We start from the raw sequence: 288,358 nt of genomic DNA, 5'->3' as shown, positions 1-288,358 counted from the left end.
TCTAGGGAAGGACACTACCCAGTTGAGATGAATCAGTGGGCATTCTACTTCCAAAAAAGAATAAGTAGTTTAGAAAAATAACCTTTTAGTGAGCTACACGTACAGCACTCCTCCTGGGGTTTCTGGAGGCACACAGTTGGCCTGGTCTGAGACTGCTGTAATGTTGCTACTCAGCCGTCTGCTAGGAAGCACACAGGAATAGAGGCTTGTGCAGTACGCTGAGCCACATCTTGCTCAAAGTGGCATCACAGTGTATCCAGAAAGTGGGAGAGACCATTTCCAATTAGTTTTCAAACGAACTAATTATAGGATATGGATTAACTGTGTAACTTTCCATTTACAGAGAAAGATGTGACTCAGTACTTCTCTGCAAATGGAAAGTTCCACTGTTAAACAAACTCCAAGGTTCTTTGACTGAGTCTTTGATTTTTGGCTTATGGGGATTCTAAGGAAGGTTAATAAACTGAAGTTTAAATCCTTTGCACTGGAACTCAGTTTTCTTTTGGTGTTTTCAGCTTTTAAAAGGTAGGTGTAGGGAAGGGGTGTGTTTGTGTGTGTGACAGAAATATCTGAATATAGATAAAGCTGTGAGAGAAAGAAAAAAAGATGTGCTTTGTTTTGCCTTTCCAGTCAAAGCCTCAATATTTTTTTTTATCTCATTTATCACTGTCACTCATCAGCTAGTATAAGTGCCACTATGTTCAAGTGTCCTGGCTTTTTAAGTGTCTCCTCGAATCTTAATAGGGTCTGGGAACTGAGAAGCAGTGCTATATAGTTTAGGGGTGCTCCAGGGACATGCTTGGATATGCTAAGTAGTGGAGAAACATGGAGACACTTCTGTTTTTCAGTTGTTAAATGCAAAAATTACGTGGGCTGACTATTAAGGTTGCAGAGTTAGAATCACAAAGTCAGGAAATAAAAAAATGTGTCAAACAGCAGCATTCACTCAGGTACTTTGTAGTTTATACCCCTGTTTTCTTTTTGTTAAATGTGTGTCTTAATATTACAGTATAATTCTTTGTCCAACATACACCATAAAACATGAATATGGTTGAGTTCCAGTTGCTGTTGGAAACTAGCTTTTCCATTTCCTAACTTTTGTGACTCTAATTGTATGACAGATGTGAATGCAACATTAATTTTTTTGCATTTAATTTCCATGTCCTCTTTACAATTAAATGGGGGTTTGGGAGAAATGACCTATGGCTAATGATGTTAGCATTTCAATTGTCCAGATTAGGATTTGAAGTTCACAATTTATTAAGGTGAGTGTGCTGGGGGATGTGTGAGTTTACAGGGCACTGGCATTTCTGTTTACATGGTGGTAGCTGCATTTTCACAACAACGACAATAAAAGATAAAAATGTAGAGTTTTGCCATTTGTCAGGATCTCACCATTGGCCCATTTCCCACATGGAAATCATTCTAGCAGCAACAGAAGCCTCTTGGCTTATCATGCTGGGCAAGGAGACTGGCATAATGGGTATGTCACAGAGAGTGCAGGTTTTCATTTGTGGAGCTGGATGAAATATTCATAGTGAAGATTTTTTGTCAAAACTGCCTGTTCTTAGGTTTGTGAAATTCTTGTGAAACAAAAGCAATTTTACTCAAAAATTTCCAAAGATTTCAAATATTGGGTAAACTGGAACTTGGAATTAACTGCATGAGGCTCCTGTTGCTCATTGTACAATTGTGTTGGATTAGAAGTCAGATGGTAATGAGAATGCTTACCATCTCTGTTTCTGTCATGTTCTTCTCTTTATTCCTGAAAAGAGGGGAGAAATTGACTGAAAGAGATGGATTGTGTAGACCCTGAAATGCAAACTCAGAGCATGGAACCTGTCAGCAACAGGGCAGGGACCAACATGCATGATCCCTAGGATGTAAGTGTGTTCTTGTTTGTATAGTTAATAACTGGGAATTGAGACTCAGCCAAGTTTATCAGTTCAACTTTTGTTTTCATTTATTTTCTCTCGATTTTTTTCAGTAAACATTGCTTTCCCCTTCATCTAGTCCCTTAGTTCACCCTTTGGATTTCTTGTCACTGTAACAAACCTCCTGGAGCCTGCTAGCACTGCTGAGAGTGCCAGCTAGAAGAGCTCACTCGAGCAATGCAAGGCTCTCCTGTCCTGTAGGCCTGATGAACGAGTGACCCAAACTTTGACCCTGTCTCTAGAGTAGCAGTTTTGCCTCTTTTCATTCTTTTTCTCCTTCAACTTTCTTTTATTGTTGCAGACACATGGATTTTAAAAAATGCACAAAGTTGTTTTGCACAAAGATGGAAATAAGGTAACAACATCTTGGAATTGTAAATAAATAGTGGTAAATAGAAATTGCCAGATCCAAGTATAGATTTATTTATTTATTTATTTATTTATTTATTTTATCATATGACCTAAAGAAGTAGGTCCCAGTATCATGATTTTACTTGCAATGATGCTAGGTGATTTGTATAGATGAGTTAAATACGATGGGTGAACAAGACAAAAAGAAAAATGAATCTCTGTACCTTATCTCTACACATAGAGATCTGACTCCTGAATCTCAACAGCCTCTCCTTACCAATCAGTACTGCAAATATATATCCATGTGATTTAGCTTTGACTTACAATTTCCATTTTGCCTACATAACAGACAAAACTTTGTCTGCTCAACTGATGTGAAGTTCTGTTGAAATCAAGATGGATTGGACCTGACTTTCTACTGCCCTGCATTTTCTACTGCCCTCCCATCCATTTACACTAGTGGAATGGGAGTCCAAAATGGATATAAAATGTTACTAACTCTGAATGGGTAGTGTTTTACACCTACTTTACATTAGTGTGAATGATTACATAAGATAAAGCACAATGGAGAATCAGGTGCATCGTGCCTTCGATCTGTACTTTCTGAAAAGTTAAAAGCATAGAGTAAATCAAAGCTGTGGTTTTGTAATTGATGAGATTTTTCTTTACTTTTGTACAAGTTCAAAGGCCTTCTCTCAGAATTCTTCTGCATGCTATATCCCCAACTCCTTCAGTTGGCTCAAATGAGAGTTCCATGGAAAGGGTTTGCAGAAATAAAATTGAAGGATTACAAATCCCCCTCCAGAATGATGCATCTGCTGAATTGTTTTTAATGGAACTTTATATTACTTTTTTTTTTAATTTACCTACTGCTTTGGATTCAAGGCACTGGATTTTTTTAAGTAGCTACAAAGTATGCGCAGCTCTTCAGAAATGTATTAATACTTCCTTCCTTGGTTTCTGTTTGATGTTCAAATGTTTTTGCAGACTTTTTTTTCTGTGGCATTGAATGATTTGTTGAATGTTTGCTAATGAAGCACGTTAAAATATTGATAACTAATATACATATTTGGATTGCCACCATTCATGAGAATTTTAAAACTAAGGCCAAAATACTTGGACTTTCAGACAAAAGTGGACAGATAGTTCTGTGCAGATTGGTGGTTGGATATGGCCCTAAACAAATTTGTTAGGAGAATGTTACATTTGTAACAGGCTAGTAGCATTTGCCTGAAACACCACACCCTGTTAGTAGGAATTGGTCTGCTACAAAAGGTTTAAGTGGGTTTCGTTGACTCTTTGGCAGGTGACTATTACCTGACCCAGAAACAGTATATAAAGGGAACTGAGAGAGGATCTAGGGTATGGGCTGAGCAATCATGACATAGGAACCCTAGACACAGCAAGCCTTGTAGAAGTCTTAAGTTGAACTTTATCTTATTAACTTCTTTTTTAACAAAGCCAAGCCCCGGGAAGGGGGTTATTTGTTGAGTTTGCACAGTGTGGCATCTAATTGTGTTTTGGGTTATTAAGATGTTTTCTTAAATTATGCAACATAATAATACATAGCTCTTAAATAGTACTTTCCATTGATAGGTCTCAAATCACTTTACAAAAGAGGTAAGTGTATCTCCATTTTACAGATGGGGAAATTGAAACATAAAGAGATGAAATAAGTTGCCTAAGACCACCCAGCAAGCTAGTAGCAGAGCTGGGAGTAGATCCTGGGTCTCCTGAGTAGAGCCGGTCAAGAATCTTGTGATGAAATTGTTTTTCATAGGAAGATATCAATTTGTCAAAACCAGAAATGGTACAGTGTTGACAGACTTCCTCCCCAAACCTGCCTGGCTTCCTGCCAGCTTGCTTGGAGCGTTCCTGGGGACCCCAGGCTTCCAGGGTCCATGGATCTGAGGTAGCTTTGCCTTGCTTACTGCTGCAAAGTCAGGGACCACAGAGCTTCCAGGCTCCTTGCTGTGAAGCCAGCAGCCTAGAAACCCTGAGATCCCCAGCACCAGCCAGGGTTCCAGGTTCTCCACTCTGTATGGCAGGGAACTCTCCACAATCCCGCCCTGGGTTTTCTGGGATGAAGGCAGCTGGCTGCTCCATTTTGTTTTGAAAATATTGAACCAAAAGGGCAGGGGGAGGTGTCCCAAAACTAAAAATTTCAAAATTTTCTTTCTACAGGAAATTTTGAAAATTAGTTATTTATTTCCAAATACAAGCAAACACTTTTTTTTTAAAAAAAAATATCAGAACTTCTTGTGGGCTGGAAACTAAGTTTCGAACAGCTCTGGTCCTCTTTTTCAGTCCATTTTCTGTTCACTAGGTTACACTGCCATAATTTGCACAATTTCAAAACTCATAGTAGAAACCGTAATGATGGTAATAAATCATGAACAGACACAGCTGATGCACTTAGCATTCCTGTTCTGTTGCCTGAAGAGTCCTTCCTGACAGTGTCAGCTCTTCTGGGCTCACTGACTGGATTGTGGAATTGACCACACAAAAATTACAGAACCAGATAAAGTAGCTAAATGTGTAGAATTAAAAGTTGTTACATTGTGTTGTTTTTTCTGATGTCGAGCATGTCCTTCCATCCTTGATCACAAAAAAAATTGGTGTTTAGAATAGGAGAGAATGTTGTCAAAATATGGCAATTTGAAGGAATGATATTTCAGGATGTCTGGTCAAATTCAGCCCTGATGTAGTTAGGGGGAAACTCACTTAAAGTCAAAAGAGTTGTGCCAAGTGAACTGATCTGAATTGACTTGTAGATTTGAAGAACTAAAGCTAAAGACCTGAATCCAGGCTTAGATAGCTAAACAAGTTGTTTGATTTTTTTCCCCAAGGCTGCTGAACACCTAAAGTTTCTATTGATTTAATCGGTAACTGTGGGTACATGCTTAGCACCTCTGAAAACTAGATCTCAGATATTTCTGTGCTTTGGTCTCAATATAGGTGCCTAACTTTTGTCCAAAATTTTCAAAAGGATCCCGACCCAGCCCCTAAATTTGCACCTGCACCTTGTACTGACAGTTACTTGTGCATACAATTTAGTAGCTTCTATAACCCAGGGAAGTATTTTAAATACACAAATGAGGGATGCTGCATGTATATACTTGCAGCCACGTATTGAGAAATTAAAATCTTTGAAAAACTGTGGTCCTAAAATGAAACACACATGCCCCAAACTCTTTCACACTAATAAAAGAATACTAATAATGGATTGTATTTCTGTAGTGTCTTTCATATGAAGCCTCAGAGTGCTTAGCAGGTGATACCTTAACTGATATAAAATTCATCCTGATTGGGCAGTGTCTCTCCATCTCAAATGGCAGCACTGGAATAGAAAGCAATTGTATACGTCCTGCATGAGCAAGATGCCTGGGAAGCGTAGTCAGTCAGTGACAGTCCTAAGGGTTCAGTCAGTTCAGCTTCTAGATCTGTTTACCACTTGTATTGGCAAAATGCCAATAGGCCTCCAAATCTGTAGCAACCACTAGCTCTTGTTTTGCATCATGTGTATGTGTTTGTCCTGGAATCCCAGAGGGCAGATTAAAGCAGCAGCTCCTGTGACTCTCTCCAGTTGGTAGTGCCAAATATTGCCCTCTCTGCTTTCAACAGGCTTCCTCAAGCCTTTTGCCTCCCTACAGCCTCTGGCATGCTGCTGTGCTAAGTGACCCAGGGCCAGCAGGGCTCAGAGCCTATCTCTCTTCCTCCTACGTGACTTTGCCCATGTTCGGAAATATATCCTGTTTCAAGCCCTGGGGCTGCTGCCTGTATCCAGTAAATCGGCTTTCCTTGTGTACTCAGGCAGTTACTGGAGATGGCAGTAATGTGCATTTTCCTTCCACAAACCCCTCCTCCTCCTTTTCCCCATTCAATGCCTGACTGTGTTGTAATCCCTAGCTGTAGTCTTCTTGGCCCTTGGGGGCAGATGGAATGAGAACATGTTGTAAGTGTTAGTGATTTATCAGGCACAGATTGTTACCCATCTGAGCTTTCCCTCCATTCCAGCTGCCCTGCCACATAGTTAAACAGACAAGCATGTCACGGAGCTGGCACACGGACATGGCCTATATTCCCCCTCTTAAATCAGGGATTGGGATTGGGAAAAAAGTGTAGGAGCAGGGGGAAGAACTGGTCAAATCCATCACTACACAGGGTCTGCACTGAGAGGAGAGTGCATACAGGATTATAGGAAGTTATTGACAGTAGACAGTAACCACAGGAGCAAACTACACTGCGACCAGCCTGATACAAATGCCTGGGCGGATGGTTGGGACGCATGTTGCTTGGAACTAGAGAGGGGTTTAAACCAAAACTTCAGATACAAACTTTGGTGGTTTGGATCTAGAAAATGGAACAATTTTATCTTGGCTGCAGGGTGGCGTTATTATTGATCTTACATCATGTAGGAGTGACAGAATATTATGTTGCTATATGATATGAAAATTTTGAGCTTATAAAGTGTTGGTGTTATAAGAGCACCCAGAGCATGGGAAAGATGCCTGTTGGCTGACTGATTAATATCTCTGCAAATAAAATTTTAAAAAAGGACTTTCACATTAAGTAGTAAATTACTCTGCACATAAGGATGGCAGAATGTGGCCCTGAATAAATAAATAAAAAGTGAGAGCATCATGTTGACATACACCAAATCTGCCCTGTTCCCTGAAACCTCTTGGTGTTGTCCTGCACCAGTGAGGAAGAGGCCAACAGGGATAGTGCTAATGACCACAAGACTCACATTGCCACTTCTGCAATCCTTTGTTTGAACACTTTTAGCATATGCTTAGTTTTGTTATAACTGAATGTTACTAAATTGTTATGGCTACACATAAGTTATAAGTTCTTTGGGCCAAGGATCGTGATTATTTTCTCTGGAAAGCACTTGGCATTATTTGGGTGCTGTAGAAATAATTAATTTGATTTGTTATATAATTAAAAGGCTATAGTGCAATTAACTTCTTTGTTCCTCAGTTTTATTTTATATTTCTCTTCCATGTTGTTTCTTTACATTATTTGGTTCTGTTAAGTGGAACAGTAAAGAGATTCCGTTTTTCTTTTTAAATTCAGGAAAAGTGATGGCCCTCTGCCTTTGCAGAGGAAAAAAGCACGAGGGCTCAGGGCCTGATCACTTTGGGTTAAAATCCACCCCTGTGCAGAGGGCAAGCACAAAGCCCTCTTATGAGGATTTGTGTGGGCCTTTGGTGCATAGTTTTCGTGCTGGCCCTCTACACGGGGTAGATTTCCCCCTGTGTCCTATGTTCATACATTCCAAGGCCAGGAAGGACCATTGTGGTAATCTAATCTGACCTCCTCTATAACGAAGGCCTTAGAACTTCCCCCAAATCATTCCTTTTGAACTAGGGTATATCTTTTAAAATAAATCCAATCTTCATTTTAAAAACTGCCAGTGACAGAGAATCCACCATGACCCTTAGTACATTGTTCCAATAGTTAATTGTCCTCACTGTTAAAGATTTACACCTTGTTTCCAGTCTGAATTTGTCTAGCTTCAACTTCCAGTCATTGGGTTGTGTTATACCTTTGACTGCAAGATTGAAGAGTCCATTATCAAATGTGTTCTCCAAGTAGGTACTTATAGACTGTGATCAAGTCACCCTTTAACTTTCTCTTTAAGGTAAATAGCTTGAGTTCCTTTAGTCTGTCTCTATATGGCATGTTTTCTACTCCTTTAATCATTCCCAGGCCTCTTCTCTGAACCCTCTCCAATTTACCAACACCCTTCTTGAATTGTGGGTGTCAGAACTGGACATGGTATTCCTAGTGGTTGCACCCATGCCAAATACAGAGGTAAAATAACCTCTCTACTTCTCCTTGAGATTCCCCTTCTATGCATCCAAGGATTGCATAAGGGCTTTTTGGCCACAGCATTGCCCTGGGAGCTCATGCTCAGCTGACTAGCCACCATGACACCCCTCCCCAAAACTTTTTCAGAGATACTGCTTCCCTGAATAGAGTCCCCAGTGCTGTAAGTATGGCTATATTCTTTGTTTCTAAAATGTGTACATTTATATTTAGCCATATTAAAATGCATGTTGTTTGCATGTGCCCAGTTTTCCAAATGATCCAGAGCTCTCTGTATCAGTGACCTGTAGTCTTCATTATTTACCCTCCTCCAATCTTTGTGTTGTCTGCAAACTCTATCAGTGATTATTTTATGCGGATACAAATGAGAAACAGTGCAGGGCTGATCCACTGATACCTCTGCGCCCCCGTAGAAGCACACTGATTCCATCAGTTAAGCAGTTTTTAATCAATTTAATGTGTGCCATGTTAATTTCGTCATTCTAGCTTTACAATCAAAATATCCTGTTTTACCAAGTCAAAAACCTATCAGATGTTTAACTATATTACATCAACACTATTACCTTTATCAATCTTGTAATCTCATAAAAATCAAGTTAGTTTGACAGGATCTATTTTCCATAAATCTAACTTGACTGGCATTTCTAATTCTTTATTAGTGAAGTCCTGTGTCAGCTGCTCCATGCTCTAAGCTGGAATCGATGTCCAACTGACAAATCTGTCACTATCTGTTATAATGTTAAGGCTATAATACTATTTAAAAACATCCTTCTCTGCTAAGTTATTTCTAATAGTGGTGTTGAATGTTTTAAAAATTAAACTGAAATTAAAGGTGATCTGCACATCTAAAAAATCCAAAATAAATATGAGCCTCCCCCAGCCAGAGCTCTCAAATGTACAGGATTTGCATGATTGTCCATCTTTCATGCGAATCAGGGAGGCTGTTCTGGCGTACTGCCAAAGCAGGCATCATGCTATGGACAAGAGAGCTCCTCTTCATCTACATACATTGTAGCCTAGTTAAAAGTGCATTGAGCTAGAGACCATCAGTTCTAGTCTCGTCTCTATTGACTCCTGTTTATATGTCTGTACCTTCAGTCATTATGATTAAAAGCAAGGCCTCATACCTTACCCTAGAAGCCATTATAATTTCTCCATTTTACAAATAAGTGAAAGGTAGCACAAGATTACTTCAAGAAGAACTGGGAACTTAATATGGCAAACCCAAAATTTATCTGCATAGCACACTGACCTTCAGAATGAATGTGCCAAATCCACTGGCTTGGTTCTCCTGTCTCTAGCCACTGTTCTTGCTACTAGATTAAAATCCCGTTCTAGAGCCAGGAATAGAGAACCCAAGATCTGATCTCTAACACTGTACAGATGTCTAGCAAAGAATTATATAACCACTGGTAACATGTGTGTCACATCCTTCTCTAGGGGTTGTTCCAAATAAAGAATAACAGTTATTCCTTTAGATCAGGTGGTAGGGGATCTGAGTTGTATATCTGTAGGTTGGGGGGAGGATGTTACACCTACTGATGAACTATGAGTGTGTGTGTGTGGGGGGGTCCTTGTGGATGTAAATGGTGGACATCTTCTTTCTTTCTTAAAAAAAGATTTATTACATTCACACAGTGGAAAAATATTCTTAAAACTTGTTTTGATTGTTTTTAGCTATCTTTCAATTATGGCACAATGCACAACAAAACACAGGTGGTCCATGTTTAGTTCGTTGTGACAAATTTTCATTGCTTGTGTCACATGTTGCCATGTTTAGAGGTTGAGAGAGATGCCCCATAGGTCATCAGCAGAGATTAAACCAAGGATTTTCAGCACCAAATTATAGCCCTTTGCCACTTGAATTAAAAGAGCAACTGCATTTGTTGGTAGCAGTAGTAGATTCTTATTCTCTGTTGGAACAAGTCACTAGAGGCGGATACAACACATGCAACCAGGGTATTAAAGTAAGATTTTTGTTGTTGTTGAATAGATAACATAATCAGGTTATGAGGGCATTCTACCCATTTACTTCAACTGAGGTTGTGTAGGCTTACTAAGGGTAGCATTCAGCTCATTAATTGTCTGGTCCAAAACCTATTGAAGTCCGTGTGAAATCTTTACTGGGGTTTGCATAAATCCCTCAATGTTGACTTCTATACAGAAAGTTGTTTACTCGGAATGGCACAGCTGGGTATGAATGCTGTCTGCCAGCATTGTAGAGTAGCTTCTTTGGAAATCACTTTTATAAAGTATGTTACAAAACAGACTTTGAGCATATAACACATAATTACAAACAAGTTTGTATCTGGCAAATTGTTCAGAGTGAGGAAACCCACAACGTTTAGTTTGCATTATATCAAAATTAATAATAGAGCTGTTTGAGTAATATTTGTTAAATTAAGACTTCTGTGGGTAAAATATTCAACCAGGAGGTGCTGGGAGGGACGGCGAGGAGCAGGGATGGGGCACGCTTGGGGGTGGGGGGTGGGAAGAGGTAGGACGAGGCGGAGCAAGAGTGGGAAGAGGCAGGGTGAAGATGGGACCTTGGGGGAAAGGGTGGAGTGGGTGGCGGGGGCGGGAAGAGGCAGGGTAGGGTGGGGATTTGGGGGAGTGGGGACGGAGCGGGGATGGGAAGAGGCGGGGAGGGGATGGGCTTGGAGTGGAGGTGGGGGTTGAGCACTCCCCCGGGTAGAGTGGAAGTCCGCGCCTATGAGGAGGGATATTCAGATTTGGGGTTTGGGTTTATGAACTTTTCTATATTCAATTTTAACATGAAGTTTATGAAAACTACATAAAATAAGTTGTATAAGAAACAAACCTCTAGCCTTTCAATAGTCTGCCTTCAAGGAATGCTGTTAAATCATGCTTCTAGAGCATTCGTAACAAAACAGTCTGCAATCATGGTACATGAACTCTGACTGCGCCATCTAACCATTTGCTGCTTCTGTTAAACGTGACCTGCAGAAAAATTGGACTTATGCTATATTTTGTTTCTTTATGATAGATTTAAAAAAAATACCCATTATGTGAAATACATTAGAAATGCAGGTATCTGTCTTGGCTATAAGGTTCTATGCTGAATGATATCACATGACTGGTGATAGCACAAGAGATAACAGATAAGCTGAGTTGGCTCACAGAATTCTCATTAAAGTCAAGGACTACACAACAGCTTTTTATTGTAATACAACATCACTGATGACGTTTCATTTCATTATAAATTCAAAACTCATTAAAGGAAACATGTTTTGTGACATTCCTCACAGTGTGTGTATAAATCCAGGGCCAGAATCTGGAAACCACCCCAGGTTATATGAGTTCCCACAATCTAGACCATGAACATCTCCTCTTCTTCGGGCATCACATCATTCACTATAATCTGCTGTCAGGTGTCAGGGTGCATGGGGGAGCACACATAACATTCAAATACCACTGTTTATTTACCTCTGCTAGGAAATAATTAACCATTATCAATCCCATTTTTGCTCAACTCACATATTGCATCATACAAATATCAGAAAACAGCCTAATGAACTATGAGTGTATGTGGGGCAGTCCCTGTGGGTGTAACTCTGGACCGTCTTCTGTCTGCTGAATAACCTGAATAGCCCCAATATCCTTCCTTCCCTCTCCCTCACAATCTTTCTGCTGTCGTCCCCCTCCCAGTTCTGTCCTCCTCTTTCTCCCCTGCGGTTTTCCTTCTTCCCACTCCATCCCTTTCTTTTATTTACTGTTTTCGCCTGCCAGTTCCCTCCCCCGCACTGTATAATATTTCTATGATGCAATATGTGAATTTAGCAATGAAATAAAATAAAAGCAATAGAACTAACAAGCTGTGTGCCAGGTCACTCTGATCCCTTTGCCTTTCACCCACCCTTTTGTTTGTTTTTTCTCTTTTTAGATTGTAAAATCCAAAAAAGGCTTTCAAGCATGCCTCTTTGGTGCCTCTTTAGCTTGCTTTGTGTTTGTGTGGCGCCTAGCAAGTGGGGGTCCCAATCCCAGCTGAAGCCTTTGGAACCTATTGCAATATTCATAGTAATGGTCAAGCAGTAAGAAGAGGTTGGCAGAGAGAGAGATAGAGGTTGACAATGAACACGCAAACAACTGAGAAGCAGAGCACACAATGTCTGAATTTACCCTTTGTTACACCCTGTCGATTTAGAGTGGCACAGGTATAACTGAGGGCAAATTTGGCAGACTAATTTTTAGCAATACAGAAGAGAACACAAAAACTACAGGCCAAGTATAGTCACTTTGACATTGACATTCTGGGGTTATTACATTTTCTCCAGTGTGAAATTACCTTTCTAACTGTAAATGAGTTACATTCTACTTTCATCAGGAACCATAACATTCAAAAACCCGTAGGAGAACACTTCAGTCTCCCTGGTCACTCAATAACAGACCTGAAAGTGGCAATTCGTCAACAAAAAAACTTCAAAACCAGACTCCAACGTGAAACTGCAGAACTGGAATTAATTTGCAAACTGGACACCATCACATTAGGCCTGAATAAAGACTGGGAGTGGTTGGGTCATTACAAAACCTAAACCTAATTTCCCCAATACTAATTTCCCCCTACTGTTACTCACACCTTCTTGTCAACTGTCTTTAATGGGCCACTCTCATTACCACTTCAAAAGTTATTTTTCCTCCCTTGGTATCCTGTTGTTAATCGATTGACTCATTAGACTGACCTCACACTTGGTAATTCAACTCACATCTTTTCATGTATTTATACCTGCTCCTGTGTTTTCCACTCCATGCATCTGATGAAGTGGGTTCTAGCCCACGAAAGCTTATGCCCAAATAAATTTGTTAGTCTCTAAGGTGCCACAAGGACTCCTCAATGTTTTTGCTGATACAGACTAACACGGCTACCACTCTGAAACCTATAAACAAATACATTCGTAATGAAATATGACACCGTAGAGAATCCTGCCTGCGTTGGATTTTTATTACACTTGAAACTCAGCACAGGTTCATTGAAAGCTTTCCTAAATTTGTGATTCTTCTGAGCAAATTTGGGTCCAATTTTAAATGAATCTGGGACCATTTATAGTTTTACATCAAAATCAGGTGCAATTCTTGGCTTTGCCTGATTGCAACAAGACACTGTTTCACCTGAGTTTGGCTTTGAAACATGTAGGGGTTTTTTTAACCAAAATCTCAATTATCAAAATGTAATTATGGACGAATGAATTGATGTCACCTCGGGACAGGATGCAGAGTTTAAGTTTCTTGACACCTTAAATGACTGCTTCTTGGAGCAGCTGGTCCTGGAACCCAGCAGAGGAGAGGCAATTCTTGATTTATTCCTAAGTGGAGCACAGGATCTGGTCCAAGAGGTGATATAGCTGGACTGCTTGGTAATAGGGACCATAATATAATTACATTTAATATCCCTGGGGCAGGAAAAACACCACAGTGGCCCAACACTGTGGCATTTAATTTCAGAAAGGGGAACTACACAAAAATGAGGAGGTTAGTTAAGCAGAAATTAAAGGGTACAGTGCCAAAAGTGAAATCTCTGCAAGCTGCGTGGAAACTTTTTAAAGACACCATAATCTAGGCTCAACTTAAATGTATACCCCAAATTAAAAAAACATAGTAAGAGAACCAAAAAAGAGCCACCGTGGCTAAACAACAAAGTAAAAGAAGCAGTGAGAGGCAAAAAGGCATCCTTTAAAAGGTGGAAGTTAAATCCTAGCGAGAAAAATAGAAAGGAGAATAAACACTGGCAAATGAAGTGTAAAAATACAATTAGGAAGGCCCAAAAAGAATTTGAGGAACAGTTAGCCAAAGGTTCAAAAAGTAATAGCAATTTTTTTTAAGTACATCAGAAGCAGGAAGCCTGCTAAACCATCAGTGGGGCCACTAGACGATCCAGGTGCTAAAGGAGCACTCAAGGATGATAAGGCCATTGCGGAGAAAGTAAATGAATTCTTTGCATCGGTCTTCACGGCTGAGGATGTGAGGGAGATTCCCAAACCTGAGCCATTCTTTTTAGGTGACAGATCTGAGGAACTGTCCCAGATTGAGGTATCATTAGAGGAGGTTTTGGAACAAATTGATAAATTAAACAACAATAAGTCACCAGAACCAGATGGTATTCACCCAAGAGTTCTGAAGGAACTCAAATGTGAAATTGCAGAACTATAAACTGTAATCTGTAACCTATCATTTAAATCAGCTTCTTGTACCAGATGACTGGAGGATAGCTAATTTGACACCATTTTTTAAAAAGGGCTCCAGAGGTGATCCTGGCAATTACAGGCCTGTAAGCCTCACTTCACTACCGGGCAAACTGGTTGAAACTATAGTAAAGAACAATATTGTCAGACATATAGATGAACGTAATTTGTTGAGGAAGAGTCAACATGGTTTTAGTAAAGGGAAATCATGCTTCACCAATCTACTAAAATTCTTTAAGGGGGTCAACAAGCATGTGGACCAAGGGGATCCAGTGGATATAGTGTACTTAGATTTTCAGAAAGCCTTTGACAAGGACCTTCACCAAAGGCTCTTACACAAAGTAAGCTGTCATGGGATAAGAAGGAAGGCGCTCTCATGGATTGGTAACTGGTTAAAAGATAGGAAACAAAGATAGGTATAAATGGTCAGTTTTCAGAAGGGAGATAGGTAAATAGTGGTGTCCCCCAGGGGTTTGTTCTGGGACTAGTCCTATTCAACATATTCATAAATGATCTGGAAAAGGGGGTAAACAGTGAGGTGGCAAAATTTGTAGATGATACAAAATTACGAAAGATAGTTAAGACCCAGGCAGACTGCAAAGAACTACAAAAGGATCTCTGAAAACTGGGTGACTAGGCAACAAAATGGCAGATGAAATTTAATGTTGATAAATGCAAAGTAATGCACATTGGAAAGCATAATCCCAACTATACATATAAAATGATGGGGTCTAAATTAGCTTACTACTCAAGAAAGAGATCTTGGAGTCCTGGTGGATAGTTCTCTGAAAACATCATCTCAATGTGCAGCGGCACTCAAAAAAGCAAACAGAACGCTGGAAATAATTAAGAAAGGGATAGATAATAAGACAGAAAATATCATGTTGCCTCTATATAAATCCATGGTATGCCCATATCTTGAATACTATGTGCAGATGTGGTCGCCATCGGCACCAACTTTTCCCAGCGCCGGTGGGTGCTCACCCCTGCCCCACCCCTGCCCCGCCCCCATTCCAACCCCTTCCCCAAAGTCCCTGCCCCAACTCTGCCACCTCCCAGCCCCTATTGGACTCCTTCCCCAAATCCCCGTCCCAGCCCCTCCTCTTCCCCTGAGCGCGCCTCATTGCCCCTCATCTCCCCTCCCTCCCAGCACTTGCTACCACGAAACACAAGTACTGGGAGCTAGGTGGAGAAGCGGGACGCGGCGTGCTCACGGGAGGAGGCAGAGGCAGAGCGGAGGTGGAGGCGAGCTGGGGTGGGGCAGGTAGCTGCCAGTGAGTGCAGAGCACCCACCAATTTTTCCCCGTGGGTGCTCCAGCCCTGGAGCACCCACGGAGTCGGCGCCTATGGTGGATGCCGCATCTCAAAAAATATATATTGGAATTGGAAAAAGTTCAGAAAAGGACAACAAAAATGATTGGGGTATGGAAAGGCTTCCGTATGAGGCGAGATTAATAAGACTGGGACTTTTCAGCTTGGAAAAGAGACATCTAAGGAGAGGTCTATAAAATCATGACTGGTGTAGAGAAAGTAGATAAGGAAGTTTTGTTTACTACTTCTCATAACACAAAAACTAGGGGTTACCAAATGAAATTAATAGGCAGCAGGTTTAGAACAAATAAAAGGAAGTATTTCTTCACACAATGCACAGTCAACCTGTGGAACACCTTGCCAGAGGATGTTGTGAAGGCCAAGACCATAACGGGGTTCAAAAAAGAACTAGATAAATACATAGAGGATAGGTCCATCAATGGCTATTAGCCAGGATGAGCAGGGATGGTATCCCTAGCCTCTGTTTGCCAGAAGCTGGGAATGAGCGACAGGGGATGGATCACTTGATGATTACCTGTTCTGTTCATTCCCTCTGTGGTACCTGGCACTGGCCACTCTTGGAAGACAGGATACTGGGCTAGATGGACCTTTGGTCTGACCAAGTAGGGCTGTCTTTATGATGTGGTTTGGAACTGAAGAAAGTGTTTTCCCAAACTAGTAATGGGCCCAATCCACAAAGTTCATAGCTGGATTTGTATCTAGAGCCCCAAACTTTTCCGATGCTTTGGGATGCTTGGATTCAAGATTTCCCATCTCTAGTACCAACACTGGTAAAGAAAATCCCTCACACTGCACCCAGCTCTAAGAATGGACACTTTTATTTTACTTGGCCAAATTTAGTATTTGTATATTAGTACATTGTAAACCCCAGTTCAAATAATTATGTAAATAATCATTGCATACATTGGGGAAGACTGTTTATAAAGCAACTGAAATGTGCAGAGCAAGAGCTGAACTGACACTGAGGGAGGAACAGAATGTTCAGAATCATAAGGGATGACCTCATAAAAGTTTAGAAGCTCTGCATGACCTCAGCTGCCCTGCACAACCTTAGTTGATTTCAGAATTCAGAATGATATTACTCTTTCTTCTTAGAGACTATAGTAGTTTCCTATAACCATTTTTTCAAAAGAAGACACTAATGTTGGGTGTCCAGTTTGAGACACCATCCTTAGGCCTAATTTTCAGAAGTACTGAGCACCCACATCTCCATTTGACATCATTAGGAGCTGATGTCTCAGATTGAACATCCTGACAACTAAGGCACACAAAAACTAACTAGTTCAATCAATCTTATAATCTGAACTGCTAACATTGAGCTAAAGGTAAATAATAATCCCTCACTCTCACAAAGTGTTTTTCATCAATAGATCTACAAGCATTTTACAAAGGTCAGTATCATTATTCTCATTTTACAGATGGGGAAAATGAGGCACAGAGAGGTGAAGTGACTTGTCCAAGGTTACACAGCAGACCAGTGGCAGAGCTAGGAAAAGAATGCAAGTCCCAGTCAGTGCTCTGTCCAGTAGGCCACACTGCCTTCACTGTTGAACTGTGACTGTATTGCTATTAAGTGAGGTTTTCAATTGAGCTAAATTAGAAAAACTCTCCTATGAAGAGAGATTGAAAAGGTCAGAATTGTTTACCATAGAGAGGACATGGCAAAAGTATACAAAATAATGAATGGTATAATAGGTAAGGTAGATTAGGAGCTTCTGTTTCCCCTGTCTCATAACAGAAACAAGGGGACATTCGAGGAAACTGAGAAGTGGCAGATCCAAACTGCTAAAAAGAAACACTTTATCATATAACTCATAATTAGATTGTGGACCTTGTTGCAACAGGATGTCACTGAGGCTGAGAATGTAGCAAGGGTCAAAGAAGGATTGAACATTTATATGTATAACAAGAATATCCAGTAATAATGGTTAATGTTAACAAAAAAAGTACTGGAAATCTCATGTTTCAGATTCTAGCTATTAGGGATTCGGACAAAACCTTTGTGTGTATGTGGGGAGGGGGAAGGGCAGATTACCCCACATTTACCTGCTGTTTGTTTTCTTGCACCTTCCTCTGAAGCATCTGGTGCTGGCCACTGTCAGAGACAGGGCACTGGACTAACTGGACCATGGATCTGAGCCAGTCTAGCAATTTCTGTGTTTCTGTGGTCTCTTACAAATGGACAAGGTTAAAAAAAAAGAGAGATGGGAAGTAAGTTAGTGTGCAGTGAGGTTACTCCATGCCACATGGGAAGTATACAGGGTATTGACCCCAATACAGATCATCAGCAGGACCTTCCGTACTAAACCACAGACCTCTACCACTGGCACTAAAAGAGTAACTCTCTTAGTTAGCAGTTGTTATTCTTTATGTGATCTAGCCACTAGCAGGGGACACAACCCAGACTTTACAAATGTGTTGCATAGTGTATTTTGAAGGAGCAGGCCATTGGTGCATTTTTATGGTGATCATTTGAATGCCCTGGCACACATTATTCAAGCATGGGAATAATCACAACTCTTGGTTGTTTTACATGTTTCCTTTACTTTCCCTTTATAAGTAAGTATATATTGAAAAAACAAATAAGGAATTCTATGCCAAGAGCTATCCAAAGAGATGGTTGCTAACCAAAATGCACAAGTTCTGCAGGCACATTAAAGAGAAAATATGTCCTCCTAGTGATTAAAACATCAGTTAAGAAGTGCATACTTATGGATTTAAGGAGTTCAGCATAAAATCATAAATACTATTTTTATGATTTATATTTTTCAGAGCCCACTACACATCAAATTCTGTTCTACCCCAGGTCCCCAGTGCTACAGTGACTTCTTGTGCCCTTGTTGCCAAGAAGGCTAATGCATTTTGGACTGTATAAGTAGGAGCATTGCCAGCAGATTGAGGGACGTGATCATTCCCCTCTATTCAGCATTGGTGAGGCCTCATCTGGAGTACTGTGTCCAGTTTTGGGCCCCACGCTACAAGAAGGATGTGGAAAAATTGGAAAGAGTCCAGGGAAAGGCAACAAAAATTATTAGCGGGCTGGAGCACATGACTTATGAGGAGAGGCTGAGGGAACTGGGTTTATTTAGTCTGCAGAAGAGAAGAATGAGGGGGGATTTGATAGCTTCTTTCAACTACCTGAAAGGGGGTTCCAAAGAGGATGGATCTAGACTGTTCTCAGTAGTAGCAGATGACAGAACAAGGAATAATGGTCTCAAGTTGCAGTGGGGGAGGTTTAGGTTGGATATTAGGAAAAACTTTTTCACTAGGAGGGTGGTGAAGCACTGGAAGGGGTTACCTAGGGAGGTGGTGGAATCTCCTTCCTTAGAGGTTTTTAAGGTCAGGCTTGACAAAGCCCCGGCTGGGATGATTTAGTAGGGGATTGGTCCTGCTTTGAGCAGGGGGTTGGACTAGATGACCTCCTGAGGTCCCTTCCAACCCTGATATTCTATGATTCTGTGACTCCATGTGAGGCATAGAAGATTTCAAACTGATGCATATTCCAGGGAGGAAGAACTTTTCTAATTTAATTTCTTAGTCTGCTCTCTTCTTGACACTGCCCCTTTAAAATGTCCTCTTCTGCACTCCACATCAGTCGCAAGTTAAATCATGCCTGAGATTACCACATATCCTGCTTGGTGGTGGTGCTTATTCTTCAGAGAGAGATTGCTGAGACTATTCAGCTCTGTGCAGCACAGAGGTGCCCATGAAATTAAAGACTGTATAGGCAGCTGTGCTTTTTACTGTTTGCTACTTTTACTGTGCAGTTTTCACAGCTTGTTTACTGTGGTTTATTACTGCTTCAGGAGTCCAGTGTTAGTCTGTACTGTCCTTGCAGAACTCAAACTCACCTGTCAGTATTGTAGAAACACCTAATTGGTTAGACATTTCTATGTGTGCTTATACATAAGGGAGGGTTCCTAGATGACATAAGAAAGAATTAACTGAGATCCCATGTTTATCCAAATGTTTAGCTGTCTCTCTGTCTGGTGACATTGTAAATTGGTTCTTCTGACTGCCATAAATTCCTGCTTTGACCATAATATTATATACTATCACAGACCACTCAGATATATGCCATAAAAAGCAACTCTCTTTGTCTTTAGCTGACAGTTCTTTGTTCTAGTGAATAGGATAGATAGCATCTTTGTGCCATAAAAGCTAACCTTCTGTCTTACTTTAATCTTAGTGAGGAGGTGAAATACCTCTAGGATTCATTGTTTTATCATTATAAGATAGGTCGTGATCCCCTCTAATGTGGCTGCACTGTGAGAAAAGGGAATAATACACAACTTGTGTAAGAGCCACCTAGAAAAGTAGTCCCTAGGTTTGTGGGAGCACACAAGCTAATATTTTGTAAGCAAAAGGGCCAAATCTTGCAGCCTTTGCTGACCGTAGTAGTCATTAGTCACAGAAGTAGTTTCTTTGGGCCATTCAGTGGTGATATGTAGCATGGTGTAAGTCAGACTCTCTTATACTTGGTTAGATTCCCTGAGACATACTTACAACCATTTATCAATGTGTAAGGGAATCCAAGTTAGTGTAACTTACATCTTTTGCAGGCTGTTTGGAGTGTAGGTTCGAGCAGTGTGTGGCTATTTTAACTTTCACATTCTTATATTCTCCTGTTAGTTACTTGCCTGCTGCATTCCTTTCTTCTGGCCCCTTAGCAGGCATATTACATCAGTTTAGATTCCGTTACATTCAGAGGGTCAAAGTTAGACTCAGTGGGACAAGTTCTGAGGTGATGTGAGGGAAGGTGTAAATTACACCTTTGTAAGTGGGTGTGAAACTAAGTAAGTGTGAGCACCAGGGGGTCTTGGTGTAACATACATGTTGTAGGGGCTGGAAGGAGGTATGAATTACACAAGTGAGGCTCTTAATAGACTTCTTTAGACTCTCCTTTGTAGTTCGCCATTTTAATAGGACTACCTGCATGAGTAAAAATACTTGCATGAGTAAGAGTTGCAGGATTATGCCCATAATGATTCTGCATATCTTCAAGTTTTTATAACATGCATGCTATTCTTTATAATTTTCTAAAAATTACTGAAAAGGAAGAATAATATAATTGGAGATGTATTCCTGATTTAGATTGGGACTATGCACTTTCCTTACTCAGCTGAGCAAAGTTGAGAAGAATGTTGATATATTCCCCTAATTGAAGGAAGAACACTGTTTTTGTTTCCTTTTATAAAAGAACACCCACTAGAAACCTTTGCAATCGTACAACATGCAAATCATGCAGTTTTCTCTATGTTCTGCTTGGAACTGCATTTCTTTTGATGAATGGCAGATATATAAACTTTCATCAAATCTCTCTTTCACACACACTTACCCTCACACACCTAGTGTTAATTGCTAATTTGCTCTACTGTTGTCAGTAAAACGAGGTAATCAGGGTTTATGTATGAAGCTGTTCTGCCTCTGAGGTTCCAATGACTAGAAAAACACAGAATCTTTTGAAACCATTCTCTATCCCCTTTTTGGTAAGTGCTATGCAATGTGACTTTAGCGTCATTCACTGCCCACCCCATTATGTTAATCTTTCTGGCTTTACATAATCTCCCAAAGACCAGCCTGTGCTAGGAACTCTACACTTAGCTGTCAGAGACAGTAACACAAGAGCGTGCTCAGTAAAGGCTTGCTTTATTTGATCTACAACATTTTGTGCAGGAGCAATGTTCTTTGAATCTGGTGTAACTGCTTTAACAAGGTGTTACTTTTGAGTTTCTGCATTAGAAGCTCATGTCAACAGTAAAATGCAAAGCAGGAATTGGTAGCAGTTACACAGCTATTTGGAAAACATAGTTTCTATGCAGGATTTTAAACTACTGAAATTAGGTTTGGGGTTTTTTTATCTTCAAAAGAAGAGCTAGTAAGACTAAAACACAAGTTCTGGGCCAGATAAACTGAAGCTTACTGTATTTTTTTTTTAAACTGTAAGGACCGTAAGTATGAGACACCAAGAAGTTCCTGCTAGTGAAGCAAATGCATTATATACAGGGATAGGACCTTCATGTACAGGTAACAATATTACAGTCAGCTCTGTGCATCACATGAAGGACAAACCTTACCTCACCAAAAGAAGAGGATGTCCCAGTGATACTTGGACCGTGAACCAAGCTACTGGTACCAGTACTCATGTGCATAAACAAACCATCAGCAATCAGTTCCCCAGCTTGGTTAACAGCGAATTAAACTGCAGCGATGAATGCTACACAGGTAGGTTTTGTATGACTAATGTTTTGTATATGTGTGCTCCCACAGCAAACATATTTTTGATGAATGGGATAGTTGTAGGCATAAAGGCTAAACTCTGTTCTTAGTTATATGCATGCTGTCCCAGCAATATTAATGGGGTTGCAAAGGTGTAAATGAAGACTGAATTTGGTCTGAAATGCTTTTCATCCTAAACTTTTAAAATTATGATTCTACCTGCAGGGATCTGTGGTTTGTGCTTCCTGCTGAGTTAAAAAAGACTGCATGTTCAAGTGTTGCATTTTGAAATCCCAGAGGTGTCCCGGGTCTAGATTTTGCTATACATTTTAATTCCAGTTAGTCTCTTTGTTCCGAAGGATGCTGAGTTCTGTGTCATTGAAACTTTTGCGGCTTTCAGAAAGGCCTGGCCTAGCATAGCTCGTGGAAGTGGCACTTGCTCCTATGGCTGTACTAAATACTATGTCCTATGCTGAGCACTTTGGCAATAAGAGCAGGGCTGTCTCATTTAGGCTCACCAAAGAGCCCCAAATGGAGGAGCAGGAAGAGGAAGTATTTGAAAGTGATTTATCTGAAATTATTAACAGCAGCTCAAAAGGAGGAGGACGCTATCAAGAAACAGTTTCTACATAATTGACCAATAAAAATACCTGTGTGTGATTAGTACAAACTATTGCTAAACCAAGAGCTGGTCTAGTGCACTAAGAACAGTGCTAGGAGTAAGGCACTTCTGAGGTCTAATCCTGGTTCTGCCACTGATTTAGTTTATAGTTCTGGACAAATTACTTAGGCCCTAATCCAGCAAAACATTTAAGCAGGTGCTTAATGTTAACTACAAGTGGTCCCATTTATTCACATGCTTAAAATTAAGTATATACTTATTTGCTTTGCTGGATCAAAGCCTTAACTTCACTACGTCTGTTTCTCCATAAGTAAAATGAGGAAACTAACACTTAATTAGGATGTGGTGATGTTGAATATTTGTATGCTAATTATTATGACCCTTCCTAAACTGACCGCTGCATGGGCTGGAGTGTTAGGTTATATATAATAATAGTGAGCATGGAGATGTCAGAGAGTCTCGAGTGTTTATTAAGCAATTCTTCGTTCTTGGCACAGTCTCACTGGTTTAGTGGCACAGTTACTGCTGGCATAGCAGCTCTGCTTAAATTACATTATTGTGATGTGACTTCCAAAAATACTTACGACACGCACTTGTTTGAAAGGAGGCATAATGTTTTTTCACAAACTGTAGTCTTTGAGGTTTTAAAAAGTCTTTGTTAAGCCTATCCAATGCTCACATTGTGGTTGGAACTGTGCTGGCCAGTGCTGTATACATAATGTATCTATATGCTGGGTTTGTAAACATCACAGGGACCAGGCTTCTAGCCAAGTTATTATGACCAGTGTGAACAAGGATATTTTTAGAAAAAATCCTTCATAGATCCATGCTATAAAAGCATGCTCAAGGCATGGGATAATAAATAGCACCATTTGGGTAACTTCAATTCCTATTCCACTGCACAGATTGTGCTTGAGCCCTATAGTAACAAAAGTTGTGGCTAGTACAGGATTAATGTAAGGGTGAATATGGCTTAACAAGTAATGGCCCAATCCCGCAAAGTCTTGGTCACATGATTGTCAGCAGTGAGATTATTTATGTGAGTATAAGCTATTTGTGTGATGAAGGATTTGCAAGCTCGGACCCTAATAACATAGGAAAGATATCATAAAAGTGTGATTCTAAGAAGCGTTATTTGGCCCTAGTTAGCTGAACATGCTCTGTCCTTTTCTTTTTCCTAAATACATTGGAAATGGAATCTAGGTTTCCTGAGCAAGCTTGAATCATTGTTGATCTGAGTAGGGCTGTGTAACTCCCTATCTCATTCCAGTCACAACTTTTCCCACAAGTTGTATCTATATCATGCAATTTGAAACTGAGGTTGACAGTGTATATTTGCCTTTTATATAGTGTCTTTGATCAGCACATTGTATGGTATACAGGAATCTCTTCACTGAAATGTAGGGTATGTCTACACTACAATAAAACACCCACGGTTGGCCTCTGTCAACTGATTTTGGCTTGTGGGCTTGAGCTGCGGAGCTATAAATTGCAGTTAAATTGCAGTATAGACAATTAGGTTCAGGCTCAAGGACTCTGCCCCCTCACAGAGTCCCAGAGGTCAGGCACTAGCCTGAGCCTGAATGTCTGCACTGGGATTTTGCAGGAATTTTACAGCCCTGTAGCCCGAATGAGCCTGAGTCAGCTGACACGGGCCAGCTGTGAGTGTTTAATTGCAGTGTAGACTAGTGTAGTTTGGACTAGAGCTGGTTGAAACCTGAAATTTCTGTTCTGCTGGAAATTCCAGCACTTAAAAATTTTCTGTCATCCCAATTTGAAACAAAAAGTCAACATATTTCACAAAACAGAAATTCTGAAAAAATTGTTTTGGAAATATTGAAACAGCCTTATTGAAATGTTTCAATAAGGTTGATGTGCTTTGTTTTGACTATCATTTTTACTTAAAAGTCAAATGATATGATTGAAACAAAGCACTTTGACCTTAAAAATATGAAGTGCTTTGACTTTGTTGAAACAAAATATTTGTTTTCATGGAAAATACATTCCTGCTAAATGTTTAGATTTTGTCAAATCAGCATTTCTTTTTATGGAAAACTGTTTTGTTGGAAAAATTTTGACCAGATCTATTGTGGACATCTCATTAAGACATCAAGTTTGAATATTGTGCATTACCAACTAAACTACCAAAACCACGTCCTGTTGCACCTTTCAGTGTCCTTGGATGTCTGCTATCCAAGCACTTGTCAGACCTACTTCTGCTTAGCTTGTGAAGTCTGACAGGACCACAGTTTGATGATGTGATATGGCTGGAAGATAGTCCCTTCTAGGACTGCAGAGTCAAATTTACCTCCATGCTACTACTCTAACCTGTTTTATATTTTATGGTTTTGCTTTTTTTGTGACTGATAAAGGGAATACAGTAGGTGTAGAGTATTTGAACTTTAATAAAGCGTGTCTTTGTGTCACAAAATCTTAATAGAAAAATATATTTAAATTAGCTGGGAAAGAGTTGCTATCATATATGGATTTAAAACTGGCTGTGTATCAAGATGGAGGGGGACTATTTTAATTTTCCTGGGATGTGATCCTGTAGGTTTCACTTCTGAGGACTCTCACCTCCTTTTAAATTGAAGTCAATAGAGTCAAGGACATTAAGGCCAAGATTTTTTTTAAACATTGGAGTCTAAACTTAGAGTCCCAGGTCCATACTTAGGTTTCTAAATAACTGGTCTGATTTTCATAAGTTTTGAGCAACCAGCAGTTTCCAGTGACTTCATTGGGAGTTTCTGGTTGCTCAGAACTTAAAAATCAGACTTGTTATTCAGGAACATACATAGAAATTTAGGCCCCTAACTGTAGGCTACTATTTTTTTAAAGTCTTTGTCTAAAAGTCTTGCAGGAGGTGCTCTGCATTTTACAGATTTAAACTACTGTTTTTCCTGTATCTCTAATTTCGTCCCATGTAATGTTCCTCACTTGAGTTTTGGCAATGAAAACTAGGATTATGCACTTCAAAGGGATAGGAAGGGACCTGAGAGCTTGGCTGAAATCCTTGCTGCACACCCACTTGCCTGAGAGCAAATGTAAATTTTAAATTGTGATGTTTAATCAGATCTATAAAATGTAAACCACACTTCGCCCAGCATGTTTTGTCCTGTTTTTAGCCATAAGGCTTCATTGATTTTTGGCTGAAATGTATCTATAGGAATGTAGACAGTTGTTTCTTTGTATCCAAAAGTAATGTGCTAAGAAGCAGTTTTAGAACTGAAACAAAATAAGTTTATATAGAAAAACATCACGCTGGTTTTGCACTATCGTGTGTTTTTTGGTCTGCTTCTGTAATTTATGCATCTGAAGGGAGTTACTTTTTTTCTGATAATAGACAATAGTGAAGGATGGAAATATCAGTACGTAGCTTAACTCTGATGTGTGCTTTTCTGAGACAAATTTAGAGCCAAATCCTCAGCTAGTGTAAAGTTAATGTAGTTCCTTTGACTTCACTGGAGCTATTTCAATTTATAATAGATCAGAATCTGTCCTATATTTTAGACCATATTTGTTTTATTCTGTTCTTAGCATTAATAGTTTTGAATATCCTGCATGACAATAATATTGTAATGCTTTTTAAATGTGATCAATTACTCTAAATTTTACAAATTTTAATAAATGGTAGGGCAAACCTATCTGTCTGTCTATTTATGTCTCCTGTGAGTGTCTATCACTGTAATATCCAAGTACCTTTGAAGAGGTAATAACCAAAATGACAATAAGCGAGGTATCTAATTTTCCTCTCTGCTTCTCCCAAGACATTCACAAGATAGCTAAATAGTATATCACTTGAAATAATATGTCTGCAGAATATTAGCATTAAAACTTTGCAAAACATGCCACATATGCTCTAATTTTACTTCTTGAATGTTGTTTCCTAGGAGCTAGAAAACATAAAATCCCAAACCTGATTTACAATAGCTGTACTTTTTCTTTCAGGTTTACAGTATTTCATCTAAGTGCTTTGGCTGCTTGTTTATGAGGGTTAGCAATCAAACTATTATCACTACGTTTTGAAGTTTAGTAACCCATTAAGGTGAATATAGTCACACATCTCCTGAATGTTGACACTGTTTCTGTCCGCAAACTCAGCAAAACAGAAACATATTGACATTAAGAAAAAGGCAGTCTTCACAATCATAAGGTGGAGCTGAATGGTGAGGGCAATTGTGGGGATTCCATTTATTTTTAGAAAAAGTATGTGGACAAGGCCATATTATACTATACTTAACAGTACACTATGCAGATTGTACTGCAGCGCTGACGGGCCTAACTTGGTTCAGACAATTTTCTGGTTACAGTGTCTGTGGTTTGATGCTAAAAGTGGCAAACAAAAATGTCCCACTGCTATTAAATGTCTTTTTGCGCTAGAGAACATTTAAACTAGTTCTGATTTTTTTCCTCTAAGGAGTCATCATACAGTTAAATAGTTTTTACAGTAGCTCATGTAAGTATTGCTGTACTAATTTCTGCAAATAATAATCAAATGTTAGTGAAAACATGATACAATATAAGTGGAGCGCATAAGCTTGCTAATACTATACAACACTGTACCAAAATATATAAGGGTAGAAATTATATTCACAGACATTGATATTCTCATTTAATAGTTTTTGTGTTTAAAAACTGGTGCTTTCTGCATTTCACTGAGCCCTTATAAAGACCAAAATTCTGAATGAGAAAGAATAAAAAATCCAAGGAAGATGTCAGGCAGCAGGATTCCACTTACTTGTAAAGAGCCACATCGCAAAATATATACAATATAGGGGAAAGACTTCTAACAGTAGCAAAGGCTGTGGCAGATCGTGATGGATTTGCTGGCCATTTTAAGGCCTCTCAATTTGTGAACTGGGTGAAAGACAGCAGTGAAAATTTGAGATACTTGCCTTACAACAGGGTCAGTAGCACAACATCAGCAAAACAGCCTGGAAAAGACTGGCCAGCTGTGTGGGGAAACTTTTAAAATACAGATTTTTCCAGTTTTAGCCTAATTTTGAATATTCATTCTGTAAGGTGTAGCCAGTATCTAGCATTCATGTTCGCTTTCCTGGAAGATTAATAATGACTACTAACATTTTACTTTCTTCAAATTTGACTGGCTGGCTCCTGAATAATATTTGTCATGCAAACTATAGTACAAAAGCTAGGTGTTGGTACATCCCTAGTAAAGTAGGGAGAACCTAATTGGTCTAAGTAATTCTTCCACTCTACTCCGCGCTGATTAGGCCTCCGCTGGAGTATTGTGTCCAGTTCTGGATGCCATATTTCAGGAAACATATGTGGACAAACTGGTGAAAGTCCAGAGAAGAGCAATACAAATTATTAAATATGTACAAAAATATGACCTATAAAGGAAGATTGAAGAAATTGGGTTTGTTTAGTCTGGAGAAGAGAATACTGAGGGTGGACATAGCAGTTTTCAAGAACATAAAAAGTTGTTACAAGGAGGAGGGAGAAAAAATGTTCTTATTAACCTCTGAGGATAGGACAAGGAGTAATGGGCTTAAATTGTGGCAAGGGATGTTTAGGTTGGACATTAGGAAAAGCTTCCTAGCTGTCAGGATAGATAAGCACTGGAATAAATTGCCTGGGGAGGTTATGGCATCTCTGTCACTGGAGATTTTTAAGAGCAGGCTAGACAAACACCTGTCAGGGCTGGTCCAGATAATACTTAATCCTGCCTTGAGTGCAGGGGACTGGATTAGAAGACCTCTTGAGGACCTTTCCAGTAGGGTTGCCAATTTTGGTTGGATGTATTCCTGGAGGTTTCTTTGCATGACATAATCTTTAATTAAAGATTAATCTTTAATTCCTGGAGACTCCAGGTCAATCCTGGAGGGTTGGCATTGGCAACCCTACTTTCCAGTCCTATGATTCTATGTCAGAATTAACTGGTTTCTTGGTTTTCTAATTCACCCAAAATGGAACATTAGCAAGTGGGATGGACTGGAATGGAATGCAGAACTCTGTATGAGAAAATCAATTATTTACTTCCTTTATTTAAGAGAGACAAGATAGGTGAGGTAATATCTTTTACTGGACCAACTTCTGTTGGTGAAAGACAAGCTTTAAAGTTTCACAGAGTTCTTCTTTAGCTTGAAAGCTTGTCTCTTTTGACCAACAGAAGTCAGTCCAGTAAAAGATATTACCTCACGCACCTTGTCTGTCTAAAATCCTTGTTCCAACATGGCTACAACAGCACTCATTAACATAAGGCAGCCAGCACTGATTTATAATTACAGTCAAAGCTGGCAAAGAAAATACAGATTTTGAACTACCCAAAAAAACAGAACTGACATTTTCAAATGCAGATGCCTAAATTTAGGAATCTTAATCCATGTTAAAATTGGCCTCATTTTCAGAATTGCTGTGCACTCACAGATGCTACTGAAGTCAGTGGAGGCTTCAACAGTACAACATACAGGAGATACAGGCACTTCTGTTTTAGGTATCTAAATATATATTTAGACACCTCACTTTAGGTATCCACATTTGAAACTGTTGTTTTAAAAAATGTTTTCAAACAGCTGCAGAAATGTGAATCTCAGGACCCTGAAGGTAAAACAATTTTTTAAATATTTTCAGATCCAAAAAAACCCCCAAATTAATTTTGCAAACTGCAAAGAGAAAACAATTTGTAACTGTTGTCTTTTTTCCATGAACCCATCTCTCATCCTTTGTTTTTTAGGTTTTTCTCATGCTTTGGGATGTCTGAAGCCAGGGCACTGACAGCAACCTTGGTCTTTGCTTCTTTTGACCAAGAACCTGAGCTGGACTTAAGTTCAGGCCTCCCTCCAGTCTGTCCTCCGAGGCCACGGATCATTTACCTGTCCTCAGGACAATATGCAACAGTAATCCCAAACCAGCCAAAAACTTCCTTAAATTAAAAACCAAAAAACTTCAACTTTGGGAAAACAGAAAATCAATAGAAATAAAAGTAAACCTTACAGTTTTGCACTGCAGGTTGAAATTACCATACACCTAGCTGGGTAAACAGACTTTTTCACATTACGGGTAGACTTAATGTAGCCTTAATTTTACATCGTGGATTCAGCTATATCCTTGTTGTCTTTCTGCTTAATGCTTCCTGTGCTCACTCAGCATCCAGCAGTCATGTTTTTCCAAGTCTGATCTCCTTTTCTCCCCCGAAACAAATTTTAAAAACATGATCTCTATTTGTGCACGTGCAGTTGATAGATAGAACCTATTACCTGCATGCAGAGGTGACAGTGCTTAAACACATGTACGACAAGTGCAAGACCAGGTTGAAGTCTGAAAATATAGTCTGTATACTGTAATTACAATATTATCCAACATTTCCCAGCATCCTCTTTTCGTCATCCTATTTTGGTTGTTTTGTTTAAGGAAGTAAAAGCCACAGAGATTTTTTTCATAATGTGACCTACGTTTCATTTTTAACATTTCAGTGCTTTCTAGAAGTGATGAAATAAATGACTGATTTAAAAAAAATCATGAATAAGAATTTATATTGCACAATCCTTCATCAAAAGTGAGATTCTTTAAAAACTGCCATAGGGAAAAATACTCCTCGGAGACCCACACAGCCAGTCTCAGCTCTAATATTCCGCCCTCGTGTATGTGCACAGAACTCAAATGTCAGCTCAAATATTCTGCTTTCCCCTATATGTGCAGAACTCAGAGCTCATGTAGGGAAGAGCAGAGGGATGGTGCTGGGAGCCATGATCTGAGCAGATGGAAGAGAACAGAATATTGTGGCTAGGATCCATGCTCTACACACATAGGGAAGAGTAAGTTTTAGACCAGATATCTGAATCCCTCATATGTAAGGGAGAGCAGAATATCAGATCCAGGTTTCAATTCCTCACATGTAAGCAGTATATTGGAACCAAGATTGGCCATCCAGCTGATTCACAAATGAGTTAACCAGGCAATTCTAATACTTGCCGTAGGGCATGGGATCATTTTACAACTCTCAAGGCAGGAGACATTAGGCCAGGTCTTTTCTAATTCAGCAGCTTCAGGGGATTTGTAGAAAGGGAAAAGGAGTCTAGTGGGGATTATTTATGGGCAGGCACTCCTTCTCGTGGCTGAGAGTGGTGGATTATTCCTGTCCTAGTATTCAGAGGCAACTCCTTTGGCAAGCTTCTGCGGTGACTTTTTTTTCCCCAACAGCTTCCTTCACCCAAAATTAGTTGAACTGCTCAGGACTGGAGCAACCTGGTCTTATCCAGCCTCTCACCAGACTCTGTCTGTGTGTCCTCCTCCCTGTAATGAGGAGGTGGGGCTGCCAATCCTACCCCTCCCCTTTCTTGGCCTTTACTCATTGTCTGTGTGTATGTCCGTGACTACTGCTGCTAATGACAAAGGGCCACCTCTTCCTTGGGACACTATGCCAGTCACTGTGCCTGTTTGTATGCCCCCTGCTGATGCTAAAGAAACAAAGAAGCTGTCCATCTCTTCCCTCTTCCTTTCCCAGCATGCAGCAGCACTGACAGTGTCAACCCTGTTCAGCAATGCAGAAACCACAAATTAAGCCAAGACCTTTATAATTAACATAGTCATTTGAGTGTGCAAATTCCCCAGTGTTACTGGCCGTACAGCACTGATTAGTTAGGTCTGCATCACTCATTCCTAGTTAGGATGTCTGTACAATATTTTTATTTAAACATGCTAGAAATTTAAAAAGTTTATTATAATTTGATACATAGGATTTTATTTTTTACAAAGATTACTAATGGGTTCACTCCAGGAGAATGCTGCATGGCCTGAACACCCACAATACCCACACTACTGGGGATACACGGGATTTTCCCCTGTTTTTGGTAGCAGCAGCATAGATCCCTGAAAATGACATGACTTGATCCAGGTGGTATCAGTAACCTCTCATTAAATGCTCTGAGAAGAGCTCTTTCCTCAGGCACAGGAGTTAATGGTGATTCTATTTTCTAAAACAGAATACACCTATTAATGTCTTAATGAGCACTATTATATCCTAGCTCCACAATTTTCTGCCATAAACCAACCAATTGTAAATCTTTCCTCAGTAATTCCCAGTTTAGAACTGTTATTTCAATAACAAAAAGTTAATAGTGTTCTGGCAAAGGGTTTTCTAACTCCTGCAGCCTTCTAGCTCCAGCCAGGGTGACTCAGTGATAGCTGATGTGGAATCAGCGAGTTCCTTTCTCAATTCTTTCTTTGCTAATGCAATATGCTACAGGCTTTAAAATGGTAAATGTATCTTAAAAATACTGTGCTGAATTTTACATTTTAAGAGGTAACTTGAAAGTGTCCTTTAGTATTTAAGCTTGAACCTTAATAAATGGGGGGTTGGGGAGGTAGGGAAGAGAGAAAAATAGTTTGTATTTAATAAATGAATATCTCAATGAACTACTGTTGTTTATATCAGTGGTTCTCAACCAGGGGTACATGTATCCCTGGGGGTACACAGAAGTCTTCCAGGGGGTACATCAACTCATCTACAACAAGGAATCCGGTGGCACCTTAAAGACTAACAGATTTATTTGGGCATAAGCTTTCATGGGTAAAAAAACCCACTTCTTCAGATGCAACTCATCTAGATATTTGCCTAGTTTTACAACAGGCTTCATAAAAAGCGCTAGTGAACTCAGTACAAACTAAAATTTCATACAGACAATGACTTGTTTATACTGCTCTGTGTACTACACTCTGAAATGTAAGTACAATATTTATATTCCAGTCGATTTATTTTATAATTATATGGTAAAGTGAGAAAGTAAGCAATTTTTCAGTAATAGTGTGCTGTGACACTTTTGTATTTTTATGTCTGATTTTGTAAGCAAATAGTTTTTAAGTGAGGTGAAACTTGGGATATGCAAGACAAATCAGATGCCTGAAAGGGGTATGGTAGTCTGGAAAGGTTGAGAGCTACTTCCCCCTCTGCTGGATAGAATTGGAATTGCTCATCTAAGTGCTGCAGCATTTGTCTTTTGCTGCTATCAGCTAACAGATTTTCCTTTAGCTGAAGTTGTAGGGGATTGTGCTTGTGGAGCCAAAGCTCTCTTCGTGCTCTCACTGTGAAAGTCTATGGTGGGCAATATAGTGACAACCATGAAATCTTTGGTGATCGCAGATGTGTTAGCATTTCATTGCCAGAAATACTGATGTGACTAAATTCAGCTCTTGGGTAAGCAGGAGTCAAAATAAGATTAAGGACTGCAAGATGAGCGACAATATTTGTAAATTACTTCGAAAATTTAAAGAATAACTATAGTAACACTATTAATTATTACAATTATTACCTTGTTTTTAAATTACTACCAGTTCATTTCAGTGATAATCAGTTTCATGTTTTTACACCTGGTTTCTGTGAGCAATACTTATTTACATGGGTAATTTAACAATTGTTCAAACATTTTATTACTAAATGTTAAACTTTTTAATGCAGGGGTGGCCAAACTTACTGACCCTCCGAGCCACATATGACAATCTTCAGAAGTTCGAGAGTCAGGGTGCATGTACCGGGGCTTGGGGCTTCAGTCCCACAGGAGGACCTGCCAGGACTCAGGGCTTCAGCCCTGCAGGGAGGGGGGTTTTAGGCCTTCAGCCCTGTGAGAGGTGCCTGCTCGGGGCTTCAGCCCCGCTCCTGCTGAAGTCCCGAGCCCCAGCAGGCACGCCCTGCTGGGCTGAAGCCCCGAGTCCCTCTTCTGCTGGGCAGAAGCCAGAAGCAATGTGTGTGTGGGGAGGCGTGACCTCCCCCCAATTTGTCAGAGTTTGCTGGCCTCGCTTGGTTACATGGTGCAATTGGGCCCCATCACTGCTCTGCAGCTGCTGGAGCCAGCATGCTGGGAGCTGTGGCTATGGGGAGAGGCAGCGGCAAACAGCTGGGAGCTGCAGGGATAGCTGCTGCTTCTCCCCATGGAGCTAAAGCAGCAGCCCCTCCCTGCAGCTCCTAGCTGTTTGCCACGGCCTCTCCACAAGGGAGCTAACACCTGGAGGCTGCAGGGAGGGGCTACTGAGAGTAAGAGGGAGGTCTGGGGGGGCGTGACTTAAGCTGTTGGGGGGAGGTGAATCTTTAAATTATGCCCCTCCCCCCTCAGCAGACACCAATTGTCTCTGGCAGAAACCCCTAGCCCAACACCCCAGCGGAGGGTGGCAGAAGCCCTGAGCTTCCCGCCCCTCCAGTCTGGTAGGTAGAGAATGGGGGGCGGGGGCTCTGTGAGCTGCTTTTTAACTGTAAAAGTTGGTTTGGCCACCCCTGCTCAAATGGAAGGCTTATTATACCATTAAGTGACTTTTGATTGTGCAATTAGAACAGTTTGACCACCAATGGGTATGCAAACCAAGATAAAGATGTCACTCTTATGTTTGCAGAACTCTGGGGGAGGGGGGAAGGGGAGGGTAGATATTTTAATGTGTTGATCCTGTGGGAAGTCCCAGTTATAAAAATCACAACTTTTGTGAGGTTTCAGCCATCTCAATGTTTTTTAAATGGTGAGTGGCAAGTAGGGTGATCAGATACTCTGATTTTATAGGGATAGTCCCGATATGTGAGGCTTTGTCTTACATAGGTGCCTATTACCCCGACCCCTTGTCCCGATTTTACATTTGCTGTCTGGTCACCCCTATGGCAAGACGCCAAATGACTGGAGTGGGCCAAATTTTGCCTCTTTCTTTGCAATTACATCGGGCCTTTCATTACTGAAAGCAAGGGTTTTTTTCAGTCTGCTTGCTGCACTGGGGTTGTATAAAGGCCTGAGCTTGAGTAATTGATCCCAGGCAAATCGCGGGTGAAAGGAGTTGCAGAACTGGGGTCTTGAGTCCACTGGTTGAAATAACTAGAAAATGTTGGGGGCGGAGGAATGAAAATGGGGATCTATTAAGAACAGACTACAACTCAAATCAGCTTGTCCCCACTGCACAGCCTCTTCTTCCTGGAAAGGGAAGACGAAAGGTCCTGAACCAGTAAATGACCAGGTTCTATTTGAAAACAGTGGCTGCATGGCTAGCCTGGCGCTGCAGAGAAGCAACCCCAGAAACTGTGTACAGAGCCACATGCAGAACAGACTGTGACTGCCAGATATCACACTGGATGCAGCTGTGTGTGGGACTGATTGGGGGGCAGAGGGGGACAGCAGCAATTGGGCAGGGAGCCAGTGCAGAGGGGCCCCGATCAGAGACACTCTGCTAAAACTGATCCTGGCCTGGAAACCTGTAAGCCCCTATTTGCTTGAATAGAGACTGGACTGGAGAGGGCATCCCAGGCACTAGGCCTGAAGAGTCCCAACTCTCCTTTGGGCTTCCCCAGGGACCCAAACAAGAACCGCTATTGCTCACTTAGAACTGTAACTTTTTAAGCCTCTGTACCTAGGGTGTTTGCACCTTTCCTTTTCTTGCCAGCCCTGGTACATTACCTTTCACTAGGCCAATGCCTACCAAGTCTAGCTGCTGAAGCACATAAAGCATTTGCCTCCAAGTCGCTGACATGTTACTGGCACGGTAGGGGCTTGACGTTCTCCAGCACTGAGCAGCCCCCCTAATTACAGAATGCAGAAGAATGGACAATAAAACTGTGGTAGTGGTGCCACGTAGAGTTGCCAACTTTCTAATTGCACAAAACCCGAACACCCTTGCCCTGCCACCTGCCCTTCCCCTTCTCTGAGGCCCAGCCCCCACTCACTCCAGCCCTCCCCCCATCGCTTGCTCTCCCCCACCCTCACTCACATTCACCAGGCTGAGGCAGGAGGTTGGGGTGCAGGTGGGGGTGTGGGCTGCAGCTGGGCGGCGCTTAACGCAGGCAGCTCCTGGTTGGTGGCACAGCAGGGCTGTCAGGCTCCCTGCCTGCCCTGGCTCCTCACTGCTCCTGGAATTGGCTGCCATGTCCAGCTCCAAGGTGGAGGCTTGGCCAGGCGGCTCTGCATGGTGTGCGCTGCCCGCGCCCACAGGCGCCGCCCCCGCAGCTCCCATTGGCCGAGGAAGCAGTGCCTGTGCACCCCTTAGTACAAGGACCTCAATTGTCCCAAACACTTGTGGGAGGTTTCAAGGGTGGAGTAAACCCTCCCCCCTACACCCCTATGTTATAGCCAGAAACTGTTTGGCTATAAACTAAACAAACACTGAACATGAAGATAACAAACAAAAGAAAGGGTTAGGAAAAGGGGGAACAAAGGTTAAACCAAATAAAAATAATGTGAGTTATATTAGGTATAGTGTCTCATTCAAATCATTCTTAAAAACTGACTTCTGAAGATAACAAAAATTGAGTATTTGCACTTAAAAACAAACAACAAACCTCCCAGTGCTTTTGAACCATCAAGAATTATATATATCTTAATTCAGTGACTATGCATGCTCATTTCTGTAACTCATGTACTTTTTCCTCCTTCTCCTTCCTAGTGTATATTAAATATTCATATGTCTGTCATGGTCATCATTTTAGTTCCAATCCGGTAAACACTTACACACATGCTTAACTTTACTCGCATGAGTAGTCACATTGAAGTCAGAGCCTTCGACTGTGAGCTCTTCAGGGCAGGGATGTGTTTTCTGTGTATTTTCTATGAAGCACATAGCTGTCACTACAAATACTAATCAATAATAATGTAGAAAATCTTATAAACTTGAATCTTTTAGATTAGAGACAGATAGCACAGGAAGTGGGGATTATGGGAGGACTTGAATGAGAGCAAGGATATTTGGCAGAGAGGAATAGAGATGACTTTCCAATGATACAGAAGAGCTCCAAAAAAAAGGCACCCAGGTGAGAGTGGGAGGAAGCAAAGGATGGTGAGAAGAGTAGGCAGGGTGAAAGGACAAAGGGCGAGATTCAAAGCCACTGAAGTCAATGGAAGTATTTCATTGACTTCAGTGGACTTTGGATCTGGTCCATAATGATGAATGATAGGAAATATGAGAGATGTTGTAGGCTGGGGCAAACCAGCATGTAGTCTTGAAAGTTATGACAAGGAGTTTGAATTTTATGTGGGAAGAGATCCTGAGCCTGTGGAGAGACTCAAGGAGGGAGAGGTGTGACCTGGCCAAAGTGGTTGCAGGGGAGCATTTTTTAAGCTACTGAATGCTGGATGAAATTTAGAGATGTTTTAGACAGGAACTCAGCTACTACAGGGATGAGGCTAATTGATGTTGCTAAAGGAGTTGGCGGATGTGATTGCAGAGCCATTGGCCATTGTCTTTGAAAACTCATGGCGAGCGGGGGAAGTCCCGGACGACTGGAAAAAGGCTAATGTAGTGCCCATCTTTAAAAAAGGGAAGGAGGAGGATCCTGGGAACTACAGGCCAGTCAGCCTCACCTCAGTCCCTGGAAAAATCATGGAGCAGGTCCTCAAGGAATCAATTGTGAAGCACTTAGAGGAGAGGAAAGTGATCAGGAACAGTCAGCATGGATTCACCAAGGGAAAGTCATGCCTGACTAATCTAATTGCCTTCTATGACAAGATAACTGGCTCTGTGGATGAGGGGAAAGCAGTGGATGTGTTGTTCCTTGACTTTAGCAAAGCTTTTGACACGGTCTCCCACAGTATTCTTGCCAGCAAGCTAAAGAAGTATGGGCTGGATGAATGGACTATAAGGTGGATAGAAAGGTGGCTAGATTGTCGGGCTCAACAGGTAGTGATCAATGGCTCCATGTCTAGTTGGCAGCCGGTATCAAGTGGAGTGCCCCAAGGGTCGGTCCTGGGGCCGGTTTTGTTCAATATCTTCATAAATGATCTGGAGGATGGTGTGGATTGCACCCTCAGCAAGTTTGCAGATGACACTAAACTGAGAGGAGAGGTAGATACGCTGGAGGATAGGGATAGGATACAGAGAGACCTAGACAAATTGGAGGATTGGGCCAAAAGAAATCTGATGAGGTTCAACAAGGACAAGTGCAGAGTCCTGCACTTAGGACGGAAGAACCCAATGCACCGCTACAGACTAGGGACCGAATGGCTAGGCAGCAGTTCTGCAGAAAAGGACCTAGGGGTTACAGTGGTTGAGAAGCTGGATATGAGTCAACAGTGTGCCCTTGTTGCCAAGAAGGCCAATGGCATTTTGGGCTGTATAAGTAGGGGCATTGCCAGCAGATCGAGGGACGTGATCGTTCCCCTCTATTCGACACTGGTGAGGCCTCATCTGGAGTACTGTGTCCAGTTTTGGGCCCCACACCACAAGAAGGATGTGGAAAAATTGGAAAGAGTCCAGCAGAGGGCAACAAAAATGATTAGGGGACTGGAACACATGACTTTTGAGGAGAGGCTGAGGGAACAGGGGATGTTTAGTCTGCGGAAGAGAAGAATGAGGGGGGATTTGATAGCTGCTTTCAACTACCTGAAAGGGGGTTCCAAAGAGGATGGATCTAGACTGTTCTCAGTGGTAGCTGATGACCGAATGAGGAGTAATGGTCGCAAGTTGCAGTGGGGGAGGTTTAGGTTGGATATTAGGAAAAACTTTTCCACTAGGAGGGTGGTGAAACACTGGAATGCGTTACCTAGGTAGGTGGTGGAATCTCCTTCCTTAGAAGTTTTTAAGGTCAGGCTTGACAAAGCCCTGGCTGGGATGATTTAGTTGGGGATTGGTCCTGCTTTGAGCAGGGGGTTGGACTAGATGACCTCCTGAGGTCCCTTCCAAGCCTGATATTCTATGATTCTGTGATTCTAATTGGTCTGATCCTGCACCCACTAAAGTCAAAGCAACATCCCCATTAACTTCAGTGGGTGTAATATCAAGCCTTATATGAGAAGGTGGGGTGTAATAAGGTACTGTTTACCAAGGACTAAGCAAAAACTGAGTAAGGACATTAGTATTTGGCCCAAAATATTATCTGTTTAATCTATCTAGCATTCTTATTGAAATGAAGAGAGAATTTTGGGTGTGCTTAGAAATAGACTTAATGCCATAGTATGTAAAGTATTTGGGGATCTTGCTATATGAAAAGCATTATTTTTGGTCTAAAAGAAGCTTAAAAATATGGGGCCGAATCCTGCAGCCCTAACTAGGTACAATTCACAGTAGGCTTAATGGGAGTTTTGTTTGAGTAAGGACTGCAGGACCAAGCCCTGTATTTTTAGAAGATGAGAAATACCTTGATTTTAAAATTTTCAGTGGATCCCAGTTTAGTTTTAAATGCAGCATTAGGATAAATAGTTTAATTCCCATGTTCTAAAAGTGACCTCTTTCCTTTTCCAGAGACATCAGTTATTGCTCAGCCCATATTTGTTTTTGAAAAGAAAGAACGACCTTTTAAGGTAACACTTAAGCTTCTTCCTTTTGCTTTTGTCATAAAGCAGCCAGAAAATCAGGAAATAAAGGGCCTGATTGTGGAGCCTTGACTCCACGAGGGGGAAGTGTTTCACAGCCCGGGCGCCAGCTTGAGCCCAAACATCTACATTGCAATTTTATAGCCCTGAAGCCTGGAGTCCCATGAGCCTGGGTCAGCTGACACGGGCCTGCCACAGCTCTTTTACTGCAGTATAGACATATCCATTGATATATTTTGTTCTTTTTTTTTTCCCCCCCAGAGGCCTGCAGAAGACCTGGTTTACAAGGCTGAGAATGGTAATTGCATAATTAAAACTCTTTATAATAAACTTGTTATAAAGGGTGTATTTATTTGTAAGTGCTAAGTCTATTGCATGCATTAGTAGTGATTAGAATTTCACTTTGTATGTAACAGGGCAATTTACCATGGGTGGATTAAGACTATATATGGGGCACAGAGTCACCACTTTTGTCCTCCTTTGTCACACACACCCCATCCAAATTTCAGCTCCCCTGCAGCACTGACACAACTATTAGATTTTGAATGATCTCTTCACTTCCTTCAGGTCTTGTTATAAGGTGACCCCATAGAGGGAAGAGTGCTGTGGATCCAGAGTCCTATTTCAGCCGTCTCTTTAAAATCAGTTGAGTGCCATACAGCCTGATGCAGAGTGAAAAAAGGCCTAATCCAAAGCCCAGTGAAGTCAGTGGGAGTGGAACTGATCTCAGTGGGCTTTGGATCAGGCCATTACTGAGGCATCAAGAGCCCCTTCCATAAGTAGATTCTGCTAGAGCCTTGCAACCTGACCCAAACCCAGTGATATCCAACTACAAGTGTCAGGTTTGGGTCAGGTTGCATCTAAAAACAGGCCAAAACCTCTCAGGTCAAGTTGAGTGTAGTCAACTCTGAGCACCTCCTCCTGTCCATGAGGTCAGCACAGTGGGTCATGCCACTGGGTTGCAGTGCCTCTCACTCTGCAGCACACGCAGCACAGCAAGGCAGCAATGGCCAGCAGGATGAGGCATGCAGCCCCTGCTGCACCGACCCCATGGGCAGGAGGCAGCTGGAGACTATTTGCAGACATGAGATGTGGGGAATGGGAAGCCCCCAGCAGGCCAAGCCCCAGGGACGAGGCAGTCACACTGACTCAGGGTCAGGGGGAAGGGTTGGGTTGGGTTGGATCTAAAAATGACTCAACACTTTTGGGTTAGGTTGGGTTGTCTGTAGTCAGGTCTGGTCCAGGTCAGGCTTTAATATGAGACCTTTAATATTAGAATTCTGTACTGCAATAATTTACTGAAATCTGTTGGAAAATTTGATTTTACAGTACATGATATGTTATATTTCTCTTAGATTTCATTGGTTCCAGGAAACGGGCAAGGTCTTCATCTTTTACTTTCCAAACGTCTGACTCGCAGTTCTACATGGGTATGGCATTTAGATCAATTACATTATAATTGTAATTATATTTTCTAGATTGATAAGCTAGAAAAAATATTTTTCTCGTTATTCAGATTTTGGTTTGAAGTGATCACTCTCTTGTTACAGTGTGTATGGTAACACCCATTGTTTCATGTTCTCTATGTATATAAATCTCCCCACTGTATTTTCCACTGAATGCATCCAATGAAGTGAGCTGTAGCTCACGAAAGCTTATGCTCAAATAAATTTGTTAGTCTCTAAGGTACCACAAGTACTCCTTTTTCTTTTTGCGAATACAGACTAACACAGCTGCTACTCTGAAACCCTGTCATTTTGGTTTGAATAATTCCAAGTCAGATAAATTTTTAAACTTCAAGGTTAGTCTGCAAGTAATGCTCAGTGAAGAATTGCACCTTCCTAAGTCTGAAAAAATATTGGTTTTAAATTAGCAGAGGGCCCCAGGTCCATGTACGAGTTATTTCCACATAAGGCTGTGGAAAGTCCATGTGTCTCAATCATGAGTTTCCCTGGAATTTTTTGACTAGGTCCAGGGAAAGCAGGATTTCCTACCCTGTGGAAGATGTTCATGGTTCAACCCCAGGGAGACCCATGGAATTGAAAAGCCATGCTGACAAGGGCTTTCCCCTCCAACCAGTTATCATCCGACTTGGAAACCCCTTCAAGGTGGTAGGATTATTTCCACAATATTGAGGGGAACACACACACAAGTCACTGCAGACCCCTGTGTACTGAGCATGTGCAGTAGAAATTCTATTTTAAAATGTGTCATATGCTTTCCTCAAAATTTGGGCCTTAATGTAGGTAAATAATATTAACCCATTTAGTTAAAAGAGTACAGTTAATCTAACTTTATCTACCCTTAAAATTACATCTAGATCATTCCTACATCTACTTAGACCTGAACAGCTCCATACCAAAAAAAAAAAAAAAAGACTGGTTATAACATGACCAGAATTTGTGTGTCAGAATTTTGCTATAATAACCCCCTTCGCCTGTGCCTGTACTATATTTTTCCCACCTTTGTGTTCAGTATCATTGGTGTTAGCAACACTAGGAGTACCAGTGTAGACTAGCCTCTGGTACTTGAACAACCATGACATCTAGCTCTAATTTGAGAAGATCTAGATGATGGGATGGTCAAAAATGCTGGCACCTGCCAGCTTTTTCTCTATGCTGAAGCTGCACTAGTGCTAGCAGTGGTTGGAAATTCGAAGTCTACACTACAAAGCCTTAGTAGTTGCCTGATACAGGTAGAGTCTGCTCATCCGTGACAAATACATTTTGCTAACATGAAAAATCCATATTCAGGTACTGTGCTTTGAACAAAGGATCATTTCAGTCTCTTATGTTTTCAGATACAGCAATCTCTCGGAAAAGAGTGAGATCATCTTCCTGTACTATCCTTCCTACCTTTCCTCCATCACAGCCAGGTAATTAAAAATATTATTCAGTAAATATTCACATAAAATCAAAAATCGGTAAAATAACAAAATAAAACAGCTCTTTTTGTGGGACTGAGCTAACTGGGCTGGGCCAAGTCAGTATGTGAATGTGAGGAAGGAACTTTGCGATGTTCAACAAGATGTGTTGGTGATTCAGTAGATGGCATTCATTTCTGTCAATGTTGCACTAATGTCTCCTTGTGCTAGGGAATACTCTGCACATGGGAGAGCTGCTGTTTGGATGGGATGCAAGCATCCTATGTCATATGCTCCTCTGGGTTGTGCAGAGTCTACTCACTGTTGCAACTCAGATGTTTTTGAGATTTACAAAGGCTTGTAGCAAGTAGGTGGAAGGTTATATTAACCTATAAAATATTATGTCAAATATTATGGACAGTAAACACAGAATGGAGTTGAAGAAATGGTGTGAGCTAGATGTGCTCGGACTAAAACAGTGATTCACATATTTATCCATACAGACACACCATTTTCCATTCTGGGAACACCCTGCATTCTAGCCAAGATTTAGCAGGGATCACCGTCTCATTTATCAATAAGGGAAGGGCAGGGGGGTCACAAACCCTGACACCTGTTTATAACTCCCAGATTGAAAACCTTTGGATTAAAGTAATTGTTGATGAGGGGTTTCCAAATAATCTGGTAAGTGTACAAAATTGGTATAGCAGCAAACTAGAATCATCTTGGAATGGAATGGAGGAGTTCATATATGGATTATGAGACATGTAATTTTGTAGCACACTATTGATGGGACAAGGCTGGCAGCCCTTCTGAACATTTCTGGGTAGCATTTGGAAACCATATAAAAGCAGCGGTGCCACACACTGACCATCATTACACTTATCATGGTGGTCATCACTACCAGCACATGCTGGATCTCCAGCATTTACCATCATGCTCTTGGGTCTCTTTTTTCCTGATCTGAAAGGATATTCTGACTTGGTGACGTTATCATGCCTGTGAGCTGTAAAACTAAAGGACAGTTTTGTGGTTAAAGTAGTGGCTGACACCCAGGATGTCTGGGTTCAATTCCTGGCTCTGTCTTAGAGTTCCTGGGGAAGTCACTCTCCCTGTGCCTAAATTTCCCCTGCCATAAAATGGGGATCATATTTTCCTTCCTTGAAGAGGTGGTGTGAAATAAATTAATGTTTGTGAGATGCTCAGATACTGCAGTGATGGGGGCTAGAGAAATGCATATAAACAATTAAGCACTGTGGATAAACAATTCTTTTGCAGTAAAGAATAACATATTCATGACCTCAGCTCTTCTCCAGAGAAACCATGACATCACAAGAACAGAAAAAGGTAACTATTTGTTAATATCGCAATATTTATTAGTTGTTGATCCACAGTGTGCTCAACACTATACAGAGCAGGTAAAACATAGACAGTCTCTGTCCCGGCCAGTTTACTCTCTACAGCTGATATTCACCCCCCTGTGCAGAAGGCCTATATTATAAGCCTATAAACCACTTAATTCCACTTAAAGCCCTATTTTGAAAACTTAAGTGGTTCATGGGCCATGTTTAGGGCCACTGCTCAGGAATGAATATCATCCTGAATAAAAATTTCTGATACATAATGTTAACAAGAACTGAACTTTGCTCCCAGTGAAGGCAAGGCAAAACTCCTGTTGACTTCCATGGGTGCAGGATCAAGCTTCATATAATCAGAAGATGGATTTATCACAATCAGTGCAGATTTGTTTTATTAAATATTACATCACTCCTTTATTTGGCAGGGTTTTTAGAAGGGACTTAAAATAGGAAAGGGAGGCAGGTATTAACAATAACACTGAAATACAATTAATTTAAAACTCCACCACACATCCACATTATGAGTCAGAAAAAGCAAGACCAAAATTTGTTGTTTAAATGTAAAGGAAAGATTGTATATATTAACCTTTTATTTTGTATTTTGCAAGGACTCTCATCACCAATTCAGCAGTGGACTGTCATAAGACCTGCCGTTTTACAGCCACCACAGTCTCAGATATGTGAGGAAAGAAGGCAGATGTGCACTGAAAATACACTGGCATCTTCCAAAGCTAAAGAGAAAGCAAATATTCAGGTAAAATGTAACTTCAATGTCAAATATACATGTCTGGGTTTTTTCCCATGTGCCTGAGCTTTAATAATATTTCACTGAAATTAAGTATTTTACAGGGAAGTCTTCAGTATTAGTTTAATTCTGTTCGCATTGAAGTCAACAGGAGTTTTGCTTTTGACTTCAGTGGAGCAATTGTGCCAATGCTGAGCGCTTTGAAAAATCCAGCCCTTGCTAAACTGCCCATATGGCTGCTTGATGAGTGTGCAGATGCTGTAAACTTGTAATTCAATCTGAATTTAGGGTAGAGGGTTGGGAAAACTTTTTACTTTCTAAGGAATTTTTTTAAAAATCTGGTTAGGAATTGCACTGGCTTGCTTCACACAATAAACATGGGCCTGTCTCTGCAAATCACCACATGAATTATCTTAACTCATGCAAATGGACCCATCATGCATGGACTTACTCTTGTCAGTAATACTTTCTCACATGCATTTAGCTTTGCAGGCCCTAATTTCTGGTAAAACTATTTATAGTGCAAGATGAGCCACAATTAATTTTTTCCAACATTTCTGAATTGATCATATTAATTATTTCCAGTTGTCTGAAGAGAGCTCTCGTTGCCCAGCAGAGAATTCAGCAAGTTCTGAGACAACAGTGAGGCCATCTATCTCCATGCACCTTACTAGCCCTAAAACAGTAGGGTAAGTTAGTTAAAGTGTTGTGAGTTTTTTAATGCGTACCTAGAGAATAGCAAGTGTTTGGTTTTGTCCTCTGGCTTGTTGCTCTATGTGTGTCTGTGTAGCTGTTAGGTGAAAAAATGCACACATCGGCCAAAAAGGAAAAGAAGGCTTATGGGCAGATTATAACTTGAACTTTTCCTTACACCTCTGGATGAGTTACCTGGACTTGAAGGGTATGTCTACCCTGTAGTGTAAGCCCAGGGTTAGTGGGATTCAAGTCAGCTGACCTGGAGAACCCAGGGCTTGAGTGTCTACACTGGATGACCTTGTAAACTGGAGTAATAGTAATAAGATGAAATTTAATAATGAAAAGTGCAAGGTCATAAATTTAAGGATTAATAACAAGAATTTCTGTTATAAACTGGGGACACATCACTTGGAAGTAACAGAGGAGGAAAGGACCTCGGAGTATTGGTCGGTCACAGGATGACTACAAGCCGCCAATGTGATATGGCTGTCAAAAAAGCTAATGCGGTCTTGGGATGCATCAGGTGAGATATTTCCAGTAGAGATAAGGAGGTGTTAGTATCATTATACAAGGCTGGTGAGACCTCATCTGGTGAGACCTCATCTGGAATATTGTGTGCAGTTCTGGTCTCCCATGTTTAAGAAGGATGAATTCAAACTGGAACAGGTACAGAGAAGGGCTACTAGGATGATCCGAGGAATGGAAAACCTGTTTTATGAAAGGAGATTCAATGAGCTTGACTTGTTTAGCCTAACTAAAAGAAGGCTGAGAGGAGATATGATTGCTCTCTATAAATATATCAGAGGGATAAATACCATGGAGGGAGAAGAATGATTTAAGCTCAGTACCAATGTGGACACAAGAACAAATGGATATAAACTGGCCATCAGGAAGTTCAGACTTGAAATTAGACGAAGGTTTCTAACCATCAGAGAAATGAAGTTCTGGAACAGCCTTCCAGTGGAAGCAGTGGGGCAAACAACATATCTGGCTTCAAGACAAAGCTTCATAAGTTTATGGAGGAGATGATATGATGGGATAGCCTAATTCTGGCAATTTACTGATCTTCCACTACTAGCGGTAGATATACCCAATGGCCTGTGATGAATGTTAGATGGGATGGGATCTGAGTTACTTCAGAGAATTCTTTCCTGGGTGTCTGGCTGGTGAGTCTTGCTCACATGCTCAGGGTTTAGCTGATTGCCATATTTGGGTTCGGGAAGGAATTTTCCCCCAGGGCAGATTGGCAGAGGCCCTGTGTTTTTTTTTGCCTTCCTCTGCATGGGGCGCAGGTCACTTGCTGGAGGATTCTCTGCACCTTTAGGTCTTTAAACCATGATTTGAGGACTTCAATAGCTCAGACTTAAGTTAGGGGTTTGTGACAGGATTGGTGGGTGAGATTCCGTGACCTGCGTTTGCAGGAGGTCAGACTATATGATCATAATGGTCCCTTCTGACCTTAAAGTCTATGATTCTAACCCTACCTTAAGGATTTTCTAACCTGGGCTTCGGTTTGAGGCTCTGGCATCCACAATGCAGCATATAGACCTGAGTCAAACCATCCGTATCCCAGGCTCCCTAGTGCCCTCCTGAAATGTGGCCACTCTAGCTTGTTGTCCATGGTGCACTGTGGGAAAACTTTACTGCCCACCCTGCATGTTACAGGAAGGTTGAACAGCCCACCAACACAGCCAGCTGAGCAACATTTCAAGAAGTTGTCTGGCTTGCACTTTCACTCTTGTAAACAGTAAACAGGCAGAGCTTCCATGAGGCACTAGTGGACATTTCAGCAACGTTTTCTGACCCACCAAACGCACGAGATGGACCAGGAGGAAGAGGTGAACCATTTCCCCCTGAATGGACCTATGACAGCAAGGGGCCACTGAACACTCAGCCAGAAAGTGCACTTACCACAGCTGGAGCTAGATGCACCCAGGCAACAGCATTCAGGGATGCTCTGTGCTCCTACGTTATGGGCTTCCATAGCCCGATGGAAGAGCGGGGATAGTACCTCTATGAACCTGCTTGTGGGAGTTAAGGGGCTAATTGATTTGGGGGTTCACTGCGTGGGGAAGGGTGCGAACTTGATCGTCATGCAATGTACTTATGAATGACATGCTGAATTATGAATTGGGGATAGAATGGGGGATGATTCACAGTATGGATTCACATCAGGAAGTTATTGATGTGTGACTTGCTGTACCTAACTGTATAGAGGAATAGCATTTGTGTAGTAATTCCTAATTGTTCCTGATCATGTGTTTAGCTTTGTTATTTCAAATCATGATTGTATGATGAAATGCAGTATAGCAATAAACTTTCCTGATGACATAAAAGGCTTTACTTATAAATGTGTTAAAACAGTGCAACAGTCACCCACTGCCATTAAAACACCGAAACACTGACAAAAAAACATTTCCAAAACAAACAAATGAAGTGTATGAACCAGTGCAAACACAACAGAATCACCCTACCACTGCATGTCCCCTGGCTTCTGTTCTCCTTTCTCTTCTTTCCTTGTTTTCTGTGCACTTGGTGCCGAGGCGGAGGTATCAGTGGGAGAGGGGGCAAGATGGAGAGCTGTATAGTGTTTAGCTGTCCTGCCCAACTGTTTTTGGGGCCTGATTGCATGAGTCACCCAGATGTGGAGTTTTCCAAGTTGTTTCTGGACTGAGAATACGTCGCAGAGGAATCAGGCGATGGTGTGGGAGAGGCAGCAGGAACCGATAATCTTGCAGCCCTGACTGAGATGACCTGCTCAAACAGTTCTCTCTGCTGAGCTCTATGTTCCTCCCTTAGCTGCTATTCCTGTTCCAGGAACTGTGAAGCAAGTGCCTACTCTTTTGTTAAAACCCTGTCCTCAAGCTGTGTGGTAAGCCTCAGCCTTTCCTCCTGCCTCTTGGCATGCCTCTTCTCCAATATTAAGATCCTCTGCTTCTGGTACTGGACCTGCTGGTTGGCCCACTCAAGAACTTCGTCCAAGTTCACCATGGAAACGCTCCTCTTGGAACAGTCTGTGAAGGTACGCTGGGCCAGGCGCGTACTGCACTGAGGTTGAGCTGTGGAGATACAGCAGCCAGTAGAGGTCAAGGAGCCTGCAATAGGACAAGACACTGAAGGTTATTGTCTCAAATAGCTCACTGGAGGAGCACAGAATTAATGCTTGTGGAATTTCAAGAACATAAAATGTTACATTCAAAACTGAACTGCAATATATTGTGAAAGGGATGCTTCAGTCCACAGAATGTCCCTGGGCACAGCCCGGTTAATCGCAGTTACAGTAGTACACAGATAATGGTATATTAAAAATTCCAAGTTGCTTTTGTTTTACAAAAAATTCCTAACTACTTGTGTTGGGGGTGGGAGGCCGGTCAGTGGCCTCGCAACAAAAGGTTTTTTCTATCATTTCAGGTCTTTCACATTTTGGATGACATAACTGTGAGGCAAACCCAAACTAGAGCTGCTCACTCAGCTGCCCCTCCAATGGAGCTGAACTGTGTCATCGCTCAGGCATGCAATAACTTAGCTTCACTGATTTACTTTTCCAGCAGTGAATCAACCATCAGGCATGCAGTAGCAACCTCTCCCTGAACTGAGCCTGGGTCAGATGACCTCCAGGCTCAGGTATTTCTCCAACCCCGCCAGATCATTCTGTGAAATAGCACTATCTGGCCAGGAAACCTCCTGCTTCCTTGCAGTGTATCAGACTCTCGAGACTCCCAGCCGGCTCTTGATCCTGTTCCTGCCCCAGCCTTGCCTGAGCCCTGCTCCTAGACCTTGCCCTACTCTGATCTTGCCCTGTTACAAACACGCTCCAGCCTTGCCTCCTCCTCTTGACTTTCCTTGGTCTCTGACTATCCGGCTTTGACCTTTGGCCTGTGTCTCCACCCTGGCTATGGTACTGACTTGGTTTGTCTCTGGTCTCTGACCACCCGGCTTCAACCCCTGGCTTGCACCTGGACTTTTGCTCTGGTACTGATTCTGGCTTGTCTACAGCCTCTGATCTTGGTTCTGGCCCTGGCTTGTCCCTGGATCTTGATTCCAGTGTCACCCTTGGCCCAGGCCCAACACTACATCCTGCTTTGACCTCACTCCGACCACTAGGCCTGACTACTGGAAGGTAGTGCTTGACAATAACTGTTCTTGTGGTGCCCTATTGACAAAGGGAGATGTTATTCTAAGCTGCTATTGAAAAACCTGCAGTGTATGCATCCGAAGTATTCAAACGAAAAGTGACTGAACATCACATCTGTGAGTGGAGTGGGTTGGTCAGCTACTGAGGTGGCCCTGGAAAATACGTCTTTCTCTGCAATGTGACTACTGATCTGGAGTTCCTGCTTCAGGAAAAGTTTGCAGCTATCAGCATTTGGGAGTGGGTCAGAATCCATGAGGGAATCAACAGGATGCTGTGTTAGCTTCCACATGGCTTACAGAGCATCACAGCCTTCCCCCTCCCTGCCCCCTGCACTTTTCTGAACAAAAATTCAAACCCTGGTCATACTTGGGACAAATGATTTTGTCACCTATGGACTACCTCTCACTGAAATGGGCTAGTTTTGGAAGTGGAACACGCTTCCCCAAACACACACACAGAGTTCAGTGTTTCCAGGCAGCTCCACAGACTGTTGAGTGATTATAGAGCAGCAAACTTAAAGGCATGGCAATGTAATGTTGTTGTTTTTAAGAAACAGGAATGGCCCTAGCAAAAATCTGTGCCTTTCTGGTAAAAATACACTTTAAAGATGTTCTTTACTATTGGCATTTCCCAGTTGCCATGTTGAATTCCACGTGGTGGCAGGGAGTGGGGATGCCAAGGCACTGGGATACAATCCACCAGTAATGGATAGATGCTGCTAGCTGGGGAGTCTTATAACTTTTGCATTAGTTCTTAAAATGGAAATCCCTCTGATTCTGTAGCAGTACATTTTAAATTGGAGGCAGAAACTTTCCAGGCTCGGGGCAGCTTCTGTCCCTCCCATGTCTGCTGCAGGCTCGGCAGTGAGCTGTTCCATGTGGGGACAAAAAACAGCTCCTCTGAGTATGGACCCAGAATTTGCTGCTGATCCTGTTCTAAAGCATGATCTGGGACTGGTTTCAGCAAGAAAATTACTTCATGGTCCTCACTTGATCATAGAATCATAGAATATCAGGCTTGGAAGGGACCTCAGGAGGTCATCTACTCCAACCCCCTGCTCAAAGCAGGACCAATCCCCAACTAAATCATCCCAGCCAGGGCTTTGTCAAGCCTGACCTTAAAAGTTTCTAAGGAAGGAGATTCCACCACCTCCCTAGGTAACGCATTCCAGTGTTTCACCACCCTCCTAGTGGAAAAGTTTTTCCTAATATCCAACCTAAACCTCCCCCACTGCAACTTGAGACCATTACTCCCGTTCGGTCATCAGCTACCACTGAGAACAGTCTAGATCCATCCTCTTTGGAACCCCCTTTCAGGTAGTTGAAAGCAGCTATCAAATCCCCCCTCATTCTTCTCTTCTGCAGACTAAACAATCCCAGTTCCCTCAGTCCCTCCTCATAAGTGATGTGTTCCAGTCCCCTAATCATTTTTGTTGCCCTCCGCTGGACTCTTTCCAATTTTTCCACATCCTTCTTGTGGTGTGGGGCCCAAAACTGGACACAGTACTCCAGATGAGGCCTCACCAATGTCAAATAGAGGGAGACAATCACGTCCCTCGATCTGCTGGCAATCCTCCTACTTATACATCCCAAAATGCATTGGCCTTCTTGGCAACAAGGGCACACTGTTAACTCATATCCAGCTTCTCGTCCACTGTAACCCCTAGGTCCTTTTCTGCAGAACTGCTGCCTAGCCATTCAGTCCCTAGGCTGTAGCGGTGCATGGGAGTCTTCCATCCTAAGTGCCGGACTGTAGACTTGTCCTTGTTGAACCTCATCAGATTTCTTTTGGCCCAGTCCTCTAATTTGTCTAGGGCCCTCTGTATCCTGTCCCTACCCTCCAGCATATCTACCTCTCCTCCCAGTTTAGTGTCATCGGCAAACTTGCTGAGGGTGCAATCCCCAACATCCCATCAGTCCCCATGCTGGATTCTGAGGCCAGCAGGGCACCATCCTGGCTGACCAGGTCATCATGCACCACGGTTGACTCTGTATTGGGTGCAGTGCCCAGCACCCAGTCAAAGGCCTCATAAAATGGGCACAATATTGGCAAGTTGTCTGAGGTGCGGTTCTGGTCCCTGGTCCACTGGTACTAGCTTTTGAGCAACCTAATCTGTTCCCCGTATTGGTCAGTGATCCAGTAAATTTGCAAAGCTGCCATCTTGTTTGCTATCTTCAGGTATGCATGATCATTCCTGGTATTTTTACTGAAGGTCACAGTTTTACTCGCCTCACACCAGATATTCACCAAAGTCTGGGTACATTCCCATGACCATGAAGCTGCCTGCTTTGCAAAAGGCTTGTTCTGTTGAGTCTCCATTGCAAACACAGAAGCCTCTCGAATAGTGTGTTTTCATCTTAGAATCATAGAACCACAGGGTTAGAAGGGACCACAAGGGTCATCTAGTCTAACCCCCTACCAAGATGCAACATTTGTTGTGCCTAAGCCATCCAAGACAGATGGCTATTCAGTCTCCGTTTGAAAACCTCTAGTGAAGGAGCTTCCGCAACCTCCCTAGGCAGTCTGGTCCATTGTCCTACTGTTCTTACAGTTAGGAAGTTTTTCCTGAGATTTTAATCTAAATCTGCTATGCTGTAGTTTGAACCCATTGCCTCTTGCCTGACCTCTATGGCACAAGAGAACAACTTTTCTCCAGCCTTGTTATGGCAGCCTTTCAAGTATTTGAAGACTGCTATCATATCCCCCCTTAATCTTCTCCTTTCCACACTAAACATACCCAGTTCCTTCAGCCTTGTTCATATGGCTTGATTCCATCCCTTTTATCATCTTTGTCGCTCGCCACTGGATTCTTTCCAGTTTCTCTGCATCCTTTCTATAAATTGGTGATCAAAACTGGACACAGGACTCCACCTGAGGCCTAACCAGTGCTGAGTAGAGCGATACTGTCACCTCCCGTGACTGCTCTGTTGATGCAACCAAAAATTGCATTTGCTTTTTATTGTAACAGCATCACATTGCTGACTCACTTTGAGGTTGTTATCCACCACAACTCCCAGATCCTTCTTAGCAGTGATGCTGACAAGCCATATCCCCTATTCTGTATTTGTGCATTTGGTTTTTCTTCCCTCAGTGTAGCAAACTTACATTTGTCTTTGCTGAATTTCATTTTGTTGTCTACAGCCCAGTTCTCCAATTTATCAAGATCCCTCTGAATTTTAGCTCTATCCTCCAAAGTATTGGCAAACCCCCTTAACTTTGTCATCTGCTAATTTGATCAGTCTGTTCTCTACACCTACATCCAGCTCATTAATAAAGATGCTAAACAACACTCTACCCAGAACAGATCCCTGTGGAACCCCACTTGAACCCTCCCTCCAATGTGACATCATTCCATTAATAGTTATTCTTTGTTTGTGGTTGTATAACCAATTATGTATACACTTAATGGTAGTTCCACCAAGCCCACATTTCTGCAGCTTATTTTTCAGAATATCATGTAGGACTGTGTCAAAAGCCTTGCTAAAGTCCAGGTATATTATGTCCACCACATTCTCCCTATCCACCAAACCAGTTACCCTGTCAAAGAAGGCAATCAAACTAGTTTGACATGATTTGTTTCTTAGTAAATCCATGCTGTCTGCTTGTGATTACCCCTTCATCCTCCAGATATTCACTAATTGAGTGTTTTATACATTTCTCTAGTAGCTTCTCAGGTACTGAAGTCAGCCTGACTGGTCTACAGTTCCCCGGCTCCTCTTTTCCCCCCTTTTTAAAGATGGACACTACATTAGCCCATCTCCAGTCTTCCGGGACCTCTCTTGTCATCCATGAGTTTGCAAATATTGCCAGTGGCTCCAAGATTTCTACACTAATTCGTTCAGTACCCTGGGGGTGAACAGCATCAGGCCCGTTGACTTGAATTCATTCAAATTGGTCAAAAGATCTCTGACATGTTCTTTACTTATCCTGATTTGCATCTCTTCCTTTTAGTGGTTAGAAGAAAATGACTCACTGAGCTGTTGCTGTACGCCAGGTGGGGGCATCCATTTTCAACTGAGTCTATTAGAGATTTTTGCAATAGAGAGGACAAAAGAAGATGGCCTGTGGGATTATGGGATACTTTTGGCAGACTCCCAGGACCCAAGTTAAGCAGGGCTGCATCTATACTTCAAAGCAATAGGGCTTGAACCCTGGGTCATGGCTTGAGACTGGCTTCGACCCTCCATCCCTGCAGGGTCCTAGAACCCTAGGTCTAAGCCTGAGTCTGAGAGATTTGTGTGTAGACAGAAGGAGGATTTGGGCTCAACCCAGAGTCTGAACCCACGCTTACATTGCAGCATTGACATAACCTATATCTAGGTATGCTGAAGTAAGCTTTGCGCCTGCCTGTCTGTGTTCCCCAAGCAGATGGACAAGGAGTAGATGAAGATAGGGGAGAGGGTGGATCTGGTGGCCGGCACAGCTAAGCCGACACAGGGAGGGTAGCAGTTTGCTGGAGTAAGAGGAAGTAGGGAGAGAAGTGTGCCTCTTTGATGCAGGATTCTTTCCCTATACTGCTCCTGGGGTGCTGCAACAGTGGCTTGTGGCTTTGCCACTATCTAGGCTTTAAGGAACAATCTCATTATTCTACATGAAATACAAGGCATCTCCCTAAATTCCTTTAATGAAGTATTCTCTGTGGTTCCCAGTAGGCCAATATTTTTGCTTTAATGTAGGATTTGGAAAGGTAAATGTATGCAGTTATAGATGTTATATTTGCATCTCTTACAAAGTCTAATTGATATTTTTCACATATTCCTCTAGAAATCAGCCAGTTGAAGATGTAACTTTTTTAAACAACAGAAATTCTACTTTTGTGTTTGGAGAAAACATGGTAGAGAGAGTTTTGGTAAGATTTGTAAATATTGAAATTTTTCTTTTTTCTTGTTTCTAAAAAAGTTGGCATTTGAATGCTGAGGTCACATTTTCAAAGATGGTCACCTAAATTGTGACCACAACATTTGTCTTATGTTCATACAAAGCCCCCAGTCCTGCAGATGCTTATGCACATGAGTCATCACTTTGAAGTCAAGTCATGTGAGTAAAGTTAAACATGTATTGCTGTTCACAGGTTTGGTCCAAAATGAGTAATTATATATGTTGGTGCTCATCTGCAAAGGCAGTTAGTTGTTGGGTATGCTCGGCTGGCTTGTGCGCACATTTCATGGGCACAACTTAGGTGGCCCAAATTTTAGATTTGGTCCTTCAGTAGGAAAATCAATTCTAGTAATTTTCTGTTATAGCACAAACCATTTTAGACTTTTTAACATTCAGAGCTGTAGGCTTTCTCCCCTCTGACTCCCAAGAAAATATTTGATTAGCAGTATACAGATATACAGGAGATGTGAACAATGAGAAAACTGTAACTCTGCAGAATCAGCTAAATGTAATAGTTTAAAATATCTCAGAGTGATTATTTCTAAATTCTGCAATGCCTTTTTTAAATTTTTGGTATATATGGTGGTCCAGTAAAATGAGGAATTAATTTGGAAAGATATCTGGTAAACTTCTCCACTGCTATTATCAGATCACCTTAAACTTAAATGGAAAGAAGCTTATTCTCCTAGCCCAGAGTCTTTCTTAAGAAGAGACTGCAGTTCCTGCTTAATGAAGGCTTTTATAATAATGGACAAAGTTCCACTATTGACTGAAATACCAAACGCTTGTTTATTTATATCCTATGTCAGTATTTGTATGTAGGAGTAAAGTTTGCATGTTAACCTATTATTTCAACTAATCTTCACCCCTGCTGTGTATTTTATGATTCAATATATTCCTGATCTTTCAGCTTGCTGCTAATGTCAAACATATAAACGTTACAATTTCTTAATCTGTTTTTCCTTGTTTCTTCAATTTTTTAGAGCCCTCAAAAATCTCCCAAGCTGCATAATGAAACTGATCTAGGCAAGAGAGAAATAACATCCACAGATGCCAAATCTTTTCATACTGGTTATTCACATACAAGTAAGCATTACTAGTTAGCAAACAAATACAGTGAGGCTCTACCAATAGGTCAATTTCAGTGCATCATAGAGGACATCAAATTAGTGGTGGTCAGTAATTATAATCTATTTACTTTAAATAGTTAAAAGTTTAAAGTTATCCAGTCATTAGTATACTATTGGGATGCGCACCATAAATTTAAGTGTCCAGAAAGCAACTGCCATTTGGTTTGTGACTCAAAACTAGAGCTAGATTATCATCATAGCGAATGATTTATTATTTGATTAATTTAGACTATTTTTTATTTGTAAGTTTTCCTTGAATAGCCTTAGAGTTTTACAAATTTATTTGTTATCCAAAACTGTGTGATGAATACTTTGTGAACACATTTCAGCCTATAGCTTGTTTATGAACAAGTCACTTCAGCTACAATTTTAGCTAGTTATTCATGTTATTTCCTGCTAAATATTCACACCGCTCTTATTACCATTATGATTTATGGGACTTATGTTTTTCATGACTATGACTTTGAGCAGCAATATCTCAAAATAAATTTGATTTGGAAACTCAACTATTAACTAGTTAGGGCTTGATCCTGCTAGTTGTTCCTTGTGGACAGACCAATGTGCCTATACAGAAATGCTGGATCGTGGTCTTATTCTTTAAAAAATATACTGGAATGCCTGAAGTTTATTAAAATGTTAACTGATATCTAGCACTAAGATGAATGTACAAAGACCTAGACCATACAAATAGTCATACTGTTGACATATTCCCGCTGTAGAAATTTTAGAATTTTCTATTGTTTTTATTTCTCCTTTAGAAACATTTTTTGCAAAGAAGTCAACACTAATTGAATCAGCTGCAGCTTACATTTCCAAACCAGCACAGAAATATTTGTTAGATAAAGTTGAAGTTATAACAGGGGAAGAAGCAGAACATAACGTGTTGCAGGTATATTTTCCTAAAAACTGCATGATGAGCCTTTCTGCTTATGTTTAGAAAGCACATTATGGTCTACTGTAACTTATAATTCCATGAATATGTATGTACTACTACTTGTTGGACAACTGTATAAGTTTTTTTCCTTTTTTTAAAAATATGCTTCTGTTAACTAATTTCTTTTCAAGCTGATGTGTAGCTTTTCATCGTATATTCTCTGTGCTGAATATAGAGAGCTCTTTCAACCTCCAAAATCATGCTCCAAAGCCTCATTCTGCTATTGTCTGTTATAACTGTCTTCACAATAAGTCAGTGTTCCCTAACACCAATAAATAAAACCCCAAATTATAAGTACTCTTAAAGTTACTTTATAAACACAAAGGCTTGATTTTTTTTTTTAGCTAAGGAATTATCAAAGTAAGTGGTTTTATAATAAAACTAAGGTACATCGTAGTAATTTTAGGCCAGCAGGATAAATCTTGCTACTCGAGATTCTTAAAACTCTTTATTTTCTTGGCAAATTAACACTTGCATATATTACAAAAATCTAAAAATGGAAAGAAACACAATTGTAAGATTGCTTGAATCCACTGTCCCATCCATATGTGGGAAATTTGTATATGGATGGGTCATTAGCTTCAGTTTATGACAGTACTGGTACAATGGGTTGCATGAAACTTCTGATATCAGTGATGTCATAGGATGATGCATTCTAGGACATCTTCAGGAAATACAGAGATGTTGGTGGATTTCACAGAGAAGGATTAAAATAGAAAAGGTAAAAGTGAAATGTATTTCTATGCTAAACGTTCCCCATAGCCTGATTAGTAGAGGTACTCAACATAAATCTGGGGTTAGTGCAGTTTTCATTTCACTTTTAAAATTGGTCTTAATTTTATGCAAACTATAAAGTAAAAAGTTATAGCACAGAGACATCAAACGTATAAATTGCATTCTCCGGCACAACAGAATTCAGATCTGTTGACGCTTTCCATAACATTTTCCCCTTTAGATCAGTTGCAAGCTTTTTGTATTTAATAAACTCTCACTGTCCTGGACTGAAAGAGGAAGAGGATCCCTGAGGCTTAATGACACTTCAAGCAATAAACATGGAACATTACACTCAAGGCTAGGTAAAAATTAGTTCCACTTCTTAATCATGCTCTCAATTGCTATAGTCAGTTGGATATCACATCATTGTAATCCTGCAACCAGGCTTGTTTATATCCAGTTGCTCAAAGCCTCTTCATTATTACTCTATAAAGTTAGCTGCCTTCTAAACATCCCTAGCCACTGCAGCTTTTGTGAGCTGCAGGTACTCACAGATGTATTCTGCTTCCAGATTTCTTTAGCACTTGTTCTGTCTTTTCTGACGTGGCTTTTCCAGAGGCGCTGCTTCTTCCAAGTGACTTATGGGATGTTCTGTTTATTGAGCAGTAGTTTCTTACACTTTATTGTGTAGTTTTGAAAGATTGTTTCATTATATCATATGGCAAAAAGTATAAAATATTGAGAGAAACTTTAAAAATATCAAATCATAATAAAGAAATTTAAACCCCCACCTCTTTCAAAATGTTAGGTTATAAATCCACTGAAATGCAAAGTTAATAGAAATATGATTTTATAGCAGTACTGAATAAATCCGCTGCAACAACAGGGAGGTTTCAATCACCATGTAATGTCTAATATGTAAGCATTCCTGTTTTAGTTATGCGAAATCAAGGCAGTTTGAGACTGATTCTCAACACCAAACTCTGGACTCAGATGGCGATAGAAAGAGTAAATCGCAAGAGTTTGTGCATCACTGCGACAGACCTAGAAGACCATTCTGTTAAAGTATTTCTAATACAGGTAAGAAAAAATTGAAAAAGGACAAGTATCTAGAACTTGGCAATTTAGCTCAGATTCCTTGTTCTAGCAAGCCTCCTTCTGGTAAAAAGTGTAAGACTATAACATGTACAGAATTACCATTGAGGTCAATTGCTATTTTTTGTGCAAAAAGCTGAAGGTCTGATATGGCCCAAGGAGATAACCAGATCACTGTATTACACAGCCAGCAGGGGTCACTAAAGCAATGGTATACAAGTTGTTCCCAAACTGTGGTCTGTGGACTATCAGTGATCTGTGGAACTGGCTACTCCATGAAGCTAAATAACATTAAAAGATGCCTAAAATATATCAACACACTTTCCTGATTTTTCCTTCTGCATCAAAACAATTGCTATAGTTGCCACAGGGATATTATTCAAAGTGATCATTGTGGTTTATGGTGGGTCCATGCAATCATGACTAGAAGGGCAGGTGGTCCACAAGGGTCGCCCAGTGTCCTGTCTTCCGACAGTGGGAAGTACCACAAGCTTTACAGGGAATGTTCAGAACAGGGCAATTATCGAGTGATCCACCCCCAGTTGTTCAGTCCCAGCTTCTGTCAGTCAGAGGCTTCAGGACACCCAGGGCATGGGGTTACATCCCTGGCGAACTTGACTAAGAGCCATTGATGGACCTATCCTCCATGAACTTATCTCATTCTTTTTTGAACCCAGTTATAGTTTTGGCATTCACGCTATCCCCTGGTAATGGTTGACTATGCATTGTGTGAAGAAGTATTTCCTTATGTTTGTTTACTAGGCAGCAGGTTTAATTTCATTGGGTGACTCCTCATCCTTTTCTTATGTGAAGGGGTAAGTAACACTTCCTTATTCACTTTCTCCAGACCATTTTTGGTTTTATAGGCCTCTATCGTATCCCCCCTTTAGTCATCTCTTTTCTAAGATGAACAGTCCCAGTTTTTTAATCTCTCCTTATAAGGAAGCTTTTCCATACTAGGGTGACCAGATGTCCCGATTTTATAGGAACAGTCCTGATTTTTTGAGTCTTTTTCTTATATCAGCTCCTATTACCCCCCACCTCTTGTCCCAATTTTTGACACTTGCTGTCTGGTCACCCTATTCCAATACCCTTGTCATTTTTGTTGCTCTTTTCTAATACTAATATATCTTTTTTTGAGATGTGCTGACCAGAACTGCATGCAGTATTCAAGGTGTGGGCATACTATGGATTTATAGAGTGGCGCTATGATATTTCCTGTCTCACTATCTATCCCTTTCCCAAGGGTTCCCAACATTCTGTTCGCTTTCTTGTCTGCCGCTGCACATTGAGCAGCTTTTTTCAGAGAACTATCCAAGATGACTCCAAGGTTTCTTTCTTCAGTGGTAACAGCTAATTTAGACCCCATCATTTTGTATGTATAGATGAGAGTTTTTCCCAATGTGCACTACTTTGCACTTATCAACATTGAATTTCATCTGCCATTTTGTTGCCCAGTCATCCAGTTTTGTAAGATCTCTTTGTAACTCTTCAGTCAGTTTTAGACTTAACTCTCTTGTTGTGTAATTTTATATCTTCTCCAAACTTTGCCACATCACTGTTTACCTCCTTTTCCAGATCATTTATTAATATGTTGAACAGCACAGGTCCCAGTACAGATCCTGCTGTTTATCTCTTTACATTGTGAAAACTGACCATTTATTCCTACAGTTTGTTTTCTATATTTTAACCAGTTACTGATCCATGGGAGGACCTTCTCTTATCCCATGACTTCTTACTTTACTTAAGAGCCTTTGGTGTGGACCTTGTCAAAAGCTTTCTGGAAGTCCAAGTACACTATATCAACTGGATCATCCATGTCCACATGCTTGTTGGCACCCTCAAAGAATTCTAATAGATTGATGAGGCACGACTTCCCTTTACAAAAGCCACGTTGACTCTTCTCCAACAAATAATGTTCATCTGTGTGTCTGATATTTCTGTTCTTTACTATAGTTTCAACCAATTGCTTGCTATTAAAGTTAGTCTGTAATTGCCAGGATCAGCTCTGGAACTTTTTTAAAAATTGTCATTATATTAGCTATCCTCCATTCATCGATATAGAGGCTGACTTAAGTGATAGGTTATGTACCCCGGTAAGCAGATCTGCACTTTCATATTTGAGTTCCTTTAGAACTCTTGGATGAATATAATCTGATAATGAATATTATCAATTTGTTCCCAAACCTCCTCTATTGACATCTCAATCTAGGACAGTTCCTCAGATATGCCTAAAAAGAATGGCTCACCCATGGCTCAGGTTCAAAGATATATGACAATTTGAGAACCAATGAAAAAGGCAGCTGCTTGAGTCTAATCTACAACATTTGCAACCCTAGGCTGACTTTGTCCCTGAAAAGCTGCATATTCCTGTGATGACAAATTACTCAGTTTACAGCTGAGTTAATTTCTGCTGAAACACCAACTCTGAATTGTACTCAAGGGCTTTCTATTGTGCATGGCTATAGTGAAAGGAAAGTTTTTTGCTGCTGCAGATGTGAGCAGCATGGAAGAATAGCCAGATACTCTACTGCTTCACAACTCTTGCGGTCACTTAGACCTGTGCAAAGTGAGTATAAATTGGATATAAAACTACCAAATCAGACTAGTATCTTTCTACTCCGAATTTGTACAGGTGTAAATGAATCCACATGGTGCAAAGCAGTGGAGTATCAGGCCCCAGAAGATCATGTGCTTTCAACTACCCTCTGGTAATGATTTCCTTCCAACTTTACCAGCTGAGTTCATGGCACCTTTTCATTTGTTAATCAGAGAAAACTTATCTTTGGTTATTAATTCTGTTTTTACTTACTTCTAACCAGAAATATTACTAGGAATTTTCACAATCCATATATGTTTTATTATTGTCAGAAGTACATTTTGTTACTGAGGAGTTGCACAGAGTCGAGACTATTAAGTATTCAATAAAAGAGTTATTCACTAGATGAATCATAATTTTTGTTTTAAGGTTGCATCCATTATATCAATAAGGAAAACAACCAACAATTATTTTTTAACAAATTCTAAAACACAGACCATTAAGACAAACTTAATATTATTTGTATTTAAGTTGATTTTCTCAAAAAGTTACTAAATTGGAATCTTACATGCATTCTTTTGACTCTGAAGGACAATAAGTGTCTGATGAAGGGATTTTAGCTCTTTTCAGTCCTTTTGAAATCTCTCCCTTTTACATCTGCACTTCAGTGGTTGGTTGGTATGCAGTCAGAGTTATTTTGCAGTTATTTTTCAATGGTTGTATGCACTTTATTTTCTACAGGCAAGTTCAAAAGATACTGAGTACCTGTATGCAGCAATACATCACCGTCTTGTTGCACTGCGAAGCTTTGCTGAGCAAGAATTGGATGCAAATCAGGTTGACACAGAGCCAGAAACAGCCTTTCATTCATTAAATTGTGATAGTGATGATGATGAAGATGAAACAATAACACAAGTGAGCAGCAATGAATCAGGTAAGTAGCATTTTTCCTGGGGCTTTTGTGCTCCTTTGAACTTCTCTTGGTGCCCTGAGAATCCCATTTCTACTCCCTTTTATTAACCTCTACTTTCCAACCAAGTGCCTATGTTATGGTGACCATCTCTCCAGCACTGAAGTAAGGTTTTAATATTTTGACAGGCTTGTGTCAACAGTGCCAAATTCTTTTAAAACAAATAATCAGAGTAGTCTTTTGACACAGGAATGAGTGTCAGAATATCTGGGTTAAAAATTTTCAAGCTTAAAGTTAAGGCTCCTAAACCCAGACTTGGATATCTCAGTTGAAGTAGTCTGTAGTGCTGAGCTCAATTTACACTTACTTCATTGGAAGTTGAGTCCACTTATACCAGTTCTGCATACAGCTTATGGTAGTTAGTCTATCTGAACCATAAAAATGGTCATTAGAACCAAACTTACGTAATGGCTGATTTCTTTTAAACACCAACCTATGCTGACAGACTGTAACAGTCATTTATGAATGGTAAAACTGGTTGACAATGCAAGTACCAGGAGATTTTATATTGTTACAGGACATTAACAACTTTGATAAAGTGATAGATTCGGTCTACCAGGAGATTTGTGGGGCTAGACAGCCTGCCCAGGTTTAATCTGCTTTCACCAGTGGAACGAAGACTACAACCCCCACTGGTGAAGAGTCCACCTAAAGCAGGGTGGATTGGAGCAGGATGCTCACAAATCCCACTCCAGTGGCAGTTAGCATAGCCCATAAAGTGGCTGGGGTCAACTATGGAGAAGTCAAGGGACTCTAGAGATACAGTGGCCAGAGCTGAAAGTTGCCTTTCCTTAGTGGAAGGCAGGCACTATGCTGCCCAAGTGGGGAGATTCACCCCAGGAGAGCTGCCATTGTGCATGTAGGGGTTGTAAATTGCATTTACGTCCTCTCTCAGAAGGAATACGGCAGTGATGTTTGAATTATCCTCAGCCACATGACACTTCTCCTTCCAGTGGAGCTGCAGGCTGTTCCCTTTTTAGTTGTTAAAAGAACTCTTCAGCAAGGATCATATCACATACAAATAACAGTTTTGAGTGACTGTTTACTTTAGGAAACAAACATACATTTTTTCCTGTTAGCAAGAATATGACAGTTTACAATACTTTTCCCATAATCATTTGTTGTATCTCTATAATATTCAGTTCACAGAACAACACGTCATTATTATAAAACAAAACTTTTTTCCAAGTATCCATTTGCAAATATTATTCCATTAAACAAATGGGGAAAATGTTAGTTTTGGGTTGTGTTTTTTTTTACATTAATACATTTGGTATACAGAATTAATTTAAATGAGTGTCAGGCTTTAGAATTGGTAAAATAATTGAAAATATTAACATTAAGCCCTTTTCCAAATGACTTAACATGACAACTCACTTGTTATCCCCAAATAGTCAAACCCCCTCTGTGTTCTTCCAAAAATAGTCGCCATTGGCTTTAAGAAGAGTTTCTGTTAATTTGAAAATGTCATGTGAAGCTGGATTCCTTTCCAGAATCATTGACAATAAGGACTTCTAGTTCTTGCACAAAGCCAAGGTGAAAGGTAATGTCAAAAAGGTATAGGAGAGTGGATTTACATTCAAAGACTTCTGATGCAGAAGCTGAGATAGCAGGTGACAAATAGAATCTGAGATCTGTGTTTTAGGAGCACAAAAATAAGAGAACAATATCCTTCTGCTGGTTACTCCTGGATCCTTAATCCAAACCTCTGTCTTTCATGTACAAGTGATCATTGACAGTAGTACTCACAGTCCCTTTCAGCAAATCTTTGGATGGCCTCTAGCATTTACTGCTTTACCTTCATCTCTCCTTTTATCCTTATACCCATTAGATCTTCATCTTGCATAGGTTTTGCCTTCCAGTATTCTGTCCTCACTTTACACTCACACAGTCACATCTAGTCATGCAACCCAATCTTGCAGCACACTCACCCCTGGAACTCCATTTCTAAAATGATTCATGATGCCCTGCTCTCTCACAAGCAGTTAGTATTTGGCTCACTTGTGGCTCTTCTGGTTGAAATACACAGTAAGCAGTTTCTTTTAACAATGTGTAGAAACTGAGGATTGCATAAAGTACTGCTTTCGAAAATTGGTAGGCTAGATGCTCAAAGTGCAGTGAATTCTCAAAATTTCCCTTTATCTTTCTCTTAAAGTTTTTTCTGATCTGCAGAATACAAGGTTCTCCATCACTGGCTACACGCAGATACAAACTGGCTTTGTATCTGGGTGTACAAACTGGTTTTGTTTACATACTTGGGTCCTCATTCTGGGCTTACGGATTCATAGATTTTAAGGCCAGGAGGAATTAGTGTAGTCATCTAGTCTGAGTTCCTGTATAACTCAGGCCAAAGAACCTCACCCAGTAATCTCTGCATCAAGCCGATGACTGCTGTTTGAGCTATGTTTTTTAAAAAGATATTCAGTCTTAATGTAAAGACTAAGTGATGGAGAATCCACCATGTCCCTAGGTAAGCTGTTACAATAGTTCTTCCCTGTTCATATCTCTTCTTCTCATCAGGCAGAGGGAGGAACTGACTTGGGGTCTCCCATATCCTGGATGAGTAACCTAAACACTGGGCTAATGGCTATAGCTAGAGCCCTACCAAATTCACGGTCTGTTTGGGTCAATTTCACGGTCATAGGATTTAAAAAATCATAAATTTCATGATTTCAGCGTTGTAATTGTAACTCCAAAAAGGAGTTGTGCGGTGGTTGGAAGGGTATTGTAGTGTGGGTTGTGGTATTGCTACCCTTACTTCTGCGCTGCTGCTGGCAGCAGTGCTGTCTTCAGAGCTGGGCAGCTAGCGAGTGGTGGCTGCTGGCCGGGAGCCCAGCTCTGAAGTCAGAGCTGCTGCCAGCAGCAACGCAGAAGTAAGGGTGACATGGTATGGTATTGCCACCCTTATTTCTATACTGCTGCTGGTGGGGTGCTGCCTTCAGAGCTGGGCAGCCAGACAGTGGTGGCTCTGGATGAGGGCACAGCTCTGGAGGCAGCACAGAAGGGTGGCAATATCGTGACACACACCCCCTTCCTAAAATAACCTTGCAACTCCCCCGCAACGCCCTTTTGGGTCAGGACCCCCAATTTGAGAAACACTGGTCTCCCCCATGAAATCGGAATAGTATAGGGTAAAAGCACACAAAAGACCAGATTTAATGGGGGGAGAACAGATTTCATGATCTGTGACGTGTTTTTCATGGCCGTGAATTTAGTAGGGCCCTAGTTATACGGGAGTCGTTATCCTCATTCTCCTCTGCTTTGTGTGGCATTAGGCAGGCGTCTAAGCCAGTCTTGCAAGAAATGGCTTAAGTGTTTAAGCCACCCAGCTCTAAGGGAGGGGTTCCTGGCTGCGGATTTTAAGCAGAGATGGGTACCTACCTGCAGCCTGGACTTAGGTGCAGAACTCCCTGAGAGGGGCAGGGCTTAGGACACACCCTCTCAGAGGCATCTCCTATTGGCTTGCTTAGGTGACTCCCTGCCTTGCTGGCAGGCTTTTGTGGATTGCAGTCTTAGATAAATATTTCTCCAGGATCCTAGTCTCGTCACTCAGGCTTTGTGGATCCTAGGGATTTTCTAGGCACCTAAAAATTAGGCATTGCAGTGCTCAGCATCATAGTGCCTAAACCCCTTCGTGAATTCAGGCCTGGGAGTAGTAGCAGGCCCCCTAGAGTGTAATTATCTCATCAGCTTGTGGAAACAACCATTAATCTGTGAGAAGCAGGGGGCCAGGGATCCTGAGGATGTTAGAAAAATTGGTTCTTGATGAAGTGTCGTAGTTAGAGCTGTTAGGCCAAAATAAGACACTGTGAGATAGAATATTCACATCCTAAAATCTCACATCTGATGCTTTCAGAAGAGAGGATGAAATCCCAGTGATTCCTTGCTGGGGGGCCTTAGAAGGGATGCTTCCCTTCACTTCCATCATTCCTTTCTTCCTTGACCCCCACAGAAGTCTATTTGTGAGGATCCAGATCTACAAAGGAGAAGAGATAGGTATGGGGAATATACCTGTGGGGCTGGGGAGACAGATGCTACCATCAGATGATGGCAGGAGACAAAAGCTTACAGGTAAGTAAAAAACATGGAGACCTGGAAGAAGGGTCGGAATCTGATGGGGAACATGGGCTGTTTATAGCAGGGATAAGAAAGGGACAAGAGACAACATAGTGGGGAAATCAAATCAGTATCTTAGATATCTGTATACTAATGTGAGAAGTATGGGGAATAAGCAGGGAGAACTCAAAATGCTAGTAAATAAACACAACTACGACATCGTTGGCATCACAGAATTAATATGCATGACTAAAATACTGGTATAGAGTGGTACAGCTTGCTCAGGAATGACAGGCTGGGAAAAAAGGGAGGAGGTGTTGCCTTATATATTAAAAATGTATACACTTGGACAGAGGTTAAGATGGAAACAGGAGACAGACTTGTTGAAAGTCTCTGGGTAAGGATAAAAGGGGTAAAAAACAAGGGTGATGTCATAGTAGGGGTCTACTGCAGACCACCTACCCAGGAAGAAGAGGTGGATGAGGCTTTTTTTAAACAACAAACAAAAATCATCCAAAGCACAGGACTTGGTGGTGATGAGGGACTTCAACTACCCAGTCATCTGTTGGGAAAATAACACCGCAGGGCACAGATTATCCAACAAGTTCTTGGAATGTATTGGAGACAATTCTTTATTTCAGAAGGTGGAGAAAGCTACTAGGGGAGAGGCTGTTCTAGCTTTGATTTTGACAAATAGGAACTGGTTGAGAATTTGAAAGTGGAAGGCAGCTTGGGTGAAAGTGATCATGAAATTGTAGAGCTGATGCTTCTAAGGAATGGTAGGAGGGAGAACAGCAAAATAAAGATAATAGATTTCAAGAAGGCAGACTTCAGCAAACTCAGGAACTTGGTAGGTAAGAGCCCATGGGAAGCAAATCTAAGTGGAAAATAATTGAAGATGGTTGGCTGTTTTTCAAAGAGATATTATTAAGGGTACAAGAGCAAACTATCCCACTGTGTAGGAAAGATAGGAAATATGGCAAGAGACCACCCTGGCTTAACCAGGAGATCTTCAATGATCTAAAAATCAAAAAAGAGTCCTACAAAAAGTGGAAACTACGTCAAATTACAAAGGATCAATTTAAACAAATAACACAAGTATGTAGGGCCAAAATTAGAAAGGCCAAAGCACAAAACAAGATTAAACTAGTTTGAGACGTAAAGGGTAACAAGAAAACATTCTACAAATACATTAATAGCAAAAGGAAGACAAAGGACAGAGTAGGCCAATTACTCAATGAGGGGAGGGAAACAATAACAAAATATGTGGAAATGGCAGAAGTGCTAAATGACTTCTTTGTTTCATTTTTCATCAAAAAGTTTAGAAGCAATTGGACATCTAACATAGTGAATACCAGTGAAAATTAGGTTGGCTCAAAGGTTAAAATAGGAAAAGAACAAGTTAAATGCCTTCAAGTCACCAGGGCCTTATGAAATACATCCTAGAATACTCAAGAAGCTGACTGAGGAGATGTGAGCCATTAGTGATTATCTTGAAAAAGTCATGGAAGACAGCTTCTTGCTGAAAAACACTACACGGTGGAATTCTTGATCCGGTCCTTCCTGCATTAAAACTGCTCCCACACCATGCTCGAACGCATCTGTGGTTACTAGGAACGGTTTGTCAAAGTCTGAGACCCTTAGCACAGGGTCAGACCTGAGTGTTGCTTTAAGCTGGTTAAAGGCCTTCTGACACTCTTCGGTCCACTGAACAGCATTTGGCTGTTTCTTTTTGGTTAGGTCTGTCAGTGGGGCGGTGATTTGGCTGTATTGTGGTACAAATCGCCTGTAATATCCGGCCAAACCTAAGAAGGATTGGACCTGTTTCTTTGACTTTGGGACAGGCCACTTTTGGATAGCATCCACTTTGGCCTGTAGGGGGCTGACAGTTCCTTGAGCCACCTGGTTTCCAAGGTAAGTCACTCTGTTTAGGCTTATTTGACACTTCTTAGCCTTAACAGTTAGTCCTGCCTCCCTTATGCGCTCGAAGACTTTTTGTAGATGTTCCAGGTGTTCTGCCCAGGAATCCGAAAATATGGCCACATCGTCAAGGTAGGCGACTGCATATTCTCCCAATCCCGCTGGGAGACCATCTACAAGTCTTTGGAAGGTGGCGGGTGCATTCCGCAGCCCGAAAGGGAGTACATTAAATTGATACAGCCCGACATGTGTGGTGAAGGCTAACCTTTCCTTGGTGGATTCATCTAGCGGTACCTGCCAGTACCCCTTGGTTAAGTCCAAGGTAGAGATGAACTGGGCCCATCCCAGTTTCTCTAATAGTTCATCTGTGTGTGGCATTGGATAGTTGTCTGGGCGAGTTACAGCATTTAGCTTATGGTAGTCCACGCAGAAATATATCTCCCCATCTGGTTTGGGAACTAGAACCACTGGAGATGCCCATGCACTGCCAGATGGGTGGATTACCCCCATCTATAGCATATCCTGGATCTCCTGTTTTATAGCGGTTTTAGCTTGAGGAGACACCTGGTAAGGTTGGATTTTAATTGAGTGAGCATTACCTGTGTCAATGGAGTCGTATGCCCGTTCAGTCAGTCCTGGGGCGGTTGAGAACGTCGGCGCGTAGCTAGTGCGCAGCTCCTTGATCTGCTGTCGCTGCATATGCCCAAGGGTCATGGAGAGGTTCACCTCTTCCACGCCACCAGCACTTTTCTCTTCGTAGTAGACACCTTCAGGCCACTCAGCGTCATCTCCTCCCTGGGCTGTAAACTGACAAACCTTTAATTCTCTGGAATAAAAGGGCTTTAGAGAATTAATATGGTACACCTTAGGCTTTCGGTTGGAGGTGGGGAATGCTATGAGATAATTAACAGCTCCCAGGCGCTCCTGGACCATGAATGGCCCTTCCCACGACGCTTCCATTTTATGGTCCTGGAGCACCTTTAAGACCATGACCTGGTCCCCTGCTTTGAAGGAACGCTTTCTGGCATGTTTATCATACCAGGCTTTTTGCTCTTTTTGAGCATCCTGTAGGTTTTCTTTAGCAAGGGCTAAAGAGGTTCAGAGGGTGTTTTGTAGGTTGGTTACAAAGTCCAGAATGTTAGTTCCTGGAGAAGGTATAAACCCCTCCCATTGCTGCTTCGCCAACTGTAATGGCCCCTTAACCTCACGGCCATATACAAGTTCAAATGGGGAAGACCCTAAACTGGGATGTGGTACAGCTCTGTAGGCAAAGAGCAACTGCTGCATCACTAGGTCCCAGTCATTGGAGTGCTCATTTACAAATTTACATATCATGGCCCCCAAAGTCCCATTAAATTTCTCCACCAGGCTATTTGTTTGATGATGGTAAGGGTTGGGAACCAAGTGATTCACCCCATGAGCTTCCCAAAGGCTTTCCATAGTTCCTGCCAGGAAATTAGTTCCTGCATCTGTGAGGATGTCGGAGGGCCAACCTACCCTGGCAAAAATGTCTGCTAGTGCCTGGCACACACTTTTAGCCCTGGTGTTGCTTAGAGCTACTGCTTCCGGCCATCAGGTGGCAAAATCCATGAAAGTCCATATGTACTGCTTTGCTCTGGGTGTCTTTTTTGGAAAAGGACCCAGAATATCCACAGCTACTCGCTGAAATGGAACCTCAGTGATGGGGAGTGGCTGGAGAGGGGCTATGACCTGGTCTTGGGGTTTTCCCACTCTTTGGCATACCTCCACAAGATAGGACACAGATAGAAACATCCTTGCGCATTCCCTCCCAGTGGAATGACCTCCCCAAACAGTCTTTGGCCCCTGTTCACCCCAGCATGGCCACTAGGATGATCGTGGGCTAAGCTCAAGAGCTTTACACGGTACTTAGTTGGAACTACCAACTGTCTCTGAGGATGCCAGTCTTCTTGGTGTCCACCAGAAAGAGTTTCCTTGTATAAAAGTCCTCTTTCTATAACAAACCTGGATCGATTAGAAGAGCTGAGAGGCGGTGGGTTGCTCCATGCCACCGTCCAAGCTCTCTGGAGGCTTTCATCTGCTTCCCGTTGGGTCTGAAACTGTTCCCATGATGCTGGAGACATCAGTTCCTCATTGGATTGTGGACCTAGGCTTGGTCCCTCTGGAAGCGATGTAGGGGATGGAGCTGTGTCTGTTGACTGTGAACTGCTCTCCGCTGGTGCACTATGTTGGTGTTCAGGCTCCGGCTGAACCTCTTGTGTAGGGTTATCAGCTGCTGCCGGTTCAGGTTTGGTGGTGCAAGTATGGGATTCAGTGCTGGCAACGGGTCTGGTGCTGGTTGTTCCGCCGGTGCTGGTTCTGGGGCTGGCTCTGTCTGGGTCTCTGGGACTGGATCCACTACTGCTGTTGCAGACGTTGGCATGGGGTCTGGTTCCATCACCTCTGACCGGGTCCTGGTAGAAGTTTCCGGAACAGAGGTAGGCGTGATGGCTTGCTTAGCCTGGCTGCGAGTGACCATTTCCACCCTCTTGGCCAATCATGTGAAGCTAGCCAAGTCTTCCCCCAACAGCATGGGGATGGGATAATCATCATAGACTGCAAAAGTCCACATTCCTGACCAGCCCTTGTACTGGACAGGCAACTTGGTTGTAGGCAAACTGAAAGAGTTGGACTTGAAGGGTTGAATTGTCACTTGGATCTCTGGGTCGATTAAATTGGGGTCCACTAAGGAAGCATGGATAGCCGACACTTGTGCTCCGGTGTCCCTCCACGCGGTGACCTTCTTCCCGCCCACTCTCACAGTTTCCCTCCGCTCTGAGGGTATCTGGGAGGTATCTGGGCCTGAGGACCTCTGGTGTGATTCCGGTGCAATGAACTGTAATCTGTTGGGGTTCTTGGGGCAGTTGGCCTTTACATGCCCCAGCTCATTACGTTTAAAACATTGTCCAGCTGACGAGTCACTGGGGCGAGGTGGGTTGCTGGAGAACGGTGTGGCAGAACGATAAGGAGTCTGGAGCATTCCTTGGTGTGTAGTTGGGGCCTTGGGCTGCCCCCGGTAGTAGGGTGTGGTCTGAGGGTGTCCCTTCTTGTATCCGCTCCAACTGCGACCAGGGTTGTTCCTCTCTCCTCCCTCCACCCCTTTTGTTCCGGCTTGCCCCACCTCTCTGGCGCTCTGGGACTGCTCGTATATATCAGCATAAGAAGCAAGACTTTCTGCTGAGTCCATTTCCTTATCCCATAAACACTGTTTTATTTCCTCCTTGGACGTATTCAGGAATTGCTCCTAAGCTATCAAATCACACATTCCGTCAAAGCTAGTAACATCCCTTCCTTGGACCCATTTATCTAACAGATCCTTCATCTGGTTTAGATAAGCCACATTACTTAGTCCAGGCCCTCTCTTAAGGGTTTTCTTAGCTTCTTAACCCTTTACAGGTGAAAGGGTTTTTCCTCTGGCCAGGAGGGATTTAAAGGTGTTTACCCTTCCCTTTATATGTATGACAACCCTGGACTGCTTTCTCAGTGACAGGCACTCTGCCTTCCTCCCTTCCTGAGGAGATGATGTCTTCATCTGCAGTGCAGGAGCTGGTCTCAACCTCCTCCACACTTGGAAGCATGCTGCTTTCACCTGCTGCAGAGGAATCAAAGAGACTTTCTCCCTTTTCCTTCAGCAGTTCCTGGGACTTTACTCTTTCCCTCTGGGGTCTCACCATAATATTCCTTCTTGCTGCAAGCAAACACCTTAACAGCTTGAGCTATATGGAAAAAATCATTCCCACTAAGTATGTGAATTGAGAGACCTTCTATTACCCCCACAGTCGAAACACTTTCCAAATTTTCCCACGCCAATGAATTCTAGCTAGTGGCACAGGGAATCTGGTTCCACCCTGTGATGTTATTGACATAATCTGGGACCGTATAGATCATTGTTGCAGCCAAGGTCCTGTAGTGGCACCAAATCTTGTATAAAGGGGGTCAAATGAGGTGTCTTAGACAAGGTTATGATTTGCTGGTTATGATTATGCTATCTGTTTGCATGTATCATTTTTGTATTTAAAGATATAAGTATTGGCTCTATACTGTCTGTATTTCAAATTTATGCTATGCTTCTGGGTGACACCCCAGACAAGTTGGTGTCAGCTTTGCCTAGCCTGCTTGATGGCCCATTAAGGACCATCAGCTATACAACTGACCCATTGAGAGAAGGCAGACACACCTTGTGACTCAGCAAGGATGCAGGGACATGCCTATGGACAGAACTCTGAAGGTTTTTCCATCCCATGTGATGGACAGCTTGTCTTTGGGACAAAGAAAGAAAGACCACATGGCAAGAGAATATAAAAAGCTGCTGCAGCTCCTCCATCTTGTCTTCAATCCTGCTTCATACCTCTGGAGGGACTGTGCTACACTGAAGCTTTGAACCAAGAACTGAAAGACCTATCCCAGCTGTGGATGTACTCCAGAGACTTGATTTGAACCTGGAGTTTATTCTATCACTGCTGCAAGCCTGAACCAAGAACTTTGCCATTGCTGTATGTAATTGATTCCATTTAACCAATTCTAGCTCTCATCTATATCTTTTTCCTTTTATGAATAAACCTTTAGATTTTAGATTCTAAAGGATTGGCAATAGCGTGATTTGTGGGTAAGATCTGATTTGTATATTGACCTGGGTCTGGGGCTTGGTCCTTTGGGATCGAGAGAACCTTTTTTCTTTTACTGGAGTATTGGTTGTCATAACCATTTGTCCCCATAACGAGTTGCACTGGTGGTGATACTGGGAAACTGGAGTGTCTAAGGGAATTGCTTGTGTGACTTTTGTGGTTAGCCAGTGGGGTAAAACCAAAGTCTCTGTTTGGCTGGTTTGATTCACCTTGGTGTGCATAGCCTCGGGCTGTAACTGCCCTGCTTTAAGCAATTTGTCCTGAATTGGCACTCTCAGTTGGGTCCCTCCAGAGCCAAGAATCGTTACACACCCACATCTACAATTTCTGCCATTTGACCAGGTGATACATAGAGTGTAGCACCAAACACCAGATTAACCAGAGAAATCTGTGCCCCTGTATGCTTCCACCCTAAGTATTCCGTGTCATTAATTCTGACAACATTAATGTGCTCCATGTCCGATTCTGCAGAGGCTAGTCTCACAAAACCAATATGATAAATCTCAGGTGCCTGAAACATTCCTGTCTTGAGAAGTATTAACTATTTGTTGCCTGCTTCCTCCCAGCACAGGGCATTTATTCCTCAGGCGATCAGTAGCATTACAGTGATAGTACCTTTTGGGCTCTTCTGGTTTCACAGGAGATTTGAGATAGGGATTGGCAGAATGATTTTGGGGAGGTGAGTGCCCAACCTCCCAGCCACCCTCCTTTTTTCCAGGGGTAAAACAGGAACACTGCTTTCCACAAAGTTTAATCCCCTCTTCCTGTGGTTTAGTCTCTATAGATGCCTGGGTCTTCTCAAAGGCAACAGCTAGAGATGCCATCTCATCCACAGTTTTCACATTTTTGTCCCATAGACACTGTTTCACTTCATCTTTACATATGCTTAGGAAGTGCTCCTAAGCAACAAGGTCAAATATTTCTTCAAAGCTTTCAACCCCTTTTCCCCCTCACCCATTTTCCCATCAGATCTTTCATGCTGTTTACATAGTCCCCATTACTCATACCGGCATTTTTCTTAAGTTTCCTAAATTTTACCCTATATGTTCCAGGGATAATCTGGAACTGTTCCTTTGAATTTACAATAATTTAAAGCATCCTGAGCTTGCACTTCATTGAATATATTCAGCGCTTTACCAGTTAACTTTGCAAGCAAAGAGGGGATTTTCTTGTCCTCAGGAATCTCTTTAATCACACGCAGCCTTTCAAGTGCCTATACACAAATGCAAGAAGCCTGGGAAACAAGCAGGGAGAACTGGAAGTCCTGGCACAGTCAAGGAATTATGATGTGATTGGAATAACAGAGACTTGATGGGATAACACACATGACTGGAGTACTGTCATGGATGGATATAAACTGTTCAGGAAGGACAGGCAGGGCAGAAAAGGTGGGGGAGCTGCACTGTATGTAAGTGAGCAGGATGACTGCTCAGAGTTCAAGTATGAAACTGCAGAAAAACTTGAGTGTCTCTGGATTAAGTTTAGAAGTGTGAGCAACAACTCGTGGTGGGAGTCTGCTATAGATCACCGGACCAAAATGAGGTGGACGAGGCTTTCTTCCGGCAACTCACGGAAGTTACTAGATCGCAGGCCCTGGTTCTCATGGGAGACTTCAATCACCCTGATACCTGCTGGGAGAGCAATACAGCAGTGCACAGACAATCCAGGAAGTTTTTGGACAATGCAGGGGACAATTTCCTGGTGCAAGTGCTGGAGGAACCAACTAGGGGCAGAGCTCTTCTTGACCTGCTGCTCACAAACCGGGAAGAATTAATAGGGGAAGCTAAAGTGGATGGGAACCCGGGAGGCAGTGACCATGAGATGGTTGAGTTCAGGATCTTGACACAGGGAAGAAAGGAGAGCAGCAGAATACGGACCCTGGACTTCAGAAAAGCAGACTTTGACTCCCTCAGGGAACTGATGCGCAGGATCCCCTGGGAGAATAACATGAGGGGGAAAGGAGTCCAGGAGAGCTGGCTGTATTTTAAAGAATCCTTATTGAGGTTACATGGACAAACCATCCCGATGTGTCGAAAGAATAGTAAATATGGCAGGCGACCAGCTTGGCTTAACAGTGAAATCCTTGCTGATCTTAAACATAAAAAAGAAGCTTACAAGAAGTGGAAGATTGACCAGAGATGAGTATAAAAATATTGCTTGGGCATGCAGGAGTGAAATCAGGAAGGCCAAATCACATCTGGAGTTGCAGCTAGCAAGAGATGTTAAGAGTAACAAGAAGGGTTTCTTCAGGTATGTTAGCAACAAGAAGAAAGTCAAGGAAAGTGTAGGCCCCTTACTGAATGAGGGAGGCAACCTAGTGACAGAGGATGTGGAAGAAGCTAATGTACTCAATGATTTTTTTGCCTCTGTCTTCACGAACAAGGTCAGCTCCCAGACTACTGCACTGGGCAGCACAGCATGGGGAGGAGGTGACCAGCCCTCTGTGGAGAAAGAAGTGGTTCGGGACTATTTAGAAAAGCTGGACGAGTGCAAGTCCATGGGACCGGATGCGCTGCATCCGAGAATGCTAAAGGAGTTGACAGATGTGATTGCGGAGCCATTGGCCATTATCTTTGAAAACTCATGGCGATTGGGGGAAGTCCCGGACGACTGGAAAAAGGCTAATTTAGTGTCCATCTTTAAAAAAGGGAAGGAGGAGGATCCTGGGAACTACAGGCCAGTCAGCCTCACCTCAGTCCCTGGAAAAATCATGGAGCAGGTCCTCAAGGAATCAATTCTGAAGCACTTAGAGGAGAGGAAAGTGATCAGGAACAGTCAGCATGGATTCACCAAGGGCAAGTCATGCCTGACTAGTCTAATTGCCTTCTATGATGAGATAAATGGTTCTGTGGATGAGGGGAAAGCAGTGGACGTGTTGTTCCTTGACTTTAGCAAAGCTTTTGACATGGTCTCCTACAGTATTCTTGCCAGCAAGTTAAAGAAGTATGGGCTGGATGAATGGACTATAAGATGGATAGAAAGTTGGCTAGATTGTCGGGCTCAACAGGTAGTGATCAATGGCTCCATGTCTAGTTGGCAGCCGGTATCAAGTGGAGTGCCCCAAGGGTCGGTCCTCGGGCCAGTTTTATTCAATATCTTCATAAATGATCTGGAGGATGGCGTGGATTGCACCCTCAGCAAGTTTGCAGATGACACTGGAAGGAGAGGTAGATACGCTTGAGGATAGGGATAGGATAAAGAGGGCCCTAGACAAATTGGAGGATTGGGCCAAAAGAAATCTGATGAGGTTCAACAAGGACAAGTGTAGAGTCCGGCACTTAGGACGGAAGAATCCCATGCACTGCTACAGACTAGGGACCGAATGGCTCGGCAGCAGTTCTGCAGAAAAGGACCTAGGGGTTACAGTGGACGAGAAGCTGGATATGAGTCAACAGTGTGCCCTTGTTGCCAAGAAGGCCAATGGCATTTTGGGATGTATATGTACGGGCATTACCAGCAGATCAAGGGACGTGATTGTTTCCCTTTATTCGACATTGGTGAGGCCTCATTTGGAGTACTGTGTCCAGCTTTGGCCCCCACACTACAAGAAGGATGTGGAAAAATTGGAAAGAGTCCAGCGGAGGGCAACAAAAATGATTAGGGGACTGGAACACATCACTTATGAGGAGAGTCTGAGGGAACTGGGATTGTTTAGTCTGCAGAAGAGAAGAATGAGGGGGGATTTGATAGCTGCTTTCAACTACCTGAAAGGGGGTTCCAAAGAGGATGGATCTAGACTGTTCTCAGTGGTAGCTGATGACCGAATGAGGAATAATGGTCTCAAGTTGCAGTGGGGGAGGTTTAGGTGGATATTAGGAAAAACTTTTCCACTAGGAGGGTGGTGAAACACTGGAATGCGTTACCTAGGTAGGTGGTGGAATCTCCTTCCTTAAATATTTTTAAGGCTCAGGCTTGACAAAGCCCTGGCTGGGATGATTTAGTTGGGGATTGGCCCTGCTTTGAGCAGGGGGTTGGACTAGATGACCTCCTGAGGTCCCTTCCAACCCTGATATTCTGTGATTCTATGATTCTGTAACATTGTCTGTCTCTTTGTATGCAGGACACAATTGTTCCTATTTATGGATTTTTGGAGAGGTGGGAATCAGTGATGAGGAAGGGTTCTGGTTCTCCAGCAAGGCCAGTTGGTGTCTCCGCTCTTTTACCTTTTCTCAGCTGCTTTGGCTTGCAGTTCTAAGGCCTGCTGGTGTGCTTACTCCTCAGCTTGATTCTGAGCCCCTATTTCCCATTCCCTTAGCTCCAAGATTTGCTGATGCACTTTCTCTCACCTGCAGTCTGAACAGCTCTAACTGTGCAACCTGGACTGTGGGACTGCTGAGCCCTCCAAACCCAGCAGCCTGGGTTGTCTCTCAGAGTGTGATGTTAATATTAAACTGCAAGCCTCTGACAGGCACTGCATTTACACAGCCATCCACAGGCAGGGACACATCCAACTGAGTTACATGAATGATCTCCCAGCCAGTCATGAACCAGCAATGGAGAGGCCCCAGGCAATTCCCTCCAGCTCCCCAGCCTTGCATCCCAGAACTGTACTATCTTGCACTGCTCAGAAGTCTGGCCAGCATAAGCTTATTACCTTGTTCACCACTCCCTCAGTGTTGAATGGATTTACACTAGCCTTTGTAGTCTGAATTGAGATTTCCCAAACACTTCACCCAAAACCACGCTGTTTTAGGTAAAATATAAAATCAATTTATTAAATACAGAAGAATAGATTTTAAGTGATTATAAGTATTAGGCATAGAGATCAGAGTGAGTAGTCACACTGATTTACCTAAAAAGGTGTGTATGGCTGTTCCAGGGTTAGCTAGTTAAATTATATATATATATATATAACCAATGAATATATCATATCCAGACTTTAACCTATTACTCTGTTATGAAATACTGATTTGATTTAGAATGAATATACTGAAATAACCAGATATATTTAATTCTATTTCAGATCATTCTAGATGGATCCGCAGACAGCCTGTTGTTTGCTCATGACAATTACCTATGATTACAGCAGTGCAGTTGGTAGCTCGTCTTCCTGAAAATTGTAAACCATCTCAGCAATCCTTGGAGTAAGGAAATCCTATGCATTCACATTCTATGATTTTTCAAGCAAAGATTAACTTTCAGGACAACATAAGTTTAATACGGCAGAAACGGACTTCAGAAGCACTTTAAGGATTCCAATCTTCATTCCTTGTGCTGGAATGGGGATGACAGGATGGCCTCCAGTATTCAAGAAACATTACAAAGCCTTCAGATTTGAAATTAATCATATATAGAGACATTAATAATGTGATGGATTTTATATCTAATCAAAGTTCATTCATCATATTGATGGATAGAATTGTTTAACCATCAAATAGTGATATTTCTAAAAGAAGATATATTTATTGATTGTTGTGTAATGTCTGTTGATAAAAAGATGCATATTATGAAAACTTTAAATATAGTTTCATTGGAAAGAGCCATTGTAATTGATAACATTCAAGGTTCTATGCTGCAGTCCGTATTCATGCAGAATTCATGCAGAACTCCTTGTGTATGAGAGTTTCATATGAGTGAAGTCTACGGAAACTAACCTTTAATTAAACAAGATCTTTGTTTTGAAAATATCTCATATTGTTGATTGGAGTTAGGATATCTTTTTTAAAATGGTAAGAGACAGGGGTCTGATTCTGCTCCCACTACAGTAAGTGAGAGTTTTGTCACCAACTACAGTTGGATCACAATCAGGCCTCAAGTTTTAGGAGGCATCTGAAAATTCAACTGTAATATGTTTGGGCACATCTGTTTGCACATATTAAACTCCCTTTGCCTATACAAAATAAGTAATTGCACAGATAATTGCCTATTTTTCATGTGCAAATGGATGCACATACAATATTTCTGGAGACTGGCTACAACTTTTGCCTTAAACCAGTGAACTAAACTACAGTTAAATATAATAACTTTATTATTAAGTATTGGTATTCCTGAACACTGCTTCCTTTGATGATAAAAAGAAAAGGAGTACTTGTGGCACCTTAGAGACTAACCAATTTATATGAGCATGAGCTTTCATGAGCTACAGCTCACTTCATCGGATGCATACCGTGGAAACTGCAGAAGACATTATATACACACAGAGACCATGAAACAATACCTCCTCCCACCCCACTGTCCTGCTGGTAATAGCTTATCTAAAGTGATCGTCAAGTTGGGCCATTTCCAGCACAAATCCAGGTTTTCTCACCCTCCGCCCCCCGCCCCCCCCCCACACACAAACTCACTCTCCTGCTGGTAATAGCCCATCCAAAGTGACCACTCTCTTCACAATGTGTATGATAATCAAGGTGGGCCATTTCCTGCACAAATCCAGGTTCTCTCACTCCCTCACCCCCCTCCAAAAACCACACACACAAACTCACTCTCCTGCTGGTAATAGCTTATCCAAAGTGACCATTCTCCCTACAATGTGCATGATAATCAAGGTGGGCCATTTCCAGCACAAATCCAGGTTCTCTCACCCCCCCTACCCCCATACACACACAAACTCACTCTCCTGTATTACCAGCAGGAGAGTGAGTTTGTGTGTGTATGGGGGTGGGGGGGTGAGAAAACCTGGATTTGTGCTGGAAATGGCCCACCTTGATTATCATGCACATTGTAGGGAGAATGGTCACTTTGGATAAGCTATTACCAGCAGGAGAGTGAGTTTGTGTGTGTGGTTTTTGGAGGGGGGTGAGGGAGTGAGAGAACCTGGATTTGTGCAGGAAATGGCCCACCTTGATTATCATACACATTGTGAAGAGAGTGGTCACTTTGGATGGGCTATTACCAGCAGGAGAGTGAGTTTGTGGGGGCGGGGGGCGGAGGGTGAGAAAACCTGGATTTGTGCTGGAAATGGCCCAACTTGATGATCACTTTAGATAAGCTATTACCAGCAGGACAATGGGGTGGGAGGAGGTATTGTTTCATGGTCTCTGTGTGTATATAATGTCTTCTGCAGTTTCCACGGTATGCATCCGATGAAGTGAGCTGTAGCTCACGAAAGCTCATGCTCATATAAATTGGTTAGTCTCTAAGGTGCCACAAGTACTCCTTTTCTTTTTGCGAATACAGACTAACACGGCTGTTACTCTGAATCCTTTGATGATGGAAGTCTACCAGCCATCCTGACACATACAATAATCCAACCAGTATTAAAGAAACCATCACTTGATGATAGTGACTCCACCAACTACTGCCCATTGTCTAACCTCTTTTTCTAACTAAACTGATTGAGAAACTAGAAGAATACCTGATCCCTCTCAGGCCACTGCATGTTAAAAAGACAGCATTTGATGCATAGGTGCTCTCTGCTCTTCTTGCCAACAGACAAAGGAAATACCCAGACCTTACTATATCATTTAATACCATTGATTACCATGTATTTGTTTCCTACCACCGACAGTTGCAGATGTGAAGAAAATGCCCTGAAATGGCTCAAGTCTCTTCTTTTAGACTAAACGCTGAGGCTTGTTATGGCTTCTCCATCTCAAAAGATGTCACCCGCGGAGTCCACTCAAGGCTCAGTCTTCCCGTTTCATTAAACATCTGTATGAAGTTGTTGGGAGAAGTTGTGAAATATGGGTTTAGGTGCCAGTGCACCATGAACATTCAGCTCCAGTTTTTAAAAAAATCATAAACAGCACAATCTCCCAGAATTCTCAGTGCCTCACCAAAATTAGCACCTGCAGGAAGAGCAGTTGGCTAAAACTGAATCTGGGCAAAGCTGAGGTGATGCTAATAGGAAAAGGGAAATGCCACTGTAAGGACATCTGCCCTCAAATTAAGTTAGGCCACTGCTTTGGGATCCTTTTGGATCCAATTTTATTGATGTCAAATAGCCATAAAAACAAAAAATGCTCTTTTTTTATCTGTGACTGACTGTGACCCTGCCGATCAGTTTTACACATGTCAATGGAGATCACTGCATTACTGACCTCCAGATTTTTTTATTGCAACTCATATCTAGGAACAAAGCTACACACTCTGAAAAAACTTCAACTGTTATAAAAGGCAGCAACCCATGTACTTAGCAACAGGTCATGGTGAGAATGTTGGCCAGGCACTCCCACTCTCTGAACTGGTTTTCAATTGAATGCAGAGTTTGATTCAAGATCTATCCGGATAGCTAGATCCTGTTCTTTGGAGAGTTTTGACTATCTCAAAGATTTCCAGCCATGACTTCCCACAACAACTATGTTCTTTTATAACCACAAAACAGTCAACAAAGGAAGGCTCAGGAGTGAGATAGAAGCTGGCCCAAGATGTGTTCCCAGAAGATATACAAAGAAGTTTGCGATTATTCAGAATTAAATGAATAACCTGTCTCTTGTGAGTTTGCTTTCTGCCCCCTGAAAGTCTACACACTCACATGCGCGCACACACTTAATAACTAATTGAGCTACATCTCCTTTGAACTGGAAAGGAAGAAAGAGGTGTTGTTTCTATTTTTAACTACTTTGGAGATGTTCAGATATAATGGTGATGGGGCCATATAAATACATAGGTAGAATTAAAAACATATTCATGGTGAGTTTTTAATTTTGAGGTCTTTTTACATTAAATTATGTGTGCTATTTTAGTATTGTTGCAATACATACTTTTTAAAAGTAACATATTACTATGAAATACTTTAACTCAGTATTGAGAAAGTATTTGAGTTTATTGCAGCAAATAATAAAACAATATTATAGTCAAACATTACCGATAACTTGCATTTTCAGTCTAACTAGATGTCGTCTTCTGTGTCCCAACTATAGCTCTAAATAAAAATAAATAATTTTTTTTAAAAAGGAAAGCTGTCCCTTTTATTTTTTTATTCAGGGTCAATAGGGGCCAACTTATTTCAGTTCTGAAAAAAGTCAGTGCATAGCTTGTGCAGACAAAACTTCCATTGAAGCCAATGAAATATTTGAACATACAAGGAATGCAGAAGTGGACCCTTAATCATTAACTCAGTTACAATTTTCAAAAGAAGCTGGAAGCTAACATTTCCTGGAAAAAGAACAAATATATGAGTAGTCAACATTAAAGATTATCTGCTTCTGGTAGATTGATAGGCAATCTGATAAAAATTGTTTGATGGACAGCGTGGCCCAAGTGATTAGTAATGGAATTTAGAGCCTTTCACCTTCAAGTCAGCAGGCTAAATCCCTACCTCAATCTTGTTACCATTTTATGTCTTTCAGTGACCTATTTAAAATGAGTTTATAGTTCAGTACACGTCCTAGTGAACATGAGTGCACATCACCAAATCACCATCGCATTAGTCACTAATTTTTCACTGCTACTGGCAAGCTATGCAGAGTGGCCAAGGACTGAAACCATTTGGGGACTGAATCCCCTTTCCCCTTGAGGTAGTTTTTCTGTGACTTAAAATTGAGGCATGTTGGCGGGGAAGATTGGGAAAGTTTGGACTGCTACTCCCTCTCCTGTACCAGTTCTCTTGCTAAAAATGCGGCCTTCAGAGCTATGTTATCTTTCACAAACACTACAGTCACTTGAAAAATTAACTGTAACTATTTCAATGTATCTATATTATTTTTAATTTTGTAGTCAGTGAAGTTAATTGACCTTCGTGCTGAAGACGTTTCCCTTTGTATAAGCATTGATTGTCAAGGAGAGAAAACAGACCTGGGCTCTGAGGAAGTTAATTAAACTAAACTAAGACTTGCTCCAGGGGAAATCTGGACCGGAGACGTGCCATCTCTCTGAGGCCTTCATGCTCTCAATATTTTTTTTCTTCATATTAAAAGTTTTGGCCTTCTGCATGCTTTTTGTTGTTTGACTAAGCAACCTTCTTTGGAATCTGTGAAGTAAACTCTGTGGGCCAATTTCTGTCCTGATTTTCAACTCATGTAGCCACGCTGACTTCACTGGAACTGCATGTAATGTAAATCAGGACAGAATTTGGCCACAAGAATTCAATTCCTATCTATGCCAATTAGTGGGGACAGAGCATAGGACTCTGCTTTCTAGGCAGGGGTTTCTAATGTGAGTCTGGAGCTTCTTCAAGATTATTATAGTAGTAAATTGAAAAATGTCTGTGGTTTGAATGACCTTGAATACTGCAGTAATAGAAATAGGATGAAATTTAATAGTGCAGGATGCAATATCATGCATGTAGGGATTAAACAAGAATTTTTGCTATAAGCTTGAGATGTTTTAGTTGGAAATGACAGAGGGGGAGAAAGATCTGTGTGTATTGGTCAATCACAAGATGACTACAAGCCGCCAATGTTATGTGGCTGCAAAAAAGCCTAATGCAATCCTAGGATGGATCAAATGAGGTATTTCCAGTAGAGATGGGGAAGTGTTATTACCATTATACAAGGCAGTGGTGAGACCTCATCTGGAACACTGTGTACAGTTCTGGTCCCCCTTGTTTAAGAAAATGAACTGAAACTGGAACAGGGGCAGAGAAGGGCTGCTAGGATGATCAGAGGAATGGAAAACCAACCTTATGAGAAGAGCCATAAGGAGCTTGGCTTGTTTAGCTTAATCAAATGAAGGCTGAGGAGAAAGATGACTGTTCTCTAGAGATACATCAGAGGAATAAACACCAGGGAAGGAGAAGAGTTATTTAAGGTAAGGGTCAATGTTGACACAAGAATAAATGGATATAAAATGGATGTCAATAAATTTAGGCTTGAAATTAGACAGAAGTTTCTAACCATCAGAGGAGTGAAGTTCAGGAATAGCCTTCCAAGCGGAGTAGTGAAGGCAAAAAACCTAACTAACACAGGACAGAGCATTTGATGTCCATTGTTTCACAACCTCCCTCCTTTCATTTACTTAAATTTGATTATTATTTTTCCTTTTCTTTCTCTAGTTATTTAGTTTATTATTTTCCTATTTTTCAGACAGTTGTGCTTCAAAAAAGGGGGTTTCCTGCCAATGTATGTTCTGCTAGACTTTTGGTTTAGCTCTCAGGCACTCCAGGTTACACTGAAGACCTTGGTGTTTAAACCCCAACAGACCTGCAAAGTCCTTTCCCCATAGCGACAGGCATTCTAGCTGCTTCCAGTGTTTCAGAGACATCCATGTTCCGTCAAAGTGCAAAGTCTGCAAGGGGTCCAAAGGCAGGTCTTGAAAGGACAGAGAGGCTAGGTTGAAGCTTTTTGTGACAGAATGTATCAACCCTGCACTGGGCAAACGAGGGCTGACCATGCCCCCTTATTCCTGCTGCGCATGCTCCAGGTGGAAGAGACTGATAAAAGGAGGCAGCCCTGCTAAGTTGGGGCTGGCGGCGGAGGAGGAAGGAACCATCAACCAAGGAACCATCAACTCTCCAGGCTGTAGAGACCATGGACCTAGACTATGCTGTGGACAACCAGCCGACCACAGAGACCGACTGGGATGCCGAGCTGCTGCCAGCCGAGGAGATGCCCAAGATGGGCTTTTTGGTAGAAAGTGACCTAGGGGATGTGTTAGGAGCCAGTGCCTGAACTGGGGCCCTAGAGCGAGTATTTGCCTTGCTTTGCCCCACCCTAGGAGCTATGGACTGCATGGTTGCTCTGCCCTGTCAGGGGTCCTGAGATACCCTGACTGTGATTGTTTGACCCAACAAGGAATCCGGACAAGCATGTGGCGGGGAGTATCAACCCTGCACTGAGCAAACAGGGGTGCCCCGCTCAACAGAGGCAGAAGCAGGAGCCCCCATGACACTCCTCTTAATGGAACCCTCTCTATCTCCAGTGAGGTCTGCCCTCCCCCCTTACCTTGGCCTCAATATCTCAGGCCGCTCTAGTGGCCATTGGAACGCCAGCAGCTGCTCCACAAATGAAGATAATGGAAAGAAAGAAGCCTCTTTCTCCTACTAAGGAATATAAGCAAAGGGGTAGATCACCTCATAAATCTGAGTCGGAGAGTCCTTGCTTCCTGTAAGGAATACTACTGAGGTTCTGGCTCAAATTGGTACCAAGGCATCAGTGTTGCCTAAGAAGACTCGATCAGAGAAGTCTACCAGGCAGCACAAAGAAGCATCTACCTTGGTACCACCTAATATATTGAGGCACCAAGATCCAGCCAGTGCTTCCACACTTGCCTCCATACTGTTCCCATCTCAGAGCCATAAATATCATCCAAACTGGCACTGGAATTCCTCTTCAATATTATCATCTTCATCATGTTCTGAGCTCAGAGATATCATCCAGATCACCCAGTATCATCCAGAGCCTCTCCATTCCCACATGCTCTCCAGATATGTGCCGATTCCTGTGCCAGACCCCAGTATCAACTCAGGATTCTGCTTCAGACTATCACAGTCCTCCAGCCCTCCCCAGATTTCTCTTCCGGAGGACCTTCTTATATCAGAGGAACCAGAGTCCCCTCTCCTAAAGAGCTCCACAGAAGCCCCTTGTTAGAGAGCTTATTCCTTCACTCTCCCACTTCCATGGTCTTTCTCGCATGAACAGAAAGCAACAATACCTGAAGTCCAAAGGTGCAAACAATTCGATGTTTAGTGGGGTGAACTTCCAGCAAGCTTAAATCCGAGTTCTTTTTTCCTTATTTTTGAATCCCAACTTACTTCCCGTTTGCCCCTAATTTATATAGTAATATTCTTAGCTATACCTTAACCAATCAGTCTATTGAAATTTACCAACCAATCCTAACATATTGTAACATAATTAGCTAACCAATTATGTCCCACCACCTTAGTTTACACCCAGCAAAATTAATTATACAACAGACAGAAACAATCACACAACCAGACAGACACCATGCCAATAAACAATAGCAAAGTGGGAACTAAAATGACAAAACAATACAGAAGTGAGGATTTCACAACTACATCGATAAAGACATAAGGGTTTCCTAGCTGTGTCTATTGATAAGTGAGTTCTTACCAGACACAAAACTATCAAACTAGATTTCCTTTTACATCTTCTAGGCTCTTCCCTTTCTCTGGAGGTGATAAAGCGGATCACCTTCCTATCAGCCCCCTATTGACTAGTTTGAAATGTGAGGATGTGACCGTGTGCTTCCCAGCTTATGGCTGCCTCTGCTGCTTAGCCAAAGGCATTGGCCTAAGAACAGGGCCTCAGACTGTCACAGTGAGAGAAGGCCCTTACCTAGATTCTTTCTTGTATATCTCTATTACTAGCTAAATGATAAACATATACCTAAATTCTTAAAGTACAGGCCTTTACAGGCAGGCCTGAATATCTATATCCTAACACCCCTTCCACAGTAATACTGTAACAACTGCAGCCTGAACCCTCTTGCATTGGACCAAGGTTAGAAACTCCACCCTCAGTACCAGCATCAATACCTGAGGCACTCCATTTTAGCCCAGAGAAGAATACTTATTCTTCTGGCTCTGATGTCTTGGTACAAGACTCTGCTTTGGTATCATACCATCTGAGCCTACATACTGAAGAAAAACACCTAGTCCTCAAGGTTATGAATACCCTTAGGGAGTCTTCCCCTATCCACCTCCTCAGTGTGCTTACTGGAATACCAAGTGACACCTCAGCAAGCAGTTTTATACAGTACCAGCCAGAAAAAAACCCCAACAGCTGCTGGTAATGCATCATTCACAAGCACCAATAGACCATCCTCTAGTACTGTACACCACCTTGGTACCAGAAGAGATACAAGATGAATAAGAGCCACGAACTAAGGAAAGCTCTCTCCTATCAGCCAAGTCCCCCTCCTTCCCATATGAGGCAGTAATGCCACCACCAGCAACTTATGCTGATGACTTCAGGACCTTCCAGATCCTAATGAAACGCATAGTGGAATCCCTCCAAATCCCATTAGAAGAGGTCCAGGAATCTCAATGCTCCCTGGTTTACGTTTTCAGTATCACCTCCCAGGATAAAATAATTTTACCAGTTAATGAGGCTCTGTTATCACCTACATGTACTTTATGGCAAACACCTGCCACTATTCTGTCCATCTGCTAGTGGCAGATAAAAAATATCATATTCCAACCAAGTACTTCTTTTCCCATTCTGCCCCCAATTCCCTGATTGTAGATGTGATTAATGAAAGAAATTGCCATGCTTATGCCAGACCCTCTCCTTCTGACAAGGAGTCCAAATGCTTAGACCGCCTGGGTAAGAAGAGTTACCTCTTGATGGCTCTTTAATTTCAAGTTGCAAATTATCAGGCCTTGATGACTAAGAACATAAGAATGGCCCTACTGGGTAAGACCATGGGTCCGTTTAGCCCAGTATCCTGTCTTCCGACAGTGGACAGTGCCCTGTGCCCCAGAGGGAATGAACAGAACAGGTAATCATCAAGTGATCCATCCCCTGTCGCTCATTCCCAGCTTCTGGCAAACAGAGGCTAGGGACACCATTCCTGCCCATCCTGGCTAATAGCCAGTGATGGACTTATCCTCCATGAATTTATCTAGTTCTTTTTTGAACCCTGTTATGGTCTTGGCCTTCACAACAGCCTCTGGCAAGGAGTTCCACAGGTTGACTCTGTGTTGTCTGAAGAAATACTTCCTTTTATTTGTTTTAAACCTTCTGCCTATTAATTTCATTTGGTGACCCCTAGTTTTTGTGTTATGAGAAGTAGTAAACAACACTTTCTTATCTTCTTTCTCTACACCAGTCATGATTTTATAGACCTCAATCAGATCTCCCCTTAGCCATCTCTTTTCCAAGCCAAAAAGTCCCAGTCTTATTAATCTCTCCTCATACGGAAGCCTTTCCATACCCCTAATCATTTTTGTTGTCCTTTTCTGAATCTTTTCCAATTCCAATATATCTTTTTTGAGATGCGGCAACCACATCTGCACGCAGTATTCAAGATGTGGGCATACCATGGATTTACATAGAGGCAACATGATATTTTCTGTCCTATTATCTATCTCTTTCTTAATTATTCCCAGCATTCTTTTCAATTTTTTGACTGCCGCTGCACATTGTGTGGATGTTTTCAGAGAACTATCCATAATGACTTCAAGATCTCTTTCTAAATATGATGTCAACAGTTATTCAAAGTTCACACACTTTATTGAATACCTCCCACAAGACCAGAAGAACAAATTCAAGCCCTAATTTTGGAGGGTCAGTTAATTGTGAAAGATTCTCTGAAGGCAGCTCTTGATGCCACTGACAGCTTCTAGATCCCTAGCCACTGCTGTGGTCATGCAGTGAACATCTTGGCTACAGTCTTCTGGACTTCCTAGAGGTACAGAATACTGTTGAAGACATCCCCTTTGAAGGAACTAAGCTAGTCATCCCCAATTTTTTTCTTGTGCCCCCCTTACCTAGTTCGTGCCTCCCAGAGCCATGGTTGGGAGCCTTGGGAAAACTGGTGCCAGGAGCGGGGCTGCAGCCTAGAGTGGGGCTGGGAGTGGAACTGTGGCTGGGAGTGGGGCCACGGTCAGGGCCAGGGCTGCAGCTGGGGCTGCAGTTAGGGCTGGGAGCCAGGGGCTGAGGTCAGGGCTGGAAATTGGAGGCCACGGCTGGGAGTGGGCCCACGACTGGGGCCAGGAGCCGGGGGCCACGGCCAGGAGCGGAGCCACAGCTGCAGCTGGGGCCGCAGCTGGGTCAGGAGCAGACCTAGGGACAGAGTGGCTCTCCCTCCCCCAATGGGGGCTAGTCCAGGCCCAGCAGCACTCCGCCGAACATTCCTCCATGGCCCACAGTTTGGGGACCACTGGCCTAAGCTCTTCAGTGCAGACACAGACTTCTTGCTCCACACCCTTAAGGATTTAAGAGTAATGCTCAGGCCTTCATGAGCCTGCAATAAAGAGATGATTTAGCAGGTCCCAAACTGCACAGTTTTGCAGATCATTCCAATGCCCTGCAAGAGACACTTCCCAGATCTTCAGAGCCTCCAAGGATACCTAGATCTCCGAAAACAGAACAGACCTCCTTTCCTATCACTCTGTCTGCACCTCCTTCAAGAGACCATCTTGACACTTAAGTCAAGATCCCTGAGCAGCCTATTTCCCTGTATCATTATCATGCCCCTACCACCAGGCAACCCCCCTTTTTCTCTGCAGCTCCCAGCTATTCCTCCTGCCTCTCCCTACCCGGCACAGATCCCCTAAAGGGAGGGGGCCCGGCCACACCATGTGACCAAGCAATCGGGCGACCAGGGGGTGCGGGAGGAATATGACTCCACATGCTCCCACCCCCCACGCATTGCCTCTGCCTGGAAGCAGATAAGGTATGTTTGGTAAATGTTCCATGTTGATTCAGAACTACCACATATAAAGATGTAAATTCCAAATAAGAGGTATTGTAAGAGCAAAAGTGGATAATTTATGCTTAATACATTTTCACAACTAGTCATGTGAAGCCGGCATAGTACATTGACCAATGAGATAAGTAAGATTATGCTAAATCCTATGAATCAGAGAAAGTTTGGCCTTTCAGCCAAACACAGGATTGGGGACTGGGTCAGCAGTTCTGAGTTTCATTCCTTCTTCTGCTGTAGACTTCCTTGGTGATGTTGGGCAAGCCATTTAACTCTTTGCCTCAGTTTCCCATGTAAAATGGGAATAATGTCACAGTTGTGAGTTTTAATTTAGAAACGTGTTTTGAGAATGTTTAAATTTATTCAAGTTTATATAAGTGCAACGTAATATTATTATTTCTATAAATTCAAAGGGCCCAATACTTGATTTTCTAGCTCTAGAATACTTCCCATGACTCAAAAAAAATAAAAGTGCACCATTATACACAAGCATATACCCGCAACAATAGCTTAAGTTAGATCACCTTGCAGTAGGGAAAACATCACCAAACAAGTTGAAAATAGTCCAAAAGGACTATGTAACATTATGTGAATCATCAAGTCCTACAGGAATAATAAATCAAATGTCACAAAGGATCCTAAAGCAGGTACCATTTGGAAAAGAACCATGGAATATCTTACCTGTTCATTACCACTCTTATATCCAGTTAGTCCAATAAACGATATTATCTCACCCACTTGTCTCTCTAATAAAAATGTATACAAGGATTCCCCTGGGTGCTCTTAGAATGGGGAAATGTCTTAGCTCTCTTTGTAAGATGTAAAGGCAGCTCACATCTTGATTACTACAACATGTTTTTTTCTGGCTTGACAAATGCAATCTTGTCCTGCTCCTATCCATTCAGTGTTGCTGGCGTGACCCGAGGTGGGGAGGCAGCCCAGGCTATGTGGAGGGGGTCATAGCATGGCCTGGGGGCAGCCTGGGGCACAGCAGGGAGAAGGTTGTTGAAAAGACTGGGGTATAAGATCTGAGGCCTTCTTCTGCAGTAAAATCAGCAGCCCTGAGCTAAGTTGCAGAGAGTCACATCCTCAGTTTCTATCTAAATTTCACCAAAACAATGTAATATCAGGCTGTTAAGAAGGCACTGTTACTATATCAGAGGATTTCTGTATGATTTTTAATTTTATATAGTTTAAAGATCCCAAAGTAATGTTCATTAGAAGGCCTTTCCTTTTTCCTTTCTCTGTGAGCAGTTTGCAAGGCCAAACTGCTCAGCACATCCTGGGACAGAGGGTCTGTTCTCAGAAGAGATAAGACTTTGCAAAAATAACTGTTCCTCAGAACAGCACACAGAGATTCCCACCCTTCTCGCGTTCTTTATCTTGCTTGTTATGTATGTTATATGGTAAGGGGGTTAAGCAGTTTCGTTACACCCTAAGAGTTGTTAAAGTCAGAAGAGATATATGTTGAAATAAAGCTTGAGAATGCATGTGAATGGATGTTGTGTGTAAATAGAAGATGAATGGTTAGGAGTGCCAGCCTAAGAGTTACCACTTCAGTATCGACTGGCCGAAGAATGCACTAAGTGGAGATAACCGGATGAACCCCGGAGCGAAGACTGGAATCCACCCAACAGTCTCAAGGATGGGAGGGCCGAAGAACAAGATAACATCTGGCAGCACGGAGCCGTCAGGGATGTGCCATCTGCTGGATTGATTCAGCAACAGCATGATGAAGCCATCTCCACAGACTGGCATAGGAATAAACTCCTATAAAAACAGACCCTAAAGACTAAGGACTTTGAGTCTGGTTCTGCAACCACCCTCCAGGAGCATCAGATGCGCATCTATCAAAGACTCGGCTCCACCCCCATGCCCAGGTTACCTGGCCAGTAACTTGGCATGAGCAACCTCTAGGCTGGTAACTATAACAACTTTGCAGAACTTGTATGTGTATGTGTGTGGGAGTGAATGGAATGTAGTAAATATGACTTTTTACTTGCTTTGCTTCTTTTGGTATTTTGTGTGAGTACATGGGATAGAATATTTATGATTACTTGTTTATTGTGCCTCTTTTTGTATTCACAATAAATGTGGCATTTTGCCTTATCCTCTTTTAAAAGATCCTGTTGGGTTTTATTTTATTGGTATAACAGCACTCCTGTCCTAATAGTACCCACTGTGACTTTATTGATGTAAACTGTGACTGTATAGATCATTGTTGCAACCACGGTCCTATAGTTGCACCAAATCTTGTACAAAGGAGATCAAGTAAGAAAGGTTGTAATTTGAAAAGATTGTAATTTGCTGGTTATGATTATGTTGTCTATATGTGTATATCATTTTTGTATGTGAAGTTATGAATATGGGCTATGTACTTATATCTAAATGTGTCTGATTCTAAGTAGCATTAGTGAAGCATTTGGTCAACTTCTTGAGAAAGGACTATTCAGATTAAGTGCCCAATTAAGAAACACCTGACAATGGACCTTGGGAGATTCCAATCCACATATGAGGAGCCTTCCTGGGAACATTCAAGGTAGCATGTGAGCAATGGCTGCTCTACCTGTAAAGAACTGAGTCATGCAGGGACTTGTGACTTGCCCATGTGACTCTAAACTCCATCTTGTTTCTGTTCTGTGATTTTCCACAGTAAGAACAAAGGGGCCTTTCACATGGCAGAGGATATAAAAGGCCCTGGAAACCCCTCCATTTTGTCTTCAATCCTATTTCTTATCTCTGGAGGAACTTTGATACAAACTGAAGCTCTGAACAACGGACTGAATGACCCATCCAAGCTCTGGATGTACTCCAAAGACTTTACTTAAGCCAGCAGTTTATTCCATCACTGCTACAAGCCTGAACCAAGAACTTGGCCATTACTGTATGTAATTGATTCCATTTAACCAATTTTAACTATCATCTATATTTCTTTCTTTTTATGAATAAACCTTTAAAGGATTAGCAATAGCGTGATTTGTGGGTAAGATCTAACTGGTGTATTGACCTGGGTCTGGGGCTTTGTCCCTTGGGATCGGGAGAACCTTTTTTCTTTTACTGGGGTATTGGTTTTCATAGCCATTCATCCCCATAAGGAGCGGCGCTGGTGGTGATACTGGGAAACTGGAGTGTTTGAGGGAATTACTTGATGACTTGTGGTTAGCCACTGGAGTGAAACTGAAGTCCTTTCTGTTTGGCGTGCCTTAATAGTGAAGGAACCCCAGCCTTGGGCTGTGACTGCCCTGCTCGGAGCAATTTGTCCTGAATTGATACTCTCAGTTGTGTCCTGCTGAAGGCCACTTTGTTACACCCACCATCACCAGATAAAGAAACAGACCTTAAGATGTTTAAAGAAAATGTTGCTTGATAGCATTCTGTCTGGCAAGAAACCACTTATCAAGTTATGACAGTGAAATCTATACTTGTCTATTGTTTTGCCTTTATGGCCCTGATTTCTCTATTGTTTATCTGTATGGTCTCCACACTGGATTTGATTTAAATCATAATTTAAATCACTAGTCAGGAAGACTCGATTTAATCATGGATTTCTACATAAAAGTGCATTCTTGTTGGTTGTTATAACCCTAATACATATTCTTCACAACTCAGAGATAGATGTAGGTTTCATTTTTAGAAGGTACACACTATACATTTTTAAAGTGATTTATTTTGAAAGCTTTTCAGATTAGTTTTACAGCTATATCAGAAAATGAATGTTTGTTTGGTTATTTCATTTACCAAAGGTAATTGAAGCAGACAGTTCACCTCCCAATGACTTCAGAAATATCTCCAATTCAACAGGTTAATCATTAATATTTGGAGAATTTTCTTGCCATCCTGTATTAGGAGGAGAACATCACCAGACAGACATTTAGATTGTTGTATTTAACTAAAACAACAATGTTATGTATTCTGGATTTTTTTCTTCAACAGCAAACATATAATATTTTAACAAAACAAGCATATGAATTTTTGAATTTAGTTAAACATTCAAACTTTTAAAATCAGGTTTGTTTTTGTTAAAATTGTTTTTAATTAAAATAGTTAAATGAATTTTTAAAAAAAACAACAAAAATTAAATCAACCATGTCAGCCAGGTCAACATGAGAAACTTAAAATATTGGCTTCTATATTAAATATTGCAGCTAACTCAGTTGTCTTCACCTTCATTTTCCTGTTTGTTTATAATCTGGAAAAGAAAAACAAGCTTTCCTGCTTTTTAAGGTCCCAAATGGTTTCTCAATTTGGAATTTTAGTCCAAAGGAAAAAAATATTCTTTCTACCCGGAAGAAGAAGCTACTGCTGTTAAAAGTGAGATTATCACTTCAACAGTCTCTGAATCCAAGTGCTAAAGTGACTTCCACCAGTTCACTGGTATGACTTTCTTTTAAAACATCATCAGCAAACCTATATTTCTTGAATGGTTCACCCTTAGCCCTGAAGTTTATTATAGTTGGCATTATGGAGGGATGATTGCTGGATGTCCATGTCATAGGCAACTCCTCTTCTTCAGCAATTAAGGTTTGACCCTGGTACCAAGTATTGAGAATATTTGCAAGAAAATGAGCTGGATATAGTGCTTGTCCCATTCGTTTTTTTAAGGCTTGTAATTTAACTTTGTCATTGCATATTTCTCTTTTTAAGATCTCACTCAGTTCCTTCCAAATTTCAACACCGTCAGCAATAAAACAGCTATTTCCCTGCGTTTTGTTCAAGGCTACAGAAATAGGCTTCAGGGTACTCGGCATGTGTTCAACATTTCTCTTAAGCCCAATGTTGAGAACCTTGGCTGTGGTAGTGCCATATATTTTTTCATGATTTTGTTCACAAACTGTCATCAGATTAGACCAGTTCTTGATCTAGTGCTCAGAACGGTCCACTCCTGAGTTCCATCGCACATCTTCTGGGAGTGTTAGCTTGGTTCTTCCCAGTTTTTTCAGAGCAGCTGCGGCAAAGTGGTTGTTACAGAAGTATTTTGCAATTTCAACATTAGCCTTTATTTCTGGAACACTGAAGTCTTTGGCTAAGAGGTGCATCAAATGAGCACTGCAACCGTATCTTATCGCTTGGGACTCTCTTCTAAATAATTTCTTCTCATCTTGGATATATTTTCAGCATTGTCTGTGACCAAGCTGTGTACTAGACATTTGAATTTTTTTCACAGTTTGTTATAGCTTTTACTGATACTTCTTGTAAGTATTCTGCTGTGTGTGCATTTTCTGATGTATCAATTGTTTCTGTAAGGAAGACATTTCCTTCTTCTGTTGTCACACAAGCACATACAACAGGATCGCTGTGGACATTACTCCACCCATCAAAACTCAGGTTAACAATTTTACCCTCTAGACCTTTTGCACAATGCTCAATTTCTCTTTCATAAAAACACTTTATCTGGCAAGTTGCCTGTGACATCTGCTCTGTTGGGTGGACTGTATCCTGGTCTTAAATGACCAAACCATATTAATGAAGTGTGGGTTCTTAATCATACAGAAAGGAGAGTTTGTTGAATATACAAACCGGGCAATTTTTTCATCAATTACCTCCTTTTGTAATCTGCTGGTTCTTACCACAAACTTATCCATGGTTATTTCTGGATGATGGAGATTTTTTTTTTCTTTTTGCTACAGGTGATGTACTATGACTATGTGACATACATGATGTGACTGAAACATTATCATTGGCAGATAACTCTGAAACTATAGAAAATGATAGTGATCTTGAAAGTGGATAGTCTTCAGAAGCCTGTATGTTGACGATGGATTCTCCTAAACAAAATAAGTCAATGCAGTTATTTAATTATTATTACCATACTGCTCATTTAATATTACTCATTGCATTAACTGACACTCAGTACTACTCTAAAGGTGAAATTGTGCAAGGAAGATCTGCCTATTTCAGCTATTTATTTTTTATCACAACTGCATCTAAAATGATAGTACCATACAGTAACAACTATATTTTTTCCTCAAACATGAGAATTCAAGAATAGTCCAGAATGAAGACAGGCAGTCCTTAAGAAAGAAGTATGAAATAAAAAAGTTTACCAACCTGAAGATCCTGCATGTTCAGACAGGTTCCTTTCATCATCTTCAACACAGCTTCCTCCTGAGAAGGATCACTTCTCATGATGTTGTTTCATTTGGGCAACCAGGTCTTGCATTTCTTTGTTGCACATTTTGCATGCATGCCTGTCTTACCCACAGGTAGAGGAACTTCATTAAAATATTCCCAAACTGGGGTTTTTTTTATGGCCTGCTGCCATTATAGGTTTTCCCTTCTAGTGAGAGAATGGTGTGGAAGATCTCAAATCAATGAAGGCTACACTCAGAAAGACCTCAAGACTTCTGGAATATGCTGCTCAAACAGCTTCACTTTTGTTTCTACTGCCTGTCCCTCCCTTCTCACATTTATCTCCAGACTTCTTCTCCTTGTCCAGATCTATTCCGACCCCAACAATCTTCTATTCATTGAACTTTTTGAAACTTTGCACTTTTAGAGAGAGGTAAGGGATTGACTCTCTGTACACAGATTTGCAGAGGGACAATAGAGTTGAGGTCTGTTATTTCTCACCTCTATATATTTATTTAAAACCTTTTTTCTGTTAACAAGCATGTTATCTCTGGAGACACAAATCCAGTTTGAGAACTGCAAAACTAAGCATCTCTGATGGTATCTTCTACCATCACTGAGTCATAGATTCATAGATATTTAGGTCAGAAGGGACCATTATGATCATCTAGTCTGACCTCCTGCACAACGCAGGCCACAGAATTTCACCTACCACTCCTGCAAAAAACCTCATACCTATATCTGTGCTTTTGAAGTCCTCAAATCGTAGTTTAAAGACTTCAAGGAGCAGAGAATCCAGCAAGTGACCCATGCCCCATGCTACAGAGGAAGGCGAAAAACCTCCAGGGCCTCTTCCAATCTGCCCTGGAGGAAAATTCCTTTCCGACCTCAAATAGGGCGATCAGCTAAACCCTGAGCATATGGGCAAGATTCATCAGCCAGATACTACAGAAAATTCTTTCCTGGGTAACTCGAATCCCACCCCATCTAATATCCCGTCACAGGCCATTGGGCCTATTTACCATGATCCCACTGGGTAGCTAGAAAGATTAACCTAAATAATCTATACAGAAGCCCCTGGAACCCCCCAAAATTGGGTCCCTAATTCATGAACTATTGGAACTCATTTACAAAACTTTTCTTAAATATTACATGACTATATTGTCTCATACTATAGAATTAGAATTTATAATCCCTATTCCATGATGAGATAGCTTTGAGCTATAATGTAGCTTAATTAAAACTATCTTTAGATAGGCTTTTCTCTTCAAGCATTTTATCAAAAAAACTTTTTTTCTTTAAATCATTGATTTTTAATCCACCCTGATGGTCTCTGTCTGATTCTTTAATTGATTCTGTCTGTTGCATAACTAATTTTGCAAGATTGGAACCAATTCAGGTGGTGGGGCATGATTGGTAAACAAGTGTTTCACTATGTTAGGACTGGTTAAAGAATTATTTCATAATACTTTAGTAAAAATAATCAGATCACATACAGATCGTCAGGACTCAAGTTTCACTATAAAAATTGGGGTCCAAGAAGAAATGGAAGAAGAACCTAACTCCAGAACACAGTCCAACATCAAAGCTGCCAAAATCATGACACCCTGCCAACTATATACTGTTCAGAAGCTGGAGTCCTGGACTACCTGATCCTGACTGGCCACCAGGAAAAGTTTGTTAGCCTTACTGGGAGTGGTGAGCACTGTACACTTAGCATGTGTATTCTGTCAATCAATTGTTAATAAATATAGGTTAAGGATATTATTGTGTAAGACTCTTACACTTGGAAAAGGCCCTGCAGACCGTGAAGCCCAAAGCCCACTGGAATGGGTGTTAGCCCGGAGCCCATGGAGGGGTAAAGTTGGGTCCCTTACTTCCTGAGTACCCAAAAGAGAGGAGGGGGAGTGAGAGCCCTAAATTGTGTGTGTAACAGGGGTGGCCTGGGGCACAGTGCAGGGTGGGAGGGCAGACTGGGGCACTGCAGGGTAGGATCGTGGCACAGCCCCAGGGGATGTAACTGGGGCACAGTAGGAGGGGGATTGTTGCATGGCCGGGGCGGGGGGGAGAGGAGGGCTGACTGGAGCACAGCAGGGCTGTGTGGCCATAGGCAGTGTCTTTATGAGTTACTGGGGGGAGCTCAATCCCCTGCCCCACTCCAGGCCCTGCCCCCACTCCACCCCATTCTGCCCCCTCTCTTGAGCGCACCCTGCCCTCACTCCTCCCACAAGCTGCTAAACAGCTGATCTGCAGCAGATGGAAGGCGCTGGGAGGGATGGGAAGGAGCTGATCGGTGGGGCTGCCGGTAGATGCTGAGCTGCCTGTGGTTATGGCACAGGCCAGGGGAGGCAGCCTGGGCTTTGTGGACGGGGTTGTGCGTGTGGCAAGACCTGGGGAGGGGGGTCAGTCTGGGCTTTGCCAATGGGGTTGTGGCAAGATGGGGGAGGGTCAGTCTGGGTTTTGTGGGGAGATGAGATGTGTCAAGACCTGGGGGGGGGGGGGGGGAAGAGGATGTTCAGCCAAGAGCACAGTACGGGGGTCCTGGCACAGGTCAGGGGCAGCCTGGGGCACAGCAGGGATCATGGCCCTCAGGGCAATTTACGGGCAGTTTACGGTGCACAATTGGGGTCGTGGCGTAGCAGTCGGCGGCCCAAGGTACTCAAGGGTGGGTGTCACAGTGCACAGCAAGGTTTCACTGGGGATACGGGGGGGTTGTGATGCAGTATGGCAAGGTGGGGTGGGCATGGGGGTTTGTGGCATGGGGGGCATCATGGGGTGTGCAGGGGATTCATCAGAGGGGGTGTATATATATATATATATAGACACACACACACATATATAGGTTTTTAGCTAGTGCTAGTCAGAGCCCGCCCGTAGCACGATGCTGGGGTGACACGGTGCTCTCTGTGCACTCTGCCTCATGTCTCGCAGACAGGGAGGCTGCCCTGGACAGGCGGCAGTTTGACAGCCCTGCGTTCCCTGCCTCCAGTCAACAACTCCCCTCAGGAGGGGCGCCCCGCCCCCTGCGAGCCAGTTCTAACTGGCTCTGTGATGGCAGTCACTCTCCAGCTCGCGCACCCAACTTCTCAGTTCGAATCCAATCGCTATCTCTTGACCCCTCCCAGGCTCGCTGGGCTTCAGGACAGGCTGGTGCCAGGAGGAGGAAGCGCATGCGCACCCCTCAGTAATGCCAACAGGACGGAGCGGCAATCTGTAGGGGTTGATGTAGATAAACACCCCACGGCCTTTTCCTCCCGCCCTTCCTCGGTTTGGCGTTCTTTTCTTCCTGATTGGTTGAAATGCGCTGTTCGTCCTGTCAGCAGCCGGGAAAAGTTTCCCCCTCTTGGTTTGATTGAGTCGGGCGCATGCGCAGTCCATATTATGTTCCGGCGGGTGAGTATGTCTCTCTGTCCTAGTCCTTGTGTTGGGCGCGTGCGCTGTCTGTTCCGTGAGCTGGGTCTCTAGGCCGGCGCGCACGTACCATGTGTGTTTAGCGCTTAGGAGGCGGCGGGCTCTGGTTTGCCGGATCTGTCTCCGCCCCCCTCGAAGAGCTGCGCGGTTGGAGCGGCCAGGGGTGGGCTCCCGGCCATTACGGGTCCGGGGGTAGTGAAGCCCGGGCTATGACCTGCTACCCGGGCTTCCTGTGCGGCTGCCGCTGCGCAGCCAGCCGGGCGGCCGCCCTGCGCTCCCTGCTGAAATACCAAGCAGCGCCTGCGGCTTCGTCTCTCCTGGCCGGGCTGCCGCTGCCCGGCGGGCTTCAGCGGCGCCTCCTCACGTGCAGCCGGCTGAGCCGGGCCGAGTCCTTGCTCCCCTCCTTCGCCGCCGCCGGGTTCCCACCCCAGCGGCTCCTCCAGCAAGAGCGCTCGGGCTCGCCTGGACCCGGACCCTTCGCGCTGGGCCCGCAGAACTCTTCTGGGTTCGCCCTGTCGTGGCTGGATCAGCGGCGGGGGAGGAGCGCGGGGAGCGCGCGGCTCGCTTGTGGCGGGGGGTTCCGCCCCTCCCGGGTCGTGGTGGTGGCCAAGACCACCAGATACGAGTTCGAGCAGCAGCGCTACCGCTACGCGGGGCTCTCGGAGGAAGATCTCAAACAGCTGGTGAGTGCGGCACAGCTCATTACCCCCAGCCAGGCTGGTACCCTCGCCCCTACGGTCCTCAGCGGGCAGGATGCCCACCTAGGGTAATCTCAGCCGCTGCCACCTGCTCCAGCTTCACCCGTTCAGGGAAACAGGCCAGATTAGCCCCTGATAAAGCTCACTTTTCAGGAAGCACAGGCAGGTCTATAGGCACCTAGAGTCAAATAAATGTGAGATCCTTAACACTAAATAAACTTTCAACAACATTGCCTTGGCTCCAGCCCCACAGGTGGGGGTAAGGAGGTGCACTGTTACCATTCAGTTTGAGAGAAACAAGGTGGATGAGGTAATATCTTTTATTTGACCAAATTCTGTTTGTGAAAGAGGCAGGCTTTCTATCTCTGTGAAGCTCAAAAACTTGCCTAAAGAAAAGGAGTACTTGTGGCACCTTAGAGACTAATCAATTTATTTGAGCATAAGCTTTCATGAGCTACAGCTCACTTGATCGGATGCATAGTGAGCTGTAGTTCACGAAAGCTTATGCTCAAATAAATTGGTCAGTCTCTAAGGTGCCACAAGTACTCCTTTTTGCGAATACAGACTAAGACAGCTAAGCAGACTAACATGGCTGCTACTCCAAAAACTTGCCTATTTCACCAACAGAACTTGGTCCAATACAAGTTGCTACCTTACTCACCTTATCTATCTTATTTCCTGGGACCAACTAGGCTTAGAGCAGCTACACTAGAGAGTTTCTAGTGTAGCCATAGCCTCTGTAGTGCATTTTGAAAATATAAAGTAATTAACTGTTACAACTGTATTGCTTTCCTACTTCCTTAACAAGTGGGATGAATATAAAAGCGCCTTGCTCCATAAATAGAAGTAAAGCCTCTTTTTTGCCTCTGTTTTGGGTTAGTTGTCTTTACCTTTTTGGTCTCCAAGGCTTCATTTGCACTGGAGAATTGAACAGCTTTAAATTGAACTGGTTTAAACACAGAGACCAATCTTGCAATGACTTAGGTACATGCTTAACATTTCCCACTAACTGTGAAAATCTTTGAATCTAGAACTGAAAACTTACCATAATACCATCTTTTAAAAATCAGAATGGAGCACTCTAAATCACTATACACTGTGAGCAGTCCCACCAAAGTCAGTGCATAAGTCCTTGCGGGATCCAGGGCAAAAATACAGCATACCTTGTCTTTCAGTTTCCCATTCCTTGCTTTCTACCCCTTGTCACAGAAAACTGCCAAGAAAAACTAAAAGTATTCCTTCATCATAACACCTTAGAAAATGAAAACTGTATTACGCCAGTAATAAGTGATTCTGACTTCAGAGGGAGAAATGACATAGCCACAAAAAACTGTTTAAAGGAGTCCTGCATAGTGTGTTCTCCTGCTTGCATGTTACATTAGAAATATCGGGAAAGTCAAGTCTGGCCTTCCCTTTTGCTGAAGGTAATATTGGGGATCACTTAGGATGTTTTTTTTTGTGATTCCTTGCCTTAACTTATGTGGCAAATAGTTTTTGAAAGTGCCTGAGTGCCACTGAAAGTCAATAGGACTGAAGAGCGTAAGTCACTTTTGAAAATTTCCCCCTGAATATTTAATTTTTTCTTTGTCCATTGATTAAACATTAAAGTTAAATGCTTTTAAACAAAATTTTTAAACAGTGTTACTAAAATTTTTTCCTGTCATTGTTCAGCTTTTACTTTCTTGGCCTTTGTCATCATTTCACTAGTCCTCCAGTTATCAGTCTTTAAAGCTAGATGGGACCTGAATTTCTAATGTAAATTAAACACATATGAAAAAACTTCAGGAAAAAAACCTTTCAAGTCTTCTTTATCATTTGTTCAAAAAAAAAAAAAAAATAGCATCCCCCAAAAAAGGGCACATGCCCATTCCAGCCTCCCCTACTGTGCCTTGCTGCTGTGATGCCACACGAAGCCCTGTACATGGATGGGTTCCCTTGTGTATTTGTTGACAAACTACTTGTATCAAATTTTTTCCAGCTGTCATTGCAGTAATAGGCTGATATCCTTATACGTTTGTTTGCATGACCTCCCCATATGTTCTGTACTTAACTGTTTATTCAAGCATTTACGTTCCTGTAACTATCCCTTTAAAACCCAAATGGTTGTAAAAAGGAGAAATCTTCTACATTTTTACCATTCTACTTACTTCTAACATTTCCTTCATCTTGAACAATGGAATTAATCACTTTCACTGTATTGTGATGGTGGTCTTAAAAATGTACTCAAGATGATTTTTTGCTCCTTACTGAGTGTGTCTTACATGAAGTAAATATCTCCAGAAAGCACTTGCTTGAGAGGATTTAACTGCATGTTGGACATATGTATGCGAATTTCATTGCTTCTATGGAAGGTGACTTCGCAACCTGAGGAAATTATGGTTGTCAGCTTGCCCTTAATCCATTTTCCTGTCATCTCAGGAAGAAAAGCATTCATTGAGATAAGTAAGGGTTTGACATGAATGAGCAAAAATAAAGACACTAGATTTTAGGCTTCCTGTTCTAGCTCTTCATTGTGTCTAATTATAAACTTGGTATCAGTTTTATCCAATATTCAAGAACAGTGTATAGTGTCTAGGGGCTCCGTTGCAGGGAATGTATAAACTGTGGTATCTGTATACAAAGTAGTAACGAACTCTTTCTCGGCATTAGTAGGTTTTTTAGAACCATGTATGCTTTTCAAAGCATTCCATGGGATTTAATCATTCAACTCTTATTAATATCAGTGGGGCAGTCTTCAGTATCTCGGGGCATCGGTAGTCCCTCCAATCACAGTCAGGAGAACATTGCAGGTGCTTCCAAGAAAGACAGTGTCCTTTGGCTCTGCCTGCCTGCAGCATCTGCTAGTGGATAATTATTTTGATGAGCCCAGAACCCTGAAGTAGATCTGATTAAATCCACCTTTTCAGGGACAATCTTTTTCTTTTTCTTTCTGTATGTAGTTGAATTCATTTGAATTGGGTGTTGAAAATGGAAATAAAAGTAATTGATTTTTGTTTCATTTGTATAGTTTCCTATCCTACTTCCATGAGAAAATGCTGAGGTGAAAGTTTCTTTTCTAAACAAAGTAGGAGAAACTAAATTCTTGCACCAGTATAAGGGAAATACTTACTCCAAGTTCTTCTAATTTTAAAGATAAAAGGTCTGTCTCTCTATTGGACTAAAGAAATCTGAGCAAATTCATTCTGAGGTTCAAATGGCACAATTGCTGCTGCTATCTCTTACTGAGTTCAAAGAACTGGTTCAGGGTTGTTTACCTGACAGTCATCTTTAAGTAAAGTTTCACACAGGAAGTACCTCAGATAATGAATAGAGAATGATTACTACCAATACAAGGTTTCAGAATAGCAGCCGTGTTAGTCTGTATCCGCAAAAGAAAAAGAGTATTTGTGGCACCTTTAGAGACTAACAAATTTATTTGAGCATAAGCTTTCGTGAGCTACAGCTCACTTCATTGGATGCATCCAATGAAGTGAGCTGTAGCTCACGAAAGCTTATGCTCAAATAAATTTGTTACCAATACAATACAATACAAACAATTTGTTTGGCTTTGCTGATGGCTTCCTGAGACTATACCAAATACCTGGCAGGCGTGTTAGCTCACCTAAGAAGTACAAATGCAGCCTTGTGGTTCAGTTATAAACAGAAGCTTTTGGCTATCAGGGCTCTATGCATGTGTACGCCTCTTAATCAGATTGTGAATAAAGTTCTTAAGGCTTTTGTGAGGAACTACAGTTATCCCTCACTTAACACTGCTTTCTTGATTTAGAAGTGAAGTCTAATCCTCTTTGGAAGTACAGTCCTTCAGTCTTTAAATGCTCTTCATGTGCTTTCTGTGGTCACCGCCAAGAGTGGAGATCCACTTGAACAATTCACACTGGAAAAGAAAAGGCTACCTGCCTGTCACTTGAGTTCCCCAAGCCTATGCAAATCCTCACTCTGCTTCTTCAGTCATCAGATGGTAGTTTTCTTTGGAAAGGAACTGCAGCTGATTAGTACTGCAGTCGCTCATATGCTTGCACCAGATATTTGGGTCTAAGATTATGGCTACACGCACAGCTTACAGCAGAGCAGCTGCATTGATGCAGCTATGCCGCTGTAGCGCTTGCTGCTTGTGCAGATGCTCTGAGCCGATGGAAGAGGGCTCTCCTGTTGACTGAATTACTCCAGCCCCCACGAGTGGCAGTATAGCGCTGTTCACACTGGCGCTTAGGTTGGTGTAACTTATTTCACTCGGGCTTATTCACACCCCTGAGTGACATAACTTATAATGATATAAATAGTAGTGTGTGTACACAGCCTTTAAAGAGAGTACAGTAGAACCTCAGAATTACAAACACTGTGGGAATAGAGGTTGTTAGTAACTCTGAAATGTTTGTAACTGAACAAAACGTTATGGTTCTTTCAAAAGTTTACTACTGGACATTGACTTAATACAGCTTTGAAACTTTATTATGCAGAAGAAAAGTGGTACTTTTGACCATTTTAATTTAAATGAAACAAGCACAGGAACAGTTTCCTTACCTTGTCAAATCTTCTTTTAAATTTCCCTTTATTTTTTTTTTAGTAGTTTACCTTTAACACAGTACTGTGCTGTAGTATATAGTATTTGCTGCTTCACACACCCGCCCCCCCACACTGCCTGATTGTGTACTTCTGGTTCCAAATGAGGTATGTGGTTGACCGGTCAGTTCATAACACTGATGCTCATAATTCTGAGGTTCTGCTATGTGTGGGTCGCTCTAACAATTGCCTTCTAGATGGATCCTTGTGGCTCATGACACCAAAACAGGCACTCAAGAGAGTGCAGATAAATGCAATATGCTTGGATTCCTGAGACACATTCTTGTTCAGTAACTTTCCTTTCTTACAAACAGCTTCTGGCTAGAAATTTAAGTTAATAATAGGGCAATACTGGAATTCTTTCTGGAAAGAGGCAACTGTAGCCGTTATAGACTTTAAGATTGTTTGAAGAGTTATTCCCATTTCCCACTAACTACCAAAATCTTTGCATCCAGAGCTGTAAACTTACCATAATGCCATCTTTTAAAAATCAGAATGGAGCAATACCAATCACTTCAAAGCTTAGCAAAATTGATATGAAAATTTGTGCTGCTGCAACTCTAGATCAGCATTCATAATGAACTAAATTATAAATGCTGGCCTCTTTTTAAAAGCCACAGTGGTAGACTATCTTACTCAAATTTTACGAAAGTGCTATAGAGAAAAATATTGAAGATTAAGGTCCTGATTCTGCAACCACTTAAGCAGGTGTGTAATTTTAGTTGCATGAACAGTCCTGTTGTCTTCATTTGGACTACTCATGCTTAACTTTAAGCATGTGCATAAGTGTCTGCAGCACAAGTGGTTAAAATAACATTTTCATTAAACTTAATGGCATAAAATCTTTGTAAATTAAAACCAAAATTGTTTGTGTTAGAAATAATTTTATTTAGCCTTTTAATACTTTAGTTATGGTGAAGTTTTTTTTATACACTTGCTAAAATTATCAAGTAACACTGGAACACAATTCCTAATGACTTCAAACCGCAAATCCTGATGGAGTGTACCTTGGTGGAACATTTCAGCTTTCTTGACTTATGGAAATTTTAATATCAAATTCAATTCTTGACATAAAATTTCATAGTGAAAAACTATGTAAAATCTAAAATTATAACAATTAGGAAACTAAAGAAAGAAGCATAAAACATGCACTTTAATAATTTAAGATAAGTTGTGAAGGCAGTAAAGAATTAGCAAAATGTTAAAATATTACATTTTAATAATATTTGTCCTTTTTAGGAAAAAAAATTGCTTTGATTCAGTGTTTAGAAAGAAGTAAAACAGCCAGCCTGATGACTGCTCTTGGGAGATAACATGTGAAAATTAGGACTAATCTTGGTCTGCCTGGGATTGTTTTGCTGTAATTAATAAAACTACTGCATATTTTTTTTTACAAGTGCAAAACCTTTTTACAGGACCTTCATAATTTTTGTATTTGACTTGTAACATTTTTCTTAAGAAGTTAATCTCGTAAGATTTGCTCAGTAAGAGCATTATGTAAAAAGCTTTGCCTGGCTTAATTTTGTTGACTAGCTACAGGCGTTTCTGGCAATGAGACATTAGGAAAGATTTACATCAGTAACTGTCAAAGAGAAGAATAGTTTTGTAGCTAAAGCACAGGACTTAATCAAAACCTAATTTCTTTACTCCAACCAGTAGTGTAACCTTGAGTAAATTACTTCTGTGTCTGTGAAATAGGGGATAAATGATGCCTGCCTTACATGGGTTCTCTGAGGATCAGTTAATTGTTTTGAGGTCCTCTGAAAAGTGCTAAATAAATGCCAACTATCGGTGGACCAGATTGTTGGTCCATCTAGTCCAGGAGTGGGCAGACTATGGACCGTGGGCCATTTTAAGCTGACCTGTGAGCTGCACCGCGTGGCTCAGACCTGCTTCAGCCGGGGCGCTGGGTTGGGGGCCGGACCACACGGCTTGGCCCCGCTCCGGCCGGGTTGGTGGCCGCACCACGCGGCTCGGCCCCGCTCCGGCCCGGGTTCCGGGTGCGGGCTGTACCATGTAGCTCCTAGAAGCCACGGCATGGCCCCGCTCTGGCTCCTACGTGCTCCAATGGGAGATTCAGGGGCGGTGCCTGCGGATGGGGCAGCGCGCAGAGCCGCCTGGCCACTCCTCCGCATACAAGCCAGAGAAGAGACATGTCACTGCTTCCGGGAGCCGCTTGAGGTAAGTGTCCCTCGGAGCCTGCACCCCGTGAGCCTCTCCCCACGCCCCAACCCCCTGCCCCAGGCTTGATTCCCCCCGCTCTCCAAACCCTTCGATCCCAGCCCGGAGCACCCTCCTGCACCCCAAACCTCTCATCCCCAGCTGCACCCCAGAGGCCGCACCTCCTCCCACACCCCAACCCCTATTTTGTGGGCATTCATGGCCTGTCATACAATTTCTATTCCTCGATGTGGCCCTCGGGCCAAAAAGTTTGCCCACCACGATATTCTGTCTTCATTGGTGTCCCATGATTGATTCAGAGGAAGCTCAAATTACCCACTGATCCCAGCAAGCAGTTAGCCATTCTCATATTTGAGCATAAGCCATCAGATATTTTTGGCTGTTAGAGCAAGAGTTCTTGTGTTTTTCATAGTGTTACAATTGCAATCATAACATCCCTGTGAAAGTTATTACAATTGCTTATGTCGAAAATGATGAACTTTTTTCAAAGAGGATGTATTTATTGCATTAATAAGTTTGTTCACTCTTCTCCATCTCCCCCTTCCATGTGTTCTACTTCTCTATCTGGTCCCTTTCCCCATTTCGCTTTCCTTCTCCCTCTCCCTTGGATATGTTGACTGATGGTCATGTTTCCTTTTCCTTTAGATGCTCCTCTTGCTGGTTTCTTCTCTTCCTCTTATATACCAGCGGCACATACTAGAAGCACCTAGGCTGGCTCACTTCCAGCTGCTCAATAGGTCTTTAAGCTCCTTGTAATGAAGATGCTGTACACTTCTGGAACAAGGCTGAAATCTAGTACAGTGATCAGCCAGCTCTTTGTGGGTGCCTACAGGTTCTTTGTGAACCTTAGTTTTTATTTATAATATTATTTCAGTATGATATTGTAAATATTCTATTATGTGCAGTATTCAGCCCATTTGAACAGCCAAGCATTTGAACATCCTGGTCTTTACTCTTGTCTTTGTACTGTTCACCTTGATAGACCCAAAACATTCAGTTGTTAGTATGTTCCAGCACTCAAGTGTTATCATTTATGAAGAATTTCCAAGTTTAGTACCTGAAGTCTCTGCTAGCTTTTTTAAAATATATATCTATCTATATATCTATGCAGTACTTTAATTTTCCTGTAAATACATGGATTTAAAATATAATATCTGATCTGGATTGAATGATCTTTTTGGATTTAATGAAATCCACAGATTACCCAGGTTGTAGAATCCAATATGCCCTTACGTTTTTAAACTTGTTACCAAGAATTGGCCAGTTTTTACAGACTTAAAATACTTTCTAAGTATGCTTTCTAATAGAAGCCATCTTTGAGACAGTTACTTGATAAAAAAAACTGTTTCTCTTTTTGTTCTGAACTGCAAAATCAGAATAGAATTAGATCAACTTGAATTATCTCCTTAGCAATATGTTGGTTCAGTGTGCCCTGGTGACAGAGTTCAACCGTTGCTTTTTTCATATTTGAAAGAAAATTCAGTGTGTAAGGAAGAGGACAGAACATGACTTCATTGGTACTTAAAAGGCCTAGGATTTTAGCTGGTATGATTTTAAAGACAATCAAAATCTAGAGGAAGAACTGTTTAGATATCTTTCTGCTTGTGTAGTTAAAGGTGGCAGTGCACTGTGGATCCTGTAAATAGCTTATTTTTATTTCTTGATGTCTTTAAGTGCTGGTAACACTAAGTACTAAGATAACAAAAACAGCCTCTTCTCCTCCCACCACCATGTACATGTATGTATTATAGGTAAGGCTACAAGTTGGTCACGGATTCCATGATTTTAAGTGACCTCCATGACTTCAGCCCCGGCAGGGCTTGGGCTCAGACTGTCAGCCCTGGGCGGCGGTGGGGCTCAGGCTTCCATGATTTATTGTTTATTGCCCACGACCTGCCTGTGACTTTTACTAAAAATACCCATTACAAAATCTTAACGTTAATTATAGGTGGTTCAGGTAGCAACATATGTCGTTAAGTTTGCCTGACGTTTACCATTGTAAGACCGTGTTTTCAGTTACTTATAACTGCCAAATTTAAATTGTTTGGGCTGAAATTTTCAATGTCAGGTCTGACTCTGGCTGAATGTTCTTGGAAAGTTTCAGATAAAATGGTTCGCCCATTTCTGAGAATAAGATTAAGGAAAAATATTTTACCTATTTTACAGATCTTACGTCTGTTTCACTGAAAAGCTCTAGTGCCTATGCTTTGGAGAAGGGACTTGATATTTGGCAAGGGAGTGGTGGTGTTTGTGGCAGGATGTGCTTCTTAGTATTCCTGTGGGAGAATTTCTCAGATTTGGCCAAGTTATAAGCCTCTGAAAAGTCTGTTTGCACATGTTCATAGGTTTGTTGGTTCAGCTGCTAAATTGTGACTGTACCATTCCCTCAGAGCTCCCACATGACAGACCACATGTGCCATCACCTCAGAGTTACTGAGCATACTCCAGCCCAGGGCTGCAGGGGCTTTCCCCGTACCTTCTCTCAACATTTGGGGACCATTGTGGTGCCAGTACTGGAATTGAGAGCAGACAGATTTTTCAGTGTTCTCATTGGTCATGGAGCTGGTGCCCAGGCATTGAGAAGGAGGCATCCTGAATCTAATGTAGAGGTGTGAGGGGAAAGGGACAAGAGATGGGGGTGTGGAGCAGCAGCTGGGAGGGATAGCAGCAGGGATGGGAAAGGGCAGGTGCAGTGGAAAGAAGAACATGGACTGGGAGGACAGGACCAGAGGTGAGGGTCGTTATCGTTCTACATGATTAAATTTTTTTTCATTTATTTTTCTACAGTGCTCTTTTGTAGTTTTTGTTCTTTACAAACACTGACGAATTTACCTTCAGAACACTCCTAGGAGGTGGTATTGCTGTGCCCCATTTTACAAAGAAGTGTCAACTAATTTTGGTTGCCTGATTTGACAAGCCTAGGAGCTGATTTTTCGGAGTACTTAGTATTTTACACCACTTCATATATTCAGAGCAGAGCTTGCATTGATCTTAGTTGCAGTTCAGCACTCAGCATTTTCTGCATCAGACCCCAAGTGTTTCATGTTCGGTAACCAGAAAATGAGGAATACACAGAGGCCTGCTGTGAAAATGTTTGTTTACATGTCATATCCAGCTTCACATAAAAACCCTGTGGCAGAGACAGGAATAGAAACCAATTCTCCAGGAGGGCAGTAAACTCCCTAAACCATTAGGGGGAGAGTTTCTCTTCCTGCCATCTTCTCCTTCTTTACTTTCCAAGTTTTGCAACAAATGATGCAGAGGCGCTGCAGACAACAGCCTTCTTTATTACACAACCCTGATTCATTCCCATAGTACCATCTGTTCTGTACAGTGAATGAGGCAGGGTCCTGTGGAAAAAAAATAGCATTTGATTGTGTCATTGAAGATTGTATCATAATGCTTATGCACAGAGGGGCCAAGTTAAAGTTGCCAGCTTAGGAAACACACGAATTATTAACTTTTGAATGCTTGACTTTGCTACCTAAACATTCTTTTAATGTGTTATTTTCAGATGTTACAGATCCACACACAGTCTCAAAAATCAAGGCTGAGAGGGGCATTTGGCACATAATTGATTTCAAGCATACCTGTTTTTAGGACTTCCAGTTCCCATTACGCATCCCAGGTCGCTAGTTTCTGTGCAACATGCAGTATGCTGCAAATGCAATGAGTGCCATTGACTTATGTTCAGCCTCTCCACAAGCATGGAGCAGGCACTGATCAGGTAGGGGACTGAGGTCATGTAAGTAGTGTTGATTTCTTTTGTACTAAATGACATAGTTTTGCAAGTTATATCTTAGTGTAAAAAAGCTTTGATTATATCAGCTATCATAGTTCAGGGACTTCTTTCCAGTTTCCACATAAGCATGTACACTTGATGGAGTGCATGATGATCCATACCTACCTTGGACTGGAAATGAAGCCCTCTACTTAAAATGGTGTTAGTGCAAATGATCTACTTAAAAAGGCAGTGTATTTAGAGTGGGGTCAGCGTACTTACAGGGGCAATGTGCCTCCCTCTCTCTCTCTCTCAGGACGTGTGTCTCTGTCTCTCTCTGCCATGCTGTCTCCTCTCCCTCCATTGTGCTGCCTTGTAGAGTGTGAGGCTACGTTAACAATGTGCTAACCCTTGAGGGCTCAGCCGAGTGCAGTTCATCATTTAGCAGTAAGGCATTCCCTGGGAAATATCCCACCCTCTCCCACTCCCTGACTTCACCATCTCAACCAAGCTTCACAATCATTGTTGTGTACAGTATTAAATTGTTTGTTTAAAACTTATACTGTGTGTGTGTGTATATGTGTGTACAGTCTTTTGTCTGGCGAAAAAAAAATCCCTGGAACCTAACCCCCCTCCCCCCCCATTTACATTAATTCTCATGGGGAAATTGGATTTGTTTAACTTTGTTTCGCTTAAAGTAGAATTTTTCAGGAACATAACTACAATGTTAAGCGAGGAGTTACTGTACTAAAGGTAAGGCCTGGAGACCTAAATACTGGTCAGAAGAATCAGCAGAAACTTCATAGGTTAATTTCTCTGACCTGCAAGGAATAATCTGACCCAACAGCCTTAATTGAATATTGTGTACCGAAAATAATTAAAAGGCTTTAAATAGAACTTGTATATTCTGCCTAGGTATATTAGAAATCCTTATCTTCACTGCATTATCTAAGTGTTAAGATATTTAGCATTCCTGTTCTAACAGGTCTATCTAAAATAAGACCATTATTACTTTAAAAGTTCTCATCGGCAAGTAATACAAGTACTCAGAGAAGCATTAGTTCAAAACCTCATTCACCAGACTGTTTGATTGTTCTGGAAAAGGAATAAAAATTCTTGCACTCTATTGGCCCATCAAAATAATTAGTGATTGAAATAGGCTCTTGTACCCAGCAATATTAATTGCAATACAATGGAAACATATTTGATCTAGCAAGAATAGTGAGTAGAACTTTTCAGAAGATAAAGCTCTATTTTCTTTTCTAAATGTTTCTATTTTACAGTAACACTGATTACAGGTAACATTAGCTCGTCAGTATCTTTAACATTAACATATTTTTATTGCTCTTCAGTTTAAAAAAACTTCTATTTATATCACAATATACGGGCTCCATGTACAGTAACTGCTTCTGTATTTTAACGGCTTACTTCTATCACCAATTGCTTGGTTCCCCTTTCTGTTAGGAAGTAGGGCAGTCGGCGAGTAGTCAGCCTTTATATTTTCCAGCTGTTAACTTTCCATCAGGATTTTTTTCCCTTGAGGTTATTCACATCCAGATCTGTCATCTTGTACATCCTGTCAGGAGTCTCACTTTCTGCTAATTATTTAAAAGAATTTATTAGTCAGACAAAAACAGCCAGAAAAAAATGTGTTCAGGCATCAGCCCTTTTTGCTTCCCCAAAGGAGAGCTTTAGGACAGCATGAAGATAATGTGTTACCCTGGATGATACAGCCTACTAATAAGAGTACATATTTCCAACATGCCTTTTAATTCCCCCACCACCTTCTTAACTTTGTGCACATTGTCAGAGCAAGTGATTTGCCCAAGTTCTTGGGAGGTTCATGGCAAAGCTGTGACTGGAATAGAGATCTCAAGACTCCCAGTCTTGCTTTGTCTAAAAGCACATTTCTTCTTCCTTATGCTTAAATTGAGTAAGCACATTTGTGCTTAAAGTTTCCACTCAAGCCTGTTGTTTGACAAGCTGAGGTTAGTATAGCACTAGAGCACAGAAAAGAATAAGTATATTACAGATATATTACCAACCTTGATGTAAGGTAAAGAGCTGGCCTCTGTCTCTCTTCTGTAACTGGTGGGAAGCCAGCAGTTTGCACTTCCTGAATTTACTTTCATATGGTGTGAGACAAAACACCTCCCTTTTGGAGGGAAAATTGCTTTCCCACGATTAATTACCAATCATGGAACATAATTAAATCATAGGCACCCTTTATAAATCACCCAGTCTTGTTTATACCAGACTTCTATAGACACTTTTTTTTATCAGTTTGAGGGGTTTTTCCCTAGACATCTGTATTCCCACAGACTTGGAGGCACCAGTAACAATGAAGTACATCCCAATACTTGATCACATGAAGTTCCTCAATACAGGTCACTCAGGATATGTCTATACAGGGATAAAAGACTCTCAGCATGCCTATGGTTGTCCTGTGGCAGCTAACTCAGGTTCGCAGGGCTTAGGCTCCAGGGCTAAAAATTACTGTGTAGACATTGGGCTATGGCTGGAGCCTCAGCTCTGGGACCCCCTCCACCCTTGTGTTGAACTTTATTTGCATGTCTTTCATTGCAGTATAAATACTGGTTATTCCGGTTAAGCTGTCTAATAATGCCAGATGGGCAAAATATTCCTTAATTTTTCCTAATGACCTAAATTCAAGGTTTTCTTTTGCATCAAAGTGTTTGAAATTACCAGCTCCTGTAGAAGAGAGAGAATGCAGGTTAAACTCAGGTTTTAACTGACAAGACTTTCTCTGGGTTTTTAAAACAAAATACATTTATAGAACATTTTGGTTCATGTTTGTGTGCACTGAAGTTGCCTAGTAAAGAGCAAATATGTACATGCTCCAAGCTTGAACCTATGAAATAGTCTTAACCAAATACTTTTTAAAAATTAAAGAATTTTTAGTGCAACGCTATTCTTTGAGCTATACCTCTAAGAAGGTACAGAAAAGCTTAATGCAAGGCAGTGGTACTTTATATTAGTATTGTTGAGCTTCATCCTAGTTTCTGTGCTGTTTCACTAGTGTTATGTTGTAGACTGGCACACAGTCTTATTTTTTCCTGTAATATGTGTGAAATTCATTTCCTCTGACACCAATTCCTACTTTTAAAAAGCACTAATACTTCTACTAACAAAATACATTTGATAGAACTGTTGGCATATACCTTCACCCAGCCCCTAACATGCTCTCCATTGTACTAAGATACATAAATCAGTTGTAATGGGTGGGTACTTTAGCTTGCTTTTTGCAGCTTGGGGGCAGAAGTAGATCTGGCAGCTTGGAAATGCCCTGGCCTCTAAAGTTCTCTCCAGTTTAATCTGCCTCTGCAGGGACAGAGAGATTTCCCAACTGCAGAGCTTTTCTGAGGGAAATTCCAAACTTATTTCAAATTTTTGATTAACCATTTGGCTCAATATGTTTGTCTGACTTCCAACTGTGTCCCAGGGCTGCGATTACCTTTTGGGAAGATTGTCCCCTCAGCTCTGCTTCCCCTTTGAGATGTTTGCAACAGCTGGAGACAGCAGGCTTCATGGAGAGAGCTGGTTTGAGAAAGCCAAAGACAAAAGGGAAGGTCTGTGTGTTCTGCTTCACCCTCATCTGGTTAGAGAGCTCCAATGGCACTGTGGGCAACATGTAGTCCCTCCCACCCTCTTAGCCCAGTCTGGGTGAGGTCACATCAGCTGCCTTCCCCTGAACAGGAAAGGAGGCAGGATTGGAATAGTTGGTTTCAGGGTGAGAAGCTCCTTGTCCCCTTGGGAAGCAATGCTGGAAGGCCAGTGCTTCAGATGGAAAATCATGGAATTCTCTGGAACCCACACCAGCAGTCAGTGCCCCTGACTGCATAGCTCAGCAGTCTTTGCCTTCTCTTGGGTCGTGGATGGAGGGTACAGGACACAGCGCAGACACTGCAAATGCAAGGGTGTTGTAAAGGGCTTTCAGGCTCAGCTTCCTCCCCTTTTACCGCCTCTGTAACAGGTCTTCCAGGAGAAACACAGACCCTTCTGGCCTACTGTAAATCCCATACAGTGGAAGGTGGTAGAACCTCAGGAGAGTCCATCCTTGAACCCCAGTACCCTAAAGAGGTCCAGAAGGGGCCTCTGTTGTGAAGAGAAGCCAATAAGACCAGTTTCCTTGGGGGCAGGGAAATCACTAGCCACTTGAAATAGTTTTGGAGCAATATCTGAGCCTTATTTTGCTTTCCAGGATCATGAGGACAAACTCCCCAAGAAAATGTAAATAAAATCAGGTCTTGGTTTCCTAGCTCACCTTCAGAGGGCTGCATGGCAGATTAATGCAGACACAAAGGAAATTCTTTGTCCTTGGGGAAGGAAGTCCAGCTGTCCAAATCACAGCTAGCGGATTATGTAATTTTCTTTTTTAAAGGGAAAAGTCCTATTCCTGTATTGTATCCCCTTCTATTTATTTTATTTCATGTGGGTTTTATTGAGAATAGCTTTTGTATAATGTCTGAAGACACCTATTCAATGCCCTTTAGGGTGTGTTGCAAAATCTTTAGATACTTGGACTAGCTTCCTGTTTCTTTAGATTCTTTATTGACTTGAGCTGTTAAACTGTATGGAGTAATTAGACTGAGATTATGACGTAAATAGATCACAAGTGTACATGTCACAATACCAGTTTCCGCTTAATTAATTTTTAGACAAAAAGGTAATTATTTAGAGTAATGCCACCAAATCGCTGTTTAAGACACTTTTGCACTTATAAAATATTACATTCTGTAGTAATTGGCTGCCTTAACTATGCAGTGGGTCTTCAGATGCCCTTTCATAGGGGAGGTAAGGAATAGCATACCACACGGTGAAGTGTATGTTGAGTTCTGTAGCCATCAAATGTGGAGGGAGACAGTGAATGACTGGCACCATATTGGGTCTTGACAGAAATTACTATTAATTTTTATGATAGTGCCTAGAGGCACCAGTCTGGATTTTTGGATCCCATTGTGCTAGAGACTGCACAAACACGCAGCGACAGGCCCTACCACAAAGACCATGCAGTCTAAAGAAATAAGATAAAGGGTGAAGGGAAAAATTGTGGTATACTTATTTTACAGTTGGAAAAACTGAGAAAAAATGACTGATTTGCCCAAGTGTGACATTCCCCTGATGTCATCTGGACCACTCCAATCCTCAACTCTGGGAGCCAGCCTTACCCTGCTCTTCTGTGAGAATCCCCACTCCCGGGCTGTTCACACACAGCTGCTAGCATGTAAGCTGCTCCCGGCTACGCGAGTGAGCACTTTTGGCCAGCCGCTGCTTGGATTGTGCAGCCAAATGACACTAGCCCATATCTCCGGTCCCAGACACAACCCTAGGATCCTCCGTCCTGTAGTGTCCAGTTATGCCCACTGGACGCTGCCAGCTTATATGAGTTTGTCAGTTTAACAAAGAAATTGATATGCACCGGGCTTGTTATCCCAAGGGGAGTCTCTGATGCGCTTCAAACCGAGCGCGCTGTTTCAGGTAGAATAAACAAACTTATTAATTACAAAAGACAGATTTTAAGAGATTATAAGTCAAAGCACAACAAGTCAGATCTGGTCAAATTAAATAAAAGCAAAACTCATTCTAAGTTGTTCTTAATACTTTCAGTGCCCTTACAAACTTAGATGCTTCTCACCACAGGCTGGCTGGTTGCCCTTCAGCCAGGCTCTCCCCTTTGATCAGTGCTTCAGTCGCTTGGTGCTGGTGCTAGATAGAGGTTGTCAGGACTGATTCCCCGCTCTGGCACTTTGAGTGCAGAAGGTGGGGGCCTGCAAGGATTCTAAAAGTTAATACTGGCCACTCCAGGCAGGTACTAAACTCCCAAGGTCACAGTTTTTCTCTGACCTTGGATGGGTAGATGCTGCCACCACCCAAGTGCAAAAAAAACCCCTTGAGACCAAGGAAGGCGCACTTGGGAATTCCTCCGTGTGGGGTAACCTCAAGCCCTTTCACGCCCCGTCTGGGGAAGAGCTGAGAAAGAAAACAAAGGAAATCAGCTGTTGCCACCAGCTAATTAAACAAACCTCTTGGGGGGACCCAAATACATTCTTGTTCTTAAAAAAGGTAAATTTTATTAAAAACAAAAAGAAAAAAATACATCTAAAACTTACGTGTTTTTCTAGATCTTAAAAAAACCCATTTACAAAAATTAAGCTTTAAGATAGCTCTCTTGAGGTTTATCTTAAAGGTTACAAGCAAAACAAAAGCATTTGGGGATTAGTACAGAGGAGTCCATAAGCCAATAAGACATAACTCTAATTGCGTCTTCCTAGACATTCTCTGATTTACTTACATATGGGGGGTTTCAGATAAGCAATCTCCAGGTATGATCTGATGGTTTTTCATACCAGTTTTAAAGCTTCTCACAGCATAACTGTTGCCCTGTTCCCCTCTTCTTTGGAGAATCACAACACATAGACAAAGGGAGTCTTTTTCCAGTTTTAAAAAGTTCTAATCCTCCCATTGGCTCTTTTGGTCAGGTGCCCACTCACTTCCCTTTACTTGTGGACTTGTTAACCCTTTACAGGTAAAGCAAGTAGAGAACATCTACTATCAGGGGTTTTATAGCTAACTGGCTGGCTGGGTGCCCATAAAAGGGAGCTACCCCACCCCTTCATTTATTACAGAGGTGGAAGAGAGAGAGCATGGCAAAGGTGTCTTCCTTTTATCATGTTCTTTCTTCCCTCTTGGCTTTGTGCCCCCCTCTCATTCCCCCCCCCCCCAGGCCTTCAGAGTGCGTGAGCATTACCTCATTGTAGTCCCAAGCTGACCAAGGGAAGGGACTCACTCGAGAGTCCAACAGATCCTTTGTTGCTGCCTAGGCCAGTGTCCTTTGTTCCTGTGAGGCTGGGCTGGGTTTGTCCCATACATGCCCTGATGAGGTGTGAACTGCCCCTCTACTCCTGGAGAGTTTTGCCTTGGCTTGTTTTAAGCCAGAAGGACACATTTTCAGGCTCATGACTATATACATGAAATTACAACCTGTAACATTACTATAACAACAATGCTCAGTGCATCATGAGTCTTCCGAAGACACCCAACATGACAAACTTTGCATTGGATACCACACAATTATATTATAAGGATGAACATGTGGGTGCAGGGTGTTCCCCTGAGGTACAGAGCGTCACACCAAGATCACATGGGAAGTCTGTGACAAAGCTGGGAATTGAACTTGGATGTCTTGAATCCTCATTCTTCATCACAAGACCACCCTTTCTTGCAGCTGGGTGCATTCCTCTGTAGTGTTAAATATCTGAACTGTTCTTCAAAGCATACTGAAAAGAGATGCTCCTTAATAAATCCCTTAGCTGCTTTTGAAGGAGAGAGTGATGCTAGAATGCAACGGTTAACTATTTACTTTATCTTGTATTTGGTACAGATTGTTTAGAAAATCTGTTATGGGTCCCAGGGACAAATTTCAAAAGCTGTTTTTTAAGACTGTACATTTTTATACAGGAGGGAATGTTGTTTATGACTGTGTTAGGCAACTTTGTTCTTATCTCAAACATAGCTCGAAGAATATTGTCTCCTTTTGGCTAGCCATGCCAAAAATAATATAATTATCAGCTGTACAGAGCAGGATTGTTTCAGAGTTTCATTCTTTTTTTTGCCCTTTCCTCCTGTTCTGCGGACAGGTTTTATAGCACAATATTCAATTTAACTCTTTTCAGATTTAACTGATAATCGTACTCCTAATTCTCAAATGCATTCTGGTTTGTTAGTCTTAAACTAGTACTTTAAGTCAGCATGTGTTCATTTTCTGTTTACTTTATCTAATAGCATTCTTTATAATGGTTGGCTGCTTCAAAGTCACTTTGTCTTCTACAGCTTGCATTGAAGGGATCTAACTACAGTGGACTACTGGAGCGACATCATATTCATACAAAAAATGTGGAGCATGTTGTAGACAGTTTACGGTAAGAGCATACAGATTAGTGATGGTCTGGAGAAGTTTGGTTTGTGACAGACTAAAATAATTTTTCACTAAATGTATCTGGGGTGACAAAATGTCCCTGAAGTCTGGGAATGTCTGTTTTCAAGGTCTATACTGGATTATTTTACAAGAATTAGCATCCTCTATCACAAACCCTTACTCACTCCAGCTGTCTGCGCTGGTGATGTTGGCTGGCTGGCTGCCTGGTCACATGTTTTCGAAGACCGTTTCTACCAGGTCTATAGCATGTTGTCCTATCCCCGCTCTACCCATGCAATCTGTTTCTTTAGATTCTTTATTAACTTGATCTATTACTCCATATGGAGTAATTAGACTGAGATTATGATGTAAATAGATCGCAGGTGTACAGTGTATAGTGCAGCCTTGCCCCAGGAGTTGTAAAGTAAATAAGACTGATGATAACACTTCAAATGTACATACATTGGTTGATCAGAAGTCAAATTGCGGTAAATGCAGATAATCTCTTTTAAAAATGAAGGTTGAAGTGAGGGTTTTTTTAATGAAGAGTTTGAGTAAAGAATGTTGTGATTTCTGGTTAGACCAAGTGTATATAGTGCATGAAGTTTCTGGCTAGAGCGAACAAATGACATAAATGTTAGTGATTGTGTACAACAGTGGAACAACTTAGTGAAATACCTTTCGCAAAACTGATTTAATTAAAATGTTGTGTAACTAGCTTTTCATACACAAGGCATTTTAAGTCTTAAGTATTTTATACTTATTCCCCCAGGATAATAGCTAACTCATTATATTAACTGTGTAGTACTAGTTCATATTATGTAGATCATGTCAGAGTACATTGACCAACAATATTCATAAACTAAATATAATTGTAACTTAAAAATTGCCCTTCATATTCCCCTGAAAGCTTTAATTAGTATGCTGTGTGGTTCCTTGTCAAACTATCTCTGTATCTTTTAGGAATGAGCAGATCGAGGTCCGTCTTGTTAAACGCCGAGAATATGATGAAGAGACAGTTCAATGGGCAGATGCTGTTATATCAGCAGGAGGTATTAACTAGTGCCTGGGGAAAGGTGTCTTGGATTTAAGTAAATTTTAGTAGATATGTTTGAAGCAGTATGAAGAATTAAAATGCTTCATACTCATAAGAAAGTATACCTATTGTATTGGAAGTATATCTGCTATGATTAATTTGGCATTATTGAATGGCTTGGCCCATTTATTGTCTTTTTACTCTTGCTTTAATTTTAAGATTTTTAGTAAGTGAACACACATGCTTAGTGGCTTTGGGGAAGTTTATGTGATACAGCATGAAATATGTAAATTGTAGAATTGAATAAATGCTCAGCTTGTGTAAAAAGCAAACAGTATGTTCTGTTGGAGACCCTGTCATACTTAGGTGTCTGTGGTAGTAAAGATGAGCAATTTATTTTTCTCCTGCTACTTTCGCTCCCCCCCCCCCCCCCAACCAAATCTCTTGCTCACACTCACATTCATCCAGTTAGCTTGATCATTGAACTAAAATAATAGCCAAAAGACTAAACCTACTAGTTCAAAGACTGATCATAAAGAGGGGGATCCCAGTGCAAAACAAATACCCTGCTAGCTGTTGGGATTCTTTCCAGGCAGTTGTCCCTAGATGGTGCTTGTGGGTTTCATCGTTAGTGTTAGCCTAACATCGTTAGGATAGTAGGTGTTTGACAAATTCAGAGACCTCCAAATCCCCTCTCCTGCAAGTTGGGAAGAACAGTCTCCTCTTCTTTTTCATCCATACAAAATGTATTTGCTGCTGCAAGGGAGCTCTGGTCTCTGCTGCTCTACTTCTTTCCAAGTTGCTGCTTTTGAGGGAATGTCTGTTATTTTTTCTCCTTCCCTTAACCTCTGACTTTTGGTGTTCCTCCCCAGTGATATCTCCACTACCCACCTGTGCTACTGCTTATTGCTTTCTAAAGTAGCAACAGAGAAATTGACCTGATTCTTGTCCGTTTCAAAGCTGCCTACACAATTCTGAATAGCAACAGTGAAAACTGATGGAATTATGTTCAGTTTTTACTTTGTTGGCAAAACTATAATTATCAGGAGAGATACTGGAGCTGTTTGCAGTGTATTCTTGGGTCTATATTAGTTCACACTTGCTCACGTTTGGAAGATCCTCTTTGCAAACGTGAGGGCTAGAAATTTAATATGTATTTTCAAATGAGAGCTTAAAATCTAAAGAAGTTGATGGTACTTACTTGGGAAAGATTCCTACTTGACTGAGTAGTTGATTTTTAAAGCCCTGTTATTAGGGAAACATCTATGTCCTTTGTTGGATAATAAACAACTGGAAGTCGTAATTTAAAAAAGAGAACATCACGTACAATTGAGGCAGAACTAAAACCCAAATGCTATTTCTGAAGTGCATGATGGATGTTAAGAATTGTATTACAGATGTACCTTATTCCCTTCTTGTATTGGTTGTAGTTCTGATAAAAAATAATTAACAGCCCCTTTTTCTTAGAAAAGGTAGCCAAAGAAGTTTGGCTTTTCTTAAATTTCAGTTTTCGTTAATGTATAAAAACCTCCAGATGCTAATCTAAGATTTGCCAATGCAAAATGTGTTGTCCAAGCCTCAGATAAGTGGTGCTTTCATTGCTGCTCCATTGTGCTGCTTATAAATCTTTTGGATTTTCACTGCAATTCTGAATTCATTTAATATCTTGGTAGTATCCAACATTTAATTTGAAGGTCAGACAAATGTTTTCAGTGCAGAATAACAATTCACTGTTTTATTTTTGTGCAACCTATTTAACCTACTGTCTAACAACATTACAAATGTGATTGCAATGTTAATGTCTATATACGACACTGAATGCATCCGATTAAGTGAGCTGTAGCTCACAAAAACTTATGCTCAAATAAATTTGTTAGTCTCTAAGGTGCCACAAGTACTCCTTTTCTTTTTGTGGATACAGACTAACATGGTTGCTACTCTGAAACCTGTCAGTTTAGTTTGGAATACTTAAATTCTTAAGTAAAAATAATCAGCTGTTCTTCATGCTGTTTTTCTTTAGGTGATGGCACAATGTTGCTGGCAGCTAGTAAAGTCTTCGACAGATTTAAACCAGTTATTGGAGTAAATACTGATCCAGAAAGGTAAGAACAAACACATTTGGGAAAGCAGTCTCTCTACTTAACGTAAACCACAGTACTGTACATACTACATAGAGTACAATTATTACTCTGTGTGCAGTTTTAGTTATCAGATTAAACTGTTGCCATTATTAAGGTGAACAGTATTATCAAGCAGAAATGTTTTCACTTATATCTATAGTCAGTAGCTCTTTCCATCCATGTTCATGTGAGCCTAGTATCATTTGAATCCCATGCTGGCTCCAAAGCAAAAAGCAAGCATACACTTGATGAATGGAGATTAACTACTATTGTTTCAAGGTGAGAATATTTCTTGTTTCCTGAAAGTCTCTTGACTGCTGTTGGGCTTTTCCTAGGCTAGAGTTGTTGGTCTTCTTGTAATGCGAGTTAATTGACAGGTGACTCAAGCTAATAGAATTGTACATGATCTAAATACTCCACAAATGCTTTTCCAGGATACACGCATTTGTTCCCAACCATGGGACCAGGAACAAATATTTGCAATCATGTAAACTCAAGTTAATTGTGTCAATTAACTACTCCTAGGGGGATTCTGTGTTTAAAAAAAATATATATATATATTTATTCTGTGCACAATATTTTAAAATTCTGCCTATTTTATTTGTCCAAATAACACCATATGGTCACACCATTTTCAATTATTTTGGTAATTTATTTCAAAATACCTGTCAGTGGGTATGTCAGTAGCAATAAAGACAACAAAAAAGATTCAGGAATTTTTTTTGACAAATAGATTCCTTACTAGGCATATTAATACAGAACCTTAAGTAATACATTTCTTTATTGTAGTTTAAATGAATTATGTCCTGCACCCCTCAGAAACATTGCAAAGGCTTCTGGGGGTCAGAGGTAACAGAGGAGCTGAGGGAGAAGCAAATAATTCCTGGGAAGGAGCCTGAGAGTGAACCTGGAGGGTTGTTGAGTGACAGTAGGAGCAGTATGGAACAGGGTTTGTTTGTTCTTTTTGGGGGGTGGAGAGGAGTTGTTAGAGTTGGGGAGCCTCCCTCATGCAGAGACTGATCCATAGCCTCTCCCATTCAGTAAAGCACATCTGCCTCTGTCCCTCTGTGTCCCTGCACCCCCACTCAGCCACCCCTCCTCCTTGTCTCCGTGTGTCCCTGCAACCCCACTCAGCCACTCCTCCACCCCTGTCTTCATGTGGCCCTGCATCCCCCTCCTACTCAGCCCCTGGCTCAATGCTGTCATCCCACTAGCTCCTGTGACCCCCTCCAGCAGCCCCCTCAGTCTGCCCCCCTTCCATATCCTGTTGGGGGGGGCAGGGTGCTGTGAGGAAAGCAGCTTCTCCTCCTCCTCCTCCAAAGCTGTCTGCTCTGGTCCTGAGCCAGCTGCCCTCTCTTCTGGAACCACAGCAGCCCCTCGTGGGTGAAAGGTGTAATTGCAGCGCATCTCCAGTAGAATGTATTTTCTGCAGGCGGGGGAGAATCTTCAGGGGGACATGAATTCTGCACTTGCGCAGTAATGCAGAATTCCACCAGGAGTAAATTAACAGCAGGACAAAATCAAAATCTCTAGTCTAGACAAGGCCATATGGAGTTAGTTGAAGACCAAGATCTTCAAAAATAGGAGTCTAAAGTTAGGCATTCAAATCTGTGTTTAGACACTTGTCTGATTTTTTTTTTTTTTTTTTTTTTTTTTTTTTTTTCAAAAATGGCAAGCACCCAACAGCTCCTGTTGAAAATCAGGCAGGTGCTTGAACATAGTTTTCCTTAGAGTGACTGTGCACATCTGCATTCCACTGCAGATGTGTGCATCCAGTGTACTCAAGTTGGAGACTTTTGTCAGCAGTACAACTAGGTCGACCGTGTGCCTCAGTTCTTCTCCTGCTCTCAGGTGAGGGTATAAATGGGATGTGTCTGCCACCTACCTTTCAGTTCCTTCCCATGCCTGTGATGAGAGGTGGAGCCCCTGTAGCATTTGCTTCAGTTAGCCAGTGTCTCTAAAACTTTTAGCATATAGTTAGCAGTAGTTAGTAGTATAGTTAGTTAGAAAGTTTCAGTTTTTAGTAGCTAGCCTGGATGATTTTAGTGTAGAAAAAATTCCCAGGTTTTAAGCTGTATGCCACATGCAGGGCTGTCATCCTTGTCACAGGTAGGCGGAATTGCTGCTTGATTTGTCTTGGGGAGGGCCATGTGAGGGACAGATGCTCTATTGTACCTCCTTCCCCACCATAACTGAAAAATAGAGGGCTCACCTCATGAAAGAGGTGATGTGTCCGGCATTAGAATTGAGCTCTGGTTGTGCGGCCGGGGACTCAGAATCAGACAGAAATGACCCTCCAGCTCCTTCTGATTCAAAATGCAAGTCTAGTGACAAATGTCATGCTTCATCTTTCCTGTCAGCTTCCTCGAAACAATGCAGGCATTCTGATGCTGATGAACTTGAAGTCTTGGACTTCCCCAGAAAATTTCTGGGAAGGCCTCTAATACCAGTTTGAGATACACTCGTCCTGTCTGAGGCTGCACTTCTGACTTGGCACCTTCAGGGCTGTTGAGGCCCCGTATCTTTATCTGTGCTGGATTCTTAGTCCTCCTTTCACCCATTTCAGTCTTCCTTGGCTCCATCAGCACCATCCGCTTCACTGACATGCTTACCTGAGGTGCCTTCCACTGTGTAGGCCGCCTTGTCTTCTCGGAGTGTGTGTGGGGGTGGTCCTTTGTTTTCCATACTAGACTCTCCTCTGGTGCAACCAGTGTCAGCTCCCTAATGCACCTGGCACCCTTGGCTCCATCTGTTAGTCATCTCTCCGACCAATTAGGCTGGCACCAATCATTTTGTCTGCATTCCCTCCACCCTAACCCTTCCTTCCTTCGGACCTTAATGTGTCTCCTATACTTGGGTCATGTAGAACATCAAGGGGAACTGCTCCTCCATACTCTGAGGATGTTTGTTTGTTTTTTTCTTCCAACTCTGAAAGAGGAGCCTGTCTAATCCTCAAGGTTGTTTAGGTCATCTTACAGGTCTTGTTCTACTACAAGACCGCAAGGTCAGCACTGGTCTTCCTATAAGGAAATCCTAGCATGGGGTCTCCCACTGTGGATGGCTTAACTTGTGCAGAATCTTCCAGGACTTACTGGTCCAAGAGACTGTAGACCTCCATCACAGTCACACTCTAGGCGGAAGTCTCCTACTTCCTAACTGAGGAAAATTTCTGCTCGGTATCCTGCTACTAACCTTCAATCCACTGAACTGGACCTGTGGAGAAGGAGAAGGAATTAACAGAGGAGCCCTTAGATCTTCCTCCCCATGTTTTTCCATCTTCACCAGATAAGGGAATCACTTCAGAGTCCTGCCCTCCCCCGATCTCTTCCTGGAGGAATTCAAGTCTTTTGGGACCTCATGAAGAAGGTGGCCTCTTCTTTAGGGATGCAGGCAGAACTTGTGCAAGAGAATCCACATACTTTCCTAGATGTTTTACAGTCTCCTGCACCAGGAAGAGTTGTCCCATCACTGAAGTCTTACTACAGCTGGTGAAAACTCTCTAGCAGACTCTGGCCTTTATACCTCCTTTGGCAAAGCAAGTGAACAGATGATACAAAGTCCCTCCTGATTTTGACTGTTTCTTTATTCATCTAGTTGATGATTTTTTGGTGATCGCAGCTGCTAATGACTATTCCAGTCAATCTCACCCAATCACTCCCAAGGATAAGGAATTTAAGAAGCTGGAGTTATACATCCAAAAGGTTTATTCCACCATCACTCTTCAAATGAACCTCACTAACTCTCGGGCTCTTTTGTCAAAATATTATTTTAATAATTACTTTGCAATTTCCAAATTTGCTGACAGGTTGCCAGAGGAATATAAAGAACAGTTTCTAGCTCTGATTTCTGAGGAGCGTATTATAGCTTGTACATCCCTTCAGGCAGCCATGCCGCTGATACAGCTTTGTGTTCTGTAGCCACTGCAGTCATCATGCAGCATTCTTCCTGGCTGTGGCCTTCGGGCATTCCAGGGGAGCTTCAGAACACAATAGGGGACTTACCTTTGGAAGGTTCTGAACTGTTTTCTGCTGAATCAGATGACGCTGTATGCACACTGAAGGACTCTTGCATAATACTTTGTTCGTTAAGAGTTTATACTCTGGTTACAAAGAGGAAACGGTTTAGGCCCCAGTCTTACTCCAAACCCTATTTCCAACAGAAGTCACAATATGCCTCTAAGAGAAAGTCAAGATCTCTTTGATGTCTCCAACCATTTTCATCGGAAGGAGGCCCTTCTTACCAGACAGTTTCATCCTCCAAGCAGTCATTTTGACTTCTTGGTCAAGGACAACACACCAGCTATATTTGCTCCCTTTGGATCAGGCCTACCCTTCTTTCACTGTGCTTGGGAAAGCATCATATCAGAAAAGTGGGTGCTCAGTACAGTGAAGGAGGAATATATTATCCAATTTACCTGAGCCCCACCTCCCTCCATGCCTCCGTCTCTTCCCCACGCCCCATCCCTTTTCAGGGACACTTCTCCCGAGACTGTATTACTTCAAGAACTACAATCTCTTCTAGAATTGGGAGTGATAGAAGTTCCTCACCAACACAGAGGAAAAGGCTTCTATTCCTGGTATATGTGCACAGTCACTTAAAGGAGAAAAAAACATTTGCCTATATAGTAACTGTTCTTCAAGATCTGTTGAGCACATACATTCCATGACCCTCTCACATACTTTGGACATTACATACAGTGGTGTGAAGGAACAGAGAGGGGGGTGGCAGCCATACCCCTTTTATGCCCTCGCCTGATAGGACTAGTTGTCCAGTGGTACTGCTGGCAAAAGTCTCCAACTCAAGTGCATTGGGCACACTTATACCTGTAGTGGAATGTATTTGTGCACAATGCATCTCGAAGAACAACAGTTACTCTGCAGGTATGTAACAGTTTTATTTAGGATTTTAATTTGTGTCCTAATTTTGAAAATCTTGGTCTCTGTCTCGTAAATCATGTAGAGTAATCTGGAGTATAAATTTGCATCTCTCTGCCACCAACGAACTATGGTTAAACCCGTCTTATGAATGAATGTTGGGTGTGTTACGAATTACACCTGGTAGGTCACGCACACCAATGCTGCGAATTACACCTGGTAGGTCACGCACACCAATGCTGCGAATTACACCTGGTAGGTCACGCACACTAATGCTGCGAATTACACCTGGTAGGTCACACACAGTTCGAATCTAGGCTGAGGCACAGAAACAAAGTCCACAACTGCAGAGTTCCCAAAAACCACTAAGTTTATTACGCTTGAGCGTGGTGCCCCCCTGCTAGCCGGGGGGGACCCTGAATACAGATTATACAAAGGTTATATATTTTTTAGCAAAGCATGTTGCCCTCGTGCATCGGAAACCTTAGCCAATAAACAAACCCTTGTCTTATCTACCACCTATCCCTGCTTGATGCATTCCTCGTGCTATACCAGTATGTTAATTACACAGCATGGTCCTAAAGCCAGGCATCAGTAACTTTTATTATCAGAATGGGAGGCCTCACATCAAGGCCAAGAGACAGGGAGTTAGAGACTGACAAAAACTAGATACTGGGAGTCAAGGCAGGCTGGAGACGAGGAGGATTTTCACAGGGATTCAGTATCTAAGGATCACTCCTCCTGGTGTATGATGTGCTGGCATTTAAACAATGGTGGGCCCCAAACCAAAATGGACTCACATGTGCTAACTTTTCCTTAACAGGTGCATGAATTTGCCCACCTCCCTCCCCATGTGGACCTTTTTCCCTTGAAAAAAGAAAAGAGGGGATGGAGACATATTTTAGATCTAAGACTTTTAAGCAACTTTGTGAAAGCACAGAAGTTTGGGGTGCCTCTTGTAGGAATAAGAAAAGGAGTACTTGTGGCACCTTAGAGACTAACACATTTATTTGAGCATAAGCTTTTGTGAGCTACAGCTCACTTCATCGGATGCATTCTATCATTGGGTCCAGGGGATTGGTTTTCAGACCTTGACCTTCAGGATGCATATTTTCACATTGCAGTTCACTCCTCTCACAAGAGATGCCTTTGCTTTCTGGTCAGCCAGGACCACTTCCAATATCAGGTACTCGTATTCAGATTTTTCTCTGCTCTGAAAGTATTCTCAAAGGTTCTGGCAGTGGGCACTGCCTGTCTTAGTTGAAAGGCAATGATAATTTTACCATACCTTGATGACTGGCTATCAAGGACCAGTCTTACAAAGTTCGTTTTGCTGTAAAGATAGCCTTAGCCTTTTTCCTCAGGCTTGGTCTCCAGTTTATCAACAAAAAGTCCATGCTGACTTAGGGGCATCCTTAGATGCAGTATCAGCAAGATTTTACATCCCCACAGAAAGATTCATGACTATCATACCTCGTTGCAAAGATTCAGATAAGCCAGCAGACTTTGGCAAGAAACTGTCTACAACTCTTGGGACATATGGGAGCTTGTACAATTGTAACACATTATGCAAGGTTACACCTTTGCTGCTTCCAGGGGTGGCTCAGAACAGTTTATTCATGGAACAGAGTCTGGATAGGTTGATATCAGTCCATCATCAAGTATGAGACTTCCTCACTTGATGGAAGGACTCTCATAACATCTGTGTGGGTGTTCCCTTTATCCAACAATTACCATAACGACAGATGCATCTCTGTTGGGAGGAGGGCGCATCTAGGGACACATACCATTCAGGGAAGATGGTCTATTCAAGAAGTGCATTTGTACATCAACCCTTTGGAGCTGAGGGCAGCTAGGAATGCCTGTATTCACTTTCTTCCAGTTATCAGAAATAAATCTATCAAGATCATGACAGACAACATAGCTTGCATGTTTTACATCAATCCACAAGGGAGAGTGAGATCCTCTTCTCTTTGTGCAGAAGCAATAAAGCTCTGGAACTGTTGTATAGTCAGTCACATCCTCATTATGGCGACGTGTCTTCCAGACATACAAAACAGCAAAGTAGATGCTCTCAGCAGACTCTTTTCCCAAGATTACAAGTGAGAGTTGGATTCTTGGCCTCTGTCACATCTTTCTGGCCTTGGTGTTTCCAGAGTTGAGCCTTTTTGCCACTGCCACCAACAGGAAGTTGAGATAGTATTGTTCAAGAGGGGGGCTTGGCCTTCATTCACTGGGAAAATCTTTCCTCATTCCATGGATGAGGAGCCTTCTGTATGCATTTCGCCCAATGCTTCTAATATTAAAAGTGATGAACAAGATCAAGCAAGACAAGGTCATACTAATAGTTCCAATGTGCCCAAGACCATTCTGGTATCCTTACCTCGTTCACCTGGCTGTTTGTTGGGTAGTCAGTCTTCTGACCATTCCTCATCTCCTCTTTCAAGATGCTGGTCAGACCTTCCACCCCAATTTAGGAATTCTTCAGGGCTTGGCTACTTCATGGTTTGTAGAAATAGAAACTTCCTGTTCCACAGAGGTACAACAGGTGTTGTTAAACAGTAGGAAAGGATCCATGTGAAATATTTAGCTCCAAAAGTGGAAGAGATTGAACCATTGGTGTGACCAGCATTGCCTTTCCTCCATTCATTCTTCCCTCTTGGCTTTTCTTGACTGCTTTCTGAAATTGAAAGTCAGGATTATCTGTGAGTTTTATCAGAGTCCACTTGGTGGGAATGACTGTTATAGCCCAGTTGAGGGATTTTCTGTTTTCACTCATCCCATGACATTGAGGTTTATCAAGAGGTTGAGGAACCATTTCCCTCAGATTAAAGAATCCATTCCTGTATGGGATCTAAACTTGGTACTTTAGGTGTCCTATATGACCTCCCTTTGAACCAATGGCTCCCTGTTACTTCCTTAACCTTTCCATGAAGATAGTCGCCAAAAAGGCCATCACCTCTACCTAAAGAGTCATGGAATAGGGGGTCTAATAGTGCATTCCCCCCACTCCATTTACAGTATTTTTCAAGTATGAGGTTTTGTTACGTCCACATCTTAAATTCTTTCTTAAGGTGTTCTCTGAATTTCACATCAGCCTGGTCATCCATCTCCTAGTCTTCTTTTTTCTGAAACCGCATCAGACCAGGGAGGACATTGCAAGAGTGTTAGCCTTCTGTCTGGACAGAACCAAGCTGTTTTGGAAATCTCCCATCCTGTTCATATCAATTGTTGACAGAGCCAAAGGGACCACGGTTTCCACTGAGAGACTCGCCAGGTGGATTTCTATATGCATTATTTCTTGTTATGAATCTGCTGATATACAGTCTCCTCCTACCATGTATAGCCCATTCCACAAAATATCTATCTTTCTCTCTCTCTCTCTCTCTCTGTCATTACTCAAACATGTTCCTATTGTGGAGATTTTCAAGGCTGCAACTTGGACTTTGATACACACCATCGCCAATTATTACATGGTGGTCCATTCTTCTAGATCAGATACTACCCTTGGAAATCCAGTCTTGTCTTCGATCTTGAACTCAGCTCCAAAGCTCCCACCCCTGGCTGAGGGTACTGCTCGGTAGTCACATGAAGTTAAGCACCCAAAGGGGCAGTACTCGAAGGAGAGATTTACTTCATTCAATAACTGGAGTTCTTAGAGATGTGTCCCTATGGTTGCTCCACCACCTGTGCTGCCTCCCATCTATTTTGGAGTTTCCTCTAGGGACTTTGCAATGGAGAAGGAACTGAGGGTGGTTCGCCTGCACAGCCCTATATCACCTCAGTGCTGGCAATGAGGATGTGTACAGCAAGCACATGCACGGGCCAATGGGCCCTGCTACTGAAAATCTCCAATCAAATGCATGGATGCATGCACATCTGAAGTGAAGCACCTAGAGGGGAACACCTCTCAAAGAACTCCAGTTACTGCACAAGGTGAGTTAACCTCTTCTTCTGTGGTCTGTTTAGAAGTGTGCATATGCCAGACGGTGAAACTGATGAGGTTCATACCTGCTATAGTGTACAGACAGCACTGGAGATCTGTTCAGCTCCCAGAAAGAAAGAAGGGGTTGAAAAACTTTGTTTGGTCTGCTATCAGCAGGCTTCCCAAAAGTACCTGACCTATTAGTATGTGTTAGGGGTAGCCAACCGGCGGCTCTGGAGCTGCATGTGGTTCTTCAGAAGATAATATGCGGCTCCTGTTAGGAGCCAACTCTGTGGGGGGGAAATGGTGGGTGTTCAGCAGCCCTATCAGCCCTTCAGTGCCTCCTGTCTGCTGGCAGCCCCCCCCCCCCCATCAGTGCCTTCTGCTCCCTCCCCGTGCCTCCTGCCCTCCACGATCAGCTGTTTCGCAGCATTGAAGAGGCTCTGGGGGGGGAGGAGCGAGGATGCAGTGTCCATCCCCCCTATCTCCCCCAGCGCCACCTCCTTCCTCCATGCCTCCTGCCCGCTGTGATCAGCTGTTTTGCGGCTAACAGGAGGCTCTGGGAAGGGGAGGAAAGAGGACACGGCTCACCTGGGGAAGGGGGTGGAATGGGACAGAGGTGGGGCAGGGGCAGGAAGAGGTGGGGTGGGGGTAGGGATTTGGTGAAAGGAGTGGAGTGGGAGGCAGGGTTTGGGGCAGAGCCCATGCCTGTATCTCCTTGAATAAAGCACACAGTGACTAGCTGGTGTGGAAATTTTTAATGAAAATTTTTCTTACGCCATCTAACAATGGAAGGCAAGTGCAAATGGAAAATAAAGTACACAGATGAAAATCGAGGCTTCCAACAGGAGTGGGAGAATAAGTACTTTTTTGGTGAACGTACTGGTAAGACCGTGTGTCATCTTTGCCAGACGTGTGTATCTCAGTTCAAATCTTCAAACTTGCAGCGCCATTTTGCTTCTAGCCATGCATGTGTGGATCAAGAATTCCCACAAGGTTCTGAACTCTGCACTTTAAAACTGAAAACTTGGAAAAAGCAAACACGTGTAGAAGCCCAGTTCTTCACCAGATTTGCCAGCTGATCGCAGACTATAACGTTAGCCTCCTATTATGTGGCTGTCAAATAGCCCATGCAAAAAAGCCCTACTCTGAAGGCGAGTTTATAAAACCATGCCTTACTGATACGATTTCAATCCTGTCACCAGAGAATGAGAATCTAAGGAAGAAAATTCCTGGCCTACAGCTTTCATGCCACATAATAGAAAGCAGAATCTCCAACTTGAATAGTGACATCAAATCACAACTGCACTTGCAACTTCAGCAGTGTGAATATTTGAGCATCACTTTGGATGAGTCATGTGATGTACAGGATAAACCTCAATTATCAGTATTTTCCCGGACTGCGTCTGATGACTCTGTAAGGGAAAAACTCCTTGATATCATGCCACTAAAGGACAGAACTCGTGGATGAGATCTAAAGGAGGCATTGATGTTGTTAGTTGCGAAACACCACTTCCCTTTACAGAAGCTCACTGCCATTGCAATGGATGGGGCTCTGCCCATATGGGGATCTGTGAATGTATTAGTATGACGAGAGCTTTCCTGAACTTTAGACATTTCACTGTATTATTCTTCAGGAGCAATGGTATCTAAAAATCTCAAATTTGATCACATCATGAAACCTGTCTTGCACATTGTGAATTTCATTTGCTCAAATGCACTCAATCACAGACTATTTCAAACTCTAATTGAAGAACTGGATGAAGACAACTTCCTTGCTATTTGCCATTTCACTGCGCAGTTCGATGGCTCTCGAGAGGTAAAGTTGTTTCTTGTTTTTTTCGAGCTCCTGGAACCAGTCATATTGTTTATGGAGGAGAAGCACAGAATACACCCTGAGCTTACAGAAACTGGGTGGGTTCTAGATTTGGCATTTCTTGCAGACATGCTGCTGCATTTGGATAAGCTAAATGTAGACTTACAAGGAAAATTCCAGTTGCTGTCTGATCTAGTGCAAAGCGTATTTGTGTTCATGAACAAACTGCAGTTGTTTCACAGACAAATGGTTGAGGGAGCGCTGACACACTTTTTCCCTCAATGTAACAACTTCAAGCCAGATCAAAAGAGGATGCAGCAGAACCCCTAAAACGGAGCACAACTAGATATGCGAGCATGATTAAAGATCTTAAGGACACTTTTGAGGAAAGATTCCAAGATTTGCAGCGGAAAAGATCTCAAATCAGATTTCTGATTGACCCTTTTAGTACTGAAGCAGATTGTTTGGAGCCCCCTTTAGTCACTGATGAAGAAACATCCCGGAAGGAAATAATAAAACTTTTGGAAGATGGCAGATGGAAATCTGCTCAGAAGACAGAGGGGACCTTTAATTTCTGGAAATCTGTACCAAAGGATAAATACCCCAACATGAGAGGTGCAGCCCTAAAATTAATCTTGATGTTTACCTCGACCTATCTTTGTGAGTCTGTTTTCTCAACATTCAAACGTGAAATACAAACACTGATCCATTTTGACAGACAGCCACTTAAGAGAACTGCTGTGTATGAGCACAGGTGAACACAAACCAAACTTCAAGGGAATTGTTGAAAGCAGTGATTGCCAGAAGTCCCACTAAGTAAAAAGTTAAGACAAATTGTTATTGTTAACGATACATTATAAATGCATAATAAGTATACCTTATCAAATTATATGATTGTGCATATATATAGATATCTATGTACGTACGTATGTACGTTCCTCCTCTGCCTCGGTGGGTCCTGCGCTTATTGGCAGATTGCCTCAGAGATTCACGGCAGCCCTCAGTTTGGCCACTCTTGCTAGTGGCTCAAACCTGCTGTCCACTCAGCTAACCTCATCACTGGCCAGCATGGGGGAAATGGAGAACAATCCCTGCAATCTCTGTGTCCCACCTAGTGGGTCGGGGACAGGGCAGATCCCTTTCCAATTTAGATCTTCCCTTCTGGTGTTTCTCCCAGACCAGGTTAAACTCCTCCTGTGTCCGATCAGGGGATGGGGGGGGTACCCGGGCCCACCCTCTACACCGGGTTCCAGCCCAGGGCCCTGTGGATAGCAGCTGTCCACAATGTTCCCTGTATCAGCTGCGTGACAGCTACAACTCCCTGGGCTACTTCCCCATCGCCTCCCCCCAGCACCTTCTTTATCCTCACTGCAGGATCTTCCTCCTGAAGCCTGATCACTCTTGAACTCTTCACTCCTCCAGCAGCACACCTTCTCACTTCCTGCTCCTGGTGCGCCCCCCTACTAACTGATGGGAGGTCCTTTTTAAACCAGGTGTCCTGATTAGCCTGCCTGCCATAATTAATCTAGAAAGTTCTTAATTAGTTCCAGGTGTCTTGATTAGCTTGCCTGTCTTAATTGGTTCTAGCAGGTTCCTGATTGCTTTAGGGCAGCCCCTGCTCTGGTCACTCAGGGAACAGAAAACTGTTCATCCAGTGGCCTGTATATTTGCCTTCTACCAGACTCCAGTATCCCACTGGTCTGGGTCTGTCTCACGATATATAATCATTACATATTACTGTGGCTCTTCAGCAGTGTACATTGGTAAATTCTGGTTCTTTCTCAGGCTTGGGTTGGGCACCCCTGTTATATATGTACTCATGTGGCCCCTGTCAGCATATTATCAGAATGCCTCACAAACAGTTTAATCTCAACAACCCCTATGAGTAGGGAAACAGTCTCTCCATTTACAGAAACACAGATCAAGTGACTTGCCCATGGTCATAGTATGCTTGTGTAAGTAAATCCTTTTCCTCATTTCACATAAAATATTTGGTAGCCTAAGGCATTCTGCTCTTTTGCACACTCTTAGTCAGAGCTGCCGTGGCAGAAAACAAAAACAAAACAAATACCTTTCATATGCCAGTTCAGATTGAGGGCAGAGAAATACTGCTTAGCTGTCAGTTTTTAAAAAACATGTTTGAATATAGTACTGGTGAAAAGTGGTTCGACAACCTTCGAGACTGAAGTCTGGTAGCCCCAGAGCAGGTACATATCAGGCAGTGCAAGTTTGCCCACACTTCTTCCATTGTGCCTCAGTCCTGTTCTTCAGGGATAATTGCATAGGTCTGTTTCTCTGCTGTGTAATTGTTTGCTTCTTTGCAAGAATTGCCAGCAGGATTGCCTAGGTGTACTAGTTGTGATTTTGAATGTATACAACTTTGTTTGTTGAGATGAGTCATATTCTGTTTTCACATAGGCTACCAAATAGCCATCTGATAGCAGTAACTGCCAGTAGCATCCTTGTCTGGATTTGACTCATCTACCTACAGGTGAAGGGCTCTATAACCCATTGTCACGGAATAATGCCGAACTTCCTAGTGAGAGAGATCACAACTGCTTTTAGGAAATGAAAATCTAACTTTGCTTTGATGTAGCTAGCAGAGCACTCCCAAAAGGGTCCTATTCTCACTGCTTTGACTGCCAGCTCTGTTGTTCTGTCTTCTTTTCACTTTTAGATCTGAGGGCCATTTGTGTTTGCCTGTACGATATACACACTCCTTTCCAGAAGCATTACAGAAGTTTTATCGTGGTGAGTTCAGGTAGGATTCTATCATCTTTGTTTTTACAAAATATATTTCCTGAGGAAAGCATGTGTAATGATGGCAGTTGTACAAATAAGAGAATAAAATTTAATAAAATAAATGCATTAAATCGTGAACTGAATTTTGAGGCTTAACATCTTGAAGGATGACCATGAGCCGTGGAGAAGACATTGAACTGGGGTTCGGGAGACCTAGGTTCAGTTTCGAACTCTACCAGAAACTTATGATGTGCCCTTGGGCAAATCACTTAAACTCCCTATCTTGGTTCCCCATTTGTAAAATAATACTTCCGTCACAGGATTGTTGTGAAAATAAATTAATTAATGCTCGTGAGGCACTCAGTGCAACTATAGGGCCATATTCGTATCTAGAGGGATAGAAAGGTAACTAATTCCAACATTATACAAATTGCATAGTTAATCAAAGCTAATGTGAGGGTCTTGCAATTGTTAATAGAGTGGCTTAGGCACAAAGTAAAATGGGGGAAGCATTTTAGTGCTAATGTTAGCTTGTTAGCTATAGCTACTAGACACTTGTACAAGAACTGATGAGCAGGTAACTAAAACTAAGCATGATCTTATTGCAGTTTACATTAGAGGGCAAGCTCTAACTGTGGAATGAACAGTGCTATGAAACAGGATAAGAATTGTTCCCTTGTACATACCAAATTTGAGGCAGAAAAGGGACAAAAGGGACAAAATATTTGTGGAATTTTAATATACCCTAAAACATAATTTGTATGTTAATGTTTTTGCTCAAAAAGAAAAGGAGTACTTGTGGCACTTTAGAGGTGCCACAAAGTACCCCTTTTCTTTTTGCGAATACAGACTAACACGGCTGTTACTCTGAAACCTGAGTTTTTGCTCAAGAAATTTTACTAGTTATGAAAATAAATCTCATAGTTGCGATGTATTATTGTAATGCCTAGGAGGGCTAGACATAGAGCCTTTTGTACTAGGAACTTTACATGTTAATATTTGGTGCATTTTATTTACTGTCATAGACAAATTCAGTTTGTAGTTGGATTATAACGTAAACTAGATCTATGGCATGGCAGAGTTGACATGTAGCATCGTGACTGAAACAAACTAATATGGTCAGTTTATCAAGACTAGGTATGAATAACTAGATGATTCGATCTGCATGGGTAAATGGAGTATCACTTCAACACTGGTAATTCCAGTCGTACTCTGACCTGGTCTGTAGTGAGGAAGCTTTCTAAACTTTGCACCATTTTAAGTGGTTCAGTTCTACTGGTGTTAATATTGGAGTCCTGGTGTGGATGGCCTTCATGCTGCTGCAACAATTGATCAGACCTGGTCACAGCAATGTTTAGATGACCTGGTGTTAAAAAGTTATTGTAGCTTGTAGACTTGTATGCTAGTGCTCTGGTGGTGATGTTAACTCTGGAACTAAACCTATTGTGATGAGGCTTTAGCCTCTCCACAGGTAAGATTCCAGCTTGGCTTTTGTTATAAGCCCAATTTTGCCCTCTCCTGCAATCTAAAATCCTCCAAGTTGTTATACTAGGTCTTGTCTAAGAGAGAACTTTTCTATCAATTCTGAAGGAAATGGTACAAGAGATTCTTGAATTGTCACTCTAAAAATACAAGTGATTGCTGGAGTCCAATATCGCATTTAATATCTAAAAAGCTATTTTGGATCACCTCAGGAGGTGGCTTACATTTATTTTTTTAATTTTCTTTGTCTGAATCCTGTACCTGTTGGACCCATGGTAACTTAGACACATATCTTTACAAGTGGAATAGTGCCAGTAAGACTCCCGATCTGTCCTCCTCCCCCCCACACCTAGTCTGTCTCCTTACCCAGCCAGTCCAATACCCCACCCACTCGTTTAATCTCCTTGCCCAACTAGTCCCAGCCTCCACTTCCCACATCCCTTGGCTCCTAGTTCTAGTTTCTCTTCTCCGGTGCCAGTCTCACCAGACTTCATGTCTCAATCAACTCCTTTTCCTCACCCCTGATCTGGCTTCTGTCCTGTCTGCATTCGAATCAGGTGTCATGTTGCCTGGATGTCACGGTGGAGAGTGCGGGGATGGACGACACAGAAGAGAGGCTCCCTGCTCTCCCTTCCAGTGTATGGCCCTGGTCCAGAGCTGCCCTTAAAGACAGGGAAAGTCTGGCTTCGTCTTTGTAGCCGTGGGCTGGAGGGAGCATGTTCAATCTGATCAGAGCTAGGAGCTGTGAGAGGTTCAAGCACATTCAGTGAGGATGGAATCTTTGTGGATTTTAGGTGTTAAAGTATAACAAGTCTCCACTGATCATGTGTGACTTGCAGTTTTTCAGAAGCTTATAACTTGGCCAAATTTACATGGATTTTCATGGGGGACAGCAGAAGGCACATCCATGACAGAAAAGGATACCACGTGACAAATTCAGCGTTCCTTCTCCAAAACATGGGGGTATTAGAACCGCTCAAAGAAAAGGTTACTAGAATTTTTTTAACGTGGGCAAAACGTATTTTCCCCTAATCTCTCGCACAGAAACCTCTGAACAATTTTGGCTGGAAATTTCTCCCAAAATCCTACCGGAGGCAGACACCTGGCACGTAAAATTTCAGTCAGATGATTAGTTTATAAAGCAGGGTCTTGTAATGGGAAGTGTGGGGCAACCTTAATAGTGTGGTGCCACCAGCCCCACCTACAGTACATAGTTCAGTGGGATGGTATAAAGGTTCCATGAGCGCATTCACTTATGTGCTGTCGTGTATTTTTTCATGTATGAGTCCTTGAGACTGCTCAACTTGTTTGAGGAACAAAATAAAACAATAAAGGATTTTATTTCAATCTGTAGTCTCTTTTTTTAAGCCTATCCTTAGAGCCTTCTGAGTGAGGGATGTTGTGATTTGATAAGCAAATTGTTTGCTGCTAAATTGCCGTACCTAATTCTCATCACCACCAAGTGGGTGGCACTGTGTTTCAATTACCTGTTTGTAACTGCTTCAAATATTCAGGCTTTCTGCTCAAAACTGGAGAAGAAACTGCTGTAGTTTCTTCCAGGTAACATAGGAAAGAGTGAGGAGGAATTATTTCTTTTCTACTCTGGGGAATAGACAGAATGTTGCAGGAATTTGGGGGGGGGAAAAGGGAAGGACATGTAAGTAGCATTCTTCTTTGAGTGCTGGTCCCTATGTGTATTCCACTGTGGGTATGCCCAGACGTAGAGAATTTGTCAATCAGCATTTAACAAAACAGAAATGGATGTGAAATACATGTTTGTATCAGTTCTGTAATGAATTTGAATTATAATTGATAGATTTGGTGGTTGAAATTGGTAAGCTTTTTAAACTGACTTATGAATTTGGACGTCTCCTGCCTTTTTAAAAAAAAATTGCTCTATCTGATGAATGGTTTGACTGCTCCAACACTGGTACCAGTCTCTTTTCCTTTTCTAAGGTGGCAGTGGCGGCAACGAATTCGGATGTATCTTGAAGGAACTGGTATTAACCCTACCCCTGTAGATTTGCATGAACAGCAGTTAAGCCAGGAGCAGCACAGCAGGGCCCTCGTTAATGGAAGATTTCATGATCAAAGTAGGTTGAAGCTGATACTAATGAATGTAATCAACAAAACTTAGCAGTGATCACTTGAATGGTCAGTTGTGTAATAAAATAACTCAAATACTTTACTGATGAACTCTTTCTAAATGGACAACCTATTCTAAATTCTCAATTACTGAGGGACAGTCTTCACTCATTGATATATTTTGCTTTCCGCCACCAACTCTCTGAATAACATTTTTCATGAGTAGTGTACCCAAAGACTTGGATTCTAAATATCTAAACTGTATTCTTAAATTCATTCACCTAAATTTGGGTTATTGCTGATTATGCACTATATGCATCTTATAACTTTAAAAACAAACCTTGTATTTGTGGATAATCTAAGCACTGTACCCAGATGTACAAACACTCTTTTCTCAACCTGTATATTATATAATTTTAACATTAGCTTTAATAATTTGGGGGGGGAATGTAGTTATTATAGGCTTGTAAAATTGTCATAAATGTAGCAGCACAAGCTCATGGAGATGGGGTTTGGTCTGTTAGATCAGGACCCAAACTTGGAGCAGGGACTCTGTCTTAAGTGTTGAAATATGTCTACCTGTCACTATGTACGTGTGACCTTCTAAAATTGTTCATATATATTCGTTGACTGTCTATCTTAAAAATTTCATCACTGGTCTCTGGAAACTTGGCTAGATGGACCACTGCTACATTCCAGTATAGCTCTACCTGTTCATAGATTCTAAGGCCAGAAGGGACCACTGTGATCATCTAGTCTGACCTCCTGCATGATACAGTCCATAGAATTTCCCTGAAATATTTCCAGTTTGAAATAGAGCATATCTTTTAGGAAAATATCCGTTCTTGATTTAAAAATTGCCAGTGATAGAGAATTCATCACAACCCTAGGTAAGTTGTTCTAGTGGTTAATTACCCTAACTATGAAGAGAAGAATTCAGCTTGTCTGGTCATCCACTTGTCTTCTGACATGACACAGTCAAAACTTACTTTTCTCATTCTCAGATTCATATGTCCAAACTGGCTTTTCTCAACTTTCCTGGAAGAAGTCTGTCTGGGTAGAGACCAAGCCTGAAAAGTCTGTCAGAAAAATGAACTCTTCAGAAAAACTATGAACAACTGAATAGATATTAAGAATGTGAACTTATGCACTCTTAATTATAATCAGTTACTGCTTTTTTTAATGGATTAAGAAAATTTTGAGAATTCTGTTTTTAGAAATGTAATTTAAAACTCGCCCCACTAATTCATGTTTTAGTAACTATCATTTGCCCAATACCTGCAGAATCTGAAGTTTCTGGACCACATCTTTTGCCAGTGAGAGCACTAAATGAAGTCTTCATTGGAGAGTCTCTCTCATCCAGGTACACTTAACTTCTGCATCGTTAAACATTGAGGTGTGACACAGTCTGAATTTGTTTTCATTTAAATATCAATTTTATGAAAATTCAGCAGGTAATCTTTGTGTTTGCTGCCATATTTCTTTTCAGCCTATGAATATTAGACTTTCATCGGTTACAAAAATAGATATTTGCTAAGATGTGGGAGAACAGTTGAGTGACATACCTCTATTCCTGATCGTTGTCCTACCTCTCTAGCCAATCCTTCAGATCTGTTCTTCCTCTCCTTGTGCCTGTGGGGTCCCACAGGGCCTTGTCCTGGATTCCCTTGTTGCTTTATACCCTTCCTTTTGGTGGTTTCATGTTCTCACCTGCCTTCAATTGCCATTTTTATGATGACTTGATCTACCTGTCCATTCCTAACTTACTGAGATATGAGACTGGATAGAGATCTGTCCAACATCTCCTCCTAGATGTCTTGTCATAACGTTAACATGGTCAAAACCAAACTTCTGATCTTTATTTCCACAATCTCCATCACTAGCAACATTACCATTCTCCCTGTCATTCAAACGTTTGTGTCCTAGGAGAATGGTTTTGCAGGGGAAGGGAGTGAAAATTCAGACAATCAGTATCCAAAGCTTGGTGCTGCTTGCTCCAAGATATCTAATTACTTTTTGTCCCTAGGTTTAAAATTCTTGTTTCAGGCCTTTATCTCCCATTTCTGTTCTTCGAGTGCTTGCACATGTCCATTCCACTGTAGGTGTGTGCTTGCCTTGTGCACCATTATCAGATAATTTTTTTTCTCTCAACTGTACCTGTCGGGGCGACTCGAGCGCCCTCTGCCGCCTCACACCACTGCATGCTGGTATAAGAGGTTGGAGCTGCCCCGACTCCCCTCAGTTCCTTCTTACCACCAGTGACAGTTACCAGAGCGATCGTAGACTAGTTATCGTAAATGCTTTCCTCGCTCCTTTGTACAGATATACCCTCTTGTTGTTAGGAATTAGTTAAGTTAGTTTTAGCTGTTTTTACTGATAGGTCTTTTGGACTAAGTTTTTTTTTTTCATTTTTCGGTACCGGGTTGGGTGCCAGAATGATGCTTTGCTCACCGGGGACTGTCCTGCTGCACTTGCGCTAAACCCCTGTCAGTCAGTTACCCACACCTGGCCTGTTTAGAGTGTTTGGGAGAATCCCCTATCAGTGAAAAATGTCACACCTTTAAGGGATTTAAGCTCTGCTCAAGAACAGAGTGGAGAGGCTCAAGTGTCTACTCATGGAGGCAGCGCTTCAGCCCAGATCAGACTCATTACGCAGGGAGAGTGCCCCAAGCTTGTCGGCCTCGGTGTAGCGTGCACCAGAGATGTCTGTGGCTCCACAGTCCCACTCATTGGTACTGAAGAAAAGAATTAGACCTTCCTCAGACTCAGTACTGTGTTCTGTTGTTTTGGTTCCTAAGCCTAGTAAAGGCAGAGACTCTAAGAAACATGCTGTGAAGAGTCTTTTGCAGGAGCAACCTTCAGCTTTAAAGAAGGGATTGCTACTTCCAGAGCCTGTGCCAGCTCCATTGGGGGCATCCCCTGAAAGGTGTCTGAGACAGAGCCATCAGCCACTTCTGCTCCCAAGCTCTCTGGAGGTGTATTCAGCCACGAGAAACTTACTTAGCCTCTCAATACCAGTATCCCCGGCAATGCAAAAGATTCACAAAGATCTCTTTGAGCTAGAATGTGTTTTAATTAAAACAATCTTTAGATAGGTTTTTTTTCCTCTAAGCATTTTATCAAAAAGATCCCATTTAAATAAAAAAAAAAAATCATTGATTTTTATCCACCCTGGTGACCGTTGCCAGGGTGGCTCTGCCAACTAAGAAAGCCATTATGAAGTTAGTCAAGGTGCTATGGCAGTTGCTGTCCTCCTTACCTCCTGTAGCAAAGCGAGCTGAAAGGAGGTACTATGTCCCCTTTAAGGGATATGAATATTTGTATTCCTCCCCTCCCCTTGGTTCCTTTGTGGTGACAGTTGCTAATGAGTGAGAGGGGTAAGTTCACCAAGCATTGATGCTGAAAGGCAAAGAAGTGAATAGGCTGGACTTGTATGGACACAAGCTTTATTCTGCAGGGAGTGTACAACTCAGGATTGCAAACCAACAGGCACTCCTGAGCTGCTATGACTTCACCCTCTGGGAGAACATTATAAAATTTAAAGACAAACTGCCAAAGGACTGTAAGTAAGAGTTTGCAGTAATGGTAGATGAGGGCAATCTGATTTCCAGAATTGTTCTCCAGGACAGTTTGGATGGTGCAGATGTGACAGCTTGAATCATGGCATCAGCTATTACCATGAGAAGATGTTAATGGTTACAGTCCTCTGGTCTCCCCCTGGAAGTCCAGCAGACCATTCAGGACCTCCTTTTCGAAGGTCCCTCTTTGTTTTCATATAAGATGGATGATAGGCTTCATAGCCTAAAAGGTTCCAGAGCAACACTAAAATCTCTTGGGATCGCTATTGTTACAAGAGAGGAAACAGTTCCATCCTCAGCAACCATATAGACATCATGATCTTCTCCCCAGTCTCAAGATCCACTGAGGAGAAAGGGCAGGAGTTAGAGGAAGTGTCTTCCACTGCCCTCCACTCCTTCTTTGAGTAGTGTCCCTATGGGTGCTCCACTTTAGGTGTCTGTGTGCCCCTGCACCTCTAATCGGAGATTTTTGGTAGCAGTGTCCCATTGAGCCCACGCATGTGCTCTCCCTCCCTTGTGGTCTGCCTCAAGGCTCTTTAGCACTGCACGGGTGAACCCCCCTCACTTCCTTCTCTACCACCTTTGGCCTCTGACTGAACTAGCAGTTGTCCCTTCCTTATCTGTGTCATTAGCATAAGTAGTGTTTGTTTTGTTACATTTGTTCTCCCTAAAAGTACTCAAGCTAGTGTTTTTTGTTTTGTTTTGTTTTTATTTTATTTTATTTTATTCCTTTTGGTTTAAAAAGAAAAGAGAAAAAGGAAAAGAACTTCTTTGCTTCCCTGTCGGGGGGCATCCAGCCCCCCTCCCCCCCCCCCAGGCATCTAGTAGACTCCTAATTATTTCTTTTTCAGTTTAAAAAAAAAAAAAAAAAAGTAAAGACAGTGTTCTTCTGCATATTCCTCCCTGCTAGAGGATGACAACCCCCTGCCCAGGGGCTTGCCTGGCTCTTTCTGCTCCAAGCCCTGCCTCTCCTGCCAGGAGTCAGTTCCTGTAATGGCCAGACACTCACTGTGCTTGGGAGACCCTCACAGAAGTGCTTTATCTGCCACACTTAAAACTGCAGCCTCACAGGAGCTGGGAGCTGAAGTCAAAATTCCTCCATATAGAGAAAACACTTTCGGGACTCCGGTGGGTGTTGACCCTGGGTCATCCCCGGAGCCTTCACTTCAAAAGGGGTCGAGTGGTGGGGGGGGAGAGAGAGAAGAAGCCACCAGCAGACTCCCCCCGGAAAGGCTCTTCCGAGCAACTGGCCAGCCAGAGGGGTGTTCTCTAGTGCAGCCATGCCATCTCTGTAGCACAATACCAGCAGAGGAACCTCCTGCTGTGAGCTCAGCTGCCCCATGATTGGCACCGAAGCTCTGGAAGTTGAAACCTCAGAAGGGGCTTCCTGCTGTGAGCTCTGCTCTTGACACCAACAAGGGGCTTCTGTAAGCTCTGTGTTGCTCTGAGTTCTACTCTGGGCAACTACTGCACCAAGAGGGCACAGTTACTATACTATCTCTAAAAGAGCGACACAGAAAAGCCCTGCTGTCAGCTCTGCTTCAGCACAAAGACACCAGAGACTTCCACCATCATGCTCTGAGGCAACAGTACAGTCCCCTAGGGAGAGGGGGACTGTAACACATCTTGAAGAACAACAGTTATAGAAATGTAGGTAACTGTTTTTTATTATAATCTTTTCCTCTATCTTTCCTGACACCTAGGTTTGACCCTCTTCAGACTAGAAAATCCAGCTGATAGGATCCTCTTTCTTACTCATACATTTGACATTGTTCCCTCCTCTTAGAATTCCTATCTCCCCCTCATCCCTGTATCCGTTTTAAACTTCTTGTCCTTGCCTGGCATAAGTTTGCCTCTCTCTATGTGCCCTCATTTATTTGCATTGCCCTATCCCTTGCATGCTACCATGCTAACCTCAACATGCTCTTTGTTCACTTCTCCCACACTGCTTCCTATTCCTCCATGAATATCCTTTCTGAGCAAGTCCACAGGGCTGTTGCTTTTTCCACATTCAAATCCCTCCTGGAGACCTACCTGTGATACCCAATCAACTGATCATGGCAGTGTTGTGGGATGGGCAGTTAAAACATTATCATAAATCATGATCTGATCAGTTACCACGTGGTCACTTTACTTCTATCTGTAATTTTTTACCTTTAGAGTGTAACGTCTTGTGTTTGTACAGTGCCTAGGACATTGGTACTGCTGAAAACAGTATAAATATTTCATGAGTGCTTCCTCTTCCATCTGAACCGCAACCACAGACTGGCTTTAGGAACTTGATTCAAAGCGTGAAATGTTTTGCATTCTATAATTTTGAAACCTACTTCCACATGAGATTCTAAAAAAGTTTCCTCATCACAGTCTCTGTATAATCTTGATAGCTATAGGCACACACAGACACATCCCAATACTTTTCAGGCACCTTTTTAAAAAATAGTACTTTTGCTCATTGACTATACATTACGTAGAAAACACTCTTTGGTTCCGTTGTATTCCACAAACACAGTTGCACGTGGTCTCCCTTTAGGAACATGTCCTGAATCAAAGATTCTTATAGCAAAGATAGTGTGACTAGGATTGACTATTTTCTGTACATTATATTGTAATCCTATTAGTAATACTGATATTTATGCAGTGCTTGGAAGATCATTTAGAGATTATGCCTAGATGCCGCAGGGATGGTTGCTTTACACATACCTAGAAAGACAAATATACAAGTGCTTATTTAATCTTTTGTCGCAGTAACAGTGGAAAGAACCTACTAGGAAAGGCTTTAAAGTTCCCTACAAGAGCTTACTCAGCAGGTCAGTAAAGAAAATGAGTAATGACATTGGAATAATTGTCTATTCTAAACTTGCTTTGAGGTGCTTGTCACGTCTTTGACAAGTTAGTCCACTTTATCTGTGCTCCATTTCTTAATAACTTGGTTTCAATTTCCTCCATCTTTCTATGTTGAGTTCTTCAAAAATGTGCTCATCCAAAGCTCTGGGTTCATGTACAAAAATGAAGCCAGTTAGGACCAATTTTCAAGGTATAGTTTTCCCAGCCTATCTAGGTAGGAGCTTTCGTCATCCACACAGCTTACTTTCTAATAAGAGCTTTTGAAGTGTGACTCAAATGTTACTATGATTGTGTGCTGCTGACATACTCTGTTTATCAGGAAGCTAGATTGCATGATCTAGATTGGATTTTATAAACTAACTCTCATATTTCAGCAGCTCTAGCCAGGGAAGTTTGAGACTTAAAGAAAAATGCCACTCTCAGTGTAGCTTAGCAGATGTACCATAATGCATTGCACAGAAAAATGATTACTTTCCAAGACGGTCATGTAACAAGACTACTACTTTACTACATTTATAGTTTAGAAGGAATTTGTATAGAGCAGAAACAAAGCTTGGTGATTTTACTTAAGTCAAAGCTCTTTGAAGAATCCAACTGTATTTATAACTTGCTATTGAAGTGATCACAAATTCAGTTTGAAGCTTTGCTCTTACTTACTGGCATTAGAATTTTTTTGTTCATTGGAATTTCCTACCAATTTGAGTTTTCTGATGTAATCTGGTAACATGAGACCAAATGACGGTATTAGCATAGTTTATGCAGTAGTTCAAGAACTGTACAAGTAGAGATAGTTGCATATGTAATTTCATTTCTGAAAGCACAGAAATCCCAGCTGTACACAAGGTTGTGACCAGTATATAAACTATAAAGAATTTCTCACTTGCACAGAATGCAATATGAATGGTATCAACAGTTGAAGAATCTGCTTAGAAAAGCTCATGTTGAAATATGGAAAATACTAGTATCTTCAGAACATGTCATAAGCTATTTTGTGGTAGAAACACAATGTTTAAATTTAACATTTATGTTGATTGGACAACTTTGAAAGGTTACCAAAATAGTTTAACTTTGTGATTTCCTGCAGGTAACACAATGCAAATTATTTTTTATGCTAGAAAAGTAGTTTACTTAATAAAACTGTCATGAGACGACAAAGCAATACTTACCTCCATATCAAAAGTTACTGTACAAAACTCTATTGTGAAATTGTCAGCCATATATGAAACCGGTCCTTCTAGATTTATACATGCCTGATATAGGGCTATGTGTTCTGTCTTATTCAGGGTGAACTATAAGTCCTGCAAACCCAGTTTTAAATTCTCGCTTCATAGGGCCTCCTACTATGAGGTATCAGTTGATGATGGTCCATGGGAAAAGCAGAAGAGTTCAGGGCTCAATGTATGCACTGGAACAGGATCAAAAGCCTGGTAAGTTAGTTTTACAATTTTAATATTAAAGTACTAAATGTTTCTCATCTGAAACAAATTTTGAATGACTTAAAGTTTGTAAAACTGTGTTTTCTGATATGCTCATTTTCTTTAGCTTCTAATGCATCGGGTCAATTATTTTGAGCAATATATAAGTTACCATAAACAAGTTTCTATCTGATGAATAACTAATGCATAATTTAAAAGAAAAATTGTTGACCAATATGTGCTCAGTTTTTCTGCCTATCATGGCTCTCGTGGCTGGGAATGGCAGACAGACAACCACATGATGTAAAGGGAAAGTCTTGGAGGATCTGGAGAGTGAAAACTACATTGGGGACACAGGTTGTAGTCAGGAGAATGTGAGGGGGAAGCCACCTGGAGGTGAGAGTTGGCCTAGTGGGGATGGGAAAGAGCCAGCCTCTGTTGGATTTGCAGAGTCCACCAAATTTCATGTCACTCATTGCAGTGTAGCCCGTGTGTTTTTATATTAAATTGTTGGTTCACACTGGCCAGACATTTTTGCAGTTTTCATTGTGCTGTAGACTATTGTATTGGAAAATACATAATTTCAGGTGGTAGTTGTTGAGGATGAGCATGGAGGGCTTGGCAGCCAGGCAGGGCGAGCCGCTACAGTGTTTGGCAGCTGGGAATGTACATTAGGCAGATGATTCTGGATGGGTGATGGCAGATGGATAGCAATAAAATAGTTGTCACTTAAAGACAACTCAATTTCAAAGTTAAAAATCCAGTGAGATGAATGGGGCAGGTCACATGGATGCTTCCTGCACACAAGAAGACAACACTGCACTATTCCTATTTTCATGACTATCTTCACAATCTTAAGTGTTAGAAACATCAACTTTTAAAATGAATCTGGAGCATAGGATGGCAAGGGTTGAAGTTTATAGCAGATTCTGTGGCTTTTGTTCCAGTAGTGCCCAAATCCTAACTGGGCTTTTTTCTTCCTTTGGTTCAACAGCTAAAAAGAATGAGAACTTGAATCTTCCTTTGAGCAGGAATTTAATACAGGATCAAGGCCTTGTGCTACTGTACTGTGTAAAAACATAGTAAAAGACAGAGCCTTCTAATTTAATATAAAACATAATGGGCCTGATTTTCATTTACACAAAGACTATTTTACTTTGGTGGTATAAAAGGGCCTTAAAGCATAAATATATATTTGTTTGAGTGGTGGAAAGCCTGCCTCAATGAGAATCCGGCCCACTGGGTCTTCTATTAAATTGGAAGACCTAATGGTCCTGATTCTAATTTACGCTCAGGCACCTTTACATTACTCAAGCATAAATATATTCCATTTTGAGTCCCTTTGGAAGTGTAAAAGTAATGGAAAGAAGTCTTTTGTATATGACAATCGGGTTCAATTAGGGTTGCCAGTTTTGGCTGGACATATTCCTGGAGGTTTCATCACAACGGTCTTTAATTAAAGATTAATCTTTCGTTCCTGGAGATTCTAGGACAATCCTGGAGGGTTGGCAACCCTACGTCCAATAAGTAGGTGGAAGAATGAGGGTATGAGATATGCACATAGACTAACTGTGCTCAATTTGCAGGTTTTGAGTTGATTTTCTTTTAGATATAAAGAAAACAATTGCCAGCTATTGCTTGGTGGATCTAAGGATGGTGACAGAGGCAGAATTAAGTTTATATAACTTTATTTATGTCTTTCCAAAATGTAGATGATTTTTAATCCAACAGTTGTGTTAAGGCATTTTCTGAAATGGTTATCATCTTTACTAAACTTTGATTACAAACATTTTTTTCTGCTCGATAATTTTGAAATCTTTATGGAAGAGATTTTGTCAGCTCGTGTTACTCACCAAACACTATCTTTACTTCCGTGTTTAGGTCCTATAATATTAACAAGGTGGCTACCCAGGCTGTTGAAGAGATCCTTAAGATTGGTGAGTTGACAGCACGCACAGCATTACATGTTAATTTTATCTGAAGATGATCATGTCTAATTGGGTCCTTTTCTTCCTTTGGTTCAACAGCTAAAAAGCATGAGAGCTTGAATCTTCCTTTGAGCAGGGAACTAATACAGAAAGGTTAGTGAAAATAACATTTTTAGTAGTTTTATAGCATTTTTTAAATAATTCATATTTATTGTATTCTATTACTTAACAATTACAGCACTTAAAAGTGCTTCATTACGCTAAAGATTAGTTTTTCCTTAAGAGAAAGCACATTTAATTAAATGTACCATATGATCTGCAATTCAAGAATCTTTATACTTTAATGTGTAACAGGCATAAATATTTTGGTAGAGAATTTCAGATCTTTACAATTGAGAACTGATACTTGGAATAATGGTTCTGAATTGAGAGAGCCAGTCAGTGGTTAGTCATGCAGTGGAACTATAATGACTCCTCCTGTAAAGATGTATCCTTTTAATTTTAACTGGGTACTTCTAAAAATCATAAATGCTTTCTAAACAGTTTTATAGTGGAACTGTTTCCTCTGCTTGAAATGTGAAACCTTGAGAATGACTAACTCCTCTAGAGAAAGTGATGGTCCAATTTCTGTATTTACAGTAACAAATGAATATAATGACTCCCTGCTGTATAGTCCAGAAGAACCAAAGATGTTTTTCAGTATTCGAGAGCCTATTGCAAACCGGGTTTTTTCAAGTAGTCTGCAGCGTGGGTTCTTTTCAAAGTAAGTATTGCCTATAAATGTAATTGAACACTTAGCATTTAACTGATATGTAGAATAAAATAGGTAGCCTGAGAGCTTGTCTTAAATGTGCTTGATACTCAAGTTTTTGTGTCCATACTCAGTGGGAAGCAAGTGTCCTCCTTTCTCTTAGATGCTTTCAGGACTAATAGTGCAGACCAAGGAAAGAATTTCACTTCATCTGAATAGATCACATGAGATGGACAAAAATATAAACAATATTAAAGTGAACAAAACCATGGAGTTTACTCAAAGTGCTGAGGTCTGAATGTGATCGAGGCCCCCAAAAAATAATAGTATAGGAAAACTATTAAAGCAGGAAGCTTTTGATATGGGATGTGTTCTTAACAGTGTTCACCACCATTTGCATATTTTGTATTGGAGACATTCTATTTGAGTATAAATTTACACTAGGTTTGTTTGGTAGAAAGTTAAAGATGGGACAGTGGAGAGGTAAAATGCTGGATAATCTCATTCCAATTTAATAGATTAAGCCTTGAAATTCCACACACACACCCCTACATCCCCACTAAGATTGCTTTGTTTCTGTGAAATTCTTTCCAAAAGTCACATCACAGTCACCCTCACTAAAGGAGGTGAGTCACTGTTTCTTTTCTCCCAGCAATGGACACTGTTCATACAGCCTTTAAAACTGACTCTGCCGCCTCCTTCTCCCCATTCCTCTCTGCGCACCAGTGCCCCCTTGCAAAGGAATGGCTGATCCTGTCTTTTTGTGGGCTAGTTAGAAACTCCTTTTCTTAGGAAGTTGGACAGAACCCTTGCCTAATGGGAACTATGTAGTAGAATGAGACTTTGCTTGCAGGAAATGCATGGGTGGTAGCGGAACATAAGGGTCTATAAAATGTCATCCTCATCCCCATGAAAATATTGAAGCTTTTAATATGACAGGTCTTCCTCAAACTGTCCAGATTAAGGCTACGCCCACACTGCCCAGTTTACAGCAGCACAGCTGTGCCTCTGCTGTTTATCGGCAGGAGAGAGCTGTCCATACTGGCGCTTTTTGTCGGTAAAACTGTTGTCGCTCAGGGGTCTTTTTTTTTTTCATACCCCGAGCGACAAAAGCTTTACCAATGAAAAGTGGTGAACTCTACCCCTGCAACAGCAGTCCACCCAGGCCAGAGATTGGTAGCATTGTTTCTGAGGGTGGTGCTTTGGAACGTTTAAGGAGTTCCCATTTTCGTACCAGAAAAGATTGACAGGGACCTATTCCTTCCATCAGAGGCAGGGGGCAGGACATTTGACTGTACCTCAAAAGTAAGAGGATAATCAAGTAGAAATATAAAAGCTATGTTTAAATTAACCTTTTTTGAGATCACATGAAGACCAGGATTGGTCTTTGGCTTTACTGGAGCTTTTTTCCTACTTTAAGCATGGTTGGAAGAAGGTGTCTGTTTCTGAAGGCTTTTGGCCTGAAGTTTAGGTTATACTGAACTATTGTAATACTTGAATATATTTATGTTATAAGATATGAGCCGTGATAAACAGAAATTAATGACATTCATTGGTTGTCATTAGAAAAATGATATTTTTCTGAATATTTATCTGAAATCATCCACTCAGTGTGCAGCGGCAGTCAAAAAAAAGTGAACAGAATGTTGGGAGTCATTGAGAAAGGGATAGATAATAAGACAGAAAATATATTTCCGCTATATAAATCCATGGTATGCCCACACCTTGAATACTGCGTACAGATGTGGTCGCCCCATCTGAAAAAAGATATACTGGAATTGGAAAAGGTTCAGAAAAGGGCAACAAAAATGATTAGGGGTATAGAACAGATTCCGAATGAGGAGAGATTAATAAGACAGGGACTTTTCAGCTTGGAAAAGAGATGACTAAGGGGGGATCTGATTGAGATCTATGAAATCATGACTGGTGTAGAGAAAGTAAATAAGGAAGTGTTATTTACTCCTCATAATAAAAGAGCAAGGGGCCACCAAATGAAATTAATAGGTAGCAGGTTTAAATCTAACACAAAAATATTTTTTCACGCAACACACGGTCAACCTCTGGAACTCCTTGCCAGAGGGTGTTGTGAAAGCTAATACTATAACGGGGTTCAAAAGGGAGATAGGTCCATCAATGGTATCCCTAGCCTCTGTTTGCCAGAAGCTGGGATTGGGTTATGGCATGGACCACTTGATGCTAACCTGTCTGTTCATTCCCTTTGGGGCACCTGCCATTGGCCACTGTCAGAGGACAAGATACTGGGCTTGATGGACTTTTGGTCTGACCCAGTATGGCCGTTCTTATGTTATATTAATTCATTCTTCTAAATGGTTGCATTGTACTTCTTATTACAGATGGCAAAGTTCTGAGTTCTAGATAATGTACAATAGAGCAGTGTTTCAAAATAGTTTTTACTACATGCGGATTGTGCATGGGGGTCAAAACTAGATGAAGACGATCTGGGGTGCTAGTTATACCCCAGCACAAGGCCCCCTGAAGCCCTCTTTTCTTATTGTGGTCCTGTCCCCCCATCTGAAGTGATGGTGATGGAGAGGCTGTGGCAGTCGCCCCATTAACATCCCCCAGGAGTGGCAGCAGGAGCCTCCCTCTCCCTGGGAGCAGCAGGGGTAAGGGCCAGTAGGAACTTAGTAGTGGGGGTGAGTCTGCATGGGTGTGTGGGCTGGGCTTGCTGCATTCTTCTGTCACACTCACATTCCAGTTTCTGGGGGTGATACATAGGCCAGTTCACACCTCTCGGAGCTATTGTTTCAGACTTTCTGCATTCTCAGGCAGACATCACTGCATCAGGTATACTTGAGTCCCATTTTCCTTGTGACGGTAAGGATAGAAACTTTCCTTTTTTTTAAATGAACATTTACATTCTGACTTTATTGTGTTGGATCTGGGACCAGGGCTTGCGACTATAGTGCTCATCTCTGCCTTAATCCATCGCTGCTCACAGAAGTCTCCCATATGCGTAAGTGTAGATTTATGGCTTTAGGATTCTTCTTGCTTTAATTGCTGTCCCATTTTTGGTCAGTGTGACATTTTTGAAAACTTATTTTTTATTTATACCACTCTCACTTTCTACACATTCTGAAGGATAAACCCCAACAGTTGAATTCCTTTTCATTTTAAAGGTAAGTTAACTGGAAGAATATGATAGTGGCAATGTCTGTTGGTGTTTTGTTCAGTATTAGAAGAGGGTGCTTCTAGAAAATTTATAGGTAAAGTTTTAGCTTAAAATACATGTAGTCAAACTCATTTAATATTGACAGTAATCAGCCAGTTCTACATAAGGGATTTTCCAATAAGCAATATCACTTTCAAGCTTGCAGTTCTTTAGTGGTAAAAGGCAAAATCATTCCCATCTGCCCACATCTGTTTTGCATACAGTGAAGAATGTTTAAACCTTTCACCTTGTTCGAAAATCACTAGTGCTGCTGATTAGAAATACTGAAATTGCTTGTGCGGTATGCAATGATGAATTGATGCTCATGACTTTAATTGGACATCAAATAGGTAGCATTGTGCTGAACTGGTTTCTTACAAAACTACACGGAACATAAATCTTCCATTAAGCAAGTCAGTATTAAATGGGTTTAATTGTAGCTTCCTTTCAAAACTTAACTGAGCAACAGCATTCTCATTATTTGATCAGTCGCACTATGTAGGCTGTCTTCCTTTTCTAGCAGACAATATAATTCTGGCTGGATGGCATTTGGATGGCTACTTTCATCCTTCATGTAGATTCCTTCCCTCTCCTAAGCAAAGTGCTAATACTGTAAATTTCTTACTGTTTAGTACAGTTTGAAGTTCGTTTGAAAAGATGCTTAAAGGATAGTGCATTCTTTCAGTGGGATTCTATATGGATGGAGACAGGGAGGATTGATTTAAATAATTGATTTAATTGAATAATTGATATAAATAATTGATTTTTAACCTTGTTTTGCATTTGTAGTTAAGTTATTTTCTTCAAGTGTAGTTGATTCTTCTTTGAGTGATTGCTCATATGTATTCCACAATAGGTGTGTATGCTCACCATGTGCACTGGTGCCGGAAGTTTTTCCCCTAGCAGTACCCATAGGGGAGCGCCCCTAGCGACCCCTGGAGTGGCACCTCCATGGCGTGGTATAAGGGGCACTGCGCGGTCCCCGCACCCTCAGTTCCTTCTTGCTGCCAGTGAAGGTGCGTCAGGACTGCTCTGCTCCAGCTTTGCTGTAGCTCGTCCCCAGTACTACTTGTTTGTTCAGTGTTGGTACCTGTAGGTAGTTATTTAGTCTAGTTTAGCCAAAGCGCCTGAGCACATCCCGGGTTTTAAGTTGTGTGACACTTGTAGGCAATCTATGCCAGTGAGTGATCCACATGCGGACTGTTTACACTGTTTGGGGGGAACCCATCTCAGCGATCACTGCATGATTTGCAAGTCATTTAAGCCTTGGACCAAGAGAGAAAGGGACATTAGGTTCCAGGCTATTCTTATGGAGTCGGCGCTGACCCTGGCTCCGGCGCACTGCTCCAAGTTGGCACCGGGTACCGCGGTGTTGGTGCGTGGTGACCCATCAACTAACTGGCACCACTCCCTGTCCGTGGGACTCTCCAAGAAGCCTAGGAAGAGGCTTTCCTCGCCGCAGCACCAGAATAAACCTGGGACAGGGGCTAGACCCATGTCGGGCAGTCCTCAGTCCCAACTGGCCCCTAGACCTCTGACTCAAGTCGAGTGGAGTAGCCTGGCCCATTCGGAGCAGGCCTCCCCAGATGTCCTCCACACTGGAGGCCCTGCAAGCGGCCCGGGATGTTATGTCCATGCCGGTACCAGGAGCACCACTGGTGTCGGCCCCGCACTCCAGAGGCAAGCTGCCACTGGGATCTCCACAGTCGCCCCTGGCTCAGTACCAGTCTTGGACGAAGGAACGTTCCAGATGCCATTCGCCACCCAGCGACCGTTCAGGGCAGAGTCCATGTGGATTGCCCTCAACTTCCATCAGCCTGTCTGGCTGGGTTCCATCCGATCAGGACTCTCCGCACCACTCTGCCTCGAGAAGCGAATACCAGCAGGACCGAGGCAGACAACGCCATAGGTCCTCACCTACGAAGGGCTATCGCAGCCTGTCACGGCACGGGCGTCGTTCCCGTTCGTCATCCTGCTCCAGGACCCCGCCTCGGCACTGCCTCTGCAGTCCCGGGCGTCGATTGCCGGCGTCTCGCCATTGTGGGTCCGCCTGTTGGAGTCAATCGCAGTTTACTGATGGTACTGGTCCTCCATGTTGGGATCATGGTCCCATGGTCAGCACCGCTCCCGGCTCTGCCACTCCTCCCGGTCCAGGGACAGCAGCGGGTCATATGTCAGCCCGGCCTCCCTTTGTAGTCGTCCATCGATGGGCCAAGCCAGCCAGACCGAGCAGCTGGCTCCCCTGGTGCTGCAGCAGGTGCAGTGGCACCGGGCCCTGTGGTCGGCCCAATGGTACCAGTGGGCGCTGTGGCCCCCGACGCAGCCCCCGGTGGGGGCTTGCTCGGTGGCCGGAGCCTCGGAAGGACTATCGGCCTCCCTCTCCAGACCCCCGAGGAAGGAGTTGGTGGGACGTACATCCTTGGGACCGTGCCTGGAGAGCTACTATGTGTTGGACCCTCCGGTGCCAGTGGACACACACAGTACCGCACCGGCCTCCTCACCCTCCCCAGATGAGGCGATTACAGCCCCTTCTCCCTCCATCCCACAGGAGGACTTTAGGGCCCACCAAGAACTCTTTAAAAGGGTGGCATCGAGCCTCCACCTCCAAGCGGAGGAGATGGAGGAGCCCTTGGGCTCCCTGGTTAACGTGCTGTCCTCCTTGGCACTGGGCGGGGTGGCCTTGCCTCTCCACAAAGGGGTGGCAAAAATTTCAAGTGCCCTGTGGCAAACCCCGGCCTCATTGGGCCCCCATCTCTAAGAGAGCAGCACACAAGTATTTTGTACCCACAAAGGCACATGAATACTTATACACTCAACCACAGGGATCGGCAGGGCCAACCAGCCTCTACCCCGAAAAATAAAGATTGAAGGAGGCTGGACTCATTTGGAAGGAAAATTTATTCGTCCTCGAGCTTCCAGTTATGAGTGGCGAACCACCAGGCTCTCCTAGGCTGGTATGAGTTCAATCTGTGTGGCTCCTTGCCCAAGTTTGAGGACTTACTCATGGAGCGCAACACGAAGGAGTTCAAAGTGCTGGTGGAGGAGGGCACAGCAGCTGCCAGGGCAACCCTGCAGGCAGCTTCAGATGCAGTGGATACGGCCGCGCGGTCCATGGCCTCTGTGGTATTCATGAGACGAGTGTTGTGGCTCCTGCTCTTTGCACAGCGATGCGCGGACCTCCCATTTGATGGCAAAGCTCTGTTTGCGGAACAAACAGATACAAAGCTGCATGGCCTGAAAGGGAGCCTCCCTCCCACCGGACAGGTTCGAGACCCTGAAAGGGCTCATCGACACGGTCACGAGGTTTCCGGTGATAACAGCCAGAGCGTGCCTCCAGGTCTTGGATCACATGTCGGCGTGCATGTATGTGGTCTGCCACACCAGACTCAGGATGAGACCCCTCCAGTTCTGGTTGGCCTCAGAGTTCTCCCAGGCCAGGGACAGGATGGACAAAGTCCTCATGGTGCCCGAGCCAGTGCTTGCCTCCCTAAGGTGGTGGTCCTCCCCGAGAAATATGCTCCAGGGGCTCCCATTCAGGGTCAGGGCCCCGAAGGGTCAGACCTGGGGTAGGGGGCCCATGTGGGGAGCGTTCAGACCCAAGGTCTGTGGTTGGCTCAAGATTTGACCCTACACATAAATGTCAAGGAGCTCAGGATGGTGCGGCTGACATGCATGGCCTTCCGTTCGCACCTGGAGGGCCGGGTGGTTAGGTTCCTTACAGAAAACACGGCCTCAATGTTCTACATCAACAGGCAGGGCGGGGACAGATCCTCTTCCTTCTGCCGCAAAGCTCTCAGATTGTAGGACTTTTGTATAGCCCACATCATCTGCCTACAGGCCTTCCATCTGCTGGGTGCCCAGAATGCCCAGGTGGATCACTTGAGCAGGAACTTCTCCTCTCAGCACGAGTGGTCTCTCCACCCAGAGGGGGTACACCGACTTCTCCAAGTGTGGGGAACTCCCGAGGTGGACCTGTTCACAACTCGGCAGAACCATCGCTGTCCCCGGTTCTGCTCAGGGGGGGCTGGGACAGGGTGCTATTTCCGATGCCTTCTTCCTGTCCTGGTCAAGCCAGTTTCTCTGTGCCTTCCCCTCATTCCTGCTGATCAGCATGGTCCTGGAAAAGATAAAGACGGACAAGGCCTGGGTCTTCCTGATTGTCTGGCATGGCCCCAGCAGCATTGGTATGGGACCCTCACGGGCCTGGTTGTTGCCAGCCTGCCCGGACCTGCTCTCCCAGGACCAGGGCTGCCTCTTCCACCCCAACCTTGTGGCACTCCACCTCACGGCGTGGCTGCTCAATGGTTAGGTAGGGAAGAAAGGACGTTCTCGGAAGGGGTTCAGCGCGTCCTACTGGAAATCAGGCAGCCCTCCACATGCCGAGCCTACTTGGCAAAGTGGTCTTGGTTTTTCCAGATGGGTGGACGAGCGGGGAGTGTCCCCAGTGGCTGCCCCGATCCAGCTTATTCTGGACTACTTCCTTCATCTTAGATCCCAGGGCCTGGCACCCTCGTCAGTCAAGGTGCACCTGGTGGCCATATCGGCCTTCCATCCAACGGTGCAGGGCCACATGGTATTTTCCGATGCTATGACTGGCTAATTCCTTAAGGGGTTGGATAGTCTCTTCCCGTACGTTCGGCCCCCAGTCCTCCAGTGGGACCTGAACCTGGTGCTGGACCGCCACACGGGTCCTCCGTTTGAGCTGCTAGCTACATCCTCCTGGTCCTTCTCGTGGAAGGTAGGCTTCCTGGTGGTGATCACGTCGGCTAGGCAGGTCTCAGAACTCAGGGCCCTGACCTCCGAGCCCCTGTACACGGTGTTTCATAAAGATAAGGTCCAGCTCTGCCTACACCCCTCGTTCCTCCCGAAGGTGGTCTCCGCCTATCACATGGGTCAGAACATTTTTCTACCAGTCCTCTGCCCCAAGCCCCATGCATCCAGTGAGGAGCGCCGCCTCCACACGCTAGATGTGAGACAGGCTCTGGCTTTTTACCTGGAGCGGACTAAGCCATTCAGGAAGTCCTCACAGCTCTTCATCACGTCGGCCGAATGCATGCAAGGCTGGCCGATCTCCACTGATCTCGTGCATCCATACCTGTTATGACCTGGCGGGAATTCCTCCGCCACCAATTGTAAGGGTACACTCGACTAGGGCGCAGGCCTCGTCGGCTGCCTTTTTGGCCCATGTCCCCATTCAGGATATTTGTAGGGCTGCCACATGGTCTTCAGTTCACACATTAACCTTGCATTATGTGATAGTCTCCCAAACCAAGGAGGACGCTGGATTCGGCCTGGCCAGCCTCCATCCCAAGAGTCTGTGAACTCCTATCCACCGCCAACAGATATAGCTTGGAATCGCCTGTTGTGGAATACACATGAGCAATCACTCAGAGAAGAAAAGATGGTTACCTTTTCCTTAACTGGTGTTCTTCGAGTTGTGTTGCTCATGTCTATTCCACGTCCCGCCCTCCTTCTCCTCTATCGGAGTTGTCTGGCAAGAAGGAACTGATGGTGGGGGGAGTGCACAGCGCCCCTTATACCGCCCCATGGAGGCGCCACTCCAGGGGTCGCTAGAGGCGCTCTCCTACGGGTACTGCTAGGGGAAAAACTTCCAACACTGGTGCACATGGTGAGCACGCACGCCTATTGTGGAATAGACATAAAGAATACATCTCAAAGAACGCCAGTTATGGAAAAGGTAACTTTCTTTTCTTAGTGGTTGGTTTGCAATTAAATACAGCATTTACACTAAATTTACTGTTTCTTTTTGCTAACTAGGAACATATATTATATCTATATACCTTTTTTATATAGCTTATTTTACACTTATTAGGATTATTCGTTTTCAACTTTTAATTACGTTGCAAAATGAATGACACATTTCTTATTTACTAAATCACTGGTTTTCAACCTGTAGTTTGCAAACCTCTGAAGGGTCTGCAAAGTATGCCTTAAGATTTCCAAAAGGGTCCAAAACTCCATTCGAAGTGCAAGGGTCTGCAAATGAAAAAAGGTTGAAAAACACTGTACTAGATGGTTAATTATTTTACTTGTGATTTGTGCCAAGCTCTATTCGGATGGAAATTCAAATTCAATTAATATACAAACAGAAACATTGTAAAATGATTTTATTAGTTAAATAAAACTACTTTAAATGTGCTGGATACATACATTTTATGATAAACTTTTTCCTTATCAAAACGTGTTTTGCATTTAAAACTGATTTATTAAAGTAAGTGTCATCTGTATGAACTGAGTTGAACAGATTGTTTCTGGTCACCATGTCTTTCAAGATTTTAGAACTAGTCGATCTCATCTAGTTTTTATTTGTAGATTGGAAGAGGGAAAACAAGCTTTCCTGCTTTTCTAACTTCCAATTAATGTCTCAGTGTTGGATTAAGTAGTCATTTAATTGAACTAGTTGAATAAACTGAAATAAATAAAATATTCTTTATGTACAGAAGAGGCTGCTGCTGTCAAAAGCGGGTTCTGCAGTTCAACCATTTCTAGTTCCTTCTGCTGACCCAGTGACTTCCACCAGTTCAGTGCTTTGACTTTATAGATGTTTGCTGGCAAGTTTTAAACATACTGCTTAATATTTTTTATTTAATTTAAATTATTTTAATAGATTATAGTAAATTTAGGCCTTAAAGTAGACTGTCAGTTTCAAATGTAATTTTAAATAGGTTTATTTAAAAAAAATTGATTATTTTAAAATAAACGTATTTAACTTAAATTTTAAAAAATCTATTTTTATCCACCCTGGCTTGGGATGTTTTTTCTGATTTACTAACACATAAAACAAAAGGGGCTATTCAGTCTATTAGAACTAACCCTTTGTCCGATACTGTAGTGTATTTTCTAAATATTTTATAGGAAATCTGAGTGTAACGCTTGATGACTTGTCTCTTTTTTTGCAGGGTTTGTGTCCGATCACGTTGTTGGGATGCCTGTATGGTGGTAGATGGAGGAACTTCTTTTGAGTTTAATGATGGGGCAATAGCTTCAATATTGATCAATACAGAAGATGCATTGCGCACTGTTTTGCTAGAAGAATGAAGAAATGTCATACATTCTGTTGAAATCCTACTAAATCCTGCACCCAGAGAAGGGACTCACTGCAGAGATAGACAGTACATCAGAATGCTGCATTATTTTGTGTTGGAAAATTTGCTTCTCTTGATGCAAGAATATTGAGAAAAGTGACCTGAAATAATTTCCCATCCCTGGGATGGGGAAGTCTTGGAAAAAACTGTTTTTTGAGCTTTATTGCACCTGACACAAAGGAAGTGTATCCAACTTCAGTGAAATGTGATTTTTTTTAACCTTTTAAGATGAATGTGACAGAACACTTTTTTTAAAAATTAGGTAGATGGGTTCAAATGAAATAAAGTGCTTAGCCTTGAATATTCAACTGTACAGGTTTTTAATAGCAGTCTGGAACTGAATGAACCAAACACCTCAACCGTTCATACATATACTTTTACAGAAAAGTACGCTAAGATTCATTGAGTTGATGCAAGCATAAAGAGTAGACTTTGGAAAATAAATGCTGATGTTGGCCTAACTGAAATGGAGATTTTTTTTTTTTTGTACCCTCTTCAAAATTTTATAACACTACTTTGTGGTATGGTTTGTGGTAGATCTTTCAGCTCTTCCAGTGATTTTTCTACTCTCTTGGTATTTACTTCAAGACTTTTTTTTGGAAAGTGTTTGTTCCAGTGACTAAAAAAACTAATTTATTTTGAGTGAGGTAACTCTTCCCTATGTTTCATCTGAAATCTAGATTTTTGTTGTTGTTGCCTGCTATAAATCTCTTTTTTTAATACAAATTATTTTAACTACAATAAATTATGCTGCTTCAATGAATACATTAACTGGCCAGCAAGTGTTCTGTCAATCAGACAGTTGAAGAGAATGGTATAGAATTATATAGTTTGGGTTTTAAAAAGTGGTATTTGCAGTTAGTAAGTAAAGTGACTTGGTTTTAAATTGAGTACTTGATCTGCTTCATAGCTATACTTCTGAAACTGCAGAGAAATCACATACCATTCTTTTTGTATGCCAAACATGTATGGGAGACATTAGGGTCTAATGGAAGAGGCACAGGATTAACCTCTATACCTGTTTTCCCATTTGTAGAATGGAGATAGTATTTTGAAGGGAAATTAAATACTTTGATATTTATGCATAAAGAGCCCTATATGAGTGCTAAATTATTCTGTGACACTCTCGACTGACTGACCGATTTATTCTTTTGGTCCCATACACACAACTTCATTATGCAGATAAGTATTTAAGCACAATGTGTCTGCAAAAGGGAAAAGCCCATTGTTATCCACAGAAACAGTAAACAACTCCATGATCATCTCTGGAAAGGTGGTGTGCTGAGTAGCATGTGGATTGCAGTGCAGAACTGGGCAAATAGCAGTTTGAATTTTATGCATGTGACTTAATAGCAACAAAAAGGGCTTGTTTCTACTGTAGAATTAACTTTTATTTCAGAAGTTACTCTTCAAATGATTCTTGTTTGAAGAAATTTATATTGCAGATTTACTCAGAAATTCTAATGGCAGTCAATGTATTTATTGTTTACATTTTGAAATGATAAACTCTTACTTTACAGGTGGAGCAAGTAGATGAATGATTTTACCCTTATTATCAAATAAGTAGTTTAAATAGGCTTATTTTTTCTGTACTCAGCTTGAAAAGTTAAACTCCAATTAAATGTTAAGAGGATAGCCCTGAGATGGTTGAACCAATGATGCCATTGTAATGAGATCAATTATAGTTACAGGTTTATGTACACTTTAGATACAACCTTTTCTTTTAAAAAAAAAAAAAATTGCTGTAGGCTGAAATGTGGCATAAATGTCCACTTGAAAGCTCTTTGGGCTGCAAGTGGGAAGGTGGAGTCAGAATAGCCCAATAAGCTCTTTTGAAGCCATTGAAACTATTGGACTTTACTGTTACCAAACTGATGCTCTTCTACATGTCTAATGCAAAAAACCTGCAAATTTGTTCTAAAACTGAATGTTAGTACACATTGTGGATTAATCCCTTTTTCAAAAGAGAGATGTGACTGTGCAGGAACCAGAGTATTCCAGTAAATTCATTGTTATGTAAAAAAGAATCCCCCTTTCAACAGTAGTTTCTGCATTCTGTCAATGGATAGGTTGTTTGGCAAATATCCACTGCTGCTGATTGAAGTGTTGCAACTCCTCCATGTAAATATGCACTTTAAATGCGCTAACCCCAAAATAGCCCTTTTAAGTATTTAAATACCTTTTAAGAACACTTTATTTTTATGGCGTTTAAACTAAAGTTAAATAATAGTATGATTTAACTTACTAAAGTAAGAACACTGAAAAGTAGGGCAAAAACTACATCTTCCACTCAGCCAAAATTGTGAAGACTCTCCAAACAAATGAGGATAGATATCATGTGCTGTAATATTTAGAACAGGATGGATGGATTAAACAAAATGAGTTTTTTTTGCTTTTGAGTTTCAGACCCTTAAATTGAGAATGCTGTGTCTTAAAAGCAACACTGCCAAGTAGTATAGTTCCAGTCTTTGACCTGCTTTTAAGATTTGGTATGAAATATCAGTTGGATTCATAACTATTAAAAAAGACCACCGAATGAGTTAGTGGACCTGAACTGCTCTTTTGTGCCCTTTACTGGCTTTGTAGCTGAAGTTAATCACTTATTGTATTTCTGCTGCTCTTGATGCTGGTGCACAAACTTAAGTAATGAGATGGAACTGTTAGTTTGTGCTCATTAGAAATACTAGCATGGGGTCAAAAATCCATATTGGACAAATCAGTAGGAAGAGGTTATGCGTATTATACAAATTAAGTGTAAACATCCCTTTAAAATTTGGTAAATTCTAGTGTTTATAAAGGAATGTAATATAAACAACTGATCTGATAGTCTAGGATACTTTTTTGACAGAAGTCACACAATCTAACTGCTTTGTCCATCCAAACAGGTGCTAACTCCAAAATCCAAAGGTGTTTCAGCAGCCTGCTCAATCCAGAACGTTTCGGTTAAGCGATAGTTAACACCACTTAACATTTTGCTAAACTAAAATTTGACATTCTTTGCTTTTTAAAAAGAAACAGTGGTATGTTGATACATACATGTAATAAATGAAATCTGAAGAGTTACATGAAACTGTTTAACGCCTTGTACTTATCTGTATCTTTGTTGCAAGTGCTCTTTTAAATATTTATTGAAATCTTTTGACTTGATATGCAGTTTTTCCAATGTTCATTAGTATTTGGCTAAGCAGGAAACATTTCTTTATAGCAGGGGTGGGGAACCATTTTTCAATCACGGGCCACTGACCCACAGAAAAAAATCAGTCGTGGGCTACACACAGCGCTGCGGGGGAGTGCAGAGGCTCTGGACTTCCTCCCCACAGCAGGGCAAGCCGATGCTTGCGGCTCCAGGCCCCCAGGGGGCATGGAGGCTCTGGGCTTCCCCTAGGCTCCGGGGTGGGGTTCAGGGTGTGTGGGGGGCTCTGGGGTGGGGAATGGGTTGGGGTGCGGGAGAGGGTTATGATCTGGGGCAGGGCGTTTGGAGTGCAGGCTCCGGCTGGGCGGAGCTCACCTCAGGTGGCTCCCAGTCGCCGGGACAGCAGGGCTAAGGCAGGCTCCCTGCCTGCCCTGGCTCTGTGCTGCTCCCAGAAGCGACCACCATGTGCAGCCCCTAGGCGGAGGGACCAGGTGGCTCTGCGTGGTGCATGCTGCCCACACCTGCAGGCACTGCCCCCGCAGCTCCCATTGGCTGCGGTTCCCAGCCAATGGGAGCTGTGGAGCCAGTGCTGGAGGTAAGAGAGCTCAATCCAATATGGTGATTATAAATGTTTCAGGATTTCCTGTAAGCGACTACTATGGTTACAGCAAGCTTTGCTTGATTTATATCTACATAATAGTACTGAATTTTTTTTTCAAACAATTAAACTATCTTTACACACTTGTCCATATAATGAGAGCTAGATTTTTTTTGTTAATGTATGAATGGCCGTCCTGGGTCAGACCAGTGGTCCATCTAGCCCACTATACTGTCTTTGACAGTGGGCAGTGCCAGATGCTTCACAGAGAATGAACAGTACAAGGCAATTATCGAATGATCCATCTCTTATTGTCCAGTCCCAGATTCTGGCAGTCAGAAGTTCAGGGATAGCCAGAACATGGAGTTGTGTCCCTGACCATCTTGGCTAATAGCCATTAATGGGTCTATTCTCCATGTACTTATTTGATTCTTTTTTGAACCCAGTTATACTTTTGGCCTTCACACCATCCTGGCAATGAGTTCCATAGGTTGATTGTATGTTGAAGTACTTTCTTACGTTTGTTTTAAACCTGTTGGCTATTAATTTCATTGGATGACCCCCTGGTTCTTGTGTTTATATGAAGACATAAATTCCCTATTCACTGTCTCCACACCATTCATGATTTTATAGACATGTCTCATGCCCCCCAACCCCCCCCCCCCCCCCGCTCATTTCTTTTCTAAACTGCACAGTACTAGTCTTCTTTAAATTTTTTCTCATGGAAGCTGTTCCCTGCCCTTTTTTAATTGTTGTTGAACTTCTCTGCACCTTTTCTAATTCTAATATCTTTTATGAGATGAGTTGACTAGAACTACACACAGTATTCAATGTGTGGGCATACCATGCATTTATATAGTGGCTTTTTTATTTACTGTCATGTCTATCCCTTTCCTAATGGTTCCTAACATTGTTAGCTTTTGTGACTGCTACTGCACATTGAGTGGATGTTTTCAGGGAACTATCCCATGATATCCAAGATCTTTCTTGAGTGGTAAGTGCTAAGTTAGACTGCATTTTTGTATATATAGTTGGGATTATTGTATTTATCAACACTGAATTTCATCTGCTGTTTTGTGGGAGCCCTTTAACTTTTTGTAGTCTGCTTTTGACTTGACTGTCTTGAGTATCATCTAAACTTTGCCACCTTACTGTTTACTCCCTTTTCCAGATCATTTATGAATATGCTGAACAGTATAGATCCTTTGGGGATCCTGCTATTTACTTCTTTCCAGTGTGAAAACTGTTGGTTTTACTCCTGCCCTTTGTTCCCTAGCTATCCTCTCCAGTTACTGATCCATAAGGACCTCTATCCCATGACTACTTGATATTGCTTTAGAGCCTTTGAGGTGGGACCTCACTGAAGGACTTCGGAAAGTCCAAGTACACTGGATTACCCATATCCACATGCTTCTTGAGACCCTCAAAGAATTCTAATGGGTGAGGCATGATTTCCTTTTACAATAGTCCATGTTGACTCTTCCCAACATACTTATCTTAAATATTTAATTTGGACAGGATTTAAAGCATTTTCTATTCCATCACCATGCTGTGAGTTTAATTTCAGTGTACAGACTTGTACCTCACTTTAGGTTGTATGGACTTCAGGTTTTTCTCCCATGCTCCATTTTCCCCCAGTCCCTTGGTGAGGGTGTGGAAGAGCTCAGTTAAAGTAGGTTTTTGCATCTTACTCTGATGACAGATTTGCACCATCCCGATCTTGGTGAACACAGTAGCATGTTGTGAAAGTCTTCAAATAAGACAGACCTAGAGTAAGAGTGTAGTCCAAGTATACTTATCCATAGCTACAGCTTTTAGTGCACTTCAAGTGTATCCCATTCCACAGGTAACTGATATTTTATTCAAGTTACGTTCCCGTTACCACAGCAAGAGGGGGGTTGATTTTTTAAAAATTAGTTTATTGGAGTACAACAGTGAAATGCTGTAGCTTTTGCTAGTACAATATTTATGGAGAGAAATACAAGTTATAATACTCTTCTGTATTCCAAGCTTAAAGACTTTTACTTGATCTAGATTTATTACTTATCAACTTTAGTTTTGTTGTAGTTTCCTAAACTATGAAACACATGCAACTGTGTTAAACCTAAGAGTTTTTTTTAAATGTATGAAGTTATGCAGAGAACACTTCAGCCCTTAATGCCTTTGTCTTTATAATTATAAATTAAGTCTTTAGGATCCCATGCTATGAAGACCTTACTCAGGCAGGTATTTCAAAAATGTCGGGCTGCTTAGATATGAAACTTGGCTGTCCTCAGTAAACTCAAAGCAAGATGTCAAGTGGGAGAAATAGTTTGACTGGAAGTAATAGTGCCAACACAACCCCACACTGTTATATGTGATAGTAAAGGGTCTAATTCCATACCTTAATAAGTGATTCACCTCCAGCTGGAGATGTTTAAGGACTTTTGAATGGGTTAAGAGTCATCAGATGAAAGAAAGCGTATCTATCTTAGGCCTGGTCTACACTAGAAAATTAGACTGGCATAACTATATCACTCAGAGGTGTGAACAATTCAAGCCCCTGAGTGGTGTAGTTAAGCTGACCAAAGTCCCTGTATAGTACTAGGTTGACAAAAGAATTCTTCCATTGACCCAGCTATGGCCTCTTGGGGAGGTGGATTATCTACGCCAACAGAATCCCTCCTATCAACATAAGTGATACAATAAGTACAATATAATACAATATAATAAGTACAAAATACAATATAAGTTACAGCAGTGCAGCTGTAGTAGTAAGTGTAGATGTACCCGTAATGTTTTATACTGCTGCTCCTCACTATAGCACTTGATCACCTTCCATGTAAAACTGATTAGCAGTAGCCATCTCTAGTAGACTGGATGGTCCTGTTGCTAGTTGGAGGAGAGGGGGTTCTTTTTAAACTCCCTACTGGGGACAGACATAGAATGGGGGGGTTAGTGCTTGAGTGCCATATCTTGTCACACTGGTTCCAAGTATAAATTCAGAAGTGAGACTTAATGAAGTGTTACAGCAAAAGACTGACCAACTATGGAGAATCTGTGACCAGATTGGTGGGATATAGAAATGGGAGTATCCAGGAAGACTTAGATTGGTCTCAACTTCTGTTAGCTGCTTAAAGTGAAAGCACAGTTAAGGATACCTAGGATATGTGAATTGGTACATAAATGTTTAAGCCTGCTGCAAATTTGTCACCCCCTCCACCTCCAAGGGAATAAGGGTGGGGAAAAGTTAAAACCCAGGTTCTCCTCTTTCTCTGTTAACACCACACATTCGATTACTGAAACTACTTTATGGTTTCAGAGTAGCAGTCGTCTTAGTCTGTATCCGCAAAAAGAAAAGGAGTACTTGTGGCACCCCAGAGACTAACAAATTTATTTGAGCATAAGCTTTCGTGAGCTACAGCTCACTTCATCGGATGCATCCAATGAAGTGAGCTGTAGCTCACGAAAGCTTATGCTCAAATAAATGTGTTAGTCTCTAAGGTGCCACAAGTACTCCTTTTTACTTTATGGTTGTACAGTAGAATCTCAGTTACGAACATCTTGGGAATAGAGGTTGTTTGTAACTCTGAAATGTTCATAACTTTAAACAAAACGTTATGGTGGTTCTTTCAAAAGTTTACAACTGAACATTGACTTAATACAGGTTTGAAACTTCATTATGCAGAAGAAAAAAAATGCTTTTAACCATTTTAATTTAAATTAGAAGCACAAGTTTCCTTACCTCAAATCTTTTTTAAAAACTTTCCCTCTTTATTTTAGCAGTTTGTTGTTTAACACACTACTGTACTTTTTTTCTTCTTTCCATCTCTGCTGCTGCCTGATTGTGTACTTGCGGTTCCAAATGAGGTGTGTAGTTGACCAGTCAGTTTGTAACTGAGCTTCTACTGTACATACATTTTTTCTGAAGGTAATCTTATGGCCTGGGCACCTTTCTGTCTAGCCACCTCAGTCATGAATAAACTTATTCTGAGCACCTCAAACATAGGGATGTACTACATCCATTTTACAGATGGTGAACAGTGCCCCAAAGAAGCAGATCTAAGACTTACACCTGTGCCTTAGGCCCATATCTATCCTTTCCCTTCTTATGGGCTTGAATAGTTATCTAGTTGTTCATTTCTATACTTTCATATTTTTCTTTGCTGAACTACGATCAAAGTTGCTAAGTTTTTGGTGGGTTTCTTTAAAATACAGGAACTGGGACAACAGAGCCTAGAACCTTAAGGTTTGCCACATTTTCTGCATTGTAGAACTTAAGGGAGTATGTGGGGACCTATATCTCCCTTTGCTATAGCAAACATATCTGCAAGACTGCTGCTTCTGTACTGTGGAGTGCTTGACACCCATTAGATCCCAGCAATCCCTTCCTCTCCTTGCCCTGAAGAGCTCTGGAGTTCTGTGTATTTCCCTCTTTATTGCTCCTTAGCCCTCCAGTGTCTCAATGAAGGGATGTGAATACAGGGCTATATAAAAAGAAACATCATACTAAGCTTACCTATGAAGAGATCCTTGCATTAATAATGCATCTTTTAGAAACTGTGGAAATCACAAAAAGTTAAATACTGATTAAGTAGCACAGAACTGGAATGTAAGTCAGACAATACCCAATGAAAACTTCACCCTGACAGGTGAGATCTTGGTTTCAAAAACTTGCAAAGGGGTTTCAAGTTTTAAACTACTCAGCACAGTCATTTTGAGCCAGTGAGGGTCACTTCTGTAATTGATAGGAAAAAATGCACTGTAGCTCTGTTCTGCTGCCTTATAACTAGTGTCCGATTCAGCTTCCTCATAGCTCCTTTTGTGTGGATCTCCCTTCCCACGGCTCCTATTGCATTAAATTTCAGTGAATTTAGTGTCCAAAGCCATGGTTCCTTCCCGGTCCCTCCAAAAAGTAGATAGCACCAAATATTCCATCCTGTTCAGTTAAGAGTCTAAATAGACTTAATGCCCTTACTCATTCTGAGCTCTAAACTCTGAAACAGTCAGGATCGTACTGAGTTGTAATGAAGTAAAACAGTTCCTTAATGACTGAGCATCACCCTATTTTGCAAGGGCTTTACTCAAAGCTGTGTATTTAGAAAAATATTACAGAAGCACCTTTGGACTCTCACAGTTCAAATAAAGCAACATCACAGACTGCAGAATTAAGCACATTGCCAAATAACTAGAACAGCTGCAATATTTACCAAACTTTCTAACTTAATCATGTTTAGCACAGTTGCAATAGTCACTTGGCTTTTGCAAACATCTTTCTAAAAGCAAGATTGACTTAAAATGCCTACAATTACTCATACCTGATTAGATTTCGGGACACATTTCTGAAGGCAGTAAGAGAAGGACAATATAAAAATATACTTATGAAAGTAAATTATAGCATAAGACCACGTTGAAACACTTTTTACAAGAAGAACTAGAGTGATGCTCCAGTGTTTGGGTTTCTTGATGAAGCACACCACGCTTGGTGCCAACAAAAGAAAACATCCAGCAAACTCTGCATCACAAACCACTAGGATTTCTCAGTGTCAGTCTGCATTTGATGCCCCAGATCTCCTGGTTCTTTTTGCTGCCAACAGTTGGCCGTGCAATGGTTGTAAAATGTGAACAATTGATCTTTATGTGGGGAAGTGTTTCTTTTAGGAGCTGTAGGGAATTGTCAGTCACTATTCCAAAAGCTTGAAGAGTCTTTAGTGTGGGAAGTTCACCAAGCTCACTAGAAGGAGAGAAACAAAAGAAGCAGATCAATGAGCTGCAAAAATGGCTTAAACCTTTTACCCAAACTGAATACTACAATTTTTTTCATGAAAGTCTGGAAAATAGTTTTTGGATAAATGTTTGCTCCTATCTAAAAAAATCTGATTTTAAATATACTTAATTGAAACTTTATGCTCTGTTCTGGTCATTCAGTAAGAAGTTCAATTGCCAAGCCAGCTTGAATAGAGAAATAGGAGTTTAAGTGCAGTGAAATGTAAGTAACTTTATTCATAACTAATGACCCTCACACATGCTAGGTTATTGCAGGACACGGTTGGTTTGTTTATTTAGTGTCTCTGCAATAGCAACGGACTATTAAAATCAACATTCAGAATAAGTGGAGCAAATTGTGCCCAGATGGCAAATCCTACACATCAGTCGTCTCCTTAGAAATACTTTTAATAATCTTAGCTAATGATTACCTATTCTTCACTGTATGGAATATTCTATCATCATCAATGGTGTGCTAAGTCCTTTACAAGCGAGAACAGAGGTAGACAAGAATCAAAATGCTCAGGGTAGAGAGGGTAAGGAGCTTAATCCTGATAACACAGGGCAAGAAATAACCAGTGAACAGACTCTGGAGTGGCCAAGGTTTGTGACTTTTGTGGTGGCGTTTTGAATGGATTGAAAGGTTATGGTAACAGGCCAGATAAGGTGGTAGTCACAGTAACAGGGCTGAGATTACAGTCTGGACAAGGAATCAGCAGAATGGAATTGTGGTGATGTTTGAACTGGTCATACAGACCAAGTTCCTTGTGTTTGTCCAGCTATCATTTAAATGTGTATTTGCAAGTACAGTCAGGGACAGATGGATTCATCAGAAGGAACAAACACTACAGAGCTATCCCATAGCCGCATCACTATTCCAGTGTTAAACGTCTTCCAATTCCCATTTTAACAGCCTAGGTTTAGGAATCAATATAGATCCGTTGCAAGTTCTTTTTTTTTTAAACTTTGACAAACAATTTTATTGTACATAAATTGTTTCAACAAGTTTTATATTATCATTAAAGTAACAGATTTGGATTTCTTATACATCCAACCATTTAATGCTTTGTTTTACTAAATATTGTTTTTCACAATTTTTTGTGGAGCCTAGGTAAGGGAATCTATCTTGTTTAGAAAACGGAAATGGCTTAATGAATCATTTCCTTAAGGATATTATACTTCAACAGCCCCTTCATAGACATCAGAGGCTGCAGTACCTCTGTACTACTGAGCAAATTATCGGAGTTTTAAAATTCTTTCAGAGCAGCTACCTAATATCCCTTTAAAGAGTATGTAAATATTTACAGAGCTATTAGTCTGTGATAAGCTTTCACATACTTACTCCCTTCTCACTACTACTGAGAAAAGTGACTAACATTGACATAGCTGACCCAGTAACAAACAAGGAGTAAAGTGACAGGTTTCAGAGTAGCAGCCGTTAGTCTCTAAGGTGCCACAAGTACTCCTTTTCTTTTTGAAAGAGTAAAAGGTTTCACCAGTCATCCTTAAGTCTCTCCATTACACATAAGTACTGAAGGAATCTCAGATCAGTGTAATGTGCTGTTCAAAAGTTCTTTGCACTTCTATAACATCTTCCACCAGAGAATATCAACACGTCTTTGGAGGAGATTCTTAAATGACAGGCACCCAACTCCTACTGAAAGTCAATAAGAGTAAGATGCCAAACTGCACTTGGCACCTTTGAAAACTGCTCCGTTTGCTAAAAATCTTCACGGACCACCATGAGACAGATGTTCCCATTTTACAGATGGGGAAGTACAGCTAATTGATTTGCCCGAGGTCACACAGCAAAGCTGTGCTAGCCTACACAGATTCTGACTTAAAATGGAGTTTTAACACTCAAAGCATAACTTCCTTTGATATTTATTAAGAACAGCAATGTGGCCCATCATATATTTGAACTAAAACCCAAAATGTTAAAGAGGAACAAGAGGGAAAAACAAGAAGTTTCACCTATTGTTAACTTTAAACTTTAGGGGCAGATCCTCAGCTGGTGTAAATGGAAGTAGCATAATTCCACTGATGTCAGAACCATGCTGATTTATAGGAGCTGAGGATCTGGCCCTCTTTCTTTGTTTTTGGTCAGTTTGACACAACCATAATTTTGTATTAGTTTTTTGTTTAAGTTAAAAGATGTTCAGGTTGCAAAATCAAGCACTCAAAAGTTAGGAAATGCTAAAGTTAAGGTTGCCTGTGCAACTTTAATTCATGCATTGACAGTCTTTAGTTAGACGACTGCATACTACTATTCTCCACAACACTTGCCCCATTCAGTTCACAGGATGGTCCTGCTGTGAGGGATGACTCAGGGTTGAGTAGTGAATGAGGCTGTGGCTTCAGAAGTTTTTGAAGGTATGTAGCGAATGAGGAAGGGTATTGCAAGAAGAAACAAGATAGTCTCGTGGTTAAGGCGGTTGAATGCTGCCCTGGAGAACTGGATTCTATCTCTGCCTCTGCAACAGAGTTACTATGGGATGCTGAGTAAGTCACTTAAACCAAACTTGTCACAGGTGGCCACCGGTGTCTCATTTTCTAAGTGCCCAATGTGAGACTGTCTGCTTTGCAAAAATGCTATGCACGCACAACTGTAACCAAGTCAACGAGAGCTGTAATTTGACCATGTAAAAAGATATATAATGCTAACTACTCTGAAGAAAAAATAATAATCAGGTCTTAGGTGTCTCAAATCCAACACCCATTAGTGGACACTTCTGACAATCTTTTGGGGACAGATTTTTAAAGATATTTAGGTGCCCAGTTAAATTTTCAATGAGTGTTCAGCAGCTAAATATCTTTAAATCTGTCTCTCTATGCCTGAGTTGTCCATCTGTAAAATGGGGATAATACCCTCAGACCTCAGAGGTTTTGTGCAAATCAATTCATTAATGTTTGTGAAACATTCAGATACTGTAGTAATGAACATCATAGAAAAGCCTATAAGGAAATGAATTTTATATTCAGAGTCTTTTTGAATGGTGTGCAATAAGTAAGGCATAGGGCCACAGCAAGAAAAAAACAAAATAGTAATTAGTTGCTCAGAGTACCATCCAGGTTGTACACTCAATGAGGCAGGGGTCCCCTGGAAAAGACAGTACATGTAATTAGATTCTATCAATGCATATACACACAAGGGAGGCAAATTAAGGTTATATAGGCAACCTTAATTTGGGCAATTCCTAACAGTTTTTTTTTTTTTTACTTTGAACCTTAATATTCTTTTTAACTTCCTCAGTATAAAAGGTGAACTTGGAAGAAAAACAACACCCAGGAACTCCATTAGGTGGAATCATATTTACACTCTCATGGTGCAATAAGCAGAGCTGGAACCTTTAGATCCACAGCACAGACCTATGCTACTTGAGCTAATGGATTCACTGATAGCCGGTTGTCATGTGCATGCACCAGCACTAGAGGGAAATGACACAGACACTTCACCAGTGGGTTCATAGATTTTTGCTGATGCCAGAGACGACCCAGTAATCATCGGCTCCATCCTGCCTTTTAGTCCCAGCCTTCCTCTTCTGTTTTTAAAGATATTATTTGCAGTTCAGGATCTTGAACAGTTTTTATTAAGTATTTCTGATCACCTTTTAATTCAGTTTTAATAGTAAAGAACTATAATGGGTGTAAGACATTACTCACAGTAAGTCAGCAGGAGATATCTGATAACATCTACTAAGAGACAAATGCTGTAGGTAGATGAGCTGATGAAAATATTGAAAACATTCAGGCTTCAACATTGCACTGTCACTGTAATAAAAGGGATATATAAGAGTTGGATTAAAAACGTTCCTTTTCAAGAACACAAAGCTTAGAAGCAAAGTTTCAAGTGTTTCTGAAATTCGGAGAGAAAAGTTTTGCATGCATTAATATTAAACACTTATCTGCCTTCAAAAGCTTTCTTCACTAGCTTATTAACTATTTTCAAATTTAACATGTTTTCTTCCTTATTAGAAATTAATCACCAATTTCCATCATTTTTATTTTTTGGAGGAGGGAAAACAGTAGCTTGTTTTGCAGGAAGCTGTTTTGGCACAGGAACTTAGGTCACAAAAGGAAATTGCTCTACATGTCAAGAGTTCTAAGCAGTGTTTAGTTGATATGGCAAAAATCAACTTATACTTTGACATTTTATAATCAGGTTACAAATGCACAACAGGCAAGAGAGTCAGTGACAGCAGATGTGGTTTATTACTCCTGAGGGATTCTGCACACATTTTAAATGTTTTACAAAAGTGGTCAACTAGATGTGCAGGCTCCAGCATGGCAGTGGGGAGCACAGATCCCTAGCTGCACGGAGGTGGGAGATCACCCTGCAGTCCCACCCGGACATGGAGTCAACTGTAAGGCTGCACCCGACCCTGACACACCCCAAGGCCCTGTCTGTCCACGTCAGGCACACCGAGATAGCAAGCGAGAGGGACAGAGTCTCGTGGCCTCTGATCCAGGTGCGGGGCAAGTAGGCTCAGCTCAGCAGGATCCAAGTGTGGAAGGGCTTAGTGTGGGTATGTGGGGTGAGAAGGTTCTGTGTGGAGCAATCTCAATGCAGGTGGCTCAGTGGAGGATCCGGGTATGGGGTGCGGGGGGGAAGAGCTGGATGCACAGGAGCTTGTTGTGGGGTTCTGGGTACAGGGGGAATGGGACTCTGCAGGAGGTCCTGGTGAACGATGAGGCCTGGCGGTGGTGGTGGTGGAGCGACTGTGTGCTCAGTGGGGTCCAGGTGCTGGGGGAAGTGGGGCTTGGTGGGGTGGAGATCTGTGTGAAGCTGATTGGGTGATCAGTGAAGTAGGGGTCGCTGGGCCTGCTTAACTGGGGAGCCTGAGCTGCGGCCGAGGGAATACCACAAGCTTGGCTCCCGCTTACCACCTGAGATGTCCCTCCCCACTGCTCTGTGCCCTTCCCCATCCCACCCCTCTTCCTTCCCTACTGCCTCTTCTCCCTACCCCACCCTCTTTACCCTGTCCCACCGTGGGTCTTCACTGTTGTACAGAAAACAGGATGGGCCCCAGCCCGCAGAAGGGGAGCATGACCAGCACTAGGACCATGGAGGTGGGGTCTAGCTGCAGCAGCAGTAGAGCAGAGCAGTGCAGCACTCTCCTTCAGCTGGGCAGCTCTGTGCTCTCAGCCATTGGGAGCAGGGGGCCAGTGGCATGTGACACTGTGTGCCCCCCATGCTTTGCCTCTGTTTGGGGGGCAATGCCCCCCACCCCCCCAAACTACACCATGGGTGTTCTGACCCCCACACAGCTTCCCTTTGCTTTCCCGTCATTTTCTGCAGTGGGGACATGAATTCTGCATGCAATGGTGCGGAATTCCCCCAGGGGTAAATGAGTTTAGCTTATCCCTTCCAGAAAAATATTTTTTCCTATCTTGGTAACTTGCATATTACCCTCAAAGATACTGTCAAGCTGTATACCCCCTGTGACTTACAGTCAGCAGCACTTAAGACACTGAGATTAATATATAAGGCTACCATTTTCTCATCTGGAAGTTATTGTACCTTAAGTCTATTAACTTCAAGCATTCATAGCATTTCTCTTGACAGCCACGCTTGGCACACAGCATACGCTCACAGCACTACAAGGTTTCTCGGTAGCAGTGCAGCCCCTTGGCAGCTGCCCCAAGCAAGAACACCCCCGAACTCAAGTAGCACAAAGGCAACTTAAGATACCTTTGCTTTTGCCCCATTCAGGCTGCCACTTCTATCTTGTTGGGGTTCCAGCACAGAATTTGCTCCCTGTGTATCTGGATTTCTGCCAGCAAAAGCTACAGGAACCTATGAGTGAACCTAGCCTAAAGTTTATGGCACAACCGACCAGACAGCTGGAAGGGGCAAAAGGTAAGAGAGAGGGGGGTGCATAACCAATTCTCAGATAAATTCCCCTTTATTAAAACAAGTTTTAGATGTGATCTTGTACTAAATTCTATGTATTCCCCCCCTTTTATATAACTTGCTCAATATCAAAGTAAGCAAACTCTACAGTAACATCACAAACTGGTTTCTATTTTCACACTCAGAACTCTCAGCCCAAAAGGTGAGTTTCAGAAACTTTCTGTGAACAATTTCTGTCTCAAGGAATTTTTTTTTTTTGGTAAAAAGTTTGAGCAGAATACCTTCAAAATGTTTGAGCCAGCCACAGTGTATTTGGGGAGGCAAAGAGGAGGCAAGAATCCTTTTATCATTAAGAAAATCCCAGCATATTGTGATAGTCGGTACCACAGTAAACAGGTAACGATGGGCACAGTTTAAGAACCTGATCAGAACAGAACCCAGCTGAAGCCTGAAATTTGGCAAAGAAATAAATCTTCCAAGGAGTGACATCTGTCTATGGTGGGGGCGGGGGCAGGCATTTCTGAGCACCTTCAGATCTTGCCTGAAGGTGCTCAGAAACAACAGTGATGAGCTTGGTATGAAAATGTATGTAGATATCTATCACTCACTGGTTCCTCTAGCTTCTGCTAGCACAAACCCAGATGCACAGGGGGCAGATTCTGTGCTATGGCCCCAGAGAGACAGAAGTTGCAGCCTGAATGGAGTAGGGGCAAAGATTTCTTGATACTGTTTGGATTCAGGGCTGCTGAAGAGTTTCTGATGCACAGTTTTTTTACCTTAAATCTAACTGGACGAGATAAGGGCATCTTGTCACCAATGTCTTAATATCTGGAGGCGGGGGGAAAAAAACATGTATATAAATCAGCCAGGCATTTTTTTCCAGCAATATTACAGCTTCTCCTGACCAGTAAAAGCTACCTTTAAAGTTATATGTCGTTTGAATTATTCACTGCTATGAAAGTTACATGTTTTCTACCAACATGAGTTCTTGACAGAAGGTTGTACTTGTTTAAAGAACACTTGTACTGCACTTGAAACATATACCAAATCTTTTTCACCTACTGATGTTTGGTGCAGACCCTTAAAGGATTTAAATTCTTAGCTTTGTCAAGAAAAAAAATATTTTGTCCACAGAAAAAAAAAGTGCCCCTGAAATGCCATTTGCACCATCAATATATAGTAAAAGCTTTTTTAACCGGTAGGCTGGGAAAACAGGGGATGCCAGTAAAGTAAAAATGCTGGGTAACTCAGAGGGAGGGGTTTGGAGTGCGGGGCGGGACAGGGGCGTGGGAGGGGTTGTGGGGCACAGGTTCTGGGAGGGAGTTGGGGTCCAGGAGGGAGATTGGGTGCCAGATGGGGGGAACGCACCTGCAGCAGCTCCCCGTCCCTGCTGCTCCTGGTGGAGGCGTGGCCAGACAGCTCTGCAAGCAGGCACACTGCCTCCATCTGCAGGCACTGCCCCCCCCGCCCACAGCTTCCATTGGCCGTGGTTTCCGGCCAATGAGCTGAGTGCCATGGAGTCCGTGCTCAGGGACTCGAGGGGGGGACAGAGGAAGCATGCCTGCAGAGCCGCCAGGCCGCGCCTCTGCCTGCAACAGCAGGAATGGGGAGCGGCTTGTGGGGAGCTGCTGGAGGCAAGCGCTCCCCTCTGCATCTGACATCTTGAGCCCCCTCCCACGCCCCATACCCCCAGCCCATCCCATGCCCCTCCTGGCCCCACACCAACCACACTATAAACCGGACTTTAAGTGCAGATCAGAAATGCCGGTTTATAGAGCTCGCCAGTTGGTGAAGTGCTAGATAAAAGAGCTTTTACTGTACCAGCCGGAAAAACATTTGAATTTAGTCACTGTTTTCTTAGTAGGAGAAATTTACTAGGTTTACAGGCATTCTGAGGCACTCCAAAGCTCATTCATGCAACCGAAAACCACTACATGACTTCCATCATGTAGAACACACTCATCTTTGTAGTGTCTGGGTTTTTTGGATACCTGAAGTTTTTCCTCTGTAAATCGAAGTCTTGTAATTTCTAAGTTCCTTCCTCATGACTCAAAATTATATTGTTTGTTTGCCTTTAAGTGTAAGGTCCGTAAAACAGGGACAGTCTTTTCATTATTTATGTGTATAGCACCAAGCCCAGTGGGGCTCGGATTCCTGATTGTGGTGTTTAAATGCCAATAATAATAATAATAATAAAAGAAGTGGTTACCAATGTTTCAGAGCTCATGTACAAAAAATTAGCAATAATGCTGGTTAAGTTTCCGGGTTAATGTTTTGTTTCATGAATTGTACTACATAAAGCGCACCTTCATGTAGGCAAAGGCACCATTGCATTTGAAATCAATACTCTGGGTCTGAAGGACCAAGAGGAGATGCAAACAGTTAAACAATCACAGCTACACTTAATTAAGGTTCCACATATCATTCCACTAGACCACCAGTTTTCAGTGGTGCTATTTACCTGGTATCTGTAGATTTTGTCTGTATCCGCTAAAATTTAGTTGAGTTACATTTGTAGAAATGTGGTTGACTGCTGCTTTAATGTGATCAGCTGTGAAGTCACACCAGGACAAGTTCAACTCTTCCAATCTATGCACAAATAAAAATACATCCATTTGGAAGCATTGCAGAAACATAGGTTTGGCCTTAAAAGCATCCACATACTGTTCAAATACCAAAAAAATCAAACTGTACATGAGATAAGATATATACCATCAAGTTTCTTCATTAATGACACCAAATTTTAAAAAAAGAAAAGGAGTACTGGTGGCACCTTAGAGACTAACCAATAAATTGGTTAGTCTCTAAGGTGCCACCAGTACTCCTTTTCTTTTTGCGAATACAGACTAACACGGCTGTTACTCTGAAACCAAATTTTAAGAGATCAGATTAAATAGATGGCATAGAGGAATTATAATGGGATAAAGAGCATCTTGGTTGCCAAAATGCATCAAGCCAGCAATGGCAAAGTAATCATCATTTGTTGTTGCTGTGAAGTGGGGTATCTGCCATAGTCTGGTTCCTAATGGATAGGACTCCACCTTTAAAGAAGAAAAACACAGCTGTTTGCTCCTTAATCTATCCATTATTAACTGACCACCGGATTTAGTTTGTGTGTATTTTTTATAATGTATAGAAATATCATACATGTTTTGAGTGCAACCCTCTTCAACCCTTCACAAATTGCTTGTGTTGTCGGTAGCTACCAGTGAGGTGCTCTGCTCTGGTTCGATGACGATAACAGTCGGCTGTGTGCGTGTTCCCTCTGCGTGCTGCCCCAGTTCTGCGCAGATGGCTAACACAGAAGACCCCGAGAGAACCCTCAAAGACCACAGACTCTAGTAAGGTACGAAGGCACCCAGCCAGGTTTATTGTCAAACGAAGCACAGTAATAGTTTCCTATAGACTCTATAGGACATACTACGAATATGTGCCCCCTGGCAATGGACACAGCTCAATCAGTGGTGGGACACTCCACTGCCTTCTAGGCTGGACAAAGATATGCGCTCCAGGAACTATTTTTATACAGTTGCAGAATAGATTACTCATCCCTATTGATGTACTGAGATACAGCCCCTTGACTCATTAGGGTGCTGTCTCCCCCTTCGATCATGTTGGTTCAAACAAACAGATCTGTCCATCATGCTGTCCTTTTGACCCTGTCTTTGGGATGCACCTGGCTGTTCCTTGTTATCTCTGAAGTGTCCTCGTATCGGGATGTCCAGGTGCCATCTTGGCACACGTTCCTCTTATTACTACTTATATCATTAGCCCATGCTTTCTAGGAGCGCTGTTCTTGCCAAGTTCTGCAATTAGGGCCTGCCTCTGGCTCACAGCCCAGCTTTGCTTAGCAATGCCTGGAAGTACTTTGGTTCAGGCTTTAGGCCTCATACCAGGCATCTGATACAAGGGTTTATGTTTTAGGGCCTCTTACTACAGCTTGTCGTAGATTGTAAGCTGCTTGGGGCAGGGACTGTATACTCCTTTGTGTGGACAATGTGTAGTACATTGCAGGTGCTACCAGATTACAAATAAATAACCAGTACTGCTGAATATTTTTTTGGTTGTCTCAACGTAGGTCAAAGAAACAAGTCACCCTCCCATCCTTACGGGTTCCTCAAAAACAGGGTTAAAGCATGTTGGCGAGGCAAAGAAACGTGCACTGCTGAGTGACAGGATGTATCAACCCCGCACGGGGCCAACGGGGGCTGACCGATCATTGTGGGCCCAGGAAATGACACCCCCGCACCCCTACTGCACATGGTCCAGGTGGAGGGGACAGATAAAAGGAGGCCGCTCTGCTCAGTCAGTGCTGGTGGAAGAGGAGGAAGGATGTGTGCTGCAGGCTCCTGCAGAGGAACCATCGACTCTCCGTGGATCTGGACTATGCTGTGGATGACCAGCTGACTGCAGAGACGCCGAGCTACTGCCAGCTGAGGAAATGCCCGAAATGGGCTTTATGCTAGGAAGCGACCCAGGGAATCTGTTAGGACAGAGATGGGCAAACTACGGCCTGCAGGCCACATCCAGTGAACTAGGGTAGGTGAGGGTCCCCCTGTCCCACACTTGCCACTAGATGTGACTACTCGGGTCTCCTGATATAAACTGAGTGTTTGCTCTGCCTCGCCCCAGGGGCTACAGACTGATTGATTGTTCTGCCCCAACTGGGAATCCTGACAACCATGTGATTGGGTGTGTCAACCCCACACTGAGCAAACAGGGACAGCTCCCACTCAACATGCCAAGCCCTCGTGACATGCTGTGTGTCACCAGTTCTGTTACTTACTATCAAAATATACCACCACCTAAAGCAGTGTTTCCTCAACCCGTGGGTTGGGATACCAGAATGTTTCAAAGGGTTGTGTGGCAGCTCCTGTCCCATGGGGCTGGCAGGGCTCAGCACCCTGCTCCAGGCACTGCAGCCTCTGGGGTCCCAGCGCCACTCAGGTTTGGCCCAGCCGTCATGATGACAGGAGTCTGAGGAGGCCACATTTGAGTGAGTGGCACTGAAACCCCATGAGCCAGGTCACAACTCTACTCACAGAAATTTGGTCCATTCAAGGGGGTGTGGCTGAACCTGAGTGGTGCTGCAATGCCTAGAGTGCAGAGCCAAGCCCAGCCAGACCCACAGCAGCTGTAGGAGCTGCCACCGTGGGGTGAGTGCCAGGCAGGACCCAACCCTCCTCCCCCAGGGTGTGGGATCCAACTTAAGCCACCCTAGCCATAAACTTTTACAAATGGGTCCTGAGCCCAAAAAGGTTGAGAACCACTGGCCTAGACGTCCCAACCAAGATCAGATCCTCAGTCTGCTAAGCAGTGCATATACATGTAGTAAACAGGGACAATCTACAACCTAAGTTGATAAGACAAAGAAAATATTATCCCCGTTTTACAGACTGCAAAGTGTGGCATAGAGATTAAGGTTTTGTCTCACAATTTGCACTGGTATAACTGAGGAAGTATGTTTAAACCCACATAGTTAAATCAGTATATGTTAAGCTTGCCTTTGCATTACGTAAAAAGAAAAGGAGTACTTGTGGCACCTTAGAGACTAACATTTATTTGAGCAAAAGCTTTCGTGAGCTACAGCTCACTTCATCGGCTGCATGCAGTGGAAAATACAGTGGGGAGTTTTATATACACAGAGAACATGAAACAATGGGTGTTACAGCGTGTATGGTAACAAGAGTGATCAGGTAAGGCGAGATATTACCAGGAGAGTGGGGGGCGGACACGACACGACGACGACACACCTTTCGTAGTGATAATCAAGGTGGGCTCCCCACTGTATTTTCCACTGCACACATCCAATGAAGTGAGCTGTAGCTCACGAAAGCTTGTGCTCAAATAAATTTGTTTGTCTCTAAGGTGCCACAAGTCCTCTTTTCTTTTTGCAGATACAGACTAACACGGCTGCCACTCTGAAACTTTGCATTAAGTAGTTTCTCCAACATTACACATGAACTCCGGATTCATTTTCTGCCACAGATCTCCCAAGTCCCAGTTCAGTGCCTTAACCACAGACCATCCTTCTTCATGTTGGCAGATCACAGAACGTTAGTCTCCACAAGCTGTCAAATGTTTATAACAGTACTACATCAGTTAGAACGACTCTGTATGTTTTTGAAGGATTGTTTTAACATGAAGTGATCTTTTCTACCATCAAAGTTGCACACACTGTGTAAAGGGGGCTCATCAGATATCATTTCACAATTTTTAAAGACACACTTTCACTTTGACAGAGTTTGACTTGTCACTCTTTCAATAAGGAAATCGACTTTGCATGAGGATATTCAAAACAGACATAGTTAAACTCCCTCCCCCACCGCAGATAAATGCACCCATCTTTAAGGAAGATAAGTTTAACAAAAACATGAATTCTCTGAATCTTCCGCAGAGGAAAATACCCTATTTAGATGTTCAAGAACACAAATTATAGTTCATAAAAGTTATACACTCATGCCAGGGGGTGCTCAGATGATCATTTCTCCCAGGAATATCAACAGGTACATAAATTAATTGTGTCTTACCCAGAACAGTTGATCAACATCATCATCAATGCTTCTGCAGAAAATTCAGAACATCCAGAGAGATTTAATCGCACCAAACTGGAATTCTGAGCGATGCTTCTGTGAAGACCATAGATGGAGTGTCACAATGCTTTCACATCTCTCCTGGTATTATCAATTTTATGGTTTGTTTTCATAACTAAGTTCCAGGCTCAAGATGGCCTTAATTTAGTAAAGATACATTTGTGCATCTCTGCCTAGTGAGCCCTAGGTTTTCAATTTAACAGTTAAATAGATGTTCTGTAACTGTTTACCTGCTGCATTAGTGTACTTGATAAATCATACACTTGAAAAGGGCTATTATCTCTAGGGTCCTGGCCAAATTCCTATTTGGATATTTACATTCTGCCTAATTGAATATTTCCCTTGCAGTTTTAATGTTCCTCTGCCCTGTTAAACAGCTGCCATGTTTCACCTCAGAGGTGGCTGCATTTCTGTGATGGATAAAGCAATTATCCCATTTGTAAAATAAGCCTCAATCCTGTAAGTAGATGTGCCTATGCAGACCCCTGCACCCAAGTGTGATCTTGCTGAAGTCTGTGCTACTCTAGCTATTTACAAAATGAGGGCCTGCATTTGTAAGTTGTCTGGGGAGCCTTCTGCACACGAGAAGGCAAATAAATAAAGTTATTATTGAATATTTCTTGTATTGAATACTTCTTGTGACCTCATTCCAGCACAGAGGAGGTTAACTCACCCTGCTGGGCTCAACTAAACCAGTCCCTTCTCTCTCTCTCTTGCAGGGGCAAGTAGTACAAGAACAGGGCCCCACAGCTCAGTTAAGAGTCAGACCAGGGAAGGAGCAAGACGTCCGTCCCACTGTGGCAGGCGATGACCCTCCAGAGCCAGCTTGGAGGGAAGGAAACTGCTACCGCGGAAGACTGAGAAACCCAAAGAGGGAGTGGAGAGCAGGTTGTCTGACAAGGAGAGGGGGAACCAGGCCCCGGTGGCCATGGAGCAGCCCCACCAGATGCTGGTAGGAAGAACCCTAAAGTGTTGGATCATATTAAAGAAGTTTTGTATTAAAATCACAAATGAATTTGATTCCCCATAGTTTAAATTCCAGGATATTACTAATTAAGAGGTCTCTTGGTTTTTGGTACTGTTTCTCTCCCTCTGTGTGAAACTTGCAAGCTGCTAATTGTGTTAGTACATTCTAAGACGGAGTCTGTTCTCAAAGCAATTCTTTGTAACAACAACTACACACACAGAGAGAGACTCAAAGCAATACTCTGTAACAACAGAAACAGCACCCAGAGACTCCCCGCCCTTTTATTGTATTCATCTCGCTTTGTTAACAATTGTGATTAAAATAGAGACAGAGGATGTATCTGGATGGATGCTTGGTGTAGATAATAACTGAATGATCAGGGAGGTGCCAGCCTAAGAATCCAGTGTCCATCGGCTGAAGAAGGCATCAGGTGGAAATAACCAGAGGACCCCCAGAGGGCAGACTGGAATCTACCCAACAGCCTCAAGAATGAGAGAACCAAAGAACAAGATAACTTCTGGCAGCACGGAGCCGTCAGGAATGTGCCATCTGCTGATTGATTCAGCAACAGCATGATGAAGCAATTCCCATAAACTGGCATAGGAAGAAATTCCTATAAAAATGGACTCTAGAAAGTGAGAACTTTGGGGTCTGATTCTGCAAACCAACTTCCAGGAGCATCAGATGAGCACCTGACAAGGCCCTGCTCCCTCCTCATGTCCAGGCCACCTGGCCAGTGGCTTGGCATGAGCAACTCTAAGGCTGGTAACTATGATAACAACCTTGCAGAACCTGTGTGTGTATGAATGAATATGAAACTGAATGGAATGTTATAGCTATAACTAACTGCTTACTATGATTCTTTCTGTATTCACAATAAATGTGGCATTTTGCCTTTTCCCCTTTAATAAGATACTGCTGGTTTTTATTTTATTGGTATAACAAAGGAACCGACACATTGGTCTGTTGTGTTGCTGGGAGGCAAGACAGTGACCCCACGTTCTCCCGGCAACCCCAAGATGGAATGACCTGTCGTTTCTAGTGCCCTGGGCTGGGACCTGGTGGAGCAGGGTGGGTCCAGGTTCCCCTGCCCCCGACCCTCCACTTTGTGCTGGAGGAGTGCTAACCCTTAGGTCAGAAGGCCAGAGCCATTAACAGTTGACTTATTCGGCCCTCATTCAGGAGGCCTAAGCTGCTACTTGCTCAGTTGGAAGCTGGGATGCCCAACAGACTAACCAGGCATAAATGCTGATGATTCACTGATGCCACCAAAGGAGGTGCCCATGGTCCTGAGATGCAGGAACCTTACACTTTTGAACATGCCCACTCACCTAATTATATCATCAGAAAGCACCAGTCCTTCTAAGCTGAGGTTCTGTAGTCTATCACAACGACAAAGAATAGTATGGAGATCTGCAACATTTATTGTGCAGTTGGATATGTCCATATGTTTCACTCTAAGAGGTCTAAAGAGGGGAAAGGAGAAAGGCAGACCATAAAAAATGAATTTTAATATTTTTTTAAAATTCAGGTAGCATACTGCATTTGTATACTACAAATGAATGCACAGCTAGCAGAAAATGTATACGCTTTAATGAATGTCTGATCCATCATTGCTACTAAGCTGGTTACCAAAACTGCAAAATTCTATTTACTTTGAGGCATACAAACCTTTAAGACTCATAATATCTCTGTCTATGCTAGAGTTAAATCATATTTCCTTTAACTTTGCAAAGAAATATACTTCAGTGGTCAGTAGCTCTTGGTTCTTAAAAAAAAAAAATTTACTGAATGGTAGTAAACTATACTCAAGATTGTGTTCATCAGTTCTTGAACAATTTTGAATCAAGAACAGAATGCAGCTCCCCTGATAGTCAGCCCACTGCCTTATTCCCTGCTCCATGCTGCCTCTATTCCAAAATTTATAGATGCCACAAGTGACAACCAGAGGTGCTAAATCGAAGAGATTGGTTGAAATATATGAAAAACTGAAAGAGAGACTTTGTTCCAGGGCACCAAAAGATGGTGACAGCCTTACCGGTTGTTTTTAAACAATGGTTTCCCAATACAGGATCTTGGACAACGGAATACAGTTACACCCACAGGGAGCAACTGCCCAATCACTCCTGGCAGCAGATTTTTACCAGTCAGATCAAGAGTCTGCCAGAGCGATTCATCAAACCTAGGGAGGAAAGGAGTTTGCTGGTTAGTAAGTAATGAAAGGCCAAAGCAAAGGACACTGTCATCAACAGGTTTTAATATTACAAATGAATGTGCAAAACAAGGAAGTCAACTCAGCAAGGATTTACTTATACAAACATTACTGAGATTTCTCACTGATCTGACAGCAAAGTGCATTCATATTCCTGAATATGAATAGCCAAGATACTGCATGAAACTCACTGCAATAGGCTGTAGTCTCCTGCAAGTACTGGAACTCTGTGGGAAAGGGGGCATTATTTGTTTAGTGGGAGGCAAGACTTAGGGAATTTGGGGGAAGATAGGAGCCTGGAATCAATGAATGGAATGGGTGGGTGCATGATGGAAGAGCTCAGACTACACTACATACTGGGGGGAGGGAGTGAAGGAGTGGGCAAGACCCCAAGTCTCATTATTGGGAGGCCTGGAAGAGAGCAGAGGCTTTAAATTAGTTAGGGGCACAGCCCAAATGTAAAATTTCCAGATAAGTGTGGTTCTCAAGTGACAGTCTCCATTTAAACATCAGGAATCAGAGTCTAGAGTCTCTTAATGCACGTGTAACCCACTTTCAGTGTAGACAGAATTATACCTGCACATCAAAATGAGAAAAAGACCATTTAACAACCTTTAAAAAGCACTGCTGTTCTCAATACCTACAAGTAAAAAGCAATACTCACGCTAGGCGTTGCCATCTCTTGCAAATCTGGGAAACTTTTAGCAGGTCAATTAGGGGTAAGTACGCCAAGATCCCTAATAGTAATTCATCTGGTAGTGCATCCCAAGAAATACCTTTAAGAAAACAGTCAACAGGTTTTACGTAGATCGGATTCATTTTTGTCCACTGATTAGCCATTTCAACAGTTTTGCCATTAGACAAAAATATTAAAGACAACAGACATATTCCCTGCCCTACCATCACTACCTTATTCCCTTGTTGATCTAGGGATACACTAGTCCACTACTTAGGTACTTACATTTCCTTATTGGAAAGGTATTATATTACTACTACTACCATCTCATCCAAGATGTTACTAGGTGCTGTGTGCATAGGTGCAAAAATAGCTGCCAACAGTATTGTCCCACATTTGTCTTCTGAAGCTTGTTTGTCCAACCCATCGTCTTCTGAGAAAGTGTATAAAGAGTTCCATAACCAGAATCTCTTTCTGAAAGGGATGCAGCTATTCTGCTCTTGTGCAATTAGCCCTTCTTAAGATTCATGACTCTACCGACTGCAGCCCCTAATGCATATTGAGCTATTGCTCTGCCTAAAATCCAAACATTCTTTTCTTAAGCAAGTAAATTTTTAAGGCATTATGTACATCTAGAAAATGCTGTTACTGCTCCAAAGAGGTCTGTGGAACAAGGAATTACCTCCCTAAATGAGATGGGAGACCGTGTACATTTTAGATAGGAACCCCAGCCAGCACTTCCCAGATCACAACTTTATCTGAAAAGAAATATTTGACAGGTTGAGCACAAATGAGATGGGTGACAGTTCAAAAAACAGCCGCTGTAAACTCACCAAAATACCATAAAGAAAGTCATAAGCATTAGTAAGTTACTAGATGGTAAGGAGGCGGCTCAAACTGAGGTTTTATGAAGGCTATGAGACTATTCATCTCTTGTGACGTTTAGATCAGAGGTCTTCAGATAGATTCAGAAACATCCCTCCAGCAACAGATTATACTATCTGAGTTGATCTCTTTTTTAATCCACCCTCTGTTGGCCAAAACTGCTGTACTACAGATCTGGGAAATGGGCGAAATCCAAAATCCTATTTAATCCTTATTGAAGAAAACAGAATAGAAGAAATGATATTTTCTCCAGAGATGATAAAATACTATCCATTCACAGGTCTCCTTAAAGGAAGCAATAGAGTGAACCACTTCCTTACAGTAATGCTCTCTTTAGGACATGCAGGCTTGTCTAGATGCGGGAGGGGAAAGTCAAACTTGTGGGAGATAAAAAAGAAAGACTTGAAAGAAACGCACGCAATTCACTAGATCCAGGGACTAGAGTTTGCTCGGAGAGACCAAACTATGTAAGAAGCAACTAAACTATTAGTGATTTGTGGTACCCAACCTCAGTCATTGTCACTGTTACAAGCTGACACAAGCTTGGGCTGTTGTTACTCTACCTGACTCTGTCTCTCGGAGCAGCCTAGGCCTGCGTGCAATCACAAAGTCCTTGTCCTTCTCTTTCACTTTCTGTCGTTTCTGAGGAGGATAAAGAGACACTAGCAGCTCCTGAGGGGTGTTCTCACTGCCCAGCTTCTCTTTCTTAAGGACAGACACTCCCATGCCCGAGAGTAGCTCTGATGTCTTGGTGGGGTCCCATGACCATGTGAAGCTTGTGGAAACATTGCTGTCTGAAGCTGGGATTTCCTGGAGATGTCTCCTGCAGGAACAGCACAAGTTACACCCCAAATGTTGGAAGACAAAATGGCACAGGTGCCTGCACCTACATCCCCTACAGTAAGCAATACAATTCACAGTGAAAATCAATAACACTTTGTACTTCTATAGCATTCAAAAATCCTATAGGGTTTTACAAATGTTCACAACACCTCCAGACCTGGGATACATATAAGAATCAAATTGAACAGATTTATGTGATACTCTGTGGGGGAAATAGTCAGAAACACACAAACTTAATGGAAAGAAGTAAGCTGGGAAGCAGAAATGCTAAAATGGACCCACTTAGGGTGACAAGAGTAAATCAGACTGAATTTACAGCATGATATGATTGCAAAAAAGAATATTACAATTTTGAACTGTGGCATCACAAAGGGATGGGAATCTAGTCAACAGCAACAAAGCAGAGATTGTGGCTCTGCGGTCAGTTAGAATACTGCACATTATCACAGATAAAACCGTAGGAAGAAGAAGAAGGCGGCAGAGAGGAGGCGCGGGAAGGGCCAGTCAGAGAAGGCAGCAGCAATGATCAGGGGCCATGAGAACTGATTTAAGTAGAACGATTAAAAAAGCTAAATATATTTAATTTTGTATTGTTTTGTTTTGTTGGACAGAAAAAATAAAAAGCGAAGGGGAAACTTCAGTCTGAAAATTAGGACAATCTTCCTAAAATACCTATCATGCTGCAGAATAGCGTGCCAAAGAAACTGGTGGAAATCTAGTTGTTTGGGACTATTACAATGAGACTGCACAAATAACTGGAGGAAAGTCCTGCAATGGCTGAGGTTACAATGAATGATCTAACAGGTCTTCTCCATCTTTCATTGCCAGAATTGCTTCATCCACCTGTGTGAACTCTGTGCAATTTACAATCTATAGTCAAGTGCGTGACCTGGCGGTTTAAATAAAGAACAGGGAGTCAAGACATTGAATTGTAATACTGCCTCTGAAATGGACATCTGCTTTCAGGCTCTTTTGCTTCAATTCCCTCATGTATAGAATAGTGATAATAGCGATTACTTATCTATCTCACCGGGGAATTAAAGATTACAGTGTTTGTACAGCACTTTGAAATACTGCAGTGAACTAGTTAGTGCGTACATGTACCTTTATCATTTACTGTATAGAATTAGCACTGCTCAAAACTGTGTATCACAGGCCTTGTACCGCTAACAGGGACCCTCAGTTAGCACAAGTGATAGGCGTTTGTTCTCCATTTTTGGTCCTATTATCATCATAGAGTTCTAAATAGCCATGGTGTGATGCAGTGACATCTGTGAAGTCCCAGAAAGCCAAAGACACAACCATCAACAATGAGTATGAACTCAGTTAACCTCAGATGCTTGAAAATATGCTTCATTTATATAGGGGAATATAATGAACTGGCCAATAGCTATATCTCTCTGCCCTACACTACAGATAATCAGAACTAGAAAATAATGCCCACACTGCTATCCACTAATGGAGAGTGTTTTGGCTCAAGCAGTAGAGCCTATGTCTTCGAAGCAGAGGGGATCTAGCCGCACTTAAAGTTCCAAATGGCCATAATGTGCAGCACAGTAAAAACTGCAAAATCCTCCGTGAACACTGGTTTGTTACAGGATCACTGTATTTTGGACAACACTACATACACACACCCCTCCAAGTCACTACCATCCAGGCTACTGGCCCCGCTCAGATTTCCACCAAAATCACATGGCTACCTGCTATTAATTACCCTTTAGCGGACACACCAAGACATGTATGACTTGTGCTCACCAGGGTAGCCTTGGGGGATGCAGATGCGGTTTCCCATCCCCTGGGTAGAGGTGAAAGGGGCAGAAGGACGTACAACATACTGCAGCGTTAGAGACTGAACACCGCGTGGACAGACAGATAACAAAGCCCAGTGCAACACTTTGCACGCACCCCCCCACAACACAGCAGCAGCCTACGCTTTGGGCGGCAACTACCACCACTCGCCCCTTCCCGATGCAATACCCCACGCGGACTCCGGCCAGTTGCCCCCGGCCGCCGCATTACCTGTGCATGGTGGCCTGGCGCAGAAGCATTAGAAGCTGGGAGCCTGGGTCCCCGCACTAACCAGCAGCAGGAGCGACCGGCCCTTCCCGCGCCTCCTCTCTGCGCAGCAGCAGCACCACCAAACTGAGCGCGACCAGCACAACGTTCCATTCCCCAGCGCGCGCTACTCCTAACGGAAGTGAGGCTAGCAGCCGGTGAAAGGGGCAGCCACCATGCCTCCTGGGACTTGTAGTTCGTTCAGCGGCGCCGGAGTCGGCCTACCCAGAAGCCCGTGCGGCCCGGCTGGGCGTCGGTCGATGACGTGGTTGGACGGCGAGCGATTGGCCAAAGGGAAATGTCAGCCGCTGGGGAACCGGCTGCCCCAGTCGCGGTGACACGGAGGAAGCCGGGCCTCAAGGGAACTGTGGCCGGCTGCTGTGGCGCAGTTTGAAGCCCCGCTTCGGCCGGGGCCATCGCTCACGGAGCCAGGCGCCCGGGGCAGCAGCCGCAGCAGGGGGAGGATGGAGGAGGGCAGAGGCCGGCGGAGGCCCCGGTGCTGAGAGAGTGGCTCAGCCCCAGGTGAGCCAGCGGGGTGGCTTGTTCCTGAGGGATCGCCCCAGACACCATTCCCCTCAGCTGCCCCCTTCCCCCCGCTGCGGCCAGAGAGCAGCTCCTGGCAGGGGTGCGGGGCGGCCTTGGGAGAGAGGGGCCAGTTTTGTGTCACCAGGGCGGGAAGGGGGCACAAGGGAGCATGACAGCGGGGGGTGTACGGGGGCGGGACGGCGGTAGGGGGAGGGCTGTAGGGGGTGCGTAAGGGGGCGGCATGGCGGTGGGGGGGGCGGCATGTGGCGATATCTTGCTCCCCCCCCCCGGGTGATCTCTGGGCCCAGGCCTGTGTTCCATGTCGGGCCCCACAAACGAAGTGGGCTCAGAAAGGAAGACGCACCTATAAAGTTCAGAATGTCTGAATAATTGGCACCCTTCAGATGGGACCTTAAAAACTGAGCTGTGTCTGCTCTCAGGATAGGTTTGGAGAGTTTTTTGGGAGGTAAGAAATAAGTGTGGTTATTCTGTGGTCGACCAATTTTCCCTATCTTTCCAAGACCCACAACTGCTGAATAACATTTATTATTATTTTTGTGCCCCAAAGTGTGTCAGATGCTTAAAGACAAATAGACAGATCCCTGCGCCAAAGAGCTTACAGTCAGATTATTTTCTGTTTTACTGTCAACTTCTTGTTCCCAAAGAGAGAGAGTTATTGTGCTAGTCATGTTTCAGAGTAACAGCCGTGTTAGTCTGTGTTCGCAAAAAGAAAAGGAGTACTTGTGGCACCTTAGAGACTAACCAATTTATTTGAGCATGAGCTTTCGTGCTAGTCATATTACAAATTACTAGGTTACTTCTCCAAGGTACTGACAAAGTGATTGACTAGTCAAGTTTAGCATATTTTATATAGCTACTTACTTATAAAATCTGCTGACGTCTGCTTTAGCAATATTTCTGTGGGGAAGCACAGGCAACAAAGAGAGGGTTTGTGGTTCAGGAAGTCTGGCACCATGTTGACAAAAGGATTTGTTCTGTTTCCCTTTGAAAGGCTTTTCTGTTTTTTCAGAAGCAGTTCTAAAGCACCTTTGTAGAGCTCAACTACTCCACCCAAGTGTTTTAATTGGATCATTAATCACATCCATTCAGACTTTGTGCAAGGTTCTTACTAAAACCTTCATAATAAAACCTTTTGTGGAGTTTCATATGAGATTTCCATTTCAGTAATGCAATTTTTCATCATGTTTGTCCTAGCAATGTGTTTTAATATTGGTGATGAAGGGGGAAATGACTCGGATTTGAATATTTTTTAGCAATTTCTCTCCCAGTCAACAACTTGTATCCAGCCTGATCAGTTGCACACTGGATTCATTTTATAATGGCTGATTGATTATGTAGAAAAATTTAATAAGCTCACAAAAGAACACAACTATGTGGAACTGTCGGCTCTGTCCAGTTCATGTTAAATCTCATTGCACAGTAAGATAACAGCTGTAAGTCTTGTGTAAGTCATTACCAACTTATCCCTCCAAACCATGAATTTTATGTGGAAGGGTAAAGGAGCTTTTCCTATTTCCCATCTGTCTGATTCCTACTTTATAAAAGATTTACTATTTGTTTGCCTCTTTGGAAATAAAGCAGTATGCAATAAGGAAATAGATTGTTTTTTTTATTTACTTTTTAACTTGATTCAGATATTAAGATTTGAACTCTTTTGAGGATTTAAAAAAAAAAGTTTCTCAGACTAATATGCAATTTTTCTTTCTTTCCTGTAGTTTATAATTAACCAGTAGGTACTGCGACAGACTGACAATATCCTGTATTACCCCAACACACCTTCTGACTTAAGATAAACTTTATTGAATTCAATTAAACCTTAATGTACATCGAAGGTATTAACCCCAATTCAGTGTGTTGTTGTGGCTTTGTATGTATGTCCTCTAGCAGGAGGGGGATGCTAATGTACTTACTTTATCAGCCCTTTGAAGCCACCCTGGAGAGGTATGCATATAGAAGTTCAAACTGGATTCTCCAGGGACCAACAGACAAAGAAAGGATTTTTGGATAAAGAGCCTGGTTTAAACTGGCTCAGGGCCACTCCTTGATTCCGTAAATGGACAGGACTCTGATGACCATGGAGGGCCTCAATTCTTAGAGTAGGATTGGAAGGACTTGGTCTACTGAGGCCCCATAAAATGGCGTGCTTGTGATCAGTTGAAAATGTGATGAATTTTCAGAGTAACAGCCGTGTTAGTCTGTATTCGCAAAAAGAAAAGGAGTAACAATAAATTGGTTAGTCTCTAAGGTGCCACAAGTACTCCTTTTCTTTTTGTGATGAATTTGTGACCATAAAGTAAACCCCTTGGGTGGGGCATTGAAAGACTGCTGCTCCTGCCAGAACCCATGTCAGAGCTCAGGTGATGTCTGGTAAGCTTATTAGCATGTGTATAGCTTCTGTTGTTTTTAATGTGTTCTCTCTAGTGCTTTTAGCCTAATAATAAAATAGGTTTGCATAAAAAGAGGTGTGGTGATACCAATGACTATGGGCAGTCAGTCTCACTGTGCCTGGGCAGACTGTCTCTGCTGGGAATAACACAGTGAAAGCAGGGAATTGTGAAGTCTGGTAATACCCCAATCAGAAGGGAGTGAGATGTGGGTCTTTACTCAGAAGTGCAATTGCTGGGTAACTGGAAGCCTGAGAGTGGGTGCCCTTTGCTGTACCACTGAGGGGAAATACAGCTGAAGTTCCTCTGAACAGTGACCGATGCCTCTTAAATGAGAAACCAAGAACAGGTCTATACTAAAACGTGTGCCATTTTAATGGAACCAGTATACTTATGCTGGTAAATCCCTCCTGGTGTTGACATTTATACTGGTATATAAATGTTGATACTGGTATAGCTTAATCACTTTTATATTGATAAAACTGTGGCTTCACTAGTGCTTTTACTGGCATACCTATGTCAGCAAAAAAAAAAAAAAAAAATCAAACTCCTAACTGATATAACCTTGCCAGTAAAATTTTTAAGTGTAGACCAAGCCCAAGAAGTCTCTAGATATTAAAATTCTTCTGGAGTTAATTCTTCTGGCTATGTTGCAGATGGTCAAAACCAATCTCCTGAGGCTGAGATTTTCATTCAAAGCCAGGGCACGTCATTCTATCCCAACCTAGGATACCTCTTCTAGCTAGACAGGCTACTGACAGGACAGAGGACCATAGTTCCGTTTTCAGGTTGGTACAGGTCTGGTACTTTTGAAAGCTCTCTTTGTCATGAGGTATTAATGTATTCATGGTAGAGGGAGACTCCTTTTGAACCAGTCATTTCAGCTGAGTTTAACTTTCTGACATGTGAAGTAATTTTCCTGGTGGCAGTAACTTTAGCTTGCAGTGTAAATGAGCTTTCAGGTTTTAATGACTTTCATCTTATTCTAAGTTTTACAAGGGTAAGGTGGTGACAGAGACGAATCTAAGATTCCTGCCAGAGTGTGTTGGATTTCCACCTGAATCAGACTAAGATCTTCCTAGGCACATGTGCCTATCCCATCAAGATCCTTCTCCTGCACCCAGTGTCAAAAGGCACTCAGGATTGTATTTGCATAAAGCATTTAGAAAAAAGGACATGCATATAATCTGGCTGGCCTTAAACCATCACTTTCTTGAAATGGGGACACCATGATGTAAGCTTACCACCATTCCTGTCTCAGGTGTTTCCATTAGAGATACAGGAACTCCTCACTTAGCGTTAAAAGAAAAGGAGTACTTGTGGCACCTTAGAGACTAACCAATTTATTTGAGCATAAGCTTTCGTGAGCTACAGCTCACTTCATCGGATGCATACTGTGGAAAGTGTAGAAGATCTTTTTATACACACAAAGCATGAAAAAATACCTCCTCCCACCCCACTCTCCTGCTGGTAATAGCTTATCTAAAGTGACCACTCTCCTTACAATGTGTATGATAATCAAGGTGGGCCATTTCCAGCACAAATCCAGGGTTTAACAAGAACGTCTGGGGGGGGGGGTAGGGGGGGAGGAGAAAACAAGGGGAAATAGGTTACCTTGCATAATGACTTAGCCACTCCCAAACTCTATTCAAGCCTAAGTTAATTGTATCCAATTTGCAAATGAATTCCAATTCAACAGTTTCTCGCTGGAGTCTGGATTTGAAGTTTTTTTGTTGTAATATAGCAACTTTCATGTCTGTAATCGCGTGACCAGAGAGATTGAAGTGTTCTCCGACTGGTTTATGAATGTTATAATTCTTGACATCTGATTTGTGTCCATTTATTCTTTTACGTAGAGACTGTCCAGTTTGACCAATGTACATGGCAGAGGGGCATTGCTGGCACATGATGGCATATATCACATTGGTGGATGTGCAGGTGAACGAGCCTCTGATAGTGTGGCTGACGTTAATAGGCCCTGTGATGGTGTCCCCTGAATAGATATGCGAGCACAGTTGGCAACGGGCTTTGTTGCAAGGATAGGTTCCTGGGTTAGTGGTTTTGTTGTGTGGTATGTGGTTGCTGGTGAGTATTTGCTTCAGGTTGGGGGGCTGTCTGTAAGCAAGGACTGGCCTGTCTCCCAAGATTTGTGAGAGTGTTGGGTCATCCTTCAGGATAGGTTGTAGATCCTTAATAATGTGTTGGAGGGGTTTTAGTTGGGGGCTGAAGGTGACGGCTAGTGGCGTTCTGTTATTTTCTTTGTTAGGCCTGTCATGTAGTAGGTGACTTCTGGGAACTCTTCTGGCTCTATCAATCTGTTTCTTCACTTCTGCAGGTGGGTATTGTAGTTGTAAGAATGCTTGATAGAGATCTTGTAGGTGTTTGTCTCTGTCTGAGGGGTTGGAGCAAATGCGATTGTATCGCAGAGCTTGGCTGTAGACGATGGATCGTGTGGTGTGGTCAGGGTGAACGCTGGAGGCATGTAGGTAGGAATAGCGGTCAGTAGGTTTCCGGTATAGGGTGGTGTTTATGTGACCATCGTTTATTAGCACTGTAGTGTCCAGGAAGTGGATCTCTTGTGTGGACTGGACCAGGCTGAGGTTATTGGTGGGATGGAAATTGTTGAAATCATGGTGGAATTCCTCAAGGGCTTCTTTTCCATGGGTCCAGATGATGAAGATGTCCTCAATATAGCGCAAGTAGAGTAGGGGCATTAGGGGACAAGAGCTGAGGAAGCGTTGTTTTAAGTCAGCCATAAAAATGTTGGCATACTGTGGGGCCATGCGGGTACCCATAGCAGTGCCGCTGATCTGAAGGTATACATTGTCCCCAAATGTAAAATAGTTATGGGTAAGGACAAAGTCACAAAGTTCAGCCACCAGATTAGAATCATAGAATCATAGAATATCAGGGTTGGAAGGGGCCCCTGAAGGTCATCTAGTCCAACCCCCTGCTCGAAGCAGGACCAATTCCCAGTTAAATCATCCCAGCCAGGGCTTTGTCAAGCCTGACCTTAAAAACCTCTAAGGAAGGAGATTCTACCACCTCCCTAGGTAATGCATTCCAGTGTTTCACCACCCTCTTAGTGAAAAAGTTTTTCCTAATATCCAATCTAAACCTCCCCCACTGCAACTTGAGACCATTACTCCTCGTTCTGTCATCTGCTACCGTTGAGAACAGTCTAGAGCCATCCTCTTTGGAACCCCCTTTCAGGTAGTTGAAAGCAGCTATCAAATCCCCCCTCATTCTTCTCTTCTGCAGGCAAAACAATCCCAGCTCCCTCAGCCTCTCCTCATAAGTCATGAGTTCTAGACCCCTAATCATTTTTGTTGCCCTTCGCTGGACTCTCTCCAATTTATCCACATCCTTCTTGTAGTGTGGGGCCCAAAACTGGACACAGTACTCCAGATGAGGCCTCACCAATGTCGAATAGAGGGGAACGATCACGTCCCTCAATCTGCTTGCTATGCCCCTACTTATACAACCCAAAATGCCATTGGCCTTCTTGGCAACAAGGGCACACTGCTGACTCATATCCAGCTTCTCGTCCACTGTCACCCCTAGGTCCTTTTCCGCAGAACTGCTGCCTAGCCATTCGGTCCCTAGTCTGTAGCGGTGTATTGGATTCTTCCATCCTAAGTGCAGGACCCTGCACTTATCCTTATTGAACCTCATCAGATTTCTTTTGGCCCAATCCTCCAATTTGTCTAGGTCCTTCTGTATCCTATCCCTCCCCTCCAGCGTATCCGTAGCCGTGACATTATCGGGGATAGTGTTCTTGATGGCCTGTAGTCCATCTTTGTGTGGCATGTTGGTGTAGAGGGCTTCTACATCCATAGTGGCCAGGATGGTGTTTTCAGGAAGATCACCGATGGATTGTAGTTTCCTCAGGAAGTCAGTGGTGTCTCGAAGGTAGCTGGGAGTGCTGGTAGCGTAGGGCCTGAGGAGGGAGTCTACATAGCCAGACAATCCTGCTGTCAGGGTGACAATGCCTGAGATGATGGGGCGCCCAGGATTTCTAGGTTTATGGATCTTGGGTAGTAGATAGAATATCCCAGGTCGGGGTTCCAGGGGTGTGTCTGTGCGGATTTGATCTTGTGCTTTTTCAGGCAGTTTCTTGAGCAACTGCTGTAGTTTCTTTTGGTAACTCTCAGTGGGATCAGAGGGTAATGGCTTGTAGAAAGTGGTGTTGAAGAGCTGACGAGCAGCCTCTCGTTCATATTCCGACCTATTCATGATGACAACAGCACCTCCTTTGTCAGCCTTTTTGATTATGATGTCAGAGTTGTTTCTGAGGCTGTGGATGGCATTGTGTTCTGCACGGCTGAGGTTGTGGGACAAGTGATGCTGCTTTTCCACAATTTCAGCCCGTGCATGTCGGCGGAAGCACTCTATGTAGAAGTCCAGTCTGCTGTCTCAACCTTCAGGAGGAGTCCACCTAGAATCCTTCTTTTTGTAGTGTTGGTAGGGAGATCTCTGTGGATTAGTATGTTGTTCAGAGATGTATTGGAAATATTCCTTGAGTCGGAGACGTCGAAAATAGGATTCTAGGTCACCACAGAACTGTATCATGTTCGTGGGGGTAGAGGGGCAGAAGGAGAGGCCCCGACATAGGACAGCTGCTTCTGCTGGGCTAAGAGTATAGTTGGATAAGTTAACAATATTGCTGGGTGGGTTGAGGGAACCATTGCTGTGGCCCCTTGTGGCATGTAGTAGCTTAGAAAGTTTAGTGTCCTTTTTCTTTTGTAGAGAAGCAAAGTGTGTGTTGTAAATGGCTTGTCTAGTCTCTAAGGTGCCACAAGTACTCCTTTTTTCTTTTTGTGAATACAGATTAACAGGGCTGTTACTCTGAAACATTTCCCCTTTAAGTATGAAGAGCGGGGTCAGAAGTACACAGGCTTCTTAATTAGATCAGCAAGCGGAGACCTGACCAAAGCTGCAGCTGCTGCCTAAGGCAGCAGTTCCCTCCCTCTGTGTGTTCCCCTGCTCTATGGAAGATGGGGTAAGTGGGGTGCAGGAGCAGGGGGGAGGGGGACACCCTGACATTAGCCCCCCCTTCTTCCCCTCCGCCCCACACAGCAAGCAGGAGTCTCGAGGAGCAGCTTCAAGGTAGAGGGCAGGAGCAGCACATGGCAGTGGGGGGAGGGACAGCTGAACTGCCAGCAGTTGATAGCCTGCTGAGCAGCTGCTGCACAGGGAACTTAGGCGAGTGGGGAGCTGATAGGGGGGCTGCCTGTCCACCTTGGTTCCAACCACCCACCAGCTAGCTGCAACAGGCTGCTCTTCCTGCAAGCAGTGGACAAAGCAGGTGGCTGCCAAACGATGTTAGAAGGAAGCATTGCACAACTTTAAATGAACATATTCCCTAATTGATCAGCAACGTAACAACGTTAACCGGGACAATTTTAAGTGAGGAGTTCCTGTACGGTACAGACCTGTTTACGCGCGGATGTTGGGAGTCAAGCCGTCACGACTGCATGTTAACGGACCGCTGGTTAAGAGGGCCATGCTGAAAAAAGTGTTCAGTTAGAAAAAAAGATGTTATTTTCTGCTCTTTCTGGCTCTCATTTTCTTTCTTTCTTATGAAGTCTGTCATTCGCCGCAGATGAATGATTTCAATATTTTCTGCTTTTTGCTCCTCCATAAATCTTACAACAGTTTCTACAGCACTAAGGGCTTCTGTGGGCCAAATTTTAACCTTTTCAACTACATCCTCACCATCTCTTTTGCGGTCCAACATAGCCTCACAACCTGTTAATATTTTTAACTCAGACAGAAATTCTGAAGTCGGGCAGTCTTTATACATCTCCAGCTACTCTGTAATGATTTCCGGTGACGTATCCAAACTAAAATATTTTATCATTTGAAAGAGAAATTTACCTTTATCTTCTTTTGTCTGCATGCGTGTTTGTAAGAGGTCTTCTTTCGAAAATCCTTCAAAGTCTGGCTCTGAATCTGTGCCACTGCTGGAGTTTTCAGAGTCTGAGCCGTCTTTGACAGAAAAAACATTACCGAGAGCCTTCATCCAGCAGTTTTCAATGGACTTTTGTTTTACTCCGTCCCAAGCTTTTTTAACTAAATAAATAATTTTCTTCATGTTTAACTGTTTCAGGAATTCTGAAATGCCTGAAGACGTGCATGACATGATCGCTGAAATCAGCTCCCATCGATAATTGTTTATTTTTAAAATTCTGAATAATGCCCTGGTCTAAGGGTTAAATTTTTGATGTTGTGTGGAATGGTAGGTATAGCACTCAAATTTTTCCATCGCTCGATACCAGTGATTCAGCTGGAAGATAGGTTGGACAATTGTCAAGTAGAAAAAGTGCTTTGGCTTCCAGTTCTTCGACCGCAGATGCTTACGAACAGCTGGAACAAAGCTGTTGTGGAACCAGTCGTCGAAAATGTGTCTCGTCATCCACATATTTTTGCTGTTAGCATATATTACTGGCAGTTTGGCTCTATTGAGGTGATTAAAGCAGCAAGGGTTATGAAAGCGGCCAACGAGAAGAGGGGCAAGCTTATGGGTGCCCGTCTTATTACTACAAAAAAGAAGAGTCACACGATCTTTATCTTTTTAAATCCATCTGTTTTTTGTGTCTCGTAATTAAAGGCTAGAGTCTTATCAGGTAGCAGTTTTGCAAATAAAGCTGTTTCATCACAATTATAAAGTTGTTCTTCGTGGTAGACTTCATTTTGTAAAATAGATTTTAACTCGGCAGGAAACATGTTTATGGCCAATTCATCAGCTGATCGGCTTTCTCTAGAAATCGATATCTGTGCTATGCCATGACGCTTTTTAAAATGAGTTACAAACCCCTTGCTGGCTTGGAATGATTCATCCCCCTTAAATTTCCAAATTTTGTTGCTTTGGCTTGAAGAATTGGCCCACTTAACGGCATTCCTTTCAGCCATTACTGAGCAAACCATGTGTTCATGGGTTTGTCTGTTTTGGGTTTTGCTGAATAGCACACACACTTTTGCTTAAGCCCTGCAGCAGAATCAGTATTTTGTACAAAGCTATTCAGTTTAGATTTGTTTTTTAGCCATCCTCGGAGAGTAGATTCGGCAATCCCAATCCCAATGCATCCGATGAAGTGAGCTGTAGCTCGCGAAAGTTTATGCCCAAATACATTTGTTAGTCTCTAAGGTGCCACAAGTACTCCTTTTTTTTTTTTTTTGCGGATACAGACTAAAATGGCTGCTACTCTGAAACCAATATCTTTTGAAACTTTAGTCTGGGTTTCTCCGCTATTTACTTGATCTATTGCAGCTAGCTTTTCTTCTATGGTGTAGGAACGCTTGCCCTCTGCCGTTATATTAGGCCTAGAAAATTAAAATTTTCTAATGTAGTGTGTGTGTATATATATTACTATATAACTACTATATATTATATATCTCTCTAGCGTGACAATGACCAAGCGTGCGTGATACGTCTTTACCAATATCGGTAAAGACGTACAACGTATTTCCACTCCGCACTTCCTGTCGATTTCTATGTCAGTGAGTTAGTGAGCAAATCTGTACTGCTACATAGCAAGTTCCTGTACCACGTGTTAACAAGTCTTGCGTGTTAAATAGGTAGCACTGGGAGGCATGGCACTACCGCGTGTTAAGCGGATTCGCGCGTAAATGGGTCTGTACTGTATCCGTAAAACAGTGACCTGATCCCCTCTACACATATTGGCAAAGCATTTTTGCTTGGATTTGGCCTCCAGGAGAGAATCTGTTTTTGGATTCACAAGAATTCCAGAACTTGTTTCCTAAATAGCGGCAAACTCTCCTCTGCAATATAAATTTTATTTATTCAATGATATCTCTTACTGACCATTTTTGGTATGCATAGATAAGTCCTCTCTTCTGTTGATGTTTTTGGCACTGGCCTTGTACAAAGTGCTTCTGATTGCAGCCTTCTGTACCTTTTCTTTTGGGACATCCCTCAATCTTCTTACTCTCAAACGTGAAGAATCCTGGTAAATGGTAACTTTTTAGACAAAAGGAAATATATATTTTTCTCTTCAGTCTTGAATTTTTAAACTTTGTCATCATGGCAGCATCTCTTTCTGTGCAATTGAAGGAACTGATTGAAATGTTAAGAAGGCAACATTTGTACCCTGCAGAGTGATTCACTGCTGGTCCTCTGCCCTGCTACTTCTGTCGTCACGGCTCAAAATTCTTTAAGTGTTGGGAATTTCAGTCATCTGATACTAAGGAACCCCTTCAAGCTGAAGTGCCTTACCCAGAGTGGGGCAGTCCTGGGGGCAGCTCCACCCCGCCCCTCTCTTCCCCTCCCTGACCCCGAGGCCCCAGCCAGGTTGGAGCCTGGAAGTCGGAGCTGGGCAGTGCAGAGTGACTGCTGTTCTGGCTGATGCCATGGAATGGGCAGCTGCCGTGCTTCGCAGTCTCCTCCTTCTGCTGGTGCCCAGAGCTGAGGCTGCTCCTCAGCTTCCAGCCCCCTTTTGACTGCTTGCACAAGTAGTAAGAGCCACCTGAACGGGTGGACCTGGCTCTTGCACTGGCAAAGTCCTCAGAGGAGCAACCACAGCCCATAGCTGCCTCTCTCCCTGCACCCTGAGCTACCCCCTGCCTGCACACAGCCCCTAGCTAACCGCCTGTCTGCACCCTGAGCAGTTTTCAATCTTTTTGAACTGAGCCCTCTGACCTGAGTTATAATTTTTAGTTGCACCCTCCCCCCACAACCTAAACAAGCTGGGTGGTCTGCTGAGGTGAGTCAGAGGGTGGAAGTGGTGCTCCCTCCCTGGGCCCCTCCATGTGGAGCTGAACTGAGCCCAGCTGGGCCTTACACTTCCAAAATAGAAATCAAACTAGGCCTATGCATGAGGACCCCCTGCCCAGCAGTTGCAGCCTCGGTGCACTGTGGGGCTAATGCCCTGTCTTCACCCGGCAGCTGAAGCCCTGAGGTGCGCCTCTTCCCCCCAACACACACTGGGTCCTGGAGGTTTTTATAGAACGTGGGCTGGGCCTTACAAAGAAAAAAAAGGTTGAGAACCCCTGCTTTGTCCTGCGTTGGAGGATAGGATTAAAATTCAAAATGATCTGGACAAACTGGAGAAATGGTCTAAGTAAATAGGATGAAATTCAATAGGGACAAATACCACATACTCCACTTAGGAAGGAACACACAGAAAATGGGAAATGACTACCTAGGAAGTACTGCAGAAAGGGATCTGGGGGCGATAGTGGATCACAAGCTAAATATGAGTCAACACTGTAACACTTGCAAAAAAAAAAAAAAAAAGGCACACATTCTGGTTTGTATTAGCAGGAGTCTTGTAAGCAAGACACAAGAAGTAGTAATTCTGTTCTACTCCATGCTGATTAGGCCTCTACTGGAGTATTGTGTCCAGTTCTGGGCACTGCATTTCAGGAAAGATGTGGGAAAATTGGAGAGTGTCCCCAGAAAAGTAACAAAAATGATTAAAGTCTAGAAAACGTGACCTATGAGAAAAGACTGAAAAAATTGGGTTTGTTTAGTTTGGAGAAGAGAAGACTGGGGCAGGGGGACATGAACAGTTTTCAAGTACATAAAAGGTTGTTACAAGGAGGGGAGAGAAAAATTGTTCTAATTAACCTCTGAGGATAGGACAAGAAACAATGGGCTTAAATTGCAGCAAGGGAGGTTTAGGTTGGACGTAAGGAAAAACTTCCTGTCAGGGTAATTAAGCACAGGAACAAATTGCCTAGGGGTTGTGGAATCTCCATCATTGCATGTTTTTAAGATCAGATTAGACAAACACCTCTCAGGGATGGTCTAGAAAATACTTTGTCCTGCTTGAGTACAGGGGACTGGACTAGAAGATCTTTTGAGGTCCCTTCCTGTCTTGTGATTCTATATTTTCCACAGGACCCCGTCTTACTCAGTGACAGGAAGAATCAGGGTTGGGTACTGAAGGAGACAGTTATCCATAGGAGACAGAAGGTGTGTAGTGAATGAGGAAAGGGCTTGCAGGAAGAGAGAGGATGGTTTTATGCTTAAGCAGTTAAATGCTGCTCTGAAGAATTGGATTCTGTCCCTGCTTCTGCCCCAGAATTCCTGTGTGATGCTAGGCAAGTCATTTAAACCAAACTTTTCCCAGATGGTCACTAATTTTGTTCCTCATTTTCAGGGTGTCCAAGTTGAGACCTTTAGGGTCTGATTTGCACAAGTGCTGAAACAGTGAGTGCATAACCGAAGTCAGTGGGAGTTGTGCTTTGGACATTTAAAATGCTTTATAATGCTAAATATGCCGAATAATCAGGTCCTAGATGTCTCAGATGGGGACACCCAAAATTAGTTGACACTTATGACTTTAATCTGCCTCTTCTTCCCAGTTGCTAAAGTGGGATAATAATACCCATGCATCTCACAAGAGTGTTATGAAAACAAATTAATGCGTGTGAAGCAGTCAGATAATATAGTGATGAGTGCCTTGGAAAAGCCCATGAAGAAATCCATAATTATGTCTTCAAAGCAGCATTTGAATAATGTTCACTAAGGCGTGGGCCACACGTTGAACAAGGAGAAAACAAAATATTGAATAGCTGCTCATTAAGTGAGTATCCTTTGCTCACTGAATGAGACAGGACTTCTGTGTCAAAGTAGTATGTGATAATGTAATTAAAAACTCATAATGCATATGCATAAGGAGCCAAATTAAGGTTCCATAGACAACCTCAATTCTGAATTTCATAACTTTTGAGTAACTTTTGTCTTTGCAGTCTGTGTTCTTTTATTGTAGGTTTTTTGTGTGTAACTTTCTAGATTTAAAAAAAAAAACTGTAAAAACAACTTCCATCATATGGCATCATATTGATGCCTTCCTCTAACATAGAATAAGTAACTGGGAAAAGTGAGCACAGCAAAAAAAAAATTGATGAATGTAAGGGACAAAATTATTCAAGATAGTTAAGTCCCAGGCAGACTGCGAAGAGCTACAAAAGGATCTCTCAAAACTGGGTGACTGGGCAACAAAACGGCAGATGAAATTCAATATTGATAAAGGCAAAGTAATGCACATTGGAAAACATAATCCCAACTATACATATAAAATGATCGGGTCTAAATGAGTTTTTACCACTCAAGAAAGAGATTTGGGAGTCATTGTGGATAGTTCTCTGAAAACATCTACTCAGTGTGCAGCAGCAGTCAAAAAAGCTAGCAGAATGTTGGGAATCATTAGGAAAGGGGTAGAGAATAAGACAGAAAATATCATATTGTCTCTATATAAATCCATGGTACACTCATATCTTGAATACTGCATGTGGTTGTGGTCGCCCCATCTCAAAAAAGGTATATTGGAATTGGAAAAGGTTCAGAAAAGGACAACAAAAATGATTAGGGGTATGGAACAGGCGCCATACGAGTGAGGTTAATAAGATTGGGACTTTTTAGCTTGGAAAAGAGACGACTAGTGGGGAATATAATAGAGGTCTATAAAATCATGATTGGTGTGGAGAAAGTAAATAAGGAAGTGTTATTTACTCCTCATAACACAAAAACTAGGGGGTCACCAAATTAAATGAATAGGCAGCAGATTTAAAACAAACAAAAGGAAGTATTTTTTTCCCACAACGCGCAGTCAGCCTGTGGAACTCCTTGCCAGAGGAGCCAAGACTATAACAGGGTTCAAAAAAGGAACTAGATAAGTTCATGGAGCATAGGTCCATCAGTGCCTAAGGGTGGGCAAACTTTCTGGCCTGAGGGCCACATCTGGGTGTGGAAATTGTATGGTGGGACATGAATGCTCATGAAATTGGGAGTAGGGGTGCAGGAGGGGGTGAAAGCTCCAGTTGGGGGGTGTGGGCTCTGGTGTGGGGCCGTGGATGAGGGGGTTGGGGATACAGGCTGGATTCAAGAGGGTGGGAGGGGGCTCTGGGCTGGAGCAGGGGGGTTGGGAAGGGGGTGAGGGATCCGGCTTGGGGTGTGGACTCTGGATGGGGCTGGGGGGTTTGGGATGCAGGAGGGTGCTCTGGGCTGGGACCGAGGGGTTCGGAGGGTGGGAGAGGTCTCAGGGCTGGGGCAGGGTGTTGGGTGATGGGATGGATCACTTGATTACCTGTTCTGTTCATTCCCTCTGGGGCACTGTCATTGGCCGCTGTCGGAAGACAGGATACTGGGCTAGAATGACCTTTGGCCTGACCCAGTATGGCTGTTCTTATGTTCTTAAGGGACAGTTGTGTTTGAAGACAGGATAGAAGAGCATCACAGAGAAGGAAGGATTTTAAATTCTATCATGTTGCTGGTTTTTTTTTTCTTGTACTGAAATTACATATGATGAAACACAGTAGATTTTTCCATTGTATTAAAACCTGTAAGCATCAGTGAGAAAACACAGATACTGATAAAAAGTAATGCTACTCCATTAAATTAAATACCCCAAGAGGACCTGCTTCAGTACAGGGGGAGAAAAACACTATGACTGCACACCCCTAGTTGTTACTTATCACCCCACTTGGAACCCATAGAGGGTATCATCAAAGTACTACAACCCATACTTGATAGGGACCCCATCCTGAAATAAATCTTTCCTGAATCCCCTCTTCTGGCCTTCAGACCCCCCAACCTCTCCAAGTTCATCCCCAGAAGCAAGTTCCCCAGAGACCAGCACACACCAAGTCAAAGTGGCAGCAGGCCCTGCCAGAGCAAGATACAAAACCTGCAGATGCATCTCCGCTGCTACAATGATTAACACCCCCAAAACACGCCTTTCAAGATCCATGGGTCCTATACATGCCTATTACTACCAGGGCTTTGGAGCTGTACTCCGGCTCCGCTCCAGCTCCAGGCAAAAACCTGCAGCTCCACTGCTCCGGAGCTGCTCCACGCTCCAGCTCTGCGCTCTGTTCCAAAGCTCTGATCACAATGTGTGGTGTACCTCATCCAGTACACTAAATTCTCTAGTAGCAACTAACTGGGTGAAACCAGACAATCACTCTGCTCTCGAATGAACTCGTACAGAAAAATGATAAAAGACAAAAACATCACATCACCTAAGGGTGAACACCATCACTCTATATCTGACATATCAGTCCTCATCCTCAAAGGAAACTTACACAATGCTTTCAAAAGAAGAGCCTGGGAGTTTAAATTTGTAACTTTGCTAGACACTAAAAATCATAGACTGAATATAAACAGTAGATTTATGGCTTATTACAACAATCTATAACCCACTAACAACTCCCACACCCATTCCTTTCCTTTCCTCGCCTCCCTATGACTGAAGGGATGTTAACGGGGTGCTTCACCCTGATTGGTCCTTTGAAATATGTTAAATAGTTCTGCTAAACAATCTGTTCTACCTTGTATTTAGCTGTAACACTCTGAACCATGGCCAAAAGCAGTGGTTTTCAAACTTTTTTTTCTGGTGACCCAGTTGAAGAAAATTGTTGATGCCTGCAACCAGACAGAGCTGGGGATGAGGGGTTTGGGCTGTGGAAAAAGGTAGGCACTAGCCTGCCTTAGCTGGGCAGCACCACCTATGGGACTATTAACTAGTGCCTGACATGCTGCGACCCAGTACTGGGTCGCGATCCAAAGTTTGAAAAACGCTGGTCTACACTACAGTTGATATAACTGTCGCATACAGGGTATGGAAAAGTCACATCCATGAGTGACATAGTCATACCGGCCTAACCCCCTGGAGTAGACAGCACTATGTTGATGGGAGGGCTTCTCCCATCAATATAGTTGCCACCTTTTGAGGAGATGGAATACCTATGCTGTTGGGAGCAGTTTTCCCATTGGCATAGGTAGCGGTTTCACTAAAGCACAACAGCAGTGTAGCTGCATTGTAAATGTAGACAAGCCCTGAGTACATTTCCCAGACCTGAAGAAGAGCTCTGTGATAAGCTCAAAAACTTGTCACTCTCATCAACCTAAGTTGGTACAATAAAAGATATTACCTCACCCACCTTTGTCTCTAGTAAATAACTAAATATACGATCAAGGTATATAGCATTAATTTTAAAAATTCTCAATATCTTGCTGAAAATGAAATTGGTATCTTACCAAATCTTTTTTTTCTTTGTTCAAGCTCTCTAGTTTCTTATGCTAGAGATAAATAAAGGTAAAATAGTATGTTTTAGTGTTAGAAATAAGAGCAGAATTTCGTATTGGATTGTTACTGCTGTTAATCGAATTGAAAAGTTAGGGCTATATTCTCATCTAGTGAACAAGAAGTTGTCACTCATGCTATCTGATATCAAGTACTTGAGACCGAAAAGGGGGAGCCTTATAAATATATTACAAAACATGACTGGAGGAATGCATTATTTTCTCTAACAGAACTGTGGGACAATGTGTTGTTTTGTGATTATAGTAAATGACTGTAAGCCAGGTGGATCTTAGTGTCCAATACCAATTGTGCCATTGACTCACCATGGAAGTTTTTGGACAGATGACTTGGTCACCTGCCTCAGTAAAACTATATGGAAAATTAGGTGAAAAGTAGGATCCTTCTGAAAGTCATATGATTTATCTACGCTGTTCTTATATAAACTTAAAAAGTGTGTGTCAGTAAGCTTCCATAGAAACATATTTTGAGCATTCAGTGCTCATTTATTTCATATGTATCTTCTAGAGGTTTTAATGCAGTGGTCCCTATACTTTTCAGGATTGCACCCTCCCTTACCCTTGTCCACATTCCCCAGCGTCCCTGGAGCTGGGAGCAGGGCCGTGGCTCGGGGCAGGGGCGCGGTGTGAAGTGGGATAAGGGGGCCAGGAATGGAGCCATGGCCAGGGGTGCAGGTTGAGAATGGGGCTGTGGGCAGGGCCGGAGCAAAGCTGGGAGTGGAGTGGGGCTAGGTGGTGCTCCTTCCCCTCCCCCAGTGGGGCTGGTCATCCCCTCCACTCCCCTTTAGGGGGGCATGCCCCACAGTTTGAGGACCTCTGTTTTAATGTAATGAAATGTGTTTTTTGTCTTACAGTTATGATCCACTTTCATAAGTGAGCTGCATTGGCTGGTTGGAGTGAATATATAATAATGAGTGGTGCAGCTTTGGGCATTGAGATAATATTTGTCTTTTTTCTGGCTTTATTCATACTTCATCGGTATGGAGACTTCAAGAAACAACATAGACTTGTGATCATAGCAACCCTGCTGGCTTGGTATCTTTGTTTTCTTATAGTATTTATATTGCCTCTGGATGTTAGTACGGTAAGGTTTTCCATTTTTGTAAAGCTTAGTATGTTATTGCTCTATTTAAAAAAAAAAATCACAAAATACACTACACACTAAGAATACAGTTGTGTAAATCAGTAGAAAATATCTCTATAAGACAAAGAATTTTCAATTAAAAAGGCATCTTTTAAAAATTGTAAAGTTGAATAAAATGTCCTGTTAGTTCTGTCAAGTTAAAAATATATTTAAAATCAGCGAACTGAATTTTAAAATTCACTATTTATGTTGTTAATTTTAGTATTTCTCTCAGCTTGAACAATGAACTAATAGAGTGAAATCAATTTTTTCTGGTCAGTTTTTCATCAGTTTCACTCTCAGTTTTTTTATGCACTAATTAAGTGCTGGGATGCAAATACTTAGGAATTTTTTTTTTAAACCTGCCTTACAAGAATTAAAAGTGAAAAGCCATGGAAATATTAGCATTTCACTTAATTTTGGTGCCAAATTTGATTTGTATCCCTATTCTTGTTTTTTTCAATAACTGTTTCACCTTGTTCCTAATAGTTGTTTACATGATGATTTCATTGTCTTCTAGACTATATACAATCGATGCAAACTTGCTGTTAACTCCAGCCCTTCAGAAAGCAGCAGCAGCAACAACATCATCAATGGATCTTACCCTACTTCTGCTCCAAGGTACAAAGAACGGTCTTATTTTTCTGCATCACAATATTAAAAGCATTAGTATACTTTTTAAATAGGCAAAAATGTGCAAATAAAGAACTAGTACCTGTGCTGCAGAGAGTGCACTCTAAATTGAACGTGACATGGTGATTGAAAGCTGTTAACAGGCACTGTTGTGAGGAGGGACAAGCATGACAATAAGATCTTGTGATTAAGGTATCTGCAGATCTCAATGCTTCTATTTTTGTTTATTTTTAATTGTTTTTAATGTTGTTACCTTTCCTCCTCCACTTTGTCATAGACAAGACAAGAGAACTGAGGTTTTTAGAAGGAATTTGAATATACCAAGAGAGGTGCTTTTGTGAATTTCTTTTATTATTCCACAGACCTAATGCTTATTAGGGTTTTTGACCTTGACAGTATGCTTCAGAGACACACAGTCTTTCCTTTGTTTATGTATTCGTTATATCCAAGACTGTAGACCTCTGTAAATTTCAGACAACTCAAAAGTTATGATAGGTGCTCTATATCTGTCTGCTGGCAGAGAAGAAATCACACTTAGATGTCTGAGTTGTAGTGTGATGTTTGGAGCACTGAAATCATAAAATCCGGATCCTCTTTCTGGCTTTTCCCCATTTGACCGTGAACGAATCTCTTAACCTTTTTGTGCTATTTCCATGTTTGAAAAATTAATGTAATACTCTTACTCATCTCACAGAGACGTGAGGCTTAGTTAATTGTCAGTAAGCTATTTTGAGATTCTAGGATGCAAATTGATGTGTATGTGCAAAATTTTTGTTATTTCATCACCCCAAAGTGGAGAATATTAAGGTTGTTTAACACCGAAAAGTCAGGAGATACCAGCATTAAGGTGGCATGCACAACACTTTTCCCCTTGATGGGTATGCATTGCTCAACAGTCTTAAATTATAAGACTTTCTGTTTCTCAAATAATGCATTATCCTACTATCTCTTCTACAACTTTAAATAAACCACTATCACATCTCTTTACTATAGTACACTGTACATAAGAATGGCCATACTGGGTCAGACCAATGGTCCATATAGTCCAGTATCCTGTGTTCCAACAGTGGCCAATGCCAGGTGCTTCAAAGGGAAGGAACAGGACAGATAATCATCAATTGATCCATTCCCAGCTTCTGGCAAACAGAGACTAGGGACATTTTAGAGCACGGTTTTGCATCCTTGCCTATCCTGGCTAATAGCCACTGATGTACCTAACATCCATGAACTTATCTAGCTCTTTTTTGAACCCTGTTATAGTCTTTGCTCTCACAACATCTTCTGGCAAAGAGTTCCACAGGTTGACTGTGCATTGTGTGGAGAAATACTTCCATTTGTTCGTTTTTTAAACCTGCTGCTTCCTATTAATTTCATTTGGTGACCCCTAGTTCTTGTGTTTTGAGAAGGAGTAAATAACTCTTCCTTATTTCTCCACACCAGTCATGATTTTATAGATCTCAATCATATCCCCCCTTAGCTGTCTCTTTTCCAAGACAAAAAGTCCAAGTCTTATTAAACTCTACTCATATGGAAGCTGTTCCCTACCCCTAATAATTTTTGTTGCCCTTTTCTGTAACTTTTCCAATTCCAGTATATCTCTCTTGAGATAGGGCGACCAGACCTGCAAGCAGTATTCAAGATGTGGGCATACCATGGATTTATATAGAGGCCATATGATATTTTCTGTCATCTTATCTATCCCTTTCCTAATGATTCCCAACATTCTCTTAGCTTTTGTGACTGCCGCTGCACGTTGAGTGGATGTTTTCAGAGAACTATCCACAATGACTCCAAGATCTTTTGTGAGTGGTAACAGCTAATTTAGACCCCCATAATTTTATATGTATAATTGGGATTATGTTTTCCAGTGTGCATTACTTTTAATTTATCAACACTGAATTTTATCTGCCTTTTTGTTGCCCAGTCACCCAGTTTTGTGAGATCCCTTTGGAACTGTTTGCAGTTGGCATTGGACTTAACTATCTTGAGTAGTTTGGTATCATCTGCAAATTTTGCCACCTACTGTTTACCCCTTTTTTCCAGATAATTTCTGAATATATTAAAGAGTACTGATCCCAGTATAGACCCATGGGGGACAGCACTATTTACCACTCTCCATTCTGAAAACTGACCATTTATTCCTACCCTTTGTTTACTGTCTTTTAACCAGTTACCGATCCCTGAGAGGACCTTCCCTTTTATCCCATGACAGCTTACTTTGCTTAAGAGCCTTTGGTGAGGGATCTTGTCAAAGGCTTTCTGAAAATCTAAACACACTATATCCACTGAATCACCCTTGTCCACATGCTTGTTGACCCTGTCAAAAAATTCTAGTAGATTGGTGAGGCATGATTTCCCTTTACAGAAAACCTGTTGCCTCTTCTCCAACAAATCATGTTCATCTATATGTTTGATAATTCTGTTTACTATAGACTCAATCAATTTGCCTGGTCCTGAAGTTAAGCTTACTGGCCTGTAATTGCCAGGATCACCTATGGAACCTTTAAAAAAAATTGGCATCACATTAGCTATCCTCAAGTCATCTGGTACAGAAGCTGATTTAAATGATAAGTTACATACTGTGGTTAGTAGTTCTGCAATTTCACATATGAGTTTCTTCAGAACTCTTGGGTGAATACCATCTGGTCCTGGTGACTTATTACTTTTTAATTTATCAATTTGTTACAAAAGCTCCTCTAATGATACCTCAATCTGGAATTGCTCCTCAGATTTGTCACCTAAAAAGAATGGCTTAGGTCTCCCTCTTATTCTCAGCCATGAAGACCAATGCAAAGAATCCATTTGGTTTCTCCTCAATGGCCTGATCACTGTTGAGTATCCCTTTAGTATCTCAATTGTCCAGTGGCCCCACTGGTTGTTTAGCAGGCTTTCTGATTCTGATATACTTTAAAAAAAAATTGCTGTTACTTTTTGAGTCTTCAGCTAGCTTTTCTTCAAATTCTTTTTGAGCAAAACAAAGACATTAACTAAATAAAACTTTTTTTTTTTTTTTGTCTGCAATCATGTTAGTCATGCAGCCTACCTTAGTTTGGGACATAGGCAGATTGTTAAAAATATCTCTGATTAAACTACTCTGCATGTGCAAATTGCTAATAATTCAGGCAAATCAAAAGCAACTTTTCACTGGAACACTCCAAAACACTTCTCAATAACTGCTATCTCTGTCAAATAATGTAACTTTCTTATCCCTTCTGTTCCTACTGCTTTGATACACAAGCAGATAAAGTTATTCTGTAGTGAGGAATGTGTTGGTGATTAGAAGCATTTGTTTTTCACACTCCTTGTACTCAGCAGTTTGAGTGGTTTTGCTCAAAGTTTCCAGCTTTCTCAGGCAAAGACTAGATTTGGAAAGTATCAGCCCATTGAGTGAAAGTTTTTTTTGTAAAGATGACTGACTCTCAAACTGAATTATAATGGAAATGCTTAGGTAACTGCACTGTTAGTAATGACTGCTCTGGGTAGAATTTTCAAAAGCTTCTAAGGAAGTTATGCACCCAACTTCCATTGAAAGTTAATGGGAGTTATGCGCCCACTCCTTTAGGTGTTTTTGAAAATCCCACCCCTCAGAAATAATTACAGAATACGTAGAAGGGAAAACAACCATTTACTGTTTTTCACTTTGGCTCTTCCTTTTCTAAGATCTTGTTCTCTGAAAAAGAAACATTCTATGTAAGAAAAATATGAACATGCTTTACTGAACACAACCAAAAAAATTGCCTTACTAGTTGACTTCTGGTGAGTCTCTGATGGAATGCCAGTTGGGACTACCCGTTTTTTTTTTTCTTCCTTAAGAGAAATTGTCTTGTCCAGATATGTGCTCTTTTTGGTGCGAGTATTTATCAGCATAATTTTTAAGTGGGCTATAAACTAAATCTCTTACGAAACAAGTTAGTCATGCAAAAACATTTAATTAAAACAGTTTTCTGCAGTGGCAAGACTGAAAATAGTTTCTGGATAGAAGTGATGAATATTATGATATTTAGATTTTACAATTAACATGTGGCTCTCTGACCTTTTTACAGAAAACATAAGTGTTTCAAACCATGGAGTTATATTCCCAATGGAATTATGCCAATCTTCTGGCGTGTAGTATACTGGACATCACAGTTCTTAACCTGGTAAGTGAGGGAACTAGATCGCAAAGACCACAATATATATTCTGAAAATAAAAGTTGCTAGTATTTACAAAATACCTTTAAGATTTCATTCCGAGAGATTCTTACATTGTCATCTGATGGTCTGGCAGAAGAAAATTGTTTTTAAATCAAATACCTTCTAACGTAGTTTCAGTAAAACATTTAAACATGTTTAACTCCCATTAACTAATGGGGATTTAATGAGGAATATATCCAATTAAAAACCCAAGCACTGACAGTAAAACTTAATACAAGACAAATATACTTAACTAAATTCAAAATTAAAGAGTTTTGGTGTAGCAGACTGAATGTTCCTTACTCTGGCCACTCTGAAGCTCATAAAAATGTTCTTTTATTCTATGCTGCCATTGCTTCTGTATGCTCTTGGGGGAGCAAGCGCCACAATCTATATCTAATATTCTGAGTCAGAGATATAATCTTAGCACAGAACAAAATAAGCAAATAAACAAAACCATTCCTGCCAAGAGCAAAATGTTACAAGGTCTCTCTGTTCAGCAGTGCTCTCTTTTTTGAGGGTGAATTCTTCCAAGAAATGTGTGTAAGAACAAATCCTACATTTCATCATTATGAGAGGCTACAAAAAGGACTTAGCGGAATTTGAGAGCTACATAAGAGAAGGCACATGCCTGCAGTAGCTGCAACAAATATGTTTAGAGGGAAAACAATATGTGTATGCCTTGTTTTAGATACATTGATTAGTGTATTAATGTGAAACTACGACCAAGAGGAGCAAAGCCTGTAGTGCTCTTATAAGTGGTGGTTTTTCATACTAAAGCTGTCTATAGATATTAATCTAAACACAAGTTATTTCAAGGTTTACTGTCAACTAGATGTATCTAAAGAGAACACAAATGTAGCCGGTAACAGGTTTTGCTAGGAGAACTCTGCAAGTGAAAACTGGCAAATAGAGTAAGATAGAAAAATCTTATATCATTAATGTATTTTTGTTTGGTTCTAGGATTCTCTTACCTTTCATGCAGTCATATGCTAGATCAGGAGGATTCTCCATTACTGGAAAGATTAAAACTGCATTGATTGAGAATGCAATCTATTATGGCACTTACTTGCTGATTTTTGGAGCATTTTTAATATATGTGGCTGTAAATCCAAATTTCAATCTACAATGGTAAGAGTAATACTATTGTAAGTATTTGTCTTTGTTTTTTAAACTGTGTTTGTATTTCTCACAATATCTCTGCAATGGAGAAGTTGGGCAGTACTAATCTAACCTAGAATTCGGACTTGCTCTAGACCAGGGGCGGGCAAACTTTTTGGCTTGAAATTGTATGGAGGGCCAGTTAGGGGAGGCTCTGCCTCCCCAAACAGCCAGGCATGGCCCTACCCCCATCCACACCCCCTGATGGCCCCCCAGGACTCCTGCCTCATCCACTCCCCATGCTCCCTGACCACCGCTGGAATTCCTGCCCCTGACTGCCCCTCAGGACCTCTGCCCCCATTTCCTCCCTGTTCCCCACCCTCTGACCGCCCCCCGAACTTCCCTGTCCTCTATCCAACCCCCCTAATCCCTTACCGCACTGCCTGGAGCACCGGTGGCTGGCAGCCTGGCTGCACCAGGACAGGCAGCCGCACCGCAAAGCACAGAGCATCAGGTCAGGCCGGGCTCTGCAGCCACGCCGCCCAGAGCATTGCGCCGGCAGCATAGCAAGGTAAGGCTGCAGGGGAGGGGGGACAGCTGGAGAGGGGCCAGGGGTCAGCCTCCCAGGCCAGGAGCTCAAGGGCCAGGCACGATGGTCCTGCAGGCTGGATGTGGCCCACGTGCCGTAGTTTACCCACCTCTGCTCCAGACTTTCCCTGAATATACTACTATTTCTGTTGATTTTTTTTTTCAAGACGTGTGTGTGTGTATATAATTTGTATATGGTTTAGTCTGATTTCCAATATTTTCTCTCTAGCACTTGCTTTTCAGATGGCATTTCTGGAAAAACTTTTATTGGTCAGGTTTTTTTAGGAAGGCTTGTGGTAGTATTGTCTGTTTAAATGTTTCTGGGGATCACATTTAAATTTTTGATCTGGGCCTTTATCTGCAGTTAACTTTGAAATGGAAGACTTCAATCAATAAACGTCTTTTCAAATCCTGGAATGTAGTATTTACAAAGAAACTTGCTAGCATTAAAAAAGACACTTGAAAATATGGAAAATAGTACAAATTAATATAAACCTCTACCATCATCTCTGGTATGGTAGTCTATTGTTCCAGCAAGTTTGCTGCTGGATTTTCTGATTTATTCTTTCCCCTTGCATGCCCCTGCCCCTTAAGCTTCAGAGGCAGGAAAAGGTGACTCTTGTATGTTGTTTTTCCCAGTATAGTCTGCCTCTCAGCACTCTGTATGAGTGCACCTGGTGAACAGCACTCACGTTGCTCGTTTAAGGCAGAGGCTTCTTGGTGGCTTTTTCTGGGGTGTCTTGTTTCAGGATATCTTTGTCATCTTCTCCTTTTCTCCCCAGCTTAGTCTCTGTATGATAGACAAGAAGATCTTCCGGGGCAGCATGTTAAGGAAAGCTGGGGACTGCTCTAGCCTGGTGGTGGATACTCAACCCTTTCAGTGCTTCAGCATGGGAGGTGGCCTATCTGCAAGAGAAACCTCTGGCTTATTTCAAAGACTTGAAAGATATAGACAATGCCAGCAGTTTCAAGTGTGACATAGTAGATAGGAAACTAATCTTGGTTCTGTGTATGTGAAAACTTAATTACTTACTGGCAGTCACTCTTCTGTTTTAGGAACCAGCTTCAGACAATTGGGATAGCAGCTGCCAACACATGGGGTCTTTTCCTTCTTGTGTTGTTGTTGGGGTATGGTTTGGTAGAAATTCCACGCTCTCACTGGAATGGAGCAAAAAAGGGGTACCTTCTCATGAAGACTTATTTCAAGGTTGCCAAACTGATGACTGAAAAAGCAGATGCAGAGGAGAACTTAGAAGATATTATGGAGGTGAACAAGCTAATTTTAATTAAGAAATATAAAGTGGGGAGGGTTTAATTATTCATCTTCAATTCCACATTTCCTCAAAAGGAGGAACATCTTAAGTAACACGAGCCTACTTTAGAAAGTTACTGTCATGAAATTATGGAAGTGGCCAGAGGTCCCAGTCGGGGTGCTAATTATTGTATAAAATCAGAAGTAAAAACAGTATCTGCTCTGAAGAGCTTACAAACGGCTACATGGTGGTAATTTGATGTGGTGCATCAGCAACGAGAACAGCAATCATCAGGTGTTGACTCTTGGATCAGTGCTGATCAATAAGGGGTGCATGCATAAAGATTTAGTGCACAGACCCCATTAATGCTCATGCAGCTTACACTGTTAACACTTCTGTGCGCTACTTAAAAACTTTCATTCTTAAAAGTCTATCTTGTAATAATATATTCAGGATCTGTTTCTTGATTCTATTTATACTTCTTTTTGATGAGTGAACAGAAGGTATATTTGTTTTCCAAAGAGATTCTCTTGAGAAATGCATTACCATTATTCTTCATTCCTATGATTTGCCAGTGAGCAATAGAATCAAATCTTCTATTAAGAACAAAGTGTGAATCAAAGAAATTCAGCAACTAGTATTTACTGTCCTGTTCTAGTGCCCATGACCATAAAATTATGCATTTGACACTTGTGGGGATTTGTATGGTATGGTAACTCTTCCTACATATATACAGTGTGTTAGGGGGCATATTCCTTCACCCACTTACTTCCCTGGTCCTTCTCGCACGAACAGAGAGCAACAATACCCGAAGTCCGAAGGTGCAAACAATGGGATGTTTATTGTGAACTTCCAGCAAGTATGATTCCAGTTTCCTTCCTCAGCGTCCCCGTTCCCAGCTCTGACACCACAGAGCCTTGCCTGTGTCCCTGTTCCCATTCCCCACCCATTAGCAAAACATGATTCCAATTTCCCACCCCCATTCCTTGTTCCCATTCCCCCCTTACTTCCTGATTGACTGCAGACTATATAGTAAAACTTTGTTCTGCTTAGCCATACCTTAACCAATCATTTCACTGAAATTTAACTAACCAATCCTAACATATTGTAACACGATTATCTAACCAATTATATCCCACCACCTTAATTAGTTTACACCCAACAAAATTAATTATACAGCAGACGGAAACAATCACAGAACCAGACATAGATTATACAGACAAACAATAGGGAAATGGGGACTACAGTGATAGAACAACAAAAAATGAGGATTTCACATCCCAGCTATTGATAAATGAGTTCTTGCCAGACAGGATGCTATCCAACTAAGTTTTCTTTAAATGATTAGGGAAGGTCATGCCTGACTAATCTAATCGCCTTTTATCATGAGATTACTGGTTCTGTGGATGAAGGGAAAGCAGTGGATGTATTGTTTCTTGACTTTAGCAAAGCTTTTGACACGGTCTCCCACAGTATTCTTGTCAGCAAGTTAAGGAAGTATGGGCTGGATGAATGCACTATAGGGTGGGTAGAAAGCTGGCTAGATTGTCGGGCTCAACGGGTAGTGATCAATGGCTCCATGTCTAGTTGGCAGCCGGTGTCAAGTGGAGTGCCCCAGGGGTCGGTCCTGGGGCCGGTTTTGTTCAATATCTTCATAAATGATCTGGAGGATGGTGTGGATTGCACTCTCAGCAAATTTGCAGACGATACTAAACTGGGAGGAGTGGTAGATACGCTGGAGGGGAGGGATAGGATACAGAGAGACCTAGACAAATTGGAGGATTGGGCCAAAAGAAATCTGATGAGGTTCAATAAGGATAAGTGCAGGGTCCTGCACTTAGGACGGAAGAATCCAATGCACCGCTACAGACTAGGGACCGAATGGCTAGGCAGCAGTTCTGCGGAAAAGGACCTAGGGGTGACAGTGGACGAGAAGCTGGATATGAGTCAGCAGTGTGCCCTTGTTGCCAAGAAGGCCAATGGCATTTTGGGATGTTTAAGTAGGGGCATAACGAGCAGATCGAGGGACATGATCGTCCCCCTCTATTCGACATTGGTGAGGCCTCATCTGGAGTACTGTGTCCAGTTTTGGGCCCCACACTACAAGAAGGATGTGGATAAATTGGAGAGAGTCCAGCAAAGGGCAACAAAAATGATTAGGGGTCTAGAACACATGACTTATGAGGAGAGGCTGAGGGAGCTGGGATTGTTTAGCCTGCAGAAGAGAAGAATGAGGGGGGATTTGATAGCTGCTTTCAACTACCTGAAAGGGGGTTCCAAAGAGGATGGCTCTAGACTGTTCTCAATGGTAGCAGATGACAGAACGAGGAGTAATGGTCTCAAGTTGCAGTGGGGGAGGTTTAGATTGGATATTAGGAAAAACTTTTTCACTAAGAGGGTGGTGAAACACTGGAATGCGTTGCCTAGGGAGGTGGTGGAATCTCCTTCCCTGGAAGTTTTTAAGGTCAGGCTTGACAAAGCCCTGGCTGGGATGATTTAACTGGGAATTGGTCCTGCTTCGAGCAGGGGGTTGGACTAGATGACCTTCAGGGGTCCCTTCCAACCCTGATATTCTATGATTCTATGAAATCTTCTAGGCTCTTCCGTTACTCTGGAGGTGATAGGCATTATCAGGACAGTATTGTATTACTAACAGCCCAATAGCACCATATTTCAGTGTGACTAGTTTGGAATGTAAGGATGTGACCGGTCGCTTCCCAGCTTATGGCTGCCTCTGCTGCTTAGCCAAAGGCCTTAGCCTAAGAACAGGGCCTCAGACTGTCACAGTAAGAGAAGGCCCTTACACTGGCAGACAGTGATTTTGATTCTTTTATACCTCTCTAACTATCTAAGTGATAAGAATACACTTAAATTCTTAAATTATAGGCCTTTGCAGACAGCCCTGAATATCTATATCCTAACACAGGTGTGATAAAATGGCAGCGGAAACTTCATCTCCTTATTCTGGGGATGTTTTGGTGAAAGAGATACTGACAATTTTGCAGATCTATGAACTGAAAATTATGCTTTCTGAGCCTTTAGAACTTCCGATATTCAGTCATAGTTTATTGCCTAAAAGCACTCCTGGCTGGAGGGATTGCTCACAGATTTTGAGGTCCAATATCTGCAACCCACAAGAACTACAATACTCAGGGAGGGCATCATTAGTTCTAGAAAGTAAAACCAGTGCTAAAATGTCTAGTATCTGAAAGCTTGTTGTGATTTTAAGGTTTGAAATGTTATGAACTTATTCTGAAAGTGAATGCACTATGCTTTGGATATCTGTGCGTCACATGATATAATACATTCCTTGACATTGGTGAAATTCTCAAGGGCAGTAATACCTGAGACCTCAAACAATGCTGACACCAGCTCAGCGAATTCAACTGTAGATCTCCAGATAAACTTGTCACTAGTACACCAGAAGAACTGTAGATTTCAGTCTTCCTGTAGGAGCACAGAAAACACCCAGATCCTTGAGTAAACTCGTATAAAATAGTTATCTCATGCATTACCAATTGGATGGAGGAAGATGTATGATTCTCCCCCATCTCTTTGACCTGTCCAAGCCTGGTGCATCACTGAGTTCTTGGCTGGAAACAGCTGTGACAAAACTTGCCTGTGTGTTAGGCAGCATCTTCTGTCTACTCGGCTATTATTGATGCTTGTCAAACATTCTTTGAAATGTGGCAACCAGAGGTGAGAGGGCAATACCTAGGCAGAGGGATTACAGGATATTCAAAAAATCCTTAATGGCAACAAGGGGATTCTCTGAAGGAACCTGGGATGAGTCACTTTCTGCCACTTCCAAGTTTACTTCCCTCGTGAGTCACCACAACAAATATCTAAAGCCACTAGCAGTGCACCCTGGCTCATTTTGCATGTCTTATAACCCACTCACATTGAGTCACATACCAGTATTAAACAATATATGACAAAATCAGGCAAGAATAAAACTTATTTCCCATCCCCAAATTAAAACAAAAAGCATTTTCCCGTCAATGTGCCTGATTAAAAACAGACCATCAGTTTCTGTTTTGTGTGCACGCACAGACATGATAGCATTTGTAGGTCTATTTGATGCCGAGAGTTTTTCTGATTTACTTTCCTATACTATAGGGAATATTGTGAAATTATTTTATATTGTTGATTTGCGTAATAAAGCTCAGCAACATTCATTGGTAAGAAATTTCAAAATTTTTGAAGAATCATTTGGGTTGGCAAGGACCTCTAGTAGATCACATAAGATTTCCACTTAAGAGCTTTTAGCCACTTCATACACTGAAATGACATGTAATGTTTCTGGGCTGTTTTTTTGTTTTAAACAGGAAGTCCGTAAAGTGAATGAGGGTATCAAGTATAATCACCCTTTGAGAAAATGCGTTGATACAATATTGAAAAAGGTAATTAATGAATTCTACAGTTTTAGAGATTCTTGCTCTTTTGTAAGTTCCTGAACATATTAAAATCTGACTTTAGCCCTTTTAAGACTCTTGTCCAATGTGAGAATTTCTTTTCTCGTAGTTTATTTTGTTTCAATAAATGAAAACCTTTTGAAAGCTGTTATTCTTAAAAGCTCAGTTGAATACCAGCTGTCCTAATTATGTTGTTATGAAATGTGAAATTATTAAATTGGGATTCTGTTTATAGTATTAGGACTTCTTCTAGAATATGGAAAGCAAGCACAGAGCATTTTTGAACATAATGTAACTTTTAAAAAAGATTTTCATCTTGATGATCTGCTGACCTAACACTTGAGTTATAATTTATAATTTCTTCTTATGAGAGTCAACCTCTCAATGCAATCACATCTGTGTAGTATGATGTATATAATTGCTTGTCTTCTATAAATTTAGTTTGAGCTATTCTTTGGTGGTTGATATATAGTTTTTTCCATATCTAGCAATAAAATTACATTGTAAAGGATAACTGAAAAATAAGTATTCTTTCTGCTTCTATGTACTGTATCCTATTCTGAATTTATTCATACAAACTTGAATAAAATACATTTTTCTTTAACAAGATATGTCTTTTTTTTTTTTATATTCTTCGAACGTGATCATTTACATACAGGGAAATGCAGACTCCACTTTTATAAGCGAATCCTTTGCAGTATCTGAGGGGAAAGAAATTGAATATTTTAAGTGAAATGCATTTCAATTGCATCTACTCTCCAAAAAAAATATTTTAAGACTTCAATAAAAGACCATATCCTACTGGTAATGTATGCTCTGCTTCCATAAATGAAGTATTTCAATTATTTTCCTTTTCCTACCAGTGTCCTACTGAATACCAGGAAAGAATGGGTAGGAATATGGATGACTATGAAGATTTTGATGACAGGCAAAACAACTATCCAAGTGAGAAAAATCTGGTCAAACTTCACAAACAGGTAACTCGATAAGTTTCTGTTACAACATCACTTCTCTTGCTAACTTATTCATTTAAGACCATTGTTTGTCCTTAAATAGTTGACAAATAAACTGAGATCCTTAATTTTCATGATTTTTTTTTTAATTCTGCTCATAAAACTGTACCTGTTTGATCTATTTCTGAAAGTGGAACAAAACATGTATTAATGTATAAAATTCAAAAGGAATATCTATAGGAATAAAAATTGCTTATTCTATGATTGTTGTAGCATGTTTTAAATAGATGTGATGAGGCATAGCACTATATGCGCTCTAATGAAGAATCTCAAACAGAAATCGTAGTGAAAGCACAAGAAACTCATTGGGGAGATAAAGAAAGAAAATGGTGGGGGAAAGAAATGCTCAGTTTTGAAATACTCCTTTCACGTCTCTTTTTTATAAATAGAATTAAATACACACGATCAAAAAATAGGCAGAAGTCATCTTTGTACCTGTTACTCCTTTTTAACTTTAGCAGCTAGTCAAAGTTCAAGGCCTTGTAAGTTGTTCTAGTTGGGAGTAGAAATTGATGACTGAATCTTATTCAGTGCAATCTTGTCTGTTTACAGGGAATGTACAAAGTTCTGCTTCTCCAAATGCAGGAGAAACTAAAAGCAAAAGTAGTAATTTCTTAGTTAACAGGCCTAAACCTCTTTCAGTTAGGACTCCTGACTCAGAACCTCTTTCTAGGCTTTTCCCAGGGTCACGTCTTTTCCTAGGGCTTACGGACCGGTGCTTGGCTTTCTTGCTCTCCTTCTGAGGATATGTCTACATTGCAACTGGGAGGTGTGATTGTAACATATGTAGGCATTCCACAAGCAGAGCTCCACCCAGGACCCATACATGAGTAGCCATCCCGTGGTGCCACAACTACACTGCTGTTGTTACTCAAGGTCGCTTTGATTTAACTAGATGAAAGCTAGCTTGGGTATGCATACATCTGCTACAGTCACACCTCCCATTTGCATTATAGATGTATTCTAAGTCCCGCTTAGGCCAAATCTATGTTACAGAGTTCATTTGACACAAGTTACATTGGCATACTGTTGCCAGCTTTTGTATATCACTTGGGTGCATGTACACTTGGCTGTTGGTGTCGTTGCTGTGCATTCTCACACCAGATGGTTGAATCAATGGAAAATGTGGATATCCCAGCATTCCCTGCACCGCCATCCGGTTCAATGCTTTGTTAAACATTTTTGCAGTGCTTTGTGGGATAGCAGCAATTTACCCAGGGATTTCTGAGAACTAAAGGTCAAGTTCCCATCCCATAATGCTTGTTCTATCTCATAACTTTTGTACTGTTTTTTAAAATTCCCACAGTCCTACGTGCTGCTTTTCAGTCTCTGCCATCTGCCTGACAGAAGCATGGACCCTGTAGAGCGCAGCAAAATTTTAATGACCATTGCTAATACAAAAAGAAAAGGAATACTTGTGGCACCTTAGAAACTAACCAATTTATTTGAGCATGAGCTTTCATGAGCTACAGCTCACTTCATCAGATGCATATGATATGGTATGCATCTGATGAAGTGAGCTGTAGCTCACGAAAGCTCATGCTCAAATAAATTGGTTAGTCTCTAAGGTGCCACAAGTACTCCTTTTCTTTTTGCGAATACAGACTAACACGGCTGTTACTCTGAAACCTGTCATTGCTAATACAGGATGCACTATTCTCCTTTGTGGAACTTGAATGAGTATTACTACAAGTGAGGATGTGATGAGGAAAAAGAGATGAGGAATATCACAATAACTGGATGTTGGGCACAGTGAATAAAAATGTCAGGTTACTGCTGGCATTCATGGACTAGTTCCACGCTGTGGTTTGCCACTTCTGGGCCTGAGAAACGAGCAGTGATTGGTGGGATCACATTGTAATGCAGGTTTGGGATGATGAGCAGTGGCTGCAGAACTTCCAGATGTGAAAGGCCACGTTCCTGGATCTGTGTGCTGAGTTTGCTTCAGACTTCGAGTGCAGGACACCAGAATGAGATCTGCATTGACAGTGGAGAAGCAAGTGGCCATCAAGTTCTGTGGGTTTGCAATGCCAGATTGCTGTCCGTCAGTGACCAATCAGTTTGGAGTTGGAAAATCCATAGTGTGGGCTGTTGTCATCCAAGTTTGCAAGGCCACTAAGCATTTCCTGCTGCATAGGACTGTAACTATTGGAAATATGCAGCAAATCAGAGTGGATTTGCAGCAATAGGGCACATATCCCTGTTCTGGCATCACCTCACCTTGCTAGTGGATACATAGAAAAGCATCTCTTTCTGTTTGTTGTTACGAAAGTGCTAGTGGATCACGGCCGACACTTCACTGATATCAGCATGGGCTGGTCAGGGAAGTTGCATGAAACTCGCATCTTTAAGAACACAGGACTTTTCCAAAAGCTATAAGAAGGGGCATTCTTTCTTGACCAGCACATTACCATTGGTGGTACTGAAATGCTTGTAGTGATTTTGGGGGACCCAGCATACTCCTTGTGCCCCGACTTATGAAGTCATACACTGGCTACCTAGACATCACCAAAGAAAGATTCAACTACTAACTCAGCAGGATGACTGTTTAATGTGCTTTTGGTAGATTGAAGTGTTGCTGGTCTTGTTTACTCACTAGCTTGGGTATCAGTAAGGCAAAAATACCCATCATCATAGCTGCATGTTGTTGTGTACTGCCTGATATCTGAGAGGCAAAGGAAAAAAGGCTGCCGGAAGGGTGGAGGGGTGAGGTGGACTGGTTGTCTGCTGAATTTGAATAGCCAGACACAATGGCTATTAGAAATGCCAACCATGTAGTCAGCTCAGGGAGGCTTTAAAAGTCTATTTTAGCAGTCAGCCACACCAGTATTATGTGATGCTTTTATGAACTAGTGTGCCTTTGAGTGTATGGTGAGTTACTGACTCCCATTATGAATTCTGTAATGCAGCAGTTGTGCTTGGAAGTTAACAAATATATTGAGTTTCCAAAAATAGAACCTTATTATGTGCAAAGAAACAGGAAACTAAATTAAAGTGCAAAAACACAAGTTAAAGACATTTTATCAGCGCAGTAACAGGGTAACCAGTACTGTAAAAATCCAGATAAACAATAAACGTTTACATTTACATATTAAAAATGTATGTTTGTCATGTTACAAAATATGTAGTGCATTGTGGCTGATCTTGTGGTTTTCACACATTGTTATATGTATGGTTACGATTCTCCTCGTTTTTCCTCTGGCATGAAGTGGTAGTGGTAAGGGTTCATACCATGCTGCAATCTGTTATGAAGTGTGTGGAGGGTGGGGGAGAGAGGTAGGGGTGTGTGTGTGTGTGTGTGTGTGTGTGTAGAGTAGTGACCAGGGATTAGAAAGGCTGCTGAGTCTGGGGTCTTTGGACATGTAGATTGATAATGCTCTGCAACATCTGAGTTGCTTAGCAAACCCTTGATATTCTGGTACACTTTTCAATGCACCTTTCAGACCTTTTGCCTCTCTTGAAGCAACTGATCTCTTCATTCTTGGTCCTTCACCATGGCCATATGGCCCCTTCCAACCCCTTTGTTCATTGCCAGTAGCTGTAGAGGACTGGAGGATCTCACAGAACATATCCTCCTAGTCCGCTTCTTTCTCCTCTTGATAAAGTCAGATGTTCAGCGGGCGTGGAGGGAGCATCTCTCAAGCCACCACACCAGAGGGCTTTTGATTAGAGCAGGTACCTTTTAAGATTTACAGTCACAACAGAAAGGGAAAGATAAGTCTCAACACTCCCTTACATTATTCCTCTAAATACCTTTAAAAAGAAATGCTAGTTGTCACTGTAGTTTTGGAGTGCCTTATTACAGCACCACTCTGTAGGTCAAACCATGGTGAGCAGGCCCTGAAGGAAGAGGGTGTACTGTTGCATAGAATGTTTTAGATGCTATAGAGGGAAAGTGTGGTGAATATTGCCAATATCTTTGCAGGCAGTGGTGATTTTGGCTGATATCTCCCTCCTGGGGGTGACCAATACACAGAGAGACAATCTTCAACTGGTGTTCTGAAGCCAGCCCAGGCCCATATGCTGCTAGCCTATTTACTGTAATGGTGGCAGTGCAACTCATTGCAGAGTGGTGTGGGAAAGTGTCCTATTGCAGGGGAAGAAACAAACTACAATGCCTTGAAATGTTTGGGAGACTATTCCAGAGTATCTCCATGAAAGTTTCATCAAGATCACTCAAGGATAAAAGGGACATTCTTGTTCAGATAATCAAAGTATTCCATGTGGTCCCCTGTCCAGCCCAACAAACCAAAAAATGGAAGTGCGGACACCACCTCTGCCTTTTTCTTTTACCTCTCTGAGCGCAGGACAGTGATTGGATGTGGATTGTGTATTTAGACTATTATGCTACTTATTAGTAAAATGTTAGAGAATTTTTTTTCTAACATATTACAAGTAAGCCATCAAAAGTCAGTGTTTGTTCTTTATACTTCCAGATGGGATGGGCACCATTTTTAAATGGGGAAGAAGGGCAGGTGAGCAGCCAAGGGAGGAAGGGAGATGAGATTTTTGGGAAACGAAAAGGTAAAAAATTCTTACAAGGCATAGTGTATGTTCATGGTTACCAGGGCTCACCTGCACTCACAAGGTGGGGCTGGCTTGAGTTCAGTGGAGTTTGATAACTCCTGACTCACCACATGGTTTCAGTCCCCCTCCTCATCGCTGCCACCATCCCTCCACCTCACCATGTGCCTTGGGGGTCTCTGTCTCAGGGTCCCACAAAGTATCCAATCATAGGCAGGAGGCTAGTGGGCTCCCCTCCAAGTATGGCATGTTCTTCATCATAGAAGAAGAGGTCTGTGGAAGTACCAGATTTGTTGTTTGCATCCCTTGCCTTCTGGTTTGCCTACTGGAGTTTCTTCACTTTCCCATGACACCACTTCCATCCATGTTCTGCCCCCATTTCAGCATCCCCTATGCAATCTGCACATAGATGTCTATATTTCTTTGGCTGTTTCTTAGCTGTGTTTGCACAGTCTCTTCTCACATGCTGAGATGCTCTGTGACTTCTTTCCTGCTTCAGGCAGGAGTTCATCTGGTAGTCTATATGCATGCTTGGAGCCAGCAGGGTCAGATGCTTGCAAAAGTGAGCTAGTGGGTGTGCTCATCAAGCTAGTCAGTCAGGAAAAATCATTTCAGAAAGACTGTAAGGGCTTTAAGGGGGGTTGCGGGGGGGGATGTGGCTTCTGGTCTCTCTAACCTTGGGCAGTGGAGTTCAAAATTGTGACAGGATTGGCCACTGTTGCAGCAGTAGGGGCATCGTGGGACAACTGCTGGAGGACTATTAGGGTCAACACAGTTGATTCAGTATCTACACTCACAGTGCATTGACCTAAGTAGGTCAACCAGGCCTCTGCATTGCTCGGGGAGGTGGTGATGCTATTGAGTTGCTGTAATGGGGTGCATATGGTTGCAGAAGACAAATACAGGGAGTCCTTGGACTTAGGACACACAACGCAATTCTGAGGAACGAATTAAGTCAAAACCGCTTTCCCATAGGAATCAATGGTATGAAGAGGGGATTGATTCCTGAACCAAGGCTTGACACACTATTTTCACCACAGTAACCCAGTTTTTTGTATTAACTGAATTATAGATGACTAATGTTGCAATATCAGTGTATTTACTGTACGCTGTATTTTGTAAACAGAATTCAAATAAACATATAAACTCGCATATGCTGCTCAGAATGCCGGCAACACAGGCCCCGAAAGCCAGGGAGAACGGCACACTTGCTAAGCCTCCGCCAATCAATGTTCAAGCTTTCTGATTGGCTCCTGGCCCCGGGCTCAGCCAATCAAAAATAAGCAGCAACAACTACCCGGCAACAAGCTACCCTGCTGCCTCAAAGCCAATCAGAAGTGACCCCTTCCAGCTCCATACCAGTATAACACAACCAGGGAGTGATTTCAAGTGAACTTTATGCAAATCGAGCATCGTAAGGGCGAAACGGGCAGTCAATTGAAAAGCAGCGTAAGTGGCGTCCGATGTAAGTCGGGCATCGTAAGTCCGTGGACTCCTTGTATAAGAGTAGAGACATGCACAACTAGGTCAATGCAAGTTGACTTAGATCAACTTAACTTTTTAGTGTAATCCAGATCTCAGTTTCTTATCTGCCCTTCTCCAGCTAGTCTTTTCCACACCCACAGACAGACCTGGTCAAAACAACACCCATTAGAACCGTCTGCCCACATGATCCTAGTTTCAGGGCAGACTCTTTTAGGCCTTGTTTTAGGTGTGGCCTCTTAACTGTCTCTTACAGCTCTCTTATGTTCACACCCATTCAGCTCCAAATTGGTTTTAACTCAACCCTTAACACAGTTTAACTCAGCTCAAAATACACCTATATGAGGTGGTGAGCAGTCAGTGTAGAGTTTAACAATTTTCTCCTATTTCTTGGAGCAAGCATTCTGTAACTGAAACTTTGGGGTTTGTTTACTATAGGTAATTTATTCAGTTCAGAGACACCGTCGTACGCAGGTGCAGTGGCGAATTCTTTTAGAACAAGCATTCTACTTGGAGGATGTGGCGAAAAATGAAACCAGTACAACTCGTCAGTTTGTTCATACTTTTCAGTTCCAAGAACCTGAAAACAGAATTACCCGATATTTCTATACACCAGCTGTTGGTAGGTGTTGTCATACAAATGTTGAGTACCTAAATGACTGTAACTCATGCTTTCCTGTAGAGAGCATGGCATTTTTTCTCCTGTGTGAGTAATATTCATGTATAGTAGTAGCAATAGGCAAATATACATCCCTTTGTGCTTGTGTGATGGAATAGACACGCTCCCTCCCCCAGTTGCCAAAAAACAGTTGTATTTCTGATAATAAACTTAACGTGAAGGCAAATTAAGAGCACTTAGATACAACATAAATGGCCACCTTCACAGAAATTCCAAAAGATTTTTCCTGGACACTATAGGAACAAAAACAATTTGCAACATTAGCAAGCAACACAACTAGAAAATTATCCAGCAATAACTCATTCAGTGCAGGTCATCCTGCCTTCCATAATCCGTAACACCTTAGAGAGGGCTGCCTTCAGCTCTCCATACTTTTAAGTTGGCCCAGTACCATTGCTGTGACTCTTCCACCTTCCCCTCCTAAAAGAGTTGAGGGTATGAGGAAAAGATGTTGTTTTCTCGCTGTACCAGACAATTGGAACCCCAGCCCCATTCTGCTCCTTCTTTAGGAGATGCCTTCTCGTAATCCAGCTTCCATTTCCAGTTTATCAGGGAACTAACCCACTATAGAATGATGCATTGTGAACCTGCCAAAGTGCAACAACATTAATTTAATAACCTAACCTACTCGCTAGGTCCCTGAGCTGTGGAGAGAGAGGCAAAAAACCCCATACCAGGCCAATCTGGCAATTTGGGGAAAATGTCTTCCTACTGTCAAAAAGGTGACTAGCATGATGCCCACAACAAGGGGCAAAAACCCAGTCTTACTCTTATTCCAAAGGGAGGAGCTGCTGCTCCTGGATGAAGAATAGTTCCTCAAGCAAGAGGAAGGGTTAATAAGCCCTCCCCTTGGGTGGCAGGAGCCAATAGTCTTATTTGGCAGCATTCTGATCAGCCAGTCAGCTAAGGAGTACCTCCCATTTCACCTCTCCAAGCCCATGAGGAGGAGATGAGAAGAAAGGTGGAGTGCACTGCAGTCATTAAAGGAACCCAAGGTTTTCTTTCCTTTGTTGGCCCAGACACAGGCTCCCCAAGTCTGGGGCTGTGAGTTGTGGGAAGCACTGGCTAAACTAGCAAAAACATGAGTTATAATTATGCTAACATATATTGAAGCATACATCTTATGCACAGAGAGTATCTTCACAGTTGAATATTTAATATTCAACCATCTTAATTGAAAAACTGAAAATCAGTCATTGCTCCAAATATACTGTCTAATTCCTATAAGCAATGTAAACCACAGAATCTTTGTTTTTGTTTATTTTTTGGATGGAGTAGTTCTTCCTGTTACCAGCCCAAAGTTTATACATGTATGCATACTTTATTTTTAAACATGAAATTGCCTTTTTCTATATATTTGTTGCATTGTTTCAGAAATAATAATTTACGCCTGAGACAAAGTTACAGGCATCACAAAATCAATGAGTTCTTAGATTACTATCTCCACAGATTCCACTCTTAGTGCAATTATGCTTGAGATAGGATTCTTTTCAGCTAGCCATGTCAGTTGGCACCGTGCCTCAACAATACTATTTTGAAAATTTCCATCTCTCCCTATTTCTTATATAAATTGTATTAATCTGCTATTTATTGGGTTTTTTTCCAGAATGGTACTGGGAATGTCTCCTTCGACCATGGTTTTACAGAATTCTTGCTATTGTTTTGGCCACATTCTCTGTAATTGTTGTGTGGTCAGAGTGCACGTTTTTCAGCACTAATCCTGTTCTGTCCTTGTTTGCTGTCTTCATACAACTGGCAGAAAGAACGTACAACTATATTTACATAGAGGTCAGTTTGGAATGTTCATTTAATAATCTTATTGTACAGATTTTAGTTCCTACAGTAATGAAAGAGACCAAGTTTATTAAACTTGTAATCTATTATCTATGAAAAATTAACCTCTGACTACTGAACCACAGAAGCTCTGTAAGCTACCCAGGTACTAAGACTAATTTGGTGGCAGTGTCTCCTCTTCTGTGCACCACTCTATTATAACCGGTGGAGTCTGACCCAATTCAGTCATCTGCAGGAACATAAAACTGGAGTAACTTGATCTAGTTATGTAGACATGGGTTGTTGGCATGGTATATGGGACTCCTCATTCTCTTATCATCTGGGCTAGTTTCTTTTTCAAGGTTCTCATGTGTGCAATATTTGCTCTGAATATACCAAACTGCCACCAAACGGCAAGTCCGTAGTCTTAGGAGCTGTGAATTACTTAAGAGAGACATACCTCATAGGAAATGAGCCCAACATATGCAGACAAAAATACATGAACTTTAAAATGCCTATTTTATTTTTAGAGGGTCCTGTATAAGTCAAGGAAGAGCTTCCAAGCTACTTATGGTAGTGTAGTATTAATCTATTTCTTTGTTTGTTCAGCTCATCACCATTGTCTAATTGTAGTTACCCAATTTAACTGCAACTATATCAGTAAATGCAGCCTATAACATGCTTTATTTCACACTGTGGAAATAGGAAAGGAGGAAATAGGAAAGGAGCCCTTTTAAATCCTTCTTAGCTGTTTGAAAATACACTTCATATTTTTGCAACTTAGTGGAGCTAACATGTTTGTTTTTAAACAATATGATTTCATTGCTGTATTTATTTAAGTACATCTTTTATGCAGTACATTGACAGCATTGTATATAGGCCTGTATAGGCTAAATTTATGCATTAGTTATGTTGTAATTCCATGACACAATAGAAATAAACAATTTTGCCCTAAGTCTTTTGTTGCTATAGGCTAGTATTGCAGGAGTTATTCTGATATAATTATAAATTTGAAAGAAATAGTAAAAAATGAATATTTTGTTTCTAGATGGCTTGCTTCCTTACCATCTTCTTCTTAAGTATCTGTGTTTACTCAACTGTCTTCAGGATTCGTGTATTTAATTATTATTATTTAGCTTCACACCATCAGACTGATGCATACAGTCTCCTTTTCAGTGGCATGTAAGTACACCATATATTTTGTGGGTGTGTATATATAGATTGTTTCTGGGACTGCCTCTTTTTAAATAATAAATTTAATTTTAAATCAATAGTGTTTCAGACATAACTCTTGATGATCAGATAGGTGTAATTTATTCAGCATTTCATCTTTTAAAAGCCACTTCATATCTAGTTGTGATATTATTCTTTAGATTTTATTTTATTAAGGGGGGAAATTGCTTAAAAGCTGCTAACTGTTAAATTTATACAGGTTATTCTGCCGTTTAACTCCACCATTGTGTCTGAATTTCTTGGGTTTGACTCACATGGATTCATCCATCTCTCACAAAAACACTCAGGCAACTGCATATACGTCAGTAAGTATAGAGAGAATTTATCTTGATGCAATATAGCTTAACAGTCAGAAAAACAGTTATGAAATGAAATGTTTACTGTAAAAACATAGTTCTTCATCTTGTTGCTTACTCAGTATTAAAGCAGGATAGAATTAATAACTCCTGAGAGAATTCTGTGCCAAAAAAAAAAATTCTGTGCCCAATATTTTAAAGTTCTACATATTTCATTTGTCAATAAATGTGGAGGTACCCTGCACATGGATTTGGTGGTGAGACTGCACCCAGCCCTGACACAGCACAGGAGCTGGCCCTCCCCAGATACACCCCGTGGCCCTGTGCCACGTACACCAAGATAGCAAGCAAGAGGGACAGAGTCATGCATGCACGCCCAGCCTTGGCCCCCGATTTTGGTGTGGGACAGGCAGGCTCAGCCCAGCAGGATCCAAGTGAGGAAGGGCTTAGGGTGAGGGGATCCAGGTGTGGAGTGAGAGGGTTCTGTGTGGGGTAGTCTGGGTGAGGGCAGTTTGGTGGGGGTTCCGGGTGCGTGGGGGAATCTGGATGCACAGGGATTCATTGGGGGGTTTCCAAGTGCAGGGGGAATGGGACTTTGCAGGGGGTCCAGGTGAAGGTAGTTGGGGTTCAGAGGGGGAGTGGGGTCTGGGTGTGTGTGACTTACCGGGGTGGCCTGGGTGCTGGGGGAATGGGGCTTGGTGAGTTGGGGGTCTGGGTGCAGCTGATTGGGGCTTAGTGTGCTGGGGATCCTGGTATAGAGGGTTCGTCAGGATGGTTCAGGGGCAGGGTGTACCCTGCGGTGATTTACCTCTCCACTAGCTGCTTTAGGCGCCCAAAATGATGCACCCACACAGCTGGGCAGAGGCGTATGACCAGTTTTGCAGCTTCTCTTTGCTTCCCTGTCAGAAGTCATTTTTTCTGCAGGGAAGCAAAGAAATCTGTGGGGGACATGAATTCTGTGCACATGCAGTGGCACAGAATTCCCCCAGGAGTAATAGAAACTGTTCTCCAGACTTATTCATTGGGCAAGGTCAAGATACTCATTGTCCCTTCTTATCATTATCACTGGCAGGCTTGTACTCAGTTTGACTCTCTGAATAGTGTGTGCTGTGCTGAGCTAAATGAGTGCAACTTACTTGTAACTTCCAAGTGATATTTGTTTTTGCACATGGACTCCAAATTTGTAGATATCAGTAGCAAATATAAGTTGAGAATGAAGATAGTAAATCTGGTTGTTGTTAAGCAATCAGTGGTTTGACATTGGTAGAATTATCATTTTGGTGGTAGACTATAATCTTGTGGGCGTAGTTTATTTATTGATTTAGATTGAAGACAAGATTTCTAACCATGGCTGTATGTGCCCTAAAATAATGAATCATACAATAAATACAATTAAATCTCAGCTGCATTAAAATCAGTTGCACAGTAGGGCTGTCTGTTAATCACAGTTAACTGATGCGATTAACTCAAAAAAAAAAATTACTGTGATTAAAAAAAATTAATTGCAATTAATCGCATTGTTAAACAATAGAATACCAATTGAAATTTATTCAATATTTTTGGATTTTTTCTACGTTTTCAGATGTACTGATTTCTATTACAACACAGAAGAAAAAGTGTATGGTGCTCACTTATATTATTTTTATTACAAATATTTGCACGGAAAAAATGATAAACAAAAGAAATAATATTTTTTCAATTCACCTCATACGAGTACACTTTCACGATAGAGATTGTGCTATAGTAACTTACAAATGTAGATTTTTTTTTTGTTACATAACTGCACTCAAAAACAAAACAATGTAAAACTTCAGAGCCTACAAGTCCACTCAATCCTACTTCTTGTTCAGCCAATCACTAAGAGAAACAAGTTTGTTCACATTTACAGAGATACTGCTGGCTACAAAAGTGCCATGCGAACACCTGTTCTCAATTTCAGGTGACATCATAAATAAGAAGCAGGCAGCATTATCTCCTGCAAATTGTAATCAAACTTGTTTGTCTGAGCGATTGGCTGAAGTAGGACTGAGTGGACTTGTAGGCGCTAAAGTTTTACATTGTTTTATTTATGAATGCAGTTTTTTTTTGTACATAATTCTACATTTTTAAGTTCAACTTTCATGATAAAGAGATTGCACTACAGTACTTGTATTACAGGGGTGGGCAAACTTTTTGACCCGAGGGCCACATCGGGGTGCGAAACTTTATGGAGGGCTGGGTAAGGAAGGCAGTGCTTCCCCAAACAGCCTGGCCCCTCCCACTTCCCGCCCCCTGACTGCCCCCCTCAGAACTCCCCATCCATCCAACCCCTCTTGCTCCTTGTTCCCTGTCCGCCCCTTCCCGGGACCCCTGCCCCTAACCACCCCCCGGGACACCACCCCCTATCTAAGCCCCCGTCCCATGCCCCCACCCCCCAGAACCTCTGCCCTATCCAACCACCCCCTGTTCCCCATCCCCTGACTTCCCCCCCCCCCCGAACCTCTGCCCCATCCAACCGCCCCTTCCCGGGACTCCTGCCCCAACTGCTCCCCGGGACCCCCTGCCCCTTATCCAACCCCCCAGCCCCCTTACCATGCTGCTCAAAGCAGCATGTCTGGCAGCCGCGCCACCCAGCCAGAGCTAGACACGCTGCCGCCCAGAGCAGTGCCCACGCGGCGGTGGGGCAGTGAAGGGGGGCAGTGGGGGAGGGCCCAGGGGCGAGCCTCCCCGGCCCGGAGCTCAGGGTCCGGGCAGGACAGTCCCATGGGCCGGATGTGGCCCGCGGGCCATAGTTTGCACACCTCTGTTGTATTAGGTGAATTGAAATATACTATTTCTTTTGGTTTTTACAGTGTAAAGATTTGTATTCAAAAATAATATAAAGTGAGCACAGTACACTTTGTATTCTGTGTTGTAATTGAAATCAATATATTTGAAAATGTAGAAAACATCCCAAAATTGATTGATAACTCATTTTTCATTTGTCAACATTCATTACAAATTAGTTATTACAAATAGAGTTATGTAGATATTTAGAGAATGGATAACTTATTGTATTGTGACTGGGTCCTATGGGTGCGAAGGTGGTAAATTCTAGACAGAAACAAAAAGAATGAATGCAACTGTCTTATCTTTGTACTAATCAGTATTTTTCTCTTCAGATAATGGGCTCCATGAGAGTGTTGTCCTTCATTGCAGATGGGTTTTATATATATTATCCCATGCTGGTTGTCATTCTCTGTATTGCCACTTACTTCAGGTGAGTAATTGGCAGATCTGTAATCCTTTGCATTTATAATTTACTTAGCACTGATTTCAAAATGTAAGACATTCTTTCTCTGCTCCTCCCCACCCCCCCACTCCCCCGCAGCCTCATGTTAACTCAAACTATTAAAAATGAGACTGTAAGTCAGTTTAGCATTTTAGAATCTGCAGCTTTTAGATAGGAATACATTTTTTTTTAATTCCTAAAAAGCTGAATGATTCAATAAAATGTTGAACCATTCGCCAGAGCTCAGCAGTCTGAAAGTGCAAAAGTTACATTAAAAAGTTTTTCACACCATGAATAAACTGTTAAATCTACTTAAAAACAAGCAGATATTCTCTCTGAGAAAAGAACAACAGTTGTCACCATGGAGAGAACACAAAGATGGTTTCAGGCCTCCTGATTCCAGGGTCAGACCATTCCCCAATAAAAGTTAGAGCAGCCTTCTCATGTGGTTGCCCATGACTCCATGAGGCTGTATTAGCAGCCAGAGGTCACTGTGGCATAAGGATACCTGGGGCATGACTCCTGCACTGGAAGCCAGAAGTGAGTTTACACAGGGGACTATAGTAACTCATCCTCCATTACTTGTCATCTACATAGAGGGGAAATCCTCAGTGTTTTTACAGTAGTATCGAAGATTTGACACAGCAGCTATAATTTTGGTACTTGTGAGATTACTGCAAGCAGGTGCATTTCTTCTTCTAAGTTACTTGCAGTAGTGATAGGAGGGAACGCTTCTAATAAATTGTAAGCATGCTTCCATTCTGCTGTATTTCTGATTTAACATAATTGAAAGGACTTTTGTGGGATGATGCATGCCTTTCATTCACAATCTCAGTCTAAGTACCTCCTTAGTGCTCTGAATTTTCATCTTGCTTGCTCAGCAAAATAAATGATGTCCTTTTTAAAATGTAAGTTGCCAGTATGGTAAGCTCTTCTCCCTGCATTTTGGGGATAGCTAGCTTTGCATGCTGCAGTGCAGTTAGTTTCAACTTCATTTTTATGAATTAAAACTTTTTTCTTTTATCCTTTTTGTTTTTGCTAGCTTAGGAACTCGTTGTTTGAATCTGCTGGGGTTCCAGCAGTTCATGGGAGACAATGAAATGACCTCTGACTTCATTGATGAAGGAAAGGAGTTAATCAGAAGAGGTAATATGGGTAAAATCAATGTATCTAAAATTTTGTGATAAAACTGAATATTGTTTATGGCTTTTTAGTACTTAGACCCAAAATCTAAAATTGCAAGGATCATTTTATAAACTAAATGTCATATTGGTTTAAATCCCACACCTCTCACAATTTGCACACTATAGGGCTTCATCGGTACCTTGAAGAGAGTCTAAGGAAACCTTAGATGCTGCAGGAACCGGTGTTTGTGATTCAGTAGGCCATAGTCTTCTCTTGGAATCCATACTGAACTAATGCCCCAACTTGGTGGTAAGGGGTAGTGTAGAAGTGAAGTTTTTCACATGAGATCCCAGTTTGTGATACCCTTTGGGGCATTTCAGGGCCACTGTGATTCTTAATTAGTTAAGATTTATAAAGCTGAAATCCTCAGCTGGAAGGTGCTATAGTAATGTGTAATCGGTTTTTAATAAGTTACGTAAAGACTTTGTATCAATCATAAAGTATAAAATGAAGTTACTTGTACTCAATTTTTATTGGAAAGGTGCATGCACCGCCACCCTTAAGCAAGCAATTATGACACCATGCATTTTACAAAGAATCTCTTTTGAAAGGACCCTTAAACATCCCATCATTAAGTTTACAGAGCTGAATATTGATTGTCATTGTCCCATTAGTTCATTTTTAGAACTGCCAGGCCTTCAAACCAAACCAAAACCCTTGTGTATTTTAGGTAACATTTTAGTTTCTCTTTGACAGAGATCCTTCTATCTGGCACATCGTTATAATTTTAGATTGATCCATTCTTCTTCCATGCCCCATCTGTTGATACGCCATGTTATTAAATATTGGGGAAGTTCATATTAAGCTTCATTCAAATTTATAAAAGTAGGCAAGTAGTTAATTTAAAACTTCAGTATTTTTCCTCAGGTGAGCCCCTTCGTGAAGAGTGTATTGGTTTTGATTAAATTTAATCCTTTTAAGAGTATTGGTATAATTTTATTCCAGTGCCTTTTTAATCCTTGGTGCTTTAACTGTTGTATAATCACTGATGGTTTTTATTACTCTGTAGTTTAAATACAAATATGGTTCCTTTTCTAGAGAAAAGAAAACGGCAAAGGCAGGAAGAAGGTGAAAATAGAAGAAGGGTATGAGAATATTTTAGAAAGTATTATACTAATTTTCTATGTACTGTATGTTGGTATGTATTACAACTTTCCATTAGGACCTTGGTTTTCATTCCATTATAACACTAGTGTGGAATTTGGCATATAAAGTCATAATCCCAGAAGAAATATGTCAAAATATGTCTATCCCCCTCCAGTCAATTCATTATTGTAGTCTACAGGAAATGAATTAGTACCCATGGCATGCTTTTCAAGCCCAAACACTATAGAACTTTATTTTTTTAATTCAACATGAATTAAAAATAGAATCTGGTTTATTGCAAATCTGCAGCACTTAATTTTACATGTTTTCTTCATATGTGTATGTGTTACATTGTCACTGAACTTAAATTGACATGAAACATTTTGGTCTTTCCAGACCATTTTCAATTAATGGTTCAGAAAGGTTGGGTGGTTTTTATTCTGCAGACTAGAACTGAAGATCTTGCTCTGTTGTAAATGGGTATATTGTCTTCAATGGAATTATGCCAGTTTACGCCAGCTCAGGATCTGGAACCACTGAGCTGACTTTGAGCCATATTGAATATAATTAAATAGTTTCCAATTGGTTTTAATAGAAATTGAATCCGATCCTGCCTCTCTTTTACATAAACCAGGGGTTTTCAAACTTCATTTCACCACAACCCCCTTCTGACAACAAAAATACTACATGACCCCAGGAGTGGGAGGGAACCAAAGCCCAAGGCCTATAGACCCAGGTGGGGGGCCTGTGAAGTGAGCCCTACCACCCAGGGCTGAAGCCCTCAGGCTTCGGCTTCAGCCCTGGGCAGTGGGGCTCAAGCTTGAGCTTTATCCCCAGAAAGTCTAATGCCAGCCCTGGCAACCCCATTAAAATGGGGTCGCAATCCACTTTCGGGTCCCGACCCACAGTTTGAGAACCGCTGATGTCACTGTAATATTTTCATATTAGAGTTTACAAGAACTTTTACTGTAAGCATCATATGACTGTGTGGCTATTGTATTATCCTACCAACAGGTGGCATCTCATTTCTACTGCATTGACTATAGAGATATTGAGCATATCTTGTATGAATAGATTTAATACGAAATTAGTATAACTATGATACAGCGGACCCTCGCTAGAACTCGCGTCTATATAGTGCAAATTCGCTTATAACACTGTCACAGCCATGGATCCCAAATTTAGTAACTTTCGTTGGCAGTCATGATAACGTGGTCCTGGCTATAACGCAGTACTGCGCATGGATCCCGAATCCTGCCTTCTAGCGAGGATCCAGTGTACTTACTTTTAAAAAACTATTGGGTGGGAACAATTGCTAGTAAAATATATTTTAGAATGAAAGGGCACATACTGATTAAAATTTTTAAATTGAAGAAGACACAGGCACACAATCTCACAGCCTGTACTCAGTAACACCTAATATATAAAGTTACTGCTCCTCTAGCTTATTGTGTGAGGGTGAATAGCCCAAGATAATGGATCTAGAATTTCAGAGGATTCCAGATATGATCCGAGTAAGTAACTTTGTTCATATCGCTGATGGGGTGTATTTTGTTGATTTTGTTTTTTGGGTCAGGAATGGAAAGAACGATATGGAAACAGCCGAGAAGATTCCACTAGAAATAGAAATGTTCACCCAGACCAAAATGAATCTAGTTTCTCAGAGACCAGTGCAAGCAGACGTAAGTAATATGCTTTTTTCTATACTTTCTAAAACCTTCACTAGCATAATTGTAAAAGTAGCAATAATTTGTTTTCTGCTTATCACCTCAGAATGCTGAGTTTACCCCTTTTTGTCTCACGAAGCCATGCTGTTCACTCCAGGAGGGACAGTAGGTCTCCACGGGGCTGGCAATCTTTGATATTTCCTCTTTCCACTCCATGGGAAGGTTCTGAGAATAATCACAGATTCCTAGGTCATTTATTGGACTCTCTGATTTGACCTGTAGTCCTTAACAATTTGAGCCGCTGTTCCCAGCTGTGGGATTGACAACTAAGGGCTTATCTACACATTTGGCTAAATCAGCACTGCTGTGATCGATGCAACTGTGTTGATTTGACCCGCTAAGTCGATGGGAGAGCACTTTCCCATCGACATCTGTATGTCAGCTCCCTGAGAAGCATAAAGTAAGTCAGCGGGACAGCATCTCCCGTCGACACAGCACGGTATAGACACTGCTGTAAGTCGATCTAAGTTATGTTGACTTCAGTTACATAACTGAAGTAGTGTAATTTAGGTTGATTTACAGCTTTAGTATAGACCAGCTCAAAGTGGATTGTTATACTGTGTTCTGAGAGGTAGGGATGCTTGCAATTTTCTACAGAGTCTAAGATTTTAAAATCTGTAACCCTTCTAGTTGCCCAGATAATCTTTCAAATGTATATTGTCACAGTAATTAGATTTATAGAATATTAATTCAATATACTGAATATATAACCTATTATACAAACTCGTAGTTTACATTTTTTTATAATGTGTGAAACTACCATATGTTAAGTCATTTGAAGTGATATATTTCTTGAGGGAAAATAGTAAAATATTGGTCAAATTTTCAGTGGGCAGGTAATTTGTTTTTATGCTTATTGGAGAGTTTTACCCATCTTTTTTTTTTTTCTTCACTTGTACATATTTCTGAATTTTTGCATGTTTTACATGTTTGCCCATGAGCTTCTCGGAGCTGAACACAAATAATAGTATGCTAATTTATGAAACAGAAAATACAGCTGACCCATCAATACAGTGAAACTGAATATGCACAAAGTGCTATTAAATTAATAAATATATTGAGTAGAGAGAGATAATTTTCCCATGTAACTACTTTCAATTATAGTAATCTTATGTGTAACTATGATAGGTACAAATTTTGAGGAAGAAATGTGGCGGGTTATCTCTCCACCCTCCCCGCCCCCCCACGTGGAAATCCAATATTTATAATAATTAACTGAAATTATTTTAACAAGGAGTCCAATGGCTCCTTAAAGACTAACAGATTTATTTGGGCATAAGCTTTCGTGGGTAAAATACCCACTTCTTCAGATGCATGGAGTGAAAATTACAGATGCAGGCATTATTATACTGACACGTGAAGACAAGGGAGTTACCGCACAAGTGGAGAACCAGTGTTGGCAGGGTGGATGTAGTCCACTCCCAGTAATTGATGAGAAGTTGTCAATTCCAGGAGAGGCAAAGCTGCTTTTGTAGTGAGCCAGCCACTCCCAGTCCCTATTCAAACCCAAATTAATGGTGTTAAATTTGCAAATGAATTTTAGTTCTACAGTTTCTCTTTGAAGTCTGTTTCTGAAGTTTTTTTGTTCAAGTATGGCTACTTTAACATCTGTTATGGAATGTCCAGGAATTATTTTAATGATACCCAAATAATATGCAGCATTCCAATATTATAATGGGAAGCACACCAACTGGTATTGTGAAGACTGCATAACAGATTGCATTTTAACACTTGTTCCCAGTCATTAATAACTTTTTGAAATTTTGGCATTTGGGTTGATTTTTTTTTTTTTTTCCCCTGGCATGGTTTTTGCCCGAATGTTTGATTTGGATTTGATTTGGCATTTGTTTTAAGAAACATAGTTTCAACCAATATTGTCTAACTTTTGAATCATGGTGCAGGAGGAATATATTTTTCCAGTTACAAAAGCTCATAATTTTAAACTCTGTGTCAAAATAGGTTTAACTGAAAAGTGCCTTGAAGTTTTCTGGTTAGATTTGGCAATCTATACCCAGTGTTGGCCCTTTTGAAAAATTGCAAGTTGTACATGCAGAGTGAGTGCATTTTTTGCAGGGGTACTGGTTGGAACTGTGAGCATCCAACTAGGATTAACCAAATATTGAATCTAGCTATAGTCAGGCTTACTTTTTGAATGACTTACAAGTAATATGTATATTAGGTTTGTTTGTTAGAGAGAGAGCATTTATAAGACATGGGATTTTAAGATGTTTAATGATATTTGCTTATTCTATACTTTTTTTAAAAAAATATTCAGCTGTGTCTAAGTATACCAGGTCAAATGGCAGGACCGAAAGGGACAGAATAGAACTCCTCCAAGATGCGGAACCTTTGGATTTTAATGCGGATTCAGTTAGTGATGATCCTCTTGATCATCCTCTTGACTCAGGAAGGTGAGAAATTTTCAGTTTTATCTAAATGAAGTGTTCGGACTTATTATGTCTCTGATCCATGGCAACTATATTCAGTTCACAGGTGTATCATTGATAAACAGAATTCAGAATCTCCCCTAGTTTTTGTGTCTTCAGATGACTAGGGCAGTATTTGAAACCACTTGAAACTTAGTGCTGGTGATTTCTTCTTCATCTCCCAAATGCCTAATGGGTCAGACTTATTTATTTCAGTCAATATTTTTGACGTATATGTAAAATATATTGGATACATGTGAAAAATTTATTTCATAGAGGCAAAAGTGAAGGAGTCAGCTTCTGTGAAATCCTGTAAAGAATTAAGGACATTGCAGGGGCTGACTGTGGCTCAGCTAATTGTTTCCCACGTTGCTGGTGATCTGTAATTTACAGATGATGAAGCAAAAAAGGATCATGAATTGTGTTGGAGAAAATAAACAAGCAGAAGTGAAAACTGTGTATATATATATGTAGCCATGAATTTTTGCTGTTCAGTCATAGTTACTGAGTTCATGTTCATCAACTTTGCATAAGTTCACATGAGCAGAAATTCTGGCACTAGGGAAGTTAATTGCAAAACTCCCATTGAGTTCAATAAGGTCAGGATTTCATCCCTGATTGGTACCTAACTATAGTCTTGTAAGTTACTAAATTTGTTTACAAAGACACAGGGCCAAATTATCAAAAATCTCATAAGGTGAAAGTGTGCTATTGAGTAGTAACTCATTAACTTGTACTCTCTAACCCAGTGGTTCTCAACATGGCCCCCTGGGGGTCTGCAAGCCCTTTCAGGGTGGATGCAGGGCCCCACAGCTGAAGCCCCAATCCCCAGCACCCCCCGAGGGGCTGAAGCCAGGAGGTGCAGGGCTGAAGGCCTGATCCCTGAGCCCTGGTGCTCTCTGTGGGGCAGAAGCCCTGAGCCCATGGGCAGAGTTGGGGACATGAAGGGCATTGCCCCTCCCGCTCCAACTGCAGCGCAAGAGCATGGCAGTTCCAGGGGCAGCCCCACACCTCTCTCCTCTCCCTACCCCCTGGCCAGGTCAGAGGTGGGAATCCAAAGCCAGGCAGTGTGGGGCAGCTGTAGCTCTGGCCGATGCCATGGAGCAGGCAGCGGCAGCATTCCCTCCTCTCCTGCTGGTGCCCCAGGTTGAAGCTGCTCCTCAGCTCCCAGCCCCCTTTGCTCTCGCAGAGGCAGCCAGTAAGAGCCCCCCCTGGTGGGGAGACCCAGCTCCATGGCTGGCAGACCCCTCTGGAAACAGGGACCACAGGGGAGTCCTCCCAGCCCACAGCCCCTAATATCCCTCGCCCTGCACCCTGAGCTATGCCCTCCCTGCACCCTGAACTACCCATTGCCCACACAAAGCCCCTAGTAACCCTCTCCCTGGACCCTGAGCTAACCCCCTGCCTGCTGGCTGACTCAGGGGTTGGAGGTGGCACTCCCTCCCTGGTCTCTGCCATGTGGAAGTGTCTCGAGCCCCACTGGCCCCTGCCCCCGCAAAATAGAAGTCAAAGTACCGCCTATGCCCAAGACCCCTGCCCCGAGTGCCACCACCCCTCCCCTGCTGGGCCCTGGAGTTTTTATAGCATTTTGAGGTGGGCTTCAGAGAGAAAAAGGTTGAGAACCTCTGTTCTATCCCATGCATCATATAATTTACACACACATAATTCTTGCACTTGTCAAATGAACACAGGACATTGTATAATGCATTATTTCTGCTTCTTTAATATGTGTTTTCATCTACTTGCTAAACCTGTAAAATTGAGTAATTTTCAATGGGTCTAGCAGCCAGAATGAACTAGACTCTAACACACTTGTTTTAAAACAACTTAACCAATTCTGTCTAAGCAGTAAGAATTTTTTCTCACACCAGTGTAAATCAGGAGTAATTCTATTGAAACCACACTGGTTAAAACCGATATCAGGGGAGAATCAAGCCCTGTGTTTTTTCCATGGCAGCAGTTTAAAGCATCTTAAAACATGTAGAACAGTGCTAGAAGGGCAGGTCCCTGCTTTGGGTCTGTTCAGGATTATTAGAGAGAGAAAAACACAGTTGTGATGATCTTTTGAATATATTTGTGTTTTTAAGTCTTCATATATTTGGCTACTAATTTGGGGAAACATATTTTTTCCCCTCAGAAGCTGCTATTCACCTCTTAATGGTGTTGGGTGGTGCTATTTCACTGGATATCATGTAGACTCTCTTGCTGCTTATCCAACCTGAAAACTTTCAGATACCAATAAAAGTATTTTTCCTTACAATTTAACAAAAATATAATAGTCTTTGGTTTCTTCATGGCTAATAAGAAAGGTAGTTTAGAAAAAAGACCTCCTCAAATATGTTTAAATAGTCTCTTGGTCACATGATATTTAAAAGATTTAATTTTGGATAGCTAACCGCCATGTATAAAATTCTTATGCACATATTTTTTTAGATTACGAGAATTTCAATTTTAGTATAATTTTATTGTACAGATTTTTAATGTATTTATTTTATTATATATAAGTGAATAAAGTGCATTGGGATCATCCAGGATGAAAATCACTCTAAATGTAAGTTATTTTGCAGTTTAGATATTTCATGTGGCAAAATGGGCAGAATAGATTTCTTTTTAATACATACTAGATGTGACTTTGCTTCTATATGTTACTGATGTTTTCTTTCTTTCCTCTTCTCTTATACAATTTCTTTATGTATGTCCTACAGGTATCAGCCTGGTGGAAGGTATTTATCAATGTCACGAAGCCGAATATTTGATGATGTCTAATCCCTTCATAGCTTATGAAAACTTAATAGAAATCAAAGTCTGCTACTCATTATTTGGAAAATACTGTTTGTAACATTTCTGAACCAAAAAAGACATTTTTCTCTTAAAAAAAAATTGTGGAAAATAAAGGAACAATAATAGTTAGAAAATGCACCTTGTATAGTAACTCACTTATCAGGGCTAGAGTATACTTGTATTAACAGGCATTGTTACACAGTGTGGAGTGTTTTTTGTTTTTGTTTTGTTGTTCTTGGGGAGGCTATAAAACTATTTAAAAACCCTAGTTTAGTTAGTTAAAGGTGAATCTAGACTAAATTTTATACATGCAAATAGGGCTGAAATTGAACTGTAACTTAAAGGTTTGGGATGGATTTTGTTGTTTTTGTTTTGTTTTTAGTTTTGGAAAGAATCGTTTTTTTTAAAGATGCTCTGAGAAATATAATATAGTTTAGTCATCCAAAGTGAAGTTAAATGAATTACTGTATTACACATTATTATTAAACATCTTGCTATTTGAATTTTGAGCCTGAACCGGAGTCCGCTGAAGTGAAAAGTCTTCCATTGACTTCAGTGGCCTTTGGATCAGGCCGTTTATGAGTAGAAGGGATCAAATGGCAATTCTGTATACACACGCTGGCATAAAATGTGGAAGTCTTACACGTCAGTCATAGAATTGGGATTTTTTTCTGTTTCAATATTATATGCAGATAAACAGTAGCATGTGTAATTAAGATTAAATATAAACATAACTATTTTTGCTATCAGTGTCATTCAAGTATTTGTGCAATGACAGGAATGCATTCTCTAAGGTCTGGTGGCTGTTTAAGAAGACTTTTTACAGTAGTAGCAGTTGAAAATCTTTATGTAAGAGAAATTTTAATGTGAAATATATCCATTTTAAATTTTAAATGTTAGTTTTTCACAAACTTCTAGCACAGCATAAAACTCCTGGAGCTTTCCATTTGAAAAAGTGAACTATGTAGCATGAATCATTATTGGTAAATGCTTTTGACATCCCAACTTGCCTTGCACAAGGTATCTGTGTTTTTAAGGTGCCTATATTTTACAATATGTAGGCTTTTCATTGCAAAAAGAAGAAATGCTTATTTTATGCAAATAAACGCCATCAAAAATGCCAATGAATAACAGTGGAAAAAATGCTGTTATGCAAATGATTTTTGGGGAAATATGCTCAACTTCAATTTTGCTTTGTTTGCAATTTTCAGCCAAAGGTAGGTTTTAAGTTGACATTTTTTAATCACTTAGGAGTTTTCTCATTGCAAAGTGAGGGTGAAAGCTGAAGCATTAGATCTCAGAACTATTTTTCTTTTTCATACTTGAAAGATGGGCAAGTCCTAAAGCATCTAGAAATGGGGTTACACTGAAAAATAGGTTTTCATGGATGAGGTATTCCATTTAGTAATAGTCTGTTTTCTAAAATCTGTGCTAATGTGATTCTATCCTGCTTTAATGAATAATAATTCAGAAGTTCAGAAAATAATGCTACTTGTCGTGTATTCTCTGCTTATTTACAATGATTTGAGTAACTATTTTGAAGGATAGTGAAATTCTGGTCCACTTCTGTAGAACCCATTAGATAAATAAATAGACATATAATAGCAGATTAAACTCTGAATCCTTTCTTTAGATACATGTACTGTTCCTGCTGAAATCAGTGGGAACCTCATTTGCATCCAAGCGCATAAATTCTCTCTTAAAAGTGGGCCTGGGAGAATTTTTTTAAAAAGCGTTCTGGAGTTTGGGGAGTTCCTGCTCTTGTGTGTGTTTTTTAACTTTAGAAATCCAGGTCTTCTGTGCCCTGGAAGACTGATCATTGGAGAACTAATGACATCACCAAAGACTAAAAGCTGAACAATTGAGAGGAAAGAAATTTTTATTCATACTGTTTAAAAGTTCGTCGGTCTTTCTGTTAACACCTATTTAACTCCAATAACAAACATTTTGGAGAAAGAATCTTTATTAAATTATCTCTATCCCTCCTCTTCAATCAAAGTATGATTACTGAAAATACACAGGCTCTTAGGCACATTCTCCTCCTCCTTTAAGTCTTCCAGAAAAACCATGTGAGACTAGATTTGGCATTCCAATTTTTTTTTTATTTTAAAAAAATTGATACCTAAAGACCTGAAAGCTTGTTTTTAAACTTCATAAAGAAGCCCTTCCTACCCCCTCCCCCACCCCCAAAGGCACAAGCTCTTCATTAATACGTTACAAGTCATATTGAAGGGGCTCTATTCTTAGCTCCACTGCTGTTAAGGAGAGAGAGAAATTCGAGGACTTCAGTAGCTCAGACCATAGGTTAGAGGTTTGTTACAGGAGTGGGTGGGTAAGATTCTGTGGCCTGCGTTGTTTGGGAGGTCAGACTAGACGATCATAATCGTCCCTTCTGACTTTAAAGTCTATGATTCTGTGATTCTATTATAAACTTCACAGAAGGAATGCTGGATACTCATGAAGAGCCTGATCCGCTTGTCATTGTGCAAGTAGAACCTAGCCCTAATAAGAGCTGCTCTTGCTATCATTTAAGTCAATGGAAGTTTTCTTTGAGTTCAGTGGGAGCATGGTCAGATCCATATAATAAGAAAATGAGCTAGACCCCATGTCTGGATTCCCACTGATAATTTTCAAAGTGGAGCATAAGGATTTAGCCAGGTGACTCTAATGTTAATGGGACTCCGGTGACTAAAATACAAACCCCAGCATGGAATTTTAACCCCCTAACTGTGGTGGGAATTTCTTAGGTTTTGTGGTCTACTCCAGGTGATGATGCAATGAACTGATTGTCTAGGGATTGTCCATAACGCATAGGAGTAGTTGTATCATTAAAATGTTGCTTTCAGCGTTTCCCTAGGTTTTGATTTGTTAGCTAGATGACTGGGGTCAGATCCTGATCTCATTGAAGTTAATGGCAAAACTCTCATTGACTTTTAAAACCAACGGTTGGATTTTTAATAAGCGTTCTTGTACTAATTAATTTACACTCTGAAAAAGAATCCTGTATGGTTTCCTGTGAATGTAAACCTGGAAGATTTATCAGTGTTACCATTTTGTGAGAGGACGCAATTGTGTAAGTACATGCTGTTTACTGATATAGTAATTTATTTTACTTGGTAAATCTCACAAATATGTACCTATTATGTTCCTGCACCGCTAATACTCAAAATTAGAAAGTCCAAAAATAATTGCATTGTAAACTGTACCGTGATTTGGGAGACTGAACAATAACATGTATTTATGCTGCCACTATATAAACATACTTATATGCAACTAAAGAGTATGTAAATCATATTTTCTTATAAACTAAAATGTCACTGTATTAAATTACAAGTAATATACACTTCCGATCTTGCATCATGTTTTTCACACGGTTTGATTTATAATTGTGGAGTATGCCAAAAAAGTAGCAAGTTAAATAGAAACTATGTTTGGATGCTGTCATGTCAGTGATGTACTAGTAAACCCATGCAAATTTTGAATACATTTGTAAAAAATCAGAATGCGCAACATAACTGTACTAATAACCCAGAACTGTTGTGTTGTGTGTTGTTTTTTTAAAGTATGGGTAGAGAAACTGTTACAACCAATGAAACTTAATGTCTTTGCTAGACATGAAAATCTGTATTATCAGGTGTTTAAAAATGGGTGTAGAAATAGCTACATTCTGAAGTGAGTTCTGTGCACTTTATATTAGGTCTGGCGTGTAGCATTCAAATGTAGGGAATCATTTAACAATTTGGGGAGGAACTATAGAACTTCGTTTTTACTGTATATTAAAACCAATATCTAATGTTGGGGCTGGGGAGATGTAACATGTTATCCCTGAGGTACAATTTTAAAGTGCTAAGGAAAAGGTCCTTTTGGAACAAACCTTATACTGCTGTAATTCACACTACTGAAGAATGCTTAATGTCTTCTGCATTTGTGTTTGTTCAAATAGTAGTCATGTAAATTTAAGTAGCTATGATTACAGTATTAAGAGAACTGGGGAGAAGCTGCTATTTTTTTCACTATTTATGTTCTTGCGATTGCAAAATATAGCCCTAACAATTATTTGTACAATTGAAGGTGTAATAATTGTGGTTTTCCACTCCAATTCAGTGTAATTATGGTAACTTGTACTTTTATTAAATTAAACCTGGAATATTGTAGCTGTTCCATGAGAACAAGTGAAGGTTTCCTGTTCTTTTCTTTCACTATCACTGTTAATTACTTGAGACCTAACGTGCACTTAAAATATTAGAAGCTTATGAAAGAAGTTCTCATTGATTCATTCATTATAATCAAATGAATATATCGTAATTGTTAACAAAAAACACTAGTTTTGAGGCTCTGTATATTCGGTGTCCTAACATTTAATTTATCTAAAATGCAAGAAAGTCATTGCAATTTTTACAGAATATCGTCTTGTAAATAATAAGTTGTAACATTTTGACTGAGATTTTGAAACCCTCTTTCTGCAGTGTGCTGTGGAGGGCTATCTACTGCCTCACAGCAGTACTATGCCAATACTACTTGTGCCTCTAGCAGACTAGTCTAGTCTGAAGTTGAGACGCTCCTACATTTCTCCATTCCCTTAATGTGGACCAACCGTTATCTACAAAAAAGTTTCACCTTAAACCAGACCCTCACTCTACTGTATTAATTAACTGTTGGTATGAATTATGCTTCATTACATCCAGTAACTTTTGTTTCAGTCATAAAGGAAGATGAGCGAGTTTATTCTTTGTAGGTGTGCTCCTCACCACGTTAATGTGTCCAGATTGTAACAGATAAGCAATGCCAGTTTTCAACTTTTGGTTATTCATGACTGTGTCTTACTAGATGACATACTCATATGAAATGTAGTAACTGGAGAATGGTGTCTCAGAATTTCTCTCTCAAAACTCTTCCTATAGACCAGCTGTTCTCAAACTGTGGGTCAGAACCCCAAAGTGGGTTGTGACCTCCTTTTAATGGAGTCGCCAGGGCTGCCATTAGACTTGCTGGGTCCCAGGGCCGAAGCCTGAGCCCCACCTCTTGGGGCCGAACCCCAAGGGCTTCAGCCCTGGGTGGCAGAGCTCAGGCTTTGGCTTCAGCCCTGGGCGGCAGGGCTGAAGTTATAGGCCCCCCATCCAGGGCTGAAGCACTTGGGCTTCAGCTTTGGTCCCCTGACTTGGGGCAGTGGGGCTCAGGCTTTGCCTGGCTCCGGTGTGCTCAGGCTTCAGTCACCCTCTCCTGGGGTCTTATAGTAATTTTTGTTGTCAGAAGCAGGTCATGGTGCAATGAAGTTTGAGAACCCCTGCTACAGACATAAGTGGAAGGGCAGGGAATTAATTTATTTCTGTTGGTACAACTTTAGTAATTGCAGACCTTATTCCATTTTCAAATGTGTACTGTATTAAGAATAGGCTATAGGAGTGCTGCTTATGGATAGACTAGGTTTTTGCCTTACGATACAAGTATAAGTGTGCATAATTTCATGCTGTATTGTTTTGACCCTCACTTAATTGAAGTTTGTTTTTGTGTAGTGTTCTAAATTATTGATGTACTGGATATATTTTTTAATTGTATGTTTGAATATCTAGTGAAATAAAATTGTTTGCATGAAATAAAATGCATTTCTACAATACTACTTGTATGTGCTTTATACATTCAGACTTCCTCTAGAAATGCTTTTGTTACTAATCTTTTTTCAAATAATTTTACTTTTTCCCAATTAATAATTGTGAATTGATTTAATTGAGAGTATAACCTTACTTTGTTTTTTTTAACTTCCTTCAAATAGCAGACTAATATTAAACTTACAGGATTTGTATGTACTCATCACACATTTTTAAGAGGGGGAGGATACTTTTTGGAATAGTTTACTAAGGTATTCTGAAAAAGAACAGTGATATATTGGGTTTGTTTTGGTTTTTTCCTGCAGCCCAACTGGTTAAACATAGGAATAAACTGTGTTACCTCCCATCTTCGTTGGGAAGTTTTATCTTCCACACTATGATCATTAAGCTGCTGAAGTATGTAGTTTCCCTTGTAGTCCATCCAAAGTGCACTATTAAAGATTGTGATCTGAACCTCTGCTTTTTGCAGACCAACATCTCCCATGATTCTGATGTATAGTAGGCTGCTTCCTTCCTCTCTGCAGTTCCAGAGTCATTGCAATGTAGTTTCTGCTGGCCATGCCCCCTTTTCTGGTTTTCCACCAGAATTTCTACCTCCGTGGCAGCATTTAGTGGCTGTTTGCTTTGCTCCTCACCATTTCCTTTGTCAACTTTACTTTTTCAATTCATTTTTTGAGGAATCACATGCAACTTTATAATGCTTGTTCCTCTTACTTTTCCTCTTCATCTTCCCCGGATCAGATAATTGGCAGAATGATGGTTTCAGCCACCCAGATCCACCCCTGTAGCAACCTCCTCTCTTGGACTCCTCAAACAATGGCAGAGCATACGAGCAGGAACCTGGCTAAACCTATGCAGCATCTCCCTATGTGAAACAGTATTTACAGGTTCTACAGGAGTAAAATGATGCCCTCCCTGTTCACAACAAGCCGACACTTGCATTGCACCTTCACAGGGCTCAAGCAGACTGGCATATTAGATACCCCTCCTGCCCTGAGGAGCCGCAACTCCAATGCAGAAAAGCCCAAGCTGGAGCTTCCCAGACTTTCAGGGGGAGAGTATAAGGATGACGATGCTATTATCACAGTTATGGGAGTAAATCTTACAAAAGACCTGGGCTGCAAGGAAAAAAAACCCTTGAGCAATCCAAAGTCCCTTCCAGAACTGAAGGAGATCCTCAGATACCTGGGGAAAGAAGCAGGACTCCTACACATCTCTTCCTTTGATGTTTGGCAGAATTCTTAAAAAGAGACTCTGTCTCACAAGCAGTGGAAATGGGACCCAGAAAGTTAGTACACAGAAGAAGACCTATCTAGAGGGCTCAAGGCTCTCAGTAAAAAGGGTCAGGACAGACTGTACCCTGCCCATCGCATTGCAGGGACCTTTGTAAAAAAGGCAAAAAGAGACAAAACACCCTAGAAGCACAAAAAGGGAAAGAAGATATAAAAGATCTAAGAAATATTTGTACACACTCTCCCTTCTCTATTGAGGAGGGAGAAGTTCCGGATTCAGACTCTGAGCAGGATAAGGAGTTAAAAACAAAGGTTTCCTCCCCCTCCCTCAATGAATTTGATACTATGTGTAGGAAAATGGTATCTACTGTATATATCGAACCAGATGAGATATTAGATGAGAAGCTTAAGAGCAAATATCCGCCAGTTTAATTCTAGCTTGAGATGGCAGTTCTGCTGTACTCTTCCCTTATAGATGTAATCAGGGATGAATGGGAATACCCTGATGAGGGAAAGGGTATAAGCAATCACACGCTTAGATACTATAAGATGCAAGAGCCAAAAAATGCCATCACAGAAATATTGAATGTTGATGCTGTGGGGGTGGTGTTGGTAAAGAATATGATGATCCCATCAGAAAAGAATATCTTCCGTAAAGATACAGCTGACAGAAAGATGGAGGTTAACTTTAGGAGGGATTTTGAGGCTTCCTTGGCCACTAAGCATATTCCTGGTCACTGCCTGCTTTTCAACAGCTGCAGTGTCTTCTACAACATGCACCCTCCAAACCCTCAGGTACTCATGACAGAGGTCAACCTATTGGGGTGGGGAGCACACTGAATCACAGAAATGTAGGGCTGGAAGAGACCTTGAGAAGTCATCAAGTCCAGCCTCCTGCACTAAGGCATTACCAAGTAAACATAGACCATCCCTGACAGGTGTTAGTCCAGCCTGTTCTTAAAAATCTCAAACGCTGTGGATTCCACAACCTCCTTGGAAGCCTATTCCAATACTTAAAGTTAGGGAGTTTTTCCTAATCTCTAACCTAAATTTCCCTTGTTGCAGATTAAGCCCATTACTACTTTTCCTGCCTTACTGGACATGGAGAACATTTGATCACGTCCTCTTTATAACAGTCCTTAACATATTTGAAGATTGTTGCCAGGTTCCCCCTCAGTCATCTTTTCTCAAGTGTAATCATGCCTGGTTCTTTAACCTTTCTTCATAGGTCAGGTTTTCTAAACATTTTATCCTTTTTGTTGCTGTCCTCCGGACTCTCTCCAATTTGTCCACCTCTTTCCTAAATTGTGGTGTCCAGAAGTGGACACAGTACTCTAGCTGAGGCCTTGGTGATGAGTAGAGCAGGACAAATACCTCTTGTCTTACATACAACACTCCTCTTAATACACCCCAGAACTGCATTGGCTTTTTTGTAGCTGCGTCATATTGATGATGACACATTCAGTTGGTGATCCGCTATAATCTCCAGATCCTTTTTGGCAGTACTACCATCCCCATGTTGTGCATTTGATTGTGCAGTTGTATATTTAATTCCTGGTCACCTACTGCCAAGTTATCACAACAGAAGTCATGGAACAATCATCTGTTCCATCTTTCAAATGTAGATGCTTAAATACAATACAATCCCTACAACTACAGTTGCAACCATTCAGTTGCATCTGAAGAAGTGGGGTTTTTACCCACAAAAGCTTATGCTCAAATAAATCTGTTAGTCTTTAAGGTGCCACCAGACTCCTCGTTGTTTTTGTGGATACAGACTAACACGGCTATCCCCTCATACTTAATCCCTACAACTGTTCAATTTAATCAAAGTTTAAAAGTCAAATAATTGATTCAACTTAGAAAAAAGAGCATAATCCTAAGTAAACAGCACCAATCCTGGGACCTGCTTCTATATTCCCTATTCACCCAAAGCTCCCATAGGCTTGGGAGATTTGCCTAAACGAGACTGCTGGAGTTATGATGTACTGTTTATGTTGTAGTCAGAACCTAACGTCCCAAACATGATCATGGTCCCATTGTACTCAGTGCTATAGAAACACACAAAGATAAGGTCCCTGTCCTAAAGAAATGTCAACAGGCAACAGTTAATCCCATGAGAAATCACTAAGCCAGCAACTAACTTTTCTGGCTGCACTGCCTCAGGAACAGGACAAGGACCCCATTGTGATTCTGAGAGTTACAATCTGCTCCCCCAGTTTTGTCAGCCTTTGCTTGTGGTGTAGCTTGCTTTTTCCTCTGCACCACTCTTCTTCATGGGAGTATGATAAGCAGCTGCTTTCTCTCCTCCTGTGCAGAGTTTGCTGTGGGTAGTGCACAGCTGAGCTCACGATTGAGCCCTAAGGGGCAGGTTCATAATCATGGCCAGCGTCAAACTTCAGAGATCAGTTCACAAACACCAGGGTGCTACAACATTGTGATATACTCACAGAGCTCACACAGCAGGGAAAGCTCAAAATCGGGACACAGGTCATAGCACGTAAAACAAAGTAAAATTCAAATACTTTATTTCATACTGTGTGTCATTGTTGAGTCTGCCTGTCTTGCCTGTTAATCACTGAGACTTCAAAACAGTTTTCTGTATTTGTTTTGAAATCATTTGGCTCATTTTTAAGTTGCAGGCTCAGAAGCTACCCTCCATTCAACTGTATATGTCCCCTTTTAACTTCTCACAAGTTACCTGGGATAGGAAGGATTCTGGTTCCAGCCATACAGCATCACTCACACACTTTCAGAATCCCATTTAGCAAAGAAATAAATGCTCCAGACACTATCATCCCTCCACTGAGCGCTCAATCCTGCAACGTGCTGATCACTCTGGGTCTAGTCAGCAAAGCACTTACTTATATTCTTCACTTTAAGCCAGGTGAGTAGGCCCATTGAAGTCAATGAGAATACCAACATGATTAAAGTTAAGCAAGTCTTTAAGTTCTTTTGATCAAAGCCAGAGTGCTCAGCACCTGGCAGGATCAAGCCCTAAGTGATGCCTTAAAAGAAGGAACATAATTTATAAGAGTGTGAATTTAAAACAAAACAAACATGCAGCTCATTTTGTTTTTTCATCAAATGTTTATTACATTATTCCATTGCAGTTAGGTCATACAGAATGCTTGGATTATCCAAGAAATGTATCATTTCCCTCAATCAAGATCAGGGCCTTGTTGTGCTAGTGTAACGCCGAGAGACCGCAGTTGTCGGTGGGCGGGATCAAACCTGGGACTTTTAGATCTTAGTGCATGAGCCCCCCCTACTGCTTGAGCTAAAAGCCATATGGCAGTAGAGCAGACTCATTAATCTCTAGTCTTGGTGCCACTTGATGGGACAGAGCACCACACCTAGGAGGTGTGTGGGGTACACTGGGTACTGTACAAACACAGTATGAGACAATTCCTTACCTTGAAGAATTAATAATCTAAACAGACCCGACAGTCAAATGGGGCAGGGGACAGATAGAGGAACTATAACAGATAACTGTGACTGTTCGGGAAATCTGTCTCTGTAAAACTTGTGAACTCTAGTTAGACTTTGTGAACTTTGTATCATTATGCCTTAGTGAATATTGAATCAGCCCTTTGTCAACAGGGACTGTCACCTACAGATAGAGAACTGTTACAGGAACATCCAGGCTCATTAATATTTGAATACGTCTACCCAGTGATGAGCTGCCAAAATCTTAACAACGGCTTCCCTCCTCACCCCACGAGGGGGTTGTTGCCCACCCGGGACTCCTGCCCCGTCCAACTCCCCCGTGTTCCTTGATGCCCCCCTCCGGACCACTGCCCCCAGAACCGGGCAGGACGGTCTCGTGGGCCACCGTAGTGGGTGTGCACTCCTAAGAGCCAGAGGCACCTGCCGGGGGGCGAGATGGGGAGTCCCCGCGGTGCTTACCTGGGGCAGCTCCCAGGAAGCATCTGGCAGGTCCCTCTGGGTCCTAGAAACGGGGGAGGGTAGCAGGGGGAGCAGCTGCTCCCCCACTGATCGCATCAAAAGTGGCGCCTTAGGTGCTGACTCCCTGGGTGCTCCAGGGCTGGAGCACACACGGGGAAAATTTGGTGGGTGCAGAGCACCCACCGGCAGCTCCCCAGCCCCAGCTCACCTCTACCTCCTCCCCTGAACGCGCTGCACCCCCCTCTGCTTCTCCGCACCCCCCCTACCCCCGGCACGGCTTCCCGCGCATCAGCTGTTCGGCGGGAAGCCTGGGAGGGCTAAGCAGCAGGCCGCGGCTTCCCGCTCAGGCCGAGGGAGGCGGAGGTGAGCTGGGGCGGGGAGCGGTTCCCCTGCGCAGCCCTCCCTAGGTTACCTGCTGCAGCGTGGGCGGCCCTCCTCGCGCCCCCCGCCCCAGCTCATCTCCACCTTCCTGGGCCTGAGCGGGAAGCCGCGGCCTGCTTCTCAGCCCACCCCGGCTTCCCATGCAAACAGCTGATTCGCGGGAAGCCTGGGGGGGTGGAGAAGCAGAGCGGGGCGGCGCGTTCAGGGGAGGAGGCGGAGCGGAGGTGAGCTGAGGCCAGGGGTGGGGTGGGGAGCTGCCGGTGGGTGCTCTGCACCCACCCAATTTTCCCCTTGGGTGCTCCATGGCTGGAGCACCCATGGAGTCGGCACCTAAGGCGCCACTTTTGGCCGGTTAAATTTAGAAGCCCTTTTAGAACCAGTTGTCCCTCGTGGAACAACCGGCTCTAAAAGGGCTTCTAAATTTAACAACCGGTTCTAGCGAACCGGTGCGAACCGGCTCCAGCTCACCTCTGGGTCTACCTTGGCCATACAGTGAGTTGGCTATATAGAGTAGTTGAAAGGCAATAAAGTAGTTTTTCCAGTTTGGACTTGAGCTGAGAAGTAACCAAAAAATGGATCACCTGATGGCTCACGTTGATAAGATGATGGGACTTTGAGGCTGACCAGGAGGGTCACCTGACAGAAGGGACACAAAAGTTACAGGAGACAAGGTCTGCTCTTAGTTGTGACACACTCTCACTGACCAGAACAAGAGAACGAGACTCGAAAGGAGGAAGGAAAGAGGAGAGAAGGGTCTTGGAACCCTGAAAGGACTGACCAAAACCCAAATGGGTCTTGAACAGGTGAGGACGCTGAAGGCATGTTTTCTGTGTGCAGGTTTTGTTGTATTTCTGCATGGATCTGTAAGTCTCTATGCTTTTGTATGAGTAAAATGTGTGTGTTTAAGAGTTTACTTTTCAAAGCCTCTGAGTTTCTTGCTTCACTTGTCACATGTCTCCAAATGGGGTAAGTTGTAAACTGGAATATCCATGTGGGTGGAGCTCTGGGGAAGGTGAGTTTCAGCTACTGGAGAGACTTGAGTGCCTCAGCACCAGTCTCGTGGATTTGCTTTATATAATGAAGAAGATCTAACAGAATAGCTGCTCTTTGTACTGGATGTTTTATCCTGTTCCATACACTAAGCTGGAGGGAAAGATACTGCAGCAAATCTTAGATACTTTTGCATGAGCTGATATGTTGTAAGAGTGACCACCTCCTACTTGCCCCCCATGTGGCCACCCCACGTCCTCTGCTGCAGTGGCCACTCCAGCCTCTCCTCTGGGTCCCACTCGTATCTCATGTGTATGGAGGGAACCATAGTGGTGTCCTTCTCTTGCTTCTGCAAGAGTGCTGCGGGGTGGGGGGAGGGGTTGTAAAATATCAGGGGTGATAGAAACAGGGGCACTAGCTTGCTCCTGCTCTCCCCTCCCCCTGGTTCTGCCACCCCGTTGCTCTTTTGCATTGGTCTGCTCGTCCCATGCCCACTGACGAGCTGAGTGTGGCATATTGAGGATGGTGTTGGAATTGCAGTTTATCATTTTGAGGGTTGGGGTGTGTGGAGGATGGTGTTCCTTGTTCTGCTTGCAGGTTAGGGCACTCTGTAGTAGAGCATGCAATCTGGGATGGAAGCAGCAGTCAATCTGGAAAAAAAATAGCTTCAAACAAGGTGAGGTGAGTTGTGCCTCTCTGCTGTACAAAGCACCCTGCTTTGTGTGTGTCTGTCTTTGGTCACTGTGTGTTCTTGTTCTGTGTTCTAAGAATAAAAGAAGCACAGCCTTCCAGACAGAGTATTTCGTGGGTTTTTTTTAATCTAATTTCTCTGTTGTGAAGATAATACTGACCCATGCCTTCCTCCTCCAAATCAGTGGATTTGCAGAAGAGACTCCTAGCAGCATTTCTAGCCCTGAACCTACAGGATACCTACTTCCATATCTCAATACAACCATCGTATAAGAGATTTCCTACGGCTTACCTTTGGGGCAGGATCATTATAGGTACGGACTGCTCCACACAGGTATTCTCCAAGGTTCACTTCATTGTAGTGGCATACTAACCACAGTACAGTGACTGGACTTTATCAGCACCAACCTGATGCAGTACAAGCGAGAGCGCTCCTCTCACTACCCGCATTCACCACCCTGGGACACGTCTCCCGAATATGCTGGGGAGCTCACCTACACGACAACAAGGTTCAGGACAAATGATCTTCCACAGAAATGACCTTCCATATCACTCTTTTGGGGTTAGGGCTGTCAGGAGTGCCTGTGCACAAACTCTGCCTTTCATCAAAAACAACACACCAAGGTTATGACGGACTTAATGTGACCTGTATGTTTTGTATAAACTGCCAAGGAGCTGCCAGATCTCCCTCCCTCTGCAAGACAGCATTCAAACTTTGGAACTGATGCACCCATCGCAATGTGCTCATCTCAGCTGTCTGTCTACAAGGGATACAGAACGGGATAACCAACAGTCTCAGTTGGAATTTTCTTACAACAACGAGTGTATACTGAATTCTGAGGTGCTTCAAGATATAGCCACCCTTTGGGGAACCCGGCCTATGGATCTCTTCGCTACTTATCGGCACAAGAAAGGTCCTTGTTACTGCTCCAAGGCCGGCTTGGGGAAACATTCACTGGCAGTTGCCCTCATCTTCCCAGCGGACAGGGCCCACGTGTATGTCTTTTCCCAGTTTCCTACCCTGTCCAAGATTCTGTTGAAAATTCAGTGAAACAAAGCGAGAGTTATTGTGATTGCCCCTCTTGACTATGACAAGTCTGGCTCCCTTACCTGATGCAGATGGCAATGTGCCCTCCTGTTCCTCTGACGTCCGCCCATTCCTCACCTGCTCTCTCAAAACAATGGGCTGACCCTTCACCCCAACCCATGGGTCCTCCGCCGACAGGCTTGGATCTTTCTTTGTTCCAAGGCTTAGAAGCAGAATGCTCTGACAAGCTGAAACACATGTTGTACCACAACCATAAGTTGACCACTCCACATACTATCTACAAAATGGAAATGACTCCAAGTTTGTACCATTCCAAATGGACAGGCCCAACCTCATCTTTCCTCCCTCTGATTTTTGCACTACATTTTAAACGCTCACTCAGCTCCCTTAAGGTACATCTCATGGTGAAAATGGCTTCCCACTGGGAGTTTGCTCAATGACTAAGGCGTAGATTCTTTAAGGGCATTGGGACTCTCTTCCCCCACCACCCGCTCCAGCCTGGGACTTTAATCTAGTTCTCAGGGCTTGGACTAGACCTTCCTCCGAGTCCAGGGCAACTTGTTCTCTCTTACACCTGTCCATGACAACAGCACTGCTAATTGCCATCACCTCAGCTAGGCACATAGGAGAAATAGCGGCCCTGATGGCACACCCATCATTCACGCCCTTTGTCTTTTAAAAATAAAAGAATAACTTTAAGACCATATCCCAAGTTTCGCCCTACTTTTTCTGCACTTGCTATATGAATCAACAGATCCATCTCCCTGTTTTTCCCCAAAACCACATTGTAACAACTGGGAGACAATTGTGCATATGCTAGATATTAGAAGGACATTAGCATTCTACTTAGACAGGACTAAGGACTTCAGGAAATCCCCTAAACTCTTCCTTTCATCGACAGAAAGATCCAAAAGCTCTGTGATATCTCCTCAAAGACTATCCAAATGGATCTCTAGTTGCATTAATCACTTAGCAAGGGCGCAACTTGCTTCCATCCATACGCACTCCATGAGATCAGTTCCTACCTCAATCACATTCCATACGGATACCACATCTCCTCAATCTATAGAGCAATGATTGGAGTCTTTGTCCATACTTTTGCAGAACATTATGCGATCACTGAAGATTTGGCTGCTGACACCATCTTCGACTCCACAGTACTCTCTGTAGTAAAAGGCTCCGCTCCAAAGTCCCAGCCTCCAGTGGTGGGTACTGCTCCGGAGTCACCTAAAGTGGAGCACCCATAGGGACACTACTCGAAGAAGAAGGGGAAGTTACTCACCTTGTGCAGTAACGATGGTTCTTCGAGATGTGTGTCCCTATGGATGCTCCACAACCCGCCCTCCTACCCTCTACTTCGCAGTTCTCTATAGGGCTCTGTGGTAGAGAAGGAAATGAGGGGGGTTCGCCCGTGCAGTGCTAAATAGCCTCGAGGCAGACCATGAGGGAGGGAGAGCACATGCCCGGGCTCAATGGGACACTGCTACCAAAAATCTCCAATTAGAGGTGCAGGGGCACACAGACACCTAAAGGGGAGCACCCATAGGGAAACACATCTCAAAGAACCATCATTACTGCACAAGGTGAGTAATTTTCTCTTTCTGAGGGGCTCATGTTTTTTAGTGTGGATTCATCTCAGCTCTCTCTCTTGTGGGGCCTCTGAAAAACCCACTGAGCTTTGACACAGGCTTAGAAAGGGGGAACATGGACAGACCCCTGATTCCATTCCTGTGTTCCCCTACAAGCTGCAGAATGGAAGGCCCTGAGTCTTTACTCAAGCAAAACTCCCACCGAAGAACTTCACAACTGTATCTGGTGTGTTTGTAGTTGGTCTGGGTGGGGGAAAAGAAGATTGTGAAGGGGTTAATTTGTTTTTATCATCTCCATTCTTTTTCACTAATTAGTACATGAAGTAACAGAGAGAGTGCTTGCTGTTCCTGAGGCTGAAGTGAGGCATAGCCAGGGGATATTTCCTTACAAGTCTAACCAGCTGGTTATAGGTTTCAGAGTGGTAGCCATGTTAGTCTGTATCAGCAAAAAGAATGAGGAGTACTTGTGGCACTTTAGAGACTAACAAATTTATTTGAGCATAAGCTTTTGTGGGCTAAAGCCCACTTCATCAGATGCATGAGGTGGAAAATACAGTAGGAAGATATATATGCACAGAGAACATGGAAAAAATGGGTGTTGCCATACCAGCTATAACAAGACTAATCAATTAAGGTGGGCTATTATCAGCAGGAGAAAAAAAAACTTTTGTAGTGATAAACTGTCTGTTGAATAACTAATTTTTAAGATTTAAATCAACTAAGGTGGTGGGATATGATTAGTTAAAGAATTGTTTTGCAATATATTATGACTGGTCAATGAATAATTTTGTAATATTTTAGTAAAATGATTGGCTAAGGTAGAACTAAGTGCGATTCAAGTTTCACTATATAAACTGGGGTCCAAGAAGGAGAGCAGCTGGAAAAAGAAGAATATGAAGAAGGAACAACCTGGAAGAACTCACCTCTAAGACACAGCCTAAGATCAGAGCTGCCAAGAATCCCCTGCACAACTGTGACATGCAGCAACCAGAATCCAGATGAGACTGACCTTTGCCTGGCCAACAGGGGAAGTCCACCTGCATGATCAGGATAGGTGAGCATAGCATTGTATCGTTAGCATATATATTCTGCTTGGTAATTGTTAATAAATAGAGGATAAGGATATTACTGTGTAAGGGTCTTTCACTGGTAAAAGGTCCTGCAAACCCACAGAAGATTGCGCTCTGAGCCCTAGGAATTGGGCTCTAAAAAGCATCCTGGTGGCTCTGGTCAGCACCGCCGACCGGGCCTTTAAAAGTCCGGTCGGCGGTGCTGCCCAGCTAAGGCAAGCCAGTCCCTACCTGTTCTGACACCACACTGTGACCCGAAAGTGGCCAGCAGGTCTGGTTCCTAAGCAGGGGGGCCACGGGGCTCCGTGGTCTGCCCCCACCCCAAGCATCGGCTCCGCACTCCCATTGACTGGGAACCAGGACCTGCTCCTGGCTGCCTCTGGGTGCAGCGTGGTCCGTGGTGCCAGGGCAGGCAGGAAGCTTGCCTTAGCACTCCCACTGCACCACTGACTGGGAGCTGCTGGAGGTAAGCCCGTGCCCCAACCCTGCACCCGCACCCCAGCCCTGTGCCCCCCCCAAGCCCAGAGTTCCCTCCAGCACCCCAAACCCCAAAGTCTCTACCCAGCCCCATCCCAGAGCCTGCACCCCTAACCCAGAGCCCTCAGCACCCTGCCATCCCTACCCCAGCCCAGAACCCCCCCTCCCACACACTGAACCCCTCATCCCCGGCCCCATCCCAGAGCCCGCACCCCCAGCCCAGAGCCCATACTCCTTCCCACATCCCAACTCCCTGCCTCAACCCACAGCCCCCTCCCACATTCCGAATCCTTCGGCCCCACCCCCCAGGCTGGAGCTCCCTTCTGCACCCCAACCCCTACCCCAACCTAGACCCCCTCCCACACCCTGAACCCCTCATTTCTGTCCCATGCCTCCAGTTAGAGCCCTCAACCCCTCCTGCACCCCAACCCCCTACCCCAGCCCAGTGAATGTGAGTGAGGGTGGGGGGGGACAGCGAGCCACCGAGGGAGGGAGACTGTAGTGAGTGAGGGGCAGGGCTAGGGTGTTTGGTTTTGTGCGATTAGAAAGTTGGCAACCCTAGGTGGCCCTGAGCCCTAGGAACTGGGTAAGGGTAGGTGCCTTTCACCCAGAGCCCTAGGAACTGGAAATGGTGGGGGGGCCTCAATCAACTGGGTTATGCCTTGAGCCCTAGGAACTGAGTAAAGGTGGTGCCCTAGAGTGTGTGGGTATAGTCATCTCTTGGACCAGATCCTGTGCTCCACTTAGGACTAAATAAAGAATTTCCTCTCCCCTTTTGGGTTCCAGGACTAGCTGCCTAAGAAGCAGTTATTAATGGTGTCTAGGAATTGTATCTGATTAAGTTGATTAGTAATTTTGTACTTTGGATGTGTGGTATATCCTGTACCCACTCCCTACGTGTGAGTCCAATCAGCTCCGTGTAGTTTGATATTACGCCAGTAAAGAAACCTTAGTTATGAGTTTGGAGTTGAGCTGAGTTCTTAGGAACTGAGTGCATAAGGTCTCTGAAGCCACTCCAACATAATCCTGAGTGAATAAGGTCATAGGGGCTACCCCCAACCTATTGTAAAATAACTTTAACATGAGGCTGCACTATAATAATTCTACCTTGTGGGGAAGAACAAAGCTATTTAAGCTTGACAAAACATTTGTAGGTATTAAGACACATTCTTCATGTTGTTCTGTTTTAAATTCAGATGCAAAAAAAATCACATTGAAACATTTTTCTAGAGCTGGTAGAAAATTTTATGACTGTATGTTTTAACCTTGAAACATGATATTTCATCAAAATAGAAACTTTCTGTGGGAACATATTGATTTCAACAAACTCAGAAAAATTAATGAAAAAAACATTTTGATTTTTGTTTTGAAATTACTTTTCAGTTATAATATAGAAAGTAAATATGAACTCAGTAAAATATTTTGATTTTATCATAATGAAATATTTTGATCAGGAATGAATTTTTTTCAGAAACTTTTGTTGTACAGGAGATTTTGGATTTTTTTTCTTTTCATTCTGATTCAGAATGCAAACAGATTTTGAAATGTTAGACTGTCTCATGGAATGGATATTCTGAATTTTAATCAGCTCTACATTTTTCACTGTAACATTTTAGCGAACTATCCCCTATGGGCAACTTCAAAGCAAAAGTGTTATAAAATACTAGGATTTTAGATGACATTTGCAAATAAGTTAGTTTTTAGGCATGCCAGTGGGAGTTGGCCATTTAACTCCCTTGGGTCCTTTGCAAACCCCAGCCTTTATGTTTCATGCATCCTTGCATCCAGAGGAAGTTGGGATTAGAACGTTGAAAGGATTGTTACTCTTTTTCATTGCTTGAGAAAGGTGCCAGACAATTAAATCTTGGAATGATGGGCAGAGCCCACCAATGCAACAAACAACTCACCCCCCATGTGAGGGAGAGGATACAGAACCCAGAATCTAAGTGATTACGGGGGGACAAAAATGAAAAAACTGGGAGACAGTGCAGGTCACAGCGTCAAAATGAGGGACCTAAAGGGGGACACCGAGCGGAAAGCATTGATATTTCAGCCAATCACAGTCCTTCCCATTTAACCACAGAATAGCTACAGCATGGGCAGCAGCAGTACAGACTTTATTCTTTGCCAACCCAACTCAGCCTTAGCCTGGAGGGATCAGTCACTGTGACCTGTGCGCCCTGTGTGGGGGTGTTAAATTTTTGTCATCCTAAAGGAAACTATATTTTTATTTGAAGTAATTGTAATCATGAATCCCCAGGAAATGCCCTGGACCAATGGTTTTTATAGTCGTTGTAACAAAGATGCTCCAACGTTATCATAGTTCAGAGCTAATTACAGGAAAGAGCTCCATCATGCTGGGCATTATGATTATGTATGGACCACCTTCTATAAACACCCTGCTCCTCCAGGGCTTGGTTTCCAAAATGTTTAGTTATGACTCTTGCAATGGAACAGCCACAATTGGATCTATAAATCTGTGAATTACCAGGAAGAGCTCCATGGGTCACTGACAGGCCACAGAGCACAGTGTGAATCCAACTGTGAGTGGCACAGACCATGGAGCTGTCATTCCATTTAGTCAGCTCCCACTCTACCTTTCACTGCCCTGCTTGTATTACAAATAGAGGGAGCAGTGAAGCCATGTTGGGCCATGATGTGGTTACAGCTGAACTGAGTGCGGCTTCATTACAGGCTTTGACTGTGGTATTCTGTTGTTCATGTGTCCATCTCCCCCATCCCACGGAGCTATGGAAAGGACAACTAGCTGCTGCTGCTAGCCACCAAGCAGTTCACTGGCTGATAAGCTGGCTCGTCTTTTTGCTCGACCTACACTCAAACTAAGAGTCCCCCTCTGAGGGCTGGTCCATATAAAAGGTTTTTGAGTCTACTACTTGTGGCTCCAAACGGCTATTGAAATGAATCCTTTTGCTCAAGCCATAGCCGCACATGCATGTTAACACTGAGGGTCCCTGAGTCAAGCTCTGCAGTTGGCCCAAGTGGGGTTGTATATGCTTTCATTTAGTTGCGGTCTGTTTTACACAGAGTTTACAAAAAAAACTCTCTACCTTCAGACAGTCTGGTCAGTGTGTCTTGTTTTGTAGAGGCCAAGGTGATGGGCTGCCCTGGAAGGCTTTGAGTCAGAGATGTTCAGATTGCTTCTCAAGGCTACTTTTCTTCTGCATATGGGCCTCTGATAGGGTATTTGTTTTTCCTCTGGTATTTTACCTGATGCTTTACTTACATCCAGGGCCTGATCCTGTGGTGAGAGGAGCTCTATCAATGAGAGATGAAGGTGGTCAGAACCTCACAGAATTGGGCCCTTTTCATTAATTAAGCTTTACTCTCTTTGTGGACTTAGGCACTTCTCTCTAGCTGTGTTCGCAAAGCACTGTGTACATTTACAGCACTACCCTATGTAACAACAAAGGAAGCTGGTTCTTTTGCTTTCTGTTACTCTCTGTACAGTGATTAGAACTTTCCGCCCCATCCCATCTCAGATTTCAGCATTCCAGGAAGAGATGCACGGTTCTGCCTGCACTTGGCCCTCCTCACAAGGGCTTTGCCTGGGTTGTGTCTCCTTGCTGGCTCCTGGGTTGTTATTCTGAAGGAATTTCTTGACTCTCCCTTTTCTCAGAAATGCTTTAAACTCCTCACATGCCTCATCCGAAACTTGTCAAGAAACTGGAATTTCTGATCACCGGCCAGCACAGGCACTTCAGGTTTATGTTTCATGGGAAAATCAGTTAAATGAGGCCTTGCTGATTCTCACTTGACAGATCCATTGAATTGAACAAAAATAACATTTCGGAACAGTCAATTAACATTTTTTGTAGCTGTGCACTTGTATGTCAACACAGTTAATAGCAGTTAATCTGGGTTTTTACACAAGTGTTAGCCCCAAGCCCCTACTGTCCACACAGAAAAACCTCTGACCCATTTGGAGGTGCTTTTAAACTTGGGCTAGCTTACTTGGCTGGGTGTACAGGTTTGAGCTGGGCTCTGGTTTAACTCAGGTAGAATCCATCTACTTTGCAGTGAAGATGTAGGCAAAATCACTTACATGCTGAGAATTCTTCAATGCCCATCCCACAATTCCCCACAAATTCTTCAGCAATTGACTGTGAAAGAACCTTACAGCGTCTCAGCACTACCAGACATATGGGTGAATGCAGAAACAGTGAGGACACAGTAACTTGGGTAGGGGTTTGCAGTGGGGACACTTACACCTGGGCTAGGCTAACCCAGATGTTCAGACCCTAGTGCCAATCACTTATTTATTTAGGTGCACAGTAAATGCCTCTGAACACTGGTAAGGGTGAGAGCACCCATTACAATAAGCAACAACCCATCTCTTCACCCCATAACACAGCAACATCTTTTCTCTTTACTTACACAAGTTTCTGGACTTTGCCTAGATGATCAGCAGATAGACCTGCTTTGCAAAGTGATCAATTTTGGCTGTTTTGGGTTAAAATTCACTTTAGCAGGAGGGGTAATGATGCCCAGTTCAACTGGAAGTCAGGGGGGGCGGGGCACAAGAGGTGTTCCTGCCTGGTGGTGTGAACTCTGTTTAAAGAGTCCTAAATACCATTTGAAACCCGCTGCTTCAGTGTTTAAGCACAGAGCCGATCAGACTCAATTTAGAATCCTTGCTTTTGCTCAGTAATTACTAGACCTAAAACCATTGATAAGCAGATCTAGGAGGCTGAACCTTAGACCTCATTTGGGGAGTGTTGTGGTGAAAGACAGTGCAGAGGGCACAGCAGCAGAAACAACGGAGGCAGTTGTGAGCAGCAGCAAAGGCGGCCGCGAGTGGCAAGAGGTGACAGAGACTGATGAGTGGAAGCAGCAGGGATGAGGGTGAACCCCCTTGAAAGCACCCTTGAATTCTGGGACTTTGCTGACTTTGGACACCAACTTTGACTGGGGTGCAAGGAAAGGAAAGGGGAGTGGCGTGTTAAAGGTACATTCACCTGTTGGACTTTCACACCACAAGGTGGGAAACTGAAGGAAAAGCCTACTGCCTAAGATACTGTAGGGTGCGAGTGTTTACTTCTGGCTTGCATACTTTTGAATTATTGTTGCAGTGTTTTCCCAAATTAATGCAGCGTTCCATCTCCCTTTTAATAAAAGTTTTCTTTTGTTATAGACAGACTCAGTGCTTGTGAATGGGGCGGTATTGCCTTTTGGAGGAATCCAACGGTGATGATGAGTTTTCCCAGTTTTTGGGGTGGGGGCTCAAGCCGGTTCTGTTTTGCAATGTTACGAGGAACCTCTAGATACCCTAGATATTGAACCTGGTCCTTGTTGCTGCCAACACACCCAGGCAGAAGGGTTACATTCTGGGGGGCTCATTCAGGATCCTGAGTCAATACCCCTCAAAGCACATTTTGAGTTAACCATTACTTCTGGGAAACAATTTTGTTATATTTTGGGGTAATTACAGTTTGTGTAATAGCAGTGTACATGTTAGAGGATTGGTGCAAGGGGATGAATATTGACCCTGAGGCCTGCATTCTAATAATAGGGATATCTGAGGCATTGGATGAATCCATTTTACCAAGTGCCTGGGCAAGTGCACAGTGTGTGTGCAGGAGTTCATCAGGGCGGAGGGTGTCTTTGCAGCACTGTGTGGGTTGCCAGAGGCAGTGGAACCCACACAAGTTCCAAGCGAGACAACAGTAGTGGACGGCATGTGAAAGTTGATAGCCTCTGGAAGCCGCCACACCACCCCCTGCCTCAAATGTAGAGTTTTTAAAGAAGATGTTGGCCTTCTTAGGAGCAGAGGGAAAGATCATGGCTGATGTACCAGGTTTATTGGGCCTTGACCCAGCAGCTCCAAGCCTGGGGGATGCAGCCTTCCCCAATGTGAGGGCAAAGGCTCTGGGACCAGCACTGGAAAAAGTTATGCAACACCATCCTGAGTGAAGTCCCTATCATAAATTAAGGTTATTCTCTGAGGATGTGTTTCCAATAGCTGGGGAAGAAGGCTTTGTACCCTGGCTGGAACACACCCCTGAAATGCTGCAAGAATGGGCAGTACAAGATGATAGACACTGCTGTACTAGAGAGTTCTTTTATCTTACACACAACTCTGAACAAGCCAGTGGGCTAAAACAGTGATTTTCTGTGTGGACATGAGACACAATACTGGTAATTATGTGGCCTCCTCAGACTCTATAGAGTCTTTATGCTATTCTTCTTTTTTATAGATCCTTAGATTCTAAGGCCAGAAGGGACCATTGTGATCATCTAGTCTGACCTTCTGCATGACACATGCCATAGAACCAACTCAAAATAATTCCTAGCAGAGATCTTCTAGAAAAACATCCAATCTTCATTTTAAAACGGTCAGTTATGGATAATCCACCACGACCCTTGGTAAATTGTTCAAGTGATTAATTACTCTCACCATTCCAAATGTACAGCTTATTTCCAGTCTGAATTTGTTTGGCTTCAACTTCCACCCATTAAATTGTTATACCTTTCTCTGCTAACACATGCCAGTTGTAAAGCACCATATACACTTCCAGTGCTGTTCAGACATTTCATCTATGTATTATGTTACATTTACCTTCCCATGTGTCTTCTGTTAGATTATTATTACTATTAGTTGTCACTGATTTTATCTTATTACAAGTTTCTTTTTGGTCCCATTATTGTGGTATCAGGGCTCTTTACTGGGCTAAACTGAGACATTCAAAATGTGACAGGGATCAAACAAATACCATGCACCCTGACTGAGGGCAGCTTTACAGGTATCTAGGAGAGCAGGATTAATCATTTGGGAAGGCTTGAACAAAGAGCTCTTTCTAAAATTAGACAAATTCTTGCTGAGTCCTATTTCTACAAGGAATTAATTCCATAGGTGGCGAACCTGTTACCAAGAGAACTGTGCCAGCACCAGAACTGTAATTGGCTGGCAGACTTGTACATGAGGGATCATCTCTCCATCCATTGGCTACATATTACCACAAAGCTACAGCCCTGACATTTCTAAGTATGTGCAATGACATTACTCCTATTTCCTGTAGCTTTCAGGGGCTATAAATCTTACTGCTGCACAAGCATGAATGTTTCATGGATTACCACTACTAATAGATAATAATAATAATTAATAATGCCTGAAATTGTGAAGCTAGGGGGATTTTTCTTCTATGATTTTGTATCAAGACTTTTAAGAGCATATTAGTACTACTTTGTTGGAGATCAAGCAACATACACTATTAGCAGAGTTTGACTTGCAAGCCTCTCATACAAACTCTTTTTAGATTGTAATTTTATAAGCTACTTGAAAACATGTAACAGTTTCATAGCTACAAATTCCTCAGTTAAACATTGTAGTTTACAAAAGTTCTTTCTATCTTAGTTTTTTATAATAGCATCCACCACTATATTAGTATCTGAGCACATAATAGGCTCCTGAGGGAAACACTGAAGGAGAAATTTTCTCCTGTCGTAAAATATTAAACATGCTCATGTAGACCTCTGTAGAAAGCAATAGAGCTTGCCCATGAAGGAAGGCATTGGGATCTGGATGAATTTGTGCTCATTATTAGGGTGACCAGACAGCAAATGTGAAAAATCGGGGAAAGGGATGGGGGGTAATAGGAGCCTATATAAGAAAAAGACCCAAAAATTGGGACATCTGGTCACCCTACTCATTATAGTGAACTTTGGATAGTCCTGTTTACAGCCAGGCATAGAGAGGGCAGGCCGTAGGCAAGCTTCCCAACAGACATGTCAGTGCATCACAGCACATCCCTCTCTGAAACTTGAGCCTCTTCTGAACACCGACTCCCAGCTGTGCAGTGACTTTGTCACATGAGCAAATTTCAATCAGGGAATAGAATGAGATTTTCAGACTCATTTCATTTGTGAGCTTTGGAAAGATTTAAATCCATCTATGAACACACTGTGCCTCTCGAGCTCTATACAATAATTAAAACAAAGATTTTGTGTGGGACTACATTCTCCTTTGGTCATACAGCCATTGTCTGTTAATCCATTGTTTAGGCTACTAGGCTAAGACTGGGACTCTAGTTTTTTCTGTCCCACTAACACAGTTTGTAATGTCTCCCTAGCTCTGGCCCAGAATCTGCAGTCATGGATTGCTCTTTGAAGTTTCAGGGTAGAAGTTAAGGAGGGTGTTTGTTGATGCCTAAAGTAGTGAGACTTGCTCGTTGTGAGTAAAAATGACATGACATATGTGCATGCAGAGTTGTAGCCGTGTTTGTCCCAGGATATTAGAGAGACAAGGTGGGTCAGGTGAATTCTTTTATTGGACCAACTTCTGTTGGTGAGAGAGACAAGTTTCCAAGCCTACACAGAGCTCTCTCTCTCTCTCCAACAAAGTTGGTCCAATAAAGTATATTATCTCACCCACCTTGTCTCACGCATAAAATATATGGCATGTAATGACTGAGAGTCAGATCCTGCTGGCTGCGGAATGTAGAACTCCCATTGACTCAATGGGAGTTACACAGAGAGGACCAGCAGGGCAGCTTGCTCTTGTTCTCTGCCTGCTCTCGATTGTGTGCAATGGTTAATATATATTTAGAGGTTGTTAGCAAATGAGGAGGAAAATCTCCAACATTTTGGTGAAATCTTTCCCTTTTTTGATGAAAAGTTGGAATTTTCCAGCTGGCTCTGTTATGGACAGAGTCTACAATGGCAAGGCAGACAAGGCAGGTATGATGAGATACTTTATGTCACAGCCAGGTCTTACACAAAATACCATGTAAGCACTCTAGTAACTATCCAAATTTAGGTTTCAGAGTAGCAGCCGTGTTAGTCTGTATTCGCAAAAAGAAAAGGAGGACTTGTGGCACCTTAGAGACTAACAAATTTATTTGAGCATAAGCTTTCATGAGCTACAGCTCAAATGCATCTAATGAAGTGAGCCGTAGCTCACGAAAGCTTATGATCAAATAAATTTGTTAGTCTCTAAGGTGCCACAAGTCCTCCTTTTCTTTTATCCAAATTCATAAATCATTAACTGGGATTTTGCTTTGAAACCTGGAATGTGCAAACTATGTGCTGAAGGTAGATTGAACAGCAGGGGTCTGGATGTGAATGTGTGCAGTATGTGTGCATTGCGGGGGCACGAGCTGTTTAAAGGTCTGTTCCTTCTGTCCTAACACACTTGCAACTCCTATTGAAGCGAATGGGAATTTTGCATACAAAAGAATTGCTTTTCCGAGGCAGGGGCTCTGCGTTTTATGGGCCGTGTTCTCTGCCCATATACATAGTCACCAGCAGAAAATTTGGACTTAAATCTTAGTCTCTGTCTCTATTTATTTTTTAACTCATGCTTTTGCTTTGATACTCCATTAACATGCAACACATGCTTGAAGCCATTTGGGGGCATTCGTAGTGCTGTGGCAGCTAAATCAATCTTCCTTTAGAGGTTTTTCTCCTCTGTCATATTCCCAGAAGATAAATCTGAAAATAAATCCAGAGCTCTCATGGAGGCTAAAGATTAAAAAAAGTTTTACATTGACTTAGAATCAATACTTTTCTAACTAGTGAATGATTAAATGTGCATTGCTTCCTGGCTACACAACAACTTAAAATCAATTGCCAGGTGAAAAAAACAGGCATATTTTTAAGTCTTACTCATTGTGTAGCTTGGTAGCGGGATGTACATGTTGATGAAGGACAAACTATCTGTCAGGATGCAAACATCATCACACTAGTGTGTGTCCAAGCAGCCTAAATCATTTTCTGCTCTGGTAATTCATTCTTAAAGTCTGATCCTCCACTCTTTACATATCCCACACTTGTATTGACTTTAAATGGCTTGCATTGCCTTCAGTGGACATTTTGAGGGGGTTCAGGAAGCTATTGCAGGAGTCTATCAGCCCCGAATATAACATTGCTGGTTTACTGGGTTGATTTATTTTCAAAACACTAGGTCTCTACTGTAACTTATGGTAAATAGAATAATTGTGTCTAAACGGAACGGAGCATGATTTTGTATCATTCAAATTTTCTTTTCAGCTTTCTTTTTTCAGTGGATTAATGAAATCCCAGGATTTCCTTATACAGATTCTTCTTGAATAATTCTTGGAAATAGTGAAATAATCAACTGCAGAGAATACGTCTGCACCTTGATTTTTGTGGAACCAAAATGACTAATTATTTATTACTTTCTCTCATCTTATTTGGACACAGGAATTACACCAGTGAGTTTTTTTAATCATATCAAGTCTTGAAGAGATGTAATTTTTTACAAATGCATGTTTAGATAGAGCACTATCTTGTAATCTTTACATAACCCTTTTATTAAATAGGGAATTTGGATGGGCAAAGAAAATGGAGTCAAACCCTCTATTATTAATCCATATGCTGCAGGAAGATCTGCATATAGCCAGCATGGGCAGAAAGGAGAAGGGTGAGGCAATTTAGAAGATGAAAAGAAGAAAAAAACAACAACAAATCTGCTAATCGCACAACACAGGCACAGCACAACTACTCCTAGCTGGTGGCTCAGTCAGTAAGGGAAGGTTTGGCCTGTCACAGCGACCAACGTCTCCTTGGAAACACAGGAGGGTAAACTCCAAGCTCCTGAAAAAGTGGGGGCTGGGATATGTAAACAAGTAAAATGAGATAGATGGACAAGGAATCCCTCCAGTCAGTTTGAGAGCTTCCTAGAGCCCTGCTTCAGTTACCATGAGCCATCCAATCAAAGCAACAGGGGTGTGACCTGGAGGAGAGAAGGAGGAGGTGGTGGGAACAGAGACAGGACCAGTTTTCCAAGCTGAACGAGAGAGCGTCCATAGTTTCAGGTAGAAGTAACAGGTTACAGATTAACATTAAAGGTAAAGAATTTAATTTAGGAATTTAAAGGTAGGGGACTGGGGAATTCAAACATTGCAGTTATATATGAGTCTATGGTTTCAGAAAGTCATGCTTTTAAAATTGCAAGTAAGAAACTTGGCAAACAGTTGTGAGGTTTGGACGTTCAGATTATTAGTAGGGGTGCTATTAGGGAAAAAAACAAACAAAAGAGATTGGCATGAGTTTCAGCTGTTAGTCTCCATGGAGTGGGACTCTTTGGGACAGGGACAGTGTGTAATTATGTGTTTTGACAGAAACTAGCACCTTGTGGGCACTATTATAATCCAGAGAATGATGTGTTCTTTCACCTTTCATACCATGCACTTTAGAGTTTTTCAGAGAAATAAGGCAGGGGTTTTTAACGGGTTCTGTTGAGCTCAATATAGGGGTAACTGGGTGAAAAGTAATGGTATGTGATATACAGGATTTTAGAATAAATGATCTAATTGTTCCTTCTGGTCTTAAACTCAATGACTCTAAGGGGGTTAGGCATCCAATTTTCATTATATTTCAATGGGATTTAGGTGTCTAACTCCTTAAAGTTTCTTTGAAAAATTCAGCCTGAAATTTCATTTTTATTTTTACAATACAAATAAATCTTATTTTATTTTTACTCTGGCCAATTTATGTGAAGCACCATAGCCAGTAAAAAGTTAACTCAGGCAACTGTAATTGCTAAAAACTTTAGCAATTATTCAATACAAAACTCTGTTTAATGTTAAGGAATTAAACAAATCAATGACCATGTTGTCCTTCTCTTATGGGAGACAGCTGATGATGTTGTACAGTTGGGGTAGGAAGCAAAGACATATGAGATTAGTAGATTGCCTTTTCCTTGCTTTATCAATGGCTATTAATGCATGTTTATAAGGCACCTGTAGAGCTGTTGTTTAGCATGTCTAAAGAGTTTATAGTCACTAAATCTTTTAGTAATCATGCATATTTTTAACCTTCAGAACTCCAGGATAATAAAGTTATGTGTTACCCATAAATCCTTGCCCACTCTGTTACCCCTTTTTGTTCTATGTGCTACATCAGGAAGGCAGTGTTGCAGCAGTCATGTGATTTTTGAAATATCTACAAGGCTGTGAATTCATCACATGTGCAGAAAGAGGTCATACTACTGAGTGGGCCTGGAAGATCTACCATAGAGAACAACTCTGACCCATAATGTGTCAGATTTAGAAGGGCTTTTCTATCCTTCTCTATGCTACTATGGAATAAAACAAGTGAAACAAAATGTCTAGTGTAAGGTCCTGGTCCTGAAGATTCACTAACATGGACTCTGCATTTGCATAGACCTCAGTGGGAATCACATGGACATAGGGTCCACATCAGTGTCTCCAACGGCAGGTTCATGGCCTAAGTTGTCATATTTATTATTCATTTGATCAGTTTTTACTGTGCTGTTACTTTAATCCAGTTTCTGCTGTGAATGTAAAAGGGCCAGATTTATCCCTGGTGTAATTCTACTGATGGTTGTGTCTAAAGGCACTGCTTGCAAAGGGTGTTCCAATAGCCATCAGACTGGATTGCTTTGTCTGTGGAAACCTGGTTTAGCACTCCCCCAGGTGCCACAGAGGTCTGGGGAGCAGAGTAATTAATGCTGCCCTACCCTTACACCGTCAGAGAGGAGAAAAGTGATACAGAATAGGGGAAGGGAATGTGAAGGGCAGAAGCAGCAACTCCACTCCTATTTGGAAATTCCCTGAGCGAAATCAGCTCCTGCTCCATGCTCACTCCAGTGTATACATGGAGAACGTGGCATAGGCACAATATGAGTGGCCTCATGAAGAAGCCATGCTGACACTGGGGATGAGGCCAGACGGTCTGCAGAGGGGTGCCTCTGGGAGAGACTGGAATTTCCTTTCCCCACGGAGGGTCCAATTTTGGAAGCACCATAATTTATTGCAAAATGGTATGATGTGGTCCTAAATCTTTCAGGTATCTCTCACCCCTCTGTTGCTATGCCCCTTGATGGGTCACAAGACCCATATATAATGTAACACTTATATTATTTTTGGAGATTTGCACCCATCACCCATTCAAACATAAAGTTATTTTAAGTATCGGCTAGTGGATACTTTAACAACAAGCAGCTATTGGCTTTGCTGCCATCATGTCTTTCAGAAGATGATGGTCTTTTTGTTTTACTTTGACTTGGCTCTATAACCTTTGTCCATTCAAAGATCTGGTGCTAGATCTTGCTCCCACTGAGGTCAGGCAGAATGTTGCCTTTAAGGTGAACAAATACAGGATTGGTTGCTTTATTTGCTACATATTGGGAGTCTGTGAAAAGGGAACTTTAGGAGGTAGCAGTGCATTGAAAGCAATATTTTGAGAGGAGGGGAAGGATAAGGAGTTGTTTAATTCCTCTCATGCTAATGTCTTAGTAGTGATTCAGAACCGGGCTTCTTGAAGGAATGTCCATGGGTTCCCAAAGACAGAGCAACAATCCTCAATAGGGCAACAAAAGTGCACTTCCTACAGGACTTTAGGGCTTTGTCTACACCGTATACCAGCATGATGAAGCTGCACTGGTCCTAGCAATGGCATAAGCAGTAGTGTAGACAGGGTTCAGGCATTTTTACCATCAACTTCTCAACTGGATACATGCTGCAGGATGTATTCCGTTGTTTTGATATATGTTTATTGAATGTCCAGTAAAGATTTTGAAAGGACTATAGTCCTAGCGTCCTATATTACATGTAAGTCATATCCAAGATGTAAGTGTTTTCTCAGTGTAATGTGTTAGTTATGCAGAAGAATATCTTTGTGAATAGAATTCAAACAATTGATTTCTTCAGCCTTATCAACGTGTTGATAATTATGGTGCTGTGAAATTATGTAAGTGTGTGCAGGCCTTACAAGTTATAGTAATATTTAGCACTTGCATTTTTAACTATAAATGTTAAGAGCTGGGAGGTGGAATTACCTCTGTATACAGCATTAGGGTGAACATGACTGGAATACTGTGTCCAGTGCTGTCCACAATTCAAAAAGATTGTTGAAAACTTGGAAAGGGTTCCAAAAAGAGCTACAGATTGTTTTGAGGTCTGGAAACCATGCCTTATAGTGAAAGACAATAATTTCAATCTATTTAGTTACTCTATCTAAGAGAAGGTTAACAAGTAACTTAATCATGGTCTAAAATCTCTAAAAGAGATTTCTGATAGTAGACAGCTCTTTAAGCTAGCAGAAAAAGCATAATGAGATCCAATGATTAGAAGATGAAGCTAAGCAAATTCAGACTGGAAATAAGGGTGTGTACATTTTTAACTGTGAAGGTAATTAACCATTGGAACAACTTACCTGGGGACACAATAGATTCTCCATCACTTGAAGCCTTTAAAACAAGACATGCTATAGCTAAAACAGAAGTTCTGGACATGATGCAGAAATTATTGAGTGAGGTGTAATGCAGAATGTCAGATTAGGTGCTTATAATGGCCCCTTCTGGCCTTGAAATCTATGAATTGTGTGATGTTTGTAATGAATGTTGTAATATGTGTTGTTGTTATGAAATGTTGGAAATGGATCCCTTGAACAAGAAATGGTTTGTAGCACTAGTAGGGTCCACCTGGTTTGGCTGCCTGGTAGAGTTAGTAGAAATAACTTTTCATTTCTACACAGGGTCCTAGAACCTCAGACCTGTTATAATCCTATACAATTGCTAAATATTATTGCTAAATATTTGCTCACATGTGGAAGTATTAAGCTTATCTGAACGGCCTACATTTGTGTAGGTTTTTGCAGCATACCACACAGCTACGTTAGGTTGTCATTTGTCTCAGAGAGAGAGCTAGCATTTGCACATGGTTAGTATAGATCAGACTCTTGCTAGCTGTTTATTTCCTCCCAAGGGCAGCTTGCATATCCAGTTTTGTGCAATGATATTTTTGACTGATAATATCAAATGGCCACAAAAGTCGTTCATTAACAAGCAGAAAGCTCTTACAAGTGAAGTATTTGTGCAGTCTGAGGAAGTAAGATAGGTTTCGGTATTCAAGAACATGTTTTAAAGACCGTACTTGGTAATCAGTGCCAATCAGATAAAGCCTTTTTCAGCTCTGTGAATCTTTGCTAAAGGGGGAAATTCTTGTTCTAGATGCCTGGTACAGCGAGGCATGACCGGGACATGGCAATCCAGGCCAAAAGAAACTTGGCCAAAACCACAGACCCAATTGAGAGACTTCGGCTGCAGTGTCTAGCAAGGGGGTCTGCAGGCATCAAAGGACTTGGCAGGTAAATCCAAGAAGCCAAATACATTATTAAAGCAAAGAACTTGAGTAATAAGATGCTATATCAATACGGCTAAAATGGGCTTAAGCTGCAAAATATCAGCTATTGATTGAAGTCAGTGGCAAAACTCCAACGGACTTTCATGGAGCCAGGATTTCAAATGCTCCAGAATTCAGGGGTGTTTGGATTTGTGAAGTGCAACTGCACCTCCAGTACTATTTTTTTCTTCAAAGATTTTTCAATAAAAATATAAAACTAACCAACTAAACAAAAGAGAGCAATGGAAAGAACAAGGAATTGAAATTAATGCAAGCATCTGCATCGCCAACATCAAAACAAAGGGATGTAAAGGTACAAGGGCCAGATCCAAATCCTTATTCTTCAGTGAAATGACACTGATTTGTACCTGCTGATGGTCTGGACAACAAGCTTCCTGCTTTGCACATTTAACTTCTGTTTTCCTATTTAAAATTTTGATATGGGACAGGGCTTGGCTGTGAGGTAGGACCATTAGACCAAAGTGCATGGCCATAGGATCAGTGTGCACTAGTTACATGTGTATATTAGTTAATGAGCTCACGATGGAAGTGGACTAGAAAGACAAAGGAAGTATTATTATCCCCATTTTACAGATGGGGAAGTGAGGCACAGAGAAACTAAAATGACTTGTATGCATGGCCAGACTTCCTTTGTGACCCTGGGCAAGTCATTAAATCTGAAAATGTTGCTTTAGTAATTACATCATGTATGAGTCATGTTCTATTACATCTGCATCTATGTGTCACCAATTTTAATATAGTTTTCTGTTTAGTCACTGATTATAATTTTTTCTCCATCTCAGCTGAGTTTGACAATTCTTTCAACCATTCCCAACAGCTATGATTTACCAGATGGCTCAGTTTCAATACAATAATAATAATTATTATATTGGGGTTGGATTTTTAAAAATACTTGTATACTTCCTTTACTGCAGTCCTATTTAAAAGTAAAACATCTTCCAACTACCATCTTAGCAGTTTGTGTTTTGTGAAGGTCACATTTCATGTTCAGAGAGAGGGAATGGAAAATAGGTCTTGCCAAATTGACTAGGTGGGGTAAGCAATGCTGATTGACAGGCATTGCTCATTACCACCTCAATACCGCCTTTTCTCTGAAGAGACTTTACGAAGAGGAAATGTTATCCCAATAAGGTGTCCCTTTCAAGTCCTAATAAACTGTCATTCTTCTATGTAAATTCTGCCTCTTGTACTACACTCATTCTTTATTTTATTTATTTTAAACACACGTTTTTCCACAGAGTATTTCAGATTATGGATGATGACAAAAGCAGAACCCTTGATTTCAAAGAATTCTTGAAAGGGTTAAATGATTATGCCGTGATGATGGACAAGGAAGAAGCTCAAGAGCTTTTCAGGATCTTTGATAAAGATGGCAACGGAACAATAGACTTTGATGAATTTCTTGTAACGTTAAGAGTAAGTTTCCAAACAACGTGCTTTTTTGTTATCTAAATGAGAAAAATCCTGTTCCATGACTAGCTGAACAGTCAAGTAATAGGTCAATGCAGTTCTATTTTATCAGTAATACTGGTATCTACATAAATATCAAAGGGACAACATCAGTTTGAAGAATTTCATTTCCATCTAAAAATGAGAAAGGAAAGGTGGTATTTGGGGTCAGTCTGTGGACTGGGAGCCAGGGTTCTGGGGTTCAGTTCTAGGGCTTTACTACAGACTTCCTTGGGAAAATCACCTACTCTCTCTAGGTCTCACTTCCCTATCTAAAATGGGGATGATAAATGTCCTTTGTCTTGCTTGTCTGCTTATGCTGTAAACTCATTAAGGCAGCATGGTCTTCTCTTTGCATGTGTTCATACAGTGCCTAGCACAATGTGTGTGTGGGGGGGGGCAGGCGTGTTAATCTTGGTTTGGGCCTGTAAATACTACTAAAATACAAAAGTAAAAAAAGAGATATCTTATACCTATTGTTGTTACAAGTGAAATCTAATATGGAGAGAACAGAAAGATATTCTAAAAAACATTTTTACCTGTTTTTTCAGTTTGTTTCTCTACCTTTGATAGAAGTCTGAGTCCAATCAGTTGCACTATTTAGTCAATGGTGAATTGCATTTCCTGTCTCAAGCTCTTGTCCAACAGGATGACTGTCACACTCTTCTCTGGGTAGCATTTATGTGCACACCGTGTCCCAGGCTCTCTGAAAGTGGGTTTACTAGTAACAGCAGCAGCAAAGCTTGAAGCTGAAACTGGACAGACAGCAGACAGACATAGGATTAATCTGTTAATATCTGCTTTCAGCCTCCAATGTCTAATGCCAGAAAAGACATCATCATGCAAGCGTTTCGGAAGTTTGACAAAACCGGTGATGGTATTGTAACCATTGAAGACTTACGGGGGGTGTATAATGCAAAGCATCATCCCAAATATCAGAATGGAGAATGGACAGAAGATCAAGTTTTTAGAGCCTTTCTAGATAACTTTGATTCACCGTATGAGAAAGATGGGAAGGTAAGTAGAATAGCCCAAGGCAACTGAAGGGCGCTCCATTGGAAAACAAGCCCAATATCCAACAATTAAAAGCATGTACAGCGCATCTGTGCCGTGCTTATTGATACATCCTTTGCATTAATAGTAAAATGGATGTACAGCCATGAGGATAATGTTCTTTTGTTTCTTTCCCTCCATTAATACCCAACTGCTTTTTTAATGCAGAGACCTATCTTTTTGAATAATTTGGGCAATCGAAGTATAGTGGGCTAAGTCCTGTGTCCTGCACTCATTGGGTCAGGGCTCTGTTACCTGGAGCGAAGGATTGGACTGGAGACGCTCTGCAGCTGCTTCTGTACCTCTGCTCTACCCACGGCACAACCGTGCCAATGGTTGGTGGTATCACGTAGCAGCAGATCCACTGATTTCACCTCTCCAGCCTGCCTGTGTCACACCCCCAAGCCCACTGCATATAGAACAAAATTTGACCATATGCAAAATCATAGGATTTGGGGTATTTTTGTAGTTACTTGTGATTGATTTGCAAATAATGGGATATGGCATCAGACTATGCATTCCACCTCAGGGCAACAGCACACTACATAATTAAGAAAAGTGCAATTATTGCTAATAAACAGGCCTTGATTTTCAAACCCCTTGTGAGGAGAAGATTCTCCACCTGCTAAAAAACTACAGTGCATGGTCTAGTTTAAGCACAGAGTCCCTGATTCAGGAAAGCATCCCTATTCAGGACAGCATTTATGCATGTGCTTAGCTTTAAGCACATGCTTAAATAACTTTGAGGTGAATTGGCATTGAAGTCAGTCATGAATAAGGAGATGGACTTCATAGAAGATTAGGATTGGAAGAGACCCCAGGAGGTCATCTAGTCCAACCCCCTGCTCAAAGCAGGACCAACACCAACTGAATCATCCAAGCCAGGGATTTGTCAAGCTGGAACTTAAAAACCTCTAGGGATGGAGATTCCTCCCTAGGTAACCCATTCCACTGCTTCACCACCCTCCTAGTAAAATAGTGTTTCCTAATATCCAACCTAGGTCTCCCCCACTGCAACTTGAGACCATTGCTCCTTGTTCTGTCATCTGCCACCACTGAGAACAGCCGAGCTCCATCCTCTTTGGAACCCCACTTCAGGTAGTTGAAGGCTGCTATCAAATCCCCCCTCACTTTTCTCTTCTGCAGATTAAACAAGCCCAGTTCCCTCAGCTTCTCCCCATAAGTCATGTGCCCCAGCTCCCTGATCATTTTTGTTGCCCTCCGCTGGACTCTCTCTAATTTGTCCACATCCTTTCTGTAGTGGGGGGCCCAAAACTGGATGCAATACTCCAGATGTGGCCTCACCAGCGCTGAATAAAGGGGAATAATAACTTCCCTCAATCTGCTGGCAATGCTCTTACTAATGCAGCCCAATATGCCGTTAGCCTTCTTGGCAACATGGGCACACTGCTGACTCATACCCAACTTCTCATCCACTGTAATCCTCAAGTCCTTTTCTGCAGAATTGCTGCTTAGCCAGTCGGTCCCCAGCCTGTAGCGGTGCATGGGATGCTTCCATCCTTAGTGTAGGACTCCACACTTGTCCTTGTTGAACCTCATCAGATTTCTTTTGGCCCAATCCTCCAATTTGTCGAGGTCACTCTGGACCCCATTTCTACCCTCCAGCATATCTACCTCTCCCCCCATCTTAGTATCATCTGCGAACTTGCTGAGGGTGCAATCTATCCCATCATCCAGATCATTAATAAAAATGTTGAACAAATACGGCCCCAGGACCGACTCTTGGAGTACTCAATTTGATACCAACTGCCAACAAGACATTGAGCCATTGATCACTACCCGTTGAGAACGACAATCTATCCAGCTTTCTATCCACATTATAGTCCATCCATCCAATCCATATTTTTTTAACTTGCTGGCAAGAATACTGTGGGAGATGGTATCAAAAGCTTTGCTAAAGTCAAAATATATCACATCCATTGCTTTCCCCATATCCACAGAGCCAGTTATCTCATCATAGAAGGCAATCAGGTTGGTCAGGCATGACTTGCCCCTGGTGAATCCATGTTGACTGTTCCTGATCACCTTCCTCTACTCCAGGTGCTTCAAAATGGTTTTCTTGAGGACTTTCTCCATGATTTTTCCAGGGACTGAGGTGAGGCTGACCGGTCTGTAGTTCCCTGGGTTCTCCTTCTTCCCTTTTTAAAAGATGGACACTATATTTGCCTTTTTTCAATCGTCCGGGATCTCCCCCATTCGCCACAAGTTTTCAAAGATAATGGCCAATGGCTCTGCAATCACATCAGCCAATTCCCTCAGCACCCTCGAATACATTAGATCTGGAGCCATGGACTTGTGTATGTCCAGCTTTTCTAAATAGTCCTTAACCTGGTCTTTCACCATTGAGGGCTGCTCACCTCCTCCCTATACTGTGTTGCCTAGGACAGCAGTGTGGGAGCTGACCTTGTCTGTGAAGACAGAGACAAAAAAAGCATTGAGTACTTCAGCTTTTTCCACATCATCTGTCACTACGTTGCCTCCCCCATTCAGTAAGGGTCCCACACTTTCCCTGACCACCTTCTTGTTGCTAACATACCTGTCAAAATCCTTCTCGTTACCCTTCACATCCCTTGCTAGCTGCCACTCCAGTTGTGTTTTGGCCTTCCTGATTACACCCCTGCATGCTTGGACAATATTTTTATACTGCTCCCTAGTCATCTGACCAAGTTTCCACTTCTTGTAAGCTTCCTTTTTGTGTTTAAGCTCATCGAAGATTTCACTGTTAAGCCCAGCTGATCGCCACATACTTTAGTGCTTTCCTGAATTGGGGCCAGAGTTCGGATTTTTGTTACCACCTGTGCCACTAATTGGTCTTAACAATGTTTTTTGCACTTTATAAGCACTTTCAACACACAAACATATTTAGGAAGTAAATATAATTGTCCCTACTTTACAAAAGCCCAAGGTCATAGAAAAGTCAGGGTCAGAACTTGCATCTCTTGTTTCCAAGTCTTGTGCCTAATCCACTAGACCACAGGTCCTTCTGAACAACAAACTTGACCTCTCTGAGCTGGAGCTGATCTAAGCCACACCACTGTTGTAAACTCATGGAGCTTCCAAAGCTTCCTGTTATTTGAAACAAGGACATGTCCCCTGACGTTAGCAGCGGGGATCTGGGCTTGCTTTTGTTAACAGGTGGTTTCAGATAAGCGAAATTCATATAATGGAGCTGGTAAGGATGTCTGGCTTAGTGAGCAGAACTAATTTGTTTTAGCCAATGTGCCTTAACACTGAGCTTCAGATAAAAATCACCTTAGCAAAAGCACCATAGTCTTGCTGAGTCAACCAAGCTTGGGAAGCTGGATGCCTGTTTATAATAAGTGGAATAGGCTTTAAGGTCCAGATCCCCCAGTTATTGAATCATTTTAGGTGTCTCCCAAACACAAGACTGGAACAATGACTGGAAGATATCTTTTTTGTAAATAGCTTTATTCAAAGTACTGTATAAATGGTCCAAAGATTAAAACTTCACAAAAACATTTATATAAATGAAGGATTGGAAAAATATTTCTCCACATATAAAAGGTCAGGCCAATTTAAAAAGTGGATGGGCAGACTATTTGCTTTTGTAAATGGTTTCAACCCAGAAATGCATATCAAAATAAACAAAACTCAGCTGGGATTTAAAAACTGCTTTCTCTCTTTTAGTCAGGTCTACTCTGAAGAATGGCATCTTTAGCTTGATAAATGGATATAAAACTACAATCTCCCAATAGCAGCAGGAACCCATTCCAATTCATTCATTACAATGTAATGAATTTGCTGTCCAAATTCAGATGAGTCAAAGAGAAAATTAAATGGCAATCGTTGTCTTTTTGAAGGACGAGAGCTTCACTGATTCTGTCTTTCAGTTTTCAGGGAAGATGAGAACTAATTTCAACTAGGTTCACATAGGGAACAGGACCTCTACATTTTAGGACTTTCCACTACTGAAGGAGTTACACCTTCTTCATTTTCCCTCCTGTCTTAGGTTCCTTCCTAATTCAAGATAACTTGAAGCACAACAAGTATATGGCTTAAATCTTGCTCGTTTACAGACGTTTATTTACATATAGTATGTATGTGTTATGACATGAAGAATGAAGATTTCCTTTTCTGTTTTAAAATTTTCTACTTTAGGTTACAACAGAAGAATTCATGAACTACTATGCAGGAGTCAGCGCTTCGATAGACACTGATGTCTATTTCATTATCATGATGAGAAATGCTTGGAAATTCTAACTGTACATTTAAGGAAACAAGACATTATTTCCAGCTTCTTAGCTCCACATGATTAAATATGTGCATAATAATATGGTCACGTTTCCCACAATAGTACCTTGTAGTCACTGTGCTGATTTCAATGTATCAGAAGAGACAATACTCACTATACCACATTGTTTTGGCAGGACCATGCTGAGCTGATGGACATCATAGGCTAAGAGGAGATTTGGTAGCACTGCCAATAATCACGCCCCTCCCTTTTCCTCCTGCTCCCCTTCTCTATGTTGTTTCTTCTCTCAGATGAGTAACCAGTTTCTCCTCAGACATGTGTGCTAGGCACCTTTCATTCCCAAACATGTTTCCAAATTCATGGCACAAGCTGCAGCTGTGTGTCAAAGAAGGTACCATAGCACCAGAGCAGAGGATTCTGGGATGTATATACTTAGTATAAATGTATAGGCATTTTTGTAGTATGTATACTGTCCTAAAGCTCCATAGATTTATCTTCCTTCTTTTTCCTTCTATTCCTTTATCAAAGTCACCAGAGGGCATAGATGCTTTACAATGTTCTCTTGTAACTGTGCAATTGGAATACCTACCAGTGCTCCACCCAGTGTCTATGCTGGACCTAATCTGAAAGACTATACATATTACGAAGATACTTCTCCTGGGAATTTTTTATGAACTAAAGAACTTTATAATCTTATTTTTTCTTGGCTTTGCTGTTGAAAAAGACTGGACATTAATTAACTGGAAGAGATAATAGGACTCTCCTGTCATGTCAGTGTCTGTGAGAGCTGATGTCTGGTCAGCTACCTGTGAGAAGAAAGGACGGTGAGAGAAGGGGCCTGTCTGAAAGCCATACTTCCTCTAATTATCCTTGCTTTGGTTCCTTTTCTCATTTCTTTTGTGTCAGTTTGTCTTTGTCCCAGAGTAAATTGTTGTCATTGTGTAAATGGTTTACATGAAGCAGAATTTACTCCAATTAATTTGTGCCAGTGTCATATACTTGTGTTTTCAATCTCTCTATCCTTAGTAAAAGACTTGAGGTTTTGACAACAAATCGAGCCATGTTCAGAGCCAACAAAAAGTGCTATTGGCCACATTTTTACAAGCGCTTAACACCCAGAAGTGGAGCTCGATTTTCAAGAGCTCGGCTCTTATTTACATACCAAACTAAGTGGCCTGATTTTCAAAAGTTCAGTGTGTGATTTTGAAAATCTGACCTTAAATGTCACAATGGCAGTTAGTAGCTACTGAGCACTTAAAATCTGGCCCTGAGCTGTTTGGAAACATGGCCTTATGGGATACATACTTGCTAGTTTGTTTCAGTATGACCTATCATCACAACAGTAGGTATCTGGAATTCCTCACCACAGCTGTGCAAACTCAATGTTTGCCTTGATCTGGTAAGACTCTGCACACTTGCGTAAATTAATAACTATGGAAGTTGGTGTAACTGGAAAAGGAAATTATTTTGATTAGATAATGTGTCATCAAGGAAATGAGGACTCTTTACATAATGTGATACTGTTGTGGACCAACAAATAAATTCATGTACGTGAAGTAGAAAGGTGCCTTACATGAAAAATACATGTGCCATTTCACATGCTGGCAGTTATATGTAGCCACTTTCTTATTAATTTATTTATTGGGTCTGTAACAGGTATATTCTATACCTTGCACATTTTAAATAAAGATGTAACGTTAGTGGGCTGTGAGAGTCACAAAGTGAAAAATGATCCCACTCTGGCATATACTGTATCTAAAGACTCCCAAAATCCACAGTGATCTGTTGTGCTGACATTTAATCAAGTGAAGTGAAAAGTTTTGTCTTACTAACCTTAATTCTTGACCAGATTGTCTGTTTAATACTAACCATATAAAATTCTAACATCTATTCAAGGCTAAGTGCAATATGCCTTTTCAAACGCAAATTTTTGTTTGTAAATTGGATGAAAAGCTCTGACACTGCAAAACGTATTGTCCCTGATCCTACACTATTAAAGTCAGTGGGAACTTTGCCATTGACTTCAGTGAGCAAAGGATCAAGACCATTGTGATTAATGAAAGATCACTGCTTTGAGATTAGATTTCCCTTCTCTTTCTACACCAACCCTGAATAATAGAACTTTGTGCAAGGAAGTGAGTGAGGTGAACAGGGACAGAATTGGTACATCCTATTCTGCAGAGAGCAGGACTCTGTGGCCGCTATTGCAATAGGCTGAAAACCAGCTGACCTCCCTTTGGATTCTCTGTAAGTAAGTTCTGGGCCACTAGGGCACATGGTCCCTCCCCTGCCACACCCTTTTTTCTGGAAGTCATTTCACATGAATAAAGAACCCTGAAAACTTCCCTGGAACTGTTACTGATTCTAATCCCTCTGGCAATGTTCCCGTTCACTGCAGTAGAACCAGGCCCTCAGTCCGCTTTTTAAAACAAAACTTGTAACTGCAGAAAAGGTATATTGTATTTGGGGGGGGAAAAGAGCTGAGCTGAAATATTTTTTTACCCTCTAGCAAATATAGTAGAATTCAATGGGGATCTCTACAATAACAAATATAGTTTTATTACAGGTATGCAAAATCATACAAACAAGCACAGCACATTGGCTGCTAAATTGAAAAAGTTATATACTAAGGACCCGACGCAGCCATCCTTGACCTATGGATAAAACTTGCATTGACTTTAACAGAAGTTCAGTGCACAGATCAAAGGCAGTGTGGACCTAAGGGCTTGAGTCTGGTCTCAGATGCCATTATAAATAATGCTGTATGCTTGGAGCCAGCAGCAGTGTCTAGCACTGTTGTACACTGTACTGTAAACAGAGATAGCTATAAAATTGCATTGCATGAAGTTGAATCCATTAGACAGCATCTGTTAAACTGTAGTTTCTTGTGCACGTTGGTCTATATGAAGTAAATACTGAAGAGATGCTGTAGAGAGGCTTGTGTGGCTGTATCATATATCTTCTAGAGCTTGATGCTGCAATAGGCACGGCAGCAGTTATTAGAATATATGTGGTAATGCACACCAGTTTTATCTGGGATTAGAATTAAGATTCTAAAATGTTATTTAACACTTTGTTCCATCGCATAATTTCTCATTTCTGATCATGAAACTCAAGCTACACCGCACGGTATATAAATTGTAGGGAACACCTTAGGCCGAAGCATGTAGTGTTTTTGATCGGTATATGGAATGCCTATTGATGCCAGCAGGAGCGATGCATGTGGATCAAGGGCAGCATAGAATCCTAAATTGGAACACAAGCCGAAGTTGAAAACCATTGTAAACAATGAGCTCTGTGGTGTCCTCCAGTCTGTGCAGGGGACAAAGGAGCAGGCATTCTGGCCGCATGTTACGCTGATTCATAGAAGCAGCAGTCTGCTCTCCTCCCTCTGCCTGAGCCCATAGAAGCCCTCTGGTGCAAACAAGCACCATGTGTTTGAGCTCCCCTGGTGTGTGAGAGGTAGAGATCCAGGGAACAACCACTCCACGGAGCATATTGCCCAGAGGGAAATAGTTTTACAGGCAAAAAACACAGCAGAAGTTAATGCTAGTGCAGGCAGACTTAACTTTCATTCTTCGCCTTGTACCGCTGTCAGAGATGAGAATGATAAGCAAATAGAGCAGTGGGAGTAGTGGTCGCTGGGCTGCTAAACAAGCCATTCTACCTGTGGGGTGGAAGGAATCGGAAATTACATTGAGAGGCTAGTCATCCACATGGGAGCCCCAGCATGTGCAGGTTTGGAGTCAGAATTCTCCCACTGATCCTTGGTTCTTATTTGACTGACTTGCCATACACCCTAATTCCTCAACCATATCAAAACTTCCACTTCATTTTTCCTCTTTGTTAGTTTGGTTGGGGCCAGAGGGGGTGGGGGTGGGCAGGAAGAGAGAGAGAGAAACATTTGGGCTGATATGATCAAAAATCCTTGTTTAATTCACATTAACCTCATGAAGCCTGCAGTTAATATGTAAATCATAAAGTTATTCCCGGTTCAAGATAATTAAGTTCTGAAGAACTGGGTAACTAAACATATTCCTGAATGCAGATTGAGAATCTGACACTCTGGTCTGTTTGGGCACCTTTGTGCCAGTCTCCTCACACAAAACTGCCTTAAAACTGGCAGATCAAGCCAGTAGAGATTTCCCCTGCATATGGAAAGCCTTAGCTGGTGTGGACCCCTCATAGGGGCTCCTACATCACCCACTCCTTGCGTCCAGCTCAGGAGGTAAGGCTGGGAGAAAAAGGATTTCCTAGCAGTCTGTGGCAGATGCAAAGGCACTGGTGGCTGATAGCAGGCAATAGAGAGGTCGCCGAGATATTCCTGGACACGGGGGGTTCAGTGATATAGCATAGGGAGATCTGTTACAATTGGCCGGACGTTTTTGGAAATGAGGGAGTCCATTTGTCAGATGAAGGTGCTGACATATGGCTCCAGGATGTGAGGGAATGGATTGGACAGGAATTGTGATACCAGGCAGTGTGGCAGGATTTGGGAGGGGGAGTGACCAAGCTAGTCACTCAGGTGAACCTACCCTGCGTTATGGGTTATATGATAAGGAGCCTTGTAACCCTGGTGCCAGTGATGGGTTATATGGTGAGGAGCCCGGTAACTCCCCCACACTGGAACCAATTAAATGCCTGGTATAGGAGAGTATGGGTGATGAGTGGATACTGCCCCTCCCTTGTGTTAAAAGTTTAATAGAAGCTGCGGCCTGCCGCTTGACTCCAGGAATGTGCCTGTCCTCATTCTGTAGCTTCAATACTTTTGGTAACTGAAAAACAATTCTATAGCAGTAAATGAGCCCAAAGCCACAAAAGGATGTAAGCATTGTGATGTTACAATTCGCAGCACCTAACTTTTTGGGTGCCTAGAAAATTACAGAAACAGCACTATGATCCACAAAGCCTGCATTAGGCACCTAGGTTCTGAAACAGTGAATGCGGGGAGATAGGCAGCTAAAAATGTGATCCAGAAAGGCAGCATGCTGGAAGGAGCGGCCTAAGCTAGCCAGTAGGAGATACTAACCAGAGGCAGGGCCAGATGTACACCTTACACACCCCAAGGCACAGCATCTTCAGCGCCTGCCCCCTGCATACAGGGGACCTTCGTGTTGCACACAGTTTTCGAGAGGTAAGGTGCCCCTTGAACACCGGCGACCCCTTGGCACGTGCCTAGGGTGACCAGATGTCCCAATTTTATAGTTCCAATTTTTGGGTCTTTTTCTTATATACGCTCCTATTACCCCCCACCCCCGTCCCGATTTTTCACACTTGCTGTCTGGTCACCCTACATGTGCCTACTGGAAATCCGGCCCCAACCAGAGGGGTGTGTGCTAAGTCCTTAAGTCCAGGCTGCAGGGAAGTGACTATCTCTGCTTGCTATTGGTGAACCAGGGGAAGATAGGCGGCTAAATGCATGTGGGTCCCGAAATAAAATAGCTAAGGGGGGGCAGAGGTGGCTCTCCCTTAAAACCTTTAGCTTACTGGTTAGCTATTCACCCACGATATGGGAGACCCTGAGTTCAAGTTCTCCCCACATGGGAGGCAAAAGGGATTTGAACAGGGATCTGTCACCTCTCAGGTCAGTGCTCTAACTACTAGCTTATAGTCATTCTAACTCTTTCGCTGGCCCAATTAATATTTAGTTTTTCAATGGCTTAACTAAAGTGGAACAACTTCAATAGGAGAGATTGAGGGAGCCCCACATCAGAACGTTCCATAAGCGCCCCCGCCCTGCTCCGCTATTTCGTGTGCACTTACTTGAGGGATTCGATTCACTACGCAGCCTCTGAGCACGCCTACCAGATCAGGCCCTTGCATGTGACTTAGGCTGCCAAATGCCCGTCTTCCCCAGTTTGCTAATTGCTCTGGGGCTTAGGGGGAGATAGGTGCACAGATGCCTAGACTGAGTCAGCAGCATGCATGCACAGAGGCAAAAACCATAAGTGTCCAGAGAATGTTTACTGTAAAAACATAGGTGCCAAGTGAGTTTAGGTGCATACAGGGTTAACCAGTGGTAGACTACAGTGGTGCCTAAACCTGTGACGTAGGCTCCAACATACCTCCATGGATCGCACCCGTGACATAGAACAGGGGTCAGCAACCTATGGCATGTGTGCCAAAGGTGGCACAAGAGCTGATTTTCAGTGGTACTCTGTTGCTGGCCTGGGGTCCCGGCCGCCGGCCCCCTGCCAGCCCGCTGTCGGCCTGGGTGAACAGAACCCCACAATTAACAAATTAACTATCAAACCCCACCTGTTTAATCAGAGGCCAGCGGACGGAACCCCAGACAGGCAGTAGGCTGAGCGGGCTGGGGTTCCGGCTGCCAGCCCTGCTCAGCCCGCTGCCGGTCTGGGGTTCCAGCTGCCAGCCCCTTGCCAGCAGGGGTACTAGCAGCTGGCCCCACACAGCCCACTGCCAGCCTGGGGACATTGGAAAACTCAGCAAGGAAAAGCAAGGGCAAGGCTCACACTAAACTGCATTTTAATTTAATTTTAAATGAAGCTTCTTAAACATTCTAAAACCCTTATTTATTTTACATACAATGATAGTTTAGTTATGTAATATAGACTTATAGAGAGAGACCTTCTAAAAACATTAAAATGTATTACTGGCATGCAAAACCTTAAATTACAGTGAATAAATGAAGACTTGGCACACCACTTTTGAAAGGTTGCCGACCCCGATGTAGAAGCTTAGACATTGTGAGCCAGATTGTAAAGGTATGTAGGCGCCTAACTCACATTGATTTCAATAGGAATTAGCAGCAAAATACCTTTAAAAACCTGGCGCTGTAAATTTTATATTGAACCTAGCCCTGAAGAAGGAAAATACTTTTTGAAATGAACATGGGCACCGCTCTGCTATTGATCTGCATTCAAAACGCCCATTGACGTCAGTGGAAGTTCTTCCTGAGGAATGGTGGCAGGATCCAATTAGCATTCAAAATAGGGGGGTTGAATAATTGAAATTTTTATGAAAAGTGATATTTTTGTTACAAACCAAAAAACCACCAAAAACAAATATTTGGGCTAAACTCCAAAATATTTTGGGTTGTGGCCAACATTTTTCAGTATTTGAATTTGTGCTGATTATTTTTTTTTCATTTTTGACTAAATTATTTTTGAGGGGGAAAACTTTTTCAACCAGCTCTAGTTTTATACTATAATTTCTGTTTTTAAGCTATTTCTAAAATGTATTTTCTCTTAATTGCTCCTTTTGAAAGGTACTGGGTTGCTGTTCTAACCTTGTCATTTCTTCGCCATATTCCTGCTGGTGGTGGCATTACTATTGGCCCACTCTACTCTATTGTGATGTCTGAGTTGTGAATTTTATTCCTGTCTTGCTGTGGTTAATAACATCTGGTAACTTTTCTCATATTCACCATTTCAGGACAAAATGTCCTGCTCCATTTCTCATTGTAGGAACTGGGAGTGTTTCAGACTCTCAATTTTGATACCTATGTGAGCAGAGACAAGCAAAAGTTGCCAGTAACAATGAATTTCAATATTGAAATAGTTGACAATTGGACATAATCAGACAGAGCTGAATGATACTAATCAAATGTTTAAAACATTTTTGGAATGTGTTAAACTTTCTGATTTGGTCTATAGCAGTGTATGGTGTCAGCATGGCAAGTTGTTAACTTTGGCTTTCTTGTTTTTAGGTGACAAAAGATGAGTTTTTGAACTATTACACTGGAGTTAGTGCATCTGTGGATAGTGATGCCTACTTCAATCTGATGATGAAGAAATCCTGGAAACTATGATTTTTGCTGTTACTACTTTTTGCATCAGAGACCGTAAAGAAGTGCAATGTTTTTCAGGAGTTCAGTGTGGGTTTGATTTGTTTCCAGCTGATTCCTTGGGCTAGATTTTCAGAAACATGCAATGACATTGCACCTGCAAAATCAGTGGTTTCCCAATTAAATAACTCAACCCTTGCACATGCTTTAATATTTTCAGTAGGGGGCTCATAATAGGCAATTAACAAGCAGGGCTTAATGACAGTCAAAAGAACAGCGTGAGCTGGAGATGTGATAATCTATTTAAGTTGGCAATTGCATTTTCAGTGTAATCGCTTGTCTGTTGTATGGCCATTTATTAGATTTGTAATGTAGATATTCCTGACATATATAAAATCACTAATTTGTAATGTTTTGTTCTATTTACTGATCATCATAATAAGGGGTTTATTTGACTCTGAAATAATTTTGAACGATTATTTTTAAAGTTTCCTTTGTATTACATTTTAACAAATTTAAAAAGACAACCTCAAAAGCCTGCAACCGAAACAACAAATGCATAAAACAAAGAACAAATTAACTATCAAACCCCACCTGTTTAATCCAGTATAGATCATTTACATTTATGTTTTTACAAACATGAGCCCCAATCCCGCAACTACCTTAGCATGTGAGCAGTACAGTGGGATGAGTCACATGTGTAAAGTTACCCATAGTCATAAGCATATGCAAGATAGGGGCCATAGTTATGGTAAATGTTCTTTAAGACTTCTTGTGCTTCCATTGAAGTCAGTGGGAGTTTTGCTATTGAACTACAATGAATACAAGATTGAACTTCTTATCCAGGTTTGTTCCTCTAAAAATATACATACTTTTCCATATAACAGGTAATATATTTATGGAGAAAAGGCTCACAATCAAGTTATATCTCTGTGTAAGCAAATAGGAGAAGACTGCCAAATTTGTCTATATGATCCCAACAACCTCATGTATATTTTTCCATCATGGGGTTGATTCTGAGCTTTGAGAGCTAGTTAGGGAATGCTATAATGGTAAAGCCCAGCACTGATCTGGCTTCTGGATGTACTGTAACAAGTGCCTAGATTCTAGCATGTGTTGTGCGAGTGAGGGATAGATGTCATGAGGAACACTCGTTCCTTTTCTGTGCAGTCCATTTTGCACCCATCTCAGATTCAAGCCCTAAATCTGACACACCGTTCCATCTTTAAATGTCTGGGTAATCACCCTGTGGTAGAGACTGCGGTCAGCACCACGTATCTGTGAGGTGCAGAGCACCTGCAGCTCTCATGGAAGTCAGTGTTGCTCAGAACCATTCAGGATTTGGCCCGTCAAATGGAATTTGCTTGAGGAAGGACTAAGTGA

General features: G+C 42.1%; 5 protein-coding genes and 1 long non-coding RNA gene across 17 annotated transcripts; 5 read left to right on the top strand and 1 right to left on the bottom strand.

Annotated features, from left to right (window-relative positions):
• The first annotated feature begins 436 nt into the window (after nt 1-436).
• RANBP3L (RAN binding protein 3 like) lies at nt 437-76,784 on the top strand. The gene is made up of 16 exons (XM_077816247.1): nt 437-525; nt 21,597-21,874; nt 38,646-38,704; nt 38,978-39,014; nt 40,072-40,146; nt 41,517-41,591; nt 42,858-42,926; nt 43,546-43,691; nt 44,268-44,371; nt 53,278-53,362; nt 54,375-54,477; nt 55,280-55,410; nt 56,411-56,531; nt 57,107-57,249; nt 60,545-60,737; nt 76,356-76,784. The coding sequence occupies exons 1-16, from the start codon at nt 437-439 to the stop codon at nt 76,397-76,399; spliced, it is 1,752 nt and encodes a 583-aa protein (XP_077672373.1). The 3' UTR covers nt 76,400-76,784.
• Nucleotides 76,785-97,193: 20,409 nt separating this feature from the next.
• On the top strand, nt 97,194-160,198 carry NADK2 (NAD kinase 2, mitochondrial). Of its 10 annotated transcripts, none has more exons than XR_013346120.1 (13): nt 97,197-97,764; nt 116,093-116,181; nt 117,141-117,229; nt 119,234-119,315; nt 132,626-132,709; nt 136,129-136,265; nt 137,542-137,620; nt 143,963-144,106; nt 145,976-146,031; nt 146,122-146,175; nt 146,662-146,785; nt 156,407-156,517; nt 156,866-156,952. XR_013346120.1 is itself a non-coding variant. In XM_077816758.1 (13 exons), exons 2-13 carry the CDS (start codon nt 111,790-111,792, stop codon nt 157,002-157,004), a joined length of 1,119 nt encoding a protein of 372 aa, XP_077672884.1. In that variant the 5' UTR covers nt 104,501-104,520; nt 111,705-111,789; the 3' UTR covers nt 157,005-160,198. The 10 variants fall into 10 exon arrangements, 9 of the variants coding, with proteins under 9 accessions (XP_077672885.1, XP_077672881.1, XP_077672883.1 ...); XM_077816758.1 differs by lacking the exons at nt 97,197-97,764; nt 156,407-156,517 and adding exons at nt 104,501-104,520; nt 111,705-111,831 and having other exon boundaries at nt 156,866-160,198; XM_077816760.1 differs by lacking the exons at nt 97,197-97,764; nt 156,407-156,517 and adding exons at nt 107,231-108,247; nt 111,705-111,831 and having other exon boundaries at nt 156,866-160,198.
• A 1,891-nt stretch (nt 160,199-162,089) lies between these two features.
• LOC144264854 (uncharacterized) lies at nt 162,090-176,775 on the top strand. The gene is made up of 4 exons (XR_013346119.1): nt 162,090-162,222; nt 172,241-172,387; nt 175,584-175,727; nt 176,460-176,775. It is a non-coding gene; the product is annotated as an uncharacterized LOC144264854 (long non-coding RNA).
• On the bottom strand, nt 164,235-186,812 carry SKP2 (S-phase kinase associated protein 2). 3 transcript variants are annotated; one of them, XM_077816753.1, is made up of 10 exons: nt 186,638-186,812; nt 184,278-184,537; nt 182,818-182,929; nt 181,980-182,123; nt 181,273-181,407; nt 178,912-179,010; nt 174,843-174,970; nt 173,158-173,209; nt 170,191-170,298; nt 164,235-166,495 (listed from the first exon to the last, which is right to left on the bottom strand). In XM_077816753.1, the coding sequence occupies exons 1-10, from the start codon at nt 186,724-186,726 to the stop codon at nt 166,282-166,284; spliced, it is 1,341 nt and encodes a 446-aa protein (XP_077672879.1). In that variant the 5' UTR covers nt 186,727-186,812; the 3' UTR covers nt 164,235-166,281. The 3 variants fall into 3 exon arrangements, with proteins under 3 accessions (XP_077672879.1, XP_077672877.1, XP_077672878.1); XM_077816751.1 differs by lacking the exon at nt 186,638-186,812 and adding an exon at nt 186,577-186,584; XM_077816752.1 differs by lacking the exon at nt 186,638-186,812 and having other exon boundaries at nt 182,818-183,587; nt 184,278-184,412.
• An 80-nt stretch (nt 186,813-186,892) lies between these two features.
• On the top strand, nt 186,893-245,966 carry LMBRD2 (LMBR1 domain containing 2). Its single transcript, XM_077816750.1, has 18 exons — nt 186,893-187,134; nt 204,468-204,697; nt 205,257-205,357; nt 209,413-209,508; nt 210,506-210,673; nt 212,288-212,498; nt 216,813-216,887; nt 217,763-217,876; nt 224,357-224,540; nt 226,204-226,385; nt 227,419-227,552; nt 227,803-227,908; nt 231,040-231,137; nt 232,192-232,295; nt 233,373-233,419; nt 234,997-235,102; nt 237,423-237,558; nt 240,279-245,966. Exons 2-18 carry the CDS (start codon nt 204,524-204,526, stop codon nt 240,337-240,339), a joined length of 2,097 nt encoding a protein of 698 aa, XP_077672876.1. The 5' UTR covers nt 186,893-187,134; nt 204,468-204,523; the 3' UTR covers nt 240,340-245,966.
• Nucleotides 245,967-272,299: 26,333 nt separating this feature from the next.
• Nucleotides 272,300-279,236, top strand: CAPSL (calcyphosine like). Its single transcript, XM_077816246.1, has 4 exons — nt 272,300-272,436; nt 273,731-273,908; nt 274,749-274,958; nt 279,135-279,236. Exons 1-4 carry the CDS (start codon nt 272,300-272,302, stop codon nt 279,234-279,236), a joined length of 627 nt encoding a protein of 208 aa, XP_077672372.1.
• The last annotated feature ends 9,122 nt before the right edge of the window (nt 279,237-288,358 follow it).

This window comes from Eretmochelys imbricata, chromosome 5 (assembly GCF_965152235.1).
Source record: "Eretmochelys imbricata isolate rEreImb1 chromosome 5, rEreImb1.hap1, whole genome shotgun sequence".
In the NCBI taxonomy this organism is placed as follows: domain Eukaryota; kingdom Metazoa; phylum Chordata; order Testudines; family Cheloniidae; genus Eretmochelys; species Eretmochelys imbricata.
This window is presented reverse-complemented; position numbering and strand designations above follow the sequence as displayed.

Bases quoted from the DNA above. Each gene is read 5' to 3' on its own strand.
- RANBP3L (XM_077816247.1), top strand. From the start codon at position 437: ATGGGGATTCTAAGGAAGGTTAATAAACTGAAGTTTAAATCCTTTGCA. The intron at 53,363-54,374 runs GTAAGATTTGTA...TCAATTTTTTAG, and splicing joins ACATGGTAGAGAGAGTTTTG to AGCCCTCAAAAATCTCCCAA. The intron at 55,411-56,410 runs GTATATTTTCCT...TTTCCCCTTTAG, and splicing joins CAGAACATAACGTGTTGCAG to ATCAGTTGCAAGCTTTTTGT.
- NADK2 (XM_077816763.1), top strand. From the start codon at position 97,291: ATGACCTGCTACCCGGGCTTCCTGTGCGGCTGCCGCTGCGCAGCCAGC. The intron at 97,765-116,092 runs GTGAGTGCGGCA...TGTCTTCTACAG, and splicing joins AGGAAGATCTCAAACAGCTG to CTTGCATTGAAGGGATCTAA. The intron at 132,710-136,128 runs GTAGGATTCTAT...TCCTTTTCTAAG, and splicing joins TTTTATCGTGGTGAGTTCAG to GTGGCAGTGGCGGCAACGAA.
- SKP2 (XM_077816753.1), bottom strand. From the start codon at position 186,726: ATGGAACGTTGTGCTGGTCGCGCTCAGTTTGGTGGTGCTGCTGCTGCG. The intron at 184,538-186,637 runs GTTAGTGCGGGG...CTGTTCCTGCAG, and splicing joins GCCGGTCGCTCCTGCTGCTG to GAGACATCTCCAGGAAATCC. The intron at 181,408-181,979 runs GTAAGGCTGTCA...TCCCCTCTTTAG, and splicing joins CCATTGTTTAAAAACAACCG to ACCTCTTAGAGTGAAACATA.
- LMBRD2 (XM_077816750.1), top strand. From the start codon at position 204,524: ATGAGTGGTGCAGCTTTGGGCATTGAGATAATATTTGTCTTTTTTCTG. The intron at 227,909-231,039 runs GTAAGTATAGAG...TTTTCTCTTCAG, and splicing joins AGGCAACTGCATATACGTCA to ATAATGGGCTCCATGAGAGT. The intron at 233,420-234,996 runs GTATGAGAATAT...TTTTTGGGTCAG, and splicing joins AAGGTGAAAATAGAAGAAGG to GAATGGAAAGAACGATATGG.
- CAPSL (XM_077816246.1), top strand. From the start codon at position 272,300: ATGCCTGGTACAGCGAGGCATGACCGGGACATGGCAATCCAGGCCAAA. The intron at 272,437-273,730 runs GTAAATCCAAGA...GTTTTTCCACAG, and splicing joins GGCATCAAAGGACTTGGCAG to AGTATTTCAGATTATGGATG. The intron at 273,909-274,748 runs GTAAGTTTCCAA...ATCTGCTTTCAG, and splicing joins AATTTCTTGTAACGTTAAGA to CCTCCAATGTCTAATGCCAG.